General features: G+C 33.2%; 3 protein-coding genes and 1 pseudogene across 6 annotated transcripts; 1 reads left to right on the top strand and 3 right to left on the bottom strand.

Moving 5' to 3' along the window:
• Positions 1-2,034: 2,034 nt before the first annotated feature.
• LOC118183542 (uncharacterized) lies at positions 2,035-35,033 on the bottom strand. Of its 2 annotated transcripts, none has more exons than XM_085806762.1 (6): positions 34,890-35,033; positions 14,910-15,142; positions 12,879-13,107; positions 12,509-12,644; positions 12,311-12,396; positions 2,035-3,034 (listed from the first exon to the last, which is right to left on the bottom strand). In XM_085806762.1, the coding sequence occupies exons 2-6, from the start codon at positions 15,094-15,096 to the stop codon at positions 2,035-2,037; spliced, it is 1,638 nt and encodes a 545-aa protein (XP_085662888.1). In that variant the 5' UTR covers positions 15,097-15,142; positions 34,890-35,033. The 2 variants fall into 2 exon arrangements, with proteins under 2 accessions (XP_085662888.1, XP_085662887.1); XM_085806761.1 differs by lacking the exon at positions 34,890-35,033 and adding an exon at positions 33,834-34,609.
• LOC146993722 (uncharacterized) lies at positions 27,559-30,559 on the top strand (annotated as a pseudogene).
• Positions 35,034-57,096: 22,063 nt separating the features above from the next.
• On the bottom strand, positions 57,097-140,070 carry LOC118183540 (transcription factor p65-like). Its single transcript, XM_085806759.1, has 14 exons — positions 139,985-140,070; positions 114,526-114,724; positions 107,093-107,238; positions 102,219-102,310; positions 97,571-97,696; positions 93,837-93,935; positions 89,177-89,398; positions 85,500-85,562; positions 69,601-69,660; positions 69,299-69,394; positions 61,933-61,977; positions 61,725-61,769; positions 61,421-61,504; positions 57,097-60,913 (listed from the first exon to the last, which is right to left on the bottom strand). Exons 2-14 carry the CDS (start codon positions 114,694-114,696, stop codon positions 60,525-60,527), a joined length of 1,638 nt encoding a protein of 545 aa, XP_085662885.1. The 5' UTR covers positions 114,697-114,724; positions 139,985-140,070; the 3' UTR covers positions 57,097-60,524.
• An 8,768-nt stretch (positions 140,071-148,838) lies between these two features.
• LOC118189040 (embryonic polarity protein dorsal-like) lies at positions 148,839-234,082 on the bottom strand. 3 transcript variants are annotated; one of them, XM_085806756.1, is made up of 11 exons: positions 233,908-234,082; positions 212,278-212,393; positions 206,480-206,700; positions 205,648-205,802; positions 197,078-197,169; positions 196,330-196,461; positions 196,114-196,212; positions 189,237-189,467; positions 186,366-186,467; positions 182,003-182,080; positions 148,839-157,405 (listed from the first exon to the last, which is right to left on the bottom strand). In XM_085806756.1, the coding sequence occupies exons 2-11, from the start codon at positions 212,321-212,323 to the stop codon at positions 156,942-156,944; spliced, it is 1,620 nt and encodes a 539-aa protein (XP_085662882.1). In that variant the 5' UTR covers positions 212,324-212,393; positions 233,908-234,082; the 3' UTR covers positions 148,839-156,941. The 3 variants fall into 3 exon arrangements, with proteins under 3 accessions (XP_085662882.1, XP_085662883.1, XP_085662884.1); XM_085806757.1 differs by lacking the exon at positions 212,278-212,393 and having other exon boundaries at positions 233,908-234,080; XM_085806758.1 differs by lacking the exons at positions 212,278-212,393; positions 233,908-234,082 and adding an exon at positions 206,991-207,139.
• Between the last annotated feature and the right edge of the window lie 15,068 nt (positions 234,083-249,150).

The raw sequence follows: 249,150 nt of genomic DNA, 5'->3' as shown, positions 1-249,150 counted from the left end.
GCCCAAGAGTTCTTAAAACCAAAGATCATATTCAGGGGGCATACACAAAAGGAAGAACAAAATATTTGCAATGTATGTAATTAAAAATATCCATTTTTTTTTTAAAAAAAAAGGTTTCTCGTAAATTTCAAAGATAATGTTCTGCTTGGTTTTAATAATAATAATAATAATAATAATAATAAAAGACTGTCAAATTATAAATAATGTCAAGTAATCAGGAATCCAGTTTACAAGGCTTTATTATATATTAACTCTTTTATATTCTTAGATTTCCCTTCTCTAGGAATGGAATTTGATTCTGCTTGTGATTTATTATGATATTCTTACTATTTATTGCTTGAGAGTATTTGTAGACATATTTTATTTTGTGATACTTAATAATTTAGACATTGGAAATACACTAGTTTTTACTATATACTTTTTTTTTCTTTTTTCCTGTTGTCTTATTTTTGCTATTTTAGTTTTAGGTAAACAAGCCTATTCATTTTTGCAAATTAAATCCCTTATTAATCTATAGCAATTTACTCTGCATTTTTAACTTATTGTTTATCTTTAAATTTGACTGCAGCTTTAAGCATAACAAGGGTGTAATTTGTTTCATTTAATACTTTAATAGTACCATCCGATTAGTTCTAAAAACTAAAAATGAATAATATAACCCCTCCTCCAAGAAAAACGAAAAATGGGGTTGAGGTTTGTTTAATTTTGCAAAATACATTTAAGTGAATAATATTTTAAAATAATACAGAAAACAGGCTTTATTAGTAAAGAAGGAAAGAAAAAACACATTAAAACCTTACATTATACATTATGTTTAGTAATTTCAAAAACTCTCACTATTTATTAAAATTAGCCAGCTGCCTAAAATAAGAAAAGAAAAATATAGTGATCTAGCTAATGAAATTTCAAAAGTCCGCCTAATAATTAATTATAACTGAAATTAATCTGCATTTAATGCTTTTAAATCATTTAATTTGTTAATAACAGAATAAATTTGAAGGAAAAAAAATCTTATCTTTGCTGAATGACAACACACTGTTGCATATTTGGTTAATGGCAACATATTTCTTTTAAAATGTTCAATTTGTTGATTGAATTTGAAGGACAAAAATGTTGCATTTTCTGAAAGCTAGTGGAGAGCTTTTATATTACTGAGTTTTTGATGAAAAGTTCTGTTTGAAGTAAACTATCTATTTTAGTATAGTAAACTAATCAATTAACAGTAGGAGATTTTCACATTAAAAAAAAAAATTACATAATTTACCTTAACAAGTCAACTGAAAAAAGTATTAATAAATAATTAATTCGCGACGAGTTTTTTTTTTTTTTTTTTTTTTACAACAGTACAATTTTGATAACAAACTATGAGTAGGACACTCTAGAATGATAAAAATTAAGATGCTATATTTTTGTTGTTACTGGCAGATGGTCACCAACATTGAGTAAGCTTTGTGATGTTTTGGATGGGCGTCCAGTTCCTGTACGGCGTTGATACTGTGCGTTGAACTTTCCAGATGCCATCAAGGCTTCTGCAAAAGGTACAATGAAATCAAGAAGTGGGGTTTTTCGATGTTTGAGTTCGCAGTACGCAATCCATGGGTTGACAACTGCGCTCATCAATAGGCGAAAAAATACTTTTTTCCACCACTTGCAAGATTTTCGATCTAATTCATAGACATTTGCCATTTGATTTGCAAGGTCTACACCTCCCATGATTTTGTTGTAGAATTCGATTGCCACAGGGCACTCAAATTCTTCTTTGCTTCCATCTTTCATGGTGCGATTTACTTTAGTGTATTTAGCTTCGTGGCAATTACTTAGCATCATCACTTCCTTTGAAACAAGCCACCTCGCACACAATGTTCCATTTTTAGTTACGAGAAACTCAGCCTCACCCCTTTTGCTTAGTTTTGTTGCAAAATTAGGAACATCTTTGCATGTCTTGTTGCATGTACCAACAGCAGGAAATTTCAGGGTTTCCATCAGGTGCACACTTGTAAAAAATCGGTCAAATGCAGGCATCACGTCTTTACCTCAGATTGTCTCCGTTAGCTTTGATACTACCTGTTTCCCGAGTGTGCCTTGAACTTCACCCGTTTCTTTTCCGGAATAAATGCTCATGTCGTATACATATCCTGTTTTTGAATCACATCGCTGCCAAATTTTCATCCCTCTTTTCACAGGTTTCATCGGCATATATTGTTTGAGGGATGAACGTCCCTTGAATTTTGCCATTGATTCATCAATAGCTTGATATGAGCTTTCGCTTCGGCACTGTTTGAAGGTTTGTTTCAGGCACGAAACAACCTCGTCAATATAATATGTTTTACTTGCATTTTCTGGCTTTTCTGATGCAGCAAAATATAGTTTCGACAGCAACGTTTTACATCTGTCTCTTGAAATAGCATTTTTTATTGCTATGTTTTCCAAAGAAGGATTAGATGACCAATAATGAGAGAATTTCGGCACCCTATTGTAAGACATGACAAGCATGCATCCAAGGACAAGCATAATTTCAGAGGGGTCTGTAGGGTGAATTGTTTGTCCTAACTTTTCGAGTCGTTGGCTTGTGCATTGAGAGATCCAAATCATAAGACTTTTTGGAAATATCTTCAGAAACACGTCGTATTCGGTAGCTGAACGATTTAATTTGAATAACAAACTAGGCGATGACTCTACTGGAATTGTCATTCGAGGTTGGAAAGTTGAATCTGCATGAAACCATAAGATTGGTTTGCTGCCTGAAGCATTAGCTGATGGTATCTCATCAACTGATGAAAGTGATGCCGTATCAGTATCTCTCAAAGCACCGCTGTTCTTTGTATTTTGGGGAATGGTATCATGATCGATATCCATTTCACACTCGTCTGAATCGGATGAGTACTGCACATTGTGTGTTGGATCTTGAAAATCGGGATCGTCTATTTCATCATCCAAATCAATATCTTCGTCATCTGACTCTTCTAAAATGTTTTTGATTTCTTCATTAGTAAGTCCCCGGCGTCGAGTCATTTTAAATTCAATTAATATGTGCCTAAATTAAAAATAATAAGCAACTATTTCAAAAGTAACCAAAAAATATAATATATAGAGAAATGATCACATAGGATTGTTGGGACAATGTGTTCCCACTATCCAAGACGAGAGGGACACATATGTCCCGATAATAAAAACGGAAGTAAAACTTTGCCACTTGCCAGTTTATTAGAGGTAATCCGCTTCGTGAGTAACTTATCTGGCCTTAGATTTATGGATAAATCAAAATTTAATCGAAAATAGGCGGTATTTTCCAAAACTAAACTATTTATGTTCGTAGAGTATGGAATGAGCTGCTACAAGTATCTAATTTTACTAGTTCTAGAACAATAAATTTACTAAAGAATAATGGGTAGCCACACATCATCCTTTCGAACTTTAAAGTTAGCTATCATTGAACCATGATGGTAGATCCAGTCTAATTCGCACCATTCGTTACTGAAAAATTTTGAAGAAACTGAAACCTGTTTACTTAACAAACAATCTGTATTCAACCTGCTGCATTTTTTCGCTTCTTTCTACTGCTTTGTTAGGCCCTCCAATTTTACTGGAAACAGTTTAGAATGCTATAAGCACAAACTTCCAGCAGATAATAGTTTCAATCTATTACTGTTTTGTCATCCATATTCAGCTGACCATATTGTGTCCATTAATACATGCTTTTTTATAGTTAGGTCCCATAAATTTAAAGGTAATCCACTGCTTGTTATTCTGTAAAAGACAGTTTCCAAATTTAAATAATTGATTTTCAAAGTGTAAGAAAAAAATACAGCAGTAACAGTTAATTTACATGTTTGTCATAAAAACAAAGCATGGCCTTTTGAGAATCAATAGGTGTTACATCAAATGGAAGTGCAGACATTATAAATGTGATGTTACATCGTGCGTACTCATGACTGGTGTTAAATCGTGCTGCTAGACGACAGAGTCCTGGTTAACTAGATAATATGTAAGAACCAAATAATATAATGTAATTCGAAAATTTAGAATTAAATAATTCTCTGTTTATAGAATGATTTTGAATAATAACAAACATTTGTTTGTTTATAAATTTGAATTTAATCAAGTCAGAAAATTGTCATTTTGTATTTGCATAGTAACTGATAAATTATATAATGAACAATAAATTAATTAGTGGTTTCCTTTCATACTTTGAAAAAAAAACTTTTAGAAAAATTTAGATCTACATTTCATTTTAATAATTTTGGGTTTTCAAAATCGCTCTAGCTCCTACTGAATAAGCCTGGAATGCTTATATCATACTTTAACAAAGGTAGATATTTTAAACATAATAAATGCAATACATTTAATACTGTGAAAGTCTGCTATTATGATACAGTAGATAATTTTATATTAATTGATATTTAATAATCATAAAATATATAATCAAAATATAATTTCATATATCCAATCATTTAATATTAGTTTTATATGAGCTGCAGTCTTGAAGCTCTTAATAATAGCAACATAACATAAGCATAATAATACTAACATATATTAACATAATACAGTCAAATACCTGAAATCCGCATTGCCTCTTGGAACATAAACTTTTCGGAACTTATAAAGGAGTTTATAGTTTCCGGAAACCACAACATTGAGTACGAAATATCGAAGAAAAAATACTTAGCAAAAAATGATGTCAAAATTACCAAATAATAAGGAGTCAAACGAAAATACCAAATTATTGATATAACAAAGTTAAAAAAATAAAATAAATAAGTTTTTTCCCCTCTTATCTGCATCGAGGTAAAAAAGCAGATGATTCACCCAACTCTTTGTTCAAGTTCACGATTCACGTTGTATTTTCTGAGCTTTGTTATTTCATTTCACGAGATTGTTTAGTGCTGCCTTTTTTTTATCCATATATTTTGTGGATAAATTAAGAATATTTTTAATTTCAGCCCTTTTTAATAAAATGACAGATAAGAAATGCACTTGTGATTTTACTGCTTGCAACGTTGAAAAACATAAACACGTTGCATTGACGGTAACACAAAAAGTGCAAATTCTGCAAAAGATGGAAGCAGGTGCTACTCCTCGATTTATAGCAGAATGGTATGGAATTGCGACACGATTGTGTATGATATACGGAAAAATAAAGAAAACTTGTTGAAATTTTACAGCAACAGTGATTCCGAAACCGGAAATCTTTGCAATACAATCAATTTATATATGTAATAATAATTTAATGCATATAATAAATTATTGCAATAATGTATATAATAATTTAATTAAATGCATCTAATACGCCTTATTCATTTTGCACTTTTAGTCCGAATATTATGCTTTATCTTTTCTGTCCTGAAATCCGCATAATTCTAAAATCCGCACAACCTCTGATCCCAAGCTTTGCGGATTTCTAGAATTTTACTGTAATAGAAAATGCAATACATTTAATACAATGAAAGTCTGCCATTATGATACAGTAGATAAGTTTATATTAATATAATAGATGTTTAATAATCATAAAATATGCAATCAAAATATAATTTCATATATCAAACATTTAATATTGGTTTTATATGAGCTGCAGTCTTGAAGCTCTAATCATATGTATAATGTATAAAAATCAATGTATAATAGTTTTTTGAGTAAATTTTAATCAAATCTATAAAAATATACTGCTCATTTCAACAACGCACAACTTTTACATTTTATAAATTACTTTTTTTGTAATTTATAATTTCATATACAGTAAGTTCCAGTAAAAATTTCTTTTTCATAAATGAAATAGTTACTAAAAAAAGAGAACGGATGACCTATATTTTAAAATATTGCATTAAAATCATATTTTATATACAATCACATTCTGGTTTGAATATTTTGGATATTGCAGAAGAGCTTATTTAAAATAACATACTTTAAGAACTTCATTATGATTATTTTTTATCAACACCCCTGTTGCTAATATACCACTGTGGCAAAATTCTGTACCTTGGAGAAGGGTTAATTATTTTTTCACAGTAGACTGTTCCTTCACCTTTATAATGAAACTTGTAGACAACACTGGAAAACAAATGTAATGTCATAAAATTACATTCATATATTACAGTCAAAAGTCGTTAATCCGGACTCGTCGGGACTTCGACGATTCCGGATTTTCGATTTTTCCGGATTATAGATCATCAGTTTAAATCTGGTAAAATGGCATGCAGAAATTATAAAATTAAAAATATGAAACCGTAATTTACGAAACAAAGAACAATTATGATCTAAAGGGTATCAAAATTTACAAAAAAAAAAGAGCTTAATATTTATTTGCTTACTTTATTAAACATTTCTTTCAATGTAAGTTGTTTAAGTTGCTTCGTTTTTTATGTGATAATACATTCTCTTTAATTCTATAAACAGACATAATTTCTTGTTCAGTTACAAAGGTCTGCTGTTCAAGTCCTATAATTGCTGTGTCGAGAATACCGACTAATTTGTCAATCGAAATTTTTTCGTTTTCAATAACCTCTGTTACTTTCTTCGCTATCGGAAGCGAATTATAATGACGAGGCATTTGATTTAAATCATATCAAAGACGGAGTACATCGAGATGAAATACTACATTTAGTAAGCAATTATAAGCCAAATAAAATAAAATCATCTGCCCTGAAGATAAGGATAGTGCTGACAGATCAACTTCCAATTCATTGCGCGCCGCAGCGTTAAAGATAAACGAAGTTAAGATAAACAAAGGATATGCCTCTATCCATTTTTTGCAGCAATTCCACTTTTTGTTTAATGGACTCCGAAACAAACTTTCGCTTTGTAGATCTTTTACGTATTAGTAAATATATATCGGAAATTCTATTTGACATAATCGAAAGTTCAAGCTTACTTTTATAAAATTGCTCTAGCAGTCTACAAAACATAATAAGCCGGATCCAATTCGAAGATTAAGGAACAACGCAATCTGCAACATTAACTGAAATAGATAATTAGATAATTTTACCATAGCTTATACCGTCCGTTATACATTAAACGCGCATTCGTAAATGTATTTTGCGCACGCGCACACGCAAATTTGCAGCCATAAAGGTCTTACGCGCATGCGTCGCATTGATGCATGCGCACAAAGTTTGTAGCTTTGAGGTCCGAATTAACGACTTTTGACTGTACTAGTTTTGTTCAGTTGCTTTAACCCTTTGCGGTTCATTGTTCCACTACATGGAACACCAATTGAATCGCTTCTGAAACCTTTAAATTTAACCGTAAATAAAAATGCCTTTATAATATACTTTGAACTTTTCTTTTTAAACAGTAGATAGCAGCATATCACAAGGAGACACAGAATTCTCATTTATTATGTGTTATTAAAATCCACTTTTTTCAAGTAATTTTCTCTATTCTTTTAATGATATAAAAAATTTTATTTGAAAAAAAAAAATTAGGCATAATTTTGCTGGCTTAACTCCAAATTATCTGTTCTATATATATTTTTTTTAATCTTTCAGACAAAAACAATACGCAGAATCATTGAATAAACCCGGGTGTTCCATTAACAGGAACACTGCATCTAGCAATCTCATGCTGTTACGAATCAGAACATCTGTGCTTAGGAGAGAACATCCGTTGTTTACGTTGCTTTGTGGGGAGGGGGAATGAATTCAAACAAAGCACTATTGAGGGGTGAGGCGTGTTTTGTGTTATGAAAGCCCTAATATTGGCATCTCGAGTTTTTTGGGACTAGTTTTTAGGCAGGAATTTTATTAGTAGCTTGACTCATCTTTACTTAAACCTGCACAAATTTTTTGCTGTCGCTTTTTAGTCTCATTCCCGTTTATTTTCAATGATTGTGTATATATTTTTCGTGTATGTATATATCATAGGTTTATTTTTCTTTATTGTTAATATTAATCGTAGTTAATTTTTTTATTATTAATTTTCCATAAATGGTGCGGAGAGGTCTAATTCTTTCTGAAAATTTGTAAATATTTTTGTATATAGGACTTGTGTATATAGATATTTATCTCATTTATCCGTATATATTCAAGAATTTTGTGTATATCCAGGAAAACATGTATACAGCCATAATACAGAGTTTTTTCATTCTTATACAAATGCTTCTACTCGTTTTCTTGCTTCACTGCAATGTTCGCTTAGTCGCACTTTTAAAAGCTCTGCCGGCGCAGTGTTCCACCTCATGGAACACCTACAGAATTAAAACGGTAAGTGCATCTTTTACAAAATTTTACCTGTATGCTCCTTTAGGACTAAATAGACTGCATACAACTTTTTGTTGTTGAAATTCCGACGTTAACTTATAGTGCGCCGCAAAGGGTTAATAAATATCTTAATATTAGATCTGAAAATATACAAAAGATTGAAAGATAATCCCGAGGTAAATTTCATTTAAAAGACTCATAAATATCACAAATCAAAGGGATAAGACTGATAATATAGATGGGAAAAATATTACGAAGTACAGTCAAAAGTCGTTAATCCGGACTCGTCGGGACTTCGATTCCGGATTATAGATCATCAGTTTAAATCTGGTAAGATGGCATGCATAAATTATAAAATTAAAAATATGAAACCATAATTTATGAAATAAAGAACAATTATGACCTAAAGGGTATCAAAATTTACAAAAAGAAAAGGCTTAATATTTATTTGTTTACTTTATTAACCCCTTCGTGCCAACTGTCATGTATACGTGCCAGCAACGAACACACTTATCTACTGTCCGACACGCAGGCCAGAGCATTGTTGCGTTTACTACCGACTGTCACATATTTGTGCCAGTATCTTGGAACGTTTTTCAAACTATAATTTCTGCCACAAGATGGCACTGTATCTCTGTATGGTTTCAGATACATGTACATTAGACCTTCTACTCGAAATGAGAGAAGCATGACTCACATACACGTGTTTTTGATTATATAAACATACGGGGAACTAAATGTGTCCGAATGGCATGAATTATGACGTCTCTTTAAATCGCACTTTATTCGCACGTGGTAGTTGTTTATTGTAAGTAGAAGTTTTATATGCGCTAAAGCGTTGAGTATTTCGGTTTACAGTTCAGTTTTTAGAAAATAATTAGATCTTGTTAGACGTGAATTCTTTCTGTTTTTATTGTTTCAATGTCGAAGCGTCGAAAATGTTTAACAGTGCATGAAATAGCAGAAATGATGCAAAATATTTCAGATATTGATTCTGAAATTCTGATATTCTGATATTGATTCTGAAAGATTAACTGAAAGACATTTCCAAAACTTTGTTCAGAAGAGACTGATAAGAAAATGAGACGATGATGCTTCGTTTGTTCACATTCCCGGAAAAATCCTCCAAAACGGCAAATGAGTTATTACGAGTTCAAGGAATGTAACGTAGGAAAAAGTCATAAAATGGTGAGTAATTAAAATAAAATGTGTAAAATATGCATTTAAACAAGAAATAAGGTAATTAAAGTATATATATAAAAATATCTATAAAGCATAAGCCATTTAAATACTCTATAGAGCATTATTAAACAATTTGTTGATACTTCGGAAATTTCATGGATTTAGGCTTAGTAGCAAAAAAGCCCCCGGCCCTGGAGAGACGCTCGAGGAAGACACTGCCGGCCTCCGCGATGAGCGCGCGTTTTCGCTACCCGGCTCAAAGGGGTTAAACATTTCTTTCAATGTAAGTTGTTTAAAATGCTTTGTTTTATGTGATAATACTTTCTCTTTAATTCTATAAACAGACATAATTTCTTGTTCAGTTACAAAGTTCCGCTGTTCAAGTCCTATAATTGCTGTGTCGAGAATACCGACTAATTTGTCAATCGAAATTTTTTCGTTTTCAATAACCTCTGTGTCACTTTCTTCACTATCGGAAGCGAATTATAATGACAAGGAATTTGATTTAAATCATATCACAGACAGAGTACATCGAGATGAAATACTACATTTAGTAAGGAATTATAAGCGAAATAAAAACATCTGCCCTGAAGATAAGGATAGTGCTAACAGACCAACTTCCAATTCATTGTGTGCTGCGGTTTATTACAAGTTTATTAAAAGGCACATCAAAAGTTTTCATTATGGAATCTAATGCATTTTTAATATCAACACCGCGGGTTGGCTCTTGAAGTGCTACTAAATCTAATAATTCTTCTTTAACAACGAAGTCAGGTGAAACAAAAGTATGAAAACTGCCAATTGCGGAAGATCTGTGATATTTGCAATTCGTCAAGGGCTAAGCTGAATACAGTTCTTCAAATCATATTTTAAGTTATATTCAAGACATGTATTAAATGCAGTTATACGTGGTTCGGTTGTGTGTCTCAAGATGGGAATTTGCGAAACATCTTTGTGCAATGCTGCATTATTTGGATCTAAAACTTTAAGTACATCTTCCAAGTCTTTTTTTAAATAAACTCTCCATCTCTATATGGGTGTTTTGCACGAGCAGTATTCCAGGCAATAACAAAACTGGCTTCAGCCACATTATTAGCTTGATTGCTAAAGGTAATCAAAATTGACTGTTGTGTATTTAAATTTGATTTTAAAGAAGCAAGTTTATCTAATCTTGGTGGATACTGATTAGAAAACTGAGAATGATTGGTTTCATAATGTCGACGTAAAGTGCTAGCTTTATAATTTTTTACCGTAGAATTATAAATAACACATAATGCTTTTCCGTTATTGTCAATAAAAAAAATTTCTCCTCCCACTCATTATTAAAACTTCTATTTTCTTACTTGTATTTTCTTTTTTATTTTCGTTCTGTGTCGTCATATTTTTAAAAGAACTGGAAATGATAAAAGAAATTTAGAAAATGCAAGTTTTGTGCTATTAAAACAATAACATGTGTTACATACTACAAAACAAATTATAGTTAACTTACCAAAAATTCCAGATCACAAATTATATCCGTAGCAAGAGTGATACAAATTGTTTCCTCCAGAGCAAAATGTCAATGGTCTGTTGCAATGAAAGTTTACAAATTCAAAATTGGTCTGGAGTCGTTCGATTACGTAGATCGTAATTCATCGAGAAGCAATCGGCCGGACAAGGCCTTGACTCCCATATGTTTCTTATAATTCGTGAGGCAGTTGAAGGGGAAGAAAATCCGATGAACAAAACTGTTATGCCATGGTTTATGTTTGTTTGCGCAGTTTTCGATGAGTCATATCATTCTTGACTTGGATGGAAATGAAATTTTTTACAACATTGCACTTAGTCTTTCATATTTGTTGTCAGTAGTTTAAAAGACATTTTGAAAACACATACGGAACGATAATAGTTCTTGTAAATATAATAACACAAAAATGAAAAGGGGACTCTGGTACATTTATCGAGAGGCAAAAATAATCCTTCAAAGAGGCATGTGGCTCGCGAGCTGCAGGTTGGCCATCCCTGATATAAACAATAGTAATTAATCTAATAAAAACAGAAACTTTTAGGAAACATATTGATCTTTATTTAATAGAATAAGAAGTGTTCAAAACTTTTGCACAAATTTCTTTTAATGTGTTAATGCTATATTATTTATAAAGAATTTATAAGCTATTGTATTTATAAAATACATATACAAATTTTTGGTGCCTATAAAATTAAATGTCAAGTGCAACAAATTATGATTAGTTTTTGGTGTGTGTTGTAGTCAAATTTAATTGGATTAACTTTGTAAAAGAATTTAATCTTCTTCATTATATACCACTTGAAAAAATATTATTTTCAGATACTAGAAACTAAGAAAAAATGCATTTTTAAAGTGCTTAATTTTTCATTTTAATAAAACTTATCAATAATCTAGATCGGTATGAATTTTTAAATGAATATTCAGACAATTGAAACACACATTTCTGCCCCTCAGTCATGAGTAAAAAATGGCTACAAACAAATTCTTTCATGCTTTATTTGTTATTTATTATTCTGCAGATATTTACTGATGAAAGACATTGCTCTATCTTGACTTTTAACAAAAATACTTTTCCCCCTTAAATTTAGAAAAAGATTTATAATATTGATATGTTTGAAAATATAATTAAAATTGCGATAGTAACATAGTCGCAAATCCATAATCATCTTTAATAATGGCACATTTTGAAGCTTGTTTTTTTTACGGTCATTTATTCATTATTAAATAATTAATGCAACAATTTATCAATATTAAAATTATGTAGATTTTACTTTTTTCAATATAATTGGATTAGAAAGACAAAGGTATACTTTAGCTTAGGAATATATCATGTTTTAATGCAGTATGCAAAGAATGAATTTTACATAGCAGAAGAATATTTCTAACTGGTAGAACTGAGTGAAAAAAGGAAAGAAATACTGGTACATACTTAGGGTTATCTTCTGTAACAGTTCTTTTAAGAAAGGTTAGGAATTTATCACAAAAGTGTATACAAGTATCTGGTGACCAAAGACCCTAAAAAATAAAAGTTTTATCCATATAATATCACATACTTCAGCAAAGTTCAATGTTATTGTATTTGATATAGATAAATGTTATTAATAAGATTAAGTTTCAAGTAAATTACCTTAACGTCATTAGGAATGCTACTGACTCTGAATATTTTTAATGAATTCACTATTCCATTGTCATTCCTCATTCCACATATTATCTCAGGAATCCCAGCTAGTAGTGACTGTGCCCACCATGCAACCAATTTGAACCTTTTAAAAAAGGCAGGAATGTTCTTAAAAGTCAGACAATAGCTTCATTTCTCATAAAAAGATAAATGAGATAGATTTCATAAATAATTTCACTGATTAATTTTTCATAGATTAATTCAAATTAAAAAATAATGTACAGAATTTTATATTGAAATACTGAACAAAATCAGCATGCAGTATGAACTGTCTGTTACACAAGCACACAATGTGCATGTTACACAAGCAATTTTATACCTGCGAAAATTATAATCCTGTGCTATTGAAGTGAGAGACCTTGACGTCTTTAATTCAGTATAACAAGTAGTATCACCTGAACCTGGTCTGGGAAAGCGATGTGGAACCACAGCATCAATTTCAGCTTTGTATAATAAACTGTGATTATTCAAAATATTTTCTAACATTATACAGTATTCTTCTAGTTGATGAGTTGTAGACCAGATATCTGGATTTCCATCTATGGTATCTGAAGCAAGGAAAATAAAAGTCTTAACTGAATATTTGAAACAAATTGTTAGATGTTAAAAAATCACAGTTTTTAAATTGGAAAGAATTTTTCATAAGGTCAGGGAGAATCAGAATGTTTAAAAAAAAAAAAGGTCAGGGAGTTAAAAAGAGAACAGATCAGTCTTTTCAAATAATAAAAGATTCATGTATACAATAAACAAAAATTGATGCTCTTAAAAAGAAGGCAAATGGAGTATTAATTACAGTCATTTTCTTGCAGGAAGTATTTTACACATCTCACATTTAATGCAATTTTATTAATGTGTAGCTGTCTTCTTTATATCACAGCGAGCTGTTCATCCCTCTTCTATTTTAGAAATGTTACTGTTCTACTACTCTTCCTTGATGATTTACCTTCTGGCACAATCTTCCAGTATAAAAAGTGCAGCTACGAAATCATAAAACTGTCTGATAGTGTATTATGATAAATAACTACATTAATTATACATTTTTCTTTTTCAATCCAGTGTGATTCTAAGCCACTCAGTTTTATTTTAAAGTTCCAAAAGCATAATGTCTATAGAAATTTCTTTTGCAGAATGAAGAGAATTTTCCAAAATTTGATATTTCTTTTTAAAAACCTCACTTACATTTTAAAGTGATTAAAGATTGACATATTTTTTTTATATTCTTTATTTTGCTTCATGATAATATGTAAGATACATTATTTTATTCTATTGTAAAGATTTGCATTTTATTTTATGTTATTCGTTTTTTTTTTTGTTGTTGTTGTTGTTGTTGTTGTTGTTTGTTTGTTTGTTTTGTTTTGTTTTGTGTGTGTAAATGGCACAAGAAAATATTTCTACAAATTTTTTAAAATCATAGTGATTTATGATTTTAAAAAACAAAAAAGTGTTGCTTCATATTTCTGGAACATCATGCCCTCTATATTTTTGGAATTTCCCATGTTCATGTTTTGCAAGCATTTATGGTAAAAAAATGAAATCTCTTTGTTTCAAGCTAAAATATTTAACAGATTAGAAAAGAATTTCAAAATATACCCCAACAAGACAAACAGTGGCTAAAAATGATACATTTTTAAAGATTAATTGATGCAAAGAAAACTCAATACCAAAACTACAATTGCAAAAATGCTAACAGAAGTAGTTGTAGAACACACTACGACAATTGCATACTATGTATATCATTTACATCTTTTCGTGGTTCCTATCTTTTCCACTAAAAATGGATTGTTCCAGTAGGACAATGCTCATTGTTACAAGGTTGGAACCATGCTACAGAAATTTTAGGAACATGCTGATGAATTCTAGATGATATCTTGCTCTCCTGTCTCACCACATATCAATCCTATTCAGCATATCTGAGATGTCATAGAGTGCTAGCTCAAAAAACATGAACCATCTCCTCATAATGTATAGAAATGATAAGAAATTTGGAAATCTAATACAATCTTCCTCTGGACACTTACCAAGGACCTGCAGAATCCATGCCATGATGGGTTAGAACTATTTTACATGTCCATTACATAATATTTTGGCTGATCAGTGTATGAACATGCACTAAGTAACATAGATCAGATATTGTTCTATTTATGAAAATCACATTTATTATAGTATCAATGGTAATACTATAATATTTTGCCTCCATTGTCAGGTTTTCTTTTCTGATTATTTTTATTTTTTACTTAATAATGTAAAATATCAAAAGTATAAGACATAGTTTATATACATCATATATATACAGTATATGCTAGCTTGAAGAGATTCACATTTTAGGTAAACATACTTACATATAACATACCTGTTGTCATATATTGTTCAAATTTGTAACCCCATGATTGGCACAAAAGACATTTTAGACTGGCATTTGTTTGTTCTGCGTTATCTATATCTGTATCTATTGCAGAAAAGTAAATAGTTCCATTAAATTTTGTTGCACATATTTCCCACTGACTATGAAATGAACCTTTAGCATATGGAGTACACATGACCAAGACGAGAGTTCCACGTACTGTGATAAAATCCACATGTGACCTAAGTATTAAGAAAATTAGTAAAGTAAATATCTGGTATAATTTGATAAGATCTTTAAAATACCAAAATTTAACAAAATATTATAAATTTTTTGAGATAATTTTTTTTAAAAAAAACTGGAAGACGAATTACAATACATATACAGATAAACCTATATAAAAAAAATATATATAATACTTTCAACCGTTATATGAATAACGCACATGTCTGTTTTGACTCGTGCACAATGCTGATGTTGCTATAGATGATGATGTAATTCTCTGACATTTTTGAAGTAAAAACAGATCACTGTGTTCATGGGAATAACAATGGCACAAAAAATGATAGAAAGATTTCTTTAAAAAGGTGAATGTTTTATTAACAAATTTTTTGCTTTTTCTAATTTTGTTGATTGATTGCTCTTTCAAGAGATTCTTAGTATGCTACCATTTTGAGAATGGCTCTTGCCTTTGATGAAAATCTAATTGTCGGGTTCCTGAATACTCCCCAAAGTTGCTAACAAATTTGCTGTTTTTTAGTGGAGGTGTGGGTAATTAGTTAAATTGTATTAATTAGTGAATTTTTTAAATATAATTAGTTTACTTATTAAGTTGATTATCATGGTAATAATAAATGCTCTCAAAAAATCTTCATACACCAAGCTAAAAATAGTTTTAATAATGGTACAAATATCTGTGAATAATATGAACCTGTTTTCAATTATAAAAGTTGGCACTTGCATACTAACGCAGCCGCTTTAGCACAATTTGGTAAACTTTACGGTAAAAAAAATGATGACTCAAAAATATAGAAATAATTTTGCACATATATACATATTTTATATTTTAACTATGTATTTAACTCAAAAAATCATCACTAAACCTACTTATGAGTTCTTTTTTTGGAGGGGGGGTAGAAATTTTGTGATCACTTTGAGGAAAGATTTAAAGCAGTTATCTTCTTTAGTGATTTTGCAGTGAAACAACATATCCCTTCAGAAATATTACAACAGTTTCTCTTATACTGTAAGCAAATTTCACAGGCACATATTTAAAATTAAGCTTTAAGACAACAAGTGTCATGATTTACATATATAAACTCTTAGAACCTGGGATATAACACAAAGAATACATACTAAATTGTTATGAAAACTGTGTCGTGCATGGTTGCTAAAGTTTGGTACATTCTGAAACTTTGGTGATTTCTACTAAAATAGTTGCAAAAATATGTACGTACCTAAAAATCTTTATAAATATATTAGAAAATATAAATTTTTAATTCAATTTAGAAATTAAATTATAAACAAAGCTTAACTAATCTTGTAAATGATTTTCTAAAGTCAAAAAAATTATTGGAGTAATTTGCAAATTTAGTCAACAGTTTTATTTCCATTTTTTACCATACATTTTTGTGTATAAGCCAAGAATTTTTGGAACTCTCCCTAAAGTTAAATTACAGGGAATTTTCAATTATATATGGATTGGCTAATCTCACCAAAAATATACATACTTTTCTGTTGGCCAGGCGCAAGTATGTTTGCAAGCCCTCCTTTCTGCACTCTTGAATTTTATATTTACAGAGAAATGCCAATCAGCCATACTGTAACAATTTTCAGCAAATGCAATTACCTATAATTTGAATTTTGCCAGAAAAGAATTTCTCTTCTTATTTATTTTTCATATAAAAAATAAGGCTATGCAAATCACATACAAAACTACATATGAATACAAAAAATATTCTACATTCAGCAAGAGCTACCAGAGTGAAAACTGTAATCGTTGGTGCCTGGTGTTTTACTTTATAGTGATTTGATTGAAAAATATTCCACCTGTTTTACATGCTTGGCAATATTTTCGCCATAATAGTAACATGTTTGAACATTACAGGAATTTTTTTTCATTTAAGCTTGTAAAATGGGTTTTGAATTTTGGGTAAAATTTTAAAGAAAAAAACACTTGACTTATATATGGATCGCCTGATATTCAGAAATGCACGGTATTTATTTTGCACCAAATTTTCCACCTTTGGTTTTTATAATTTTCAGTCTATTAATAATTGATTCAACAAATTTTTAGCATGAATTTGGTAATTATTTTACTATGTTTCTTCAGGCTTATATTTTTCTGTACACTTCCATTAAAATTATTGCATTTGGTTAATTCTTGATGAATATAATTTCATAAATTTTTCAAGACACTGAGATCTCGAATTTGAATTAGGGTTTAAAAGATACTATGGAATTATATAGTGGTCATAACTGCTATATATAATAAATGCATATTGAATTATTGACCTAATATGCTTCAATTATGCAATATACAATACTTAGTTTTAAATGATTTGATATTCAAATCTATTTATACTGCAGTCATATTATACATTGCATATTATATATAACATACTATATTACAGTAAAAGCCCAACTACCAGACATTCAGCTAACCAGAAAGCTTAACCAGAGTATTTCAGAATTTTAAAACTCTTTCTTACCTCCCAAAAAAGTAAGCAAATGAAGGAATTCTCAAGCCATCATATAGCTTTGTTGCCAGTGCAATTTAGCATCAATAGTGGGTATATGCAATGCAATATAATACAATCATAAAATTATGTGTAATATGTATACGAGTCAGTTTTCCTTAGAAAGCCCTCCACAAAGGCATACCTCTCCTTAGGCAGATAGCCCTCGATGTTTTGCCATAATCACATAAACCAACCATTCATAAAATTTTCATCTGAGTTTTATTATAACCTTTAAGGTGGCATATGCCACCACTTAAACTAAAAATAAGCAACTCCTCCTCATCTGCATAGAAGGCTTGAACATTTCTTTTTGTGACTTCTTTATTGAATGGGCTGTCACTTAAGACACTACATAGATAGCTGATATTGAGAAAACTAAACTGTTATGTAATGTTAATTTAGAACATCATCCTAAAAAAATTAACATTTCTTTTACTAAAAATGTAGTTTGAATTTTTGCAAAAGCTAACTATTTTCGCACTCTCAAAGTGGATGGGTCATCAAACTGTAGCTACAACTACTTTTATTTCTAAACTACCTATAAACTGAAATGTACTGCATTGTGTGAAACATTTGTAACAGATAAATGTAAAACTGTGTAAAACTTTCAGCTTGATATTAAGATAATTTGAGAATTTCCCAAAATGTTAAGCAATGAAATATTTTCAAAGTTACAGGATCCTGGCATTGTGAAACACGTGTTAATGGGCAATTTATGAGATTTTATTTGAAAACGATAAACAATGGCATGAAAAAATGTGATCAACCATTTTAAACATTTTATATGTTATGTTGATTATATTATTAAATAAAATATGATTTGCTCCTTAATAATTCTGGCAGATTGGTAGCATCTTGACTAATTTTAATGGTTTAACCCTTTCCGGCACGCTACCCTTTTAAAGTCGGAGTTTTGATTAAAAAAAAAAAAGTAAGCAGTCTAATTAGGCCTAGAGAAATACACAAGTAAAATTTTGTGAAGATATAGCACTTATCGTTTTAATTCTGTGGGTGTGCCCAAAGTGGCATACTGATTGAATAGAGCTTGAAAAAGAGTGCTGAAAGGAGCACTGTTGTCAATGAACTGACCGATGAGATGCGGAGAAACAAAGAATACAGACTCTCAGTTGTCCTAGATTATCGGTGAGCCTGGTCTGGGCACACCTAGGATTTGCCGTTTGATTTTAGGCAAAATTTCAAGGTAAAAATTTAAAACTAATATAGAATAAGGAGATTAGTATACAGCCAAAAAAATAACATAGAAATTCCATTTCAAACAATTCCTTTTATAGGCTAAAAAAATCTGTAAGATTTCTTTGAAAAATGAGGGTCTTAAAAAACTATACATGGCTAAAATATATGGACTGGTTTGTGTTGAGCTGCTATCTACTATAAATAAGAAAAGAAGGTTCAGAGTAACCTATAAATCATTTTTCATTCAATTTTTCTGTGCGTACAGAAGGAAATTTTTAGGTGTGTCCAGACTGGACACACTGTGCCGCAAAGGGTTAATGAGCTTTCATAATCAGGTAAGGTGTTTTTATTTTAATGTTTTTAGGGCCTAACAAATAGGTTAGCCTTTATGCACTTTTTTCTTAGACTCTATAATTGACCGAACTATTGCAAAGAGCAATGTTGCCTGTTCCAGAATTAAAGCCCAAGAGCACTTGACATAAAGAAATCCGGACGTGGAGAAAATCTCAGATGAGAAAACAGAGAAAAGAGGAAGAAGAGAAGCGCTGAAAGGAGCAAGACAATCCAATCGGACAAGTTCGCAAAACCTGATGAGCGATCATAGCTTTTGAGGAGGACCCAAGACGATGCAAATCAATGACAACAATATGAGAAGATACACTATAGCAATAGTTCCAATGACAAATTCAAATACAACTAAACAACCTCAATCAATAGTGCTAAATACAACACAATACAATACAATTTTAATACAGCTATTCAACGCAATACACTACAGCAACTCAACAACAACCTAAGCAACCTATTTACAACACTACTATATCATCACAATGTGAAAAATCTCACAGCATTAGTTTTAGCAATCTCCAAGAATAATATTCAAGCTACAGAAGAACTTCAATCAAAATCAGATGCATTGGAAGTATAAACAGCTAACAATTGAGGAGCTAAGTGAAAAAGCTGTTGTCTCGTCCCATGAAAGTGTGAGCTGCAAGTGGTCTGATGCTTCTATCTTCGAAGAGAATTTCATAATTAAAGACTTGGGAGTAATTAACAAAGTCACATTGCACAGCTTTGTTGAAGAATTTTTCATTAGATCTTCTGATGTAATCTGGAATCATCTCAAGTTTTAAGTCTCTGTGTAAAAGTTTATTGCAGATAAGGTAGTGTGAATCAGTAATAATGCGCAGAAATTTGTTTTGCACTACTTGTAATTGATGCAGTTGAGTTTGAGTGACCATGTTCCAAGCAGGAGCAGCATAACAAAGTATTGGTCGAATGCAACTGGTATATATGTTTTTTGGTACGCAAGCTAAGATTTGAATATTTTCAGATGACCGGGAGAAATCTGCATATTATGCCTATGGCTCTGCTCTTGACACTATTAATCTCGTTAGACCATGCGAGCCTTTGGTTCAAAATAATTCCTAAGTATTTAGCCTTTGTGACCAGAGGAACAGCTTTCTGAAAAAGGTAGAGATCTTTAAAAGCAATGTTTTTCTTAGTTTTGCTAAGAATTAAAAGTTGTGACTTGCTAACATTGATTTTTAAGCACCAATTTGTGCACAAGTCTTCTACAGCATAGAGGTAATTTTGCATTTTGTCTATTGCATGATTAGCTTGGATGGATTTAATATCAATCGCCGTATCGTCGGCATAACATGCTAACAGAGAGTAATTGTCCAAACCAGGGTGAGGAAAATCTGATATGTAGAAAAGATATAGCACTGGACCAAGAATACTTCCTTGTGGGATGCTGGATCTTATAGGTCTTGAATTGGATTTTTCATTTCCTTGAGCGATGAAGAAAGTGCAGTCCTGTAAAAAGGAGAAGATCAGAAGAATGAGTTCTCTAGGAAGTCCCAAATTGGTAAGCTTGAAGACGAGCCCCTCATGCCAGACGCAGTCAAAGGCTTTTGCCACGTCCAGCATAAGGAGCGCAACACTGTGCTTGTATGGAATGCAGATCCCACAAATTCTACAATTCTTACTAGTTGTCGAGTAGTACTGAGGTTTTTTCTGAATCCGTACTGATCATTAGGTAGCAGGTGAAGAAAAGGTTCCAATCTTGTGAGAATACATCTTTCATAAATTTTACCAAGGCTGGATAACAAACTGATTGGGCGATAGCCATCAGGCTTGGCCACATCTTTACCCGGTTTGGAAAGAAGAAAAATCTTGGCCTGCTTCCAAGGATCAGGGAAATAGTTGAGAGTAACATAAGCATTGAGAATACTAGCAAATTTACTGATAAGATTTCCAGGTAAGTTATGAAGCATTTTATTAGTAATTTGATCACTTCCAGGAGCTTTTTTGATGTTGAGATATCTAATAATATTAGTAATTTCCATAGGAGAAATAAGCCTTGGGATGTTATGAGCTGAAGAAGAATGAAGCCAGGAATACACATAGTTTTCCAGAACATCTTTAAAGGTCTGATTCATGGGCTCCATATTAGCAGTAAACTGCTTTTCCAGGTATTCAGCAAAAATATTAACTTTATCTTTAAGTGAGTAGGCAAATTTTAGTATCTGTATGAATAGATCTATTGTTAATAATACTTCTTTTAAGATTTTGAAGATACTTCCACAAAGTACCATCATTAATATTTAGATATAAAATCTTCTCTTGTTTCCTTTTTAAAATCAGTGATAAGCTTCTTGATTCTTCTATTAAAAATATTGATTTCTCTTTTAAGGGCAGGGTCCCAGTTATGGTGCCAAAGGCTTCAGAAATCGGTTTCTTTATTTGATAATGTCTTTGATACTGCGAGGAAGTCGAATATTATTGTTAGTTAATTGAATGGTAACTGTAGCATCTCTGAAAGCTTTCAGTATACTGTCAGTGAAGATTTGAATGGCAAGATCGATATCCTGTTTGGTAGAAAGTGAAGTAAAAATAGGAGGATGTTTGATTAAGATATTGTGAAAAGTAATCCAGTCAGTATTATTTCTGGTAATAGGAGGGTCTTCTTTAGAAACACCAAGAGAAGCAATGACAGGTATATAATCAGATGTAAGTTCTGCCTTGACTTCCAAGGAAATAGAAGTATTTGTAAGGATAATATCCAAGATGCCCGAGAGATTTGGAGAAGCAGGACGATAAGTGGCTTCAAAAGGTACATGTAATGCGACAGGATGATTGCAGATAAAATTATGCATAATATGTACGTCCATTGACGACATCTCCATTCGAAGTGCTTAACAGTCATGTCTCCGGCAGTAATAACTTGCTGATCTTCAGGAAGTAAGTTTTTTAACATATTTTCAGAAAGTCAATTTCGTGGTGGATTATAAATAGCTGTAAAATGGATGGTACCAAATTGTGGGAGTATAACAGCAACAGTCACACTTTCGAATCCAGAAGCAGAGTTTGTCTACAAATTTTTAACTCATTCATTTGTATCATTATGCCTTAAGAACTTATGAAATTCATTGCTCAATACCAAATGAAATTTATCAACACATTACACAATAGATATACACAATACACAGACAGGATTGCAGAGTTTTTAACAAAAATTGCAGCTCCTCCTCTTCTTTGTGAGAGTCTATCACCTCTGTAGGTGCGATAATGAGCAATATACAGTCTATTGGCAGGAACAACATGTGTTTCAGAGATTATGCCAATATCTATGTTATATTCTATAAAAAAGTCCGAAAGTTCATCAATTTTGTTGACAATGCCAGCAGCATTCCAATAACAAAGTTTAAGCGAATCTGACTTATTGAATATGCTGGTCAGAATTAGTTTCATCTGATACTGAATTAGTGGCATTTTGACGGATGTTTTGCGCAAGGAGTGCACTTTTTTCTAAAAATTTTACATTATTCAGATGTAGGTTTTCTACATTCAAAGTGGTAACAAATAAAATGACATTTTATATTTTAGATCAGAAATTTCGGTACTCCGTTTTGAGGACCATAAAAAATCGCCACACTACTGTTGATGCCAGTGCTGCCAAAAATAATTGCGGCAGCCCTAACGTAAGAAAGGAAGTATAATAGTAAATAACTATCTAAAGATTATTGTTTTAATTTAGATGAAAGGTTAATTTCATATAATACTTTTTTATTATTATACACTCTTAGACAGAAAATAAAAACTGACGCACCATACCACGACACAGCAAGAAGATATAAAGCAAATTGGACACAAATTCATATGCATACAGGTTTCAATGGAAAATGCAAAATTTTACATTCTGGCTGCCAATGAATGAACGGTTGTCGCTACAGTGCATCTGATCTGTGCAACTGGCAGGGTATTTAAGAGGAATTATTACGATTCCAAGTCATACATTCTTCACGAATTTCATTCCGTCTTATCTGGTAGACAGTAACTATGCCTCGCATACAGGTGCGCGAATGATATGTGCAGATGTCAGAATTTGAGAGAGGTTGTGTAGTTGGGCTCAAAGAAGCCGGTTGGTCTTATCGGCGAATAGCATTTAAGCAGGAGCGATGCCACTATTAGACGATATTGGCAGGAATGGGTGAACCATGGCCGCACACAGCGTCAAAAAGGAAGCGGTAGGCCTAGGGAAATGACAGAACGTGAAGACCAAGCAATCGTCAGAGAGGCACACACAGCCTCAGATGCATCATTATCATCGATTGTACATGCAACTAGTGCTTCAGTGACCGCAAGGACCATTCATAGACGGCTTACAGAAACGACGGCTTACTGAGGTCACGGCGCCCCTTGCGCCGATTACCATTGACTTCTTCCTGTGTAATATCATGCCTGTTTGCAGTGGTGTCGGGCTCATTCGCACTGGAATGTCACTGGCTGGAGTAGAATAGTCTTCAGTGATGAGTCCCGCTTTAAACTGAACCCCGATGACCAGCGAAGGCGCGTCTGGAGACACCCCGGACAGCGGTGTGGTACCAACCTGACTGTCTTCCTGCAGACAGGCCGACAACCAGGAGTGAAGGTCTGGGGTGCCATTTCATTTTATAGTAGGACTCCTTTGGTTGTCATCCGTCACAACCTTACAGTTACGTCGCCGAAGTTCTAAGGCCCGTTGTGTTGCCCTTCAAGTCACACCACCCTGGGCTTACATTTTAGCAAGATAATGCTCCCTACTGCTTGCCGAATATTACATTTCTACTGCTTGCCAAATATTACCTTGGCCATTAAGGTCGCTGGATCTCTCTCCTATTGAGCACGTTTGGAGCATTATGGGCAGGGCCCTCCAACCAGCTCGGGATGTTGACGATCTAATGCGCCAATCGGACAGAATTTGGCACGATATCACCTCAGGAGAGCATCCACAACCTCTATCAATGAATGCCAAGCCATATAACTGCTTGCATAAGGGCCAGAGGTGGACAAACGTGTTACTGACTTTTTCACTTTGTGAAGCTCTATCACTTCAATAAATCATCCAATTTCTCTCAAACTGTAATCATTTGTTTTTCTGTACATGTACATCACTTCTACCGATTTTCGTCCCATTCAGATACTTCCTTCTTGGTGCATCTTTTTTTTTTTTTTTTTTTTCCCCTAAGTGTGTAATTTATAGCATAAAAAAGGCTAAACATTATTGAATGGAAGCATAAGAGAAAATAACTATTTCAGATCATTATTATAATTTATATAAAAAAAAGGCTAAACATAACTGAATGGATTCCTGCATCACTATTTCGCTACCGAGTTATCGCTAAAGCATAAGTTCATCTCGTTGGTTGTTCAAACATAATTTTCTATAATGAATGATACCTTTTCTTTGAAAAAATTCTACAGCAAACTTTTCATCATGGGCAATTCCCAAATTGTTAAATCTATAAGATTTTAAAAATTAAACTAGTATTTCAATGGCATCTGAAGAAATATAGAAATATCTAAACTTATGCAATTTGAAATCAGCACGTACACTAGATTTGGCGCATTGTTAAATGGGCACGTTTGCTAGATTTGGCGCTTTTGCACATACATTTTCGCTCCAATTTTTTACACTCCTCAAAACGGAATAGTACCGAAATTTCTTTTTCCATTCAATTGGCTTCTCAACCACAAACTGCACTTTTTATGTGTTTTGCTTATGGAATTTTCACTTGTTCGGCATTTTCTGAACTTTTACTGTACTTGCTCAAAGCATTTTGAGCAACCTCAAATCACAATCATGTTATATGAAGATTTGGTGGTTTCAGTATGAAAATTTTTTGGCACTTTTATGTTATCAGGATCAGATTCAGAAATGTATGTATGCATGCATGTACACATACTTAACTCTGCCTACAAAAAGGAAGAAAAAAAGGAGGGGGATCAATTCTTTATCTCCCATTCTACTGGACTGATTGATGAAATTTAACATATGTTTTTCATGTCTTGAAAGCATGACTTATAATATATATTAGATTTATACATAGCATTGTTCAAACATAGGTATTTTGACACAAAATCAGATTTTTCTGAAACAACATACCAATTCCATATTTTGATTCTCTGACTCAAATTATACAAAACCGACAAATTTTGTAAAAATTGCACTAATTGTACTGAGTTTTTAAAAAAATTAGGTCTCAAAATTTAAACTCCTCAGTGTTAATTCGATTTGTGTATATTTATGAATATCTCTTTTCTTTATTAAAGTTACTTGATTACTTTTCTCACAATTCAAAATTTAGGTTCAATAAAAATAAAATTTGCAGATATTATCCGATTTATTTCTAAAATTTGTATTTTTTAGTAATTTTTATAAATTTTTACCATCATCTTAAAGTAGATGTATTTCTAAGCATACCTGCAAAAAATTGTGTTTTTTATTCAAAATTTTACAAGATATATGTGAATTTATATATTGATGCATTTTGAAATTTGGCATATTTGTTATAAGTGATAATCATGTCAAATGTGGTTTAAGCACTTTGTTAAAATTATTTCAAAGATGCACCTTTTCCTGATCATGCATAATGAAAGGGAAATAGGTTACCATAAATTAAGCATTTTGCCAAGCGAATTATTCTTGGTACAAACTAAAAAATGTGTGCCAAGATAAATTTTTAAATTTCTCAGTAAGGTTCTCACCAAATTTTACAAAATTTAATATTTAGGCATAATTTGAATAGTAAAATTTAAATATGAAAAAAAAATCGCTATATCACTTCAGAAAAGTCTGATTTTGAATCAAAATTACCTAAAACAATGTTGTATATGTAAATCTAATATATAGTTTGTGTCATGCTTTTGAGACATAAAAAAGACTAATTAAATTTTATCAATTGGCCCAGTGGAACAGGAAAATACAGAGCTCCCTCCTACTGTATTTTTTTTTTTTTTTTTTTTTTTTTTTTTTTGCAAAGTGTACATATACTTCTGAATCCAGTTCTAATAATAGAAAAGTACTCCTTTTTCAGACTTCCTATAAACCATAAGAAATAAAAAATGATAAATTTGCTTTCTTCAATAAAAATTACTTAATTCCTAACCCTTAAATGCAGAGTGTAGCATATCTGCAACATGTAAAATAACTGTGCTTTGGTGGAATTTCCCTTAACTAATCTATGTTTCATCATAGCATCTTTTCTTCAACAGATGACAGTAGTGCTGTTTTTTTACTAAATGTGGCGTGAAGTATCACAGTATGTCAAATTTTCAGAATTCGCTGATGTTTTGCTTACTCTGATTCGTATTTGGAGTTATGTTACTACAAAATAAAAATTCACCTACATAACATAAAGTATGTAGATTCATGCTTATTAAAATAATTACCGTATATACCCGCATATAAGTCGAGATATTTTGGACAAAAAAAAGACTTCAAAGTGGGGGGGGGTCGACTTATACGCGGGGCCATAAAAAATTAAAAGAATCGGAAGTTCAAAAATTTCTTTATATAATGCAGTTGTTTTCTTCCCGCACTCAAATTGGACGACTTATCAAATAAGTCACTTACTTGAAGTAATTTCATGACTTAAATTATGTGACGAACTAATTACAGAGTCCCTCTGAAATTATTATAAAATCATTTAAAAAATGTTGTATTAGCAACAAACTAGATGGCACGGAAGATGATGCTGTTTTTGAAAGTGAAAATGACAATGAAGGCTCTAGTAGTGATTGTAACAATACAGAGTTCGAGACTGAAAATATGTATGATGATGAGCCAATGACAACAGAAGAGTTCTATGAAATGTTTGGCGAATCTGACCATGAATCGGACATTGAAGGATTTTGATTTTGTTTATTTACCAAGGTATTTTTTATCGTATATTTACTTTCTTTTTCTCAGATGATTTTAAATAAATGTAGTACTTAAAAAAAATTTTTCGAAGTTTCTCGATCGATTTCGGAAGTGGGGGGGGGGTCGACTTATACGCGGGTTTCTTATTTTCTACGAATTTTTTATGTCGAAGTGGGGGGTGTCGACTTATACGCGGGTATATACGGTACTCATTTTTCATTATTTTAGTAATGACAGCAGTTTTTGCTTGTGACTACTGTTATCTATTACAAAATTTTAGGATATGTTACAATATGATTTTATTGCAACATTTGAAACTATTAATTTAGAAATTTAGCTTATTTAGGCACTTAGTAATAGAATCATGCCTGAATTACTTATTTTTAAAAATGTGTTTTATAAAATTTAAAAATAAATCCATTATTCTAAGTGATTTTTTTTTTTTTATTTGGAAACTAAGCATTGTATAGTAATTTATATTGTTGTATTATATTCCAATTTGTATTATTATTTATATTTATACTATTTTAGGTAATGGATGAATTATTTGACCATTGGTGTTTTTCGAAGAAAGATGCTAACCCCCAAAAATATACAGAAGTATCTTTTACTGCCTTTTGGAAGTGAGGAAGATTCTAGCAATTTCAGTGATGAAGATCCTTCATTCAATCTGGATCAATGCGAAATGTACACCTCTCCAGATAATGAAGACTATGAATATGCGTTACCATAATGTTCAGCTTCATATAACTTACAAAAGAGAAGACAAAATCACATGCCTGCAACAACAATTCCAAAAGAAAAAGGCACTGCCACTGATGTTCAAAACAAAAAACCTAAAATGAATATCAATATAACCAGTGTTTTATCAAAACCAGAAGTTCCAAAATAATGAATACATGGAAGAAAAGAAATCTTTTCATATCTGAAGAGGATAAGAAATTCAAGGGAAACTTGGAATACCCAAACAAAATTACCATACAGAATACCATTTGACATACAGAAGTACCTTGGAATTTGTTTGCTTACATCTGTAACTTATAACGCTAATATACGTGATTTTTGGTATGATGTAACTGGTATGGAGCTTGTGAAAAACACAATGTCATTAAATTATTTTCAAAAGCTTAAATCTAACCTCCATTTTAATGATAATGAAAAAGAAATACATAGAGATGAACCAGGCCATGATAAATTGTATAAAATCCATCCAGTTATTGATTCTCTTCTTGAAGCATTTTCATCTGTTCGTTTTGAAGAGTCATTTCCATTGATGAACAAATGTGTGCCACTGAGGTTAGGCATCATTTACGACAATATATGAAGAATAAACCCCATAAATGGGGCTACTATCTCTTTATCCTCTGTTCTACATCAGGATTTACTTGCAATTTTGAAATTTATAGCGGTCAAGAAAATAGTCCTGTGTCGTGTTTGCCAACAGAATGAGATCTTGGTGCATGAATCATAAGTTATACTTCAATAATTACTACACATGAGTTCCATTACATGAGTACATGCATATACAGGGCATACTTTCATTAGGTACAGCACGCAGGAACGGAATTCCTAATTTCAAACTTCCTACAGAGAAGGAGTTTCCATGAGGTTCATCTGATGAATTTGTAGCAAATGTGGATGGTGTTGATATATCATATGTAATACGGAAAGATAAATAATGTGTAGTACTTCTTTCGACATTCACAGGCAAACTGCCAGAAAAGAAAGTAAAGAGTTTCGAGCGATCTACGAACACTCATAATGAAGTTGATTGTCCAGAAGTTATCACAATCTGTGATAAGCATATGGGTGGAGTAGACTTGTTGGACAGTCATTTAGGTCACCACAGGATCACACTAAAAATTAAAAGGTGGTATTTCAGGGTCTTTTATCATCTGATTGATCTAGCAGTAATAAATGCCTGGATCTTGTATAAAGAGGTATCATTAAATAAAGATCTCGGAGCTCAAGTTTTGAATCAAAAGCATTTCAGAATTGAAGTTGCAGATTTTCTACAAAATGGGAAAAACTGGTGCACTAGAGAGAGGAAGACCAAGCAACGAAATGCAGGGGCAACTGGAAACAATAAGGAAAAAATATTCCAGGGCTGTGGTACCACCACTAATTTGAGATTTGAGACAAGACTCAGTCGATCACTGGCCAAATTGAAATGCCAAAAGAAACAGATGCAAACTGCCTAGTTGCAACGGTTTCACCTATGTATCACGCACAAAATGCCTTGTATTTCTATACTTCAATAAAGACAAAAACTGCTATAAAAATTTCCATAAATAAGGCTGCATAGTTTGGCAACTGGTATTCATATAGAATATACATTTTTTTAAATAAACACATATTCGTTAATAAATATCACTCTAACGTAAATTTTTTTAAATTGGTAGAATGTAAGGAGGATTGTCATTTTGTGCACATTGTAGCAGGTATGCAACATAAGAAAAAATAAACACATTATACAAAATATTGATTTCTCATTTTTTTCATTATTTTTCATGTAATCAGATGATAAAAAACCCTGAAATACCACCTTTTAGTTTTTACTGTGATCCTGTGGTGATCTAAATGACTGTCCAACAAGTCTACTCCACCCATATGCTTATCACAGATTGTGATAACGTCTGGACAATCAACTTCATTATGAGTTTTTGTAGATCACTCAAAATGCTTTACTTTCTTTTCTGGCAGTTTGCCTGTGAATGTCGAAAGAAGTACTACACATTGATTGTCTTTCCGTATTACATATGATACATCAACACTATCCACATTTGCTACAAATTCATCAGATGAACTTCATGGAAACTTCTTTAGTTTCTTCTCTGTAGGAAGATTTCAGGGTCTTTTATCATCTGATTGATCTAGCAGTAATAAATGCCTGGATTTTGTATAAAGAGGTATCATTAAAAATAGATCTCAGAGCTCAAGTTTTGAATCAAAAGCATTTCAGAATTGAAGTTGCAAAGATTTTCTACAAAACGGGAAAAACTGGTGCGTTAGAGAGAGGAAGACCAAGCAACAAAATGCAGGGGAAACTGGAAACAATACGGAAAAAATATGCCAGTGTTGTGGTACCACCACTAATTTGAGATTTGAGACTAGACTCGGTCGATCACTGGCCAAATTGGAATGCCAAAAGAAACAGATGCAAACTGCCTAGTTGCAACGGTTTCACCTATGTATCACGCACAAAATGTGTTGTATATTTCTATACTTCAACAAAGACAAAAACTGCTATAAAAATTTCCATAAATAAGGCCGCATAGTTTGGCAACTGGTATTCATATAGAATATACATTTTTTTTAAATAAACACATATTCGTTAATAAATATCTCTCTAATGTAAATTTTTTTAAATTGGTAGAATGTAAGGAGAATTGTCATTTTGTGCACATTGTAGCAGGTATGCAACATTAGAAAAAATAAACACATTATACAAAATATTGATTTCTCATTTTTGTCATGTGTAATAAACTTTCCTTAGAATTAAATATATTTTTTTAGAAACAAAATAAAAAAATCATGCATGTAAGGGTTTGCTTTCTTCAATAAAAATGACTAATCCCCAAGATTCTTTTGAATTTATGTATGCAACTTAAAAAACTCTAATCATAAGATAGTTTAACTTACAAAAAATGACTGTTTTGTTAAGTATTTGACCTTAATCATTATGTCCACTAAGCTAGCCTCACGAAGTTGTTCTTGTCTATTAAAATAATATTCATATTTTCATAGTAAATATTATGAATAAAAAGTTTTCAAAGTGTATCATTCTATTTCATTGTTTCATTAATGAAATAGCTGACCTAAGGAATATAGGTAATTATGTAGTTTGAGATATTACAACTTTTAGTTAGTCATTTATTTCTTAGATGGAACCACTAAAATCCCATTTTTATATCTGAATATGCAATAAAATGGCAGGAAAAGGAAATGATTAAAATAAAAACCAATTTTAGTGCTGCCATTTAACAAATCAATGCGAGCGAGCTCGTTGCTATCAAAAGTGCTCTGGAGATTTATCTCTCTAAAGAAGACCAGAGTTCCAAGGGCATCATCATCTTCTCTGACTGCAGATTAGCATTGCAAGCGATCCAGAAGGGCAAATGACAACTCAGTCATCAGACCATTAAGTTCACAAACAAAATCATTGCTGCCCAAAGATCCTGCATCTTACAATGGATACCGGCTCTTGTAAATATTTTTGGTAATGAGAAGGCCAATGAGCTTGCAAAGGCATCCCGTGATTCTCCTCAGCCATCTAACTGCCTAACCCTCATTGATGCCAATGCAGTTGCCAGCAAAAGACTAATCGGTCAAGTTAAAGGAAACTCCATCCCGGAATTGAACTGTGACAGAGCCATATTGACTATCATAACTAGACTTAGGACAAATCACTTAAAAAGGATGAGGATTTCTGCAGACAGACAGCGTAGTTACACCAACATTTGTCCTCATTGCCCAGATGACATCCCACTGTCTCACCATCACATCTTCAGCTGCCCAGCAATCCAGGCCAGATTGTTTAACATCGGCATTGAAGACCCAGTGGACCTACTTTATACCAATAGAGCTGCCGAGGTTGCAAAAGCTGTCTTTGACAACTTTGGAGCTATATAATTGCACTTTGTCATAGACGCGACATCATCATCAACAAATCAATAACTAACTAAAAACAGTAGATCACATACTACAAGATAACCAATGTATATATATTTCTGATGTTTAGAAAAATTTTACCTCAATCAAAATCAGCTGATAATGAAAGTCTGTTTTCTCGCTGGAAGCATCAAGTTGGTGCATATCTTTGTAAAGAAAGCTGGAACATGTTGTTCTATAATGCAAAAAATCCAATTTTTATCAACAACTTTTATTCATGTAAAATGACGTCTTTTCCCTAGCTCAAGTTTTAATTCTATAATTCCATTTTATGCTTAAAAATTATGCTGGGCATAATTAATTTTTCTAACTTATAATATTTAACTCAATTCCTAATTGATGTGCCATTTTTAGGGTGATCAATAATCAGACTTTTAATATGCTTTCATGCTATAATTTGTAAATAAAAATGTTGTTACATAAGGCTTTATTGGAAATATTAATCCAAACATATAAAACAGCTTAAGTATCACACATGAACAATAAGTAATAAAAAAGAACAAACATTTATAAAGTAAGAATCAGAATAAATGAACATGAGAATAAAGGTAAAAAGTTAAAAATTTAAACAACAGGGAAAAGAACATAAGAGATGTAGTCTTTACAAGGAGGTCATGATTGTAAATAAAAATAAAAATTGTAGTTTTGTAGTTTTTAAGGTACACTGTTAGCAACATTACTTCAGAAAGATATTATACTATTTGACCAGAGTATCTAGCAATCATTGTTTAGCTTTCTTTCTTCAAAGTTGCACTTAATGACTTTTCCATTTGATTGGTATCCACATTTAGTAACATTTTATGATTTGACATCAAGCTTTTCTGATGTGGTGTTGCTAATTAGAAAGTACTTAGTTTAAATGTTTCAATAATTTAAAAATAACTTTCATATTATTTTTAGTTCTCTGCTCTTATTTCTCAAACAAGAAAATGCTTTTCTTAAACCAAGTTTTTGCTTCAATGAAAGACAAAATTATAAGCCCGTTTTAATATAAATTCATAACTTTCCATTCTAATTTCAAGTAAATGAAAATTAATGTTCACCTCTAAATCATTCATCCTATTATACACACAAAAACTTTTCACTAGTGTTTTATATATTTTGTTGCATAATGTCCAAATACAGTAGAACCTCAATTATACTCAGTAATTAGGATTGCAATCACCTCAGACAGTTGAAAACTGTTAATACAGACTAAATTTTTAATCATGCCAGTTTTTTTTCCCAAGGTTTTCTGAAACTCAATATTTGAAATTAAAAAAAGCAGTAAGTATAGCTATTACAAAAAAGTTAGTCCTTTTTGTGATGGTTCTATAATTTTATCAGCTACTACAAAAACATACCAATTTTTTTTTTTTTTTTCAACAATAAAAGATCCACAGCAGAAGCATTTAGGACATAACTTTAAAAATTTTAGAGCTTAGCTCAAGGTTTCAGTAACTCTTAATGGCCAAGTGGAAAAAACACTGAATACCGATTGTTCGATCTGGGTTCAAATCCTAGCAAATGGGCAGACTGAAGTTTCCATGGTTTCTTCATATGTAACAAAATCATGAAACAATATCTTTTCAAAAAATAAAACCATGAAGGTATCCCTTTCTTTAAGTAGAAAACACTTGGGTGCTTTGCCAAAGTAAACCATAACTACGACTCCAGCATGGCTAATATTGACAATTTTCATTATCATCCTTAACTATCACTGCAATTTTTATTATTTCTGGATGAATGAAACAAATTATTTCTCCACTCAAAACTTGATAATTTGGTTCACTATATTCTAAATTTATCCATTCCAAAATAAAATCCCATTTTTTTTTCTTAAATAATGCACAATAAGAAAATTGTTAACTGAGTCAATACAGATAAAAAATGCTGAAAAGTCAATCCCCTCTAAAATTTACAAATGTTACTAATTTTCATTGTATCATTTCTAATATTACTAAATTTTCTCAATTGTCTATTTAAAGTGATTGCTGGCTTGTGTTAACATGACCTTGACTTGGTTAATAAAAGTTGTGTGCTTTTGATTGAATATGTATGTAAAGTAGAAAGTACCTATCTATACACATGTATAATACTATCAGATAATTTAAAATAGTGACATTTAAATTATAACTAAGGTTTTTTTTAAAATCTTACCTATAATGAGAATTCAGGGACTTTTCATTCTCTAAAATCCAATGTAGTGTTTGGTGCATTTTTTCTAATGTATTGTAATTATGAATAATATCTACATCAAAATTAACATTGAGATCTATATATAAATTATCCGTCTTTAAAGAAGAAATTAAATACTTCATTTTACATCTATTTAAAAGTATATTTCGATGAGCATCTATAGAAAAAAATCCAATCTCTTTTGGTTTTCCTAAAAGCGGCTTTTTTACCAAATCAAATGGTTGAAAAGGTATTTCTTTTTCGTCAATATCATCTGAATCTATTTGGGTGAAATTTATTGTACACATTGTGAACATTTATTTAAACCTTAAAAAGTTTCTCTAAATAACTTTTCCTCCTCATCTAAATAATTCTCTAATAACTTTTCATCATCGCGATCATCCATACAATATTTATTAGATCGGCAAAAAGAACATTTCCTTTCCAGAAAATCGGATATTCTAAGAAGTCACTCTTCCAATTTCTTTGGTACAATCATATAAATCATCTAACAAATAAACAAAGAAAAGAAAAAGCTAATAAAAGATTATTTGTGTCCATGCTGAAGCTTGGTAATATTTGGGAAGTGAAATATAGAAATCAAACCAATTTTTTGGTCTGTAGTCAAAACCAAAGTCTGTAGCCAAATACTACCAGTTGCTAACATCAGACATTACATTTACACATTAAAAATAAACCGCTAAATAAATTCACGAGTGACTGTACGCCGCGTGTAACTGAAGATATTCAACCAATCAGAATGCATCGTTCTAACTCTTCTGCTTTAATTGAGAGAGATTTTAACGCTAAGCGTCAATGCTGGAATCAACGGCGAGAAATATTTAGTATGATTCAAAATAAAATTTATACTATTCATGCCTCTGATAAACCTTCACATTACGGCTATAATAGTTCTTCTATAATTGACTTTATTTCTATCTAACAACCTCGACTGTAAGTACCAAATTTCTGTTATTCCAGCTCTCTCATCTGACCCTAATCCCATTCTTATTGAAATCAGCATAAATAGTTACTTACCTTCACTGAGCAGGAGTGTTGGCGATACAGACTGGAAAAAATTCATAAAAATAATTCGTCCTTTTCACAGTACTAATCACCAGCTGCTTCGTGTCATCAAATTACTGACGGTTTCAATTGTAAGTTCCCTACCGGAGCCATTTTCCTTGATATTGCGAAAGCTTTTGATAGGGTATGGCACAGGGGATTTATATACAAACTTATCAAGTTAAACTTCCCTGATTATTGTACTAAACTTATTCCTGGAAATCCCAAAATTATCAACAAAGACGAAATTGTCTCTGAAATCAAGTAGTTTACCACCTATATTCAACATGCTATCAATTTCTCTACCAATAAATTTATCAGTTCTCATCCTTTTCTTCCTCTTTCAGCCAGCATCAGACAGAAAATCAAATGCAAAAATCCTATTAGGAAAAACTGGCAAAATACAAGAGACCCAAGGCTCAAAACGCAACTGATCGCTCTTCAACGTGACATCAAAAGTACTTCAAGTCGCAAAGCTGGCGAAACTTCCTCAACTCTCTCGCAACTGAAGATAATTCTCTTTTTGACATTGCAAAGAAATTTAATAAACCGTTCAAGCAAATTCCGCCACTTCATGCTACCATCGGAATGATTTATTCAGACGAAGATGAAGCTAATACCTTCGCAGATGTACTAGAAGAAACGTTTACTCCCAATACTACCCCTTACGACAACAATCATATCTCCAAAGTTAATGATACTGTTAATACCTTCTTAAAAATCCTAGATCATTTGAACTTTACATTCCTCGCCACGCCTAAGCTGGTTGCCGATTATATTAGCTCCTTAAAACCCAAAAAAGCTCCAAGTGTTGATGGTATTTCTACCAAGGCGCTGAAACAAATTCCTTTCAATGCCATCACTTGTCTTACTAAGATAATCAACTTTATCATCAAATTCTCTTACTTTCTTAATATATGGAAACATGCCATCATCGTCGTCTTCACAAAACCACATCAAAATTCAACGTTTCCTCAGAACTACCACCCAGTTAGCCTTCTCAGTCAACTTTATAAAATAGCTCAAAAAATTATTCCGTATCATCTATATCAAATTATTCCACAGAGCTCTTACATTCCAGAAGAACAGTTTGGCTTCCGTCCTCTTCACAGTACTAATCACCAGCTGCTTCGTGTCATCAACTATATTACTGACGGTTTCAATTGTAAGTTCCCTACCGGAGCCATTTTCCTTGATATTGCGAAAGCTTTTGATAGGGTATGGCACCGGAGATTTATATACAAACTTATCAAGTTAAACTTCCCCGATCATTGCCTACACTTATTGCTTCCTATCTCCAAGACAGAATCTTTGCAGTCAAAATTGGCAGTTCTGTTTCTACCACGAGAGAAGCTGGAATGCCCCAAGGATCTGTACTTTCACCATTATTATATAACATTTACATTTACGATATTCCTAAAGACCCACAAATTACCATCGTTCTTTTCGCTGATGATACTGCAATTATGACCCAAGCTTCTACTGTTACTGTTGTCTAGCTCCTTCTTCAGTATTACTCCAATCATCTAGAAAATTGGCTCACTCTTTGAAGGACTGCAGTTAATACTGAAAAATCAAAAGCAATAATTTTTCGCAAAGGACAAATAAATTTCATACCACCTAGACCTCTTCTGTTTAATGAAGAAATTAACTGGGTTGACGAAGTTAAATATCTGGGAGTCATTCCTCATAAAAAATTGACTTTTCAGAAACATCTCAGGGAAACTGTGAAAAAAATTAATATCACGCTTGCAACTATGCATCCACTTCTTGGCAGAAGTCATATGCCCGCTTCTAATAAACTCCTTTTGTATAAATCTATACTTCGCCCAGCACACTATGCTAGTCCTGCTGGGGCCACGCTGCCAGAACTCACCTTCAACATATTAAAGTTCTTCAAAACAAAGCACTCAGAGAGATTATCAACTCGCCATGGTTCATTCCAAATTCGTATATTCACCGTGATCTCAAAATAGAAAAAATTTAAGATTATACTCAAAAACTTGCCAGAAATTTCTTCTATTCAGTTCTCACTCATCCTAACAACTGCATCAACTCTCTTAGATGTTCTCCATTTCCCAGAGAAAGCACAAATATCCATCTGACATTCTCCATCCTTAACATATTTTACTCATACTAGATTCTTCAGTTCACTGATTTAGACCTTCGACCAGAAACTCACCTTATTCGTCGACTGATGGCGGCCACTTTTACTTTCGTTTTTTTTTTTTTTTTTTTTTTTTGTTTTGTTTTACCGATGTTCTTCACCTGATACAAAATAAAAGGAGGCGCTGCTTTCTGAAACTCAAATTCACTATACGTTCTTAGTTTTAGGGACAATCAGAAAGCATCGTTGCGCCAAAACTAGTATACCAGACTGTACTCGTTAATGTTATGATAACTTTTGTCGCACTTCTTGGGTAAAAATAGTTCATTTTTCTTTGGTTAAATTTTATGGTATATTGATACGGTTTAATATATAGTTTTTTTTTAATTTGCTGTACATGGAGTATAGGTCAAGAATATATAATATTTATTGTGAAAAATTTAAATCTGAATTTCCAAAACAAATATAACAAACAGCCTTATATCCCTCTCAATTTGCTTTCTCGATATTCATATATATTATGATTTTTTTATATCTTTAATTTACAACTGGTAAAAATTATAGTACTGTGATATTTCTTTGTTCTTTGCTTATTTGAAAATTCTTGGTGAATATCAAGGTCCCTTATTATTTCGTGTAATAAGATACGTAAAATTCAAGATATTTTTTCCACACTTCACATGAGTATTCTCTAAATTTACGTACTCACTCCTCTGCCTTTTATAAATATAAGAGATAAAAAATTATTACAGATCTAATCAAAGAAGATAATTCTAGCACAGGTACAAAAAGAGACGTTGAGAGGGAAATGAATCAAAAACAAACCCATTAACTTGTTCGTGTAAAAAATTGGTTGCCAAAAACAGCTTCCGGCTTTGGCTAATTTTGTTTGTTTGTTTTTTTTTCAGATGCCGGCGGATTTTACCTACCAATATCCTTGTTACCCACTCGCAAAGAATTTGTAGGGTTACCTAGGCAGTTTCGGTGAACCTCTGAATTAAATCTTTGGGGAATTACCGACTCAAGGTGGGTATCATCTTCTACGGACCTTGGACCACACTATCAAAGAAAGATCAACTGGTTTTGCACATACTATATAAAGGAAATGTGAATAGCAACCTTGATTCAAATGACGCCAAATTTGACTAAGTAAGCTTAGTCAAATTTGGCGTCATTTGAATCAATAGATTATCAGTTGCGTTCAGTGTTCCTGCGTGTGATTTGGGTCGTCGCACCTGTCGTATAAATGCAAATTTTTGTATTCATTTTGTGAATTTATCTGATTATATTTTTTATTTTTTACACAAACCCTCAGGGGGCTCACTTTTGTGAGTACGGGTGTGGCAATCCCGAGGTACACTAGCCCTTCAGGGGATCATCTTCTTTTTGAGACGGGTGTCACGATCCTGGAGCCCCAGTGATCTATCCTCTTTTCCGTCTCCTCTCCTATTTGCTGGAACTTTTTCCCTTCTCTTCTCCCTCGTGGTTTCTCTCTGCAGAGTTTGGGGCTCGTCACGAGAGACTGGAACAGCCCTTGTCTCTAGTCTTCGAGTAGCGAGAAAACTGCCCACGTGTTTGCCGTGCGTGGAGACCCGTGTCGCTGGAAAGGAGGGTCCTGGTAGTTGAGGGGCGAGGTACTGTCCCCAACACACTGCTTTGGCCTCTGCTTCAGCTAAACGGGAGGCACCTTAGTCGTCCTCACGGGTGTCAATCGGCTGGTCACTAGTCCTTGTGTCAGTGGCTTGGGGTCAAGCTCTCGGGAGTACCTGCTTTCGGGAAAGCCGACTGTGGGGCTTCAGTTTGCGTATAGGTCCGGCTAGCCCTAACACAGGAATCTGTGTTCCCTTGTTGGGCTCCGTGGTGGGCGGGGCCGTCGGACCCGAATCTTTATTTTTTCACTATGGCTTCTTCTCATATCTACTTAATTAAAGATTTCGAGGTAACTCCAGTCACTCAAGTCACTCCAGTCATTCAATCTAGTTCTGAAACGTCTACAGCTAAACCAGTCACTCAACCTAGTTCTGAAACGTCTACTGCTAAACCAGTCACTCAACCTAGTTCTGAAACATCTACTGCTAAACCAGTCATTCAACCTATTTCTGAAACGTCTACTGCTAAACCACTCACTCAACCTAGTTCTGAAAAGTCTACTGCAAAAAAATTACGTACAGATACAAATGAAAAAAATCATAACAATAGCCCCCGTTTCCTAGTCATCTCTAGTCCTTCTGGCGAAATGCATAAGATGTCTCCTTTCGTAATAAACAAATACATCCAGTCTTGTATTGGTGAGCCGAGAAATATAAAGCGTCTCCGCTCCGGAGACTTGCTTATTGATACAACCTCAGCCACCCAGTCTGCTTCTTTACTTCAGATAACTAAACTTGGGCAAGCGAATGTCACTGTAACACCACATAAGTCACTCAACTATTGTCGGGGTGTAATCTCAGAATTCGACCTTCTGTATGTTTCTGAAGAAGAGATCGTTTCTGAGCTATCCGACCAAAATGTCTGCGGTGCAAGGCGGATCAAGATGCGTAAAGAAGGTAAGTTGATAGACACGAAACACGTGATCCTTACCTTCAACACGCCTAATCTGCCTAAGAATCTTAAGGCTGGATATTTAAATATTCCTGTAAGACCTTATATTCCAAACCCTATGCGATGTTTCCAATGCCAGCGTTTCGGCCATTCTAAGACGTCTTGTCGTGGCAGCCTCACATGCGCCCGATGCTCACAGATTGGCCACGATTCTGATAATTGTACCGCTGCGCCTTTGTGTATAAATTTCAAGGGTGACCACCCAGCATTTTCTCGCATGTGCCCGAAGTGGAAATCGGAAAAAGAAATCCAGACTACGAAAGTTACAAGGAACATCTCTTACGCCGAAGCCAGAAGACTAGTCCAGAGCACACAGCTTCGACCAAATACATCATACGCCAGTGCTGTTAAATCATCTCGTACAGTTGCCACACAAACATCAATAGGCACACAGACCCTACCAAATAAAACCCAACCGTCTTCATCCAATAAGAAAAAAGAAAATGCAACCCATATAGTACAAAAAAAAGAAACAGTTATTCAAAGTAAGCCCAAAATTGCCACACAAAAAACATCAAATAAAAATAGAAGTCGCAGCAATAGCTCTCTTGATGAGATGATTTCTGAATCTGCGGATTCAGACTTTATGGAAGTGGAAGAGGGTCTAGAAGTTCCCAGGCATCTACTTCCACGAAAAACAAAAGAACAGCACAGGAAAAACAAAAACCATTCATAATGGCCACCCTCGTGTCATGGAACTGTCGCGGTTTCCACCGAAATTTGCTAGATATCAAATCTATAATTAATGTGTATCATCCTGTATGCTTCGCAATACAGGAAACAAATCTAAAACCAGAACAACAGGCAAAACTTCGGAGGTTTTCTTTCGTCAGGAAGGATAACCTTGCAGGTGAACGCGCCAGTGGAGGTGTAGGTCTCCTCTCCTCACTGGATTATCCCTCAAATGTTCTTTCTTTGACGACATCCCTCCAAGTTGTCGCTACTCAAATAAATTTTGATAATGTTGTTTCATTTGTTTCTTTGTATTTGCCTCCAAATGAGCACATCTATCAGCAAGATTTAAATAATCTAATAGAGCAGCTGCCTGAGCCTTTTATCATAATAGGAGATTTTAACGGCCATAGTCCGCTGTGGGGTAGTAAAGATACAAATTGCCGAGGAAGACAAATAGAGCAGATGATCGAAGATCATAGCCTTTGTCTCCTGAATAATGGGCAGGATACTTACTTCCATGAGCCTTCAAGGACATTCCACGCTCTCGATCTTGCCATCTGTTCACCATCTCTGCTGCCATTTTGCACTTTTAGTGTGGGAAATGATCTTTACAACAGCGATCACTATCCCATTTTTATATCTCTTGCACGAAGAGGAGCAAACCCCATGTCGAGATCCCTTCGATTCATACTCGATAGGGCAGACTGGGAACTCTTCTCTTCCGTTGCAGAGCTCACAGATGAAATGGTAGAAGATGCGCATATCGATGTTGCTGTTGAAGCTGTTACTAATACTATTACTCAGGCAGCTATGTTGTCCATTCCTAGAACATCAGGAAAAATGCTCAAATATACGAAACCATGGTGGAATCGGGACTGTCATAAAGCACTGAAAAAACAGAAAAAAGCATGGGGAATTTTTAGTAGATATCCTACTCTGCGAAACCTCATAGCTTTTAAAAGAGCCAAAGCAAATGCACGAAAATTAAGAAGGCAGAGTCAGAGGGATTCCTGGATTTCATATGTGTCCTCAATAACATCCTTTACGCCTAGTAAGCGGGTTTGGGAAAGAGTTCGAAAAGCATGCGGAATGTATAAAGACCATTCACTTTCCTTTCTGGAAAAAGATGGCCGAGTGATTAGCTCCATAGAAGAAATTGCAAATACTATTGGTGAGACATTTGCTGCCGTTTCTTCAAGCAGAAACTATTCACCTGCATTTCTCTCTATCAAGCAACACTCTGAAATAAATCCCATCGCATTCAACTCTTCCAAATCTGAGCTGTACAATAGAGACTTTACTATGGTTGAATTAAGGAGAGCTTTGTTGCAGACACATAGGTCTTGTCCGGGTCTGGATGGCGTGTATTATGAAATGCTAAAACATCTGTCCTATAAGTCACTGAGTGCCCTTCTCACACTTTATAATAGAGTGTGGAAGGAGCGTACATTTCCCAGTGCATGGAGGAGAGCTGTTGTCATTCCTATTGCGAAGCCAGGGAAAGACCCGAGGAATCCCTCAAACTATCGGCCAATTGCCCTTACCAGTTGTGTTTGCAAACTGTTTGAAAAGATGGTAAACAGCCGCCTAGTCTACTTCTTGGAAAGGAATAATATTATATCGCCTTATCAAAGTGGTTTTCGAAAGGGGAGAACAACCGTAGATAACATGCTTCTCTTAGAGACATCCATTCGAAAAGCTTTTGTAAGAAGAAATCACCTTGTCTCAATTTTCTTCATAGAGAAATTTCAATAGAGAAAGCTTATGATAAGGCATGGAGATACGGTAATACTTCGCGATCTTCACGAGAGTGGCTTGCGCGGCAACCTACCAATTTTCATTCGGAATTTCCTGAACGCTAGAACTTTTCAAGTAAAAATTTGCTCTGTTTTTTCGGATGTTTTTCAACAAGAAGTGGGTGTGCCTCAAGGCTGTGTGCTTAGTGTAACCCTGTTTAGTTTAAAAATAAACTCAGTACTAAAAGAACTATCTTCCACCATCTTGGGATCTCTATAAGTTGATGATCTGCAGATTAGCTGTCGAGGGGCAGACATGAGATACGTAGAGAGGCAATTGCAGATGGCTCTGAATAAGATCCAGGAATGGTCAAACAAACAGGGATTTATTTTTTCAAACAGAAAACTTTGTGTGTTCACTTTTGTAGGAAGCGAGGTCTCCGTCCTGAGCCTGAGTTATATCTGAATGGTACAATTATTCCAGTTACGCCCGAAGTAAAATTTTTAGGAGTGACGTTCGACCGAAAATTGACCTTCCTTTCTCATGTTTTAAACCTGAGAAAGAAGTGTCTAAAAACACTAAATATTTTAAAAGTGTTGGCAAACACCTCCTGCAGAACGTTCCACTATGCTTCGCATTTACGGAGCCCTTGTTCGCTCTAGACTGGACTATGGCTCAGTTGTTTATGGATCCGCTTGATCATCAGTTTTGTTAAAACTCGATCCTGTTCACCATCAAGCTCTGCGGATTTGTTCAGGAGTTTGTTCAGGAGCTTTCAGGACTTCTCCTGTCCAGAGCTTGTATGTTGACTCTAACGAACCATCACTTTATCTGAGGCGTGATCAGTTGTCCCTTTTGCAATATTTTAATATTCTGTCTCAACCTGAACATCCCAATAAGCTGTGCTTACTTGATAATGTATGTAATACTTTATTTGAAACACGTCCATCCTGTGTTCCTACCTTTCCTTTAAGACTTCGCCCTATCATTGAGGAACATTCCCTCTCTGATATGCGCCCCCAAGCAGTACAGAACTTTGAAATCCCACCTTGGGAAAATTCACGGTGTCAGCTTCTTGATGTTTTCAAACATCACGTGAAGGCAAGCACTAACGAGATCGTTTACAGACAACTCTTTGCTGAGCACAGGCAGAAATATAGCAGTTATTCTATATACACAGATGGATCAAAGTCAAATGATCATGTCGGGATGGCTTTTGTATTTGAAAATTACATAGAGGGCAGATGCCTCTATGCTTTCTCAGTCCTAACATCTGAACTAACTGCAATATATTATGGTCTTTTGTACATCTCAAAGCTCTGCCACAAAAAGTTCATAGTTTACACAGACTCGTATAGTGCTCTTAAATCCTTGGAAGCTTTTCCCAACACTCAGAATCCTGTGGTAGTGGATGTTCTCAAAATTCATATAAATTTAACGATTCGAGGTTATGAAGTCCTGTACTGCTGGGTTCCTGGACATGCTGGAATAAAGGGAAATGAGCTTGCAGATATCGCAGCCAAATCTGCTGTTGAACTGTCCAGTCGCCTTATACCTTTTAGAGATAACTGCAGTGTCATCAAGGGTAAGGTCTGAAAAAAATGGCAGCAAATTTGGGATGTTCAGCATCACAACAAGTTGAGAAACGTCAAGCCTAGAATTGAGCATTGGGATTTTGCTGGAAATCGTAAGGAGGACGTTCTTTTGACTCGCCTCAGAATTGGTCAAACTAGAGTCACACATAACTATCTTCTCAAAGCTGAAAATGAGCCTGTTTGTTTTAATTGTAATGTTTGTTTATCTGTTCGTCATATTTTAATTGAGTGTCCATGTTTTAATAGTCTTCGCCAGAAATATTTTAATAGCTGTGACTTACCTCTCGACCGTTTAATCGGAAGAGAGGTCAATTGTAATTAATTTTATTATTTAAAAGAGATTGGCTTTTATTACCTAATGTAATTTGTTTTGAAGACTGTGTCTTGAATTTTAATATGTGCTTTTAACGTGTGTTTATATGACTTCATCCTCTGGATTTGGTACATTTATCTACTTGTTTTTATTCATTGAATTTTAATGACATCAATTGTAATCATCTCATCTTGTGTTTGGCGCGTCATAATCACTCACTCACTCACTCACTCTATTTTTTACACATATATTGTTTAATATAAAACCATTAAAACTGAAAATCATCTTGACATGATTATCTGTTCCATTGTCTTTTGCTGTATGAAAGATTTTGCTTTGTATTCTTTATATTTACTCAATTTTGTACCCGCTTGATTTATATATTTATTTTTTAACATAAATAATGTGATAAATGCTGAGCATGGCAAGCAAGGTCTTCACATTGGCGATGACTAATCTATTACATAATCTATTACGCTGCTATGCACTATCATCTGCCCAATGTTCTCAAAAATAATGAATCAAACATAAGAGGAAATAAATATAAATATAAATCAAAGAGAGAAGCATAAGATAAAGAAAATGAATTTATTCACATAAATCAAAAACACAAATGATAACACAACTTTGGTTCCAAATATAAATAGTTTATTATACTATTTAATTGTTTTTTAAGACTAATGCAAAGCTGCTTGTAGAAATTTTTCTGTTTAACTCTTTCGCATCAGTAGAGGCCAAAATCTGTTCCTCTCGAACATCTGAAAAGCCCATGTGTACGAATTTTTGTTGGAGTAGATTTCCTTTTCTCATGTCAAGTAGAATGGTACAACGTTAACAACAACGTACTTACTCTTGGGGATCTTTGTGTGATTTCACCCACTGTGTGCAGTTCCCCTCCGGTCAGAACTGCGACTGCGAGCATCAATAACTAAATGTTGACTCTAAATAAGGGTGAAGGAAGTGCATTCAAATAACAGAGCTAATTTTAGTTGCTTCAGATGCACAAAAAGAGATATGTGGCCTTGCTCATGCTGGACGTGGCGAAAGCATTCGACCGCGCCTTGCATGAGGGGCTTATTTACAAGCTTATGGATTTAAATTTCAGCAAGGAGCTAATCCAGATTATCAAATTCTTTCTCACGGATTGAACTTTCTTCGTGCACATTGGTGAGGACTCTTCTGATGACAGGCAAGTGATGGCTGGCGTCCCTCAGGGGTCAATTTTAGTACGCATGTTATATATGTTCTATGTGGCGGACCTGCCTACTACTAACATGGCCCATAACTAGGCTTGCCAGATTTCTGAAATGTTCAACCGAGACACCGGACAACTGACTGACTGATCTTTATCGCAAGCGGCTAGCGCCGAGGTGGGCGAGTCCAATGTTATTACACACGAGGGGGTGTAGTGTGTAGTCTCTTTCGGCGGTAAAGCAGCTACACCTCTTAGAGCCCATAATTGGCCCCGCAGTGACAACCTCTCGCATCGCGCAGGGTCACGATATAAGACAAGACGATACGATGACAATATTATTTATTAGCATACCATCACTCTGCTATAGTTTTCACTTTTCATACAGTACAGAAATAAATGACAAAGTAATTATCCTAAATAATCCTTCACAGTTAATTATTTTTAGACTTTTTGGTAATCTATAAAACCAAATTTAATTCTTACCGGGACCTGAAGTAAACCGGCCGGAACACCGGGATTTTGTCTTAAAACTAGGACGTCTGGCAAGCGTACTCATAATTTCTTTATGTTTTGTTATGCAGACGACACAGCGCTTGCTGTCAAGTCTGCATCATCAAACTTTGCGATTACCAAACTTCAGAGTATCATGCCGCAGTTAGAGCTTTGGTGCTTTAAATGGAGGATAGCTATTAATGTTGACAAATCTAATCTAATTATTATAAAGAAAGTGAACACCCCAGTCACTAAACAACTAAAGTTATTCGGGACTGCTGTGCTTATACTAAATAAAGCTTTTTATCTGGGGATTAAATATACCTCAAACTTTCAGTGGAAAGAACACATTAACTATGTCAGAAACAAGATGTTGTGGGTGATTCAAAGCCTCACCCCTCCTCTTTCTCCGGATTCCAAATTGGACCTGAGACGGAAACGTCGTATTTATATATCGGTAATCAGGCCTCTTTTTCTTATGCGTCGCCCGCCTGGGCTTTTGTCCACAAGAGAGAAGCTTAATAAGCTACAGGTCACGCAGAATAAATTACTCAGGATGATGACTCGAGCTGACTATTATGTCTCAAATCACACGCTCCACAAAGATCTAACATTTGAAACGGTAGAGGATTACTTCCATAGGATGAATTCGAACTTCTTTAAAAAGGTTCAGGACTGTAGGCATATGGACAATTTCAATGTCTTCAATTACAGTACTCGAAGAAAACTCTTAACTTTAGACCTCTCGCGGCCCTCCTCACCCGTGACTAAAACTTCCCCACTTAATTTTCAATCGTACATGCAAGCTTAATATTTTCTTACTACTTGTCTTATATTGTATTTTGTAGCCTGTCCCGGGAGAGATCTTGTCACTAGATGTCATAGATCTAGTCCCGGACTTGTATGCTGCGCCCGGGGACAGATGTCCCCCCTTGCCCCACTCTAGCTACGCCACTGCTATACATCATATGAAGCCATCAAAATCTTATTCTTCACTATCTGAATTCTAAGTCTTCCAGATCGTCGCATTCATCCTCTTGGTTTACAGTCTCTTTATCTAAAGATATAATTTCAGCTTTTTTGAATCCTGCTATTATTGACGATGTTTCTACCGATTTCCATGCACTTCCTGCCCACTTTGCAATTTCTTCATAAGATGTTCTACGCATTTTACCGCTTTTGGTTTACGTATGCAATCCTTCACTCATCCAACACTCCCACCGCTTTCGGACTTCAGCTTTGAAGGATTTATTACCTGACAAATCTAACGGTTCTAAGATTTTGTCAAACCACCAGGAACTATTGCTTCGGTCGTAGACAATTTTTGACATCTGGTTTTCACTGACTCAAAGAAATGAGTACGCATAGAATCCATTATCAATACCCTTTGGTTGGAAAAAAGATCCCATACGACACTGCCAACTTACGTCATTAGGAAAATCTCCCTTCGGAACAGTCTTTCGTTTAAAAATGATTATCGGCGTTAGCTTGTCACCGTTTGCGGCTCAAGCTAACACACATGTAAATGACGTTCTTTCATGCCCCGTCATAAACACAGATACAGTTTTTTCACCAGTTTCATCAACAGTTCTGTTTGCAGGAGAGTCGAAAGCTAACGGCGTTTCATCCATATTTATTATCTGTGACCGAATAATTTTTTTGTCAATAATAGCTGTCACATATTTTAGAAAAGATGACTTTTTATCCTGCCAGTCCATTGGTAATTGTTAACTGACTGTTGTTCTAGTACGCACAGAAATATTTTTTCTTTTCATAAATCTGCTATACCTCCTTTGAAATCATTTATGTTCATTCGTTTTGCTGTAAATTTTGCTTGAAAGCGAATTTTTACAATCGAAATTGCCATTCCCTTTCCTCGTTGCTCCTTTATCCAGTTCGCAAGGTCGTTCTCTAGATTTGGCCACCTTACAGTACCACTTCTTTTGGCTCATTTCTGTTGTGGCATATTTTTAAGAAGTTCTTTTTCAGTTCTCCAACGTCGAATACATCTGTTGTCCACTTCAAACTCTTAAGCTGCTGCTCGATTTCCAATTTGTTTAGCACGTGAAATTACATTAAGCTTAACTACCAGTATAGCTTCTGTGCCGTTTAGGGACATTTTCAAAAAATTTCCGCTCCCTTCTTACTTAAAAACTATTCAACATGTACTTGTACCCAAACTGATGGGATCTGTATCTGGCAGAATGCCAAGAAAAATCCATTCATGCTGAAGGAATTACGTCAGAGTTCCTTATTGCGAGGCAGAAAGGCAGGGGTGGGGAGAGGATGGGTCCTGGAAGATTCATCGAATGGCAGAGGAGAGAGACTATTCAAACTGATGAGAATGTTGATTTGAAAGGGGGAAGAATGCTATTGTTCTGAGATCTCGCTTAGGGTGAATAAGGCATGTAGGTCCGTTCAAGGGAAAGAATGTAAACAAAATAACGTTCGCAAAAAGCAACTGAGTGGTCTTTTGTGTGGGAACAGCACCAGTCTGTGCACTATGACAAGGCCATCCAAACTATGTACAATGACCATCATAGGAAATATTTTATTTTTAGTGCACCTAAACGCCGCATGGCTAGAAACGCCGCACCCGCTGAAAATTTAAGTTTTAAACACGTAAACGCCGCGGCGTTTCTTCCGGAAATTACGGTACATACGTTCGTACAGATGCCACGAAAAATTCTCTTCAGAATTCATTTTAAAGCAGTTTTATAATTATTTTGGAGGAAAAGAGTGTTTTATTCTGTCCTTACGTACATATATCACGGAAATACATCGTTAAATTGCATTTGAAAGAGGTCAAAATGGATATTTTTGTTGAAATATGCTGCCTAAAACTTTCGGCGATTACAATACTTCCTGAAGTGTCTGGTGTGCAAATATAGAAAAATAACACTTCTCTGACTCCTATGGAACCAATATTTTATTCCTAACGATGTTATAGATTCTTATTCAGAAGATTTATTTACATTTTACATGCACGTAGCATCGCGTGACAAAAACTCGAAGTTTGTTTACTTCGTTCTTCGCGGAGACTAGAAGGTGTTGCCGTTCCGCTTTAACTAAATTTCATTAGAAACTTAACGGAATTGAAGCGACACTACACACCCCCTTCCTAGTGACAGCGATTATGGAAGATAGTCTTTAAAGTGACTGGGAAACCTTACATGTCTGCCGGTTCTAGTAGTCTTGGTTTCATGATGAGTTTCTGAATTTTCTTCAGTGTTCTTGAGTGCATGTGTTTCCCCAAGTTCCGCTTTCTTGGAATGGGAGTTTTGAAAAGGAATATCAGAATCTTGCACTAGGAAACATGGCTTTAGTCTGTCTATTGAAACTCTTTTAACTTTTCCTTGGATTTCAATATCGAAGTACTTATCCTTTCTTGCTCTTACAGGATACGGTCCAAGATAGACAGGCTGTAGCGACGAATTATTAACGTTGTTGTATAGGAATACTTGAGAACAGTTGGAAAGATGTTTAGAAACAAAGCCTGTTCTATTTCCATGGGTGGTGGTAGAACTTGGCTTCATAGCTCTTATTATTTTCTGAAGGTTTTGAGAAAATTCAGACTGTTTCATATGAGGTACTGTTGAAAATAATTCACCAGGTAATGCTAAAGAGGTTCCGTATACAAGTTCTGCGGATGAGCAACCTAAGTCTTCCTTGATGGCAGATCTTATGCCTAAAAGAACAAAAGGCAATGCTTCCAGCCATGATTTTGACTCGAGTAGATGACATTTGAGACTTGCTTTTAACCCTTAGCCTGTCGAGTGATTTTCTGCGAATGCCTTTAAAACTGTCGCTAGTTTTGGACCGAACTTCCCGTAAAATGTCGCGAAAATAACCCTAAACCTCTGAAAATTGTCAAGCAGTTCTTTTGTTATTTCCCATCCCTCCCAGAATTTTATTTCAATGATTCCGCTAAGTGAGATTGATTGCTATATATTGTTCAGTAGCTGTGAGCTCTCAAGAGAATTGCAAAAGGCTAGACTCTCCGTGATGATCGTCTTAATGCCGCAGGCTATAGCTGCGAAACTTGAAAGTTTCCTTCCCTTAAACAATCTTATCTCTACATATCTTCTCTACATATAATAAAAGAAAGAGTCTGTCTGTGTGTGTGCGCCTTTCGTTCGCGCTGCGCGTAAGCTAATAGACCCACGGATACGAAATTTGGTACATAGGTACATCTACACAAGAGCCAGTGCACTTCGAAGCGATTTTTTCGAAATTCGAATTCGAATTTTTTTTATTTCATGTTTTGTGACGAAATCGTGTCATTTTGAAACATAATGGGCTATAGGAAAGCAAGATTTTACTCTTCACACTCCATTTTCACATCGTCATGAAACGTAGGTAGCTATTTTACGAACTTAAAATAAATTTCGTGTTTCAATAAATCGATTAAATACGAATTTATTTAACAAAGGGAGCTTAACACTTTTTCAATGGCATTTTTTCTAAAAAAGTTTATTTTTAAAAATGTACAGTTTATTTTTCTTTGATATTTGTACAAGTTAAACTTTCATCCTTGCGAATGCTTTTACAAAAAGAATTTTGGAAAAATGATAATTTATTTTGTATTTGTAAAAGATTTTTTAAATGAAGCTTCCGAGTACATTTCTCACATCTCACATCTTTAAAAATGTGATTTTGGCAACAATTTTACTGTCTTATTGTTGTTGATAGATTTTTGATGAAATCGCATCATTTTGAATAGTTTCATTCTTTTAGAAATATGGGTTTGGCAACAATTTTTTATCGTATTTCTTATGTCACTGTTTTTAAGAGATTGGCATATTTCATTGTCATTTTTATATAAATATAGTATATTTTTATTGATTTTTTTTGATAAAGTTGTTCTGTGGAGTAAAATTCTGCGCGGAATTTTATGTTTTTTTTAGTTGCTTTCATGTTATTTTTTTTGCTTATTTCACTGTTTATAAAATATTGAAAAGTTTTGCATGATTTTTGTTCTTCTAAGGAAAGTTGGTTAATTTTTTAATTAGGATAATTAATATTTGTATTAAGAGATATAGCTTATTTCATTGTAAATTTTTCCCTTGAAGACATAAGATAAAATATCATTAATTATACTTTGCTTTTCAGAATTTTTTGTTTTTTGCATTCCTTTATTTTATTTATTGCTCATTTCACTGTTTTTAAGATATTGAAAACTTTTGACTGATTTTTTTAGGAAGCAAAGTTCTTAACCTCCTTTATACCATTTGAGTTCTTAAGATTTTGCAAAGGGAATTTGCTTAATTTATTTATTAGGATAATTAATATTTGTATTAAGGGACATTGCTTATTTCATTGTAATTTTGTTATACGTAATAACTGTTTTTATGAAAAGTTGTTCTGCAGAGTAAAATCCTACGCAGTTTTTAAATTTAACGTTTGGAGTTGTTCCCTTCAGCCATTTTTCCGGTACATATAAAAGCCAGACGAAGGCTCGCAGAGAAGCTGCTAATTTTCAAATAAATTGGTTTTAAAATTTACCCGGTTAAATTTTAAATTATTACGCATTTTTAACCTAAGTAACCTAAATCTGTATGTCACTGATTATCACCGGAATTTCAATGCAGACTGATTAAACTGCTATCACTAAAATTATATTCTGACAAATATCTGGTGCAGTTTTCATTCCTTCTGAGATATTGTTGAAACATTTCGTATTATTTCCGATTTTCTGTATTTTTGTCATTAATTAAAAATCTTTAAAACCTTCAGCATTTTCCTATATTCTTCAACTGCAGGCAACTAATAATTATTTTATATAATTTCTTTTTTACTTAATTATTACGTAGTTTTAAGAGAGTAATAAACGAAATATTTGGGTGTTTTTAAGGGTGATAATATTAACATTAAATTTGCATTTTACTTTTTCATATACATTCAAGATATTCAGAAAGGGAAATATAACATGAAACCGTTTTCAGTGTATCATAAATTTATTGATTCAAATTAAAAATTCTTGCTTTCCTGTCCAAGAAACACTAGTAAATTTTATCTGAAATAGGAAAGATGAGACATATTGATAACAAGCAAATCAATTAATTTGGAAGTCAAAGAACAAAAATCAGCGTCGTATTTTCAAATTTTCACAGGACTAGTTTCGATGGTTTTACCGAACCATCATCCTCAGCTGCAAAAGCGCAAATGAACGAGATAAGATATAATAAAAATTAGATTGTGAAAATTTGAAAATATAACGCTGATTTTTGTTGTTTGACTTCCAATTTAATGTTTGTTCGGCTTGGTATTGTATCTTAATTAAACAAAGCAATGTTGTTACTTATTAGCTTACAATATAATTTATTCAATATGGTATTTTTGTAAAGAAAGAGTGTTGCTGTACATTTGGTAAAGTATAAATAAGCATTTCATTTAATAATTACAAAAGTTATTAATTATATAATAATTAATCATAAGAATATGAATAATTAAATATTTTTTCGGAGATATATTTTGCGGCGATATTTTTTTTTCTAGGGATCCCAGCATACATTTTTGAAGCATTATGCTCTAAATAAATGTCTTGTTTAAACATAGCATTTATTGTTGACAAATCTCCAACCAAAGGAAATACCTTACTAGGGAGGATATTCAAACAAAAATTTTTATTAGAATAAATATTTTCGTTATTTTAATACTACAAACATTAGTTTAAGTTCACTATAGTTGAGTGAATAAGATTGCTGGATGTTGGTATTTTGTTGTTGGCAACCGAACAGTTTAGCTGCTTGTGGTCTTTATGATTTTCCCGATGCGTAACGTGAATTCAAGCCAATTTTATTTAGAAAATTGCCCACGAAGGTGTTCTCTTAAAGCAGATAACCCATGACTTCTTAAAAATTGTAAAATATAATCTGTGGATATTTTCCGTTATACGATAACACGAAGAAAATGATTTTCTATACGAAACGTATGATCAGCGCTGTTATTGCCCGCCGTTTAATTAAATGCATCCATCTTATTCCTTACAATTTATTTTCCTTTTTCAAAGAAAGTTTGATTTCAGTAAAATGTACTATTTACAATGTGTCATTTTATTTTGCTCGTTTTTTATGCAAATATTCAAATTCAGATAGGTATTGCGTAAGTTCAGAAAGCCAACTAGTCTCCAAGCGGTAAGATAGCTGAGCACCGGTAAATTCTAGCGGCTGCATGGGGGGTTTAGGGGTTTTTCATAAGTACAATTGATTGTGAATTAACAGTTTGTTTCCCACAAAAAAAATAATCTACCCCGAAGACTTCCTTTCCCTTAGACAAATAGGTCCTGTGTGCTTTATCATAATCCAAAATCTTAAGCGTAAAAATCTTTTATCATAGCCGATGATGGCGATAAAATATTTTCTATCTGATGTGTCAAGTTAGCATAATTGTATATTTCTAACGAAAATTGTTTGGCTCATGTTACCCTGTAATGAAAAAAAGATTCAAATCGGTTTTTAGCTTAAACAGTATTTTCATTATTAATTATATCACGAATTTTATCAATAGTATTCTTAGTATTAATTGCAGGCATGTATTCAAGAATATAATATACACAATGCTGTGTCTAATGATTACGGCTAATTTTTATATAAAATTTTATAGTATAAAAATTTAGGTTCATAGGTCAGCCATATTTGAAAGAGTACTTGTGTATTATAAGAAAAGAGAGAGAGAAATTTAAGAATCAAAAAATTTACCACGAAGTAATATAAAAATGTAATAGAATACAAAAGAGTACAATAATATTTCATGTTTTGTGGATATACTTGAAGACAGAAACATGTTTCAGCTGTATTCGTTCATCGGAGAAAAACTTTTCATATAAAGCTATTTTTTTCAAATCTTTCAATATACAAGTAATACAAAAGCAGTATAGGAATTTCTTTTCTTAATACCCAACCGAAGAGCTGAGGGGACGTACAGTGATTAACATACATTATGTGCCTTGAATTATTTTGCTTTACATGCAGTTTCCTTATATATGTAAAACAAAATAAACTTTCACCCATTCCAAGATTTCAAGAACTCACAGAGAGAGAGAAATATCTATAACAAATTTTATTGCTGTTTGACTGATTGCTTCGGAAACAGTAAGTCTTCCAACTCAAGCTTTCAAGCTTCAAGCTGTTCAAATACGAACGCTTCTCAGCAAAGCCACTTGGACCGCATCTGCTTTGTTAAAGAAAACCTTTTGGGGGTAAAATCATCCACTTCATCGGGTTTTTCAAACAAAGCAGTCAGTGGTCCTGTTACTACCTGCTGACCTAGAGAAATTTCTCAGAAACTTTTGTTCCAAGAAAACGAGTTTTATATTTTTAAGAATTTCCATTCTGACAGCAAGATTTTGTTATTTTTCATATATAGATGAAAAGAAACTAATTTGTTTTTAATAAAGAAGAAAAAAATTAATAAGCTTATTTAAATTTTTTACACAGCACCGAGTAAGGAGACGAAATTTAATTTTCTTTATAAATATTTTTCTCAGACAATACTTTAGTGTTTTTCAAATTACGAGAATAGCGCGTTAGTGCATGCATTTTCAAATCAGATTTATTTAATTAATATATACGGATATGCCGAACAAGCACACTTTCGCACACATACACTGTATATTAGTACATACATAAAAATGAAATAAAATTTGAAAACAAGCAATTTAAAAACTACTGTATTGAAAAATTATTGAAAATTTGTTTTTACCTCATTTTTTTTTTTTTTTTTCCGTTATATACATTTACTTCAGTTTTTTTATATGCATTTACTTAATTTATTTTCTTATATGCATTTACTTAATTTTATTTTGTTATATGCATCTGTTAGTGTTTTTGAAAAATTTTTAGATTTTTTGAATATGGCAAAGGAAACGAGATCTATCAGCCGAAGGCAATGAATGTCTCCATGGACGACTTTCTAAGTAAAACGTACTCATGTTCATGTTACACACAGGAGAAATCACAAAATTCAACCAGTTCGTTTGGGTTCGAATACGAGTCGAAATAGCGATAATCAGATATCTTAGCCAGGAGGCCATTGATTGGGTTTGACAGATTTAGAAACCTAATAAATAGTATTTAATAAATATAATATTATTAAACGAATCGGATTTATATAAACCAAATAAAATTCTTATATCGAACACAACTAAAACTCTATATAACTTACACTGATAAACTGATGTGTAATAACACTGATAAATTAAAATACTAAACGGAATATACATTAATTCTACATAGATAATTTTTTGTAATGTATTTCGCTGGGAATGTCTGGCCGCAAAATCCTGATTATATATACCCTTATTTTAAGGTTATCACATATCTGATGGTTTGACTTTTACCTCAAAACACAAAGAATCCACAAAATTCAGTAAAATTAATAACTTTATTTCCCTGTTGAAAATTCTCTGAATCTTTTCAAATATAAAAGCACACGCGCCAAGCAGTTTGCTTTAAATAAATATATGCAGCAACGAGAATATGCGCTTTTCACAGCAACTCGTTTCGAAAATCGAAAATTTTTCTAAATGTAAGAGATTTGTCGCTTAAATTAATTTTTCATTAAACAAAAAAACAAAATAGAATCGCATATTATTAAAAGAATTTTATTGATAATTCAGATTCTGAAAACAAGAACATTGTTGTTATAAAAAAAACAAAGAAAAAATAAAAAAAAATAAACAACATATTTCATTCAACGGGGACCAACTTTGGCGCATGAACTTTTCAACATAAAAATATTTGAAGCATGTTATGGATAAAGGTTTATTTGATTATGGCAAAGTACTCGATGGTTATTTGCCTAAGGTGAAGGATGCCTTCGTTCGAGGACTGCCTAACGGAAATTGGCTTGCATACATGTTACACATATGGAAAACTAAGAATACCATCCTGGCAACCAGCTCGTTTGCCGGGATTCGAACCCCGGACAGAACCACCAGTTGTTCCGTTAGACTCCGCTCAGTCGCTGGTGGGCTGAACGGAACGGAAAAGTTCAAAATTTCATATTAGAGGAAAAGTGGTAGCATAGTATAATTCGAAGTTATTGCCATTTCAGTAATGTGAAGAGATTTCAAGAATGTTTAATTATTTTATTTAGCTTATGACAAACTAAATAAAATAATTAAACATTCTTGGAATCGCTTCTCTTAACATACTGGTAGTTTGACCTGCATTCAAACCCCCGTGAACAAGCTGATTGCATGGGCGTTTTTATGGTTTTAACTTTTTGTAGTGCGAGATTGTTTCCCTTAGAAAATCTGTCACGAAAGCATACCTCCTCTTAGACAGATCGCCTTCACGTGCTTAATAATCTAACAAGCCAAACCAAACACAACCCGAGCGAGGACTCGTAGTCAAGGCACGTCATCATGAAAAGCTAACTAAAATTGGCTCATATTCACATTAAACATGCGCAACAAACATTCGCTAAAACTGGTATGCAGGCAATCCATTCATCAGGATTTGAACCCGCTTCAAACTATTAGTATTCAACGATTTTACCGCTACTTCGTTGGCGGCCTTTTGTAGTATCTATAAGAAAAGTAATCGCAAAGACACAATCATTGCGTACCGACGGATGAACTTCGGAATTTAAAGAATAACTTTCATTCGTGCGGAGACTAGAAGTTGTTGCCATTCCGCTTTAACTAAATTTCATTAGAAACTTAACGGAACTGAAGCGACACTACACTTCCTTTTTACTTCGTACATGGAAGTAAAAAAATCATGCAAAACTTTTCAATATTTTACAAACAGTGAAATAAGCAACAAATAACATGAAAGCAACTAAAAAAAAAACATAAAATTCCGCGCAGAATTTTACTCCACAGAACAACTTTATCAAAAAAAATCAATAAAAATATATTATATTTATATAAAAATGACAATGAAATATGCCAATCTCTTAAAAACAGTGACATAAGAAATACGATAAAAAATTGTTGCCAAACCCATATTTCTAAAAGAATGAAACTATTCAAAATGATGCGATTTCATCAAAAATCTATCAACAACAATAAGACAGTAAAATTGTTGCCAAAATCACATTTTTAAAGATGTGAGATGTGAGAAATGTACTCGGAAGCTTTATTTAAAATTGTTTTTAAAAATACAAAATATTATCATTTTTCCAAAATTCTTTTTGTAAAAGCAGTCGCAAGGATAAAAGTTTAACGTGTCCAAAAATCAAAGAAAAATAAACTGTACATTTTTAAAAATAACCTTTTTAAGAAAAAATCCCGTTGAAAAGGTGTTAAGCTCCCTTTGTTAAATAAATTCGTATTTAATCGATTTAGTGAAACACGAAATTTATTTTAAGTTCGTAAAGTAGCCGAGTGCCTACGTTTCATGACGATGTTAAAATGGAGTGTGTAGCAGTGGCGGCTCGTGGCTAAAATTTGTGGGGGTGTTGTTCCAAAAAAATTTAACCTTTGTTTTAAAATTATGTAAAAGGAAACAAACACGTATAAAAAGAAAATTTATTTTGAAACTTCATTAAATCTCACAAGGAAAAATTAAACATTTCTTAATTACTTTAACCAAAATTATTACAGTTCAATCTTTGTCTAGTCATTTAAAAATGAAATCCATTCCTCTTGTTTTAATTTGCGCGAAAAGATCAATAATTTTCTCCTTGATCTCTGGATGACAACTGAGGAAATTTTTCTTTATTGAAAGCAAGGCAAGCGGATTTAGTCTTTCCAAAATCCTAGTGCTTCTTAGAAAAGTTTTCATTCTTTTTTCAATGTTGAAAAGCAGCGTTCTGCCTCTGATGTAGTCATGGGAACTCTCAAGAGAATTTTTATCAGTTTCATAATTTCACCAAGAACATCATCTAGATTATTTTCGAAGATAAATTTCAATAGCTCAACTAATTTGCAGTATTCATGGATATCAGACCTACAATAGAATACTTTTAGTTCAGTTTCAAGCTTTTCTTTGCCAATCATTGGATATGTTTAAGTGGTCAGTACTATTTCTTCTGTAGAATGCTCATTTCTAAAACTAAGCCTTTCTTGTTAAACAATTTAGCAGCTGCTAAGTGTTTAGTGGAAGAATATCTGTGCATTATATCAATACATAGTATAAAGTCACATATTTCCTTAGCTTCTGCCATCAGTGTCTTTAAAAAATTTCTACAGTACTTTGAGTTTCTTAATTCTGAAATATCGGTTTTGAAAACTTTAAACACACTAATTTCTCTGGATTGCATTTAGTATATGATTTCAACATGAGGTATCTGATAAAAAATCTCTAACCAAAACTTGAAATTATCATCATTTAGATATTTTAAAATTCCTGTTGCTTTTGCAATAGTTTGATCTGCATTTGACGTTGACTGAATTTCAGTAAGGCAATTTTTTAAAAGTTGCAAATTTTCATGAACTCTGTTTATGGTCCGTATGATAAAGTCCCATCTGGTGAAGGAATACCACACGCGCGGAGTAAAAAGAAAATCACGTTTTCAGCAACATGCCAGAATTTCGGCACTGCAAGAGCAACAGTGCTCTTCTCTCTATGCGGCTCGCGTGTGCTTTCTCTGTGCGCATGCGCAGAACAGCCAAACACCACGTTGCTGGAACTGTGAAGCGCGCAGTTCCAAACAAAGATTTTCGTACCTTTTTACAATCTGGGAGATGGCTACTGACATTAAGCTTAAGGATTATGTATTGCAAAAGTATAAAGAAAGAATGAAAGACTAAAGGGCACACTATATTAAATATTAAAAATAATAAGTGAGTGGAAATAGGTGCTTATTACGAGCCGCAGTGCAAATAATCCACAGTGCTTATTACGAGCCGCCACTGGTGTGTAGAGTAAAATCTCGCCTTCCTATAGCCCATTATGTCTCAAAATGACGCGATTTCATCACAAAACATAAAATAAAAAAAATTGTAATTCGAATTTCGAAAAAATCGCTTCGAGGTGCACTGGCTCTTGTTTAGATGCACCTATGTACAAAATTTCGTAGCCGTGGGTCTATTAGGTTACGCGCAGCTCGAACGAAAGACACACACACACACAGACAGACTCTTTGTTTTATTATATGTAGAGATGCTGTGCCATATCTTGTATATTATTTTATATTTTGTTGTGTATCTTATGTTATTTGTAGTTTAATTGTACTGTTATGTTTATTTAATCATAACTTGTCTCTATTATTTTATGTCAAAACGCAGAGATGAACCTCATTTTTCTCCTCACTACTCCTGGATTGATTTTTTATGTTTTGGCTGCTTCTTCTGCTTTATGATGCACGGTCACTCCCTCTTACCCATCTTAATGATTTTACCGAATTGTCATGTATTTCATATCGTCATGTGCCCTATGGACTTTGTTTCATGAGCCGGACACGTCGCGCCTTGCTCGATATCCCGGCCATATTAGTACGGATAAGGTTAAGGATAAGTCACTTCAGAAGGATGATTGGAATATCATTTAACAACTCCCGAAACCTATGAAACATGCGCTAACGTGATGGGGGAAAGCACCAGGTAGAAAAAGCATAGTCTTTGGGGGCGACCTGCCGATGTATGAATGCACGGGCATTTCAGGCGACTTTGCTGTGAAAGAGTTAATACAGGTTGAGCGTAGAGCAGGATGAAGTCAAAAACTGACTCTCAAATGAAGTAGAAGGTCGTGTTATCAAAGTTTAAGAAACTGCTATTTTTCTCCTAAGTGAATCGTGAAATGGAAGCAAACATTGAATATGAAATAATTGGAACATTGTTGTGATTCAATTCCTTAAGTCAAAGGGGCAGCTGCGAAGCAATGTTATGCTGCCCGCGATTATATTTCAATTGTATATTTGCTGCAAATACAGTGTTGCAAATATTTCAATATTTTAATTATTTGAAGTCCGAGTTTACTTTATTTTCATTACCATTAAAAACAAACATGAATAAAGCACCAGAAAATATGAAAATGGAGCTAAGTGCTATAAATCGCATTCAAAGATTTGAAGATACAGACTTTATTAACTCTTATTCGTATTTGTCGAAAAATGAATATGCTCTATTATGAGCTTTTGGACTAAGAATAATCGCTTTCTTAGGGAATTTATATGTGAACAGCTCTTTTTTACAGTTGAACATAAAAAAGAAAAGAATCCAGTTGACCGATAAGCATTCACAATTCAAGATGGAGATAATTTCTAATAATTTCTCTCCAAGGCTACAAACTCTATCAGAATCGAAACAGCATCAAGTGTAAAGCTAGTAAGGAATAAAGAAGTTTATAATCGGTTACATACAAACATATCTATTTTTCTACATGCGTCGAAGATAAATTTAATAAATGAAAGACTATGCTTTTACATTAATTCTCAAGTTTTATCCCATTTGGAATGTTTTCAATATTCGTTTTAGTTAAATTAAAGTAAGTTATTTAATAATTTATTATAGTTATTTGAAGATTTAATCAATAAATAACTTAGTAATTTTTCAGATTGATATTTGAAATAATTGTCGGTATGAAAATTTAATACTTAGCTGTCAATATATTTGATTACAAAGAGTAACCAACAAAAATATCTTGCAGTTATCAAACTTTCAAACAGGAAATAAATATAAATTTAATTTTTTTCTTCAGGTATTAATTACAATTGTTTATATATGTTTCGATAAGCGAAATTTAAAATTTACCTAAAATATATTTTTATTTTATCAATCAAAATTTTTATTTTGCAAGAAAAAATAAAAGCTGTTGTTCTCAGATCATGAATTCGGCCCGTATGGATTTTGAATTTGAGAGCACTGCTTTTAGGAAAAAATACAAAGTCTGTTGATTCTCTGTCTTCTGCAAATAGCAGTGGCTGTAGAAAAGTTGTGTTCTTTGAAACAAAAGATAGTAGTTGTCTAGTCTCGAAGCAGACGCTGCTAATGAGATATACTTTAACTAGAATCAAAAATAGTCTCTGATAAGTTTATAGGCAAGTTCATGCATTCACTATAGGTACCAAATATATCTTCCGAGTCACTAATGCTCAGTTGTTCCATAGAATTATTCATGCCCCCAAACGTGTCATGTAATGTATCATCCGAAAGAACTGCTAATTGTGAAGTTTCTAATGTCACTTCACAAGGATTTTCTCGCCATCGTGATGTCAGTTCTGCATCTAAATGAGCTGAAGAAGCTGAAGAACAGGATGTGTTGAATATATTTAAAGATGTGTCAAAATCCATTTCGTGTTCTTCTTCTCCTGCTATGTGGTGTACAGCAGTTAGCGAAATAGATGAACATGGATCTAAGGTGGTCCTCAGAACATCAATGCCAGTTTGTTCTGTGTGAAAGATAAAGACAATAATTTAATAAAGTAAAATTTTAACGATAGGAAAGGTATAATTTATGCGTATAACTGTGGGATACGCAGTAATTTATACTATAAAATTGCTGTATAATTACGTAAATAATTTTACTAGACAAAGAATTCAAACAATGTTCCTAAGAATACTTGAGAAGTTTAAAATGTACAACAGAATAATTTAACAACTAAATTTCTTAGCAATAATTGTATTGTCTTTAGGTGTCACTGGATGCCTCATCGTTCTTGAAACAGCAGTCGCTGTCAAAAAGTTTAAAAAGTAAATTAAAAATTTAAGTAAAATATAAGAAGATACAGCATAATTAAATCATGAATTAGGAAAGTTATTTGGAAACATTATATGAAAATGTAAACAAAAATATATCAGATATTTAAATTACAGCACAATTAATAATCCTTCTCAAGAGAAACTTTCTAATTCTGGATACGGTGAATATATTTAGGAATTTCTTTAAAAATTCATACCATTATTTCCTATAGCTGCTGTAGTAAATGAAACTGCTGAGCATGAGCCGAAAGCTCTCCGCAAAGCTTCGACGAAATTCTGTTCTATGTAAAGACAGAAACAAAGATTCAAAGGTAGAAAATGTAATTTATTAAAATAAAGTTTCAGTGACGAAAATGTCTATTTTGCATGTAATTAAACAAAGGAGTATAACTCATGTGCATATATGTGCAAATAAATTCTAGATAAAGTAATCAGATACCTTGAAGAAGAAGAAACGATAGAACAAAAATATAAAAATGGGTGAAAGGAATTTAAACTTACCAGTGATTCTAGTTTCGTTTGACCGAATTGGATGCGATATTTTTCCTAAAGCAAAGAATTGATTTTAAAAATTTTGAAAAAAAAAAAAAAAAAAAATTAACATTTTAAATTTTTGAACAAAATATAATCTAATACAATTAATTTATACATGCATTATTTAGCATGCAAAATAATTCCGAACTCTATTAAGGAATTTAACTAAGCTTACCGGTGATTATAGTTTCATTTGGCCGCAATGGTTGCGATATTGTTCCTAAAAAAAATTGCTGTTAAAAATTTTGAAAAAAAAATCATTTTAAAATATTGAACAAAATATAAAATAATAAAATCAATTTATACACGCATTACTTAGCATGCAAAATAATTCCGAATTCTATCAAGATCCTAACATACTGCTATGAATGTGAAATATACTAGTGTATAATTAATCTAAAACTATCAAAATATCTCATAAATTAATCACAACAATCAAATTCAATCTCCATCGAACATATTTGGATCGAAGTAAAATTATAAGATCCAAAAACAAAACATAATTTTTAAAAAATCGAAATTAATAATACGAGATTAAACGGCGGAAACCTGACTTCAAAGAAATAAAAACAAATTGAATGAATGCATGATGAAAACATTAAGCCTTGTTTTAAAAGTTAATGGTTAACAAATGAAACGTTAGAAAAAAATTAAAGAATTATCTTGTAGGATTTGTCGATCTCAAAAGCAGAGATAAACAGCCATATAGCTTATGAAAGAGGACTCAGACTGATGGTCTCCGAAGCAATTTTTAATTGGCTGGCAATTGCATTTCAGTTATGCATTTGTTTCAATAGAGTGCTTATACAGATGGAGGACAAAATAATGCAAACATCTATGAAAAAGTATGACGTATTTCACACCTACAGTACAGGTGCGCCACCTGCAACAGAAATCTGCCATTTAGTGAGCGTGAAGAGGAAGGTATCAGTCTATCAACAGCAGTCACCTGCGTTGCATGCTTCGATCGAACTGTCTGTGAGAAGTTAAAATGTCAGACCTGTCAGAGGTCCAAAGAGGAATGATAGTTGGGGCGCGTTTAAGTGGAGCATCGGTTACAGAAACAGCAAACCTTGTGGGATGTACAAGGAGTACGGTATCAGCCGTCATGGCAGCGTATACGAAAGAGGGTAAGACGAAGTCTTCAAAGCACAACATTGGCCGAAAGTCAAAGCTCGCTGATAGGAATAGACGGGTCTTATAGCGCATAGTAGGCCAAAAGCACAAGCAATAATCATTATCCGAGATAACATCCGAAATGAATAGTCATCTCCAGGACCCCGTTTCAACAAAAACTGCCAAAAGGGAACTTCATGCTGCGAACATTTATGGCAGAGTGGCAATTTGTTAACCCTTGGTGACAGCAACTCATGCTTTCAAGCGACGCCAATCGTTCAGAGATCACAAAGGCTGGTCCCCACAGCAGTGGCAACAGGTAATATGGTCAGATGAATCGTCATTCACCCTATTTCAGACGACCGGACGCGTTTATGTCTGGAGAACGCCCAAAGAAGCGTTTCATCCTAACTGCCTCTTGCCGACTGCGAAGTATGGATGTGGCGCCATTATGGTATGGGGTGCGATATCTTGGCGCGGTCTTGGGCCACTTGTTATTCTGCATAGGAGGATCACATCCAATCACTATCTAAGTATTCTAGGGCATCATGTCCATCCTTTTGTCAATACTGTATTCCCTGGGAAGCAACCGCTTTTTCAAGACGACAACGCCCCTATCTACACTGCTAGGTGTATTCCAGGATTTAAATAGAAGGGGTAGCTCATAGAGCTTTTCCACCTGAAACAGGCAGTGGGGAGTGATGACGTAGCCATGATGACACTGAGCGCGGAGATGCAATTGACAACATAGAAATTAGCGTTTTAAATCTGAAGAACCAGCGTTTAAAATGAGCTATGTGTGAAAGATAGCTATAATTTAGAAGAGACAATGTTACTGCAGTATTCATTTTACACTGAACATTAAAAAATTTAATAGTACTTACTCAGTTTTAAAATAACAGATAAAATGCGCTACTCTTAGAATAAAGTTCCTTTTTTTTAATTTACAGGGATTTTTTTTCTTTAAATGCCTGTTTATTTCTAATCATTTCTTTATCTGCATGTTAACTAAGAGAACTGTACTACTGCTTCTAAGATAACTATAATAACAGCTATTTAAAATTAATCAAGAAACAACCTTAAATTGGCATAGTTTTCAAAATTTCTGCTAATCTAAGTTTAAGTTTCAGCCTAGTTGTAAATTTTACATTGGCATATTTTTCTCTCGATTCAATATAATAACATATATTTTTAAAAATAATTTTGTAACTTAACATCAATATTACATTTAAATAAATGCATGAAAGATTGTTATCCTAATTTAGACAAAACAACTTTACTCACAGTACCTAAAAAAATTATTTAATTTTTCAAAAGTGGGGGTTGATTAGGCAGGTTTTCTTATGCCAATTACTTTAATGTTATATTATTATATTTTATCTAGATTGCTAAGCTAGCACAAAATCGAATCAATAATAGCACAGGATACAATAAAAATAACTTAACAAAATTAGTTCTCATTTGAAATATGCTTTACGCTATTAACTTCTAAAATGTCATCTAGAAATATTTCAAATCAAAACATATTACATATGCTTACTTGTACAGTCACAATGCAACTACAAGTTGTTGAAATATTATTTATTGGCTACCACATTCGAAACAATCCACTTTTTTGCCTTTTGGGTTGCTTTTCTTTGGGAGAAAACATATGCATTTCTATTTAAGAAACGTATTCTACAGTGCTCTTACGACAATGCAACGTGAAATATCTTCACTAGTCCACCTGATTTTTTCCTTCTTTTCTAGCAATGCGTCATTCTGCGTCTTTGTAAAAATATGCTCTAGACGTTTTTCCAAATTCTCCGATCTGTGTTGTTTTTTCCTAAATTTCACTGTTTGGGATTTTAATTTCTGAATTTCCGTTACAAATTTGTTTCTAGATGTCGTCCACCTTCTTTGTCGCTGAGCAAACATTCTATAAAATTTTTCTTTTCGCTATTTTTCAATATTTTATTACAATTTTCTAAGGATATTATTTTGTTCTTCAAATTATCAATACATTCTTGTTTATCTTTACACTTAGGACATTCAGGGTTATTGTCACTTAGGGCATTATCACTTGTGAATTTTATTTCAAAATCATTCACATTTGATTTATTATTGTCAGCTTCAATTTCGTTCTCGACCTCAAAATAAATTTTCTTTGGGCTTAATTCGTGTAGTCTTTCAAAAGCACTCTGCATTAGTTTTCTTTTCAAATGTCTCTCCGATTTCTTGGTGTTATTTCGTTTACTGCACACGATAAATTTACTTTCGGCACAGTATTCCATTTCAACAGTTTCTTTTGCGGCAATTTCGTTTACTGCACACGATAAATTTACTTTCGGCACAGTATTCCATTTCAACAGTTTCTTTTGCGGCAATCCAAGCAAGCAATTTCTCATGTCACGTTCATATTCACAGCACAGAAAATGTTCGCCGCAAATTCTTGCGTTTTTCACATTAAGAGAATCCTGCCTTCGACATTTATGTATCCATTCTTTCGACAAAAGCAAACTGTCCTTTGGGAAAGCATGAAATACAATATCTCTTCCTTTCGTATTAAGTGTTACGGCGCATTGTTAGAGTACAAGAACCCATATTACATAAAGGATACTTTAAATATAGAATTTAAAAGGAAAACTGACTAAAACTATATATATATATACACAAATTATTAAATATTTGCATTATTAGAAAACAAATATGTATGATTACAATTAATTTGGGATATGCGACCTCCAGAAAATCGTCTCGCAACTGAGTAAAACTACATTTTTAAAAGCGCGAAATCAGAGCAGGTGCAACACAGACACGTCAGATTACTTCCAGTGCACCCCCTTCAGGAGGCTCGCTTCGGCGAGGAGTCCAACAAAGGATAGATCTAGCCCTTCTATTTATCCCTGGGTGTATTCAAGCATGGTTCAAAGAGCATGACGATGCAATTGAACATTTCGCTTGGTCCTCTCATTTTCCGGACTTGAATATTATTGAACGTTTATGGGCATATTTGGAATCCAAACTTCATTTCCGATTTCCACCTCCATCCTGACTTTTGGAATTACAGAACGCTCTGCAGGAGGGATGGCTTAATATTCCTTTAAATATTGTCCATGACCTTTATGCATCTATCCCACGTCGCATTCAAGCTGTACTTCAGTCAAAGGGTGGTCCAACCCCCTAGTAATAAAGATTTTTCCATTATTTCACAGGTGTTCGTATTATTTTGTCTTCCAGCTGTAGATTTCTGTATAGCATAAACTAATTGCGCAGTGTTTTGCAATATGGTGTTTATTAAGAAAATGGAAAAGCGGTAGCAAATATTTAGGCTTCGTTACATTCCAAGTTCGAGCCCAGTGCTGGCACACAGTCAATAATACACATGTAACGCATAAAACAGCCCTCTGATAGACCCACGTGAGAAGCTAATTTAAAAAAGGCCTTTGATTCTCATCTGAGGAAACGATAATTTAAAAGTTAAACATAACAAACACATGGATTGTATTTACACGTATATGCGCGATTGCTATGGAACTTAGGGGAAAAAGATCACGCTTGCATGCCAAGCTGCATGACTGAGCGTTCGAGAGTTCGCAAACTTTTCAATTCTGGTATGTTCGTGTTTTTTTTCCCCTTCTAATGAGTTGGTACTTTGACCAGTTGGTAAGCTGGATGTAACGCAATTTATGTCCTTGGAGACGAACTAACAGACGGCTTGTGCTTGTCGTTAGATCTAAGTTACATAAATTCCAGTCATTTGAAATTATGCAAAGTATTTGAGGGCTGCTTTTGTATGTAAATTCAGCTTGTTGAATTAAAATTGTAAATAAAGTTATAATTATGCTTTTAATTAGGATATTAAACTTCAATGACAAAGGGTAAAAGTACCGCACATCATCCCAAAAAGATCAAACCCATTTAGTGATCGTGAATTTGTTAAAGATGGTTAGATTAAATCTGCACTTGTGAACTTCATCTTAACTTCTTAGTCCCGGCGAACAACAATTATTTAAAAATATTAGTTTGTCAGCCAGCGCAGTAGCGGGACGTATTAACAAATCGCTAGTGATTTAAGATATCAGTTAAATGGAAAAATTTGCAGATTTTGCAGCATTCTCAATGGCAAGTGTTCCTCATGAATGTGAAGTAGTTGAGGAATTACTGAAAATAATTTCCATGGAATGAAAAACTTGCTCAGAGTATTTTTTCTGAAATAAAAACTGCAATAAATGAATATAAATTAATTTGGGATAAAATGGTTGGATTTAAAAGTGATTGTGCAACTGCTATAGTGAAAAAATGGAGTAGCAGTAAAATTAAGAAATATAATGAAAGAAGAAAATTTACAAAATATGTTTTGAGCTATGCATTGCATTATTCATCAAGAAGCATTCTGTACCAAAAGTTTGCAAATGGATGATATTATAAAAACGATAAATGAAACTCTAAACTTTATCCCGTGGACGAACTCTGATTCATCGAGAATTTGTTGTACTCAATAAATTTAAAGTGAGTACGAAGAAATTATTTATTACAACGAGGTGACGTAGCTACGCCGAGCAGATATGATAACAAAGCAAACATGATAAATTTATTCTTTCGAAAAATAAAATCGATGACTACATAATGATACAAGAATAGAAAATTTAATATTTCTTGCTGATTTAGCTGGCTATTAAAATATTCTTAATCAAAAGCTGCCAGGAAAGAATAAATTTATCATGTTTGCTTAATTTGCTTGATAAAACATGTTTGCTTCTGTTAAAGCTTTTAAAGTTAAACTGTAAAGATGGGAAATACAACTGAAATAAAAAAAATAAATAAATAAAAAAAAACGTTCATACATTTTCTATGTCTTTATTGTTCTATTATTTCAAATGGAAAACCTCAAAAATACGCACGAAAAGTAGCATTGTTACAGCAAGAATTTAAAGATAGATTTAAGAAATGTAACGATATGAAGTTCGATTTTAAATTGTCTTCATTACCATTAAAACCGAGCGTGAATAACGAACAGAAGATTTACAAACTGAACTAATTAATTTGCAATGTGATATAAATTTTTTTCTAATATTTGAAGATACGGCTATGATAACTTATTCATACTTGTCAAAAGATAAATATCTTCAGCTACGAGTTTTTACAACAAAGATAATTGCTTTGTTCAGGAGTACATTTACATATAAAAAGTTTTTTCGCAATTGAAAAACAAGTTTAAAAAAAGGACAGGATTGACCTAGGAGCATCTACAATCAGTGACGAAGATAGTTTCCAGTAATTTTTCTACAAGGCTACAGATGTTATCAAACTCCAAACGCCATTAACTGTCAAGCTGTAGTAGAAAATAGAGAAATGCGTAACAATTTACATACAATCATATATATGTTTTCTGCATGTGCCGATAAAAAATTTAATACATAAAAGAAAAAGAGGATAAGTTGTCGCTATTTTATTATGATGTTTTGTTTCACTGGCGAAGATTTCTCTGAAAATTTGGTAAGTTTTCCTAATTTTTTTATTTTACGTTTATGTTAAAATATGTTATTAATGGGTTAATTCAATATGTTAGAAACAAACGTCAGTCCAAAAATTCAATAGTCAACTGCTAGTATACTCAAATTACAAAATGTAACCAACAGAAATTTGTTACGGACCGAAAATAAGAACGATAAATTAAAATTTTTCTCCTTCGCGTTAGAAATGTATGTTTTAATAAATATTTATTAAGTGAAATTTTTAATCAAGTTAAAATTTAGTTAGTTATTTGAAATTAAGTTTGAATTTAAAAAAAAAAAGTTCTGACCTGACAGCTGCTTTGATATCCAGCTGCTGGTCGTGCATGCTGCTTGCCAGCTGCGTTTAGGTTGTGCATGTCGCCCAGATGCAATTTGATTTTGACAGCACTCGCTTATGGCAGGGATTTAAAAAGACGAGAACAAAGAATAGAAAAGAAAAAAATGTTTATAGTCTCTAAGAACGCGCTCTTTTTGTGTACGTGTTAGGTGTAGCTAGTGTCAAGCTGCTAAATTTGTAAAGAATGTTAGAAATGTGCTCTGGAGATGGAAAAAAATTGTAGCGGCAAGTGATGTGAAATAACGCCAATGACTGTTCCAAATTTTGGTTTTCATTAACATTAAGCATGGCAAATTTGGACAAAAGTTGCCATTTCTTGTATATAGAGGTGGTTAACAGTAATTTTAATTTTTGTTTATTGAATTTTATCGGATTATATTGAGCAGTTGAAGAGTGATTGTCGTTTTCAAGGTTATATATTTCGTATGAATTGATGACTTGTAAATTATGACTGTAGTGTAAATAAATTTCACCAAAATTGCCGAAATACTTCCACTCTCTTGACCCATTCTGAATATTAAATGTACAGGTATCATATCATCGAGGTGCTGTGTATGCTGAATACGTTCAGACTTCTTTTAAAGCCATACCATTGTTTTCTGTAGCTGCGCTTGTGTAAAGAGTAGTCGACGAAGTTGACGAGCATGGATCAAAAGAACTCCGCAAAGTATCAATGGCAGTTTGTTCTATGAGAGAAACAGAAACAATTGTAACTTATCAGAATAAAATTTCAAAAGATGAAGCAATGTAATATATGTATACAATTGTGGATTATACCATATTGGTATGTAACTAAAATTTAAGGATAAAAATCGAAAGGTTTGATGAAGAATACATAAGATGAAGTTAGAAATATAAAACAGAATAGCTGGAAACTAAAATAATTTCTTACCAGTAATAGTTTTCTCGTTTGTTTTTGATGGTTTTCTTATCATTCTTGGAACAGCGATAGCTTTTAAAAAATTTTGAAAAATTTAAGATACAAATTAAAATTTAATGAAATTAAAATACATTATAATTATTCCAAATATTATGAAAGTTATTTATTAAAATATGAATATATGAACAAAGTACACTATTACAGCATTAAAAATTGCTACACCAGAAAGGAAAGCAAATAACATAATCCTATTTGTTACTCATATATCGTATAACGCGAGGAATACATGATTAAATTTGCAGGTGGTTTGGGGTAACATAGTGTGCGGAATTCAGGGCACAGAGCTACCAGCTGGCAGCAACGGCTGTAATCCCGCTGGGCACTGAGTCGAACCGAGTTCGGGACCTCAGGGGCTCACTTTTGTGAGTACGGGTATGGCAATCCCGAGGTACCCTACCCCTTCAGGGGATCATCTTCTTGGTGAGACGGGTGTCACGACCCTGGAGCCCCAGTGATCTTTCCTCTTTTCCGTCTCCTCTCCTCTTGGCTGGTACTTTTCCCCTTCCCTTTTCCCTTGTGGTTTCTCTCTACAGAGTTTGGGGCTCGTCACAAGAAACTGGAACAGCCTTTGTCTCTAGTTCTCGAGTGGCGAGAAAACTGCCCACGTGTTTGCCGTGCGTGGAGACCCGTGTCGCTGGAAAGGAGGGTCCTGGTAGTTGAGGGGCGAGGTACTGTCCCCAACACACTGCTTTGGCCTCTGCTTCAGCTAAACGGGAGGCACCTTAGTCGTCCTCACGGGTGTCAATCGGCTGGTCACTAGTCCTTGTGTCAGTGGCTTGTGGTCAAGCTCTCGGGAGTACCTGCTTTCGGGAAAGCCGACTGTGGGGCTTCAGTTTGCGTATAGGTCCGGCTAGCCCTAACACAGGAATCTGTGTTCCCTTGTTGGGCTCCGTGGTGGGCGGGGCCGTCGGACCCGAATCTTTTCTATTTTCAATATGGCAAATTCACATATATTTTTATTAAAAGATTTTGAAGTCACTCCAGTCTCTCAACCTAATTCTGAAACGTCTACTACTAAACCAGTCACTCAACCTAGCTCTGAAACATCTACTAATAAACCAATCGTCCAACCTAGTTCTGAAACGTCTACTACTAAACCAGTCACTCAACCAGTCACTCAACCTAGTTCTGAAAATTCTGCAAAAAAATTACGGACAGATGCAAATAAAAAAAATCATAATAATAGTCCCCGTTTCCTAGTCATCTCTAGTCCTTCTGGCGAAATGCATAAGATGTCTCCTTTCGTAATAAACAAATACATCCAGTCTTGTATTGGTGAGCCGAGAAATATAAAGCGTCTCCGATCTGGAGACTTGCTTATTCATACAACCTCAGCCACCCAGTCTGCTTCTTTACTTCAGATAACTAAACTTGGGCAAGCGAATGTCAATGTAACACCACATAAGTCACTGAACTATTGTCGGGGTGTAATCTCAGAATTCGACCTTCTGTATGTTTCTGAAAAAGAGATCGCTCCTGAGTTATCCGAACAAAATGTCTGCGGTGTAAGGCGGATCAAGATGCGTAAAGAAGGTAAGTTGATAGACACGAAACACGTGATCCTTACCTTCAACACGCCTGATCTGCCTAAGAATATTAAGGCCGGATATCTAAATATTCCTGTAAGACCTTATATTCCAAACCCTATGCGATGTTTCCAATGCCAGCGTTTCGGCCATTCTAAGACGTCTTGTCGTGGCAGCCTCACATGCGCCCGATGCTCACAGATTGGCCACGATTCTGAAAATTGTACCGCTGCGCCTCTTTGTATAAATTGCAAGGGTGAGCACCCAGCATTTTCACGCCTCTGCCCAAAATGGAAATTGGAAAAAGAAGTGCAGACTGCAAAGGTTACGAGGAACATCTCATATGCTGAAGCCAGAAGATTAGTCCAGAGCACACAGCTTCGACGAAATACATCATACGCTAGTGCTTTAAAATCATCTCGTACAGTCGCCACCCAAACATCAATAGGCACACAGACCCTACCAAATAAAACCCAACCGTCTACATCCAACAAGAAAAAAGAAAATGCAACCCATATAGTACAAAAAAAAAGAAACAGTTATTCAAAGTAAGCCGAAAAATGCCACACAAAAAATATCAAATAAAAATAGAAGTCGCAGCAATAGCTCTCTTGATGAGATGATTTCTGAATCTGCGGATTCAGACTTTATGGAAGTGGAAGAGGGTCTGGAAGTTATCAGGCATCTACTTCCACGAAAAACAAAAGAACAGCTCAGGAAAAACAAAAACCTTTCATAATGGCCACCCTCATGTCATGGAACTGTCGCGGTTTCCACCGAAATTTGCTCGACATCAAAGCCATAATTAATGCTTACCATCTTGTATGCTTCGCAATACAGGTAACAAATCTAAAACCAGAACAACAGGCAAAACTTCGGAGGTTTTCTTTCGTCAGGAAAGATAACATTGCAGGTGAGCGTGCCAGTGGAGGTGTAGGTCTCCTCACCTCACTGGATTATCCCTCAAATGTGCTTTCTTTGACGACATCCCCCCAAGTTGTCGCTACTCAAACAAATTTTGATACTGTTGTTACAGTCGTTTCTCTGTATTTGCCTCCAAATGAGCATATTGATCAGCAAGATTTAAATGGTCTTTTAGAGCAGCTGCCTGAGCCTTTCATCATAATAGGAGATTTTAACGGCCATAGTCCGCTCTGGGGTAGTAAAGATACAAATTGCCGTGGAAGACAAATTGAGTAGTTGATCGAAGATCATAGCCTTTGTCTCCTGAATAATGGGCAGAATACTTACTTCCATGAGCCTTCAAGCACATTCCACGCTCTCGACCTTGCCATCTGTTCACCATCTCTGCTGCCATTTTGCACTTTTAGTGTAGGAAATGATCTTTACAACAGCTATCACTATCCCATTTTTATATCTCTTGCACGAAGAGGAGCAAACCCCATGTCGAGATTCCCTCGATTCATACTCGATAGGGCAGACTGGGAACTCTTCTCTTCCGTTGCAGAGCTCACAGATGAAACGGTAGAAGATGCACATATCGATGATGCTGTTGAAGCTGTTACAAATACTATTATTGAGGCAGCTATGCTTTCCTTTCCTAGAACATCAGGAAAAATACTGAAATATTCGAAACCGTGGTGGAATCGCGATTGTCATGAAGCACTGAAAAAACAGAAAAAACCATGGGGTATTTTTCGTAGATATCCTACTCTGCGAAACCTCATTGCATTTAAAAGAGCCAAAGCAAACGCACGAAAAGTAAGGAGGCAGAGCCAAAGCAATTCTTGGATTTCCTATCTGTCATCAATTACATCCTCTACGCCTAGTAAGCAGGTTTGGGAAAGAGTTCGAAAAGCATGCGGAATGTATAAAGACCACTCACTTTCCTTTCTGGAAAAAGATGGCCGAGTGATTAGCTCCATAGAAGAAATTGCAAATACTATTGGTGAGATATTTGCTGCCGTTTCTTCCAGCAGAAACTATTCTCCTGCATTTCTCTCTATCAAGCAACACTCTGAAATAAATCCCATCGCATTCAACTCTTCCAAATCTGAGCCGTACAATAGAGACTTTACTATGGTTGAATTAAGGAGAGCTTTGTTGCAGACACATAGGTCTTGTCCTGGTCTAGATGGCGTGTATTATGAAATGCTAAAGCATCTGTCCTATAAGTCACTGAGTGCCCTTCTCACACTTTACAATAGAGTGTGGAAGGAGCGTACATTTCCCAGTGCATGGAGGAGAGCTGTTGTCATTCCTATTGCGAAGCCAGGGAAAGACCCGAAGAATCCCTCGAACTATCGGCCAATTGCCCTTACCAGTTGTGTTTGCAAACTGTTTGAAAAGATGGTAAACAGCCGCCTAGTCTACTTCTTGGAAAGGAATAATATTATATCGCCTTATCAAAGTGGTTTTCGAAAGGGGAGAACAACTGTAGATAACATGCTCCTCTTGGTGACATCCATTCGAAAAGCTTTTGTAAGAAAAATTCACCTTGTCTCAATTTTCTTCGATATAGAGAAAGCTTATGATAAGGCATGGAGGTACGGTATACTTCGCGATCTTCACGAGAGTGGCTTGCGCGGCAACCTACCAATTTTCATTCGGAATTTCCTGAACGCTAGAACTTTTCAAGTAAGAATTGGCTCTGTTTTTTCGGATGTTTTTCAACAGGAAGAGGGTGTGCCTCAAAGGCTGTGTGCTTAGTGTAACCCTGTTTAGTTTAAAAATAAACTCTGTACTAAAAGAACTTCCTTCCACCATCTTGGGATCCCTATATGTTGATGATCTGCAGATTAGCTGTCTAAGGGCAGACATGAGATACGTGGAGAGGCAGTTGCAGATAGCTCTGAATAAGATCCAAGAATGGTCAAACAAACAGGGATTTACTTTTTTCAAACAAAAAACTGTGTGCGTGCACTTTTGTAGGAAGCGAGGTCTCCATCCTGAACCTGAGTTATATCTAAATGGTTCAATTATTCCAGTTGCGCCCGAAGTAAAATTTTTAGGAGTGACGTTCGACCAGAAATTGACTTTCCTTCCTCATGTTTTAAACCTGAAAAAGAAGTGTTTAAAAACACTAAATATTTTAAAAGTGATGGCGAACACCTCCTGGGTTGCAGAGCGTTGCTCCATGCTTCGCATTTACAGAGCCCTGGTTCGCTCTAGACTGGACTATGGCTCAGTTGTTTACGGATCCGCTCGGTCATCAGTTTTGTTAAAACTCGATTCTGTGCACCATCAAGCTCTGCGGATTTGTTCAGGAGCTTTCAGGACTTCTCCTGTCCAGAGCCTGTATGTTGACTCTAACGAACCATCACTTTATCTGAGGCGTGAGCAATTGTCCCTATTGCAATATTTTAATATTCTATCACAACCTGAACATCCCAATAAGCTGTACTTACTTGATGATGTGTGTAACACTTTATTTCAAACACGTCCGTCCTGTGTTCCTACCTTTCCTTTAAGAGTTCGCCTTATCATTGAGGAACTTTCCCTCTCTGATATGCGCCCCCAAGCAGTACAGAATTTTGAATTCCCACCTTGGGAAAATACACGGATTCAGCTTCTTGATGTTTTCAAGCATCACGTCAAGGCAAGCACCAATGACATCATTTATAGACTACTCTTCGCTGAGCACAGGCACAAATATAGCAGTTATCTTCCAGTTTATACAGACGGATCCAAGTCAAAAGATCATGTCGGGATGGCATTTGTAATTCAAGACCACATGGAGGGCAGACGCTTGCACAATGCCTTCTCTGTCTTAACATCTGAATTAACTGCAATATATTATTGTCTTTTGTACATCTCAAGGCTCTGCCACAAAAGGTTTATAGTTTATTCAGATTCCTATAGTGCACTGAAATCATTAGAAGCTTTTTCTAACACTCAAAACCCAGTCATAGTGGATGTTCTCAAGATACATATAAACCTTACGAGTCGTGGATATGAAATCCTGTACTGCTGGGTTCCCGGTCATGTGGGAATTAAAGGGAATGAGCTGGCAGATATCACAGCGAAATGTGCTGTTGAACTGTCCAGTCGCCTCATCCCTTTTGGAGACATCTGTTGTGTTGTGAAAGAGAAGATACGAAAAAAAATGGCAGCAATTTTGGGATGTTCAGCGTCAAAACAAGTTAAGACATGTAAAGCCTAAAATTGAGCATTGGGATTTTGCTGGAAATCGTAAAGAAGAAGTTCTTTTGACTCGCCTCAGAATTGGTCACACAAGAGTGACACATGGCTACCTTTTAAAAGCAGAGAATGAGCCTGTCTGTTCAAATTGTAATGTTTGTCTATCTGTCCGTCATATTTTAATTGAGTGTCCATATTTTAATAATCTTCGTCAGAAGTATTTTAATAGCTGTGACTTACCTCTCGACCGTTTAATCGGAATGGAGGTGAATTGTAATTTATTTTATTATTTAAAAGAGACTGGCTTTTATCACCTAATGTAATTTGTTTTGAAAATTGTGTCTTGAATTTTAAATGTGTGGTTTTAACTTGTTTTTATATGACTTCATCCTCTGGATTTGATACATTTGTCTACTTGTTTTTATTTATTGTATTTTAATTTCATCAATTGGACTCATCCCATCTCGCGTTTGGCGCACTATAATCAACTTTGGTTTTGCGCCATATTCTCTCACTCACTCACCCGAACCGAGTTCGGATGCTAGATACGGGAACTTCATTCCATGCAGCTTCAAATCCATGTCATATTTCAACAGTCATGAATGGTGATCTATCAGACTGTTGGCAACACATGACTAGATGTTCTCAATGGGTGAGAGATCTGGAGAACATGTTGGCCAGGGTAACAGTCAAACACCATCTGCAACGAAGAAGGTCAGGATAGCACGGCAACATGTGGTAAAGCATTATCTTGTTAAAAGATGACAACATGCAAGCCTAGAAGATAGGATTCAGCCACGAGCCTTCAGAAATGCAACGGCGGTTGTCCACATCAAAAGCTATGTGAACAAGAGATGATTGTGATGCTTACCCAATGGCATCCTATACCAGCATGCCAGATGGTAGGTTCGTATGACCATGATGGACGCAAGATGGCAAAGTTTGTTTTCGGTGCATCCACATATGGGTACGTCCATCGTGATGCACTGAATGCAGAAACAGGATTCGTTTGAAAAAAGATGAAATGATTGTTGCTACTTCTGTGTCCAGCGCCGTCATGCATCGCATCGTGATAGGCGTGCCTGTCTCTGCTGCAGCGTGGAGAGAAACCACAATAATGGTCGCCGTGCTACAGTCCGTGACACTGCAGATGTTGTCATACTATTCGTGTGGACAATTGTTATTCTGTGAAATAGTCTTCATTTTGATTCAGGCTAACATGACATGGCTGTATATCCCGCAAGGCCGAGCGACAACATGTCTGTCCTACCTGGTATTAATAATCCGGGGCTGCTGAGATCCTGCACATTGTTCACATGGTCCTCCTGGATCCATTGATCCATATTCACCTGCCAGTCATCGGACTCTAACGAGATCGAATTTGACACGTGCTGGTAGGATATTCTCCTTACACGAGTCACAACACGATCTTTACAAATCAACTTATAAGGTAGTTCTTCCGCTTTCTTAGCATGCCTTCGTGGTCAGCACACTCGACGCGTATCCGAGTCCCTGCGAGGGCATTGCTCATTTTCCCCGTCTCCAGTATCAAAATAACCTGAAGTCTCTACTGTGGCGCCCGAACTAAAAGGTGGTGAATGATGATTCTTTACCACCAGGATTTGGCAATTGGATCCCCTAAAAACCCCAGTCGCCCCTTAAAATTGGGAGTATATAAAGTATTTCTTCCGCCTTCTTAGAATACCTTCGTGGTGTAGTGGTCAGCACTCTCGACGCTTATTCGAGAGGTCCGTGGTTCGAGTCCCCGGGAGGGCTTTGCTCATTTTTCCCGTCTACAACATAAAAATAACCGAATGTCTCTACAAACTAATATTCAAATTCGATTTCCAAATGAGCAACACGCTGCGCAATCTTCTCATTTATACACAGTGTGGATGGCGTTATTCATATCTGCTTTGTGCTCATACACTAGAATGCTAATCATTTGCGTAGCCTACCATGTTGTACCTTTCATGCAATTTCGATGTTTGTTTAAATGCCGCCTTCGTGGCGTAGCAGGTTTGATGGCCAGCACTGCATATCAGATATTCTGTGGGTATTTACGTATTTAACGTGAATACGAGCCATTTTCTATTAGAAAAACTGCGGAAGCATACTTCTCATTAGGTAGTGTAGCTACAGCGAAGCACGTAAGTGCTTCTCTCTAGTTAGTTACGTAAATAAATATCCGATATACACACAAATTATGGAATAAATGAGACGAAAAAATATCAGATATGCAAATTATGGAATACCACATTGATCTGAAGGAATGGGTTGGCCGAGGTCAGCTTTTCGAAAGTATTAAATTCATTTACTTTATAAACGTTCCAGAATCTTTACTAAATATATAATGAAGGATGAAAAAACGTTTTCCTTTCCACGTTATTGAAATCCGCTAACAAGGAAGGTTTCTCAACCTTAAATCATTACTCTAAATATATATATACATTATATAATATTTACTTCTCTAGAAATATATAATGTTAAAAAAATAGCTGTTTGTACTCTACAAATAATAAAAACGAAATTATAAATTATGAAATTTTTTATCCCCGGTGGCGAACTTTCTCGCGAAATTTGGTTGAATTTTAAAAAGCAGATCTGTATCTTTTAATTTGAAGCAGTCCTTTAGCACTTCATTTGAATTTAGGTATCTCTCCCATATATCTTAAAATAGCTGTTACATGCAATAAACCTCTCTAAAATGTGTCATTTTAAAATTAATGCCATCGTATGATTCTTACACAACGCTTTTGCGCAGATGACTTACATAAGACTTCAGCCAATGATAATTTTTAGGTATTATCCAATCCAAATAAAGCAAATTCAATTAAACTGATCATGAATCATAACTGTTTTCATCTGTCTTAATCTTTCAATTCGAATACATCGCATTTTCTTTCTGTTTCTCTTGCTATCAAGACCTGCTGCTTCGGTTGTCTCAATATATATATATATATATATATTTAAAAAATCTGACGGTACCGATGTAGCTTTTCGTGAAACAGGTGCAATTAGTGCGCCACTTTATCTGTGTTAGCTTTATAAAAATGTGTGTCAACCAAAATAAAAAATAATATCAATAGTCAGGTCTGCAGGTACTTCTGCTGCATCATGACTTTTAATTTCCAGATTATTACATTGATATATATATATGTGTAAGATACAACAAAATACGATGGCTGTTTAAAAAAATAATTGGCGACCTGAAAATTAACATTCTAAATTTGGTAGTCGCCCTCCTAAATCCATCAGTTCTCCCGAATTCGAGATCATTCCAAATTACATAACACTGCCTGAAAAAGGTAATTAAAACTAATGTTGACCAATCATAGCTTAGAATACTTTCTGCACCTACGAAGTATAAATACTGAGTGTCACGAGCCATCGCGTCTGTGCTTCGAAATCATGACATATATATATATATATATATATATATATATATATACAGGGATGTTCATAAAAAAAAACTTTAACCGATATATGAATCTCTAACTACGTATCTGCTCAACCAGTTCGAAATGAAATTTGAGACATTGTTATTTGAAGGTATGCACTCGAGACTGAAGATTTCAAATAACAGAGCTCTCAATGTTACAGTGGAAAATTTTATAAATTTTTGAATCGCAACACTCTCTATTTTTCCTGCGCAAATTGATCAGAGCATACGCATTTATAGTTTTTCAATTATAAATGGGAGTGGAACGATAGACGTATGACAAAAATTGCTGGCGTAAAATATTTGCAAAGAAAAGGGCAAATGACAGGACAGAGAGGAGGTGCATTGACGCACATTGCTTAATTCACAGGGTAAACAATCACAGGTCACCTTGTGCAAAGTATTGCTTGTGGAAAACTTTAATAAGCAGTGTGGGAAGATTTCTTCAATCAGTCGTTAACAAGATGATACTTTCAGGAAAAAAAATTTCAGGAACACTTACTTACAGACATGAATGACACTTACAGGAATTGGTAAAGCTGTTTTATCTGAACGAGGAAAATGTTGCCGAAGCAGTGCGAGATTATCTGCGAAATCAAGCTAAGACCAGGCATATGTTCTTTTAAAACTGTACATAATTTGGCAAAAAGAAACTGAAATATGTGGATGCAAATGTGATAGACCGCTATTCGGACGACCATGTGTTCCTGATGAAGTTGTTGTGGAAATGCATGATGCGATTACAACAAGTTCAAGCGATTACAACACTCCAAGAAGTGTTACCCGAAGTTTGGATGTACCAAAAATCACAGTTCTCAAGCTTCTGAGTTCTGTTCTGCAGATACTTCCTTATCGATTCCGTCCACCCTCGGCCGAGAGCTAAAACCGCTGAGCACCGAGTTCCCACCTGGGTTAATCCAGACGAACGGGGTATTTCCATGAGCAATTTCGCGGCTTTCCCTATGTGTAATATGTATACGAGCTAACTTCCCTTAATCCTTCATGAGGGCATTCCTTCCCTTAGGCAGATAACTCAAGTGTGTTTTGCCATAATAAACTAAACAAAGCCTAAACCTTACTGATGCTATTGCGTCCAGATGCTGCAACCTAGGTCACATCCATCGATTCTAATTCTGCTAGCTTCGTCTGTATCAGGTTAAAAGCTTCGGATACTCTTTTTGTTGTACATTTTCAACGCCTGTAGTAGATAATTCAACCGACTTAGTATTTCCTAGTATTATAAGAGTTAAAAAATATTTCTCTCTCTCTCTCTTTTTTTTATGCGTGTGTGTGGTGTGTGCGTGTAGTTTTATTTCCAATAATATGAGTTATTTTCAAAAACGCCTTCCCATATTTTTTTTTTTTTCCAGTATGATAGCAATCTTCCTTTACTTGACCTTTAACTCATTCGAGGGGAAAATACAATTGATTCTACATCCTTAAAAATAAAGCTATCAGGGATGAATCCAGGGAAGGGACTGCTATGGGGCTGCAGCTCCTCCCAGAGCAAAATTCTTGATTTTTTTTTTAAATCGCTACACCTGTTTGTTCTTAATCTCCTTAAAAAAGTGTGGCAGCATTGCTTTCTGTCTTGATAGGCTCGAAAATGTTCCCTGTTTTGTAGTCATTTTCTCGTACATGTAGCGTTGACGTGATCAAAAATATTTTTTTGGCTAGTTCTCTTCTTGTGTTTTTATTCAATTATGTTATACTACCCTTTATAATTTTTGCTCTCAAATAAGTTAAGTCTGTGAAGTATTTTCATTTACACGAGGAATGAGATTTAATATTCGATAACTTTGGCATTAAAGATTAATGTTACGCCAAATTTCTTAATTTCCATTATATAATATTACTTTAGCTAACCCTTACTGTAACTGAGCACTGTTTTATGAGAATTTGAGGATGTTATTTTTATTCAGTTTTTATGGTTGCTTATACATTAAATTCTTCAATAATTAAGTTTTTCATTTTGCGATAATATAAACTCCTATATGTTTAAGTATATTAGCATATTATTATTATTGTTCCAGATTTAAGAAACGTAAAAAAGAAAGTAAGTTTCTCCACTGAATTGTTTTCAAGCCAAAATTAAATCAATATTGTTGCGTGTGTTCGAGTTCCTAATAGACTGAATGCAGAGGCCGCCCAACCGAGTTAGCGACTTTAACTGCCGTATCGAAGGGCACGGGCTCGAACCCCGGAGAAAGCATGGATGTTTATAAATGTAGAGTGCCATGTGCGGCATGAGGGTATAATTGGGTCAGAGAATCTCAAAAACTTTCTTCAGGACTGCGTAGTTTTTGTAATAAAATTAGTCTGACGGCAACACATTTTTTATTCCTTTCAGAGTGTTATACAGACTAATTGTTTTTTTTTTTTTTTTTTTTTTTTTGTACTAAAGCCATTTAATCAACGATTCAAGCAGTAAGGAACAAGAAAAGTCATCTGGGTCTGCCATTTTCTGGTTCGCATTAAGAGACAAACTCTAAATCTCTATAGTAAACTAATCTCTATAAATTTGTAATAATATGTAACTAAATTTGTAAAATTTAACCTTATTTAATGTAATGAATGCGCGAGACATATATGACCCAGCCCTCTGGAGAAGATTAAGCTGTCCGAAACGATTAAATGCACAGGCCATTTTTAGTCAGTCATTTGCTTCCATTGATCTATAATTTCATGGTTCTTTGCAAATGCAACAATATGCATTGAAACGCTCCTGTGTTCAATAAGTTCGCTGAAATGTTTGAAGGGCTTAAATCCTTTTATTTTGTCACTTGGGATCCACGTTTTTGCTGATTCCTTACTAGTGGAACAAAAGAGAACCAATGCCAAATTTAAAAAAGAACCAACGCCATACTAGATAAAATGTAAAGTCTCTCATACAAAAAATAATCCAAGACATTCGGTCTTCTACTCCAGTTTTATCGCGGCGGAACTGAATGAAGCCATTTGTCTGTTAAAGTGCGGCAAAAGCCCAGGACCGGATAACATCCATGCCGACTTTTTGAAGAATATGGAACCCACTTTTCGTTTGGCTCTTCTTGCGCTACTGAACAAAAGCTGGCACAGCGGCGTTTCCTCTACTTGGCTGAAAGCCGTTGTTATTCCTATTTTAAAGAAGAATAAACCTAGTCATCAAATTAATAATTACAGACCTATTTCCTTTACTTGTATCTCGGCTAAGGTCATAGAGCGCATGATTACGTCAAGATTGAGGTGGGTTTTGGAGTATAATAATTTATTATCTCTTCCACGGGCCGGTTTTAGGACTTATTTAGCAAGTTATTTATTTTAGCCAAGACGTAAAGGACTCCCTAGATAAACGTAAGTCCACCCTGGCACTTTTTGTGGGCCCATGACAGAATCTGTCGCTAAAAGCTTATTGAAAACCTTCATGCCCTTGGTGTAGAGGGCAAAATGCTGGCCTGGATAAAACATTTAATCAACCAAAGATTTATTAGGGTTCGCTATGGCCAGAGAATGTCCCTTTTTAGACAGACAGAGGCTGGTCTCCCTCAGGACGCTGTAATTAACCCCTTATCATTTAATGTTTATATAACGATTTGCCTGATATTCCGATGCCTGACCCTGCAGTTAAGACTACACTGTTCGCTGACAATCTAGTCTTCTGGAACTGTGCTCCGAAGAATCGACCGAAAACCCTGAATGTTAATCTCAGTGATGCTTTGGGGAGATTAGAACTTTGGTGCAGGAATAATAACATGATTTTAAACCTAGACAAAAGTAATTGCCAATCTTTTAAGTTGAATAGACAGCACTATTTACCCCACCTCCTTTATAGTGGTTCTAGTAATCTCTGTTAGTAATAACGTTACCTATTTAGGATGCAAACTTGATTCACATCTGAATTGGAATGAACATATTTCTTCTCTAAAGGTAAAAAAAAAGCTGAAAGGAGACTTCCAGTTCTGAAACGGCTGGCGAACTGCCGATGGGGGTGTAACAGAGAAACTTTAATAAATACATATAAAATGTACATTCAACCATTATTTCATTACTGCAACGAAGTTTTGGTGACTCCTTCCATCGATACAGTCGACATTTTGGCAAGATTACAAAACCAATCTCTCAGCCTAATAACAGGTTCAATTAAATCCCCACCAATAGCGACTATGGAAGCGTTAACCAATATGTCTGCTGTCATGCATGACATTCAAAAGCTTTGCAGGCTCCCAAATAATAAATATTGGTGGAATTACAATTTTAACAATGATCGAAATTTAAAGACACGAGTGGGTTGTAATCAAATTGGTTATCAATTAGCAAAAGACCTAGATCTTGTTCGAGAAATGAATGTAATGACTGTACTTTTGTGTCCTCTTGAATACGGTGACTTATGTGTATATCTTGAACTTGACGAGAAAACTGACAAGAATGAGATGCCCACTACCCACATCAGAGCCATTGCTTATGAAACTATTGAGAGAAGATATCCCAGTAACCTCTGGACCCATATTTACACCGATGGATCCATGATTGAGCGAGGTACTGGAGCTGGTGCAGGAATTTTTGCATCTATTTTGCATTCTATAAACCAGTGGGAAGAGTAATTTCCCTCGGGCTGTTATTGTCAATTATCTTGCAGTGGATTTCTGCTCATTGTAGCATCGAGAGCAATGAAAGAGCCGATTTCCTGGCAAAGAAAGGAAATACTATTCTACAAACCACTAATAATCATATTTTTAATTCTGCAAAACTCCTAATTAAATTAGAATTTAAGAGGAGGTTTGCCTCCTGTCTATCAAATGAAGCTAAGAGAAAGGCCTGGGAGTGTCTCACTAGTTCAAAGCCAGGTATTCCAGAATTTCCTCGTCCTGCAGCCGTGGCGTTATTTCTTCTTTTGACTGGTCACGATTGGCTGAATGCCCATCTTTTTAAAATTCGACTTAAGGACTCTTCAGTCTGTACTCTTTGTAATTATAGACAGTCCATGGATAAGGAGCATACTAACGAACGCACTGCACTATTATCTTTTAATTCTATTGTTAAGTGTTGGGAAGCAAGATCAAGATTAATGGCTTAGTGGACAAATATCTGGCATTGGTATAAATATATTCCGAACTTTAAAGCTGGATTTGTTCTCTACGTTTTAAATCTCCCATTCACATCAGCGATTCATATCATAGCGAGTTTCACGCGTTTGCTTATTCGGTTCTTAGGGATTCAGAGTTTACTAATGTTATAGAAGACAGTATAGACGAACATTTGCCTCCTATTGGATTGACCTTTCAAGACATCAGAAGATGCTGCAGAATCCTGATGACCTAAAACTCCGAATTCAACACCTTATGGTTAGTAATTGTGGGAATACATCAAGGAGAGAAATTTTATTCCTATGCTTGATACAAGTTTGAACGCTCTTAAGCAACACATACACATACAATTATGGCGATTGTTGGCATGGGATATGCTAAGATATAATTGGGAAGAACTTCATTATCCCCCTGACTTTTCTTATGTTACGAAAGAATCACAAACAGAATATTTGTAACTCAGCTATGTTATCTTCAAAACATACTCTTTTAACATTGTAAGTAGTCAATATTATTCTTAGTATTTCAGTATTCTGTTCGAATTTTAATTTGTGCGAAACTCTGAAAAGAGTTTATTTCTTCTAGTCTAAACCTTTATAAGTTGCATTAAGAATATTTACTTAGTGCCGTCCCAACGGGATAGTGGTTAATGATTCTGACTGCCGTACCCAAGGACCCGGCTTGAACCCGGAGAAGATATGGATATTTGTAAATGTGTAGTGTCTGTGCGGCATAGAGGCACTGTAAATATGCTGCGAGCCGAACGTCCTCTCGAGAGATTGAGGGTAGGGGAAGATAGGTAGGAGGCCCCTCTCCTCGTTCCACCACCGCCCGCTCCTCTTCCCCCGAGATGCTGTCCTTCAAAATTGACGGTGGAACTGAACAAAATCATACTGTCAGTTACATGGTGCCCAAGGCTGTTGCCAACGGCAGGCACAATCTTTCCCCCTTACCGCGATGAATTTCATGGGCTTGCTCTGATATCAGACAATCGAGATTATTCACAACAACAACAACAATGTTTACTAGTAAATATACTACTTAATTTAACTGGAAATAAACAAACTAATTGCAATGATGAAATAAAATATCTAGCGTCAGTGCAAACTCAAGCACATAAGCGCGTAACATAAACAAAGTGCAACTGGCTAATTCTACTACAGCATTTTTTTTACGAAATATAGCACAATTTGTTTACAGCACTCAGAATAGCTTTTCTTGTCGATGGTATTCCTCACTCAATGAGATGAAAGTGTTAATTTAATCAAGAAGTTTGTGCCACACATTATGTTTGGTAAATGAAGCAGAATTTTCCATAATATAACAACAAAAATGCTTATCATGTCTTTGTTCGCTTCATGCGTAGCTCTCTCGATTTCATAAAATGGCCTATTTTGAATCTCTATTAGAAAGGAAAACCGCATTAAATATTCACGTTCAGTGGTCTTTCCACTTGTAATGCTTATGGGTCGAAACTTGCATTTAAAGGGAAAATATTGTAAAGTATTTATATACTTGTTTGTCTTTGTTTTGTTTCTCGTTTAAAATGTTTTTTCAGTACTTGGTGCTAAATATCTGCAGTGTATAGGACGAATGAAACAGAAAATCTGTTCTTGAGCAATACAGATCATTCATTTATTTTTTAAAGCACGTATCCAAGCGGAGGCTGAATTTCGCCTATAATTATTGAGGATTTCAGAAATATTAAAATACACTTACCTTCAGTATTGCTAAAGTCAGTTGCTCCGATTCGAAATTTCTTTCGACGAACAACACTCGAATCTAGAAAGAGATTGCTTCATTAATTATTTTTGTTTAACGCGGTAACGTTTCCAGTTTTGATGGATTCACTGTAAACCTAAATTTGAAAAGGTATGTTAGCGATATGTGAAGAATTAAAAAAGTACTAGCAATCAGTGACATAGCTAGAGTTCTTGCCGCCCGGGCGATCCCTTATTTTGATGCCCGAGGCGGTCTCTATTAATATAAAAAAATAACTAAAAAACTGGAGAATGAAATATAGGGTATGAAATTTCTTTAATTTAAATAACCAGTTATTTTGTTTTGAATCTATACTACTACTTCTCTCTTTCCATTTTGCCACCAGAATGCAAATGAGTTCAGGTGTATTTAAGTGAGGGTTTGAGATTGCTAAAACAAAGCGTGTTCTGCTTCAACAAGGCCATGTTATTAGTTTTTCTATTCTAATATAAGAGTTCCCGTCTTCGGCCTGCATTATGCTTGTCGATAGTTAAATTCACGCCGTTGAAGTCCGAGCCAACTTCGCATTAATTATCTCTGCGTAACCTTTGCCTATCAGTTATTCAAATTTAGCTTTACATTTGATTTTCTATTTTGAGTTTCTCGCCATAAATGCCAGCAGACTTGTAAGCATCAGGTGTACCTTTTGTTCATCTTTTTAAGTTTCAAATAAAGGGTCTTTTACACCCTTCTCAAGTCATTGTTGGGCTTAAGACAAAACGAGTCGCCTTAACGTTTACCAAAAGATTAATCAGTTTCCAATAGGGAGAGACTTTGAAACTTCATAAGGGATCCGAAAACTTTATGTGGATTTTTTTTTTTTTTTTTTTGAAATTTTAATTTTATTGTGGAACATTTTATGTGGAATTGAATGTGAAAAAACTTTAATTCCGATATTTTTTAAACTATATTATTATTTTGCTTGTTTTTTTTTTCTGTTTTCAAAATCATCGATGACATTGTAAAAGTCTACTTGATTATTCCTAGTTGCCATAATACAAAGAGTAAACATTGATGGTTCTAAAATACTCCTTAAGTTATTTTTATGTAAAAAACTCTTCTCACAACTAGCAGCACTTACAGCAATTGTGAAGAAAGTTCGCAATACCACTATTGCAATATTTGGAATTTTATTCTGGAGACTGTATTTTAGAATAAACTGCAAAAATTCAAAAGAACCACACATAATAAGGAAAATAAATCTCCTAAAATATTTCTCTCTTAACGACGAGTTCTGCGTTATTAATGTCACCGTGATCATAATTTAGTTGATATTCATAATTTTCATTCAAAAGTTTCGACGGAATAAAAAAAAAATATATAACAACAAGAATATGTAGCTGTTAAAATCTTGTGCAGAATTCTTTGAATATTTCTATAGAATAAAAATATTTTTTCCCTCCAATTTTAATTCCGTTTAGCAATTTAAACTGTTATTATTTTTATTTGCCTTGATGATCCATATGACAAACCCCTGTAAATGTTTCACGCGAAAACCTTCACCCCCAAAATGTGCAGCCCGGGGCAGACTTCTCTCCCCCTCCTCTAGGTGTGCCACTGTTGAAAATGAATAATTTTTAAAAATGGGAATAAGATAATAGTTGAATTAACACTAGAGCTCAAAATAATACTACTAATAATAATATTGCTTTGAAAATTGTCATTGATTTTTATGAGACTTATGAATTATACATACCGTATACGCTCTTGTAATGTCCACACCCAAACTTTACAGATAAAATTTATGTAAACAAAAAGTGACCCGCACAATGTTCGCACCCCCAAAACTAAAGAATTTCTTACTTTAAAGTATATATTTTTTAACATTACTTTTCCCCTTTAGTTAATAAGAATATGCATTTTTTTTTTTTTTTTCCTTTTTTTTCTTTCTTTCTTTTTTTTTTTTTTTTTTTTTTTTTTTTTGTCTCTGGTTGGCGCCAGGAGGGAAAGCAGAGACTTTATTTACATTCTGGTGCAGCTGTTATTCAGTCAAAATATCGGCGCCAGCAATCCACTCGGCAGACGCGATAATAAAGGAAGGCAGTGCAAACAGGTTTTCACTACACTGACTTCTATGGAATACTGTTTTGTAGACTCAGGTGTTAGAAACATTTGTCAGCAGGCATCCGGGTTATAAAAACCACATCCTGTGTAGAACTCGTATGAAAAAGGCATATCTTTTTCTACCCTAACGTGAGAAAGTTCGTAATTGAGATAAAAAAATCTCGTGAAGGTGCAATTTTAGTCTTCAGATACAGCAGGCGTTGAGCTAGTTCGATAGATGTCCGGCGGTGTAAATGCAGATGCTGCGTGATACTGTTTTGTAATGAAATTAATTTCCCCTCTTTTCTCCTTGAAGCACTCGCATATTTCAAGCTTTGTCTTTTTATTCATAGTATCATTTGGAATTAGTGGCAGTTAGCACGTAACGGGCTTGGAATGGGAATATACAGTGGCTTTTAAACTGAAAGTAGTATAATTTGTGCAGGAAATTGGAAAAAGAGCAGCGGTAAGAGTATATAAGGTTTACGAAAAGTTTGTGCGCAATTGGAGCAAACAGCGTAATCAACTGGCGGCAATGAACAAAACAAGACGTGCGTTTCGTGGTTCGAAATGTTAAGTTTCCGAACTTAGAGGGAAAAAAAAAAGTAGTTGCGTATGTTCGTGATATGCGTGCGCAAGGGTACGCAGTATCACGGGAAATGTGCCAAAAGAGCGCTTGCTGCGGCACAAGAAGAAGATGTTCCTACATCGTAATTTAAGGCTAGTGAAGCTGGTTGCGGCGAATGATAAAAGAAATGGATTTTCATCCTATGCGTCAGAACAGATTTTTTTTTATTAAATAATGTGTGCAAGATAATAAAAGAACCAAAGTTTATTTAATTTGTGTAAGTGTTGGTTAATTTGTACCTGTATATTGTGCTAATTATGCGAACTAATTATGCGCCGACTGACACTGCATGGCGCTGCAATGGTACCAGAGCATGGTCCGGTCGACGTGGATGTGTTGGTAACTCAACGACGTGGATGTGTTGGTAAACGGAGTAATTTATATTATATATGTGGATGGGAAAAGTGAGTTTGTAAATTTTAGGTAGCTATTAGACAACTTTAAATTTGATACTTTTATTATTTATGCCATTTTCTTCCACTTACAACTTAAAGGGCTGTTTGAAGTGAAATTTATACACAAAATTACTCACGAGAAAAAGCGCGACATTTGAACGACCCGTGTAATTGTCCGTACCTGCATTTTAGTGATGTAATTTTAATTAAAAAAATGCGGACACTACGTGAGCGTATACGGTATTTAATTAATTTTAAAGCCTAACAATTACTGAATGAATAAATTTGAAAACAATAGTGGATTAGTTTTTCAGCAGCACAATAAAAGTGAATAAATAATATCTGATCAATCTTTGAGGCAGTTCGCGCTGTAAATCAAGAGGAAAAAGTAAAGTGTTAGAATGAAAGATTAGTTTTCATTTCAAGCTCATCTAATTCATTAAACTTAATTGAAATAAAGCAGGGAGGGATTATTTAAATTAAATAAATGAGCTGAATATGGAAAGAAATTTTTCAATAAATTTTTAAACAGTGTATATTGCGTCATATAAAAATCTTATTTTGCGTACCTTTGTTTATTGGCAGATAACGAAAACAACGAGGAGTTCCAATTCTGTTTCCATCTCTAAATTGAATGAAGATATCTCTATAACTTCGTATATTAATATCATGGTATCTTGGCACACGGCATGACAATGCCACGTTCTTGAACACATCGTTAGAAGAAAATCTTGATTCACATTCCCAAATTACTTCACCAGACTCTTCTTCATAAAACCACAGCTGCATATCTTAAATATATACTTAATATTAATTAAATAATTAATAAAATGATTCAACATGAATGGCAGAATGACTGCTTATTCAATAACATGTAATAATTGAAGAATATTATCTTATACTTAATCCAAAACAATGCTGAAATTCTTCGAAATTTATTTTATAAATTAGTTAGGAGTGATTTAACATACCGTATTTCCTCGAGTATTTTACAACTTTTAACTTCCTTGTGCGAAGTAAAGGAAGAATTGTAATCCTAAAAAATTTCGGTTATCAGATCTGAACGGAAATACTCATTTTGACCGTTCCAGGATCCAATTTGATTATTTCTTTGCGTGACATTTGTACGTATGGACAGAATAAAATATTCTTTATTCCAAAACAGAGTTAGAAACAGATTAAAAATGGATTTTTTTCGTGACGTCTGTACGTACGTACGTACGTACGTGTCTCGCATAACTGAAAAACAATTAACAATAGAACGCTGAAATATTGTATGATATGTCATAATATCTAGTTGCGCACCTCCCAGTTTTATTGCAATCGTCAGTACCAAAAGTGTATATATATAGTATATATCCTCACCCATTTATCCGGGTTAAAATTCCTTAGTCGACCTTTATTTTTGCATCATTTGTGGTAGTCATGAACTTATAATTACAGAAGTGCTTTAGATGGCGAGAATATTCGTTTTGACAATGTCAATTAAAATTTTAAAAAATTGGACAAAAAATTAAATGTAAATTTTAATACAGGTTCCCAATACCTACGCTTACATTTGGGAAAGTTTTAACACTCCTTAGGAAAAAATAAGGCTCTACTCTTATATGCGTCTTAATTTCACCAAATGTGGCGATATGTGTTCTGCGCTGAATTTTGGCGCGATTGCGTGTTACATGGCAACCCTGTTGACGTTGAAAAATCTTCTCTTGGAGTGGTTTAATTGCTCGCTGCTTCGTATCGTGCGTGTTTTGAAATGGCCTATGTTCCAATGATAGACGTGGTGGGAAGATTTCAGTCGCGTATTTTAGATTGTGTGGAAAGTAAATTTAGTATTAAAAGGTGCGATGTTGGAGTTGTTAACGAGTCTTTTGTTCACGGGTGTGTTTATGAGGATTGAAGTGTACTTTTGGAATTTCTGTGTGACTTTTAAAACGGAGTGCGAAATGCGGAGCTGCTATGAGAACTCGGACGAAGAAGGGCGTTTCTGCTAGTTCTTGAGTGGATTTGCAGTTAAATGGTTCAGCGGAGTTTTAGATTTGGATTGCGGTTTTGGTGTAAGTTAACTTATGCGATTTTTTTTTTTTAATTTTCTAAACCTAGACTTAAACCGCTAAGAGGGAATACGAGAGGAAATAAGATATTTCACACGACAGCAAAAATATCACACCACGGTTATGTGCATGCAGAGCTACGCAAATTCTAGAATGAATGAATATGTGCAAGTTACGCAAAAGCATTATTTTTCTGACCAATCACGAGAAATACGCGCATGATATAAGCAGGCAACCAGCTCTAATGATCGCAAAGAAGAAGAATTAAAAATTTACGAAGTCCCGTAGCTTAACGTTTTAGCCTTCTTGTTTAATTATAATTGCTTTCATACTACATTTTTCTTAATTTTTTTATTTTATTTATTTGATAATTTCAATTTAATTTTCCTTAAATTCCCTTCATACACTGGTGTGCAAAAATTAAGGACGAGACGGTTTTTTCAATATAACTTTGTACAAAAGCTTTCCAAATCAACACATTTAATACCGTAAGATCCCCAATACGTAAGGACATGAGTAATGTAAGCAACACTTACTAAAAGAGAAATCAGAGGGATAAAAAGAAGCTTTATTGAAAAAGTAGCATGGAGTAGCTGAAGGCCGAAACATCCCTGTGATGGGTGTCCAGCAAGAAACATCCGGTCTTTAATAGGGGATATGATCTCCCCTGACTGCTAGGCAGGTTTCACAGCGTCTGCCCATGCTGAGAATGAGGGTGTCAATGAGTTGTTGAGGCATTGCTGCCCATTCGTCTTCGAAGCTCCGGAATCGGCCCAGCGCCAATCGAAGCTCCGGAATCGTTACTGGTGGTAAGGTACGAGCTGCCAAGCGTCTGCCTAGAAAATCCCATACATGCTCGATGGGATTGAGATCCGGAGATCGTGCCGGCCAATCCATACGTTCAATATCCTCACTCTCTAAGAGCTGTTCGGCAGCTACTGTGCGATGACATGGTGCATTGTCGTCCATGAAAAGGAACTGCGGACCCATAGCGCCTATAAAAAGACGAACATATGGAAGAAGAATCTCGTTACAATAACGGGTCCCGTTGACTGAACCTGCGTCGAAGATGTGAAGGTCTGTACGACTACCAAGCATGATGCCTCCCCAAACGAGAACACCGCCACCTCCATACCTGTCCTTTTCAATGATGTTCGAGGGATGATTGCGGCTTCCCCGCTCTCTCCAGATGAGTATGTGATGAGAATCGCTACTCAGACTGAATCTGCTCTCGTCTGTAAAGAGTACTGATCCCCATTCATTGTCTCTCCAATTCCGGTGTTCCCGGCACCACAGAGAACGCCTTCTCCGATGGGCAGGCGTTAGAGGTACACACCGTACAGGGCGTCGTGCAAACAGACCACCACCGTGCAGTCTTCTGGCCACGGTAAAACGCGATATCGGTCGTCCAGTCGCCTGTGTCTAGCGATTTCTCCCGCTGTCTGTCACCTGTTTCTACTGGCCTGTAAGGCAATATATCGGTCATCTGCGGGTGTGGTTCCTCGTGGACGACCACTACTAAACCCTCGGATAGCTGTTCCTGTAGTTTGAAATTGTCTCCAAAGTCGTGAAACGATGCTGTGAGCAATTCCGAACTCTGCAGCCACACTTATCACACTGCGGCCTTCCTCCAACTTCCCAATGATTCGACCTCGGGTAAAAGCATCCAGATGTCGTCTAAAAGATTGATTATTCGCTGAGGCAGCAACTCGGTGTGATTTTAACTGCTATACGGCGTGCAATCTCTTTGCCAGAAATACTGATCTTACACCGACAACATGCTTTATACTACTCAGTTACGTCTACCTGCATATCTGCGCATGTGCTACCGGACATCACCTTACTTAATCTCCTGATTGGTCTTTCTGTCCGCTCTGCCTCTTCGTTCAGCTGATATGCTAATTTTTCGACTTCGTCCTTAATTTTTGCACACCAGTGTACTTTAAGTCAATTGCGGCAGTTTTGGAACTGTTTTACATTTTTTTTTCTTTTAATACTTTTACTGCTTTTGTTAGTACTTATGTTCCTATTTTGAATTTAATGAAATCAATAAACCCCATTGAATGACCTTTATACGTTACCTCTCTTTTTTCGCCATACGATGGCCTTTTTCTTTACACCCGCAAAGGGACTCGAGCCATTCAGCAACGGGTCAAACCACCATGGTTACATGCCTGTCCTACGTATGTCAAACGGTTGCATGTCATTTAACGGTAACGGTAATGATTTAAAACATCATTCAAAAAGTGAGAGATTTTGCTATGATTAGGCCTGAAGAACATATAAGACGTTGTCCTACGCAAGTTCTTACAACGAACATACTCACGAATAGTTTCATCGTAGGTCTTCCTTCCTGCCGGTTTGTTTTTTCGCCATATTTCGGAAAAAATGCGATGTCGAGTTCAACAATGTATTACCCCAAAAAGGAAATCTCAATTGTTACTGATCACAATAGGCCAGTAGAATCTTGCTTGCTCGTAAAAAATTAAGTAATTTGTTCTGTACCTGTTTGACTATCTATGAGAGAAGTTCGGTTTGTTTCGAGCATTCTGGCATGATGTGGTATATCCTCTATCAAGCAGTGTAGTTTAATTTTTACTTCCTCATACGAAGTAAAGGAAGTATTGTAATCAAGAAAAATTGAGGATATTATATTTCAACGAAAATTTCCATTTTGACCGCTCTCGAATCCATTTGAACGATTTTTTTGCATGACATCTCTATGTACGGACAGAATAAAGGACTATTTCTTCCAAAACGGATTGTAAAATGGCTTCAAAAGGGATTTTCTTTCATATAACGTGTATATATTTATCATAATTCAAAAACGATTAGTCGTAGAAAGTTGAAATTTTGTATATGAGACTATAACATCTATATGCTATAATATCTAGTTGTGTAATTCTCACTTTTGTTCCAATCGGTAGTACTAAACGTTTCATACACACACACATATTTATATAATTATAAAAAAACATGTGAAAAGCATAATTAATCATGTCTAGTACTTTTGCGCATTAAACTGCTGAAAAATTATCAGTAAAGACATAAAGTAAGAAATTTAGAACCAATCTGAAAACCACATTTTCCGGCATTTAGTATCATCACTTGGTAATTTGAAAATAGTTTTAGATGCATATTTAAAGGAAAGGAATTATATAAATAGCATACATACCTTCAGTGATAAGATTGCATAAGATGATGATTTCTGTTCCACCATCAACTGGAGCAGAATAATGGCTCAATCTGGCAATATTCAAATCGCTCACTTTTCCTTTGAGAAAAAATTAATTATAGAATTACAGCTCTTGAAAATCAAAATGATAAAGAAATACAGAAGTACCACGGTATATGTCATTAAAATCCGTTCCTTGGAGTCATACCAGATTAGACGTATACCAAAAAAATTTTCAGAAAGAAATAAAGCGGGGAAGGGGGGAACTGAAAGCTTTCGTGTTTTATATTATCCCCGAAGGGGCGCTTTTTCATTTACATGAGTTTGAGAGCATTTGGCTAAAAATATTTGAAAATAGCATATCTTTAGAATTTCCCATAGACAGTCGCGCGCGCTAGAGATAAAAATGTTCTATTTCATACAGTGTTGCCACTGCTCTCTTTGAAATCGTTGAGTTTTTTAATCAAAAATTCGTTAAAGTTTTCCAAAATATGAAATAGATAATAAAATGAATTCAAAATACAAAATTCGAGCTTCTAAATACCCATATTCAGGTGAAGGACTACGTTATTCAAAATTTGATGGCTCTAGATACCGTTGGTTTTTCACAATGCGAAAAACATACATACATTTAAGGAGATTCTTCATTATTTAATTTCTTTAAATGTAATACAGAGCGATAATATTTTGTGGTAACAATTTTAAAAGTGATTCAACGCTTTTAGTGATTCCACGCAAAATGCCGTTTCCAGACTGATAGCTCTTCTGGGCTAATAAGTAATTCGTGCTTATAAAAAAATCCTATAGTTACTGTTATAACAGCACTACTTAATATTAAAATACTAATCCATTGCATGAAATACTTTATATACTTTACTATATACTTTACATGAATGAAAATTTTGTGCATAAATATTTTTTCTTTTATTCAGAGTAAAAGCATTTTCTGAACATGCTGTAATGTGCATGATCTTTTTCTGGTAATCGATTTCACTATCACAGATACCGTCGTTCTTGCAATAGTGTATCCTGAAGTCCTGAAGGCGCTTATTATCTTCATATTTTTCATTAATTTCTGGTCACCATGATGATATGATCCTAACTATTTACTTCGTTGCTTGACGCTTTGAATTAATTTTCTTAAAAATCACTGCTAACGAATATATAAAACATTTAAGCGAAAAAACATAAAATGACGTGAAAATTCGGTTATAGTGTGGATTGCATACTGAATAGTAACAATGAGTGCACTGACGCACATGGCAGTTGTAACATTGTCTCAAAAGAAGTAAACAAGAGATGCAGTCGTGCAGTCCGTGCAGCCGTGATTTATCGAACCGGAGTCGCATTCCAAACAAAAACTTTTGAGTCCAAATTGAATGTGCACCAAGTTAAACGTATTTCAAAACGCACGCATATCGAGGTACCACTGTAAATCCATTTTATCAATTTAATAACATCAATTTATCGAGGTACCACTGTAAATCCATTTTATCAATTTAATAACATCAATTTATCGAGGTACCACTGTAAATCCATTTTATCAATTTAATAATCATTTTATCAATTTATCAATTTAATAACATTTTATCAATTTAATAACACAAATAATTTAATGTATTTCATCAAAAAGTTAGCAAATTGACAGCATCGTTAAATTAATAAATTAATGAAGTATTTATTGTAAAGACAGAGAAATATTACATTTTACCAATTTCTCTTTTAGTAACACTAGTATTCGAAAGTCAATATTCTCTTTGCATCACATTTTAAAGGAAACATTAAATGCTGTCATGAACTTTAATATATAATCAACAGATATCCGTTTAGGAATAAAAACATTTAATAGGTTATATTTTATGGCAGTTAAATAACATCATATTTTCTCTGAGCTTTAATGTAAAACATTCCAAGAATGATTTAATCTAGTTAGTTAAAAACAAAATGATTTAAACCTTTCTAGGTAACTTCACGTGAATTGTTATTAGTACATCAAATAGTGGGAATTAATATAAATGATACTGGTTAACAATTAATAATTGTCATTTATATTAATTAATAATGTTTAGAAACTCTCACAGTATAGAGTATAGCAACTGAGTTCAATTTCTTCGCTTTCCGTAATTTCTAGATGTAATATTTTTAAACTATTTATATTATGTGTTTATCAAACAACTGTCAATGAGTTTATATTATGCATATTTTGTATGTTAACTTTCAACAAGTTTAGAAAGCTTACTAAAACTTTTTTCAAATTATTTAAATTCCTGTAATGCCAAATGACTTAACAATTATAATATCATTATAAGGTTTTAAATCTTTTGTACATGTAATACGGGCAGGTTGAAAACTAATCCATAGCCAAAATAGTAATATGTGTACCAATAATTAATAAATGATTTCTGAACTATATTATTTACATTTTTTTACTGAAAATTACTTATTTTTGCTTTTTATTTGCCGGTTATACATTTCTATTTTTTTTTTTTTTTTTTTTTTTTTTTTTTCCATTTCAAGAAGAACGTATGACAACATCATGTTTCCGACTACTGAATGTACACTGGGGGGAGGGAGAAGAGGTCAGTTCTACATTTTCCGTTCTACTGGACCGATTGAAGAAATTCAACTTGCGCTTTTCATGTCTTGAAAGCGCGACTTAGGATGTGTATTAGATTCATATATAGCATTGTTCTAATATAGGTATTTTGACGCAAAATGTTAAAAAAACTAAAATGGACTTTTCTGTTTTTTTCCATATTTCAATTCTACGACTCAAATTACGTCAAACTACCAAGTTTTGTAAACATCGCACGAGTGTACTCGAGCTAATTTTTTAAAAGCTATAGTTTTTAAAAAATTAGCTTTCAAAATTTTAGCTCCTCAATGTTAATTGAGTTTGGTATATATTTATTAATCTCCCTTTTTTTATTAAACTTAATTGATTCTTCCTTTCACATTTCGAAATTTAAGTTCATTCGAAATACGTGAGTTTATATATTGGCCCGTTTTGAAACTGGGCATATTTGTTGAGAGCGATAAAACATCAAATGTGGTTGAGGTGCCTTTTTTTTCCCTCCGGCATAATGGATGGGAAAGAAAAATTGGTTGCCACATATTTAGAAGTTCGCCAAGTGAATTATTCTTGGTGCAAACTGAAAAAATTTTGCCAAGATAAATTTTTGAATTTCTCCGTAAATACCGCACCAAATTTTACAAAATTTAAAATCTAGGCATAGTTTGAGTCGTAGAATCGGAATATATATAAAAAAATTATATGTTATTTCAGAAAAAGTCCAATTTTCGTGTCAAAATATTTATGTTAGAACAATGCTATATATAAATCTAATATATATCCTAAGTCGCGCTTTGGAGACATGAAAAACGCAATTTGAATTTTGTCAATCGGCCCAGTAAAACGGGAGATATAGAATTGCCCCCCTCTTTCTTTTTTTTTTTTTTTTTTTTTTCGCAGTGTATATAGAATAATTTTGACAGAATATGCATAAAACAATTCTTTTCTTAGAGTAATCAATGGTTTCTACCCGTTATACTTATGAAATGAAATATAACGTTCAGAGTCTAAACTAAATTAATTAATGTAAAAATCTAGTTAAAAATTTGCTGGGGTGTAATATTTGATAATTCCTTCGTAAATATTTTTTTGGTTTCTCACATTGGTCATTATAAAAATAAAAAATTCGTTTTCAGGTAATTAGAATAAGAAATGTACATACTTTTATTGCGAATAGGTTGAGAAACAACTGGAACTAAAGGACGAACTTGGTTGTCAGATGTTATAAAAACTTGAAAGCACAACCTGACTGAGTTCAGATCGAAATCTGTAGTATTTTCAAAACCAGCTGTAAAAGGGAATATTTAAATAAATTTTACTTTTTACTATTATCTATACAGATGAAACAATTAAGAACTGTATTTAAAAAAATAATAAGGCTACTCCTAACTTCAAATCAAGAAATTATAATTCTGCTACAATGACAATTCACGAAATAAAATTGTGATTACAGAAATGTTATTTCTAATGCCCTTTGCACTCGAAGACTGTTTCTTGTGATTATTAACTCCAAGACATATTCCCTGGTGATTTTTATCGTTTAAGTAATTTTTATGCTTGCTCTAAAATTGTCAGTTTCTGTAATATATTGGGTTGGAAAGAAAGTAATTTTGGTTTTTTAGAGCGAGAAAAAACTAAATTTTTCTAAGCAAAAAAGGAATTTTAATCAATTTAAGAGAAATTAAATGTCATCTTTATGGTAACTTCGAAATTCTGTACTAATAGAACTTCTGGTCTTTATCAGAAAAAAAAAAAAAAAAAAAAAAAAAAAAAAGTGCGATTTGATTCATCGTTATTACTGAAATTTTTACCATTTAAGATGTTTTCTAAACTTCCAAATAAATAATAATTCGATGGTAGTAGTAGTAGTAGTAGTAGTAGTAGTAATGGAGGACGTGGGCACCATCCCTCTACCATTACGGTTAATCGGTTCTGCCCACGTCCGCCCTTATCTGGTATTTATTAATAAATCAAAGGTTTTTACATTGCCATTAATTCGATGGTACAAGGTCAGGGCCATATGGAAGACGCGACATCACCTTTCAACCAAGCTCCAATAATTTCGATCATGTTGCTAAAGATGTGCAAGGCCTTGAAAGGTCATGGTTGAACACGATTCCTTTGCGATTTGCCAATTCTGGCCTTTTCCCTTTGATTTTCTGGCCTTTTCCCTTTGATTGCTTCCTCCAGTTTCATACATTGTTGGCAGCAAATATTTGAGCTAATCATTTAGTTGCCTGGAATACTGACTAAAAAGCAAGAAATCTCAACAACTCAATCCCCGTCACTCTTGTACCCATTTGACTTCTCAAACGACACGACACCAACGAACCAAGTAGCTCAAAATACACAAAACTTTTCTAATTCCACCACATTGACAGCATGACCTTTTCTGATGCAGTTTAGGTTTCGATATGATTTGTGCTGATTCATCATGCTTGGACTGTGAATTTTTCGATTGACGTTATTGTAGACGATTCATTTTACATCACCAGTGATAATTCGTTTAAAAAAAAAAAAAAGGATCGATTGCATTATGTTCGAAATGCGTATGGTAAATATTGATTCGCTGCATTAAGTGAATCTCTTTCAATTCATGTGGAACCCAAATATCAAGCTTGTGATTTTCAGTTGTTGGGTATGATACATTTTAACCTTTTTGAAATCGTTCGCACAGTTATATGACGATTTGGTTCAATTATGGCTTTAATTTTGTCATCATTAATTTCAGAAGGTCGGTCAGACGCTGGTCAAGTGAAAAATCTGTTGAACGAAACTTTTTAAACCGATTCGGACACATACATTCTCTTAAGCAATTAGCGCCATAAACTTCAGATATCATTTTGTGACTCTCAGCCAAAGTGGCCTTTACGATAATAAAAAAATCAAAATATGTCAAAAATACTTATTTTTGTATCCCATGTTAAAACAGGCCGTAAACTAACAGTTATAAACAAAAATACAAGGAATTTGTTTATAAAAGCATCCTAAAAATGTCAGCTTCCAAATCTCAAAGGAAAAAAAATTACAAGATTGACAAAAGTATAACAAAACGAATATAGCACTGCCTATTTGTACAAATCGAAATTACTTTCTTGCCAATAGTTACAATTTATTGTAGTAATTAATTATGATCATGGCAATAAAATCAGTAAAGACTGGTCAGTTTTTTTTTTTTTTTTTTTTTTTTTTTTTTTTTTTTTTTTTTTTTCAGATTTTGGTTCCGAACACGAATTTTCAATGTTCTCTCGATTATCCGGATGCGGATTATTCACTTTTCGGATTGTCTGTGAATGACGACTCGTTATGCGCGGGCGTGTGTAATAAAAACAAACACAAACAAGTCCGAGCATGCTCTAAAAACCGCTGAATTGCGTTTTTTGGGTCTAGTTTCATCGATTATCGTTGAACAGATTTTTCACTTGACCAGCGTTCTGGCCGACCTTCTGAAATTAATGAAAACAAAATTAAAGAAATAATTGAATCAAATCGTCATATAACTGTGCGAAAGATTTCAAAAAGGTTAAATGTATCGTACCCAACGACTGAAAATCAGAAGCTCCATATATGGGTTCCGAATGAATTGAAAGAAATTCACTTAACACAACGAATCAATATTTACGATACGCATTTCGAACATAATGCAATCGATCCTTTTTTTTTTTAAACGAATTATCGCTGTTGATGTAAAATGAATCGCCTACGATAATGTAAATCGAAAAACTCACGGTGCAAGCATGATGAATCAGCACAAATCATATCGAAAGCTAAACTGCATCAGAAAAAGATCATGCTGTGAATTCGTTCTTCATGTGCATAGTGGAAGACATCTTCTCTGTTGATTGCTGAGATTTTTTTTGTTTGCTACTCATTTTGGTACATATTTTCTACTTATTCTTTAAAAAATTTGACTTGAAATTTTAGAACTAAAAAAAAAAAAAAAAAATGAATAAAGAATACGTTACGAGTGCTAGCGCAAGAAAGTTGTATTAACATTAAAACAAAAACTTATAGTTCTGAAAGGGCTGAACATGGCGAATCTAAAATAAAGCTAGCCGTAGAATATGGAATTGGTGCCCAAATTGTTCGTGATACTTCATTGACCAAGGGGATTCTAATTCAAATTTGTTCCCCAAAATACAGTAAAATTTCTGAATTTTTTTTAAAGAAATTAACACATACCGTATGCCCAAACCATGTAGAGTAATCTAAACTATCAATTTTCATAAAAAATGATAGTTTGGATTATCCGTCTTTTTCATTTGTTCGTGACCTGCTTTCCCGGCAACAGCCCGGATAATAGAAAGTACATTGTAGTTTTTCCAGTTAACATTATAATATTCAGCGAAATTATGATGTATAATATTCCCGTATTCGTATCAAACCTAATGGAACGCACTGGTTGAAAATGCTCAAACATAAGATTTAATGTAATAAAGATTACAGAATTCTACAACAAACATTCTGTATTGTTATCCTAATACATAATTTAAGAGTAAGATTCAAAGGTTTGGTCTAGAAATACATATTTGCACGCAAGTTCAGAAAACTGAAAAATTAAATTCTGAGTCATAATGCTTATTTAATGAGCATCAGTCATTAAGTCAGTGATTAATTAAGCTTCAGAAAAGAGCATCAGATTAAGATCATTCTACAATAAAAGTGCTCGAAATAGAGCAAAAGTATTTTCTGGAAATCTAGAAGCAACAATAGACGACAAAAGTTTCCCAAAACTGCTCAACAAATAATGAGGAGTGAATTTCAGCAAAGATCAGAATGATGAAGTGCCAACTTTTCTGATAGAGTTTATCCAAAGAGAGGGGATTTTCCAAATTTTCTTTGTCTTCCATGTTGAAGAAGCTGGACATAACATAAAAGAATCTCCATGTTAGAAGATCTTTCGCCGAATCCTCTCAGCTTGTCAAGTTCGATAAATTGTGGTATTTAATATTTTCACTACTAAAGCTGTATATAGAGATAGATATAGAGCAGTGGATATAGAGAAGATATAGAGCAGTGATTTCCTAGCGATCTAGAAGATACAGAGCACTGTCTCTCAAACATTTCTGTTCCATGCACCTCTTTCACCACTGTTAGACACCCGTTCCTTTCCAAAACTTGAAAATACTTTTATTTCAATTTCAATTATTTTTAATATATTTTATAAATTAAACAAGAAAAAGTCTAGGAAATATTGAGAAATACCAAAACTTCAATAAAAATGGATTTTTATGTTCATAAACTTAAACTAAATTGAGAGACCCTGCTATAGAGGGTGATATACGAGTATATAAAATTTGTAAAAGTAAAACAGAGATATGTGAAATGACATGCAAATATACAAATTTATAACAATGAAAAATAAATATGCAAAACGTTTCATTAGTGATAAAAATATATTAACAGTAATTATCGTTAGTACTTTAAAACTTTCTACAGATGTTATAGTAACTGTGATTTATATTAGGCAAGGGCAGAATCCGGAAACACTAATGCGAACATTGAGATAAAAAACTTGCTTTCTAGGTGTAAACATTCGTTTAGGGTGAGTATAATTCAATAATATTATTCAATTTATATAAATAAGCAAGAATATATTTTATGAATTACATTTGTAATGAAGTAAAAAAAATATCTTTTTGTAAATGAGACCTTTTTGTTATTAGGAACATAGCAGAATATGTCAGTGCACTAATCTAATACATTTATTAATATTAAAACAGAAAATTAATACAAATTATACTAACAAATACAAAATTTGAAAAACTTAATACAAAATTTGAAATTAATTTGAAAAACTTAATACATACTCTGATAAGGATCAATATTATAATTTCTACGTAATCTGAGAGATTCGTCTATCTGGTTTCTTCTCATGCACTGTATAGTTAGATCTGTGAAGCTACAAAGATAAAATAACTAATTACAGATCTCATAATATGCTGCATGTTGCCATTAAGATTAAACATATTGATACTGACAACAAAATACCTTTTAATAGTATTTTACTTTGCAGTAAAATATTTATAAGGTATTTCTCCTGCCTTCTTAGCGAGCCTTCGGGGTGTAGTGGTCTGCACGCTCAGCGCGTAACTGAGAGGTCCGCGGTTCGATTCCCGGCGAAGGCGTTGCTCATTTTTCATCTTGCCTGCTTCCAAATAATTCTAATCTCTCAACATGTTTAAAAAGTTTGTTTAAAAACACACTTATTGTATTAGTAGAACATAAAGACATAAAATAGAAATATAAAATATTTAAAATTGGAATCTATAGAGGCTGTTCGCACATTTTTTAGACGAATTTCATTGTAATTACAGAAATATTTTTCCGATCTGTAATTATTATGAGATCCGAAACTTTTTATGTTTAAGTGTTCTATTTGATAACCCTTATTTTTCACTATTTTTATAAACCGAAATTTCCAAAATAATAAAGCTTTTTCTAGTAGCGGAAGAGGTATTTTATCCCATTTCTTTTGAACAGCTTTCCAATGTCCAAAGAGGGTTATAGGTCGACGTTTGGGCAATTCGCTTCTTAAAAGTCCAAAAGCACAAAACTCCGCGGATTATACATCAAGGAGACTTAGTAAGGATACGAGTGAAGTGTATGGTCTTTCAAAACGTTTCTTGTTCCAGTTTTTGTTTTTTTTTCCAAGAAATTAACAATGGATTTTGACGTGCGTCTGCTTGCTTTGTCTTGATGCAGTTCTACTGATGGATGGCACTGTGTGTAAAGAGAAGGTATTTCATACTCGAAAATTGGGTATAAAAATACCGTATTTGACGGCGTACAAGACGCACCCTCTTTTCTATACATATTTTTGAAGGATAAAACTTTATTGCTGATCATTATAATGAATTTACAGTGTTTTAAATACAAAGTAATACAAATACGGAGGTTGGGGCAAAAGTCACGGCAACTAATTTTTTTCTTGAAGATACCAGTCCGGTTGGAAAATGCGACATATACAGACGAAAGGTCAAGGTCTTAACTACATGTGTGGACAATGAATAGCACTGAAATATCGTAACACACGAATTTATTACGGTAGTATACAGGGCAATATAGCCTTCACCGTGCAAAAGAATGATAATACAATACACATGACATGACAAACAGCCTAAAGACCTTCAATGTAGTCCCCTGTTACTGTCACCACACTCTGCCAACGATGTGGGAGGCGCTGAATACCATCAGCCTCAGCATTTGCCGCACCATGTGTGAATTGGGTCATCTGTTGGCGCACAGCATTAGCAATGTCCTCTCGTGTTGCAAACCGCCTACCACGTATTGGTTCCTTAATCTTGGGAATGAGATCAAAGTCACAGGTCGAAAGATCAGGAGAGTACGGTGGGTGCTACAATTCTTCCCATCTCTAACGTCGGAGTAGCTGCAACACTCTACTTTATGTGGTCTTGCATTGTCGTGTAGAATTATTGCACTGTCCACAAGATCCGGACGTTTATCCCAAACGCCACGTCGTACCTGTCGCACCAGGAAGTCCCAGTAGTACTGTGCGGTCACTGTTCTGCCATTAGGAACAAAGTGGCAAACAATGACACCTCTGACGTCATACGCGACGATCATCATCAATTTGACTGGGGAAGGATTCTGACTGTAGCTCATTAAGCAATATCCTGTGGACGGTGCCTTTCTCGATGCCACTTGCCCTCTCTAACTCCAGTAATGTCTATCGTCTGTCTTCATCTATGAGGTGCTCGATGACGGCACGGGCCAAGTCGGTCCGCATACTCACCGGTCGTCCCGAACGTTGCTCATCACTGGTTGACACACGTCCTTGCTGAAACTTTTCTACCTATCATGCTACTGTACAATATGTTAGGGCATTATTCCCAAGGGCTTCTACTAATTCACTGTGACATTCCATCGCATTTCTCCCTCGGAGAACGGCTATTTTGATGTAAGCGCGCTGCTCAACACGGGTTACTTCCATCTCGCACGGCACTCACCAACTGACTGATTTCAGAGCCCTCGCTACCACAGAGCCATCTATCACAGAGTCATCTGTTGTTCTGCATACACACTATGCCTGCAGAACTTCCACACGATACATATACGTTTTGTGATCCATTCACATATCTACAAGAAAAAAATAGTTGCCATGACTTTTGCCCCAACCCTCGTACAAAGTAATACTTTCTGCAAATACCCAATCTGTCTGAAGAAGAACACCTTTTAATCTTCGTCAAAACCCAGACACTAATCTCCAGAGCTAAATGAAGAGTCACTCGAAACCTCTTCTAAATCAGCATCTAAGTCATACAATAAATTGTCCTCTGTACCCTATTTCCATGTTCAGTTCCGTTTCCATTTCCTTTAGCATACGCAATCACACGAGCTTGTATGCTTTGTTATAGCAATGTCGACGTAGTTTTTTGAGCTATAACTTGCCAAAAATTTTAAGAAAATTGAATAGTAGAAATTTCACACCCACTTAAGAGTCGTTCACACAAAATAGAAAGTTTAAACGAACCCAGCTATGATCGTAGAAGGCAGCGCATGCGCATTCAGTGCACTCTACGTTATTATAATATTCCTACACTCCGCAAGGAAAGAAGAAAAGAAGAAAGAAAGAAAGAAAAAAAAAAAAACTCATATAATAAAAAACTGAGTATTGATGTATAAAACGCACCCCTTTTTGCAGACCTATTTTCAATGGAAAAAAGTGCGTCTTATTATACTCCGGCAAATACGGTAATTATATAAATCAAATGTTGCTTTGAATATTTCAAAAACAAAAATCTAATATAAAAAACAAAACAGCTTTATACAGTCCATTCTTTATTTAATAAAAAAAGGATTAAAAAAATCCTACAAACAAAAGCCACCAAAGTCTCTGCCTATAATAACAAAATCTGGCCATAATTAATTTTTCGTAGGCCAAATTCATGATCCTGTAGGTCACTGGTGTCAAACTGGTGCCCAGCGGGCCGCATTACTGCCGCCAATACGTTTCCCTGACTTAATGAGAATTAACATAATATTAATTATTATGACAAGAATTTCGGAAAAGTTTAAAATTTTAATGATTTGAAGTCTAGTTTTACGTTGTATTCAGTGCGATTAAAAACGAACGTCAGCAAACGCCCCGGAAAATCTAATGATGGAAATAATTAATTTATGCTGTAATATAAATCTTATTCAAATATTTGAAGACACAGATTTGTTATTGTTGGAACTTATATCACTTATCTGATAGTAACATCAGAACAAGTCCACGAAATTCATGGTGCCAAGGAGTGCAAGATTGTTCCTGTCGTTGGCAAAACCCCTGAGCACCATACAAGGTGACAGTACGACTTTGTTCAGTTCCGCTCCTAATTTTAATGGAGAGCACTCCGGGGAACGGGTCCGAGGGTCTCCCACTCCTCTTCTCCTACCACAACCTCTCGAGAGGACTTACGGATCGCTGCATATTTATAGTGTTCCCATGCCGCACAGAGACTATACATTTACTAACATCCATGCCTTCTCTGAGATTCAAACACAGGCCCTTCGGTACGGAAGTCAGAGTTACAAACCACTACCTGGGTTGGACATAAGATACAGAGCTGATTAACTTTATTTTGTACTTATCAAAAGATAAATATACTCAGTTGCAGTATATGGTTAGAATTCCCGATCGATGTTAAGTGCTGGTAGAAATATTTCTAATTGTTTAGTCTTTGCTCAGTCATATCAATGTTCAGTTTTCTTACTAATGACTTTACAAAGCGTTTTTTGTCCTTTTAGTATTAACATTTTTTGTGTTTACTTTATTTATTAAATATCACGTTCTTGGCGCTTATGCCATTATTATTATGCCATTACTTATGCCATTAAATTCAATTCAACAGTAAAATCACAAAATATTTTGAAACAGGATATTTAGAATTTCCGATAGATAGTCTCGTGCGCTGGAGATAAAAAGGTTTTATTCTGTACAGTGTGTTTCCACTGTTCGCTTTGAAGTCGTTTAGTTTGTTAATTAAAAATTCGTTACAATTTTACAAAATATGGAATCGATAATAAAACAAATTCGAAATTCAAAAGCCGGGCTTCCAGGTGTCCATGTTCGAGTGGAAGCTTACGTTATTAAAAATTTGATGGCTCTAAGTACCGACTTTTTTTTTTTTTTTTTTTTTTACAATGCCAGAAACATGCATACATTCATGAAGATTATTCATTATTTAATTTTATTACATATAATACAAGGCGATAATATTTGGTGACAACAATTTGAAAAGTCATACAATGCACAATGTTTCGAGACTAATATTCCATTTGGGATTAACATACCTTTTGAGCTAAAAAATTGGGGCGGGCAGAATTACGCCATCAAATACTTTCGAATGATGCATTCGACCCGCATGCAATTTAAATTTGGGACCAATGCTCTAAATCTTTGGCTACCAGTCTTTATTAATGAAACTTCAGCAACGGAAAATTTTAAAATGATGGTTCAGGAAGTTCCTGAGTGTTCATTCTGAAGCATTCAAAACACGTTCAAAATTACTTCAAAACACACTTAAAAACCATTTATTTCCGATCAGGATATTCGAAATTTCAAACACTTTTTGTCACACGAGGCGTTTTACATTCAGGTAATTTGTTCATGAACCAAACCATTCGTGATTCGAGATTCCATTGTGTTCATTACTTAATTTAAATACCTTCTTCATACCTGTAACTAGAGGCTGCAACTTTCCGACTGAAAATTCCATCACTGCAATGACTTCCGCAGAGTTTATGTGGATGTGGCCTATGAGGTGGACCATCACATGTGACACAAGATGCAATGAGGGTAAACTCACCTGTATAATTGTAAACCTTCAAAAAATGAACCAAAATAATATTCGTATTAGATTTTAATGATAATAACAAATTTATTAGACAACAAAAGTCAGACACCCATATTAATTCAACTTGAAAGTTTTTTGTTGCAAAGTTAATTGTAGGTAATTAATTATTAAAAAAAACTGGTTTACTCTTACATAAAATGTTCGCTGCTGAATATTCATGCTTTTTGAAAGTTAAAATTATACATCTTAATGAAAGAGAGAAAATATGGTTCCAAACTGGATTTTGTTTCACAATAATTCTTAATTTTATGCAGATTAATTTAGAAGTCAAACAACAAAAATCAGCGTTATATTTTCAAATTTTCACAAGACAAGATTCATTCTACATTAATATTTGTTCGGCGTTTTATAGTATCTTATTTACGTAGGTTGTTGTTTTCTAATGCACTTGCTTTGCTAAATTGAAGGAAAAGATAAGTAATCTTAAAAAAATTTAATAACAGCGGCAACATCTGTTTAAAAAAAGTACACTCTGAAAAAGGAATACTAAGAACTAAGTATTAAAATCTCCAAGTAAAGAAAGGACAGATGCGAGTGCAAGCAAACGTTATATGAATGCAGAATTTCGCAAAGGGAGATAAGTACATTTTGAAGTAATTTGTTACATGCGTTTATCGGTAGGAAAAGTTGATAGGAGCTATTTTTTTTACTTATTGGAAATTTAATTTAAATATTTCCTTTGTTGTTGTTGCTTTTTTCCCTGTTTCTGACGAAGCCAGACAAGGTCTAAAAGACCGTTGACTCTAAGAAAGTCTAACATAACATGGAGGTAGGAAGTAAGAAGGAGTCGCCCTAAACAAGTTTCTCCGTACCCTGCTCTGAAGCACCGGATATCCCTACGTGGTGACCAAAACATTGGGTCATTTACCATTGAGTTCTATGGGATTTGACGCGTTCGGGTGTAAATATTTTGTTAATTACGTCGCAAATATACATATAAATGTATATATTTTCTTTTTCTACAACACTTCAGAGTCCTAAGTATGTGAAAACAATATATTTTTAAACAACATTTAATTCTGAACGGAATTAAATGCTATACTTTTCACAGGACAGTTTTCTCAGAATGGTTTAATTTTAATGAAATATTTTCACAAGTTTTCGTTAATTACATTAGAAAAAAAATTAAGGTAATTCGGTTTTATTCGGTTAAGGTACAAAAATTAAGATCAAAGTTTATTGTATGTATTATTAATATTAAAATTATGCATTATTTCTTTTCTATTTATAGAGCTTCTTCCTAAAATACTTTCTTAAATATGACATGATTTTTTGGCTTCTTTTAAATCGAAAAATGTAAGTCAATTTATAATTAATGCTCTATTCGGTTCATTTTAAATTAGAGAATTATTAGGAATTAAATAGTATTTGACTTTCTCTGAACATTTCTGAAAGGGAATAAAATAAGTTTTTTTTTTAAGTATTATTTAAAACTTGTAACTGAGTTATTATAAAATGTAAAGGGAATAATTCTTTTAATTATACTTATCAGATTTTTTTTTTTTTTTTTTTTTTTTTTTTTACCCTTCATTTCAACAATACATATTCCAAAACTCTTTATTACATTCTTAAGTGCGCATCTCATAGCATTTGCTTTACCGTTTAACAGATTGCTTTCAAATACGAACAATTCTTGCTTAAATAGTTTTATAACGTATTTGTCAACAGGATTTCAATTTATGTTTACAATTCAATATTAAGGTTATTATATATTTAGATAACATTTATAATCATTATAAATTAGATACATTTAATCATTAGATTTCTTCACAGTACTTTCACAGTTGGTTATAAGTGAATAAATTCTTCATTTCAAATACATTTATAAATAATTTAATGAATATTTAAGTATTTTGTCAGAGGCAGATACATGCTTTTTGCAAGCACATGCATAAATACCCATACATATTTCCTATTTATCATTTCCGGCATGTGCAAATCTTTAATTTCTGTGCATTCACTATATTTTTCGTGTAAAGTAATTTACACTAATTTAGCATACACCCGAAAGTTTTACATAAAAAATATATATGAATATAATTTGAATGAAAATTATAAGTATTATTTTTAATACCCACTCAAAGGTCAATTTTTCTTCAAAATTCCTCCACGATGGCATCTCTCTCTTTAGGCAGATAGCCCTTGCATGCGTTACTCTATTTAATAAAAACTTAATCTGACCTATGTGCCTAATTACAAATATTTTAACATACATAATTTTATATTTACATTTAGCCGCCAAGTTTCAAACTTTTCAAATCTTCTAGAAAATAAATTTTGGCAGATCTCTTTTAGCAATTTTCTTAAAATCTATATTTTTGTAGTGCAACAGCTTAGAATTTTATAAAACGAATTCATAATCAAAATCGCTGTTGTTAGTTATCGAAAAATAACCAAGATGTGATTTTTGCGTAAATGTCAGTAAACTATACAAATTGCTATTATCCATTACACTATGAATGTTTCTTTCATGCGAGAGTGTCCCTTTTTCGATTTCTATGGAACTGTCGTGTGTCGAAATACTATCAGAATCTTGTCAAGCGAGCTTCTGAATGTAAACAAACAACACCCCGTCTGGTGACCCAAGCTTCAAAGCAGTGCTTCACTTCTAGCGCGGAATGGCCCCTCCTCCCTTTCTTACCTCCATGTAACATAAGGAGGGGATTGGGGTAAATATCCCCCCTTTTAGAGAGGCCCAAGCAGTCTAATATGTGTTCGCCAGACGCCTGATGTTCTTGGCCCTTGAAGCATGTGACAAAGATTTTCTTGCCCTCCTTGAAAGAAAGGCTTATAATATGACCGTTGTCAATACGTGAAAGCGCAGTTCGGGAGCTCCTGTCGCACTCAAGGGTTAAAGTCCAACCAGGCTTGCTACTCAGGTACCGGAGATGGGTGGGGGCACCAACCACTCCACCTTGATTTGTCATGTCTTCAGAGAATATAATTCTAGACAGCTAAGGACGGAAGAGAAGGGAGTTAAAAGGCCACAGCCCTCCTTTGCTAGTTTGTCCACCATTTCTTTGCCATAAAGATCCACGTGAGATGGGATTCACTGGGAATAAATATCATAATAACCGAGAAATTAGGTGTAGTTTTTGTCTTATCGCCTACGTAAATCCAATTACTAAGATGCTGGAGTGAGCTTCGGCTATCAGATATGATCCATAGATTTTCAAAATTCTTCTCCGTTAGTATAGCCTCGAGTCCTAAACTGATGCTATCAGTTCACTTCTGAAAACTGAACAGTGATATAGATAATGTTGCTGGAGTGTCATTTTTTCTAGCGAGTTAGTTCTCAATATAAATGCAGCTACCTGCATAGTCAGCAATTTTGCTGCCATCTGTGAAGATGTTGGTAGCATTTTTGGGGATTTTGTCTATTACATCCAAGGCCAATTATCTAAGGTGGTTAGTCTGTCTTATATATAGGAGTGGAAAAGCTACAGCGAAAGTGAACCTTGGAGAGTCCCTCTGATGAGTTTAAACAGCATTACAGTGAATGGGTGGATGGGGCTCAACACTGCAAAATAGTAGGCTCTTGGAATCAACTAGGCCAAAAGAGGTGTTTTTCTTCAGTCTTTGCCTGTTTTTCTATTTAGTTAGGTACTCAAAGTTTTGTTGTATTTGTTACGTAGAAAAAAATTAAATTTTACTTTTACTCTTTAAGCTGACTGCTTGGTGCCGCGACAAAAAAATAAATAAATAAATAAAATAAAAAATAAAAATAAATAAATAAAAACTAACTACTAAACTTTGTACTTACATAATCAAAACTTTTAAACTCTAAAGACATCAAGGAAAGATATCCTCCCTGGTGTTTTGGTAGAATCACGATTAATTGTCAAAAACAAAATTCGAAAATGCACTTCCACAACAAAATCTTTAACACGCTATCTCTCACTAAATTAAAACTAATTCAGATCTCCAACCTGAAAACACATAAATTTCAATACAAAATCTAGAGATAGCCTTAAACCTTTAACATTTCAAATACCACACAGAACTCTCCAAATCACCGGGGAAAGATACAATCACACAATTAAGAAGTATACTCATCAAATCAAAATAAATTAAGTAAGCCGATCGTATAGTCACCGACACTTAAAACCTATTTCTTTCTACTACCGCAATATGAGTACCCAGGTTTGAATAAAAATAGCCATGTTTCCGTAAGGATCACATGGGTGACTTACAGTAGACCACAATTAATACACAAAAGAAACATACAATATTAAAAATAATAAACATATTTATTGAAAATTCCCACACATCATAATTTAAGATAGCTGGCCAGACTACCCCTACAAAATCATTTAAAGTTACTCATAGTTTTTGTTTTCATATCAATCTCATATTTAACATTAATCCATTAATACAAAAATCATAGTGAAACACGTCACAGTTCTTAATCATTTTAAACAGGAACTCAAGAAGATTAAACTCATTTAAAAAACTAATTTAGAATAAAACATATTGAACATAGCACTTAAACATTAAAACAAAGATTCACTTCCTCCAATTAGTTCAATTAACTTCTGACTATTAAACATTAAATAAAAAAACAACCTTCTCAGCTAAAAATATAGTAATAATATTCAATTTTTATCTACTTAATATGACAGCTCTTGCTTTAGTATTAAACATTTCCAAATTTAAAAAGATTAATTATCAAAATAAAGCACCAATGAAAATATAAAGTCACTCACGAAATCCGAGGACACAGGAAGCTGCCCGGAACCAGTCACAAATCACCGAAACAATAACTGCCAAATCTTCATCCTTTCCAGGAACCAGACTTTTTCACAGTTCAAGCAGTAGCCTCCGTCCAGCAGCATTTTAACTCAATCAACTTCCCGATTTCGAAGTTCCACTGAAGATAAGAGAAGGAGGTCGAAACTGGAGACAAAAGACCAAGGCAGACCTCAGGTGATGACAACCTTCCATATTTCCATCTTTTCTAAAGCAAAATAGAAACTCCAGCACGAACGAGCAGTTCAGACGGTTCCACAAATGGCAAAGAAACATCAGCGACGAAATTGAAAATAAGAAGCCGCAAGAATTGCCGCCGTCAACATGACGAGCACCCGCACTGTCTCGGACCCTCCGTACCCAGAATTCTCGGAGATGAAAACTTAACTGTATACCGCGGTCGACCCCCGAAGAACCGCCGCGTTATCCCAGCACCTCACTGACCGCGGCCGGCCCCGTAGCGGCCGCCGTCAAAGTAGCAAACCCGCTAAGGCTCCAAAAAAAAAATCTGCTAAAAGTCTTCTCTAAAAATCTCGTTTTTTCAAGTCCAAGAGATCCTCTCCTACCTCCCGTGCAACGGCTTAAGAAACCTCGGTTTACACTCACCAAGAAACGCCTCAAAATTACTATTGGTTCAAACAACACTAAAATTAAAAATTTAGCCAATCTTAAGGAAACTTGGACTCACCTTGCCAACTAGAAGAAAGGTCATAAATCGCCACTGAAATTCTCAGAAATTCAGAACTTTCTACAAGATGACAGACCCTTTCTTTCCCACGCAACAGAAGAATGTTTCCAACCTATAACTCTGTCAAAAAAATCGCCGCCCCTTAGAACTATTCGCCTCTGAACGAGCAAAACACGTGTTTTCAACCCCCGCGAAAAAAGGAGAAAAAGGAGCTGGACAGTGACCTCTAACCTCCAAAGAAGCCTACGCATGAGAAACGGAAATACACCAGCGCCCTTTTAATTGTAACACAATTCTGCCAAACTTAAAGGAGCTTTGCCGTAAAGTTTAACAATATTAAATATTATACATTAATTTTAAATAAGCTCAATACAAATTCATTAAACACAGCAAAATAATATAATAACTAAGAATACATTATGCACAGTAAAATAACTTTCAATAATTATATACAACAAAAAATACATAAGAATTTTCCATAACATATTGGCCATAACTAGAGAGTTTGTTAAATTATTTAACAAGACCTGCTGCAGTTCTAGTCTGAAGAGGCTGTAAATCGGCCTCAAAAAGGGCTATTTCCATAGGACAGCTGTGCCTCAATCCAGTAATAATACGCGCAGCATTTTGTAGAGACATTAGGTTATTTCGAAGCAGGAGAGATGAAAAATGTGCAATGCCTTCGCCCGGGATCGAACCTCAGATCTCTCGAAAACGCACGGTGCTTATCACTCTACTACGAAGGCAGGCGAAGATGACGGGAGAAATACCTTATAATTTAATTTTTTTTATTTCTTCATGTTGAAATCAGAGGCACAATAATAAATTGGAAACCCGAACTCGAGTATGGGACGAATGAGTGCCAATAAGTAGTTCTGAATCCTAAATAAGTAGCATTTAATTTAAATATTATATATGATCTAATTTAAATACATTTCCAGTGAGCATACAGTGTGCTCTTGATTATCTGGGCTTATGTCGGAGAAGGAGTTCACGGATAATTGAAAAACACGGATAATCCAAACTATCAATTTTCATCCATATATGTATATGTTTATTTCTTAAAAAATTGAGTAATTTTACTTTGATTTTGAGAACTTTTAAAACTTTGTCGAATTTCACTGTGTAGTTTTTGAAGTGCTTTTTTATCTTCCTATTCGAAATCCCGTTTGACCAATGAAGTCAATAGAGTTTCAGCAGAAGTAATTGCTGTCTCGGGACTAATGCTGATAAGTCTTAAAGGCGGAACAATTGCTCATCTGATGGTCTCGTGCTTCGGGATTAATGCAATTGTCAGTATCTTCTTCGCTTATATTTTCAGTATCTCTCTTTGCCCCTTCTGATCTTGGGCTTAGTCAGCTTAGTCAAATCGCCTCGACTTTTATCATTCCTCGATTTTTTTCCCGATCGATATTTTCGAAAAATTTTATATTTTCAGTTTTTTAGCATTAAGACTTCAATTATTGCCTCGACTACTTCACAATTAGATAAAACTTCGACTTCTGTGTTAGGAAGGATCTTTCTGCGCGATCGAACAGGTGTTATTGGTTTTACGTTTAACTTAGTTTTTCAAAGAATAAGAAGAAAATATACTCGAAAATATATACGAAACAGAAAAGGTATATATCCCAATGATCAACTGAAACAATGCTTCCGTTCAGACGGTCAAAATGTCATAACTGGCTTAAGCCGAGAACTTTTCGGAATCTTATTCCACTTAATTTGAATTTATGATGAGTTGGTTAAAAGTACCTTGTGAACTTAGGAGTAAACAATTAATATATATTTTTAATAAATATATTTCCAAAATATACTTACCTGTATAGTAGGATACTGCTTCATCTGAGCAGTACTATTAACGCCTACGATGCGGCCTCGGCATTTGTTTTCTGTTTCACATGTGTAACGGAAATAGTTGGAAAAAGCAGGCTGTATTAGGATTTCCACATACGGTTCCGAAGCATTGCATGTACTTGTCTGAGGATCCATGTGTCTTTTATGATGCTTTGCACTAAATCTGTAAGTAATGATACTCTAAAGTAATTAAACATAAAATAAATCAAATTTGAGATGCTCTTCTTGTTTCACATTCCATTATTTTTCAAGCTAAATTAGCTTTCAAGTCATTCATTTTTATAAAAGGAAAATATATCACAGGAGTTGTATAATTTCAGTTTCTTTCAAGATTAAGTAGAAAAATAACTCCAAATGAAATTATGCTTAAAAAACTGCAGTGTTTCAATATTGTTCCCCAAAAGAAACAACAACGGAAAAAAAAAAAAAAATAGTGTTACAGAATTCAGATCATTTATAATATTAAGTAAATATATGTAAATGAATATTTTAGTGAATTTCTGATGTTACTGAAATATATGGAATTCGGTATAACCCATATCATTTTCGAATATTGCGTGAGGATGAAATAAGAGGTTACCGACAGTACGAATTTTTGTAAATTTCATAAAAGTGCTAAGAATTCTACGGGACGGGAGCCAGAACCAGTTCAGCTGGTGCGGTCGCATCGAGTGGCAGAATTAACAACGGCTAAATTTTCAGAATTTAAGGAGGCATCCAGCTGGCAGAATTTAGGATTCACAAAGATTGCATCAGGTGGCCAAAAGCCTAGTTCCAGCCCCTATTTTTCCTGCCATATTTTCCTTCCTTGTACAAAATACTAGTTCTACACGAAACTTGTAAAAAATTGTTTCCTTGTCTCTTCTTGCTGCCAACTGAATATCCATGTCTTTTGCAACATGTCTCGTAATCCATGTCTTTGTAAATTGCAACACACATTCATCGTGTCCCGCTTCATGAATGATTATGCTGAAAACTATTCTTTTTAAATATCTCATTTTCTTCATCCCTGCAGTAGTCATCAGATCTCTGGATAGTCTCATTTGTAACGTCAATGCTATATACAACAACTTTGGTTTATGATACGAAAAAGTTTCTTTCATCCCCTTTAATTTCTATACTTTTGTTCTAAATTCTTCATACAAATGACTTACGTTACACATTTAAAACAATGCAATATTTTTAATATTTAGCGGATTTTTTTATCATCATGTACGTTAAACTAACACTTGGACTTGCAGTGGAATTAATGAAATATTTTTCAAATATCTCTATTTATTTTCAGTTAGAACTAAACCTTTTTATTTACTTTCATTGCTTATAAGGTATTTCTCCCACTTTCCTAGCGTGCCTTCGTGGTGTAACGGTAGCACGCTGGGCCGATATTCCAGAGGTCCGTGGTTCGATTTCCGGCGAAGGCGGTTGCATAGTTTTCATCTTTTCTGCTTCCAATTAACCTAATGACTCTACAAGTGGCGCCCGAACTAAAAGGGTTGTGGATGATGATTCTCCGCACCCAGGATTTGACTAGGTCCCCTAAAACCCTAGTCGCCTTTAAAAAGGGGAGTATATAAGGTATTTCTCCCCCTTTCCTAGCGAGATTTCGTGTGTAGTGGTTCTGCATACTGGGCCGGTATTCCAGAGGTCCGTGGTTCGATTCCCGGCGAAGGCGGTTGTTCATTTTTCATCTTTCCTGCTTCCAATTAACCTAATGACTCTACATGCTTAGAAGTTCTTTTTGTGACGATTAAGAGATTCTAACTCTTATTTGAGGTATTAAGGCAACAAGAATCAATGTAATACTCATAAATGTGGAGCATTCAGCTGTAGAAGTTCAAATGACGAAAGCGAAGCTTGTGCTCAGGCGAAACTTAGTTTTCTGTAAAATACTCGGGATCTAGCAGCAAAGTGCATGTTTTATTTTCTATGAAGGTGTAAACAGAAAATTTAAATAGGAAAAAAATCTGATTTGTACACCACATGGCTTCCTTGTACGGAATATTAAATTATACGCATTTTTTCCTGCATTTCATTTAAACCTATTTGTTCTCATTTTGCGACAAGGCAAAAGTACATAAAATCTCAAAACAGCTATATTAAAAATCGAAAAATATAGAAAAAGATAAAACACCAAATACAGTTAAAACAATTTTTAAAAAAATTACAATTAAAATTACAGTTTCTTGGCAAAAACGAGCAATTCGGCCAGCGTGCAGGAAGGCAGATTTTTCTATGCACAGAGCTGAAAGTTTACTTTTGGTCTCACTCGGCAAAAAGACACTGAAGACGTAGAACTGACTTAATTTGTTGTGGACACTATGCGAGTCAATATATGGGATAGTTTAATAACTTAAATGATAATACCAGAATGGATTAAGCATAATTTAATTCGCAATAATAAAAGAAGACGTTACTTTGTTCTTGCGAAGCTTAATTTCTTAGGATTGGCAAAAAATCCACTATTGTGCTAAGTTTCAAATGTAAACAAATATGGCTGCCATGGCAAAAAAAAATTAGGCTTAGTCGCACTCAAACGACTTTTAAATTGTTGATAATTTTACAACTGTAACATGGAGGTTAACTAAAGGCATAAAAATCTTAACCGGAAGATAAGAACATCATAATTCAATCATTTTTAAAGCAAAAAATACACAATTTACAAAAATATAAGAATAAAGAAACTGAGCTCACTGAGGTGAGTAAGAGAGTGGATTTATATATGCATATATACTTTTGGTGCGGCCGATTGTGCAACCAAAATGGGAGATGCACATCTATATGTTATAGCAGTCCTACATACAAAATTTCAACGTTCTGAGGCTATTCGTTTTTGAGCTATGCGAGATACATATATATATACCTACGTACAGACGCCACGAAAAAATTTCTTCTGAATCCATTTTAAATCAATTTTATAATTCTTTTGGGTAAAAAGATACTTTATTCTGTCCTTACGTACAGATGTCACGCAAAAACATCGTTAAATTCCATTCGATAGCGGTCAAAATGGATATTTTCGTTGAAATATTGTACTCTGAATTTTTCGTAATCACAATACTTCCTTTAGTTCGTACAAGAAAGTAAAAATATTATAAACATTTCTTATTATCTGTTTATACTTTAAAAAATTTTGTCCTTTGTATAATAATCCATGGTTGATGCAACCTGATATCACCAGCGTTCATCAAGCTAAGGAAAATTGAAGAACTGTGCAATCCGATAATAAAAAAGTGATCTTCTGTGGGAGAAATAAATTTCTAAAATGACATGCCAATTTTTCTCCATATATCGATTCACTAAGTCAAATTATGCCAAAGTGCCAAGTTTTGTAAAAATCGCACGAGTAGTTTTTAAAAAAATTAGCTCTCAGAATTTTAGCTCCTCAGTGTTAATTGAATTTGGTATATATTTATTAATATCTCTGTTTTATTAAACTTATTTGATTCTTCCTTTCATATTTCAAAATTTAGGTTCATTCCAAATAATATTCGCCTATTTTTTATAATTTATTTTTTAATTTGTATTTTAAAAAAATTTTTATGAATTTTTCGAAAAACATTTTGAATACCTATAAATGTTTGGCCATCTTCTTAAAGTAGTCTAAAAATCAAAGTTTTTTATTCAAAATTTTCGAAGGTATACGTGAATTTACATTTTAGCGCGTTTTGAAATTTGGCGTATTTATTATAAGCGATAATAACGAAAATGTGGTTTACCCACTTTGTTAAAATTATTTGAAATAATGAACGATGACTTTTTTAAGTTCGTTTACAATGAAGAAAAAGATAATGAAAATAGGTTGCTATAAATTAAGAAGTTCGTCAAGTGAAAGGGGAATTATTCTTGGCGCAAACTGAAAAGAATTCTCCAAGATAAATTTTTAAATTTCTCCATAAATTTCTTACCAAAAATTACAAAATTTAATATTTAGGCATTAAATTATGCCTAAATTTTTTTTACGTATCTCAATTCCACCACTTAAATTAGTGGTGGAATTGAGATACATAAAAAAAATTGGTATGTTATTTCGGAAAAAGGTCCGATTTTGTATCAAAATACCTATATTAGAACAAAGCTATATTTAAATCTAATAGATATCCTAAGTCGGGCTTTCGAGGCATGGAAAACGTAGTTTGAATTTCGTCAATCGGCCCAGTAGAACTGGAGGTATAGAACTGCCTTTTTTTTTTTTTTTTTTCCACATTTTCCAAACAGAATAGTCAATCAGGATAGCACTGGTAGTTCGGTCCGAGGTTCGAATCCCGCGAACGGGCTGGCTGCATGGGCGTTATCGTGGTTTTCCCCATGTGTAACGTGTATACGAGCCAGTTACCCTTAGAAAGTCCTCCACGAAGGCATCCCTCCCCTTAGGCAGATAGCCATCGAGGCTTTGCCATAATCACACACACAATCAGGATAGAAAATTTGAGCTAGAATTTTGTTACGTATGTATGCTTATAATTGTTACGAATTTGGTATTTAAAAAGCTAATGTTAGTTCAATTATAAATTAAATGGTTTTATTTCTCGCGCAGTGCAGCGCGTGACGAATAATAAAAGAAAGCTAAGCCGGAAAATTGAAAATACAAGAGCGCGTGCATTAAATAAATAAATATGTCTTTTTGATTTCGAGAAAGTACCAGAAAATTCTAGAGCGTGATTTTTAAAATCTTATAAAAGGAGGAAAACATCTCAGTTCGTAGTAAAATCCCAGGTTATAGCATTATTAGAAGCGATAGGCTCAGGACTACCCACGGAGGTACTGCAGTTGTGATCAAGAATCACATTAAATTCAACACTATCAAGCTCCCGACGACGACGCGATTAGAATACACTGCAATTCTTACTAGCAGTACAACCAATGAGAATTACCTTATAGTAGCAGCGTACAACCCCGCCGCAGGATATCAACTTACAGGACTTAGACATCATAATGTCGACGAATTTCCCTACCATACTTGCGGGTGATCTAAATGCAAAAGATCGCTCCTGGGGAGCCAGGATGGGTAACAGAAATGGTAGTCTGCTTAAAAACTATATCTATGCAAATAACTTACAGCTAGTCACCCCAAGTGAATACACTTTCTACTGTCGAAGTGGCGGAGACATACTAGATATTGCATTACTTAAAAATATTAGTCAGACTCCCTACTTAGAAGTCAAGAAAGAACTGTCGTCAGACCACTATCTAGTAGTGTTTGATTTTCACGGCTTTTACCCTGACCCTCCAAGGAAACGCACTAAAGTGAATTGGACCAGCTTTACAGATAAACTACGGAACATGCCTTGTAATCCCCATCTGAGAGACAGCGGTGAAATTGAAAGTGAAATTTATTCGCTGACTTCCAAAATTCAAAATGCGATTAAGAGTTCTTCGTATGCTTGCAGAGATACCTTAAGGAATAAACTCCCTGAAGATATATCTCACGACATAAAGGAAAGAAATAGAATTAGGAAAAGGTTTAATGTTACGCAAGACCCTTCACTTAAAAGGACTATAAACTACTTCAACAGGAAAATTCAGGCCGGCATCATGGAATTCAGGTCAAGTAATTGGGATAATCTTTTAGAGCATTTTAGCACTGATACAAGCTCTATGTGAATGCGATGAAAAAAGATAGGACGTATCACATTGCTCCAATTAGTCACATGGGATCCAACCACTATTCTGAAGAAGACATAGCCAATGTGTTCGCAAAGAAACTTGAGGAGACGTTTAGGCCCAACCCCTCGACCAACCCTCAGCACGAAGAGGAGGTTCAAAATGTCGTTAACATGCTCAAAAACAGGGATAATACGGATTATATAAAATTCATCTCCTCGAAAGAAGTCCATACTATCATTAAACATATCAATACCAAGAAAACTCACGGGTTTGACGGGATCAGCAATCGTGCTCTGAAGGCACTCCTTCCAAGGTGTATAGTGCTACTTACAAACATCTTTAATGCTTGCATCAGGACGAGTTATTACCCTTCGCAGTGGAAACACTCGATTATTATCACTATACTGAAGCCGGGGAAAAACCCCTCACTTACAGACAGTTATCGTCCTATTAGCCTTCTTCCGGCTATCGGAAAAATATTTGAGAAAGCTTTAAACAACAGAATTACAGACCACTTAAAAAAATTGGATCTGATAGACCCGGCCCAATTTGGTTTCCGGAAACATCACAGTACAACCCATCAAATACTAAATATCGTTGAGATTATCACGAGAGCTTTTTTCCACAAGACTGGTGTGGCAGCATGCTTCATAGACCTTGAGAAGGCCTTCGACAAGGTCTGGCACGAAGGACTGATTTACAAGCTAAATAACTTTCTTTTTCCTGTCAGCCTTGTGAAGTTAATTATCTCATACCTAAAAAGAAGAACCTTTCAGGTGAGAGTTGGAGACTCCCTTTCCGGAAGGAAAATCATTGCCAGCGGCGTCCCGCAAGGGTCTGTTATTGGCCCAAAATTATTCAACACTTTCGTTAATGATTTACCCAACCCACTGAATGCTAAAACCCTGAAATATGTAGACGACACGGTGATTTTATCGGAATCTAAAAGCCCCCAACTTGCTCTTACTAACCTACAGTTTCACATCAACATAGTAGCTGCTTGGTGTCAACTTTGGAGAATTAAAATTAATACCTCGAAATGTAAAATTGTCTAATTCCGTCGCTACAGAAGAAATGTCACTACGAACACGGATATCAAGATAGAGAATGATGTGATTCCAGTTTGCTCGTCCACAAAGTACTTGGGAGTTACCCTAGATGATAGGCTCACCTTCAAAGAGCAAGTAACCAACCAAGTAAATAAAGCAAACGGAGTTTTCATGTAGCTTTATACTGTTATAGATAGGAAATCGAAATTGAGCTTAAAAGCTAAACGCATGATCTATATCACTATGATTAGGCCAGTTATGCTCCAGCGTGGGCTATTGCCAATAAGACGGATAGAAGAAAACTAGAAGTCCTTCAAAACAAAATTTTGAGAGCCATCACTAATGCGCCCTGGTTTGTACGAAATAGCATCATTCATGCAGACTTGAAAATAAAGCCCATTTCTGAACAAATCCTCATGGAGGCGCACAACTAATTCGAAAAAATGGATAATTCTCCATTGCACATGCTAAGAGAACTCGGTAATTATGACCCTACGGCGGACAGCGGGGTGAAAAGGTCAGCGTGGTCAATTCACCATAATGCGCGGTGGTGATGTAAATATGTAAATAGTGTACATATGAAGTTGTGTTTTGTGCTCTATCTAACCTTATTTAACCAAGTACTGTTTTACTGCCAAAATTAGCTATTTGCCTGGAAGCAGGCTAGAGACTCTGAATTAATTACTATGTGTTAAGGACAGTGTATTCTGTAATCTCACCACGCCCATTGCTGTGGTTCTACTCCTGATTACCTGCTGGACTGCACACCCTATCTCAGTAACCTTACGCTACTATCCTGACCGAATGCATCATGCAAGGACTTGAATGCTGGATGATTTTGTTTTCCAAGTACTAATTTCCCAATTTTCGTATATTCAGCTTGACTTCGTCATGGAATGATTGCACCTTGTTCTAAAGTCACGCCCCAGAAGGAGGTGCAGTAGCACCTTAATGTACTCTAAAAACCGTGAATGGCCTTTATAGGCTGCACAGATTGTACAGGTCAAAACTCAAAGTAGTTGTATACCTGAGGTGAATCAGAAATAAATAAATAAAAAAAGTTCGTAGTAGTTGCTTAGTTTGTTGTTGTTTAGAAAACTGCTCTTGTTGATTGTAGCGAATTCGCGGATTAGCTTTCTTTAGCTGTTTTGAATTACGTTCTATTGGACATTTGAGTAGTTAAAAGATAACTATTGTGAGATATTGTAATATTGCACGATAATTTGAGAAAATATAAGCATTTTTGTTGTGATAATAATAAATTTTTGTTCATTTTTCATCGAACTTGTGCATTCGTTTCGTAACAAATCCGTACGCACGCAACAATTTTTGGTGTCAGGAGTGGGGTATTGAATGCCAATCACAAGAGCGATGGAAGAACAGTTAAAACAATTCATGGCAGCCTTTGCTGCATTTAAAGAAGAGATGAAAGACTTTGTTAAAGAAAAAATGAAATTGGGACAGAAAAAAATGGAAGAATCTGTTAAAAACGAGATTAAAGCAGTTAACGAAGAAATGAATCTAATCAGGAAAAGATTGAAGCAGGACAGGAAAAGATTGAAGCAAGACAAGAAGAGATGAAAAGAGAAATTACCTGCATAATAGAAAATAAATTTGAGGTTATGGGAGGCAGAATAGACGCGGTTGAAATTAAAGTTGGACAAATTGAAGAAAAAGTCTTTTCTGTGAAAGAGCAAATAGAAGACAGAGTTTCGGCAGTGGAACAACAAATAGGTTACAGAGTTGATTCTGTCAAAGAAGAAATAGAAGGAAGAGTTTGTTCTGTTCAACAACAAATCGAATCCCAAATTGATGATAGGGTTTCTGTTGCCGTCGCCAAAGAAGTTGACAGCCTAAAGAAGTGCATAGCGGCGGCAGAAGCGATTCTGAAGGTTTTAAATTTCTATCTATGCCTGCTCGCTCCTCCCTGAAGCTATGTACATATGATGGGAAGACATCCTGGCAAGTGTATAAGATCCAATTTTCTATAGTTGCGGATGCGAATGGATGGGATTCCCAAACTAAGGCCTGTCATCTCGCCGCTTCTCTGAGAACAGACGCTTCCAGGAAACCAAAGACTTGACTTCGAAGCTCTATCCGGCGCATTGGAGCTGCGCTTTGGCGAGAAGTGTTTGAAAGACTACAGCAGGCTTCAATTAAAATCCCGTCAACAGAAGCCCACCGAATCACTCCAGGAACTCGCCACGGATGTTGAAAGGCTGTCCGACCTCGCCTTTACGGAGTGCCCGAGAGAAATAAGGGAAATTCTGTCCCTGAGTACTTTATCGATGGCATCCGGGATCCCGAAATACAGAAGGCTCTAAGAATGGCGGATGTTAAAGATTTAAAAAGCGCTTTAGTGTACGCCATGAAATTCGAGGCAGCCCAGCAAGCCACTCGTCGAGACCGCCACCCAGTCAGAGCTGCTCAAGTTCAGGAGCCAGGGGATCAAGTCACCGCTCGTCTAGACGATTTAACTAGACAACTGAACTCCTTGAGACGGAATATTGGTGAGAAGAAACCGACCGTTAAGTGCTGGAACTGCGGTGCTGAAGGACACATACGACGAAACTGCAGAACCCCCCAGGGTACGGATGTTAAGACCGCTCCTAACAAACAGCAGGGAAACTAATTAGTGGCAATCTCGCGGAGCGGAGGTTGCCAGATATTGAAAAGCACCAGTTTAAAGCGTTTCAGATTTCTGCAGTGAGAGGCGGCAGTAATCGACTTTTCATAATAGGACATATTAATGGAGTTCCCTGCAATATGACGATAGATACAGGAGCCAACGTTACCATCATCCGAAAAGATTTGGCTCAACAACTGGGAAACAAACTTATCTGGACGCCGCCCTGTGTTACCCTCCAGACTGTGTCCGGTGAGAAGATCGACATCGATGGAAAAGTAAACGTTAACATCACGTTTGGAAGTGCCGCTTACCATCACACGGCATACGTAGCAGAGATCACTGATTCTTGCATACTCGGATTGAACTTTCTAAGGAAATACAATTTTTCCTTGGACTTTAAAAATAACGAATTGCATTCTACATCTGAGGACATAGCCCTATTCGGAATTAATGATGGAGTGAAATCTATCCATAAAATTATAGTTCAAGATGATATCACAATACCCGCAAGAACCCAGTTTTTACTTCCTGGATCCATAGCCGAAAATAGAAATTTCCGCTACGGCATCATAGAATATCCCGATAACTGTAATAGCCCAAAAGGAGTACTAGTAGCCTCAACACTCGTCGACCTATCCAGAACGGTTATCCCGGTGTGAGAGTAGCCAAGTAACTGAGAAGTCGAGAGTTATTAAGAAAGGTGAAGTGGTTGCAACATGTACTCCAGTAACCAGCGTTGAAAGAAAGAGTAACATCCCAGAATCCGTGTCCTCAGAGAGCATTACATCGGAGTTACTGCAGAATGCACAATTAAACGATGAAGAGAAGAATGCTGCCGATCGCGTCATTAAAGATCTTCAAGTTGTTTTCTCCCGCTCTTCTTCTGACGTGGGTCGAACTAGTTTAACACAATGTAGAATCGATACCGGCGATCATCCCCCGATCAAGCAACATCCAAGGCGTCTACCGTTTGCTAAACAGGAAGAGGTGCGAACACTTTTAAGAGATATGGAAGAAGGCGATGTCATCGAGCCTTCAGCGAGTCCATGGGCATCTCCCATCGTTCTCGTCAGAAAGAAAGACGGCTCAACAAGATTTTGCGTCGACTATCGCCGGTTGAATGAGGTTACGAAGAAAGACAGTTACCCTCTTCCTAGAATCTACGACATTCTAGACACTCTTTCTGGAAGCAAGTGGTTCTCAACGCTTGATTTAAAGAGTGGGTATTGGCAGGTAGAAATACAGCCTGAAGACCGAGAAAAGAAGGCATTTACTACGGGTCAAGGGCTTTGGCAATTCAAGGTGATGCCGTTTGGACTGCGTAATGCGCCGGCAACATTCGAACGCCTTATGGAGACTGTTTTGAAAGGTCTTTCCTACGAAGCCTGTCTGATATACATGGACGATATCATCATCGTCGGAAAGAGTTTTGAAGAGCATCTAGAAAATCTTAGAAAGGTGCTTCAGAAACTGAAAGAGGCCAATCTGAAGCTGAGACCCTCTAAATGCAAATTGTTCCGAAAGGAAATGACTTACCTGGGAAATGTCATCTCTGCAAAAGGTGTGTGCACGGATCCTGAAAAGGTGTCAGCCGTTAAATCCTGGAAACGTCCCGAAAATGTCCATCAATTGAGAAGCTTCCTAGGGATTTGCACCTACTATAGGAGATTCGTGAAGGACTTTTTCTTCCATCGCAAGACCCCTTCACAAACTGACAGAGAGCAAGCAAAGATTCTTGTGGACAAAGGAATGCGAGGATGCATTTAACAACTTAAGGGAAGCTTTAACATCTGCTCCAATCCTGACGTATCCTCAGCTCGACAGACCATTTATTCTCGACACGGACGCGAGCAATGAAAGTGTCGGTGCTGTTTTGTCCCAAGAAATAGACCGCCAAGAACGTGTAGTAGCTTACTGGAGCAAGTGCCTGTCTAAACCGGAGAGGAATTACTGTGTCACTAGGAAAGAGTTGCTCGCCATAGTTAAAGCCGTAGAGCATTTCCATCATTATCTATACGGCAGAAAATTCCTCCTCCGCACGGACCATGCCTCATTTGCCTGGCTTTTAAATTTCAAGAATCCTGAGAGTCAAATAGCCAGGTGGATACAGAGACTCCAAGAATATGACATCACTATCCGTCATCGTAAGGAATCATCACACGGGAACGCCGACGACATGTCTAGAAGACTTTGCCCAGAAAGCTGCCGATATTGTTCCAGGGTGGAAGCGAAATACGAGCTGCTGACTCCCGTCGCAAGACAAATTACAACATCAACATCGGCTGATCGAGACCCGTGGAGTGATGATGAAGTCAGGAAAGACCAGCTGGAAGACCGTGACATTAAACCCATAATTGATTTAATGGAGTCATCAAACAGAAAACCTACCTGGCAAGACATTTCTATCTGTAGTCCTACAACAAAACAATACTGGGCACTCTGGGATTCACTTCACATTCGAAACGGCGTCTTATACCGGAAATTCGAATCGGATGATGGGAAGACGTTCCGATGGCAAATGATACTTCCAAGATCCCGGATTCCTGATGTCCTTAAAGAACTACATAACAGCCCTACAGGAGGTCACTTTGGAATAATGAAACCTTGCAGAGAGTTCGTGAGCGCTTTTACTGGAATAATACGAAGGATGACGTACAAAAGTGGTGCCGATCATGCGATGCCTGTGCAGGTCGGAAAGGACCGAGGAAACGCAGCCGAGGCAAGCTGCAACGTTACAACGTAGGTGCGCCGTTTGAACGTATCGCCTTTGACATCTTGGGACCTCTACCACGAGCTGCTGATGGCACCAAATACATACTCGTTGTCATTGATTACTTCACCAAGTGGCCTGAAGCGTATCCCCTTCCTGATCAAGAGTCTGTCACAATAGCTGAGGTGATGGTACAGCACTGGATTTCCAGGTTCGGAGTTCCTCTTCAGTTACATTCCAATCAGGGAAGGAATTTTACGTCGGCAGTAATCAAAGAACTCTGCAAATTACTCGGCATTGACAAAACCCAAACGACGCCATTACATCCCCAGTCGGACGGCATGGTAGAGAGGTTCAATCGAACCATCCTTAATAACCTTTCATTAGTGGTTTCCAGAAACCAACAGGATTGGGACAAGAAATTACCACTGTTTTAATGGCTTACCGCAGTGCTGTCCACGAGACTACCGGCTATTCCCCATCACAGATGCTCTTCGGTCGTGATCTTCGTCTGCCTTGTGATCTATTGTTTGGCCGCCCTCCGGATGCTCCTTCATCGTCTGAGGAATATATTCAAGATCTCCAGGCCCGGTTTGAAGTGATGCACAACTTTGCACGAGAGCGAGTCAACTTGGCGACGGAGAAGATGCAGACCCACTACGACACAAGAGCTACTGAACATCAATTCCACGAAGGAGACAAGATGTGGTTGTGGAATCCGACTCGACGGAAAGGACTTTGTCCGAAATTACAGTCACCTTGGGATGGTGTACACAGTCCTAAACCGGCTGAATGACGTCGTGGTTCGGATCCGTAAGTCTTCGAACTCTAAACTTAAAGTCGTTCATTACGACAGGTTAGCTCATTACTATGGCCATGGTACGTAATATAAATAATTGTAAATAGTATAAGACCATGGTCCTTTTTGTTTTTAAATGTGTATTTGATTTGATTTGTATTTAGTATTTGATTTGCATTTAGTATTTGATTTGTTTAAGGTTTCTATTACATTTATTGTTCATGTTGTTTGATATTGTAATGTAATGTTTATGCCTCAGTTGCATTTATGCCTCAGTTGTAAGTTTGGCTTCCTGTCCAGGGATTGTACTGCCCGGGACGTGCAGTCCTTGGGAAGGGGGCAGTGTTACGAATTTGGTATTTAAAAAGCTAATGTTAGTTCAATTATAAATTAAATTGTTTTATTTCTCGCGCAGTGCAGCGCGTGACGAATATTAAAAGAAAACTAAGCCGGAAAATTGAAAATACAAGAGCGCGTGTATTAAATAAATAAATATGTTTTTTTGATTTCGAGAAAGTGCCAGAAAATTCTAGCGCGTGATTTTTAAAATCTTATAAAAGGAGGAAAACATCTCAGTTCGTAGTAGTTGCTTAGTTTGTTGTTGTTTAGAAAACTGCTCTTGTTGATTGTAGCGAATTCGCGGATTAGCTTTCTTTAGCTGTTTTGAATTACGTTCTATTGGACATTTGAGTAGTTAAAAGATAACTACTGTGAGATATTTAATACTGCATGATAATTTGAGAAAATTTAAGCATTTTTGGTGTGATAATAATCAATTTTTGTTCATTTTTCATCGAACTTGTGCATTGATTTCGTAACGAACCCGTACGCACGCAACATTATGAAACGTTTTTGACTGATTTATGCTACTGCTGAATTTATAAGGAATGTTTTACGGACTTTATACAAAACATTGTCTTCGCATGTGCAGTTTTAAATATTAATCACTTAAGATGTTCATTATATCTTAAAATATATGTGAATTGATTATAAAAATAATTTGCATTGAGTTCCAAGATTAATAACAATTGTTTAAGTCAAATAGAAATAGTTACTTGTAGAAACTGGAAATTCTTAGAATGCAACATACCATTTTAAAACATGCTTTCATTAATTTTTCTTTCCATTCAAATTTAGGGTAAGAATCTTTAATCAATGATAATTTTATAAATTTTTAAAGTTTTAAATGAGAAAACGTTTTTAAACTGTAAATATATAAAAATAAATATATAAAAATTATGCACAGAATATCTCATTGTTAATATAAAGTGCTAATATGAAGAGCTAATATAGAGATAAGTATTTCAAGAAAAGCTGATATAAAAGGAAAACATGAAATTGAATAAAAAGGCATAAAACTCACCCAAAATAACTAATGGCATCAGATCACAAAATCGAATTAGTTTATTTAATTAGCTGAATGAGTTAAAATCTGCAGTGTGTATACACACTCTTCTTTTGCTAAAGCTAGGCATTACGTATCAGAAACTGACCATTTGCTTTAAATTTCCTTTTTTGCGTATTCATAGTTTAATCGAAATACAAGAACTCTTTGTGATCAATTTCGCAAGTAACTGAAATGCATGAGAAAGCAAAACTACCGTATTTCATAAAATGGACGTTAAATCTAGAAAGATAAGAAACATGAAAATGCAAAAGAGCTCCAGCCGTTTGCAAGAAATCTCATAAACAAGTATTTTACTTAAACAAACGTAAATGTTATCCAATCACTCTTTTTTGCACTGTAGCTACGTCAATATACAGACTCTCTTTTAACTCCCTTTTCCTTATCTTTCACAGATTTGTATTTAAAATCGCAACGGTGAATTTAGAATGATAAGGAAGGAAGGAAGTGGAGGAAGGATATGATAATATAAAGCTTTTGCTTGCATGGTAGCAATCTGCAGGTGAAAAATGTGTTTAATGTGAAAGTACTAGATATGCTTTACAATAAGCACACGGGGCAATACATAGCGATAAATATTAATTAAATGTAAAATAGGATTGTAAGAGATGCATGGATATTTTACAACTTTAGTAGACTTCACATAATTGCCCAATTTTTTAATGGTTACTGAATATATGTTTCTATATATTTAACCTTATTGCATGAGCACTGGAAAATAAAATTCTCACAAAAGTCCAAAATTTGAAACTTCTCTGGAGAGCGGGTAAATTCATGGAGTATATTTTAAAGACATTAGTGTAAGATTTAATTCATTAAAATTATTAAAATCAGTATTTATTAATTAATCAGCATAATTAATTTCATATTTTCTGATAGTTTATTGATTATACAACATTTCTTTCAATAACAGGTTAAAAAATCAAGGAAGAAATTAACATATTCCTAAGTTAAATGAAATCTAGTCTTTACATTTTATTTATTTAGGAAATAAAAATATATTTATACACTTAAAATTTAATTTGCGGACTTAAAAGAATCCTTTGCGATTTTTTACTAAATAACTTTAGTATATTTTCACTAATTTAAATTTACAAAAAGTATTAATAATGATAAAATAGCGAAATATCTGATATGATTTATATGCTTCTCAAATTATATAAACCATAAAAAAAATTTTTATTTTTAATACTGTTTCAATATTCAGACTGAATTTTGGGTTGACTGATTCGATTTCTATGACAGTAAAGAATCACATAAATCTTTTATTAGTATTATTTTTTTATGTTAATTTCCAGAGTCATTAGGATTTTCCGAAACAGGAAACATAAAAAATAGGCAATGGGCATCGACGGGTTTCGAGCTTCGAACTGACGACTGCTTGTAGGATATTTTTAAAATTACACCACGAAGGCCCACCGGAAGGAGGGAGAAAATACCTTACAAATAATTTATTATTATTATTATTATTATTATTTTATTTGTATACTATTTAATATTTGTATTTTGTTTAAATAAATTTTAAGAATTAAAATTATCAAAATATTTTTTAATATATTCCTGATATATAAATAGAGATAAACATATATAAATAGAGATAAATATATATAAATAGAGATTGATAAACAAAATATATAAATAGAAGTTTTGGTACTTTTCTGTTTCGCCGGCGCAAATCTCGCCAAGCAGACATTATTGGCGACTACATACAGTATACACATAGAAAATGTTAAAAAATGTTAGTTCTAATAATTTTTTATTTTGAAGGCATAAGCATTTTAATATCGTTTAAAATTTTGTAAGAAGATAATAAATAAAGACAATAAATTTGTAAAAGGATATTAATTTAAGACTTAACTACGCTGTCATGGTTCAACATCCTGATTCGCCGGTTCATATCACGTGACCACCAGTGATCTCTCACGTAAGTCACGCTACAAAAATCTAATTCTCTCAGTAATTACCTACATTAATTTCAAGTTAAATCTTAATTTGGAATACAAGTTTAAATGCAAGAATCATTTCAGTTCGTTTGAATAGCTTACTTAGAAATTATGTAAAACCGCAGTCCTTTACTTCGCTAGTGCATTCTCTTTAGAATTGATGCATTTAATCCTTAACTTTGCTTTTTCTATATTTTCGCCTTTGGATGAGCAGTGTGTTTGCATCCTAATTGACCTATTTACCGCGAATGGCCTTAGGGCATAAAATTGAACTATCTGGTAAAAATTCTATGTAATTGTATGCCAGTATTGAAAGAAACAATCAATCTGATAAGAAACGGCTGCTACTTGTTTTGGAAAATGAGGTGTAAAAGGTCACCAGCGAGGATATTCTATTTGGCACTAGTTGTACCATTATTGGAGACTTTAATCGCCTGCGCCGGCAAAACGGAAAAGTACCGAAGTTTTAAGAAAAAACTGAAAAAAAGAAAACACTCTTGACTTCCAAAAGATCGGACAACCATTAAGAGGTGGTAAAATAAACTGATATGAATGTTTTTATTTATTTATTTTATTATTATTATTTTTATCACAGAATAAAGATGAAGCTGTAAGATGAAACGTAAAAGGAGCTAAAGGGCCGCACTTTCTAGCAAGTAATAGTTCCCCAAGCATAAATGTTGAAATTTCTGTGGCGACTGGCTAGAAAACCGACTTTCATTTCTCGACCAGACAGGAGAAAGTACCATAATTTCCTGCAGAAAATCTTACCAGAATTTTTGGGAGATATACAAGTAGTTATCCAGCGGCGTATATATCCCAGCTTGAAGGAGCAAATAGAGCGTTTTCAAAGAGCGTTTTCAGAGACGTAAAACCGCTACTGAACTGCACATCGAGAGAAACATTTCCGTGAATCTTTAGGACCCAAAAATCTTATTGGTTGACTTACGCAAAGATATCTCAGAAGTATATTCTTTCCTATGCGAGTCACAACTGCAAGCAAACATTTTCTCCAGCCTCGTCAAATGTTCCGAATACATGCGCACAGCAGATCGTTGAAAGAAACTGTCTCGGGTTGACTGTTGATGGAAGACACGTTATCAGTTTACTATACGTTATTATAATTATTATCATGATTATAAGGGCACAGCCTCGATCCTCCTAGCCGGCACAAGCCGGTCGTATGATCAAAAAATGGAACTGGGCAGAAAAAAAACCAAATATAAGAAAAACATATAAAGTCCAAAATCTGAGTCTGAGTGCCGAATTCCAATTCTATCTTTGTTCGTATTTATAATCTTCATTATTGTTTCTCCAAAATCTTTCAAGTTTGAGTAGTTCCCTTTAAAATCTTCCTTAAAATTCTTTCTATATTTCTCTCTTGCACTCCAGGTAAGCGTACATTCATCGACGAAGTGCCTGGCGTCCCCAATCTTATCACATATTAAGCATTTATCAGTATTCTGTAGATAGAACCGATTAAAATAAGCCGGAAAACGCCTAATAGTACCTGATTTATATTAGCATTATTTATAATATTCATCTTCTTGTTTAACTTTATATTTTTCATTAACTCTTTTTTTCTTATTAGACGACTCCCAGCAAAACTTCTATTCTGTATAAATCCAGTTTCCCATTTCAGCAATGGTCGTTTTTCTTGAATCTTGGATATCAAAATTATCGGTCCCATCCCCAAGTGCCGCCATTTCAGCAAGGGTGTCGGCCCTTTCATTTCCGACAGTTCCACTGCGTGTTTTCACCCAGTGTAATTTAACAATGCTTTCTTTCGGCCTTTTTAAACAAGTCTTTTATTTCATTAAACAGTCGAATTTTTGGGCGAGTGCCTGAAGCGCAAGGTTAGTTTATTTTGCCTTAGGTCTGCCACTATCAAGTGGGCTCGTGAGGAAGGCAAATGTCCTCAGTAGGTGAGCAAAGGGCACGGTGTATCTACAATTGTGTTTCCATTTGTTCATCTGGCAGCAGGCGGCTAAAAAGCTATAAGTTACATGCTTATATTGTGAATGGTACTGAAACTATATAGATAATAATTTATACCAAAGAATGCAGAAACATACAATATGATATAGTAATGGGAATAAGCAATAAAATGCAATAGAATTCACGCAATAGAAAACAATACGTTAAGTTCATTACGTATATACAGTTAGTACATAGATGTATATCACTCTCTTACACTCTCGTCATTGTGACGTACCATCGGTGTCATCTGGTTACTTCCTGAAATTTGCATATGATCCTTGAAGATGTGTGTAGTGATTTTACAGGTGATATATTTATTTTAGAGTTCGATTTCCGCGTGACTCCGAATTATCCTTAATTTATGGACATGAGTGTAGATACATTTATACATTTTACATACAATTATTAGGTTACATGAAAATTACGCGCTCTCCTTCTAACAGTCATTCGAGTTCGGGTTCAGAGTTCTAACTACGTTCTTCAGTAGGATTATTCTCGAGTTTAGATGTAATGGTGCTGATAGCTCGGCGTTTAGATGTGGTGGCGCTGATAGTCCAGACTTTAGATGTAACAATAATATTCCATTTTATATTAATATTATTAAAGTATGTTAATAAAAATAATAATAATATAATATATAGTTTAGATAAGTTCTGGCAATAGTGAGTGTTGTCGCCATCAGGAGATCGTGCTTCGCGATACTGTCGTTCAAAAAAAATTTCTATAGTTTGTAATTCCAATAAAAGCATCTTATTTTTGCTCTGCTATTTGTTTTCTCTCTATTTTTAGAAATATCTTTTTAGGTTATGTATTTTTTAAGAAATACTTTTTTAGGTTATGGGTCAAGCAAGCTCCCATATTGCGTCATATGTTTTGAATCGATGTTTTCTCGAAGAAACGGAACTCGTTAAGCCTAATCAAGTAAGTGTTTTGTTTTCGTTATAGCAATCGAAAGTTGTTTAGAAATCAAAGTATGGAATTATTTAAGGTCCAAGTAAAGCCTTTGTCAGGTGAAAGCGATTGGCTTATATGGAAATACAGGATAAACTTTGTTTTAAATTATCATCCTGGTGCTTTAGAAATTGTAGAAGGAACTATAGCGAAACCAGAAATTCTTCCTGTAGATGGTCCGATTGCTCAACAAGAGAAATATAATGAAGCTGTTAAGAAGTTTCAAAATGCAAACACTAGTGCTATGATGGTATTAACGAATTCCATGACGGAAGAAACTCTGCAAAAAGTTATGAGATTTCACACTGCTAGAGAAGTGTGGTTGGAATTACATAAGTTATTTGAAGCATCATCAGAAAATAAATTGTATAATATATGCATGCAATTTTTTTCAATTCAAGTGGAATGAAAATGATAATATGGCAGCTCATCTTACCAAATTAAAAAACTTATGGAATGAGTTGAATTCAGGACTTGAAAAGAAAAATGAAAATAAGTTACCTGACATGCTACTCAATTGCAAGATTTTAGATGTCTTACCAGGACAATACCATTTGTTTAAGTCAAGTTGGTTACTCTTGGGTGAAGACAAAAGAACAGTTGATGAGTTAACAGCACAGCTTTGCTCTCATGAAAGAGAATTTAAAAGTCACGAGAAAGGCAATACAAATGAACACGTGGCATTAGTAATATCAAAATCTGAAAAACAAAAGCAATATAAAAAAGACAAATTCAGAAGAAAACCAAGAAAAGAAGATATTTGCAATTATTGCAAAAAAGAAAGGACACTGGGTAAAAGATTGTAAACAGTGGATTGCTGATGGAAGACCACCCAAGAATAGGTTAACGAAAACCAATGAAGGAAATACAGGCAGTGTAATACTGATGTCCATTGACGAAGAGGCTAAGACTGATCGAACATCTTTTTGGATTGATAGTGGAGCTACAAGACATATCATAAATTGTTTCACATACTTTATTGACTTTATGAAGTTTGATAGTCCCTGTAGCATCAAGGCTGCTGGAAAAGAAACTTTAGTTGCTCTTGGTAAAGGTACAGTATGTGTCAAAACAAATATTTAGTAAAATACAAAGAATTTACCTTAAAGATGTTTGGTATGTCCCTGAGATAAGCAGAAATTTATTTTCTTTACTTGCTGCTCAAGATAGAAATCCGAATAGTAAATTTATTTCAACAGTTACAGAATGCTGGTTAAAGGTTAATGGTCAAGTAGTGCTTTTTGGAACTCGCAAAGTATATGGTACTTTATATAAGGCAGCTATCGAACCTATTATGCCTGATAAAATTATAGAAGTGCATGCTGCTGAAGCAGACAATTCCTTGTTAGAGTTATATCATCAGAGATGGGGACATCAAGATAAACGTCACATTAAGAACATGCTTGAGAAAGAATTAGGAATTAAAATCCCATTTGAAAGAAAATTGTGTGAACCATGCATTTTTGGCAAAGCACACCGTTTACCATTTGGCATAAGAAAGCCAGCCAGCAAGCCTGGTGAATTAATTTCAGATGATGTCTGTGGACCTTTTGATGAATCTTTCCAGAAGAAAAGATACTTAGTTGTGTTTAAAGATAGCTACACAAAGTTTCGTTATGGGTATTTTATCAAGGAAAAATCTGCTGTTGTAAATATGTTACAACACATGCTTGCACACGCTAAAATTTTAGGACATTCAGTCAAAGAATTTCTCAGCGATAATGGAGGCGAGTTTGACAATGACAAAGTGCGTGCTATTTTGCATTCTGAAGGTATAACTCAAAGACTAACAGCACCTTATTCTCCTAAACAAAATGGCTCTAGTGAAAGAGACATACGTACAATAATCGAAATGGCAAGAACATTTAAGTACTCAAATTCTGAAGCTCATTTTCCTGCAGCAATGTGGGCTGAACTAGTCAACGCTGCCATATATGTACTAAACAGAACTGGCAAATCATCAGTAGAAGGCATGAGTCCTTATGAGCTATGGTTTAAAAAGAAACCTCGAATTAAGCATCTTCGTATAGTAGGATCTGTGTGTTATGCCCATCTTCCTAAACAAAGAAGAAGGAAAATGGATAATAAGGCTACAAAAGCTTATTTAATTGGTTATGATGGAGACGAAAGATACCGACTATGGATCAAAGAAACCAATAGTGTGATCTGTTCACGGGATGTTATATTTAACGAAAAGCTCACAAATTGCGAAGAAAGGGTGCAGTTACCTATTCAAGATCAAGATAGCCTAATTTCTGGCTCTGAACATCAACAAAATTCAGAAAAAGATAAGTAAAAAAGGTTTCTTTGTGAAGAAGATAATTCAGAAAAAGAATACAACAAAGAAATATCTGGAAATATATCAGAAGAACATTTTGAAAGACAAGAATGTGAAGATATTAATTTGCAAAATAATGCACAGTCAAGATACCTAAGAGATAGAGCTGACTTGAGAAAGCCAAAGCGTTTTGAAGATTATATAATGATAAGTGAAGCTTTTATTATTGATTCTGAAGAGCCCGAATCTTATGAAGAAGCTATCAACTGTAAGCAAAGTGTTAATTGGAAAGAAGCTATGGATTCAGAAATGAAATCATTGATAGAGAATGAAACATGAAGTTTAGAAAAATTACCAAAAGATGCTAAAGCTATACCATGCAAGTGGGTTTATAAGATCAAAAGGAATCCTGATGGATCTATTGATAAATTAAAGGCTAGACTTGTTGCCAAAGGATGTACTCAACGTTTTGGAGTTGATTATGATCAAACGTTTAGTCCATTAACAAAGTTAGGAACTATTCGTTCAGTTTTGAGCATCGCAGCCAATGAGAAAATGCATCTTTCTCAGTTTGATGTCGGTTCAGCATTCTTATATGGAAAACTTGAAGAATCTATATACATGCAGCAACCAGAAGGATATAGTGACGGTTCGAAGAACGTCTGTAAGTTGAAACGCAGTTTGCATGGACTTAAACAATCTTCACGCTGCTGGAATAAATATTTTGGAGATTTTGTGTCACAGCTGGGCTTCAAGACAAGTGAAGCTGATCCATGCTTATATATAAGAAACAATAACGGCAAGAAGCTAATAGTATGTTTATATGTAGATGATGGTTTAGTAGCATCAACATATCTACAAGAATCTGAAAAATTTCTCAGAGAATTGAAGTCGAGATTCAGAATCACAACTAAACCAGCAGTATACTTTCTTGGACTTGAAATTAAACATTTTGAAGATGGAAGTATTAAAATTAGTCAGCAAGCTTATGCAAGAAAAATTCTTCAAAAACTTGGAATGGAAGATTGCAAGCCAGTGTCAACTCCTATCCTGAAGGAAGGTCTAACTGAAAAGAAAAAGGAAGATAAATCAAACAGAGAAATTTTTCCTTATAGGGAAGCTGTAGGATCTTTAATGTATTATCTTATGTTAGGCACAAGACCGGATTTAGCTTACTGTGTTGGCATTCTATCACGTTACCTAGAAAATCCTTCGAAAGATGATTGGAAAAAAGTGAAACGTGTATCCAGATACATAGCAGGTTCTCTAACTAAAGGTGTTACATACAAGAATAAATGCAAACCAGGAATTCTAGAATGCTATAGTGATGCAGATTTTGGAGGCTGTCAAGAAACAGGAAAATCAACGAGTGGAATAGTGATATTATATAGTGGTGGAGCTATATCATGGATTAGCCAAAGGCAATTAGTTGTTGCAACTTTCGACGACTGAAGCAGAAGTAATTGCAGCTAGTGAATGTTCTAGAGAAGTAATTTGTTTAAAGCGACTATTTAGTGATGTAACCAAGTTACGTGAAACTCCAGTAATTTAAGTAGGCAACGCCGCTGCAGTGAGACTGTCACAAAACCCGGAGTTTCATCGACGCACAAAACACATTGATATCAAGCACTTTTTCATACGAGAGAAAGTTCTAGAAAAGGAAATCATTGTGCAGCAGGTACCTACAGAGGCGCAAGTTGCTGACATAATAACTAAACCTTTATTTAAACCGAGACTGTTAATTCTTTGTGATAAGATGGGACTTTTGTGTCTTTTTTCTTTTAATTTATTATTATTATTATTATTATAAGGAGAAGTATTAAAATATGTTAATAAAAATAATAATAATATAATATATAGTTTAGATAAGTTCTGGCAATAGTGAGTGTTGTCGCCATCAGGAGATCGTGCTTCGCGATACTGTCGTTCAAAAAAAATTTCTATAGTTCGTAATTCCAATAAAAGCATCTTATTTTTGCTCTGCTATTTGTTTTCTCTCTATTTTTAGAAATACCTTTTTAGGTTATGTATTTTTTAAGAAATACTTTTTTAAATATCATTGCTTCCACATATAACAAAGCTGCTGTATTATAATACTAATTTTTTTACCAAGTAAAAAATATGCATATACTGTATATACTGTACAGTAGAAAATATAAATGTATTGTTGCTTTTAATGGCTTTTATCACAGAGAGCAGTTCTTCAGAATATTCAACAAAATATTCTTTCATTTCTGTCTTCAACATTCTGCATAAGCCGCCCAGATGGTGTAGTGGTTAGGGGAGTCGACTGCGATACCAAAGGGCTCGGGTTGGATTCCCGGAGAAGGCACGGATGTCAACTGTCTGTCCTTAGCTTTACTGCTCAGCTTTAATGTAACTGAACAATACATGACAAATACGGGTCATATGCTTTAAGGAAAGGGATACCTTTCTGAAATACACTGGTGTGCAAAACTTAAGCAACAATGTAAATTTTAATCAGATAGCCATAAAATTGCAGAAAAGGGGTTTTCAGATCAGTACAATGAACACGCAATTCAGTAGAAAGGTCATGCGTATGCAAATGTCAGGAACAAAACATCACAGGGAACGTAAGCGTACGCAAAACGAGTTCAGTCGGCACGCTCAACTCAAGATTACAATAATAGAAAGGAGGGAGACGCAAAGACATTTGCTGGTTGCCTTTGTGAAGGGCATTCTAAGTGAAACTGTCTTGTATACACGTTAAACATCAGGAAAGCTATGAAAACATCCATGCAGCAGCTCATTCACCAGAATTCGAAACCCTGGACTGAACATCAGTCATATAAATAAATCACTTTTCAACAAGAGGTCCATGTAAGCAAGCATAGTTAATTAATTTTTAATATTGCATATTTCTGTTTTCCAAATCTGAATGTTTCAGCCAAAACTCCACAATATCAATTCCCCCCCCCAATTGTACAAGTCAAACAACAAAAATAACTTTTCTGCATAAAATAAAATTCCTATCTGAGCAAACTCGGAGTATTCATACAAGACATTTGATCTCTCACCAAACTTCATGCAGCATATGAACACAGTCTGTATACAGCTTAGTCTAACAATTCAAATATATATATATACATATATTGTTTCATAAGAATAAATTGAGTTTAATTAAAAAAATTAAATTTAAATACATATTTAATTAAATATTCTTTGCGCCATTGCTGCAAGGAATGAAATTTAAATTTAAACAAATTTAAATTCTTAATAAATACGTATAAAAGTAAAAAAGTAAAAAAGCAAATTTAAATTCTAAAAAAAGAAAAAAGCCAAAATCATTTAAAATAATTTAAAAATATGCAAACATGTAAAAGATTTAATTCTCGAACTAATCTACAATATCATTTAAATTCAGAAGCATAAGCAAATCAAGTGCAAAATCTATCCATGAAAATAAATCTACTAATTTAATAAATTAAAATTAATTTAAACAATTTTTTTTAAAAATGCATATGTGAATGATCGTAGAGTAGGCAGGAGACAGACTTATCAAGGGGAAGTTGCCTCCAAACCTAACTCTCCAATCATTCAATTCGTGTTTCGTCATTCATGCAGGAAAGGGTAAAAGTCAAAACCAAAAGTAATTCCAATAAAGTGGTACCCTTAGAATTTAACATTTAAGTATTAACATTTAAGAATTAAAGTTCAAAAAGGAAAATACTAATTAAGTCTTTTGAGAAACAAGCAAGTAAAGTCAAGAATTAAACTTTTTCTTAAAAAATTAAATTTTTAAAAATTAATTTTTTTATAAAATAATAAAAAAATCTAGAAACCAATGTATTTCAGAAATCCTTGTCTACAGAAACTTTCCCTACACGAATATGTATATCAATAAAAAGAAACTATAAAAGAACTATACATAATCCATATAAACCAATAAGAAATAAAAAAACAGAAAGAAACAAAAAGAACTAATTCACAATTTTTAAAATATATGTATATTTAAAAATATAATTTCATATTTAGAAAATGCTTAGATACTACATAAAAATTTTTTTAAAAAATACTTAAAGCAAGTAAATAGTAAGTTTTAATTCTAACTTACCTACTATATGAGTGTTGGGGTCTGCAAAAGTGTTGTGAAAGAGAAGTAAGTGTGTTCTTCAAATTATATAGATGGCGCTTATGTAGGTAAAGTTGAGTGTCAAGCTGCTATCTTTGTTATAGTAAAAAATTTTTTGTAAATATTAATATTAATTAAATTAAATTAAATTAAAAATCTTAAAGGTAGTAATATCAATTTTAGGGAGTTAAGTAACTGAGCTAATCAAGAGATGTTTGTTTGCTTGAAGGAAATTAAAGTGAAGTGGTATGTGAAAAAAATGTAAGCTGTTTGTAATTTGAAATGTGTGTTCTGTTGAAAAATTGTGAAAATTGTTAAAAAATTAAGTGAAAGATATTTTGTGTGAAAATTGCAAAAAATTAAAGTAATTAAGAAAAACTGAAATGTTTTAATATTAAAGTTTTAAAGTAAAATTTCCCAAAATTTTTTTGAAATGAAGTCCTTAAAAAACCTCTAAAAATTCCCAGAAATTTCTCAAAAATTCCTTTAGGAAGTTAAATAAAACTTAAATTTGATGAAAGAAAATATTAAAAGTTTAATGAACTTGATTTAATTGGTATATCAAAACTTAACTAAATACTGGCTAAAGTATGGAAAATTAGATCTTCACTCAATTCGGGCTATAATTGAGACTTTTGAAAAGAGTTGGCCCTTTATTAGTAAAAGGAAAGAATCCAGTATTGATTAAATATACATATTTACAAAATATTTACAATAAAAATTTACAATAATTTCTCTACTCTTTTATATCCTTCATTACCCTCCAGTTAAGGTTTAAAGTAATGTTATCATATCCAAAAGAGCCAAAAAATTATAAAGTTAAGGCCTGCCTTTTTAATATATAAATTAATAAATTTTGGTAGTACTTGGTTATCAACTTGTACATTAATTAGTTTTATGATTTCTTCCTTTAAATCGTCATTTTCAGTACATATATTTTTTATTCTGATAATTTGGCTATGAAACGTGTTTTCTATTACTTTTCTAGAGATATTATTCCAATTAATTAGTTTAATAGTAGGAAAATGGAAATTCCTTCTTTTATCAAATAATTTAATTTTGTTGTGTTTAATAATTTGCAGGTCTAGGAATTCAATAGTATCTTGATTCGTATTCGTTTTATTAAGTGTTAAACTATTTGGGTAAATTTCGAATTTCTCAAAAGTAGAATTATTATTGAAAGTTATAATATCATCTATGTATCTAAAAGTATGAGCAAATAGCTTTAATTCACTTTTTATTTAAACTGAGTTGGAATTTATATTCAAATGTAAAAAGAAATAGGTTACAAATTTGTGTAGAACTGTTTGCTCCCATAGGAATTCCTCTAACTTGCTGAAAGATCTTATTATTGTATTTAATGTAGTTATTAAATAATGCACAATTCAGATAAGTATTCCATCTTTCAATACAAAGGATGTCAAGTATGTCAGGAAAAAATTGTGGGAGTTGCATTAAACTAGTAAAAATTTCTTCTAATGGTAGAGAAGTATAAAGGTTTTCAAAGTCATAACAGTTAATGTTCTTGATTGTTAAACTTTTAAAACTGCTGAGAACTGGAGCATTATTATAAATAATCTAACTATAATTGTGTTGTTTGTTAACGAGATGTTGGATTAAATTACAGATTTTTTTAAGTATAATTGCAAATATGTAATCTATATTCTTTTTATAATTATTTGTACCATTAGCAATAAATCTAAATTTGAGTGGTGATTTATGAAATTTTGGGAGAGCATATAGATTTGCTAATCTATTGTAGTTAGATGGTTGTGAAATTTGAAGTTTCTTATGAAATGCTTTTAGCTTTTTTGCAATAACATTTTCTTGTAGATTGGTGAGTTTGTAAGTAATGGCATTATTGAGTTCAGTATTAATTAATGAGACATAAAAAAATTTTCATATTATGCTAAAGTTATTATTGGCTTTGTCAATTTTGGTAATTATGAACTTTTGTTTTAAATCCTGTAAAAGAGGTATGAGAATATTCCACTGTAAATGGCTATTAAATTCAATTCTTCGAATTTTTTGCTTGAATTCTTCTAATACTGCATGATTCCATGCCATAAAGGTAGAATTTGGAATATTTAATTTGAAACTAGTTTTAACTAAAAATTCGTCTATATTTTTTACGAAACTTTTAAAACTGTGATGTTTGTTAATTTTTAGTACTGGTCTAAATTTGGTACCTTTTCCATTAAAATTCTTAAATGTTGGTTTTGAACTATTGCTAAATTGCCTGTTATAATATGTTGATGAAATTTATCTATGAAATCTTTGTATTGAAGCTCTTTACAGTATCAATGGGCTGTAGTAGCTAATTCATGGTGGTTAATTAGCAATTTACTAAGAGGTTTTTGATACTTTGATTTGATTTGATTCCATTTACTTGCTTTAAGTATTTTTTTAAAGAATTTTTTATGTAGTATCTAAGTATTTTCTAAATATGAAATTATATTTTTAAATATGTATTTATTTTAAAAATTGTGAATTAGTTCTTTTTGTTTTTTATTTCTTATTGGTTTATATGGATTATGTATAGTTCTTTTATAGTTTCTTTTTATTGATATGCATATTCGTGTAGGGGAAGTTTCTGTAGACAAGGATTTCTAAAATACATTGGTTTCTAGATTTTTTTATTATTTTATAAAAAAATTAATTTTTAAAAATTTAATTTTTTAAGAAAAAGTTTAATTCTTGACTTTACTTGCTTGTTTCTCAAAAGACTTAATTAGTATTTTCCTTTTTGAACTTTAATTCTTAAATGTTAATACTTAAATGTTAAATTCTAAGGGTACCACTTTATTGGAATTACTTTTGGTTTTGACTTTTACCCTTTCCTGCATGAATGACGAAACACGAATTGAATGATTGGAGAGTTAGGTTTGGAGGCAACTTCCCCTTGATAAGTCTGTCTCCTGCCTACTCTACGATCATTCACATATGCATTTTTAAAAAAAATTGTTTAAATTAATTTTAATTTATTAAATTAGTAGATTTATTTTCATGGATAGATTTTGCACTTGATTTGCTTATGCTTCTGAATTTAAATGATATTGTAGATTAGTTCGAGAATTAAATCTTTTACATGTTTGCATATTTTTAAATTATTTTAAATGATTTTGGCTTTTTTCTTTTTTTAGAATTTAAATTTGCTTTTTTACTTTTTTACTTTTATACGTATTTATTAAGAATTTAAATTTGTTTAAATTTAAATTTCATTCCTTGCAGCAATGGCGCAAAGAATATTTAATTAAATATGTATTTAAATTTAATTTTTTTAATTAAACTCAATTTATTCTTATGAAACAATATATATATATATATTTGAATTGTTAGACTAAGCTGTATACAGACTGTGTTCATATGCTGCATGAAGTTTGGTGAGAGATCAAATGTCTTGTATGAATACTCCGAGTTTGCTCAGATAGGAATTTTATTTTATGCAGAAAAGTTATTTTTGTTGTTTGACTTGTACAGGGGGAGGGGAATTGATATTGTGGAGTTTTGGCTGAAATATTCAGATTTGGAAAACAGAAATATGCAATATTAAAAAATAATTAACTATGCTTGCTTACATGGACCTCTTGTTGAAAAGTGATTTATTTATATGACTGATGTTCAGTCCAGGGTTTCGAATTCTGGTGAAAGAGCTGCTGCATGGATGTTTTCATAGCTTTCCTGATGTTTAACGTGTATACAAGACAGTTTCACTTAGAATGCCCTTCACAAAGGCAACCAGCACTTGATTTGCTTATGCTTCTGAATTTAAATGATATTGTAGATTAGTTCGAGAATTAAATCTTTTACATGTTTGCATATTTTTAAATTATTTTGGCTTTTTCCTTTTTTTAGAATTTAAATTTGCTTTTTTACTTTTATACGTATTTGTTAAGAATTTAAATTTGTTTAAATTTATATATATATATATATATTTTATAAATAAAACAGGTCAGTGCATACATGGAGAACAAGAGAACAATTCTAAGTTGTTCTGTGATGCTGAGAACTCTGCAGTTCTATGATGATTTTTCAAGTTAAAACATGTTACGTGTACATGGCGGTCAGTGTCAAATTGCTCTGTGATGCCAAGAATTCTGAAATTCTCTGCTGTTTTTGTAAATTAAAATAGATCATGTTGCACATAGACAGAAGACTGAGAAAATAGAATATTAAGCAATTATTACGAATGTTTTTTTGCAGTTTAAATTTAATTTGTTACTGTTTATGTTATGTGTTTAAGTCTTTCTCGTTAGGGATGTTTGATTTACGTAATTTTATTGCGGATGTTTTTTATGTATTTAATTTTGTTAATTCGTTGCTATTTTATGTAATTTTTAAGACACCACCGTTTTTTTAAATGGCTACTTTTTAGTTTTATGAGCCATAACATATACAATTGCTGGAAATAGGAGTTGACTCCATAGGCTAGGCTGGTGAAAAATTAATCAACAACTGCTGACTCTTGCGGATAAGTTGAGCAGATAATTTCTTTTCACAATTTGATTTGAACATAATTTTTTGGAACATCCTTATTATAATGGCCCCCAAGATTGAACCACTAATCAAGCAAGATTGTCACCAACTAATGAAGCGTAAAGTTAAAAATCCATTTTTGTTACAAAATTTATGTACATCTATGTAAAAGAAAAAAATTTCCACTGAATTTTCTGAAAATTATTTTTTTCTTGTGATAAACTGTATTATTACACAAAATTTTCTACATATATTTGACGTCTCAAGTACACGTATTATATATGTTAATAGGATACAATAAATGTTATAATGAAGAGTCATATTTTACTTCTCGTCTTTCGTGCTCTGTATCAGGCAATCTGATATACTGAGGGCATAGCTTCGCAAGACATTGTGAAACCTGATTTATTGCCCTGCAAGCCGACGGTTGACTGACCGAACTTAGATCGCCAAGAACTAATTGAAAGGTTCCACAAGCATTAAACCTTAGGGCAATACACACTTTTTCGGCAGGAGTTAAATAGTTGTTCTTAGCACTGCAGGTCAAATCTTCACTTAGAATATCAATTATATGCGATACCGTTGTTTTATTCAAACGGTACCGCCGACGAAAATCAATATCATCTAAAAATCACAATCTCTGTTTGTTATTACCAGTCGTGATCTCCTTTTAAATGACTGCAGCTCTTCTAACATTAACAAATCTCTCACGGCATCCATCTTTACAAAGTTTCCATCTTAACATCGTTCTGCGCATGCTTAACATTAACCAGTGTAATAATCCACCGCCATCGGTGAATCAGGATCCGACGCTCAGATGCAAGTATAACGCACGGTTTTGTGATTGGAGAATACCGATTTCGCTCTGACGCACTGGTTAAGACTAAAATTCATGAGTTAAAAAGTTGGTGAATACGGGTGTAAGTGAGTTCTTTCGTGAAATCTGATTAGAGGAAGTCACCAGGATGACTTCACAGATGGAAGAATGATCGGAAAGCTGGAGGAGGAAGTAGTGTGACCAGTGTAGCTGAAGAGTTTGGAATCAAGAAAAGTGTCGCTTCGAGCGTTTGGAAAGCCTTCCAAACCATAGATACAGCTGCTAGAAAGGTTGGTGATGGCCGCCCGAGGAAAATAGTAGTAGAGGACCGATATATCGTCCCAAACGAGTCAATAAGCGCCACAGCTCAACAACTGTGTACAGTAACGGGGCGACAAGTGTCGCAGTTTACTGTGTCCAGACACCTTCACAAAGGGTGGTCTATTCGCCCGCCGTCCTAAACGCTGTATCCCTTCGAAAGTTGGTCATCGGCGCCACCGGTTAAGAGTGGTGCAAGGAGCACAAAAAACTGAACATATCATCAATGGAGTCTTGTTCTACTTACGGATGAGAGTCGTTTAAGTGCCACAAACGATTCTCAACGCCATTTGATTTGGAGAGAGATGAGGACACGATTTCATCCCAGTAATATCACGAAAAGAGACCGTTACGGTGGTCCTGGAGTTCTCGTCTGGGAAATATTATGTTGAACGGGCGGACACAGCTGCACGTTTTCGACAGAGGTTCTATAACCGGAGATCGCTATTGTCAGGAGGTGATTCTTCCCCATGTGCGTCTGTTCCGAGGTGTCATTGGAGCAGACTTCGTTTTTGCGGATACACGGCCACACCGGACTTCTGCTGTTCAGAAGCTACTGGAAAGTGAAAATATCACTCGAATGGATTGGCCAGCGTACTACCCTGATTTAAATCCCATAGAACATGTGTGGGATGCTTTGGGAACACGTCTTGCGGCACGCTTACATCCTCGGGAGAACACTCAATAACTGAAACAGATGCTGATTGAGGAATGGGCACCCTTATCTCAAGATCTGTTGGACAATCTTGTGGTGAGTATGGACAGACGGTGGGAAGCAACCATTGCAGTAAGGGGAGGGCATATCCCATACTAAGGAACATCTGCTTGTTCTTCCTCTTGTAGAGACAATCATGTGTAACGATGCTAATGAGTTCAATAAAATCTGTTTTTGTTTGATTCCATACTGTATGCATTATATTCATTTTTCCACAACTATGCTTTCATCATTTAAATACAAAAGGCTGTGGTCACATGGTTAGGTGAACACCCAATTTGCCCATTGTTTAAATCCTAGCTGGCTGCACGTTGCTATTTTCCCCATGTATAATGTGAATATGAACCAGTTTCTCCTAAAAAGGTTCCCCAGAAAAGTTTTGCCTTTGCATTTGGCAACAAAAAACACCAGCAGATGCAAACACCCACATTATTTCATAATACGATATGAAACCCATTTTCATTAAATTGACCTGTTTTGGTTTCATATCTGTTAATAATTAAAATTTATCTTTAATAATTTGAAGGAATAATTAAAAAATCCATAACTAATGGTCTTTACACAACTTATGACCTCTATATAAATTTTGAACATTGGGTATATGTTCAGTTTTAAAATATAATTCAACAAATGTTAATTTAGACACAATAACACGCCGAATAAATATTAATTCAGACGTCAAACAACAAAAATCAGCGTTATATTTACAAAATTTTCACAGGACTAGTTTCGATGGTTTTACCGAACCACCATCCTCAGCTGCAAAACCGCAAATGAACAAGATAGGAAATAATGATTAGATAAGATAAGAGAGCCTGGACAAGAATAGGCAAGTGGCGCCATCTGTTGGTGAAACGAGAACTAAAACATAGTTTCTTTAAAGCCCGAAGGCAAATTTGGATTGGAATTAGGATCGTTAACTAGAACAGAAAGATTTTTATGAATGTGAAATGCCTCTAGAAAATCCAGTTCTCCAATGGAAGCTGTTTTTTTGAATAATTTTGGCAGCGGAAAAATTGAAAGTGTGATTTTCGGACCAACAATGTTGAGCAACAGAAGACTTCTGTGTTTCCTTCTTCCTTTTTCTTCCCTCATGTTCCTTGACGCGAAATTTTAAGGTTCTCTTAGTTTGGCCAATGTAAATTAAACCACACTGGCAAGGAATCCTATAAATACCCCAGGAATTCATATCCGGAATGGGGTCCGAGTATGGAACTCGGAATTTTATTGATGGGAGAATAAACAACCCGAAAGTTAAATTTCTGCAAAATATGTGCAACTTTATAGCTAATTGATGGGAAGAAGGGAATAACAACATAATTTTTATAATCTCCTAAAACAAGAGTGTGCCTTTTAGTGTGTTGAGATGAGAATTTTTTAACTGCTTGATTAATAATGTTGGGGGAAAAGCCCCTGTCAATAGCTATTGCTTTTAAGTAATTTAGTTCTTCATCAAGGGCTAGTTTGGAGGAGCAAACCTGAAGAGCACGGAAAACATAGGAATAAAATGAAGCTAACTTTTGTTTAGTCGGATGACATGATTTAAAGTGTGGTGAAACCGATGAAGATTTATGGTAAACCGTAGTACTGAAGTTGGATGTGTTACGTGTGACCAGAATGTCGAGAAACGGAAGAGAATTGCAAGTCTCAAGTTCAAAAGTGAACTGAATAGCAGGATCAATATAATTCATTGTTGAAAGAACTTTATTTAAATCATCTTTATTACCTTCAAACAGGGTAAAAGTATCGTCTACGTAGTGGAACCATGCCGAGAATTTTAAAATTTCAAATAATTTTGATTCATAATAATGCATGTAGATATCAGCCAGGATGGGACTGAGGGGGCTTCCCATGGCTAATCCCTCAGTTTGCCTTTGGCCTTTAAAGAAACTCTGTTTTAGTTCTGGTTTCACCAACAGATGGCGCCACTTGCTTATTCTTGTCCAGGCTCTCTTATCTTATCTAATCATTATCTCCTATCTTGTTCATTTGCGGTTTTGCAGCTGAAGATGGTGGTTCAGTAAAACCATCGAAACTAGTCCTGTGAAAATTTTCTAAATATAACGCTGATTTTTGTTGTTAGACTTCTGAATTAGCAAAAATGTTAATTTATTTTAATGATAGCTAATTTTTTTATATGATGCCCAAAATGGAAGGGGAAAAAAAGGGGGGAGTCTATTAACCATATATCTAATAAAAAGGCTTTTCAGTTTACGAGAAAATCTATGATGAACTACTACTAGATTTCCTCTGATAGATTACAAAATTCTAATTACAAATTGCTCACTGGTTTTTCCTACTTGTGATGAATAAATGCAGGCCATTAATTCTGAAATAAAAAGAGTATACACAGACTTTCATTTACACTCTGTTATGACATATAAAATCACAGTTTAATAAATCTTAAAATAAATTATGAAATGATATTTTTAATAGTACAGATCAGTAAAAAAAAATTAATTTGGGTGATAAAAAAGGATAATAATTCATAAATTTGTTCTTATGCAGACTTAGAAATGAAAACATTTATTTTAATAAAAATAAAATATACACAAAATTACTATTTCACAAATACATTTATTTGTAGTATACAGAAAATGCATTAGAAATTTTCCTTTAATAAAGAAAAATGCAACTAATTATTTTAGAAAATGCAAATGGATGGAATGCCATCATTCATAAAAATGACATACAAATTTTTTAAGCAAAATAAAATATTAGTAGAAAAACTACTATCATATATGTCTATTTAGACTAAACATCCCCCACAGTGTTCTTCAATGAACAGAGCAGTTCAATATAGACAGATCATGGAGGTAAGAAAGGAAGGAGTGGCCAAACCGGCTCTAGAAGTGAAGCACTGCTTCGAAGCTTCGGTCACCAGATGGGGTGTTTTTTTGTTTACATTCAAAAGCTCGCTTGACAGTGTTCTGATAGTATTTCGACACACGACAGTTCCATACAAATCGAAAAATGGGATGCTTTTGCATGAAAGAAACATTCATAGTGTGATGGATAGTAGCAATTTGTATAGTTTAGTGACATTCACGCAAAAATCACATCTTGGTTATTTTTCCGATATCTAACAACAGCAATTTTGATCATGAATTTGTTTTATAAAATTCTAAGCTGTAGATTCCAAAAATTATACAAAATATAGATTATATAAATATATAAGTAAGATTACAAAAATATAGATTTTAGCAAAAATGTTATGCTTAAAGAATGAAAAATACCTTACACGGTACCTTTAAAATTGTATACGTCTTTCGATACCCTTGATAGGGTATTCGCTACTTTTATATTCTAAACGCCAAAATGTTTTCAATAAAATAATTTTTTTCACATATTATTGTAATGTGTACTTTTTAAAATTTTTTAGAGGAGAGGCTTTACTGTTGCTCATTTTAAACTCATCATTTTATTTTTATATATCTGAAAAATAATCACGTTGAGCTTACACATTTTACTTAATTATTATTATTTTTTATATTATCAGAGAATTAAACTGTTTAAAATTGATAAAAGAGGTATTGAGTGCTCTGCCAAAATATATTTACTAGAAGATTTGAATTTGATGATGAATGTATCCTAAAACGTTTTTTAAGTCAAAAGTTTGAAACTTGATGGGTAAATGTAAATATAATTTTATGTATGTTAAAATATTTGTAATTAGTGACATAGGTCAGGTTAAATTTTTATTAAATAGAGTAAGGCATACAAGAGCTATCTGCCTAAAGGGAGAAATGCCATCGTGGAGGAATTTTGAAGAAAAACTTAAGTGGGTATTAAAAATGATGCATATAATTTTCATTCAAATTATATTTATACATATTTCTTATGTAAAACTTTCGGGTATACGTTGAATTAATGCAAATTAATTTACTCGAAAAATGTACTGAATGCACAGAAATTAAAGATTTGCACATGCCTGAAATGAAAAATATGAAATATGTATGGGTATGCATGTACTTGCAAAAAGCATGTATCTGCCTTAACAAAATACGTAAATATTTATTAAATTATTTATAAATGTGTTTGAAATGAAGCATTTATTAATTCATAAACAAGTGAAAGTTACTGTGAAGAAATCTAATTATTAAATGTATCTAAATTTATAATGATTATAAAAATTATCTAAATATATAATAAACTTAGCACTGAATTGTAAACACAAATTGAAATCCTGTTGACAAATACGCTCTAAAACTATTTAAGGAAAAATTTTTTGTACTGGAAAGCAATCTGTTAAAAGATATCGTAAAGCAAATTCTATGAGATACGTACTTAAGTAAGTAATAAAGAAGAGTTTTGGAATACATATTGTTGAAATTACGGGTAAAAAAATCTGATAAGTATAATTAAAAGAATTATTCCCCTTACATTTTATAACTCAGTTACAAGTTTTAAATAATATTAAAAAAACGTCCTTATTTTATTCCCTTTCAGAAATATTCAGAGAAAGTTAAGTACTATTTAAGTATTTTGCTATTAAAATAAAAGGTGCTCTAATTTGAAATGGACCGAATAGAGCATTAACTATAAATTGGCTTATAGTTTTCCATTTAAAAGATGCCTCAGAAGCTAAAATATGTCATATTTGAGAAAGTATTTTAGGAAGAAGCTCCATAAATAGAAAAGAAATAATGCATAATTTTAATATTAATAACATAATAAACTTTGACCTTAATTTTTGTAATCCTTAACCGAATGAAATCAAATTACCTTAAATTTTTTTTCCTAATGTAATTAACTAGTAAAAATATTTCATTCAAATTAAACCATTCTGAGCAAACTGTTCTGTGAAAAGTATAGCATTTAATTCCGTTCAAAATGAAATGTTGTTTAAAAGCGTATTCTTTTCATACACGTAGGACTTTGAAGTACTGTAGAAAAAGAAATTGTATACATTTATATGTATATTTACAACGTAACTACAAAAATATTTACATCCGATTGTATCAAAACCCATTGAACTTAATAGTAAATTACCCAATGTTTTGGTCACTATGTAGGGATCGCCAGTGCTTCAGAGCAGGGTATGGGTGAAACCGGTTAGGGCCACTCCATCTTACTTCCTTCCTCCATGAGACAGATAGACTAAACAGGACATATAAATTTCTTAAGCAAAATAAAATATTAGTAGAAAAACTACTATTGTATATCTATCTATTTAGACTGTAAAGTTGTCTCATAGAAAATATATATATTGGTATATTATAAAATAAAAAATATTCTTATTTTATTATGCAAAGTGACAATAAATTTTCTTGGCAATATGAACAGACTTACAATTTAATGAAAAGATATAAAATTATGTAAAGACCGACAAACAAAAATGGTTCTAACAGTAAAAATATTAAGAAATTTATAGTTGGAATGAAAGCAAAGTTCACCATAAAAGCACGAGAAATATTTACCCTTTACCAATTGAAAACAAATATATCACAAAAAAAAAAAAAAAAAAGTACAAATATATATACTATTTACAAAAAATATCAATCATCTCGTAAAAAATTAGCATAACATTTTAAAAACAATTACTTAGCACAATAAAATGTACAAAAATACTGATATATGAGAGATGAAAGAGAAATGATTATACAATGCCTCAATCAATTTACATAACTGATTATACATTAAAATCTTGATCTTTCCAGCATATTAAGTATCTTGAATTCATCAAGTAATATTGCTGATAATAAACAATCTTACAGCAGAAGTAAATCACCCACATTACTGAATTTCACATCTGAAATTTTAAATCTGGCAAAATTAAACCTTAGACCACTGTTGAATTCTGCCAAATTTTAAACTATACAATCTTTTTCATGGTATATAATTTATATTACTTTAATTCAAATCATCAAGAACACGAAAATATATAACAATTTTATATTAAATGAATAACATGAATTATTGAATAAATTAATATTTGAAATAGTAAATGAATATAACTGAAATATTGAATGAGACAAATGAAAGTATGAAAATATTATATACTGCTAATATGAAAACGTATAATATTTTCATATTGGCAAATCATTCATACATAGTTTCCAGTTCATTCTTTACTTTCTAAAGTCAAAACTCAAAATTTAATTTTCATTCAAATGCTGATAATAACATGAGAAAAAATAAATGGATACAATTACAAAATATTCAGGTATCTGATGTACTTTTAATTTAGCTAAAATCCCATTTAATTACAACAAAACAACTACACAAAACTTTCACTGCATTCAAAGCATTCGCATAAATATGATTCCAATGCAAATGACAAAACATAATGTACGTATTGTAACATATCACACATAATATACTAAAAGCCAAGAACACAACATTAAAGTTAACTTATTGTTTTAAAAACTTGATTAATATGAGTAAGAAATGGAGATATATAAATAATCCAAGCTTCACTTGCAATCATACGAACAAGTTCAATGCAAGACTTTATAATGAATAATTTTTCAGCATACAGCCAGACAACTGTAGAAGCTAAGCATTTCAAATGAATTTAAGACCAAAATAACATTTAAGGGTTAAACATCCTATCAATAGGTAATAAATTTTTCAATTAATACAGCTCTCCAAAGACATTCAATGCAGCTCATTTCAACTTATCAGTGCATACACTTTTAACACCTACAAGTGCACTTCCAGTAAATGCCATATTATAAAAAATCTTCTAACTTTATATATTCTTATATAATTTCAGTACAACTTTAACATATCTATAAAATACTCTCATTACATACAACAATGCTTTGAAGAAATTTTAGTTTTTTTAAATCATGTTACGTTATAAATTACAAGGGATTCTACATCACTCAGTACAGAAAATCTCATACGTTTAAAATTATTTGTACATGAAAGAATATTCACTTGGTGATAAATAGGAAATGCTGAATTTTTTTAAAGCAACAGATTTTCTCTTTCTTTAATCAACATGTTACTGGTTACAATTCCTTTAATATTAATATTTAAGAAATTAGAAATAAATATATTAATTTAAAAATATGAAATAAATTAAGTTTCTCTAGAACAAAATAAAAGAAGTTTCATTTTATATAAATAGGTAAAAATGCATATCTACATACATAAAGGAAAATTTTGTTTAATGCACTTTATTCATCATTTAATGGATGGTTAGCAAAATGACATGACTACATTAAATAATAGGAATAATTACATTTATTAATTATCGGTTAGTATATATTTGATCCGAAAAGTATGTTATATTAGAAGATAAAATAATCAAACTTAATTAAATTCAATGACTTAAATTCTTATTAAATTTATTTAGTGCATGACTGTTTCATTTTATCATTCAAGTGGTCATGCTGATCCTTTTATTTAGACTTTGGGAGTTTTGGAAATCAGCATTAAACAAAACTTTCCAAATATAATTAATATGATTAAAAAGTAAATTATTCCATTTCTTTCCTTTTTTCCCCCCTAAGCACATTATTGTTCTAGTTTAAGTTCATACTTGCTTAATTCTTCTGTATGTGAATCCAACAAACTTCTCACATTTTCATTACCTCAAACCCAATTAAATCATTACATCAAATCATAAAATTAAAAATTCTTTTCCAGTGGTGCTCATTTCCTGTTTAGTTATCAGTTTGCTAAGCATACATATTGAATTCTTGTTACGCAAAGTTTTCCTATATATTCTACTGATGTTATTAAATTTATGATTTTTGATCCCTCCTTCTACACGGACTTGGATCATTTTATATTTTTCAAAACATCATTTTACAACAATCTTTTTTCCAACAACATCAATAGTACAAAGTTACTGTAATAAATAAAATTCTGAGAAGGTTCAGTACTTCTCATTTAATTGCAATATTATTTCATAATACTCTTCACACTTCATAAGTAAAGCGATAACATATTTTGATAAATTTTTATATTAACAGTATTACACATTTATTTTTTCATATAATAATTAATGATAAAAGTTATGATACTGAAGTCACTCATACATTTATACTTAAAATACTGGACTAACAAACTTAGAACCGAACTAACAAACAAAACAAAAGAGCCTATACAAAATACAAATAAATAACAGTCAACTATTTCATTCAAATGTAACCACTTTATTTATAACTAAATCTGAATTAATAAAGATTTTCACAAGAGCCTTTTTTTTCCTTTTCTCCACTCTTTCAAGATAAATATTTTTTTAAAGATGAAACAGATATAAAAATTCTTGATTTGATGATGCAGTTATTATACATGAAAGAATGAAAATGCACTTTATATAAATATGAATACTGATATTTAAAGATGTTAATTAGTACTATGAATATTTAATTGTTTGAAGGAGTATATGAATAATATGAGATGGAGAAATATTATTACATAAGACTAAATGAGTTCTATCTTTAAGCAGATTTTTTTCATATTAATATATTTTCATAGTCAAACTCAATTATATGCAATTCATTAACTAAATGGGTTTTCTTAAAGTTACGAGGTAGCATTTTACTGTTATCATTAGAGTCAAGCTGAATAACTTATCATTTATAAACCTAACTTAATTTCCTGAAAGGTTAAGAGGTAAATAGATTTCAAATATGATAAATATTAACCCGTTCAGTACGGGCGTGTCATATGTGCATCAGCAGCGAACATTACCCTCAAAGCCGGGTATGTCATATAGGAATCACCATTTAATTCACTCTATGGCCGGGTACACGACATTTGATTTTTTAGATAGAGCGTTTAATTAATATTTTTTGTTGCTGCTAGATGTAGCTGTATGTCTGTTATGGGGAAATATATCGAAAGTTAAGTATGTGTACCTTCATTCCTATGCAATGTTTTTTATTTTTGGTATTTTGTTTCCGAATGAGAGGGAGATTCGTGGGTAGGTGTAATGTCTCTTTAACTGCGTCATTTGATAAAAACAAATGCACCTATTCTCGATGCTTTGAGGTCCTTTTTATTTTTATTTTTGCGATATAGGTACCTGAACTTAGAAGAATATACACAAATGCTAATTCGTTAGTGTTGAGTAACATGATGGCACTTACTGAGTTCATTTGTTTATATGAAATGACATGTTCTCCATGCTCTGGAATACTTTTTAATTTAATTAATTTATTTTGTTTTTATTTTATTTTTTATCACCGTGTAGTGGAGTAGATGTTCTATCATTAGAGATTTTTTTATTGCTGTTAGATTTTTCCGGCAATGAGACGAATATTTTGTATGGCTTAGCGAAAGTTTTTTTTTTAATGGCAAAATGAAAGCACTATCTGACCGTAGAAGATACACAAACGCTAAATGAGTCAAATTTGCTGATATTCTATTCCTGTGACATTTGCAACGTTGGACTTTGCATACACCTATGTTTCAAAAAATATCATACAGTATCTCTTTTTTGAAATATTGCTTCCTTTTCGTTGTTTGCATATTGAATTTTATGAAAAACAGTTTTAATATTTTTAAATTTTAATTATGTGTTGTATTAAATAAAATCTGTGATTGTTTGGATATATTTCCATATATATTTAATTGTGGGATAAAGGAAAAATTATATTATTCTAGAATGAATATTTTATAAAATTTTTAAGGAAAATATAACAATAAAGGTTTAAGATTAATTCTGACAACTACCTGAATGTTCTTCTCATAATGTACCAAAAATTGGAACAATTGGATGACAAATTTAATTTATACGAATTTTTTCCATAGTTAGGCTTAGCAGCACGAACTGCCCGTCCCCAAAAGACTGTGTATCTCGTTAATGTGCCGTCCCAAGACAATGCTTCGGTAACAATGATGCCCGTCGTGAACGGGTTAAGATACAGCAAATAAACAGAGTTTAAGCACAAAAGAAGTACTTATTAAAGCATTAAAAAATTCACTTCTAATATGGTTTTAAAAAAGCGTCCAGTATGTTTAAGAACATAATTAAACAATGATACTAAATACTGCCAATGATCATGTTTTCTAAGAGTGACTTCTGCATAAAAGACCAACACAGTCTAGAACTGCTAATGGCTGTTTTATGCAGGTTTCACTGCACGTAAGTTTAAAAATCATCCACCAGTGCAACATATATCAATGATTAAAGGCAAATATTCATTTAAAAGATTTCATTGCAAACCACCGTAACTTTTTAAGAAAAAGGAACTTTTTATACAATCATAAATTAAAAGTCTGTACCTATAGGTTTTAATGACATTTCATAATAAAATATTCAGGCAGGACCAAAAATCCCATTCCTTTGGATACTTTTCTTTCTCTATAACTGAAATACTTTTTTAAAATAAAAAGACGGAAAATAGAATATTTTTCTAAAAAAACATGGATTAGATGACCAAAAGACTTGTAAACAGATAATTATATCATTTGCTATATCAGCATAAAACAAAAAAGATTTTAGCATTTACTTATTATTTATAATTTAGTATTCAAGGAAATAAAATTTAATATAAAGTATTAAAAACTTCAACTATATATCATTTTAAAAGTATTTAAACAAGAAGTAACAAATCTACATAATGAATCTATTCTTATATGAATTAATAATATTGCATAATATATTAAGAAGACAAGTTTCCTAACTTCCAAATATTCTCCACTGAAACTCAGTTCTGTTGATCAACTGCAACAGCAGCATCTTGGTATGAAGTGTCTGTGATATTTGGTGCACTATCAAATAAACTTGCTGACAAATTTTGTGTAAGATTCAGATTTAAGTCAGTCAAATCAACATCAAGGTCTAGACTATCAAATTTTTCAATGATGGCCTCCTCAACAGCACCAGATTTACCATTCCCACAATCTTGTTTCATTGATTCAGATTGCTGCATCATTTGTTGCATAACTGGAGAAGGTATAGCAGTCAAAGGTGGAGTAGCTGAAGGTTGACTATGAGATCCAGGAGATGCAGCCATACCTGGAGAATGAGAAGGAGTAAGATGAGGTGAAGTGGAAGTACCACCTATAGGTACAGGCACTGATCCTAGCATGGCAGATCTTGAATATTCTGTCGTGGCAAAGGAAGTTGATGGTCTTGCATAAGGGTCATCCCCACAAGCTCCTCCAAGCACTAAGTGAATGCATAAAATATCAGATATATTATAAAATACAAGTTAAGATACTTTAAACTGGAAGAAGTATACATATAGTTTACACAAAAACATTTTTATTGGGTAATAAAATAAAAGCCAAAATATTTATACCCAATGACAGTGTTTCTTCTACATAGAACACATAAAATGATACTTCCTGTTTGTAATGTAAAAATGACAGAAAATGTAATGAAGAATATTTAGTGTTATTAAGTATTATAATATAAATTGATATGCTTTAAATCAGTAAATTCTACTAAGAGGTTCTACTGGGAATAGAAGGGGAGAAAAACAGAAACAGTCCTAATGCAAGCAAGTTCAATAAAATAGATAGAATCTTAAAAAAATAACTAAATAATTGATACATATCAAAGTATCATGCCTATTCTGTGTGGTAATGTGAAATTAATGATTTGCTTATTCACAGGGTTACATATGTGGATGTTATGCAATCCCAGCCTTAGATTAGATACATAAATAATCAAACATCAAGAAATGACAACAGTAGTAACCGGGGGTAACCATGCGGTCAAAGGATGCCGCCATGACGTAATATAACAATAGATGACGTAAGAGAACAATAGATGTCACAATGGGGGGCGTTCCTTTGATGTGCCGCCTCCGTCATCTTGGATCACATGACAACCGGAAGTGACGTCACAGAAAAGCGTGGCCTCCGACATCTTGGATTTCTCCGGAAGTGACGACACCAGCGCCATCTTGTATCACGTGTTGGAATGACATCATTAAACTTTTGTTTTGATTCTGTGGCAACGATCTTTTCAAAGTTGTTTATTTTTTGTGGCAACGACACTATTTTTTATGTTTGTGGCAACGAACTCTTGAACTACGTGTTTGGAATGACATCACTTTTAATTTATTATTTTTAATTATTTGACATGTGATTAATATTATTTTGTTATTTGATTAATTTTTAATACGTCATTAATTTTAACTTTTTAATTATTAACTATTTAGTACATCATTATTTTACTTATTACCTTTAATGAATTTTTGTGGAAATTAATATTATTTTCCCTGAATTTTAAAAGTAACTCCACCGCTGGGATTCGAACTCGCTATCTCTGGGATTGGAGTCTAGCGCTTTACCGCTCGGCTACCCTGTCCTCTTATCAGACTTGTTATTTGAAACTCTCTTTGTCCCTTTGAGTTTTTGCACCATTGATGACATAAGGCTGAAAGTCTGCGCATGCGCTTTCACATGAAAACCGCGTCACACATTTGTTTTTACACGACGGCTAGGATTTCTTTTGGCTTCTTAATCATTACTTTATTCATTGCTGTTTTAAATGTAAGATTTTCCCACGGTTTAATTTTTTTTTATTATTAAGATATTTTTAATTGTTTTCAATTTTCATCTCATTCTTACTTTTTTTAAGTTATTAGTTAATTTATTAATTTTTATTTTATTTTTTTCCCTTTCCCAAACATAAATTTTATTTTTAACTTCAACAAAAGTGAATTTAAATTTTCTTTTTACTTTTTATCTTGCAAAGTTTATTTTTTTTTATATTTAATTTTCTTTTTGGTTTTACAAAAGTAATACTTATTTTTACGAATTGAATTTTTCCTTTTCACTTTTTTATTTTGCAAAAGTTTTTTTTTTTTTTTTTTTTTTTTTTTTCCAAAATTTTTTCCTTTTTGTATTTTTACTTTATTTTAATTTTTTGTTTAACTTTCTTTTTGGTTTTACAAAAGTAATATTTTTATTTACGAATTGAATTTTTCTTTTTCACTTTTTTATTTTGCAAAAGTTTTTTTTTTTCCCAAAATTTATTCCTTTTCGTATTTTTACTTTACTTTATTTTAATTTTTTTGGTTTTACAAAAGAAATATTTATTTTTCCAAATTTAAATTTCCTTTCCGCTTTTTATTTAAAAAAAAGTTGTTACTACATTTTTAACTTAATTTTTTTTACAAAAGTAATATTTAGTTTCATAATTTTAATTTTTTTGAATTTTTTGTTTACACAAATGTTTTTTTTGTTACATTTTTATTTTACCCTTAATTTTTTTGCCTTGTTTTAAATACAATACGATGTTACATTTCCATTTCTCCAAAAGTAAACTTACCTACATTTCTGTGTCTTTGAAATTTTAAGCTGGAATTTACATGCATATAACTTCACTAGATAATATTTTCTGTAACATTAAGCCAATATACACAATGCTCTTTCTATATAGTTTAACTGGAATACTACATTTCTTACTTTTTTTACTACTAAGTTGGAGATACTCAGAACTTTTCCTTCTAATGCATTGTACTAACTATTAATGCCTGTATTAACTTTTTTGGCCAACTATACAAAACTTTGTTGATTCCCTTTTACACGTCTTACTTTTATTCAAAGGATTCACCAAACTATGTCTGACAAATGTAATTTTTACACTTTCCATTTACACATTTACCCTTATATTTAACTTATAAAACATATTCATGCTGTATTTCTGATTCCTTTTTCCCACAATAAATACAGACTTGCACATGTTTCTTTATTGTAAGACTTACTAACTTTAAAACAAATCTTACAAGGAGCAATAAATTTTCATGGTATAAAGCCCACTCAAACCAATGCATGGAGCATTTCTACCCAGTTAAGTTTAGATACACTGGTGTGCAAAAATTAAGGACGAGACAGTTTTTTCAATATAACTTTGTAAAAAAAGGTTTTCAAATCAACACATTTAATACCGTAAGATCCCCAATACGTAAGGACATGAGTAATGTAAGCAACACTTACTAAAAGAGAAATCAGAGGGATAAAAAGAAGCTTTATTGAAAAAGTAGCATGGAGCGCAATGAGACTGAAGGCCGAAACATCCCTGTGATGGGTGAACAGCAAGAAACATCCAGTCTTTAATAGGGGATAGGATCTTCCCTGACTGCTAGGCAGGTTTCACAGCGTCTGCCCATGCTGAGAATGAGGGTGTCAGTGAGTTGTTGAGGCATTGCTGCCCATTCATCTTGCAGCGCCAATCGAAGCTCCGGAATCGTTACTGGTGGTAAGGTACGAGCTGCCAAGCGTCTGCCTAGAAAATCCCATACATGCTCGATGGGATTGAGATACGGAGATCGTGCCGGCCAATCCATACGTTCAATATCCTCATTCTCTAAGAGCTGTTCGGCAGCTACTGTGCGATGACATGGTGCATTGTCGTCCATGAAAAGGAACTGCGGACCCATAGCGCCTCTAAAAAGACGCACATATGGAAGAAGAATCTCGTTACAATAACGGGTCCCGTTGACTGAACCTGCGTCGAAGATGTGAAGGTCTGTACGACTACCAAGCATGATGCCTTCCCAAACGAGAACACCGCGACCTCCATAACTGTCCCTTTCAATGATGTTCGACGGATGATTGCGGCTTTCCCGCTCTCTCCAGATGAGTATGCGATGAGAATCGCTACTCAGACTGAATCTGCTCTCATCTGTAAAGAGTACTCGTTCCCATTCATTGTCTCTCCAATTCCGGTGTTCCCGGCACCACAGAGAACGCCTTCTCCGATGGGCAGGCGTTAGAGGTACACACCGTACAGGGCGTCGTGCAAACAGACCACCACCGTGCAGTCTTCTGGCCACGGTAAAACGCGATATCGGTCGTCCAGTCGCCTGTGTCGTGTGTCTAGTGATTTCTCCCGCTGTCTGCCGCCTGTTTCTTCTGGCCTGTAAGGCAATATACCGGTCATCTGCGGATGTGGTTCCTCGTGAACGACCACTACTAAACCCCCAGATAGCTGTTCCTGTAGTTTAAAATTGTCTCCAAAGTCGTGAAACGATGCTGTGAGCAATTCCGAATTCTGCAGCCACACTTGTCACACTGCGGCCTTCCTCCAACTTACCAATGATTCGACCTCGGGTAAAAGTATCCAGATGTCGTCTAACAGATTGATTATTCGCCATTTCTCGCTGAGGCAGCAACTCGGTGTGACTTTAACTGCTATACGGCGTGCAATCTCTTTGACAGAAATACTGATCTTACACTGACAACATGCTTTATACTACTCAGACACTCCCCCATTACGTCTACCTGCATATCTGCGCATGTGCTACCGTACATCACCTTACTTAATCTCCTGATTGGCCTTTCTGTCCGCTCTGCCTCTTCGTTCAGCTGATATGCTAATTTTTCGACTTCGTCCTTAATTTTTGCACACCAGTGTACATACCAATAGTACTTCATTTTTTCTTATTTTACTCTACAGATATTTATACATATATATTCAGAACACTCCCTTTCATTCAGTAAGATTCATTTATACTACTAACACAAATTTTGCTAACTCTTTGAAATATTTTACGAAAATATCTTGTATTTTCTTGCACACATCCTACTTAAATCACCAAACATACACTGAACCTTGATTTTTCCTTCATGTGAAAACGTCACTCGGATTTTTAATATGATTCCACCATTTACCGCAGAACTTTATAAACACTACTCTATTTGAACTTATCACAGCCTAACTCTCTTAACAAGGTACAGAAGATTGAATTATATTTTAACTACAGAGAAGAATATCCACATTGTAATGAATTATTTTAAATTTGAATTATAATCACATTTTGTGAAGGAGAACTTAAAGTCTATAATACACATGGAATTAATATTCAGCCATGGAAATGAAACTTTATCGCCTTTTTCCCAATTTGGAATATAAAAATTTGTTAACTTGGAATATTTTTAACGTATTCATTGTAACTTAACTGAAAAATACTCATATTTCCCATTGTCAATAATTTATTTAGCACTGAACTCTTATAGCCTTTTGAGAACGAAATTTAATTTATCATACCTGACAAATGACTCCTACATAGTTATGATACATTACACGAAATACTGAGTAGAGTTCCAAATAATGATCTAACATAGTAATTAACATAAAAGACCTAACACAAATAATTTTAAGATAGAAATTTCAAACTGACATTGCTTACTAATGAACTTTTACAGCTTTTTTTGACTGACATTTAACTTCTCATAGATAATAAATAAAATTACACACAAATAATTATACAAAATAGGTAATAATGACAGAAAGTCCATATAATGATCTACTATAGTCACCAACTTTAAAAATTTTAACGCATTTCTAATATAAGAAAGACCACACTTTTTTGAAAAGCATTATTTTAATTAAACATTGGAGCCACGCAGTCCTGCGCACATGCATAACATCTTTATTTATCATGAGCATGACACATAATAAGTAAATAAAATTTTCACAAAGTGCGAAACACATTTCTCTTTTAACTGCACTCTTAAGAAAAATGCAGTATGGAATGCTTAGAACACTCAGGGCCACAGTTCCTCATTTCCCCACGCATTGACCAAAATATACATGTACTTTAAAATCAGTTAAACAAATTCAAATGTTAGTATTCAAAGAGGAATACTTCACAAATTAGATGAAAGAAAGGTACACAATGAACTTGAGTGAAAAATACACAAAAGCATGTAAGGACCGAGAAAAAGATGTTATTCGTGGAGAACTTTTTTAAGATAAACTTGCTCTATTTTTGCACATGGGTTACATTTTGCATTTCAGATTAAGGAAACATTCAAGATAATTCCTGTATAACTAGGGATTTTATTCACACTTGTTAGTACTGTAATTTATTAGAACAGTCACAGACATATAGGACAAGTATGCCATTTCCAAGGAAAACAATTTTCCCAAGCCAGACTTTAACAGTGAAATATAAAAGGGAATAAGAATATCCCATATTTCAAACAAAATTAGTATCTGAGTATGCAAAAACATGAACAAGAAACGAATATTTTTTCTGAAAATGTTCCGAATGGTTTAAGTCAGGACTAGTTTCATGAACAGAGCATGAAAAATAATGATGAATTTTTAATTTTATTTTGTCTGTAGTACATTTACTTATGCTAAAATCTTCCATTTTGCTTGACTGTACTTTACATTCAGACCTAAGTTGATAAATCAGAGTGATTTTGTGTTTTAAAGCTTCAAATTCAGAAATACTACAACTCAAAAGCAAAAAGATTAAAATGACAAGAGAATATACTGCAAGCAAGCAAACGTGATAAATGACTTTTTGGGCTGAATTTCATGAATTCATAGATGGGGTGCAAAATTTTAATGCACTGTATTCAAATGTATTACGATCACCAACTTTACATAGACTTTAAGTAAACATTTCATGTTAATTTACCATTTTATCTATGTGTTTACTGAATTTTTGCATTTTGTTTATAAATATAATAACAAAAGGACATAAGGGAACATTTGTTTCTTGAAAATGTCCATAATTTTACCCAACTATTATTTCTTTCATAGCTTTGAAGTAACCTATTAAACACATAGTTATCTTGTATTGACCAGACAGCCGCTGGTCTTGCCAATGTCTGAGGGAAGTCACAAAGCTAGAGAATTTAAGTAATATTTTACCAGTACGGAGAACTTCTTATGGCGTTTTCGATGAAAATTGACCGAATTTAGTAGTTCATTACTAACCTAGGAGCCTTTAACTATTTTTTTTATTCAAAAAAAAAAAAAAAAAAAAAAAAAAAAAACCACACCAGAAATTATCATCAATATTTTCCATACAGATATATTGTACTACTTTTCATGCCATTACATTTCAAATGAAATTTGATTCATTGTCAGATAGTTAAATGTTTGTTATTTTTTCGCATACGAATGCATTTTCGTGTCTCACATACGCTCATTACATATGATTTAACAAAATTACAAACAAGTTAGAAGTTAAATTAATATTTCCTGAAATACTGTACATTTCATTCCGGAAAGTTTACATGAGTACCTTCATTTCGAAACCCCTAATGTTTCTTTTCCTGAATTGAAAGTAAATTTTGAGTGTAGAATTTTCAGTTTTGACAGAAGTTATTTGTAAGTGGCTGTGATGTGTTCGTGTTTTCATAAACCGTTTTTGTGAAACACCTTATTGGTAACCTTTAGAACAGTTTAAATATTACCATTTTTTTACCTTACTGCCACTGCAAATCATTGAATTTTCAAATATTTTCCTTTTTTATCGTTTACAGTGCCTCGTAAAGTCTTGAGAACAAATTTTTACTAAATACTTATATCATTCGATTTAATAATTTTGTTACACGTTTGGAAGATTTAACTTCACTATCACGCTAAACCAGAAGTTAAGAAAAGAAATGTAATCACTCTAAGTCACCACGATGACAGACTTGCATTGTCATAGACGTTTTTCTCGTGAAATATATTTCTTTCTTAAAAGTTTATATACTAATTTCTTTAGAAACATGTCTAAGAAAATACCTCATCTTCATAAGAAACATCAGATTTGATTTAAATTAATAATAAAATAAGAATCATTAATTTGTAAATATATTTCTCTTTGACTCAAAAGTTTCTTTATCATATTCGAAATGAACAATTAATTGTACATAACTAATATATTGTATTGATGAACCAGAGTTATATTTTACCTTACTGCATTATATTTCAAAGTGAATGTGTTTTATTGCATATTTTAATAAAATCTTAAAAGCTTAAATGACTGTTTCATTACAAAATTTGTACTTTCTAACTTCATTCTACTGAAACGAAAACATTCATAACTTATTACGAAGAAAAGGTTTTACAGATTATACTTTTTGATTAATTTTCATACCACAGTATTATCTTTGAAAATTTGTTTCCTAATCTACTGCTAATATATTACTAATTTTCGCTCTTTCAATACACTTCGTACGTGATAAAAAAACTCAGTTTAGAAACTTTTTTCCTTAACGCCTTGTATTGCATTGCTGAACCGGGGCCATGCTTTCATTTTTATTACATATCATGCGAATATTTTAAAAAAAGCATATTTTTTCCTTCTGTTAGCACAATTTTAACCAGCATTTTACTATTACAGAGACTTCTTTAGTAAAATTTCAAGGGTTAAATTGATCGTTTCATTATTAATTTTGAAGATTCTGGATATATCCTATTTAAAAGTTCATAATTCTCCAGATCTAAACAATTCAGTAGAATGTGCAAATATTCATCCTATTCGAAGCTTATTTTTTCAATTACAAAGAATATAAAATGTAAATTTAATAAAAGGAGATATAATGAAGATCAAGTATTCTGCAAAATCTGGATGGTAATTATACAAAATTAGTCATAGAGGAGGTTTTCGTAAAAAGTGGCTCCAACGAAGGAGACATGCCAGCAGTCTCCTGAAACGCTAAGTGGTCATTTGATCTTCGCTCTTACGTAGAATTTACAATTCTACTTAGCTTTTGTAAGAGCAAAGATCAGGTGCTCACTTAGATCTTCAGAAGACTGCCGGCGTGTTTCCTCCGCTGGAGCCACTTTTTACGAAAACCTCCTCTATGACTAATTTTGTATAATTACCATCCAGATTTTGCAGAATACTTGATCTTCATTATATCTCTTTTTATTAAATTTACATTTTATATTCTATGTAATTGAAAAAATAAGCTTCGAATAGGATGAATATTTGCACATTCTACTGAATTGTTTAGATCTGGAGAATGTCTTTTACTTCCAGATTTTTTATCTTATGTATCTTATGTAACCTGCATTTATTCCATTCGTCTTCCTATTACTGATAGAAAAATTACATTTTGCGTGAGGGATTTGGAATACCGAAGTTCATATGAATGTTGAATAAAGAGAACAAATCCGGCATTCTATCGTAATTGACTAACACTCTGAATAATAAAATTTAAAGAAAACATCAGTTTCATTCACATGAATAAAATACATTTTCCAAAAACGTCCAAAAAAAATCTATCACAAGTGTCAACATAAAAGATCTACAAATATATTTTTAAGTATTTAAATAACTCATAAGCTGAAGATAAACCAAGAGAAAAAAGTATCCAGAATTCATTGGCATATACCAACAGCAAAGATAAAATAGTTTCCAATAGCAAAGAGAAAACAGTTTCGAAATGTCTAAACGTCTACTCTCAAAACGTTTGCGAAAAGACGATGACATCACAAAGACATAAATTTTATGGAATATGACATTATTTAAAAAATTTTCGTTCGAAATTTTAGTTCTGATATAGGAAAGTACACATTAAGTAATTAAATGTGGATATTCGTGCACATGTTTTAAAAAAACAAATATATACATTTTTAGGAAAATTTTGCATATTTTTCTATTTTGGTAATAATATTTTTAAGTTAGGAAAATATTCTGTACTGAACATATGTGTCTATGAAATTCTTTGGAAAAAGTGGAAAGTAAATAATCATTTCGATACTTCGCTAGAAATCAAGTGTTATAGTTGAAAAACGCTTTAAAAATTAACCAAGAGGACAACAAAGTACATATATAAATTATTTTGCTAATCGGTTATGAACTTTTAAATAGGATATATCCAGAATCTTCAAAATTAATAATGAAACGATCAATTTAACCCTTGAAATTTTACTAAAGAAGTCTCTGTAATAGTAAAATGCTGGTTAAAATTGTGCTAACAGAAGGAAAAAATATGCTTTTTTTAAAATATTCGCATGATATGTAATAAAAATGAAAGCATGGCCCCGGTTCAGCAATGCAATACAAGGCGTTAAGGAAAAAAGTTTCTAAACTGAGTTTTTTTTATCACGTACGAAGTGTATTGAAAGAGCGAAAATTAGTAATATATTAGCAGTGGATTAGGAAACAAATTTTCAAAGATAATACTGTGGTATGAAAATTAATCAAAAAGTATAATATGTAAAACTTTTTCTTCGTAATAAGTTATGAATGTTTTCGTTTCAGTAGAATGAAGTTAGAAAGTACAAATTTTGTAATGAAACAGTCATTTAAGCTTTTAAGATTTTATTAAAATATGCAATAAAACACATTCACTTTGAAATATAATGCAGTAAGGTAAAATATAACTCTGGTTCATCAATACAATATATTAGTTATGTACAATTAATTGTTCATTTCGAATATGATAAAGAAACCTTTGAGTCAAAGAGAAATATATTTACAAATTAATGATTCTTATTTTATTATTAATTTAAATCAAATCTGATGTTTCTTATGAAGATGATGTATTTTCTTAGACATGTTTCTAAAGAAATTAGTATATAAACTTTTAAGAAAGAAATATATTTCACGAGAAAAACGTCTATGACAATGCAAGTCTGTCATCGTGGTGACTTAGAGTGATTACATTTCTTTTCTTAACTTCTGGTTTAGCGTGATAGTGAAGTTAAATCTTCCAAACGTGTAACAAAATTATTAAATCGAATGATATAAGTATTTAGTAAAAATTTGTTCTCAAGACTTTACGAGGCACTGTAAACGATAAAAAAGGAAAATATTTGAAAATTCAATGATTTGCAGTGGCAGTAAGGTAAAAAATGGTAATATTTAAACTGTTCTAAAGGTTACCAATAAGGTGTTTCACAAAAACGGTTTATGAAAACACGAACACATCACAGCCACTTTCGAATAACTTCTGTCAAAACTGAAAATTCTACACTCAAAATTTATTTTGAATTCAGGAAAAGAAACATTAGGGGTTTCGAAATGAAGGTACTCACGTAAACTTTCCGGAATGAAATATACAGTATTTCAGGAAATATTAATTTAACTTCTAACTTGTTCGTAATTTTGTTAAATCATATGTAATGAGCATATGTGAGACACGAAAATGCATTCGTATGCGAAAAAATAACAAACATTTAACTATCTGACAATGAATCAAATTTCATTTGAAATGTAATGGCATGAAAAGTAGTACAATATATCTGTATGGAAAATCTTGATGATAATTTCTGGTGTGTTTTTTTTCGAATAAAAAAATAGTTAAAGACTCCTAGGTTAGTAATGTACTACTAAATTCGGTCAATTTTCATTGAAAACGCCGTAAGAAGTTCTCCGTACTGGTAAAATATTACTTAAATTCTCTAGCTTTGTGACTTCCCTCAGACATTGGCAAGACCAACGGCTGTCTGGTCAATACAAGATAACTATGTGTTTAATAGGTTACTTCAAAGCTACGAAAGAAATAATAGTTGGGTAAAATTATGGACATTTTCAAGAAACAAATGTTCTCTTATGTCCTTTTGTTATTATATTTATAAACAAAATGCAAAAATTCAGTAAATACATAGATAAAATGGTAAATTAACATGAAATGTTTACTTAAAGTCTATGTAAAGTTGGTGATCGTAATACATTTGAAAAATAATTCATATACAGTGCATTAAAATTTTGCACCCCATCTATGAATTCATGAAATTCAGCCCAAAAAGTCATTTATCACGTTCGCTTGCTTACAGTATATTCTCTTGTCGTTTTAATCTTTTTGCTTTTGAGCTGTAGTATTTCTGAATTTGAAGCTTTAAAACACAAAAATCACTCTGATTTATCAACTTAGGTCTGAATGTAAAGTACAGTCAAGCAAAATGGAAGATTTTAGCATAAGTAAATGTACTACAGACAAAATAAAATTAAAAATTCATCATTATTTTTCATGCTCTGTTCATGAAACTAGTCCTGACTTAAACCATTCGGAACATTTTCAGAAAAAATATTCGTTTCTTGTTCATGTTTTTGCATACTCAGATACTAATTTTGTTTGAAATATGGGATATTCTTATTCCCTTTTATATTTCACTGTTAAAGTCTGGCTTGGGAAAATTGTTTTCCTTAGAAATGGCATACTTGTCCTATATGTCTGTGACTGTTCTAATAAATTACAGTACTAACAAGTGTGAATAAAATCCCTAGTTATACAGGAATTATCTTGAATGTTTCCTTAATCTGAAATGCAAAATGTAACCCATGTGCAAAAATAGAGCAAGTTTATCTTAAAAAAGTTCTCCACGAATACATCTTTTTCTCGGTCCTTACATGCTTTTGTGTATTTTTCACTCAAGTTCATTGTATACCTTTCTTTCATCTAATTTGTGAAGTATTCCTCTTTGAATACTAACATTTGAATTTGTTTAACTGATTTTTTAAAGTACATGTATATTTTGGTCAATGCGTGGGGAAATGAGGAACTGTGGCCCTGAGTGTTCTAAGCATTCCATACTGCATTTTTCTTAAGAGTACAGTTCAGTTAAAAGAGAAATGTGTTTCGTACTTTGTGAAAATTTTATTTACTTATTATGTGTCATGCTCATGATAAATAAAGATGTTATGCATGTGCGCAGGACTGCGTGGCTCCAATGTTTAATTAAAATAATGCTTTTCAAAAAAGTGTGGTCTTTCTTATATTAGAAATGCGTTAAAATTTTTAAAGTTGGTGACTATAGTAGATCATTATATGGACTTTCTGTCATTATTACCTATTTTGTATAATTATTTGTGTGTAATTTTATTTATTATCTATGAGAAGTTAAATGTCAGTCAAAAAAAGCTGTAAAAGTTCATTAGTAAGCAATGTCAGTTTGAAATTTCTATCTTAAAATTATTTGTGTTAGGTCTTTTATGTTAATTACTATGTTAGATCATTATTTGGAACTCTACTCAGTATTTCGTGTAATGTATCATAACTATGTAGGAGTCATTTGTCAGGTATGATAAATTAAATTTCGTTCTCAAAAGGCTGTAAGAGTTCAGTGCTAAATAAATTATTGACAATGGGAAATATGAGTATTTTTCAGTTAAGTTACAATGAATACGTTAAAAATATTCCAAGTTAACAAATTTTTATATTCCAAATTGGGAAAAAGGCGATAAATTTTCATTTCCATGGCTGAATATTAATTCCATGTGTATTATAGACTTAAGTTCTCCTTCACAAAATGTGATTATAATTCAAATTTAAAATAATTCATTACAATGTGGATATTCTTCTCTGTAGTTAAAATATAATTCAATCTTCTGTACCTTGTTAAGAGAGTTAGGCTGTGATAAGTTCAAATAGAGTAGTGTTTATAAAGTTCTGCGGTAAATGGTGGAATCATATTAAAAATCCGAGTGACGTTTTCACATGAAGGAAAAATCAAGGTTCAGTGTATGTTTGGTGATTTAAGTAGGATGTGTGCAAGAAAATACAAGATATTTTTGTAAAATATTTCAAAGAGTTAGCAAAATTTGTGTTAGTAGTATAAATGAATCTTACTGAATGAAAGGGAGTGTTCTGAATATATATGTATAAATATCTGTAGAGTAAAATAAGAAAAAATGAAGTACTTTTGGTATGTATCTAAACTTAACTGGGTAGAAATGCTCCATGCATTGGTTTGAGTGGGCTTCATACCATGAAAATTTATTGCTCCTTGTAAGATTTGTTTTAAAGTTAGTAAGTCTTACAATAAAGAAACATGTGTAAGTCTGTATTTATTGTGGGAAAAAGGAATCAGAAATACAGCATGAATATGTTTTATAAGTTAAATATAAGGGTAAATGTGTAAATGGAAAGTGTAAAAATTACATTTGTCAGACATAGTTTGGTGAATCCTTTGAATAAAAGTAAGACGTGTAAAAGGGAATCAAAAGTTTTGTAGAGTTGGCCAAAAAAGTTAATACAGGCATTAATAGTTAGTACAATGCATTAGAAGGAAAAGTTCTGAGTATCTCCAACTTAGTAGTAAAAAAAGTAAGAAATGTAGTATTCCAGTTAAACTATATAGAAAGAGCATTGTGTATATTGGCTTAATGTTACAGAAAATATTATCTAGTGAAGTTATATGCATGTAAATTCCAGCTTAAAATTTCAAAGACACAGAAATGTAGGTAAGTTTACTTTTGGAGAAATGGAAATGTAACATCATATTGTATTTAAAACAAGGCAAAAAAATTAAGGGTAAAATAAAAATGTAACAAAAAAACATTTGTGTAAACAAAAAACTCAAAAAAATTAAAATTATGAAACTAAATATTACTTTTGTAAAAAATTTAAGTTAAAAATGTAGTAACAACTTTTTTTAAAATAAAAAGCGGAAAGGAAATTTAAATTTGGAAAAATAAATATTTCTTTTGTAAAACCAAAAAAAAGTTTAAAAAAAAATTAAAATAAAGTAAAGTAAAAATACGAAAAAGAATAAATTTTGGGGAAAAAAAAAAAAAAAAAAACTTTTGCAAAATAAAAAAGTGAAAAAGAAAAATTCAATTCGTAAATAAAAATATTACTTTTGTAAAACCAAAAAGAAAGTTAAACAAAAAATTAAAATAAAGTAAAAATACAAAAAGGAAAAAATTTTGGAAAAAAAAAAAAAAACTTTTGCAAAATAAAAAAGTGAAAAGGAAAAATTCAATTCGTAAAAATAAATATTACTTTTGTAAAACCAAAAAGAAAATTAAATATAAAAAAAAATAAACTTTGCAAGATAAAAAGTAAAAAGAAAATTTAAATTCACTTTTGTTGAAGTTAAAAATAAAATTTATGTTTGGGAAAGGGGAAAAAATAAAATAAAAATTAATAAATTAACTAATAACTTAAAAAAAGTAAGAATGAGATGAAAATTGAAAACAATTAAAAATATCTTAATAATAAAAAAAATTAAACTGTGGTAAAATCTTACATTTAAAACAGCAATGAATAAAGTAATGATTAAGAAGCCAAAAGAAATCCTAGCCGTCGTGTAAAAACAAATGTGTGACGCGGTTTTCATGTGAAAGCGCATGCGCAGACTTTCAGCCTTATGTCATCAATGGTGCAAAAACTCAAAGGGACAAAGAGAGTTTCAAATAACAAGTCTGATAAGAGGACAGCGTAGCCGAGCGGTAAAGCGCTAGACTCCAATCCCAGAGATAGCGAGTTCGAATCCCAGCGGTGGAGTTACTTTTAAAATTCAGGGAAAATAATATTAATTTCCACAAAAATTCATTAAAGGTAATAAGTAAAATAATGATGTACTAAATAGTTAATAATTAAAAAGTTAAAATTAATGACGTATTAAAAATTAATCAAATAACAAAATAATATTAATCACATGTCAAATAATTAAAAATAATAAATTAAAAGTGATGTCATTCCAAACACGTAGTTCAAGAGTTCGTTGCCACAAACATAAAAAATAGTGTCGTTGCCACAAAAAATAAACAACTTTGAAAAGATCGTTGCCACAGAATCAAAACGAAAGTTTAATGATGTCATTCCAATACGTGATACAAGATGGCGCTGGTGTCGTCACTTCCGGAGAAATCCAAGATGTCGGAGGCCACGCTTTTCTGTGACGTCACTTCCGGTTGTCATGTGATCCAAGATGACGGAGGCGGCACATCAAAGGAACGCCCCCATTGCGACATCTATTGTTCTCTTACGTCATCTATTGTTATATTATGTCATGGCGGCATCCTTTGATCGCACGGTTACCCCCGGTTACTACTGACAACCATGTCAAAATCAATATGGAGTGTAACAGATATCATTTGGTTATGGTGAAAACAAGTTGCTTTTATTATAATAACTTACCGTACAGGCACTGATCATGTATACGTTCATGAATTGTCCACACTTTTATACTAAAATTACATCACTAAAATGCAAGTGTGGACATTACACGGGTCGTTCAAATGTCGCACTTTTTCTCGTGAATAATTCTGGGTGTAAATTTCATTTCAAACAGCCAAATTATGTTCTAAGTGGAAGAAAATGGCATAAGAATAAAAGTATAAAATTTAAAGTTATCTAATAGTTACCTAAAATTTACAAACTCACTACACTGAATAACAGCTGCACCAGAATGCAAGAAAAGTCTCTGCTTTCTAGCGTGGCGCCAACCAAAGATAAACAAACTCATATTCTTTCTTTAGAGATGTTTATTGACTAATGTTACTGACTGTAGGGAAAAAGGCGATGTTAAAAAATATATTTTAAAATAAGAAATTCTTTAGTTTTTGGGGTCCGGACACTGTGCGGGGTCACTTCGTTTTACATAAATTTTATTTTATCTGCAAAGTTGGGATGCGGACATTACATGAGTGCAGACATTACCATGAGCGTATATGGTATTAATTGGAATAATAAAATCAAACATTGCTGACTTGATGCTAAGATTCTTCACATGATCACTCTGGTTTCTATGGTGGTTAATAGAGATGGCTGCTGCATCACTAGGTCTTGGTTTGAATTCCAGAGGAATGTGTGTGTTGTCCTTCTCCCTTCCTTGCAAGCACAGTATCACTACCCTCCCACATGATGCACCCTTAGCAGTGATGATGATAAGATGGCTAAATAACTGTTGGTTATGGTCACAGCTCCCAACAAATGCTTAAAACAGCATAAGCCCAGGTACTGGATTCAAAACTTTTTTTTTAATGCAAGGTCAAAGCAGCTAAAGTTCAAGGTTAATACAATGAGATTATTTCCTGGAACTTCATTCATATTGCAGATCCATCATGGCAAACTTGTCTATGAATTTCACACGGCATATAATAATTATTACTGATCAAATATGCCAGCTTAATACTGTTTTGAATGAAATATTTCTCTGTGGAGCACCATCCTTATAATAGGTCAATTAATATTAAATTTCACAAGCATGTATTTGCATAGAATCAAAATAATGGTTGAATAAAATGGGTGCACACAATTCAAATTATTTTGCATAATGGTAATTACTGGAAAGAAATTTTTGTGTAAATTAAAGATGAAAACAGTACAAAAAAGACACTGCTTATTGTATGCAGATATGAGTTTAGAAGGAAAAAAAATGCACTAAATGATATTATGTTGATTTTATAACTAACACTTTTCAAATTTCATTTACTTATGAATTAATTATATTACAAATAAATCTTCCAGTTTGAAAAAACACAGTATTTTATTCATTAAAATTGAGCCTGTTATGCTACTTAATAATTCCATAACAATTCCTCCCTCTACAGACACTGAATTTGTTGAAATATTTTTTTCCTCTAGTCTGCTCTTTCCAAAGAAACTGAGAATTTTTTTTACAGTATGACACAAATCGACACTTTTAAGTGTCTTACTTTTTATTTTTTTTCCTTTTTAAAAAATAATTTAGTAAGAATTTTATTTATGATAAAAATTGAAGTTCCAGTTACTCATCTGCAAATTGCATAAGTTAAGCAATGAAAAAACTTCTGATTTCTATGCATTATCTATTCGTAACACTGACTTCCATCATAAACAATGTATTAGGTCATGTGGAAAGTCCCCCTCCCCTCAAATCCAAATACATTTTCTTCCATTATTTCATGACTGCTCACATGGGTAACCTTGATTGAAGTGGATGCTTAATTAGTCTTTTCTGCTCATATTCTGTAATTCTAGCATGTGTTGTGGCATAAATTTTTATTTGGTTTAGTGCTAAGAATGGAAAGTCCAGAAGTTCACTTTCATCATTCTATGTTCTTTTATTTAAAAAAAAAAAAAAAAAAAAAAAAAGAATCAAATTACTCTTAAAATTTGTGTTAATATGAACAAAGTGCTGTGTCTGGTAACACAGTTCAGAGGTGATTTGAAAAGTTTAACCTCCGAGTGGCATGAAGGCCTTTTATCGAGTCATGAGATTTTTTGTTATTTGGCATGTATTAGTTTAAAATTTAAAATGTTTTCCTTACATACTTTCTTTAGTAATGTAAATGTCATTTTAATTATATGTAAAAAGGAAGTAAAATAAGTAATTATAAAAATTTAGCTAATAAATGCTATTTAAATACAGGTCTTAAAGAGCAGATCCAAAAAGCCATGCCACTCAAAGGGTTCAGGACAGAAATTTTCCTCCAAAATAATGCCCACTCTAGGAAGCTATCCATTGTAAACAAAGAACTATTAAAAAAGGCTCTCATTTAAAATGCAAGGTCATACAGTTCAGGAACTGAGACTAAATATTTAAAAAAGTACAGAAAATGATCACTTGAAGAAGACTGAATATGTAATCTGTTATGATGTACAGGAACCCCATACTTTAACAGAGAAGAATATGCTTGCATGAGTTTTAGCATGTGATTCTTTGCTTGGGGGGGGGGAACACACACAGAAAAGCCCTTCCTTTTTGTACAGGTTATTAACTAGAGATGAGAAGTGGATACTATACAATAATGTTACATCAAGAGGGGGCTCCCGAAAGAATCCCCAAAGAGTAATGCCTTGTGTATAGAGGGATTACAAAGGAATTGTATGTTATGAATTTTGCCATGAAATCAAAATAAATTCGGGAAAATATTGTTTCCAAATGGCAGTTTTTTAAATCAGAAAAGCAAAACACCCAGAACTGACTAATTGTCAAGGTGTTGTCTTTCCTCACAACAATGCTTGGCCCCACATTTCGATAAATGTCAAATAAAAAACTTATTGAGCATCGCTGGAATGTTTTGTGTCACTTCCCATATTTGCTAGACTTCATTTCCTTCGTTTTTCATCTCTTCAAAATTCTTTGAATGCCTGGAGTTTATTTCTTTGGAGACTGTCAAATAGCATGTCAATAATTTCTTTACTAACAAAACTAATAACATTTGGGAAAAAGTGATGCTTATGTGATTCAATAAACAGTTCTTATGTTATTGCACTGCTTCATTTGCATTTACTATAAAAAATCTGAAAGACCTTTCTGGATGACCCAATATTTTAATGGCGCACTATACTATATGAGACAAGCTTTCTTGTCATACATCAATTTTGTTACATATAAAAAACATGTCTCTTTTCTTAACTTTTCTTAACTGTGAACTTTGGATATCTTAAAAGCTAACTATATGCCACATACCATGATTAAATTATATGAATGAAAAGCATCTTTGGATGGCAAATAGTGTCTCAAGATATAAACACTTAAGTCAACAACAGATAACTTTCAAAGCTGTTTTGAGGTATCCTCTGAGAAAGAACAATCAAGAACTTCTAGGCACATCATTTTACAACATAAAAGATAAGCATATCATAAATTAGTCATCGAAATTTTAAAACATAAGCACATCATAAAAAGAAGCTCAGGAAGAAAGAATTGGAAAACTTCAGAAGCAGCAAGAAAAAATAATTTTAAACAAAGTGCCTCTGGAAGAAGATAAAATAAAAGAAAATAAGCCTATTTTTTATCTGCAGAATTTGTGAAAAATATGGAACGGTGCAAAGTTTTGCATAATGATATCACCTTGATAATGCAACGACCAGATACATCATAAGCATTTTCACTGTGCCATCCATATCTCACTTTAGAAACATTTTAAAGATGTTACAGACAATAAACCACAATAATAGTAAAATAAAAATCCTAAAATCAAAGACGAGAATACGGCTGACAGACAGACATTTGGAGAAAACTTTGCAAATTGCAAGAACACGGATTTAACCAGATATTGAAGCTTTAATCAAGCAAAAACAATGTCAAATTTCGCATTAAAACTAGAGTAACTACCATCACCCACCAGTAATGTAAGTTTTTTCTTTCTTTTTCTATTGTAAATGCATTTTGTAATAATGTTCTATTCAATCGTCTTTATATATATATATATATATATATATATTTTTCATAGTTAGAAAAGTTGCAAAACTTTTTGGAACCAAATAAAATCTGTATCTTTGCTTAGAATGTAAATCTGTATCTTTGCTTAGAATACAAATCTGTATCTTCGGTTAGAATCAACTGTAGTCTTGTAAAACAAACTTCCATTCTTTATATAAATTTTCTGATTATACTACTTTTTTGACAGACATGTAGCCCATGGATCTTTGTGAATTTATTGGTGTGGCCCTCAGGCGTGAAAGGTTGAAGACCACTAATTTAGATTGAATTGTCTAATAGTTTTCTATCACTTTTATTAACAAAATGGGACTACTTCAGCTTTCAAGTTTGAAAAAAGCCCACTTGAGTTAGTTTTATATTCTGTAACATTTGACAACTTCTTTCGTTTTCTGCCTTATCTTTTAGGTTACCTATAATTTATAGCAATTTTTCTAAATTCCTGTTTTGCAGTCTCCAAGTTTGTTTTTCACAGTTTACTAGATGCAGCTCTCACAATTTTTTTTTTTTTTTAATTTACTTATTTTTATTCACAAAATAAAAAATCTTTCTGCTTTAAAAATACTTTAATTATTTTCGTATTTAATACTAACATATATCATTCATTGAACTGAAGCAAATTAATACTTCACTTGAATTTAAATTACCGTAATTTCCGGAAGAAACGCTGCGGCGTTTACGTGTTTAAGACTTATAATTTTCAGCGGGTGCAGCGTTTCTACCCATGCGGCATTTAGGTGCACTAAAAATAAAATATTTCCTATGATGGTCATTGTACATAGTTTGAATAACCTTATCATTATACATAATTTAGATGGCCTTGTCATTGTACATAGACTGGTGCTGTTCCCACACGAAAGACCGCTTGGTTGCTTTTTGTGAACATTATTTTATTTACATTCTTTCCCTTGAACGGACCTACATGCCTTATTCACCCTAAATGGGATCTCAGAACAATAACATTCTTCCCCCTTTTAAATCAGCATTCTCATCAGTTTGAATAGTCTCTCTCCTCTGCCATTCGATGAATCTTCCAGGACCCATCATCTCCCCACCTCTGCCTTTTCTGCAATTTTGTTCAAAAGCGGACACGACTCCACCTGCCTTGCAATAACGAACTCTGACATATTTTCCCTTCAGCATGAATCGATTTTGCTTGGCATTCTGCCAGATACAGATCCCATCAGTTTGGGTACAAGTACTTGTTGGATAGTTCTTAAGTAAGAAGAAGGGAGCGGAAAAATTTTTGAAAATGGCACCTAAACGGCACAGAAGCTACACTGCTGGTTTTAAGCTTAATGTAATTTCATGCGCTCAACAAATTGGAAATAGAGCAGCAGCTCGAGAGTTTGAAATGAAGGAGAGATGTATTCGACGTTGGAGAACTGAAAAAGAAGAACTTAAAAATATGCCACAACAGAAACAAGCAAAAAGAACTGGTACTGTAAGGTGGCCGAATCTAGAGGACGACCTTGCAAACTGGATAAAGGAGCAACAAGGAAAGGGAATGGCAATTTCGACTGTAAAAATTCACTTATAAGCAAAATTTATAGCAAAACAAATGAACATAAATGATTTCAAAGGAGGGCCTTGCTGGTGTAGCAGATTTATGAAAAGAAAAAAAATATTTCTGTGCGTACTAGAACAACAGTCAGCAACAATTACCAACGTACTGGCAGGATAAAAAGGCATCTTTTCTAAAATATATGACAGATATTATTGACAAAAAAAAAAAAAAAATCTTCGGTCACAGATAACAAATATGGATGAAACACCGTTAGCTTTCGACTCTCCTGCAAACAGAACTGTTGATGAAACTGGTGCAAAAACTGTATCTGTGCTTACGACAAGGCATGAAAGATTGTGATTTACATGTGTGTTAGCTTGTGCCGCAAACAGTGACAAGCTAAAGCCGATGATCATTTTTAAACAAAAAACTATTCCGAAGAGAGATTTTCCTAATGATGTAATTATTTGTGCAAACGAGAATGGCTGGATGTGCGAAACAATCCAGTTTCGATTGTTCGAGTTCAATCTAAATCATCAATCCAGTTCAATCTAAATCATGCATGAGTGGCTACAAAAAGTTTGGCAGTGTCGTAATAGATCTTTTTTCCAACCAAAAGGATTATTGATAATGGATTCCATGCATGCTCATTTACTTGAGTCAGTGAAAACCAGATGTCAAAAATTGTCTATAACCATAGCAATAATTCCTGGTGGTTAGACAAAAATCTTACAACCATTAGATTTGTCAGGTAATAAATCCTTCAAAGCTGAAGTCCGAAAGTAGTGGGAGTGTTGGATGAGTCAAAGATTGCATACGTATTTCAAACGCAATAAAACGGGTAGAGCCATCTTATGAAGAAGTTGCAAAATGGGTAGGAAGTGCATGGAAATCGGTAAAAACATCGTCAATAATAGCAGGGTTCAAAGAAACTGAAATTATATCCTTAGATAAAGAGACTGTAAACCAAGAGGATGAATGTGATGATCTGGAAGACTTTTTTTATTTATTACATGCTCCGCCCTTAGGCACTATACGGAAAGGGAGGGATGACCCGTGGAGGTCTTTTTAAAGAAAACTGGCTCGTATCCACGTTTACACATGAGGAAAACCATGAAAATGCCCATGCAGCCAGCCCGTTCGCCGGGACTCGAACCCCGGAATGAACTACCAGCGTTCGGCTTTTACCGCTCGGCCGCTGGTGAGCCGATCTGGAAGACTTGGGACTTAGATCAGGATTTACTAAATCTTTTTATTCAGATAGTGAAGAATCAGATTTTGATGGCTTCATATGATGTATAGGTTGCTATAATTCCTTTTGTAAGTAAAATTTAAAATTTCCTTTTGTCATCCAAATTTAATATTTCGTTGTTGCAACATTTTTTAGAATATGGTCTGAGTATTACAAATATGGACTTCTTTAGTGGGTAAATATAAGTATATTTGTGAACATAAATATATTTTCAACATTTCTTACCTTTAATTTATTTTTGAGTTATGTTTCATTTCATGCATTTTTCTTAACTGATATGTCATATATCAGGACACATGTTGAGATTTTGCATCTATACGGCCCACGATGATGTCACACACATTTTAATCTATTGCGGCGTTTACGCTGATGCGCCGTTTCTGTGCAATTTTAATTTTTCCCCTGCATTTTTCTCAAATGCGGCATTTACACTGATGCGACCTTCTTCCTGAAATTATGGTAGCGGGTTTTTGGGATTTCTAATCCAAATATAATTTAATGTTTTTCTTTTTCAAATTATTCATTTTTATGTTACTACATAAAAATTAATATATAATATAAAATATTTTATGTTATTGCTAACACATTTTAGGCTTTGCTACTATGATTTTCATCTGCTTAATTACTTCTGCTTCACATGTTTTTGGATTCGATCCACTTAAATTATAATTCATTATTAGATTTTTAAGCCTTATTGCTGGTTTATGATTTATGCTGTTATTTTTTAACCCAGCCTGTATGTTTTCAAAATTTTGGACGTGATCTATTCAAAATATTAAAAAAAAAAATTTTTGTATTATTTCACAATTTTTTTGTGTTTTTGATGTTATAATTTTAAGACACAAATTGAGATAATAATAAACTGATAAAGACAAAAATTACTCTTATTGTTTTTCTAAGATTATTTTAAAATTTGAAATTTTAATTTGTGTCTTTTCAGAAACAAGCTGTTTTATTTATTTATTTCATTGCACCACCCCCATGATGACGATACAGCGAAAGGTATAAAATTCACATTTCATTTTTGGTTTTGCAATATTTTGCCCTGAATTCCTGGAGTTTGCCACTGTGCTTATGATTTTTGGTTTTTCTATGTAGTTTATTCCGAATTGAATATCTTGAGTTTTAAAGATACTCTTTTGTTTTATTCTGTATACTACTACCACTTTTCGTTGCTATCAGTGCACAACTGGATTAGGTTTTGAACTGTGTTTTACTTTGTTTTATTCATTTATAGCAAAGCACTCAATGGCTATCTTCCTAAGGAGAGGGATGCCTTCATGGAGGACTTTTTACCCACTTGCCTGATTATCCCGAGTTATCTCGGGTTCATATATATTGCAGTTAATTATTATCCCGTGAAAACTTGGGCGAAGCAGAATTTGTTGGTACGATTTGTTTTATCATGGTTTTACTCGTCCTGGAGGAAATGAAAGGAAATATTCAACTTTGATTGGCAGTTTGCCAAATTTTGTAGGTTGCGCGGTTCTTTTGGAGGGAGTGGTCAGGTGTTTCCCTGTTATATAGTATACGTCAGCTTGTGGATTAGTAATGTATAAAGAAGGATACATGCATTGAAAAAAAAATAAAATAATGGTGATGATGCAAGATAGCAAAAGCGATGATTTTTCAGATAGTGATTATGAAGGGGTGGGAAAAAAAAAAAAAAAATCAAATCCAACGAGACAGTGTACTTTGTGCTACCGTGAGATTCCAGTGGTAAGCCAGTAATAAAAGAGACCAGATACCAGTTTAGAATGGCAGGTATCACTTTGTGTTGTCCCTTGTTTCAAAAACTTATCATACAAAGACTAATATTTAACTTTTTTCATTTGCCTAAGATAACTCGGGATAGTAAACTAATATTAAAACTAAATGCTTTTACACCTTCAAAAAATTAAAAATTCAACTTAAAACGTACATATTTTGATTTGTTTCGTTTTGTTGTATTTAATAATAAAATAAAGAAATCTGATGATTTTTTGCAATTTTTTTCAAAAAAATTTGTAAGGGAAGCAGTTAAGGCAAACTGACTTGTAGGAGAAAACCATCAAAACGCCCATGCAGGCAGCCCATTTGCCGAAATTTAAACCCTGGACCAAACTACCAACCACTTGTAGGTGAAGCAAAATGTTAATAGAATATAGTGCTATATTTACTTGCTGTTTCTTTGTAAGTAATGTTAATTTTAAGCTGCATTTAATGGAATAAATAGTTATTAATTTTAAATATAATCGTATTAATTCATCTGGAGAACTTGTAGTTCATTTGAATGACTTTTAAAAGGGGTTCATAACTTTTTGTTTTGCTGCTGCTGTTATTTATAGATAATTTGTACTTTCAGAGGTATATGGCAAATTGTAAAACACTATAAATGTGTTAAGTACATAAAAGATCATTGCCAAACTTATTTAAAAAAAAATTCACTGACCAACAGTTGGTTCAGCCTTTATCCTTTGCCGCACTGGTTGCCGTGATGTTCTTGGCACACCAATTGGCATCTGATGTTCTGGAAAAGAAATTTAAAAAAATTAATAGCTGGATATATATTATAAAATATGCAGAGCATTCTTCCAACATTCAAGTTTAATACACATAAAATAAGCAATTAAACCACAATCAGATCTGTTTAGACTACTTTGCAAATTGTTTAGACATATTTGAAAGTAAAATATTCAGTATTTACTTTTAGATCACTTAGTGAAGAGCAGAGTTTCTTAAACTGTGGGTCGCAAAAAATTTTAGCAGTTTTAATATTTCTTTAATTTATTATAATAATTTTAGAATGTATCTGAAAACAGATAAAGATAAGACAATACAGACAAAGAAAAACATTTCAACGCATTCTTTTTATAATATAAATGTTCATTTTATTTGCTTTGCACGTGATGCTGTCATTCCATCTGTTACTTCTTTAAAATTTTCACATTGTTCTACATCTTAAAATTAAAAATTAATGTTAATGACCTAAAACTGCAATACTATATTACAGCACTAGTGAAAAATTGACAGTTTCACTCATGCGTGTGATGTATTTGTGCAAGCAATGCTTACAGGGGTCCCACAAAATTTTCATAAATATTATAGGTTCCTGGGGTCACGAAAAAAATCTCAATGATAAAAAGGGGTCGCGACTGAAAAAAATTTAAGAAGCCCTGGTGAAGAGGAATCCTACCAGCTAAAAATTCAATATACATCAAGCCTGTTAAGAGTATTAGTTATAATTACTAACATCACTCAAGTATTATTAGGTATTAATAATAAGTGGTAATTATTAGTATTAATAATAAGTGGTTACCATTAAGTATTAATAATATCACTTAAGAAGAAAGAAGAGATGGCATTCTATTAAATCGCCATCACTTCTGACTGATTAACTAGCCATAAAAAAACACTCAAAACCATCTGTTTAGGGTGTCTTATTGAAAGATGGCAAGTTATTATAACTGGCTTATATTTTAATTACACATAAAGAACAAAACAATCAAAACCCAAGGTTAAACTATCAGCATTCTGTAGCTAATATCAGGCAGCAAATGGCCCAATTTATTTCTGAAAGTATTTTCTATTTAAAAAAGGGGGGCATGTGTAGATTTTGTGCTTTTTAGATCTTCTGCACTATTTCATAAGAAAATTCCTTAGCACTTCACGCGTTTGACTATAATATCATACTGATTCACTTTTTTTACTTCATCTAATTTTCCATTTCTATGCACAAATTGCACAGCCTATTTTGAATTACACTATATGTACTAAAATCTATGTTGAGATGAATGCTTGTAACACATTTCTGAAGATTTTAATTTCACCATAAACACAGATATCAATTCGTGCAAATAATTTTTGAGCTTGATAACAATCTGAAAAATATAGCATTCCTATTCTGATGTTCAGATAGGGGGATGATGATGATAGTGGGTATCATGGCACAAAAACCTTAAAGGTTATTAGCGCCGAAAAAATTTTTTTTAAGAAAAAAGATTAAAAACAAGTACGCCACAAGCACAAACTAAAAACAATTAGAAATATATGGTGAGAAACACAGTAATTTGCAATAAATGACAGATGAGACATCTGCACATATAAAACCACATGGTATCAGACAAGAAACAGGGCTAAAAATCAAAAGTAAAACATGTTACACAATAAAATGTATAGTATTAAAAATATTAAAACAACATATAATAAAATAAAATAAAATAGTAAAAACCTGTCTCTTTCAGGTACCGAAACTAATTATTATTTACCTCTTTCCTGATAACACGGTCAAGAGGCCCGTCACGATTATTAAAATACTTGAAACGAAGTTGGTTAAAATGCAAACATTCAATTAGAAAATAATGCACGGATAGGACACAATTACAATTTTGACAAAGAGGTTCACTCTCGGCCTTTAAAAGATAACTATGTGTGACTCGAGAGTGACCAATCCTAAGGCGTGTTAACAAGACTTCCTCCTTTCGGTTCCTATTCGTCTCCCAGTTTTCTATTTTACTTACTCCTCAATTTTTTGAACAACAGACCATTCCAAAATAATTGCCATTTGTTTAACATTGTGTGTTTGTTGACGGTTTTGATATCACTGTAAGGAACTAGCTGGTTCGACAAAACAGTAGCAGACTTTGCTGCTGCATTCTGCCAGCTCGTTCCCTTTTATGCCCACATGGCCAGGAACCCAACAGTAACGGATCTTGTATCCATAACTTTTTAATTTTTGATGTAAACTTAAACTGTCCACCAATACAGGGTTTTGGTTGTCAGTAAAACTAACTAAAGATTTTAGAGCACTTAACGAGGCAGAATAAATTATGAATTCTTTTTGGGATTGCTTTGAGATAAAAATAAGTGCAGAATACACAGCAGTCAATTCAGCACTAAATATAGAACAGGTATTATGTAATTGTTTGCCGTCAATATGGTTTTTTGCTACGAGCGATGCTCCTACATGATTAGCTGATTTTTATCCGTCTGTATATATATAGCAGCAAAAACTCTGCATTCATCCCAGTGTTCCAAAAAAAGTTGGCTGTATATTTTCTCATTAGTGTCTCTCTTTTCAAGGTATTCAAATACGTCCAGGAGCTCAATTTGTGGGTGATTCCACGGTGGGATTTCGAAATGCTTTACTGGGTGGACATTCACATCTGATAGGCAGTAATTTTCCAACAGTGATATGCACCTTTCGAAAAATGGGAGAACATTATGAGGCCATGAAGAAAATAGAAATTTATAAATGTCATGAAGCTTACAGATCTGGAGAGGATGATTAGCTTGTGAATTAATAATGAAATACTGATGAAGAGACAATTGTTCACACCTTAACTCAAGAGCTGGTTCGTAACAATCAACATACAGGCTATGGATAAGAGATGTCCTGTAAGCTCCAGAACAAATTCTCAAGAGCCTGATGATGAATAGGATTTAGTTTTAATAGAGCTGAAGGCCGTGCGGATCCATAAACATCTGAGCCATAGTCTAGTCTAGAGTGAAGGAGTGCTCTATAAATACGAAGTAAAGAGCAACGCTCTGCTCCCCAGGAGGTATTCGTCAAGACTTTTAATAGATTTAGAGATTTGAAACACTTCTTCCGCAAATATTGGATATGAGGGAGGAAGGTGAGCTTTCGGTCGAATAAGAAACTTTACTTCTGATGCAACTGGAATTTCTGATCCATAAAGATGCAACTCAGGCTCAGGATGAAGAGATCGCTTTTTACAAAAGTGCATACAAACAATCTTCTCTTTTGAAAACACAAATCCTTCTTTTTCAGACCATTTCTGGATTCTGTTAATGGCAATCTGCAACTGTCTCTCAACATATTCAGATAGGGGGAAAATGCAATACAACATCCATGAAATGGATTCCAGATGATTGAAATGAATATTTAATAAACAGGGTCTCACTCAATCCTGTGGATATACTTAAAAGTTACTGTCATCCCACAAGAAACTTATGTTGTAATTTCATTCAAATGAACACACTGAATGTAATTTAAACCAAAATGTACAAAAATAAAAGAAAGTAATTTTGCATTGTTTGCAAGTTTATTTACTTCAAGTTTTATGTTTTTAATAAACATATTCTAGAATAAACAGAAATTTCATGAGATCATTTGAAAGTTTATGATAAACGTGTGATTACATATACACACATTTAAATGCAGCTGTCTACTACTATGCAATTAACTGTAATGCAAAAGTAAGTAGTACAGTGTAAATTTTATATAGCATTGCATTAACTTTCATTCAAAAATAAAATCCTTTTAAATTTACATGACAAGATCTACTTTTTTTTTGGGGAGCACTAATATTTAAAAATTAACATAAGCATTTAGTTTTATTAATGTTCAGAATCCTGCTATGCAACATTACTGCTTGAATGTCTCTTGGAAGATAATCAATACTTATTCCTAATAAATTCTGGTACAATCTCGGAATGACTTAAAATAAATTCTGCATCCTAAAAACTTCACTGTTTATAACTGAGAGGGGATTTTAATGTTAAATAAATCAAAATAATACTCATGTTTGTATATAATTAAAATGAAAGCTTTTCCAGTAAATAAAATTAAAATGCCCACTCCTCTTAAAAAGAATATTAATTCTGAAAGTTTCAGTGTTTAGCTCCACATTTCTTTTTTGGGTGTTAAATGTTATAAAAAAGAAAATATCAAAACAGAGAAACACGACATTTTAAACTACTAAAACTACTAAATTGTAAGCAACAGTAAATTAAAAGAAAGAATAGGAGCTCTTTATATGAAATTCTTTTTAACATAAATAAAAATGAAATACCTCGAGATACTGCTCCACTAGTTAATACACTGCCTTGAAAGTACCTATCAAGATCAATTCTTTCTTCAACTTTTAACTTCTTTCGAGCAAGGCCTTCTGGATCTAATTTTAGAAAAAAAAAAAAAAAAAAAAAGGTTAATTTACTTGACAAATGCATAATTCTTATTATGCAAGAAATTTTTAACATGAAAAAATGTAATAAAAATATCTACCAGCAAGAATAAACTATGATATAAAAAATTTTGATCAACAATACTGCATAATTCTACAGTCTCCACATATATTTTCACTATTATTTACATCTATTTCTTTATGCTGCATTTTAAATGAAGATGGGTAACTCCCCATATGAAATGATTCTTTTCATACATGCACATGCCTTTTCATTATCAAATGTATAATACATAAGGCTCCTGTCAATAAAAAATATGAATACTTTTGTTTACATTATACATGTTCCCACCGGGGCAAAAAAACCACAATGAATAATTTGCTTAATGCTAGAAGTCAAATCAAAAAGCAACTAAAATTAAAAAATAAGATTACTATAACTGCTCCATTAAAGGACATACGAAATAAATTTATTACAGGCCATAGACAAAATAAAAATTAATTTTGCTCAACTACTTTTTCCAACTAGACAAATATTTGATATTGTTCCAACTACCAGTTTAGTTAGTTAATCAGTTTTATACTATATGGCAGTATCTTTTTCACACTATTTTAATTGTAAAAACAATGTTTATGCTTATCATTTCTTTCACATGCAAACTTTCCACTGAATTTGCAAAGAGTTTTTAAAATGCTGCCTTCGAATCTTTAGCAATTTACTGTGAAATATAATTTTTTTTTTCATGTTTACATTACAAAGAGTTGAAATAAGAAGCAAATGAACTAACTGTTATCTTAAGCGGAAACAGGGTTTATCTCACTTAAATTCCTTCTCTCTCTTTTTTTTAATACTCTGCTTACAACAAATTGTCTGTATGAAACAAATAAACATAGCAGTACAAAATCAGTGTATTTTGTCTTGTCTCTTATTTAATTCACTATATACACGAAATTCTTGATATAATCTATATTCATAACATTTAGGGACTCAATTTTAGTTGTATTAATATCGGGTAATTCATTGAAATATTAAAGCAGCTAATCTAATTTAAAAAAATTCACCCTTTTATTCACAAACTAAAAATTTTCTTGTACACAGCATAAAACAGCAAATTAAATAAATATTTTGTAAAACATAAAAAAATTAATATTAAATAATAATAAATCTGATCATGCAAATTCGAACAAAATGATGAAAGAAAAAAATGTGTTAAAACAATTTTAGTGGTACCACCTATTGCTCCATGAAGTAAATACACAATTAAGTTAGCTAAATCACCTACTGGAAGAATACCAAATATTCCATGCTAAATTTTAATTAAGGATTTAAAAATATATTTTGCAGCTACTTATGACGAAGAATAAAATTTAGATGTAAACTAAAAATTTTAATCTTTACAATAAGTGATTTATTTCCATATATTTATTTACTGCAGTGGAGCTTTCATGTGTTTAGTTATAAATAGATAAACAAATTGGTACTATTTTGTTTTGAGGACCGTAAACAATCGCCAAACTATTGTTGATGCCAGTGCTGCCAAAAATACTTGCGGCAACTCTAATGCATGAAAAGAAGTATAATAGTAAATAACTATCTAAAGATTATTGTTTTAATTTATGTGAAAGTTTAATTTTATATAATACTTTTTTATTATTATAATTTATATAAAAAGAGTTAAACATAACTGAATGGAGGCATAAGAGTAAATAACTATCTCAAAGCATTATTATAATTTATATAATAAAAGGCTAAACATAACTGAATAGATTCCTGCATTGCTATTTCACTAACGAGTTATCACTATAATTTCATCTCATTGGTTGTTCAAACATAATTTTCTATAATGAATGATGCCTTTTCTTTGAAAAAATTCTATTGCAGTCTTTTTGTCATGAGCAATTCTAAAATTGTTAAATCCATAGGATATCAAAAAAAGGATTTAAAAATTAAACTAGTATTTTTAGTTTAATTAAACTAGTATTCAATGGCATCTTAAATACAGAACTATCTAAACTTACGCAATTTGAAATCAGCTCGTACGCTAGATTTGGTGCGCTGTTAAATGGGTGCGTTTGCTAGATTTGGCACTTTTGCATATATATTTTCACTGCAATTTTTTATGGTCCTCAAAATGGAATAGTAACAACAAATTTCTGATTTCATTAGAGACTTTTGATCAAATGCTTTTAATCAACATTTATTTTTGTGAAGCATGAAAATGTGTAATGACATGAAAATTTAGTAATTACCAGGAATCTTAATTCTTAAGATTTTTTATTAATAACAAATTTTAACTGATCTGTTACAAACAAGGTGATTGGACTGATGAGTTGTCATTTAACTATTACAATGAAACTATTTTAATCCTTCAAAGGTTTGGCCCAGAATACCCAAACAATGACATGAAAATTATACTTTCTTGATCATAATTCCAAAATGTCCCTGCTAGGACTTTTTTATTCCTTATATAGTCCTGAACAGTTTGAACAGATATATATGGCCTGGCCAATTGGAGAGTTTATCAGAAAGGTTCAAATTAGCATAATTAAAATTTATATTTCTAAATTTTATTGGTTCTAATAAAAACAGCATTTTATTAGTGATCAGTTGAAAATTAATGCAAATTTTGAACATAACTTGTTAAAATACTTATTATATAGAAAGTGTCTTCATATTAATTAAATATGCAAAATACAATTTTATTTACCAAATTGAAACATGTGATCAAAATATCAAAGAAATGATACAATAAAACTTACCTCTTTCCATTGGTAAATACTGAAATGGTCGTGGTTCACCCCGCTTGTTTTCACTTGGCTTACGCAGTTCTACAAAAACAGGAACAGGTTGCTGCACATTTTCATTATGGTAACGAGGTGTTCTAAATGATATTGCTACCTGTTTATGTACATCACTTGGCTGAAATTCTGCTTGACTTTCCCATACAATCCTGGACCCTTGTTCTTCATAAAACCATATTTGAATATCTTCTATGAAATAGAAAAGTTATTTTAGAACCGTTGAATTTCATCTGGTGAAAGTTTGCTTAAAACTGAAAAGATTCTGTTCACACAGCTGCACATCCATGTTGAATCCTGTTTATCCTTACTGGAATGCAACATTACTACAGTAGAAGTCCATTAGTCCGGCATCCAGCAGTCCGGAATGCCCGATAGTCCGGCATCGCTCCGGAAAATTGTAAAAATTTTGGCTTTCTCCAAAAGTGTGTCTTTAAAGCAAATAAAACCGCTTGAGAGCTATTCGGAAGTTTTCGGGGTAGTTCGAGATCATCCGGAAGCGCTCGGTATTGTTGGGAAACAATTAGCGGCCGGCTAGTCTCAGCTGTCACAACAAATTCAGGTGCAGTGCAGCTCCGTTAATCAATCACGAAGCGTCTTCGCCATTTTTTTTTGTGCGTTGTTGTTTTGTGTCCTTTCACATCGCAGTAAACGTAACTTTTGAAATAAGTTCTAACTGTACAGTTAGAACTGTAAAAAGACTGTACAGTTAGAACTGTAAAAGTTCTAACTGTACTGTTTATAAAAATAGTGATTTTCGTTCTAACTGTACAGTGACCATGTTTTCAAAACCTAAGCCTTCGAGTTCAAAAGGATAGAAACAAAAGCACGTAACACTGACTCTCAATCAGAAACTATAAATCATCAAACGGCTAGAAAGAGGCGAGAATAGAAATGTTTTAATGAATGAGTTTAATATTGGCTCATCAACTATTTATGACATTAAAAAACAAAAAGATGAACTAATGAAGTTTGCTTCTCAATCGGTAACAACTGAAAAATTGGCTTCTAGACAAACATTAAAAAAACCAAAACTGGAACAGCTAGATAGTGTATTGTTCAAATGGTTTAGTGCAGTACGTTCTGAAGGAAAGCCGGTAACAGGGCCAATGATTGTTGAAAAGGCAAAGAAATTCGGCCAAGATTTAGGAGTTGCTGAAAGTGAATGTAATTATTCTGATGGTTGGCTCAGAAACTTTGAGTTTTGGCATGGAATTCGAAGACTTGATGTAACTGGAGAAACCCTTTCAGCAAACCAAAACTCTGCAGAAAAATACAAAGACAAGTTTGAGAAAATCGTGGCTGATAATGATTTAACACCTGAACAGATTTACAATGCTGATGAAACAGGGCTATTGTGGCGATGTTTACCAACATCTACACTAGCTGGGGGAGGAGAAAAAGCAGCCAAGGGTTTTAAAAAAAACAAAGACAGATTAACCGTTTTGCTATGTGCTAATGCGTCTGGAAACCACCGAGTGACCCCTTTTGTGATAGGTAAATCTGCAAAACCCAGGGCTTTCAAGAATGTTACACACTTGCCTGTCCAATACGATGCTCAATCAAATGTGTGGATAACTGCCGCCCTCTTTAAAGACTGGTTTTTTCACCACTTTGTGCCTGAGGTCAAGGAATCCTTCAAAAGCCTTGGTCTACCAGAAGATACTAAAGCCATCCTTCTTTTGGACAATTGCAAAGCCCATCCGCCAGTAGATGAGTTAGTTTCTGGAAATATTGTTGCTACTCTGCTCCCACCTAACGTAACATCTTTGATTCAACCCATGGACCAAGGGGTTATTCAAAATTTTAAATGCTTTTATAGAAGGTCTTTTATTCAAGGCCTGTTAAATGCCGACTGTGACAAAACTGATTTTCAAAAAAAGTTTACAGTAAAAGATGCCATCTATGCTATTGCACAGTCTTGGAACCAGGTAAAAAATACAACACTCCAAAAATGTTGGAGAAAACTTTGGCCAGCTGCAAACCCTGCATCTGACCTAACTCTACAGACTGATGAGGAAGAAAACCATCAAGACGCTCTGACCAAAGTTTTGGATGTCGTTAGAAGTACTGACAATCCCTTGAAAAACCTGTCTGAAGATGAGGTAGAGGAGTGGCTTTTAATCGACGAGAATGAGCCTGTTGAACAAGAACTAACCGATGAGGACATTATCAACATTGTAGTAAACCCTCAGCCTACTCAAAATCTTGAAGAAAATGACTCAGATGCCGAAACGGAAGTGAGTGAGTGAGTGATTATGGCGCAAAAACCAGAGATGATTATGACTCGCCAAACACAAGGTGGGATGATTACAATTGATGTCATTAAAATTCAATAAATAAAAACAAGTAGATAAATGTACCAAATCCAGAGGATGAAGTCATATAAACACAAGTTAAAAGCACATATTAAAATTCAAGACACAGTCTTCAAAATAAATTACATTAGGTAATAAAAGCCAATCTCTTTTAAATAATAAAATAAATTACAATTGACCTCTCTTCCGATTAAACGGTCGAGAGGTAAGTCACAGCTATTAAAATATTTCTGGCGAAGACTATTAAAACATGGACACTCAATTAAAATATGAAGAACAGATAAACAAATATTATTATTAGAACAGACAGGCTCATTTTCAGCTTTGAGAAGATAGTTATGTGTGACTCTAATGTGACCAATTCTCAGACGAGTCAAAAGAACGTCCTCCTTACGATTTCCAGCAAAATCCCAATGTTCAATTCTAGGCTTGACGTTTCTCAACTTGTTGTGATGCTGAACATCCCAAATTTGCTGCCATTTTTTCCGCATCTTCCCCTTGATTACACAGCAGATGTCTCTAAAAGGAATAAGGCGAGTGGACGGTTCAACAGCATATTTGGCTGCGATGTCTGCAAGCTCATTTCCCTTTATTCCTGCATGTCCAGGGACCCAGCAGTACAGGACTTCATATCCTTGAATTGTTAAATTTCTATGAATTTTGAGAACATCCACTACCACAGGATTCTGCGTGTTGGGGAAAGCTTCCAAGGACTTAAGAGCACTATACGAGTCTGTATAAACTATGAACTTTTTGTGGCAGAGCTTTGAGATGTACAAAAGACCGTAATATATTGCAGTTAGTTCAGATGTTAGGACTGAGAAAGCATGGTGCAGGCATCTGCCCTCTATGTAATCTTGAAATACAAAAGCCATCCCGACATACACAGATGGATCAAAGTCAAAGGGCTTTGATCCATCCCGATATACACAGATGGATCAAAGCCATTTGACTTTGATCCATCTGTGTATATCGGATAACTGCTATATTTGTGCCTGTGCTCAGCGAAGAGTTGTCTGTAAACGATCTCATTAGTGCTCGCCTTTACGTGATGTTTGAAAATATCGAGAAGCTGGATCCGTGCATTTTCCCAAGGTGGAATTTCAAAATTCTGTACTGCTTGGGGGCACATATCAGAGAGGCAAAGTTCCTCAATGACAGGGCGAACTCTTAAAGGAAAAGTAGGAACACAGGATGGACGTGTTTCATATAATGTGTTACACTCATTATCAAGTAAGCACAGCTTATTGGGATAGAATATTAAAATATTGCAAAAGGGACAATTGCTCACGCCTCAGATAAAGTGATGGTTCGTTAGAGTCAACATATAGGCTCTGTACAGGAGAAGTCCTGAAAGCTCCTGAACAAATCCGCAGACCTTAATGGTGAACAGGGTCCAGTTTTAACAAAACAGATGACCGAGCGGATCCATAAACAACTGAGCCATAGTCCAGTCTAGAGCGGATAAGCGCTCTGTAAATGCGAAGCATAGAGCAACACTCTGCACCCCAGGAGGTGTTCGCCAACACTTTTAGAATATTTAGTGTTTCTAGACACTTCTTTCTCAGGTTTAAAACATGAGAAAGGAAAGTCAATCTTCGGTCGAACGTCACTCCTAAAAATTTTACTTCCGGCGCAACTGGAATAATTGTACCATTCAGATATAACTCAGGTTCAGGATGGAGACCACGCTTCCTACAAAAGTGCACGCACACAGTTTTCTGTTCTGAAAAAGCAAATCCCTGTTTCTCTGACCATTCTTGGATCTTATTCAGAGCCATCTGCATTTGCCTCTCTACATATCTAATGTCTGCCCCTCGACAGCTAATCTTCAGATCATCAACATACAGAGATCTCGAGATGGTGGGAGGAGTGAGTGAGAGATTATGGCGCAAAACCAAAGTTGATTATAGTGCGCCAGACGCGAGATGGGGTGAGTACAATTGATGAAATTAAAATACAATAAATAAAAACAAGTAGACATATGTATCAAATCCAGAGGATGAAGTCATATAAAAACAAGTTAAAACCACACATTTAAAATTCAAGACACAATTTTCAAAACAAATTACATTAGGTGATAAAAGCCAGTCTCTTTTAAATAATAAAATTAATTACAATTTACCTCCCTTCCGATTAAACGGTCGAGAGGTAAGTCACAGCTATTAAAATACTTCTGATGAAGATAATTAAAATATGGACGCTCACTTAAAATATGACGGCCAGATAGACAAACATTACAATTTGAACAAACAGGCTCATTCTCTGCTTTTAAAAGGTAGCCATGTGTTACTCTTGTGTGACCAGTTCTGAGGCGAGTCAAAAGAACTTCTTCTTTATGATTTCCAGCAAAATCCCAATGCTCAATTTTAGGCTTTACATGTCTTAACTTGTTTTGACGCTGAACATCCCAAAATTGCTGCCATTTTTTTTCGTATCTTCTCTTTCACAACACAACAGATGTCTCCAAAAGGGATGAGGCGACTGGACAGTTCAACAGCACATTTCGCTGTGATATCTGCCAGCTCATTCCCTTTAATTCCCACATGAACGGGAACCCAGCAGTACAGGATTTCATATCCACGACTCATTAGGTTTATATGTATCTTGAGAACATCCACTATGACTGGGTTTTGAGTGTTAGAAAAAGCTTCTAAAGATTTCAGTGCACTATAGGAGTCTGTATAAACTATAAACTTTTTGTGGCAGAGCCTCGAGATGTGCAAAAGACAATAATATATTGCAGTTAATTCAGATGTTAAGACAGAGAAGGCATGGTGCAGCCGAAACGGAAGAAAAGGAAAAAATTAGCTGGGCAGAAGCTGCAGAATCACTAAATAAGTTTATCTCTTTTGCCGAGGCTAGTACTAGCTACAGTGCTTCAGAAATTATAGATTTCCATATCATTAGAAATAAATTTTATACTAAACGCCAAAAGTCAAAAAAACAAAAAGACATTCGTGACTTTTTTAAATCTAAGTGAAATATGTTTTACAGTACGTGTACATACATTATATGAAATGTAAAATAAACTTTGTTGTATGTATTTGCATACTGTATTTTTAGTTTAATTATTAACCTAATTGTTCTTATAATTACCACCCGATAGACCAGAATTTTCGGTAGTCCGGCACCGAGCCGGTCCCGAACGTGCCGGATTATCGGACTTCTACTGTATTTCAAAGTGTCTTTTACCCCAAATCTTCACAAACTATTGAAGTATTGAAGAAAAGTTGCATGCAGTACTGATGTAAGAAAAACTTTCACTTTTTTTTAAAAATTATTCAGGTACCCATATTTCGATATGCACATTGTTAAGTAAAGTAAAACATTATGGCAGAGTACAGAATACTTGGCATATCTCAAGTACAACTTTTTTTTTTTTTTTAAAGAAACAAACTTACATTTATACATACTATGTAACTAAATTAGATTAGACCAGGCGTTCTCTTGTGCACCACCGGTTGGGTGGTACACAAGAGAAATATAGGTGGTATGCAAGAAGCAAGACACTTTTAACTAATAAATTCAAAAATTAAAACCCCAACATCCTGATTTAGTTTTTTTTATTTAACACTCATAAATTTATGCGATCTGAGCTTTGTTCAAGAGTGGAGGTGGAAGTAGTACTTTGTAGTGATGACACTAAAGGTTTTCAATTTTTGTTTAGATGGTACACATTAGTGAAAAGGTTAAGAACAACTGGATTAGAATATTTAACTAGGCAAAATACATGAAATAATGTCTTTTAACACCAACATAATTTTGAGAAAAAACATCCCAAGTATCACAACTAAGACAAATTAAATAAACATTTAAGTGACTAATCTCCAGTAATAGAAAAAAAGAAAGTAATTAATAGTGATCAGTGGTTTTACCCATGTGGTTATTGGTGCACTCCATATCCTAAAAAAATTTTACTTTTAAGTGAGAAAAATATCAAAAATGCATAACAAAGACAAACCCTTTTGTCTCCTCATTTCACTGCTTCCACATAAGCAGTTGCAAAGCGTTATACACCAGTCTGTTATTAAAAAAATTAATATAAGAGATTTCAGAAAACCTTCTTTTAATGCAGAATTTATGAACTGAAACTTACAAATATTATACTAAACTTCCCAAATGGAACCTGATTATAACTAATGAAAATATGTTCATAGCAACTGGGAAGGGGGAGGACAATTTATGTTCTTTGAAGCAATATAATAATTAAAATTATAACACTATCTGTGAAATAAAGCATGATTTGCATATAATTTAAACTGATTACAATTATGAAAGCTAACAGAAATATTTAATTTAATGAAATTATATTATTACAGTATCAAGATGACAATGATTAATAAAAAAGAATACTTGAAAAAAGTAAAACTCAGTAGCAAAACAAATTAAAATGCATAATATATGATTCATTACAATAAATGCAAATGCAGAAGAAATAATATCTATAATGAAATAAACTTTGTCCCCAAACCCCCAAAAAATAATGTTAAAACATACTTTTAAGATATTAAAATTACCTTTTGCAACACGATCACACAGCAGGATAACTTCAGTGCCACCTGTAACAGGTGCTGAATAATGGCTCAGTTTCATTATTGTCAAGTCAGACATTGCCTCTGCAAATAAAAATTTGGAAGATCATAGAGTAAACTTATAAACATTTTAAAATTTATTTAATTTTAAGAGACTAAGAAAACTTAATCAAAATACCATTTCAAATTTATAATGCTCACTTTTGTCATAAATTGGCTCTGAAACAACAGGTTGTAGGGGCAAAGAGTAGGAATTATCAGGACCTCGTATGAATACTTGGAAGCACAGTCTCAAAACATTAAGATCAATACTTCCGGGATGATTAAAGCCAGCTAAAAATTTTATAATAAATTAGTACACTTTTCTTAATAATTAAATCATGTTCAAAAGAAAGCAGATATAAAAAAACAAACATATATACAAGGTAATTATAAATGTTTAATTAATAGTTATTTGGCACCTGTAAATAAAAAGAACGTGGCTTGACATAAATTTAATATGTATATGTATGATAAATGATCCTTTTTAAAGAAAGAAAAATTGTGTTTCATATTTTGTTGATATAAGTGAATTAAAATGGAAGCTATACAAATGTCGAATTTGAAGATTCCTGTAGATTTTTTATATCTGGGTATTTAGTATAACTATTTGAAAGGAAAGAAACATAAATTTTAATGTATCACTAATAAAGAAAGCTGTAAAAAATACAAGCAGTATTTTTTAAAGAATTATTATCAAAATTTGGAAGTAGATGCCCATTAAGTATTTCATTAATAATTACAAATAAATACTTGATCAAATTTCAGTTGAAATTACAGAAACTGTATTAATACTGGCAAGATTAATAGATATAAGAGCTGAGGAAAACATAAAAGATTTAAGAAACTAAGCAAATATAGGGAACTAAACTTTTTTAAAAAGTAATTAGAACATACACCAATCACTTACTTCCAAATGGATCTAACTTATGTGCTTCACGCACTTTAAGAGATTTTTCAATATCCCTTTTCTTCACACACTGTATGCCTAAACTTGTAAAACTAAAGAAAAGAAATTACATTAAATAAAATAAATAAATAAATAAATAAAAAGTATAAATCTACACAGTTGGATATTTAAAGTGCAACATCATGAAAAGCAACACATATCAAAGCCATGCATTTATTAGACAATAACATAGACTGCAAGAGTAAACTGATTAAATTTACAGTCTGAATCAACTCGTAGAAAAACAAAGAAGACAATATTTTGGGTAGCTGCTATGGTAATATTTGTTGTGATATGGCTTTGCATTTATAAGAAAAAGGCTTTGGATGCAAGCTTGGGATAGATCAGTCCATGGTGTTTCCATATACTGCCAAAATTTCTTTAGTATAGCAATAGATGGTGAATGATAGGCCACTTGTTTGCCACCCATTTACCAGATGCGTTCGATGGGTAACACAATGGGAGAATGGACAGGACAAAGTAGCACTACAATCTAGTGGGCAATGAAGAAGTTTTTACTATAGTTGTGTCCTATTGAAACTTAATTTTTAATAAGTTTTGAAGGCAAGGGAAAGGACAATAGGCTCTACACTTTCACTAATATAATAATGTTTATTGAGCAAGCCAGCAATATGCTTTAAGTGGGTATGAAAATAAAACTTTATAGTACCCCAAAACATAACTCCAAGTGATGAACTTGTATAGTGATACTTAATACAAGGGTTATGATGTCTGTCCCCAGATTTTGGTATATCACTGAGTTGTTGTCGGCAGAATCAAAATTCTCTTGAAAAAATAATGTCATGCCATTCACTTATCCATGTTCAATCTGCAACTACAGCTGCACATCTGTAATTTATGCAATGGTAATCACAGCAATAGACATCTTGCCAAGATTCCCCTCCTCAGAAGACAATGAAGAATATTACATGCTGATACAAACTGTTATATAAGATATCCTAATTCTTGCACTAGGGTTCTTATTCAATATGTCACTGACATATGCATAGCATGCCTGTCCTTTCATTCAGTAATGTGATAAAGCTGTTACACTCAATCTCATCGATCAGTTTGTTCTTTCTGCATTTATTGATTCTATATTTGTATCAATGTGATTTGATTTCATCAGCAAGAGTACCAGTTTTTCGGAAGGTAGCTTACAGCTGGTTTATATCATATTTTTCTCTTGCGAACTTAGAAACTTACTCAAATGACTGTCCCCATTTTTTAGTACACTGATTAGTTTAATACTGAAGACTTCTTCACAAAGGAACGGCTACAAACATAACAATTTCAGTATTTAAAAGAGCCTACTTTTATCCCATTTTACAATACTTCTAAGGTGGCATTATTGGCACACATGACTTGCATGTGTGCTGTAATACTAATCATTTGCATATTTTTTCAAAGTCTATGCATGATGCAAATTTAAGCTTACAGAATATTTCTTTCATGGCATTGCATTTCAGATTAGCAGCAATGTGCAAATGCTTTGAATATCATGCAAAACAAAAACATAAATTCACTGTACAGTTAATACAAAAATAAATTTGTAAGAAAAATTACTGAAGATACAAAACATAGAATGTCTATTAATTGTTAACCTAACCGATAGTCAGTTCAAAGAAATCATTGGGAAAATACATTAACATTAGAAAGAGTACATCCAGTAAGATTCTTAAATCCTCTCAGTGGATGAAATTTTTTTTTCTGGGGTTTGAGTGGCTATCAAGCACGTCAGCAGGTTGGTGGATTGCCGAACGTCCTTTATTATCTGACAAGAATAATAAAGAAGCAGCTGTGAATTCCTTCCCGTAACCCTATCATTATGTGACCTGTGCCTAGGGTGAATGATATTGCATTTAGGTTATAGTGTCTTAATGGAGCCTCTAGAATGCTTGGCAATTTCTAGAGTATTTTGCCTTACTCAGCAACAGGGAATACTGGGTAGACCTTTTTTATCCTTTACTTTTTTCTAGTTTATATATGGCTGAAAATGACAATATAACTTAAAATTCTGCTTTTACAGTCAAAACCTCTGAGAAAGACCTTTCTTCTTAAAACAAGAAAGCTCAGAGGAAATCAGTTGAAGGAGCATAAATGAATCCTTCATCGAGTGAGGTAAAAATGACTTCTACTCAAGTTAATTAACATCTGGAGAAGAGCAGGAACCTATTAAATGCATGACTGCCTCTCAAGATAAAATCAAAATAAAAAAGAGAACGTCCAGTGCACAAAAAAAGAAACATGCCCAAGAACTTAAAATTGCCAAAGGTACTTCTTGGGTTAAAAAAAAAACTCACGGGAAAGGTGAAAAAATATAATTACAAAGGACGGAGCCGAATACAGCCCTGAAGACTGCCAAAAGAGATAGACCTAAAGGTTCTTACGGTAGTCAAGTTAGCTGTATTCATTGATAAATATCCTGAAAAACATTTATCAGAGGAACAGGCTACTGACCTTGAACTTCTGATAACGTTGACTACTTTAGGTATTCTCAATACTAAGTAGTTACACTTGAGCGGTATTAAGGGGCTGTTCGACTTTATAAACAACACGAGCAACTCAAACAAATGGAGTTAGATTTGGTGTATTTGGCACAAAATGCTATTTAGCAGAGGTACCTGATATCTGACAAACTTAGTTTCAAGAAAAAGACTGAAAATTTGGTATGTCTAATCCATGATAAGTCATTTAACAGCCTCATCATTGTGAATTATGATAAAAAATGTGGTTTACATACATTGGAAATGAAAGAACATTAGTGACAATTAACGTTCCTTTCATTTTCAGTGTATGTAGAGACTCATTTCAAAGGATAAAGGGATGACTTTTTAGAATGGCTAAATCTATAAAAAAGTGAACTGAATTTTCAAGTTTTGAGTGCTGAAGATATTATTTACAGTGTAGATTTTGAGAAAAATAAAAATTGATAGAAAAATAAAAAATTGATGAAAAATAAAAATTAAATTGATGCTTAGGATGACAATTAAATGGATATAGACAATGCAAAAATTAGCCATGATGAAGTCTCGGTTTATACCTATTATGGTAAAGCACATGAAGACTATCTGCCTAAGAGCAATGTTTTTGTGGAGGACTTTTTTTTTTAATGGAAACTGACTCATATTCATGTTACATGCAAGAAAAGCCATGGAAACATCCTCATAGCCTAATCATTTCCTGGAAGTTGAAACTATGCTGAACTACAAGTGCGGTTATTCACTTGGCCACAAGCCTTAAATTAAGCTCTTCACAGAAGCACCTTGATGTATCACATATGGATCTTTCGTTGAACAAAACCTGGCATCATTGTGTGATGGCTGATAAAGGTGTAAGACTAACATAAAAAAGAATAACAGACTTCTCTCTTAAAAAATTTAAATGTTTCATAAAAATGAGTGCAAGAAGTTCAAAAATTTTACAATACGTGTAAATTTTAACTAAGTTTTCATTAGTCCAAGGTTTTTTTTTTTTGTATATTTTTGTCATGAAATAAAATCTTGTATGGATTACTTGTTACTTAATATAATCTTGTAAGGAAACAAATTTGATCGAAATGACTTTGTTAGAATGTTAATACAGTCAAAAGTCGTTAATCCGGACTCGTCGGGACTTTGTCGATTACGGATTATCGATTTTTCTGGATTATAGATCATCAGTTTAAATCTGGTAAGATGGCATGCAGAAATTATAAAATTAAAAATATGAAACCGTAATTTATGAAATAAAGAACAATTATGATCTAAAGGGTATCAAAATTTACAAAAAAAATAGCTTAATATTTATTTGTTTACTTTATTAAACATTTCTTTCAATGCAAGTTGTTTAAGTTGCTTCGTTTTTTTATGCGATAATACTTTCTCTTTAATTCTAATAACAGACATAATTTCTTCTTCAGTTGCAAAGTTCCGCTGTTCAAGTCCTACAATTGCTGTGTAGAGAATACCTACTAATTTGTCAATCGAAATTTTTTCGTTTTCAATAACCTCTGTGTCACTTTCTTCACTATCGAAAGTGAATTATAATGACGAGAAATTTGATTTAAATCATATCAAAGGAGTACATCGAGATGAAATATTACATTTAGTAAGGAATTATAAGCCAAATAAAATAAAAACATCTGCCCTGAAGATAAGGATAGTGCTGAGAGATCAACTTCCAATTCATTGCGCGCTGCGGCCCCTACCGCCGCAGAGCAGCATGAAAATGATAAACAGATTTCGGAATGGTTAGAGAAGCGACGGATATGCCGTTATCCATTTTTTGCAGCAATTCCACTTTTTGTTTAATGGACATTGAAAAATACTTTCACTTTGTAGATCCTTTACATATTAGTAAATATATATCAGAAATTCTATTTGACATAATCGAAAGTTCAAGCTTACTTTTATAAAATTGCTCTAACAGTCTGCAAAAAATAATAAGCCGGATCCAATTTGAAGATTAAGGAACAACACAATCTGCAACATTAACTGAATTATATAATTTTAGCTTAGCTTATACCATCCGTTATACATTAAACGCGCATGCGTAAACTTATTACGCGCATGCGCACATGCATATTCGCAGCCGTAGAGGTCTTACGCGCATGCGTCAACACGACGCATGCACAGAAAGTTTGTAGCTTTGAGGTTCAGATTATAGATCATTCCGGATTATGGGTGTCCAAATTAACGACTTTTGACTGTAATAGTACTTGTATACCTTCAAATAAGTAGTTTCATAAATCCGTGCACGAAGAAAAATAGGGAAATTAAAATTTAGTCTCTAATTAACCGAATTTACTATTATCCAAGGTGTTATGGTCTCAGTTATCTTGGATTACCGAGATTTTACTGTACATTACACATCTATGCTACTATACCCAACATCGTCCAGCTGATATAGTGGTTAGTGACACCGACTGCCGTACTGAAGGGCCTGGGCTTGAATCTTGGAGAAGGCATGAATGTTTGTACGTGTATGCTATCCACGCGACGAGCCAAACGTCCTCTCAAAAGATTGGTGATTGGGGAAGAGAGTTTGGAGTGCTGCCCCTTAAAACTTAGAAGGAGAAGCTTGACAATTTGCAAGGTTCAGCAATACTTCAATCCCCTGTGGCACTACAGAGATGCTGGCCAAGCATCTACCTATACTTATATACTTCATATCATAGATTAGAAGTACTGAAATTTCTTTTTCAACTCACATGAAATAAAAAAATATATAACTATGCACATATGATATACTTACAAATACACTCATGTCCATAAATTAAGGATAATGCAAAATCAGGCAAAGGAAGAGTTAGAAGCAAAACAAATTTGACTTATTTGTAAAGCTTCTTTATTAAACAAAAGGTAAAGAGCAAAAAAAGATGCTATATGTTTGATATTAAAAAAATTAGCGATTTTTTCTCCGTGGAGCAAATTACAAAAAAACCTGTTCACAAGAAACCAATATTACATGGTTGGTATGATTGTTAATACATTGTATGTCTCCCAGACGATGCAATACAGTCCGTGCAACGCCTAGGCATGCTGAGTATCAAATTATCGATCTGATCTTGGGGGATATTACTTCACTCAAAAAGCAATGCTCTCCGAAGTTCTGGTAGACATGTAGGAGGAGGTTGACGGGCTGCAACTCGTCGGCCAAGCATGTCCCACATGTGCTGTACTGGATTCAAGTCCGGTGAGAATGCTGGCCAGTCCATACGGGTGATATCCTCCGATTGGAGGCATTCGCTTATGATGTTTGCACGGTGAGGACGGGCGTTGTCATCCATAAACACAAATTGTGCGCCCATGGCACCCCAAAACAAATGTACATGTTGTTCCAGAATGACATCCCGACAGATTTGGCTTGTCATGGTTCCAATTTGAACATGCAGGTCAGTTCTGGAACCCAGAATAATTCCACCCCAAAAGAGTACTCCTGCACCACCGTAACGGTGTCGTTCACTGATATTTTCTTGGTGGTAACGGGTACCTGGAGCTCTCCATATGAAAGTCCGGCGAGAATCAGACTGCAAGCTAAACCTGGACTTGTCGGAAAACATCACACAAGCCCACTATTACGGTGTCCACAATACATGCTCTCTACTCCAGGCTAACCGCAGACGACAGTGAGTTGCAGTAAGTGGAATGCATCTGACAGGTCTATGAGCATATAGACCAATCTGCCCTAAGCATCTATACACGGTCTGCCTTGAAATTGTTGTACCAGTGGCTGAAAAGAGCTGACGAGACAGGTCTGAGGCTGTGCTCTGCCTGTTTCTTTTGGCAGTAACTGCCAAATACCGGTCCTCATTCGGTGTTGTAACTCTGGGGCAATCTGTGCTGTAACGTCTACTCACATTACCATCATCTTGAAATTGTTGCCAAAGCCTGGAGATGACACTCTGGGCAATTCCAAGTTCGTCTGATACTTCCAGTTCAGTTAGGTACGCCCACATTCCAGACGGCCGACAATTCTACCACGTAAAAAATCATCCAAATGCGTCCTTTGTGTCAGAACTATTCGGTTATTGCACTGAAATGCTTATAAAGCACCTGCGAATAATTTTACTTCTTTGCCTGTATTCTTTATATATCACTCTCTTACACTCTCGTCATTGTGACGTACCATCGGTGTCATCTGGTTACTTCCTGAAATTTGCATATGATTCTTGAAGATGTGCGTAGTGATTTTACAGGTGATATATTTATTTTAGAGTTCGATTTCCGCGTGACTCCAAATTATCCTTAATTTATGGACATGAGAGTAATTAAATTTGATTGGATCAACCCGATATTCGGAATATAACACAATGTCATTTCAAATCAGTATGGAATAAAAGGTTAACAATACTGCAATTTAAAATCAGAAGAGATTAGATTTTAATATGCCAGAGGTGATACTCATGAAACACAAACTGGAAGTTATAAATGAAAATTTAAACAGCAGAATTCCAGCTGAATAAGAAAGGTAATTTGATCACTAAAAATAATCGCCACAATTTCTTTCATCTGCAAAATTTCCAAGATTCAGTGTTTGGGGTTTCTCTTTGTTCATTTTTTCCCCTCTTCATTAACAGACTGGCTGCCAATTATGTACTGGCAAATAATGTGGTGGTATCATCTAACAGGAAATAATGTTGCCATATGTAAAGAGGTATGTGTTACCAATTTGTTTTCATATTAGTCAGTATTGTGTTATAGATGTGTGTAATTTTATAGGCGTGGTAGTAAATGCGGGAAATTCAACAGAACACATTTTAATACAACTTTTTTATTCAAAATTTTTACTTTACAACTTTTTTATTTTACAATTGTCTTGTAATTTTTTCAAAATTTTCTCAAAATATGAGCGATGACAATGACAATTAACCAGGGCCTTCTTGTCCTAAATGAGCAAGATGTGACTACAAAAGACCATTAACATATAAAGAACTTGCAAAATATTTTGAAAACAATTTATTAAATGCACATAAGTAAATTCAGTTCCTCAAGTGAAGAAGAATATGTCGTTAACATAGATGATTCAGAATATTCAGAAAATGATGTACAAGAAAATAATGCAGAAATTTCAAATCAACAAAAATCTGTTACACTAGGAAATGTAATTTGCCCAGATAAGGTGACATGAAGTTCTTTTCTTATTAAGAGTGGCTTCTGTTGAAGTTTTATATATTTATCCTGGCAGCAAGCATGTTAATCATTTCATATTTTTACATTTGATGACTTATTCCATGCCTGAGACAAATTATAGTTGACAAGTTTTATTATAACTGCAATTAAAAAAATAAATTTCATCACTAGAGTGAGATTAAAAATCTGATGGTCTTTCGGTTTATTTTACTACTTTTCTTCTGCGAATGAATATATTTTAAACAATATAATTACACCACTTTTAATCTTCAGTTAATCATCAAACGAAAGTGCAGATGTTAAGAGCATGTTGTTACCTCATGCTTATCCATAACTTTAACTGTTATTGGCTTTCTGAGGAAAATAAGTTATGTGTGCTAAATCTGTTGTTTTGCGATAGTTTTCCATTTGATAAGATAATAAGTATTATCCCCCCCACACTTTCCTTCAACAGATGGCACTAAGTATCTCTTCTGCTTATGATATTTGAAGCTTTGTATATATATATATATATATATATATATATATATGGCTCCTGATAAAAAATGAGTTGATTACATTAATAAGTGAAATAAATTAAGTCTCCTTTTTTCACCGAAACTAATACTGAAGAAAAGTTAAATTTTAATATTTGTCGTAGTGTACAATGTTTACAATGTTTGCTTAGGAAATTCCTCAATTTTTAACCTAAAAATTTCATTCCAAATTTTCAGGTAAGCACACAGCAGAGATAATTTAATTTTTTAATTCATAACTTATTTTCCTCAGAAAGCCAATAAGAGTTAAAGGACAAAATATGTATAAATAGTTATTAACAATTAAATGCTTTACACACCAAATTCAGAATTCTTACATTACACAAGACATTAGCATACTAGAATTTATTTATGTGAGTTAGGCCTCAAAACTGAAACTTACCTACATGTCATATCTGCATTATTAACTAACAATGTACAAACACCTCTTTTACAACCTTCTCTGCCAACAAGGTTATGAGGATGTGGCCTGTATGGTGGTCCATCTTTGGTTACACAAGATACAACTACAGCGTAAGGGCCTTGATAATTCATCACCTGCATAAATAGCACAATTTCTTTTAATGCAAATCATCAAATTAACTTAGAGGAAATATTTTTAAAAAGAAAAATAATCAATTTATCAGCATTATCTCATGCTATAATTTTGACTATTATGGAAATGAATAAAAAGCTCCAGTTTGGGATAACTTATACTATCAATTCCTTTTTATCTGCAAATTATTAATTAATGTATACTATTAGATTTTTAGCAATGTTTAGCAAAACAAAATATAAAATACATTTGATTATTTTTAATAATCATACCATTTCAGAGAAAATCAAATTGTTTTCTAGAATATTACATATCTTTTAATTTTGTCATGCATTCCACACATAACTGCTATCTTTCTTTTAATAAAAGTAGTTAAAAAATAATTGGACAAACTTTCAGTATATTCTATACAATATAAATTTAGAATCCTTATTTTCAGCACTTTTTTTGGAGGGGGGGAAGACACTAAAAATCAGAATTTGTTATTTAGTATACCTTCTAAAAAATCGAGCAAAAGCAACTGGCTGTAAAATATATGGAAAAAACTTGATAAAGCTCTCCTATAATATTCCAAAACTTCCTTTCCTGATTATAAACAATAATATTCCACATTAAAAAAAAACTTTATAAACCACATCTTTTTTTTTAATTTATGAATATTTAAAAATAAACTAAGTACCTGGATTGTAGGGTATGTTCTATTTTCTGCAGTATTATTGGCTCCAACTATGCTTCCAGCAGACCTGCCTTCAATTTCACATTCATAGCGAAACCTTAAGCTACGTGAAGCAGGTTGCTCAATAATTCGAACATATGGCTTATTCGTATAATGAAGTACCGGAACACTGGGCATAGTGGGCTGTGCAGATTGATCCATTAAATGAGATTGGATCACTTCATCTAAAATAAAGTTTGACAAAAATTAATTTTACAGAATAGAATATTAAAAAAATTATGTAAAGTTACTTATATTCAAGTGACAGAATTTAATTCAGGAAATTTTCTTCTGCCTGCAAAGATAACAAATATTAGATAAGATAAATTCACAGTATATCAGATAGTTTTTTTAGGAAAAACAAGGCCTTCTAATTAACAGCAAAATAAAATAAGCAAATAATGTTTAAGTAGAATTATTTTAACTAAAATCAGAAAACCATTCAATACATAAAATTATACAGTTTACAACTTACACTGGTGTGCAAAAATTAAGGACGAAGTCCAAAAATTAGCATATCAGCTGAACGAAGAGGCAGAGCGGACAGAAAGACCAATCAGGAGATTAAGTAAGGTGATGTATGGTAGCACATGCGCAGATAATGCAGGTAGACGTAATGGGGGAGTGTCTGAGTAGTATAAAGCAGTGTTCCGCAACCTTTTCTCACCTGCGACACACAAAAAATCTTTCTGGAATTTCGTGGCACACTAAAGAGTTCCGAGTTATCAAGGAAGTGCCGAAAAAATTCAAATGCTGACACACTTACAATCACACACACAACCACACAACAGTGAAATATATAAAAACACTTAAAATAGACATTATTAAGGAAAAAAAAATTGTCATTGTGTATTAAATACATGATAAAAAATTGCAAAATGTCAAATACATGTATTTGATTGCGGCACACCTATATCCTACTCATGGCACACCAGTTGCGGAGCACTGGTATAAAGCATGTTGTCGGTGTAAGATCAGTATTTCTGGCAAAGAGATTGCATGCCGTATAGAAGTTAAAATCACACCGAGTTGCTGCCTCAGCGAGAAATGGCGAATAATCAATCTGTTAGACGACATATGGATGCTTTTACCCAAGGTCGAATCATTGGGAAGTTGGAGGAAGGCCACAGTGTGACAAGTGTGGCTGCAGTGTTCGGAATTGCTCACAACATCGTTTCATGACTTTGGAGACAATTTCAAACTACAGGAACAGCTATCCGGGGGTTTAGTAGTGGTCGTCCACGAGGAACCACACCCGCAGATGACCGGTATATTGTATTACAGGCCAGAAGAAACAGGCGGCAGACAGCGGGAGAAATCGCTAGACACACGACACAGGCGACTGGACGACCGATATCGCGTTTTACCGTGGCCAGAAGACTACACGGTGGTGGTCTGCTCGCACGACACCCTGTACGGTGTGTACCTCCAACGCCTGCCCAACGGAGACGGCGTTCTCTGTGGTGCCGGGTACACCAGAATTGGAGAGACAATGAATGGGGACAAGTACTCTTTACAGATGAGAGTAGCGATTCTCATCGCATACTCATCTGGAGAGAGTGGGGAAGCCGCAATCATCCCTCGAACATCATTGAAAGGGACAGGTATGGAGGTGGCGGTGTTCTCGTTTGGGAAGGCATCATGCTTGGTAGTCGTACAGACCTTCACATCTTCGACACAGGTTCAGTTAACGGGACCCGTTATTGTAACGAGATTCTTCTTCCATATGTGCGTCTTTTTAGAGGCGCTATGGGTCCGCAGTTCCTTTTCATGGACGACAATGCACCATGTCATTGCACAGTAGCTGCCGAACAGCTCTTAGAGAGTGAGGATATTGAACGTATGGATTGGCCGGCACGATCTCCGGATCTCAATCCCATCGAGCATGTATGGGATTTTCTAGGCAGACGCTTGGCAGCTCGTACCTTACCACCAGTAACGATTCCGGAGTTTCGATTGGCGCTGCAAGACGAATGGGCAGCAATGCCTCAACAACTCATTGACACCCTACCCTCATTCTCAGCATGGGCAGATGCTGTGAAACCTGCCTAACAGTCAGGGGAGATCATATCCCCTATTAAAGACCGGATGTTTCTTGCTGGACACCCATCACAGGGATGTTTTGGCCTTCAGTCGCATTGCGCTCCATGCTACTTTTTCAATAAAGCTTCTTTTTATCCCTCTGATTTCTCTTTTAGTACGTGTTGCTTACATTACTCATGTCCTTACGTATTGGGGATCTTACGGTATTAAATGTGTTGATTTGGAAAGCTTTTGTACGAAGTTATATTGAAAAAACCATCTTGTCCTTAATTTTTGCACACCGGTGTATACTTTCTTTAAAAAGAACGGAAAACAAATATACTTTGGAATGCATTTCAAGAAGGAAATCAATACCATGCAAAAGTTATTTAAGACTATAGTTCTAGATCTTAGTAAAACCAAACACACGAAATGAAATTTTTTCTTAACATTTTTTAAATAACTGTATTCAATTCACAAGAACTATGAGATAATTTCAAGAAAATGCTTCGGGTAAAGATTTGACAACTGTCAAAAACTTGTTATTCAATAAAATATGTTCATAAATTCAGGGCATAAAATAAATAAATAAAATAAAATAAAATAAAAAACAGAAAAGCATTTTACAGCACAACAATAATAAAATACATACACAATGAAATAAAAATTCCGTATGATAAATTCTTCAATCAGCTTCCTAATGAAATAAAACAAAGGATATTAAAGACTAATATAATGGTGTAAAAGAAAAAATTAATTTAGTTCGAACTTTTTGTTTTGGTAGATATTTCTGATAATTTCACTTTGCACATTGCATTTACTTTAACCTAAATATATTTTTTTTCCCTTCATAATTCTTCTTTCATCAGATATAGGAGATATACTCATCTCTATGAAAATTCACAACTTAGCTTAAGTCTTACATTACTTAAGATTTCAACACTAAATGGTGATATAATTATCAGCAAAGCACGTTCTTTTTTCTAGTTAGCATTCATTTTATACGAGCCCCAGATAAAGGCTGAAGCGTATAACTTAGTTATGCTTGAACAGTGGTATATAAAAACTGGCTGGCTTCAGCTTCTATAATTTTACATGAATTTCTAAATTCATAATGTTTATATCCTAATAAAAGATCCTCTTCTTCAGTTCATGGTCAAATTAAGAAAGATTACATTAAAATAAATTAGATGTTTAAAACTATATTGAATTTTCTTTATTAATTTTAGAATTGATATTATGCAAAAACAAACTGAAAGTCTGACAAGTTTTTCATTTCTGAATCTGGCAATTTATTTTACTTTAATGATATGGAACATCTCGTTAAGTAATTTCTTCCATTTTTTAACTGTTTTACTTTAATCACATGGAATTTCCAAGTAAGCAGCTTTTCTTTGAAAACGTCATCAACATTGCTTCATATTTTTTAAAAACAACTTTAAAAATCTTTGTCTGCAATTTATACACATGAAATTAAACAAAACAAAACATCAGCCGTCTTAGACTCCAAACAAATTCTTTGCAGTCTTTTCTAATTCCAAGATAAATTGTCTAAATCACTTTTAATAAAGCTTTTTGGTTCTTTTTTTCTCCTTGATTGTGAATAATTCTGCCTTTTATACTGCACAACAGGCAGATTTTTTTTTTTTTTTGTTTGTTTTTAATTTCTTTCACTGTCTAAAAGTGAAGGGATGTAACTGGCATGAATTTCTTTCACTTTAGAAAAAGGATGGCTAGTACAGAATGCTATAACTATATAACTTTTTCAAACACTAAAAACTATTATGGTCATTCCAAAAGTTTATTACTTTAGAGGTAAGTTTTGAAGTAACATCAAAAGCAAGGTCATTCCAAAAATTTGTTTTATCGACGAGCTTTGAAGTAAAGTTAAGTATATTACTGTCACTATTTATAACAACTTTATAAACTTCAGTACTTTTAATCCAAATATTGCTCAATAATACATTCTATATCATCAAATATCTTCATAGAAATGTCACAATGACTCAAACAAATGTTAATCAGACAGTTATGTATGAACTATAAGGTACTCAAACACAATTTCCATGAATTTTTATTATCATCATAGAATGAGGTTATATGTTATCAAAAAATGGCAGAACTCTTTTTGTTAACTGCTATTACAATATCTGCATGCAGTTGAATGAAGTGAGCATAACAGACTTCGTCAGATACAAGGGCTTAAAGTAAATTACATATATATAATATATATATTTCTTCTGCCTTCTCTGTTTGCCTTGTCTCATCACCTTGGCTATCACCAAAGTTTGTTCAGAATTATTCAATTTACACAGCATGAAGTTAACTGGGAAAAATAACATCCGTTTGACTGCAAATAAAAGGTATGTAGATATGACCAGTTTTGTATTCACATCTGAAAAGTACAGTTGTAGTCTATTTTTTGACAGAGTCACCATATTAATTGAAGCACTTGTCATAATGTTTTACCAACTTACAAATCACTCCTGTCTAAAACTTTGGTAGTTGAGATTTTGACCAGCCAGTAACAGCATTTTGAAGATCCTTGTTGTCAGCAAAAATTGCTGGCCACCAAATCCAACCCCATGCCACTGACTGTTGTTTTGTATCAGTGTTCATGTAGGCGACTCCAATCTTATCACCAGTCATTATTCTGTTCATAAACTCATTCTCATGTATATTGTACTGGGCAAGAAAAGTCTAAGGCACAGCTCATTTGATTACTTTTGTAGATCTAAATGAGAATGTTCAGGACTTATCAAACAAAAAATTTCTGGTAGCACAATTTTCAAGTAATTATCTTGTACAAAACAGTCCAAAAAGTTTTTAGAAAATTCTGAGATAATGAATCAACAGTCCTCATGAACTTTGTAACTAATATCTTTGCCAAGATCAACATACACTACAGAACGTCTACCACTCCTAGGCTTACCATGAATATACTTTTTCCTGCTTTGAAAAATCTGATTTACTGATGCACATCATCTTTACTCATAACCATTTACGCCATCTACACGACACAATTTATAATGAATGTCTGCCGCTGACACACTTTTTGCTCTAATAAACCTAGCATTTGCCTGGGTTTTCAATGGCAGCACACAATTTGCGATGTTATAACCAGCAGATGCATGGAAGTCTGATACTCTCACTAGACAGCTAGAAGCTTATTGAATCACAGAATGTGTAATACTATAACAAAGGCGGCCCTCCTACTAATACTAGCAGAGCACCACAACAGTAGTTACTTTCTGAATTATCCTTATACAATAAAATTTTTCAATAAATATCAAGCTTAATTGCGGGTGATGCCATCAGTCAGTTTTGCCAGGATTTTTGAGAATGCAGTAATGTTCTGGTTAACAATTTTTGCTACATAATAAACTTATTACACAACTTTTTAAAGAAAATAACCTTTGCACATCTCAAATTAATGTAATTTTTAATATGTTCTTACAATACTATGATTTCATGGAATGGCTCATCAGCAGCTTTGCAGCAAATTAAAAATTCAAGGCACTTTACTCTGAGACATATGAATTTTAATTTAAAGGGGCTAAAGATTTACTACTTCTAATAATGAAAGTACAGTTAAATGCTTTTATTTAGCATTTTTTAACCCAGTTATTTTTAGTGTTGCAATTTCAATATTACAATGTTATGTTCATTACAAAGCAAAGCAAATTATTCATACAAATTGCAAGTACTCTTTAAGGAGGGAGAAAGGAATAGACACTCACCCACATCAGAAATGGTTAGTGAATCAGTAAGGATAGAATACAGCATTTCAGATGTTAGAAAATATTAGTATTAAGAGAGAAAACAATAGCAGAGGCCAAAGACACCAACAGCCCTACTGCAATTGAAAATTAGAATTAGTCACATTAGGATATGCATATCACATTGCAAAATTTTTAAGAATGATTGTAAAATATCATGCCAAATTTTTATAAAAAACAACTGCAAGACAGCACTGCTGATAATTCCCCGATCATGAAGTATACCAATAGATTAGATAGGAATATGATGAGCCATTTTAAGGCCATATGTTATAAGTTAATTTGTAATGAGAGGGCTTTATCAAAATAAAGAATGAAAAGTTACATTCACACCCTGTTATATTGTATGAGTTTTGGAAAGGAATAAGCACTTGAAGCATAACAAAAAATACCAGAAGTGTATACTTAGAATGTGCTTCTACTCATAGCACATAAAAACTAGTTTTGCCATATTTTGACTTGGTCATCTTAAATAAACTCTCTTCAGACAACCTTCTGGGGAAAATTACAATGCTGTTGGGAATGCTTTAATGGAAAATAGTCAATGATTACAACTGAGGAGATTGTTGACAGGCTTAATATTCACATTTCATATTTATAGAACTCATTCCAAGGATTTATTTTTCAAGTTTGACAGATAGAAAAGAATAAGCTACATATCCACCCATCATTTGATAGAAAAGAATAAGCTACAGTATGTCTTTGCAGTAATTTCTCTGTATGATGGCATGTAAAAGGCCTATTTTAGATCCAGTTGTAACACGCAACAAAAAATGGATCGAGAGCCAGAATAAAGAACAAAAGAGAAATTGAAAGCAAACAATAGATCCTGTGCCAGAACACAAAATGAAATGGAAACCGAAAAGAGAAATCGCAGAACCCATGAAAACAGTTGCTTTTCATATAATGAAAGTACTACTCTCTCTTTGATAAAACTGCAAAAAAGAAATCTTTTCTTTGAACTTCTTCCTATGCAGAAAAATAATCATGATGCGCAAGTACTGTACATCAAAAAATGGCTCATTCTAGCTGCCATCATTCATTAGAACAATGTTAGATCACATGTTTACCAAGTGATAAAGGATTTAAAGTGAAAAATTCTCCAAAAACTACAACAATTTCCATCTTTAAATCTGATCTATTCTGCTCTCTACAAATTAAGCTGAATAGTATGCAGTATGATTCTGCAGGAGCAGTAAAAAAATAGCCCATAAAGATAATTTAGTTCCTATGAAAAAGAAATCTGAAAATTCATAAAACATTCAACAAAAATTACAGAAAGTTATGGTGACAGCTATTTTCTTTCAGATTGACTGTTTCTATTTTATTTCCATATTTCACATGAAATTCTGCAATCATTCAACACGTATACTCAAGCTACAGAACAGCAAAACTTGTTTTGTGTAATTTAAAATCAACTTGGGGAAAAACTGTTTAAATTTATGCAGAGTTAAAAGTTCAAGTGAAAATTAACCAAAATTTTATACAAAAATGTCTTGGTTACAAATGCTTTGAGTAACAAAACCTAAATAAAATTTATTACTTAAAGCTAACAATAAACAACCTCTTTAAAACTAATAAATATATTCATACATTGTTACAGATAGGTATACAGCTTTACATTGTTACAGATAAGTATGTTAATAAATTCAGAGAAAAATTAGTAACAGAAAATCTGTAAGAACATCCTGATTTAATTTATAAAGTTTTATCAACTAATGTGTACAGTATAATCAGCAGCTATTTTTTTTTTTTTTTTTTTTTTTTTTTTTTTTTTTTTTTTTTTAAGGAAAAGAAATGACATTCAAGAAAATATGCACTCGCGCACACACACACACGCACGCACAAAAAAAAAAAAAAAAAAGCAAACTTCTATAGACAGAGAAATGAAATGCAACTAACATGAATTCATTTCCATAATAAATATTATTAAATTTAAATATGAATTAATTTCAAAAATACAAATGTACAAACTTATTCTCTAACACAGCTTTACATTTTAAACATATTTCTTTAAAAACCATTTTTTTTTTTTTTTTTTTTTTAAACTTCTGAAGAAGTGGGATCTATATCTCATCACCCTGAAAATTGGTAACATTTTGTTCAAAATCTATGCTCAACTGAGCTTGATTTTTTTTTCCTTAGTTTATATTTACATAGTTAAGAAGTAATAAAATAGTTTCTGAAGAGAAACAAATATTTCAAGTGAATTAACCAAGATTTTGCATTACTTTCTTTGTGTGGTTATTCAGAAACAAATAATTCTTATTTATGCTTGTTTTATACTTAGGAAAATACATTCCTACAATATACAGATATTAATCTTATCTAAGATGTAGTAAATATTTATTTTTTTATATAAAAAATGAAGTTTTCCATTTAACTTCCAGTCTTCTCCAAACTTGATAAAAATGTTATACTTTTAATAGGAGTGAGTAACTTGAAATCAAAGAAGCCTCAGTGGTCTTTACAATACTGGAAAAAAACTTTTTTTGATTTTTAATATTACAGGCTCTTTAAAAGAGGGGCTTATATAATGAACAGTCCTATTGCACTCTTTGCAGGATGCAGCAACTACCAATTCTTAACTTTTTGTGGTAAACAGCCAGCACATATACAATGCAAATACAGTGGTTAACATCACCTCTGCACCAAATACAGATGATAGAACAATATTGTTATCTTTCAGTTTGCATAAAAAAAATCAATTGTTACTTTAAAACACGCACTTTAAAAGCCGTTGCAAACCCCTTCCCCATTTGCTATCCTACGTGTCGTCTTCACCACATAGCACTTATTTTCTCCACCTAATCTGAAACTGTAGATCTAACATTCTCATTCGCATGAGCTATTACGACGCGAAACATGTTAAACGGAACTCAGATGTTTATTATTTTAAAGATCACATAAAGAGAGATTTTATTTATTTAATACTACTTAAATTTTGAAAAGTTTATATTTGAAAAGATGAGGCGTACAAACGGTGAAAAATTACAGAATTAAAAAATAATGAATTGTTGCTATTGCTTCGGAAGATAAAATTTAACATGAATGAATAACTTTATGAATCATTACGAAAACACAAATGAAAAATTTTGTCTAACATTAATGACGACTATTATTTAATAAATGTGACCAACTCGATATTTTTAAGGGAGTTTTCCACTGGCTTTCAATCTTTTTCATCACTACTAAGATCCATACACTTTATTATAAAACTCACTCTTCTGACTTACTTCAGCATGTTTTCTAAAATTTTATTTTACTTTCGTACATATAGTGCCCACTAAGGTTTCGCCAGCGGTACGCAGAGTATTATTTTCATTTTTTGGCGCCCAAGGTATTTCTAAGCTGCCGATTATGCGAGACTATATTAATCAAATTCGAATCTATGAAAAAGAAAACGTAAATAAATTAGACTAAAAATGAATCCGCTATCAGTCGGTAACATTCCCATGTGTCATCCGTTCGCAAATAGAACATAAAAGTATAAAGAAAAGAACATCATTGCGAGATGATTACTGAAGCATTTTGGCGCCAAACACACGACGTTACTCCGCCTAAAATCAATGAAACCGTAGCCGATGATTCAGTATGCTGCCGAGACGAATGGCACGGTTTCTACGTGTATCTTACAAAGAATACTGAAACTGCTTTGAATGATATTTTAATAAAACTGGCAGATTATGAAATGCGGCTTAAATTAAACTTTCAAGGAAAAAACATTGTTTCATCTCTTAATAATCTTTCATTACACGTTTTTACACATAGCTTACGAATATATGTTTTCATTACTACTATTAAAATTGTAAAATTTCTTTAAAACATTATATTTTATTCCCATAATTCTCTGCGAAATCGAAAATTTACAAGTGAGGTGCCGAATTTCTTTTTCAAAATATTACATATCCTCCCCATCACATCAAAGTAGTATCAGATAAGTCCCTGACAAGCACATAAATTAAAAAAATAGTAATTCTAAGAACCATTTTGGAGATTAAATTCTATTCAGCTTTAAAACTGGCTCTTCCTACCTTAAGCTTGCTACATTTAGATAATTTAAATCACATTAAAAACATAAAGAAGGAGAAAAGTAAAAATTTGTCATTAGATGCATATCCCCTAAAAAAAATTTCCCTCCCATTAATACTACTAAAAGTCTGTATATGCCATCTCTTTAAAATTATACTTTAAGTAAAATACAGCAATTTTTGTTGTAAATTACTATTACTTATTAATAACCTTATAAAACACATTTTAAAAAAAGTAGGTGAAAATCTGTCAATCAGTAATTATTAAATAAAAGAATTAAATATATTCAGAGTAATCTACAAACTGCAAAATGTTGCAATAATTTACACCAATAAAATTTTAAAAATTCCACAGTTGATATCCACTCCTCTAAACCAAATAAGATATATTAAACATTCTCCATTTCCCCCCCTTTACTTTTATCATAAATGTTTTAAAATTTCTACCAATGAAATATCAAGATATTACTACAATTTCCTCCGCATCACATCAAAGTAGTAGCAGATAAGTCCCTGACGAATATTCCTTAAAATATTAAGATTAATACTGTTTTTTATAAAACTCTTAGAAAATTAAAAATTTTGATATTGGAGGTAATTCTAAAACAATTCTAGAATTCTTTTAAATTTCCCCAATTTTTTTAATTTTTTCTTCTAAAATATTCATTTACAATTACCAAGAATATTATTTGAAAGAAAAAATGAGGAACAGCTGAAACGGGGAGGGGGGGAGGAACATCATAATTTTTTTTCAATAACCTAATACAGTCAAAAGTCGTTAATAAGGACTCGTCGGGACTTCGGCGATTCCGGATTATCGATTTTTCCGGATTATAGATCATCAGTTTAAATCTCGTAAGATGGCATGCAGAAATTCTAAAATTAAAGATATGAAACCGTAATTTATGAAATAAAGAACAATTATGATCTAAAGGGTATCAAAATTTGCAAAAAGAAAAAGCTTAATATTTATTTGTTTACTTTATTAAACATTTCTTTCAATGTAAGTTGTTTAAGTTTTGCTTCCTTTCATGTGATAATACTTTCTCTTTAATTCTATTAAACAGACATAATTTCTTGTTCAGTTACAAAGTTCCGCTGTTCAAGTCCTATAATTGCTATGTCGAGAACACCGACTAATTTGTCAATCGAAATTTTTTCGTTTTCAATAACCTCTGTCACTTTCTTCGCTATCGAAAGCGAATTATAATGACGAGGAACTTGTTTTAAATCATATCAAAGACGGAGCATATCGAGATGAAATACTACATTTGGTAAGGAATTATAAGCCAAATAAAATAAAAACATCCGCGCTGAAGATAAGGATAGTGCTGACAGATCAACTTCCAATTCATTACGCGCCCGCCGCGACGATCCCCCCGCCGAGCAGCGTGAAATTGATAAACAGATTTCGGATTTCAAAATATACTTTCGCTTTAGATCCTTTACATATTAACAAATATATATCGGAAATTCTATTTGATATAATCGAAAGTTTAAGCTTACTTTTATAAAATTGCTCTTACAGTCTGCAAAAAATAATAAGCCGGATCCAATTCGAAAATTAAGGAACAACGCAATCATCAACATTAACTGAAATAGATAATTAGATAATTTTAGCTTATACGTCCATTATACATAAAACGCGCACGCGAAAACGTATTCTGCACTTGCGCACACTCATATGCGCAGTCGTAAAAGGTCTTACGCGCACGCGTAAACGCCTATGCGCATGTGTTAACGCAGCGCATGCGCAGAAAGTTTTTAGTTTTGAGGTCCGGATTATAGATCATTCCGAATTATGGGTGTCAGAATTAACGACTTTTGACAGTAAATGTATGTCTGCATTTCATATTAAAAAAATTTTATTTTAAAGTGCATTAATTTTTGGCATTACATTTTAAATAGGACTATTATGATGGTTCATTTTCCAGTCAACTTAACTAACATGATAACTGAAAAAAAGTTGCTCTGCAGAAAAACCATTCCTTCTAGTCAAAGAAATACAGTACACATGACATCATTTTTCATTATCTTCTTATTGATGGTGCAGATTTATATTCAATTCATTTAAATTTCTTAGTTCAGAAACATGATCTTACCATTATTTAAAATCATGGTGCTACTAATAATAAAGGATTAAATCTTTTAATTTAGAAATCCATTAATGTTAACAATTAGTAATTTAAGGGAAGGAGACAAAATTCAGAAATTTTAATTCCTCATCTGAAGATTACCTCGCAGTCTACTATATGGTGTCAAGATCAGATTTCTGTGATAAATAATTCGACATTAAACAAAAATATGTGAGAAAAATTAAAGCTTTAGGAAAAAAATCTACCCTAAATTTCCTCAAATCTGAATCTAAGTTTCCAAAAAATTTTTGAATCCTTCATATAAGAATAATAAAAAAGAAGAAAATGTCTTTTTACTTCCTATAAAACTTACCGTAATTTCGCACGTATAGTCCGCGGACTATCTGTGTTTAAAATGCGAATTTTTGAAGCTGCGGACTATCCACCAGTGCGGATAATACGCTGGTTGTTCACGGTTAAAATTGTTGAAATTTAAAAAACACGCTGTCGTGAACTGCCGATGATCAAATATAAAAAAAGCGTGAGATTCCAAGTATCCTTCGCACTGCTTTAGCACAACTGCCGGGAGGGAGAAAAGTAGTCGATGCGTCAACTCGGTTTTTAGGAGCCATAGTAGCAAGTACCTGGAGTACGAAAAAAAAAAGCGTGATTCGTTTACTTATAGCGTGGTTTGGCAACACCGAGTGAGTGGGGTCGAAGGTCACATTTCATTACCACTTATCACGAGGATAGAACGTTGCACAGTATTTTGTTTTCGTATTTTGTCTTTCATCTTCGCTAACGTTGATGAAACATCGCCGGAGATTTACTGCTGAGAGGTAGTTGAGAAAACTGAAAAAGATGGAATTAGAGAAGCGGGCCGTTATTGGTTTAATCCTAGTATAAGGTGCACACGGGATTTGACTACTTTTGGCGACTTTATGATGAGCAGTAAAAACGGGACATATGAGTAGTTAACGGGTCATTCAAAGAAAATATATAGTTAAACATAGTATATACTATGTAAATAGTATATATACTATGCGTGTATAGTATATATATAGACGTTCTTTGGATCATTTTTGGTGTTGGCTATAATTTTCAAAGTCGCGCCAAGGCTGCACCGTATACTAGGATTTTACTCCGTTATTTTGAAGTGGACAAGAAAGCGGTGAGAAATTTGCGCAAACAAAAGGATGTGTTTAAAAAGCATGGGAATATTGCCGCATTAAAAAAACGTAATTTCGGACGTATAGTCCGCGGACTATCCGGTGGTGCGGACTATCTGACAATTTTTAAATTTTTTTTTTATATAAAATCGTGTGTGCGGACTATACGATGGTGCGGACTATACGTGCGAAATTACGGTAATATTATTAATTAAAAACAAAATCTGAAATTATTACTAAAAATTAAAGTTACTAAAAATATGCCTCTATTTTAAGAATACAAACGAAATTTAGTTAATGAAGTACATAACTGGATCGAAAGATGTAAAAAGGGGCTACTGTGACAAAAGTCAAATTTTATACGAACAGCAAATAACTATCCCATTCCTCATAAGAATGTCAGAAGATGTTTAAAAAGTGCTCAGTTGCATGAATCCTAGCTATATAGATCTCATAACTTTTTGCTGACTTCTGACATTCTTGTGAGGAATAGGATAATTTTTTTTTTTTTTGTTACTCCCATAAAATTCGACTTCTATCACAGTACATTTTTACATCTTTCGATTCAATTAAAAACCTTGAATCTTATAGTTCATTTTCTCAAGAAAATAAACCTTTCCTGAAAGTGGGAGTTACATCATTAACCCCTTCTTGGTCGGATTTCGAATTTCTCACTCCAAAAAAGCATTTTTTCTATTTCAGAAAATTTATATATTTTTTATCCTAAATTCGAAAATAATTTTGACAGTAAGCAATTTTTGATGGACCAATGGGTGCAGGACCGGATTTACATATAAGCTACACAAGCTATATCTTAGGGCCCCCACTTTCTTGGGGACCCCCCTCAAATTAAAATATAGTATAAATAGTATTAAAATATAATATAACAGACTTATAAAAGGCTCCATATCTCAAATACATATATTCAAAGTCTAAATCAGGCTCTGTACGAGTGGTCAAATATGTGCTATCCCATTCATTGATCACCTGTTTTCCCTGCAATGCATCCAAGTTTTAAATTAAAAAAAAAAAAAAAAAAAAAAAAAAAAAAACTATATTTATTAATTTGTTGCTTTGATGTGTTTAATATAAATATCTACATAAAAATAATTATTAAAATTACGTAGAAAATGGTTTCCCAAACTAACTGTTAAAACAGCTTTACAGCCTGCAATGGACATCAGAGCATAAAAAACCACATTTATCGCAAAACATAACTTTTTTGCTTACTTTATCAAAAAAATTGGCTATGAATAACAAAAATATCTTGGTTTTTTTAGTTGAAATTCTAACAGATTACGCGGATATTCAATAAGAGATATTCAAGGTGTGAAATCTCACTGCGAAAATTGTGAAGAAACTAGGACTAATTGCGCTATCTCTTAGCAACATTCAGAAATACAAAATTAATCACAGAATTTAAAGCGACATGAGTAACGACGAATTCAATTTCAATGATGGAATGTTTCGCTTTGTTGCATGGTATGTTATGTCAACCTTACGGGCACAAACACGCCGAATGTGCGAGATGCAATGCCAAACTAGAAAGGTACGATACTGCATGTACGATAAAACAACATTAAGCGAATGCCCTATGGAAAAAATGTGTTAGGTATAATTCAGAGTAAGAAAGTAAGTATAATTTAAACAAACCTAAATACTATTTTAATTATAAGGAAAAAATAAAACAAATATTAATTGAAAGGGTTTTTAAAACAGCTTTATTAGAAAGTGTTACAGTTATTTTTTTAAAACAATGGTGATTTTTGCTTGGGACAATGACTGATGCAACTTTAAAATGTTTCTTGGCAACGAACATAGTTTTTCATTGCCTCTCACTCTTTCTTCATCTGGGTTCAATCTCCAATGCAAAATCAGGTTGCTCATGGCCTTTTTTAACAATCTGTTTAAATTTTATAGTTACAGGTGCTTTATCTTCTTTTTTATTATTACCGCTTTCATTGTCAGTTGGTGTAAACTGAGAAATGATGAATAAAGATAATTTAATTTTTTATTCATAATTTCTTGATCATTATTGCTTCATTAATTCCTTGATTTTAATATCTGAAAAATGCTTTGTGCTGAATGCTTTTGCAATTTACATGATTTCTTGGGCTTCATTTTTAATTGATGGATATACTACAAAAACTGTTAACCTCAGGCCAGAGCTGATGCTAGCACATATTCAGTACTGATGAACAGATATTGAACCATGTATGAATGAAAATCTAAACAGAAACAATTAAGATAATGCCCATATTCAAAATAGTGCTCTGGATATTCACTCTGAGAAAGGATTTACTGCACAGTTTGATAAAATATTGAGCAACATTTTAGATTTTTTACATTTTTTTCAGAATCCAAAAAATCAAAGATTACATAAAAGGAAGAGGATTAGTTTAAGAGTTGACACATTAGCACAGACAACGAGTAAGATAGGTAAAGAGCAAGATCTTTATGTTTCAAATTTAAACAGAAAACTCGGCCATATAAAAGAAAATGTTGCCACTTAGAAAAACATTATGTATTAGTCTTTTGAATTTAATCAACAGACTCAGTGTTTAAAAAGAAATAAGTTACCACTACAGAATAAAAAAATTTTACCTTCCACATGGTTTATTCACTAAACAGTAGGATATTTTTCTTTCAAATTAATTATTGTCACTTATTAACAAACTGCCATTTTAAAAGAAACAGAGATCTTCATTTTTCTATTGTTATTAATTACTGGCAGAACCCATGAAATTACATTAGCAGGATTATTAAAACGGTTACATAGTTTTCATAATTCAGAATAACAGGTTTCATAATTTAACCCTCCAAGCAGTATATATGTTAGAAAATATTTGTCATCATATCTTTTAACTCAGAGGCATTGCTAGAAATTTTGGGCCCTTAAGCAAAATTTTAAATAAGTCTCTCTCTCTCTATATATATATATAATGGAAATTTTTTTAAAGAAAAATCTAATTAGAAATTTAAAATAAAGAAATGATAGAGGTGCTATTAAATTTTAGAACTAAATTTAAACAAACTAAATTAGTAAAAATATTTTGAATTTTTTTAAAACATTAAATTATGAAAAATACATATTAATTATTCATGTTTTATTATTTCAAATTGACTCATCAGGGGATCTTAATTTAAAGCATTAAAACCTGAACAACTAAGGAGTACTAAAAACATGTTTAGTTTCTTTTGACAATTTGAGAGTAAAAATGAAAATTATCAAAATGAGAACACAACAAATAAAACTCAAATTCCTATACAAAAACAGTTAACCCTCTGACCAGCCTAAGTTTTCACTAAGAAATCACATATCTAGTTGTAACGGAAGTTTCCACCAAAAAACGTTTTAATAAAGTTAGGGGGGAAAAACATGAAAGCAAGACCTTTGGTGCAGGTAGCAATCACCACCCAAATCTATGATTTTCTGCCAATGTTTTGGTAGTTTTTCAAAGCTCTAAGACCAGAAACTTTGTGACCATGAGTCTAAAAACAGATCAACCTCATCTTGGATGTTCTGTGCAGAATGGAAGATAGCACTAGCATGATATAGCAGCAGGTGTGAAAAATGGTAGAAGTCCAAAGAAGCGATGGCAGGCCTATATGGTGGGTGTGGTAAAAGATCCCATTCGAATCCGGACACATGTGGTCTTGCATTATCTTGATGGAATATTACCTTTCTGTGCCGGAACTCACTTCAACGTTTTTTCTTGATAGCAGCGTCACCACAGACTAACATCTCGCTGTACAGCTTATTGTCTAGGTACTCTTTGTGGATAATATCACAACAATTCTACCACATGCAAAGCATGATCTTTTTGTTAGCAAAATTTCGAAGTCCACTGGGCACAGACCAACCCCTTTCTCAGACTGTGTTGTTGAAATAAGTCCACTTTTCACCACAAATGATGATCCAGTCCAGAATTTCATCCTTGCGTTGATACTCGAGCAGATTAGTGCAAGCCTGAACACGTCTGTTCTTATTTACTTGAGTCACCTCATGCAGCCCACAGAGATTGAACTTGTACATCTAGTTTATGCGATGCATAGCACAACTAATGGACACAGAACTAACGTCCATCTCCATAGCAAGCTCTTAAGCAGTTGCATACTCATCTTCTTCCTGAAATTCTCACAGGTGGGCCTCATCAACTTCAGTAGGCTGACCAGAGGACTATGTTCTTTAAATGGCAGAGTCATTGTTTTTCAACATTTGGTACCAAACCTTCACAGTGTCATATGATGTATTAGTACCTAAAGCTATATACATGATTTGGTAAAATTCTGTAGCTGACTTTTTGAAACAGAACTGGAAGTAAATGATGGTTCTAATCTAGTAGCATGATAGTTTCATTTCAGACACCTTGTATTTAATGATAACACTATATATATATTTTAAATTTCACAAGCAAGTCTCTTTCTTTCAAATGCCAAAAACCATTTACAAAATATGATTAAACACGATAACCGAAAGTGCAGAGGATATCTGCGGTGGTGGGAAGCTTTCATTAAAACCCGATATCTTGAAAAACTACTGTGAGAAAGAATTATTTCTTGGCTTTAATGTCAAAATTCCATTGGTACTTTCTTTATACCTGGACTTATGTACTTTTAATACATTGGTTTAATTTCTTGAACATATTTTAAGGTATATATGCATTCTTATAGAAATAACAAAAAATATTCTAAGCTGCATATATATGGTAACCACCTGGTGGCGAAGTGGTTAGTGCATCGCACAGCTGCACCACAGGTCCAGGGTTCAATCCTTGGGCTGGGCAAGGCTGACTTAGTCTTTCATTCCTAGAATGTGTCAATAAAATGAGTACCAAGTTCGCTTAGGGACTCAACACCAGGGGTCCTGCAACAATCTGACCACTCACCCAGGGAATATGCTGATGCACTTGAATGCACAAGTCGACAAAAAGTTAATAAATTTATTATTCCAAGAAAAAAATCAAAATCTTGAAATTTCTTCAGAGATATTGTACAATACAATATCACAATATCCCACAGTAGTTATATTTTAAAATACTAAAACATTAAGTAGAACACAAATTCAAAATGCAAAGAAAGCTAATCCGATCTCACCATGAATTCGCTACAGTTAACCATAAGAACTAAGTAAACAACTGTGTAAGCAACTGAATCGAGATGTTTTTCTTCAACTTTTATATGCTTTAAATTTAAATTTGTTACATGCTTTAAATTTTAGAAATTAATGCCTATATATACATATATATATATATATATATATATAAATTTAAATTTGTTTAAATTTATATATATATGTATATATAGGCATTAATTTCTAAAATTAGACGTGCTGGAGCCCTGTGGAAGACCATCAGGAAAGAGAAACAAGAATAAAAAATAGAATGACTAATAAAATTATAAATAATTAAAAAAATAATTCAGATAATTAAATAACTAATGATATAAGTAACTAAATAATTAAAATTTAATCAAATGTAAAGTGATAAATCAAAAATTAATAAGAAACTTTTAATATAATTTTAATACCAAAAAATAAAATTTTTGAGATCAAATTTCTGCTGAAGTTTTCTCATTTAGGGTTCTGGTGTGCTTCGGCTAAACTTATGATTTACCCCAAAAGGTAAGAAGGAGCCTGGTTTCAGTGCAATTTAAGTTCCGCATATATATACTAAATGTCACATTAACATGGTAATTATGAACTAAAAATCCATTTTACTTGAATAGTTAAGTTTCATTTAATGTTTTTAAGAAATTTAAGATTTTTTTAACAATAAAGCAGAATTTTTTGATGAAAAAACTACACAGAAACAATTTTACTTAACAAAACTCATTAAGAAGGAAAAATACTAATTGAGTTATATTTACAATAAATGGATTTATGAAATAACAAAAAATATTCTAAGCTGTATATATATGGTAACCACCTGGTGGCAAAGTGGTTAGTGCATCGCACAGCTGCACCACAGGTCCAGGGTTCAATCCTTGGGCTGGGCAAGGCTGACTTAATCTTTCATTCCTAGAATGTGTCAATAAAATGAGTACCAAGTTCGCTTAGGGACTCAACACCAGGGGTCCTGCAACAATCTGACCACTCACCCAGGGAATATGCTGATGCACTTGAATGCACAAGTCGATAAAAAGTTAATAAATTTATTATTCCAAGAAATAAATCAAAATCTTGAAATTTCTTCAGAGATATTGTACAATACAATATCACAATATCCCACAGTAGTTATATTTTAAAATACTAAAACGTTAAGTAGAACACAAATTCAAAATGCAAAGAAAGCTAATCCGATCTCACCATGAATTCGCTACAGTTAACCATAAGAACTAAGTAAACAACTGTGTAAGCAACTGAATCGAGATGTTTTTCTTCAACTTTTATATGCTTTAAATTTAAATTTGTTACATGCTTTAAATTTTAGAAATTAATGCCTATATATACATATATATATATATATATATATATAAATTTAAATTTGTTTAAATTTATATATATATGTATATATAGGCATTAATTTCTAAAATTAGACGTGCTGGAGCCCTGTGGAAGACCATCAGGAAAGAGAAACAAGAATAAAAAATAGAATGACTAATAAAATTATAAATAATTAAAAAAATAATTCAGATAATTAAATAACTAATGATATAAGTAACTAAATAATTAAAATTTAATCAAATGTAAAGTGATAAATCAAAAATTAATAAGAAACTTTTAATATAATTTTAATACCAAAAAATAAAATTTTTGAGATCAAATTTCTGCTGAAGTTTTTTCATTTAGGGTTCTGGTGTGCTTTGGCTAAACTTATGATTTACCCCAAAAGGTAAGAAGGAGCCTGGTTTCAGTGCAATTTAAGTTCCGCATATATATACTAAATGTCACATTAACATGGTAATTATGAACTAAAAATCCATTTTACTTGAATAGTTAAGTTTCATTTAATGTTTTTAAGAAATTTAAGATTTTTTTAACAATAAAGCAGAATTTTTTGATGAAAAAACTACACAGAAACAATTTTACTTAACAAAACTCATTAAGAAGGAAAAATACTAATTAAGTTATATTTACAATAAATGGATTTATGAAATGCATAATAAGAGCTGCTGGAGGCCCATTACAGATACCACTAATAACATAAGCCCCTCATATCCCTATCTATTATGCTTTTTTAATTGAAATTTTACTTTCATTCAAGAAACTGAAAATGAGTTCTTTCAGTCCTTCATAAGAATGATCTTTTACAACATAAAATTTGAGAAATGCTTTTTCAATCATAAAATTTATGGGGATTGTTTCTCACAATATAAACATGTCTAAAATTGATACTCATTAGATCTGTCTTCGATATATCTAATAGTACAGCTAATAGTACAAAATAAAAAGGAGATGTTTTCCTGTAGCTCATCAAAATTTTTTTCTAAATTATGAACAGCACACTGAATTAATTCATTCTGCATGGTAGGTATCAAATATCACAAACTTCTTAATGGCATTTAAAAAATTTCTTTTCATAACATTGCCATATTTACATAATAATTTAACCTGTGATAAAAACTGCCATTATTATAGCTTTATTATGTCCATGAAAAGCTAACACATTTTTGACAGCATAAATGTAATGTTAAATAATGGCTCTAAAATCATTTTCCAAAAATTTGCCTAGAATCAAATTTGATCTTCAAAGTCTTTATCAGTAGTCAAATATATATATATATATATATATATATATTCTATTGGTCATATGCAGCACTTGCTTCTATACATTCCATTAAATTTTTCCAATCTCTAATACCTGAATGCCAACTATTATCAGAGTTAAAAAATAACCAACAAGGTTTACAATGAGCAACACATCAATAATTTAAAGTAACACAATCAATGTCAAGGCATGTGTCCATATTTCATCATAGATGTATTATATGCTGCATTAAAATGCCTATTCCCTTGTTTTTAGTATCTTTTAAGGAAATTGCCTGTTGGATATTTTTTCAGTTTCATCACAATTAGTTATCAGAAGTACAACTAAGTTTCCACCATTTTTTTTTTATCAGAAACTGGGCATTTATTGGGAAAGAAAGGTACCATATGTTTTCATTTAAAATACTGTAAATCACTAGCCACTACTTTTCCCCATCTTTCTGGCAGCATTCTGATATCGCATCGGAAGAATGCTTCATTTTGAGGCTATCCACAAATCAATCGAAATTTTGGTATCTTCATATGATGTGAAGCGCTGCTCAGACAGGCCATGTGTCCTCAATTGAAACAAGCAGTAATCAGAATGAGCAATGTCTGGTGAATACAGCAGGAGATGGAAAACTTTTTATTTGAATGTTTCCAAGTAGGTTTTTACTGGAGCCAAAATATATGGGAAAAGGGTAATCATGCAGGAGATTTAATTTTGTTACATCTGGAGTAGCAGTGGACACATTTTTTGAATGGTTGCCTCAGTATCATCAATTGCATTCAATTGGGTGCCTCATTAATGGTTTCTCTTAATTTGAGCAACTTATAAGACATAATACCAAATTGATCCCACTATATATACACAACACGATTTTTTTTTCCATGAATATTTGGCTTGGCTGTCAATGTTGAAGTATGGCCAGGTAGTCCTCACAATTTCTTCTTCTTTGGGTTATCGTAGTGGATCCATTTTTCCTCGCTAGTGACTATGCAATGCAAAAATCTCTTTTGTTTATGCCTGGAAAGCAGCATTTCTCGTATAAAAAATCAGTGTTCAACGTTTCTCTACTTTAGTTTATATAAAGCAACATTTCCTTGCTTTTTGAATCATTCCCAATGATTTTAAATAATTTGAAATTGCTTGCCGAGTCGCCCCTAATGTAATAGCAAGTTCTACTTGCATTTGGCACAAATCTTTATCAATTAATGCTTCCAATTCTGCATTTATAACACTCATTCTTCCACTATATTCTTTATCTTTGATGTCAAATTCAACATTCTTAAACTTTTGAAACCACTCTTATCTCCAAACAACTTATCTCACTTACGGCAGCCTTATAATATGATTCTACAAGCAATCAATACACCTCAGCTTCAGATTTCTTCAAATTAAAGAAATAAATCAAAAGTTCAAGCAAATAATGCTCACTCAGCTCAAAATTTGATATTTTCTCATGAAAAAAATATATGATGCTGATACAAAATCACTATTTCATGGTCATGATAGCAGATGTCCAACCTTGCGATATGAATCGTTACATTGTATACTTTCAACCATAACTTACTGTTGGTGGCCTTTTTGTCAAATAGCAGACTTATTTTTGTACTCCCAACAGAAATCTTCTCATATCATCAGTAAAAATGTTATCTATATAATTACGTACATCTGTTGATGTGCACGTATCTGTTTCTTCTATATATTTATTGTCAGCCTTGTAAGCAGAGGTGACTTCATATGATAATACAGTTTTTTGTTCAGGCTGTTCAACCTTACCGGCAGAGACGATATCTATTAAATCTTTGATACTGTTCTGTTATCAGGACTTGGATTCAAAAATATATGTGTACATATATGGATGTACGTGTTCATGTATGCATATATATATATATTTATGTGTTCAAATGTATGTGTGTGTACACATACATGTATGCACATACGTACACATGTCCATATATTCACACATTTCTGAATCTAGTCCCGATAACGGAACAGTACTAAATCTTTTTCTGTGTATGATATTTTAATAACAAAGTTGTTTTATTTTGGGGGGCTTTTTTTCTTTCTTCTGCCTACTCTTTTTAATTTGGGGTCTCACGCTTTTGTTTTTTCTTATACATTTCAACTAACAATGCACATAGTACTTTTTCAACTGTTATAATTATTTTAATGTTTCTTACCTTCATATTTTCCAACCACAAAACTTCATAAAGCAATTCTTAAGAATTTGGAGAACTAAATATAGCACACAGACTATTACAGAACATAGGCACCTTGCTGTTCTGGCTGTCCCTTTCATCAAATGCACATGTGGAATTAAACCAAAACTAGCCTATTTGGTTTGTGATAAAAAAAATTTTCTATGCTTGAAGACCTTCTTATAATCAAATATAAAAAACACAGCAGAAACAAATACAATATAATTATCACAAACAAAACAGGCTAGCTTTGGTCGACTGCATATGTGCATTTGATGACAAAGCTGCTACACTGTAGATGAGCCAATACATATAAACTAAAGAATTAATTATTCCAAATTTTATATTATTTAAGAATATATATAAGAGTCACAGTAAAATTGGAGTACAGTCAAAAGTCGTTAATCCGGACTCGTCGGGACTTCGGCGATTCCGGATTATCGATTTTTCCAGATTATAGATCATCAGTTTAAATCTCGTAAGATGGCATGCAGAAATTCTAAAATTAAAGATATGAAACCGTAATTTATGAAATAAAGAACAATTATGATCTAAAAGGTATCAAAATTTGCAAAAAGAAAAAGCTTAATATTTATTTGTTTACTTTATTAAGCATTTCTTTCAATGTAAGTTGTTTAAGTTTTGCTTCGTTTCATGTGATAATACTTTCTCTTTAATTCTATTAAACAGACATAATTTCTTGTTCAGTTACAAAGTTCCGCTGTTCAAGTCCTATAATTGCTATGTCGAGAACACCGACTAATTTGTCAATCGAAACTTTTTCGTTTTCAATAACCTCTGTCACTTGAGATGAAATACTACATTTGGTAAGGAATTATAAGCCAAATAAAATAAAAACATCCGCGCTGAAGATAAGGATAGTGCTGACAGATCAACTTCCAATTCATTACGCGCCCACAGCAACGATCCCCCCGCCGAGCAGCGTGAAATTGATAAACAGATTTCGGATTTCAAAATATACTTTCGCTTTAGATACTTTACATATTAACAAATATATATCGGAAATTCTATTTGATATAATTGAAAGTTTAAGCTTACTTTTATAAAATTGCTCTTACAGTCTGCAAAAAATAATAAGCCGGATCCAATTCGAAAATTAAGGAACAACGCAATCATCAACATTAACTGAAATAGATAATTAGATAATTTTAGCTTATACGTCCATTATACATAAAACGCGCACGCGAAAACGCATTCTGCACTTGCGCACACTCATATGCGCAGTCGTAAAAGGTCTTACGCGCACGCGTAAACGCCTATGCGCATGTGTCAACGCAGCGCATGTGCAGAAAGTTTTTAGTTTTAAGGTCCGGATTATAGATCATTCCGAATTATGGGTGTCCGAATTAACGACTTTTGACTGTATTATTTTGGAATTATAGTCAAGAAAGTAATATTTACTCAAGGCCTTTAGGAAGTTAAGGATTTTGGGCCATACCTTTAGCTGCTTGGAGGGTTAATACCAAGAAAAGTCCTGTACTATTTTTTATTGTTTCGACAGATGATGGAAAAAGTCCCCTCCCAATCCCAGCATTGAAAATCCCATTACTGAATTATTTAGTTAGCTATAATACAGTCAAAAGTTGTTAATTCGGACACCCATAATCTGGAATGATCTATAATACGGACCTCAAAGCTACAAACTTTCTGCGCATGCGTCGCGTTGATGGATGCGCGCAAGATCTTTATGGCTGCGCATGCGCAAAATACGTTTACGCATGCGCGTTTAATGTATAACGGACAGTATAAGCTAAGATAAAATTATCTAATTCAGTTAATGTTGCAGATTGCGTTCTTCCTTAATCTTCGAATTGGATCCGGCTTATTATTTTTTGCAGACTGTTAGAGCAATTTTATAAAAGTAAGCTTGAACTTTCGATTATGTTAAATAGAATTTCCGATATATATTTACTAATATGTAAAGGATCTACAAAGCGAAAGTATGTTTCGAAGTCCATTAAACAAAAGTGGAATTGCTTCAAAAAATGACCTAACCATTCCGAAATCTGTTTATCAATTTCACGCTGCTCTGCGGAGGTGTGTGTGGGGGGGGGGGGGGGGAACGCTGCGGTGTGCAATGAATTGGAAGTTGATCTGTCAGCACTATCCTTATTTTCAGGGCAGATGTTTTCATTTTATTTGGCTTATAATTCCTTACCAAATGTAGTACTTCATCTCGATGTATTCCGTCTTTGCTCTGATTTAAATCAAATTCCTCATCATTATAAATATTACGAATACACATCAAATAGTTTTCTGGTTGCAATTTTCTAATTTCCACTATGCGTAATGTATGCTTTACGCTTGCGCGCGTTGAAAGAAATGTTTAATAAAGTAAAGAAATAAATATTAAGCTCCCCCCTTTTTTTTGTGTGTGTAAATTTTGATACCCTTTAGATCATAATTGCTCTTTATTTCATAAATTACGGTTTCATATTTTTAATTTTATAATTTCTGCATGCCATCTTACCAGATTTAAACTGATGATCTATAATCCGGAAAAATCGATAATCCGGAATCGCCGAAGTCCTGACGAGTCCAGATTAATGACTTTTGACTGTATAAACATCTGAAATAACAGTAGCCGTACTAGTTACTAAAATTCTGCTAAAGTAAATTGTGCAATCTATGAAGACGGCCTTTCAGGGAGATAAATATGTGAAAAAAAGGTAGGGACCAAAAAAAGGAAGACACTACCAGTATTGTACTATTTAAGGCTATATTTACTGCATATGACATTTCTGGCTGAAAATATACTTTATCGCACCTAACAAAATAAGCTGAATTACTGCATCTGTACATATGTAAAATTATTATTATCATTAAACAGAAGGTTTTGTTTTTAAAGATGACATATCATCATGAATATGTTTTATTTCGTATCACCGTAATTACTCAAAAACAATGCAGAAAAGTTTAAAAAAGAAAGCTGCAGGAATAGCATATAAGTGGATTATTATGCATAATTTGATAACAACTATATAAGAGCCATTATCAAATCATGCCAACTTAAAATCAAGAAAGCACAGTGTTAGTAAGAACTAGATTACGCACTACGCAACATAAACACATGCTTAAGGTATCAAGGGAAGTGAATATCACAAAAAGATGCTTATGAACTTGTTAAAGAGATTCTACAAAAATTTCCCATTGGTAATTTTAACATAGAATGCATGAGGCAGCTAAACCCTGACCAAAAACAAAAAGAAATGATGAAAAACTTGTATAAATGTTTTAAGTGCTTACGGCATCTAAAAGATTTAATCTGGCTCTGATTACAGCATTTATTAATAACTCTGAACAATTCTAGTCTCATGACACATAATTACTCACGGAATTTAACTGCTCTACTTGGTCACATTCTGCCTGACTTTGTGTCACTTGAGTTTAACTGTTAATATTTGACAACGATTTATTCTTTTTGTGAAATAGAGATTACTGCACAATTAGCAGTCATTTTTAAAATTAATAGTGTAATATAGACAAATTATGATTAAAATGGAATTCTATATATAAATATTTTATAAGGGAGTAAAACTTTATATAATTATTATGAAGAAGGACAAATTGCAAATCATAAACCACACATAAACATGTATCTTTCAAAAGCTGCTCATATTTTACACATACATCATTTACTCAAATATAACATTTTAGAGAGTTGTCTTTTGATAAATTACATTAAATTATTTATTGAGATAATTTCAATTCATTATGCGGTGCAATATTATGCACAGCAAACTGTGTAATCTTTAAAAAATATTAAATAAACAGCTTGTAGCGAATAGTCATAAGTATATAGAACCAGTTCTTCAAATTAGTTTTTTGTTATTAGCTTTACTGTTTCAGTAATTTAATTAGAATGAATTAAAAACACTTCATAAACACACATCATACTTTTATATGATTAATGCTTAAATTCACATTTATTAAGAATTTCAAAATTAAAATTATAGCATTAATATTTCAGATGCTGTAAGAACTAAAAATCCAAATGTTAATTAAAAATGGGTGGGTAAGAGAAAAAATTATATATATATATATAATTCCTACATCTATAAAATTACACTTTGAAATTGTAATAAAGGAAGCTCTAAATTACCGACTTGAATATAATACTATATATGCTTTATTTTATTTCGTTACTTAAGTTGCTCAATTATAAGTATGGTTGAATCTCGCTGGATGGAGTTATTTCCCCAACGTATAAATATTTCATGTTTTAGAAACAACAAAATTAAGGGTACTCTGTTAAAAAATGTGCATATTTTTATTTTATGTTTGCGATAAGCAACACTTAAGAAATCAAAAAGCAGAACTGGTAAACACAGTCCTGGTTTCGATATGATATGAAGCATGTAACAAAGTAATACGTGAGCTTAGAAATGACATCTGAAACTCACCTGACAGTAAGTATTTTTAAGCTACATCACGCTCTCTCTTTAACGTAAGATCCACTACCATTCACTGAATATCGCAAAATAATACGAGAATACACTCGCGCTCACATGAGTCATTAATACAGTTTTAGAAGTTCTATTCCACGAAATTTCGTCCACCGTTTTGGTGCCAGTGTTCTTATTGGTTGAAAGTATGTACGTCACAGATTGCGTTTTTCCCAAGCAACTGTGTCGAACAGTATTAAAATTTAAAGTTTAATATTACAGTATTAATTAGCTTATTATTACTCAATATAATATTAAGAAAATAAAAACACATTTTCTTAGCTTCCCAATGTACACAGACAATTTTATATCATAATTTATTTTAGAATACCCGATGGGTAGGGAAATTCCCACAGTATGAGAGAGGGAAAAAAAAAAGTTTTTGTTATGTAATGGGTACAAACCACTGAAAATTTCCAAGTTTGCCGTTAATACCGTGACATGACTTTTTAAAACATAGTTGCGGTTTTATTTATAAAACTGATAATTTAGATATTAATGAAAACTCTCAACTAGCCTTGAGACTTTTGAATTCAATTATGATTTCTGTTCTGAACGCGAGAGATATTATATGCGGTTCTTTTTATCTTTATTGCAGAATACGTAATTTTTTTGCTTTGTTTTGTTTTTTAATTTAGGTTTTTGTGAGAGTAATGGCATGTTCTTCATAAAAGTGACTTAATACCTATTAAGCAGAGATATATCATAAATTACTCTCAACAAGAATTGCAATAGTATTTGAGAAAATTAACTTAGTGCTTTTGAAATAAACAGTAAGTAGCTTGAAGTAAATATTAGCACAGATAGAGATGAAAATGTCCACTGAACTTCAATATTAAAATACATGCACTAAAAAATAACAAAGATTTCCGCCAAACGAAGGAATTTCGTATATGGTAGAAAATTTTGCTAACAAAAAGCAGATCATGTTATGAGTAGCCTACTCTTTCCGGCCGATGCTATTCGCACCACCGGTGAGATTAGCCGCTTAAGCTACTCACACCAACATTAACCACGCATGCGCATTGAGCTGGCAAAGGCGGGTTTCTACCTTGTCGTAGTTTATCATTTTTTAAGCGTTGGCGACTTTCAAAAGCTTAGAAAGTGGGTTCCTTTTCTTATAAAAAGAAGGAACACATTTCCTTTTATTAAAGTATATATAAAAAAGGGCAGATTTTTATGTTCGCAATGTTTATCCTTTTTCTGAACGGTTTGAATAGTTTTAAATGACTGATCTGAAGGGAGAGGGGCAAAATCGTGTTGACATTTTTTGTACTTCTTAGAATACATTTAGCTTTAAAGATGTGTTTTGCTCAATCAAGTTTTTAATTCATTCCTCTTTGAAAAATTTCGTCCGATAAAAGATACTCAAAATTAGACAGTGGATTTCTGTGTAGAAAATTTAGACATGAAATAAGTTAAAAGCGATTATATGAACTATTAAATGAATTATTCTGTATGCCTGCTTATTTTTTTTTATGGAAATACTTGGCATTTTCAGGACACAAAAAGTGCTTCAAAGAACTTTGAAATATTAGTACAAACACATTAATCAATTAAATTAAAATAAATAATGGGATGTAATTTAAAAGACAGAAATAATTTAATGTAAGAGAATGACTTAGATTTAAAAATTTGCACACACAAATGATTTATCAGATTTTATAAGGTTTTAATTTCATAAATAACTTTGATATTGAATATGGGATTTTAACCTATAAACATGAGTGGATACTGAAAAAGTGATGAATATATAAGAATATTATAATTTTCACTAAGTTTTCTTATTGAATAATAAATTCTGACAGTCCAATGCTATAAGACTAGGGTCTAAGTTTGCATAAAAATTCCTCTGTTAAATAAAAGAATTTAAGTAATTTCTGTAGCCTTTTTGTCAATACACTGAAGATTTTTAACTAATTACTCGTCCTCGCTTGCAATTAGAACCATCATTAAATCCCTATTTTATCTAATCATTTCCTGAACATTATCATGTATATAGATTGACTTCGTCTTTGTAACTGATAATTATTACTTGCAAATTATTCTCTTGCTGGTGAACTATTAACAACCCTTTCTATTGCTGAGTTAGAGTTAACAACCTTCGCTCTCACTTCCGCCTGCCTTGTACCTGGGCTGCTTATGCGCATGCGCGAAAGTAGGTGCTCTTTCCCATCCCCTGTAATATTTATATTCACTATTTAGCGCGCATAATTTTACGAATTTTTAATTTGCATTTTTAGGTACTGTAGATTGGTGACACTTATTTCATGGTACAATTCTGCTGGTGATCTTTTGCAAATGAATGAATTTTTGTATGAAATTTAACTCATTATTCTTTGGAATTATTTGTTACGAAATCTGACAATAAAATACACACGAGTGTTTTTTTAAAATGCATTTCATGTGTCCTTGCCTCTTCACGTTGTCTCTGCTGATCCATAAGAAAAAAATTGCAAACGTTGCTCATTTATTTATTCATTTATGCCTCACTCCTGCCATTTTGGCAAAAGAACTAAACATTTGAAAGCTGTTGCATTTTACGTGGTTACCCTTCTATCGTCATTTAAGGAACTTGCAAGATCTCCTTCTTCTTCAAATTTAAAACGAGCTAAGAACGCTTAATTTCCACCCGCCATTCATTGGTAAACTTATTCTCGATTCTCCTTTTCAATAACTTCAAACAGTATTGTTTTATATTTTTCTTTATACCAATCAAGACAAAAAAGGTTTATTTGTGAGAGACGAAATGCCGGACCTTTATTCATGGGCATTTGTAAAATACTTTGTGAGGTGGGTGGGGTTTTGCGTGTATAGGACCTATCTGAAGATCTTTCAAATTCGAGAAGAAATGGATTTGCAACAAATGCACCTATCTGCAGCAAAAGGAAGTAAAAATGTCTTCAGCTGTTGGGCTTTCCATTGTTGGCATAAAAACTAAAACTTTCGATTTGCGGATGCCGAAATCTTTGCTCGCATTGATTTTACTTTCAATTTGGAGTCTTTAGAAACTTCAGAAATCTTTCTACATAATAATTAAATAACAACGCGGTTCTCCTCCGTTCTTACCGGAAATTGGGGGGGGGAAGAACTGTTCCGAGATCCAGCTGCTTTTTTTTCATTTAACATTCCAACTTACACTCAAAACACCATACTCTGCTTATTGTAACAACAATATTTAGACAATATCGACTATTTCGAAAGGAACTAGCCGGTGATATGTTCTTCTTTTTTTGTGATAATTTTTTGCAATGAACTATTTTTTGTTTAGGAATTACTATATTGACTTGTGTACAAGACAGTATCACATACAACACCACATTTCTTGAATATCTTTCGCAAGAAAAAGAAAAATAAAAATTTGTATACAAGACGATTAACATGTAGAAATACAGAGCGTTTAAATTGTTCTACATGAATTTCGAAGTGGTCTTTTGTAAGATATATCCCATCTGCTCACTAAACATCTGCTAGCACAGCCGCGTCTAAAAAATTTCAAAATCGGAATTTACTAAATATTTTTTGATATATGCGATTTTTATAGATATAAAATGCCTTAAAATGAAAAGACTTTGAGGTTCACCGTGATCTTCATGTTGTCTCGCGAACATTGCAGCTGGACAGCCTTTTTATTATAATAATAAATCTCAGAATCAGGCCTGGATTAACCACCAAGCAATATAAGCACGTGCTTAGGATATCAAGGAAAGGGGGTACGACAGAAAGGTCTTTAGGCACTAAAGAAAGAAGACACTAAAAAATTTCGCATTGACGGTTTTATTATGGAATGCATGCTGCAACTAAACCAAAACAGAGAGTGACAGAGGCAATGAAGAGGAAACTGCCGTAAACAAATGTGAGGTCATCAAAATCTTTTAAGTTTTTAGGGTCTCTACAGTTCTTAATTCGACTTTGCTCGAAACAAGTAAAGTTTAGATTACTGTCTCATTAAAGTTCTTTCGTTGCACGCACTTCAGTTTTTAAATACTTATTAGATTAAAATATTACATAGGTAGGTTTTGACTGAATTAGTTTGAACTGCTGTTCTTTAGAGACTGGTAAAAACCACTCCTTTAAATGATCAGACCGGAGCCGTTCGCTCACTGAAGTGAATCAGTTGATTTTAACGATTCATCGCTCACTAAAAATGAACTTGATGAATGCTTTCGGAACAGGTATGGATTAAGAGCGGTATGCAGAGATGGGGGAAAAGCAGAAAGAACTAAACAATGCATGGGATCGCTGAGATCGACTCAAACAAACCGCTCAATCCCCGGACTGATTTCTTTTAACTCCATTCCGTAAAAAAAAACTTTCCACAAAGAACAACAATAAAATGCTAGAATTTAAAAAAATGCTAAAAGTTAAAAAATATGAAAACTAAACTCGCTTTTGTTAAAGATTACATTATTTTATTATTATAATTGATACTTTGTTGGTACTACAAAAGAGAGTGTAAAAATAAGTTTTTAAATTAGAGGCAGATCCCGAAAAACAGGAAATTGTCTGCTGACAATACCAACATTTTCCTCTTTTTAATCTAATTTGACAAAATGATACCAAATATAGCTCGAGGTTTTTCTATTGGTAGGATCCACATTTCGTTCTGCGACATTGAAACAATACATTAGAAGAAAAAATTTATGTTTATAAATACACACTAATTCTAAAGAAGATTAAAGAGAAAATCACAGGTCTTGATTACAAGACGTAAGCAAATAAAAAAAAATATAGACGTAAAATAAGCAAATAAATAAAACTATGATTTATCATTTTACATAAACATTACAGTTATATTGTATAAAAAAAGGTAATACCTAATATATATAGCTATACTAGGACATAATATTCAAAGAATCGAAATGAAACTCAAAGGAACAGCTCCGAGGAAGCGAAAAGAGCAAATGATTGATCAAAACTCCTCCGGAGACAGATTTGAAACAGCAATCAGAATCATATGTGCATCTAGAGCAGGAGAGATGAAAGTACGAAAAATCACGACTCCGAAAGCCCCTGATCTGCCACTAGTGTCGGAAATCGCCGAAGCGCAAGACAGCTGGGAATCCAAAGAACTAGTTCCTATAATCTATACGTACTTTAAACAAATCTTCGCACTGCCAGACCATTCATTTGCAAACAATGGGCGTCGGTTTATTTAATGTTTTGTTTTTTAAATACTAGGTGGAGCAAAAGCAAGCCAAAAGCATATATATATATGTATGTAAGGTAAAAAATATGTAGATCAAAATTATAATTTAAACTAACAGTAAAACTTTAATTCTCTGTCTCTTCTAAAAATCGTAATAACTTCTCTGGATTGAAAAAGATTGAAAAAGTCCGATTTTGTGTCAAAATACCCATGTTAGAATATTTCTATATATAAATCTAATATATATCCTAAGTCGCACTTCCGAGACATGAAAAACGCAATTTGAATTTCGTCAATCTGCCCGGTGAAACGAGAGATATAGAACTGTCTCCCCCCCTTTTTTTTTGGCGCAGTGTACATATCTATATGTAAGTGTGTGTGTGTGTGTGGTAAAAAATAAATGTGATGAGTACTCGAATTCAATCGCGTCAGCGTCATTTTTATACATCTACTCTTAGACGTAACGACTGCCAAAAATTAAAGTACCGGGTTTCTTCTATTTAAGGTATTTCTCCCACCTTCTTAGCGTACCTTCGTGGGGTAATGGTCGGGGCGTATTCGAGAAATTCACAGTCGGCGTGTGTTCGAGAGGTCGAAAGTTCGAGTCCCGGCCAGGGAATTTCTCAATTTTCATCTCTTCTACTTAGAAATAACTTGACGTTTCTACAGTGGCGCCCGAACTAAAAATACACGTGGATAATGATTTTCCATCACCAACATTTGGCGATTAGGTCCTTAATACCCAGTCGCACTTTAAAAGGAGAAGTATGTAAGCATTTCTCCCACCTTCTTAGCATACCTTCGTGTTATAATGGTCAGCACTCTGTGGTTCGAATCCCGGCGAGGGCATTGCTCATTTTTCATCTCTTTGAAATAACCTAATGTCTCTACACTTCTACGCATTAAAATATCACATATAAATAAAGCCGGTAGGATTCACTTGCGGTGAGGCATTCCAATGGATTTTCAACGATAGGGTGACTGCAAGGACAAAAAATTGGGAGCTGATTTGCGTGCGCATGGCTATTGAAGGGTGTTTCTTCTATGTCTTCAATAAAGTGTGCCAAGTTCGTATAATGTGTGGAGTGAAAAAAAAAATTCTAGTAATGATATCTGCTGAGATGGTGTGTTTACGCGTATCATCGAATATTTAGGGTGCTTCAGTTTTTTTTCCCCAAAGTATGTTTCAGTACAAGGTTTTCTAAAAGTGTGTTTCAGTGCAAAGTTTGCTAAAAGTGTGTTTCAGTACAAGGTTTTCTAAAAGTGTGTTTAAGTGCTTTATTCTGCAAATTCTTCAGAAAAGTGTGATTATTGCAAATTCTTCACAAAGTTAAAAAGAATTCTCAGTGGTGTATTTCAGAGTTTCGTTATGGAAATTAGGTCACAAAAATAAAATTGGCTACGGAAAAAACTGAAATTGCTACAGTAAATATGGACAAACTTCAGTGTGCAGTGTTAACAGTTCAAATAGTGACTTTCCTATATATAAATATTTTTTATTGTTTGAAAAGAAATGCGTTAAAGTAAGTTAAGGAGTAAGTTAAAATATTACTGACAAAGAAAAATCCTTAGCGTTTTCAGCATGTTTAAGGAGTGAAGCTCTAGCATTTTATGTCCGTAAATGTGTTGATCTGGATTGGCAAGTTCTTAACGACAAATTTCTGACTATTTTTCAAGTGCAGAGACAGTCATCTTTAATTATTTCGTGGCTATCACTTTTTCTAAATTCAACGATATTGATAAATATCTCCGACAAAAGTTGAGATATGGATCTAGTTTAAAACTAAATGATACAACCCTAATTGAGGCTGTTAATCAAGGACTTGAATCACGGATGGTTATGTCAATCTAATCGCACATATTAGTCAATTCACTCGAAATTTATAAAAGCAGAGAATAAAATATATTTGGAAGATGCTGTTGCTTACAATTATAGCTTGAAACTAGCTAACAATTGGTTGAAAATGGGAAGATTAGATAGTTTGATATACACTACTGTGATAAAAAAAAAGATAGGGAATTATTCTAGAGGACAAGATTTCACGTTATTGGCCAATATTCATTATATCCCCTTCAAAGTAGTCTCCTCCGCGTGGAAAAGCAGTCTTCTCGGTCCCATTTCAGACTCAGTTCAGGATTTTTGGAGACAAAGGAAATTCTTTATCAAAAATCACTCCATTTCAGGTTTTCTTTTTATTCCTCCCCTTAACACTATAGTTGGTGGGAAGGCGAGGGGAAGCAAAGTTTAAAAAGAAAAACATTTTGGTTAAATGAGAGCCTGCTTTTTATTATTTATTTATTTATGTAAATTCGTGTATTAAAATATTAACGTTAAGGAACGTCAAGACAATCTTATACATTTGTTTAATCCCGATGCAAAGCACTGACTACAACACTAACAAATAATCTTGTAAACATTTTTTTTTAGGATAAAATGATGTTGAAATAAATTTACGGAAAGTTAGTGTCATTTTTAATTGCATTTTTGAAAGCTGACTGTTTCTGATATCACAAAAGAATATCTTTAAATAAACAAGCAACTACAAAATATCAAAGGACTTCATATCTTAAAACTGTATTATATGCTTACTGACTTCACTGTCAAATCGTTCTGCTTCTAGGCAATCGAAATTTTATTTGAGAATATGTTGTCACTATTTGCTTTGTAAGTAGAAATTTAAAAATAAAATTTGTATCTTTTAAATAACGCTGAAATAAATTGTGCATGAAACAAGGAAAATCGAGAAAGGGAACTTTTTGAATATGAAGAGAAATCACTTTTTAAGCCATAAAAGGAAAATATATCCTTTATTTGAATACTATACAATGACTCTAACACATGGTTTCAAAAAAATCCATTTCCTCATACAGTATGGCAGAACATTTTCCCACGCGATTAATTGTCCATTTAAAGAAAAACTGTCAATCAAACAATCAATCTAGTTTATTAATAATTGTGATAGTAGTACAACAAATAATTTCCATGAACATTCTGAGTATTACGGTTCTGAGTTAGATTCAACACTAGCTTAATCAGTAGGAAAACTCTTCTTTTTTGTTTACAATTAAGGTGAACTAGTCTGAAAATATTTTAATTGCAATTATTTTTTAGAAATCATCATTTCAACGTCACATCGTGGTACCTTAAATGAAGTCTTAGCTCAGACCAATATATTTCTGGTTCCAAAATTTTCACACCTCCTGTTCAAAGTTTCAATATTCCGTGTCAGTATAATGTATAAGGGTATGGAATTATCTTAGCTAGTCATTAACTCATATAAAAATCATATGACATGCATTAATTTGGAAATAAACGCAGTTTAGAGCGATTTACTATAAACAATTATAATTTTTATGACTTAAAAGAGAAAAGAGCCAAATTAAAATGGAGACTTAACAGACTTTTGCAAATTAAAGATACAGTTCAGGAAGTGATGCAGTTAACGCTTTGAAGACGGTGGCCGAAAAATAGATCAAAACTGCAGTGTTTCAAAAAGACAGCTCCAAACGACAGCTCCTGAGAAATTCAGCCTCCCTAGCGCTCAAGCAGTGTGTTTCGCATCCTATCTTCCTACCTCTCAAGATGTGTGACTTGTTATCTAAAATTCTTCATTAATACTGCCGTATGAAATATTCAAAGTGCAGTATATTACACTGAAAATATAATCAATTATAAGCTTTTCTTTCTTTGAAACTAAAGAAGAATATTAAATGGAATACACGCATAAAAAAGAAAGAAAGAAAGCTATAGTCGCAAGAATGTAAGACAGAAAAATGAACAGTGATATATTTTGAGTCATGAAATATTTACTATAATATAAAGTGAAAAGAATTAGTAAACTGATTTTTTTAAACTAAACGAAAATATTAAAAGAATGGTTGAAAAGGAAGGAAAGAGGATGCTAACATCACAAAAACGTTAGGGGAGTTGATTAGCATATAAAGCTAAATTCGATACTTTATAAAATCTTTATAAAAAATTAATGTGAATTTCCGATTTGTGTAAGAAAGAAGTAGTCAGACATTATTTTCGTATATATATATATATATATATAATTGTAGTAAGCTCGCCTAAAAGTTACCAAGAGCTGCTGCTCCAAAAAGTTCAACACGTTTTAAAAACATATATATAAACACGTTTTAAACACACACACACACACACATATATATATATATATATATGTGTGTGTGTGTGTGTAAGATAAAAAATATGAAAGCAAACTTCTAAATCTAATTTATTATAACTTCTTTTATTTCTGTTTCATTTGGGAACTTCATCTATCTGCCCTAAAAAATAGCACTTAAGTCTAAACTACGTCATTCAAATTAATCATGCGATCTTACGTAAGTCTTAAGGCAGATGCCTCTTGACCAATCACCAAATTGTAAATCAAAACTAAAAACTGAAACTTTTGACTCCCTCTCTTCTTTCTATGAACTGATACTTCACCTTTGCTTGTGCTTTCCTCTTCGACAGATGCTTTACTGCAATCAAGTATGACCTGCTATATTCGCTTCTATGGCAATAATATCAAAAACTGTAAATGTTCTTTAATAGGCACGAGTAGAGTGTTAAGTAAATGTGACCACAAAATGAGAATTTAAATAAAAAAGGAATTTAATCCGGCTCGACTGCTTCTTCTTCAAAATAGTAGGACGCTCTAAGCATCAAGTATCTACGCTATTAGTATTTCTACGCATCTACGTCTCAGCGTTCGTATTTCAATGCCTCCAAAATTGTTCTGCAATTACATTCTTCCGCGAGTTCTAATTATGGAAAAATCTACGCGGGTTTATTATTCTACGTTCACAGTGAATAATGGAAAAGTCCTGTTTCACCGAAAATTTTAACGCAAGTTTGTGCCGCATTCGTAATCAAATCTTTCATCTCGTGTCATCGAATCACAGTTTCATTTCAATAAAATGTTTTTCTATTAATATGTTATACTTTGTAACTTAAGTCCCCTGACAGCTAAATATTAAATTTTAGACTGACATTTATTTCAGTTAATTTCAATATTTTGAATCACCTTCTAAGTAACTTACCTTAAATTTCAGAATACTGAAGCGCCACTAGCCATCGGCCGGGAGAGTAATTTACTGACTGTACTAAAGTGGAAAATTTTCTTTCATTACTCTAATCACGGATCCTGACGTTCAGCATACACTGACAAAGACAAGACCTGTTCATTCTATCTTTTTATCTTGAATAACAATCGACTACATAAGCTAATTACATATATCTTTATGTCTCTAAAACTAGTATACGAGTACCGTATTTGCAATAAGTACACAATTAAGATATCTTCGTGAGCCACACAAAATTGCTTCGTGGCTGCGAATTTGAGATCATAGCATTACAACATTACAGTAAATCCATTGTAATAGACAGGAGGTTTTCTGTGCTTTAGAGCGGTCACTGTGAAATATCAACAGAAGTGGACATGTTGATGGTGTACAACGTTTACTAGTGATTTGGCAGAAGGTGTAGAAGTGGGATGCGATCCTAATGAAGGATTGTAAATGTTTATACTTATGGTAACAAAGCCTTTTCAGAACTATCGAACGACTTTGTATTCAACGCTTATAAATAGTAAGTGCATGTATATTTGACTGCACGATTCTGTACTCAACCCTTATAAATCGGTTGACGGCATAGAAATTGCTTATGTACTAGGTAAAAATATTAGGGCTCATCCTAAAATATACGAATTAGAAAAAATAAATAAGAACAATACCAAATATGAGAAAGAGTTCGTTAAGAATCTTTGAAGGGTATTATAGTATAACAAAGGTTACGAGAAGGAAGGTGGCAGGAAGAAGATAAACATGTTGAAAGATAAAGTAAAACAATACAAATTGAAAAAAGTGTGGATTATAAGGCAGTATAAACGTACAAATGCTGAAACTGATCAAAGAAGAACCCTAAAGTGAAGCATTTTCCCATGACATTAAAAAAAAATAATAATACGGAAGTTAGATGTTAGGGAAATGTTATGCGATCTAGTCTTCTTAGAAATCACTTAGTGCAACTAGATTTACTTAAGTGCTGATCTTTGCGACTTCTCGCAAAGACTTAATATGAACACAACAGCGAAAGGGTGTAAAAGATCATTTTATTGACGCAATATATTACAGACAGCACAGACTCAACGACCACTTGCGGTGAGAAACTTAAAAGATAACGTAGAACTAAATTTAAAGGTAAAGAGTAGTGCAAGACAACACAATTCAGTTTAATCTAATAGGATGATTCAGAACTTGCACCGGGAGGATAATAATTTGGCGGCAAGAACACGAGCCGGAGTTAACAGCTGTTAGAAATAACAACGTGAGCTCACAGTAGCGAGACCAAGCTCTATCAAAATGTTTCGTTACATCAGTTTAAATACACTCCTTCACCCTAATTAATTTGCATACTGGAGAAGAAATGCGAGGGGAATAGGAGAAGACAGAAAAGACTAAAATGCAAGGGTAATAAGAGAAGAATAAAAAAGCTAACAAATTAGCTATTAGTAAAATAGATGAAACCCTACAATGGATATTAGCTTATATTTAGTTATGTTCGAGAGACAAGCTAAAAGAGGAAAGTATGAAAAAAAAAAAAGCATTACATTTATTAGGGGTATAATGCATTTCTCTCGCCTTCTTCGCATGCCTTCGTGGTGTGGTGGTCTGCACGCTGGGCGCGTGTTTTAGAGGTCCGTGGTTCGATTCCCGGCGGAGGCGTTGCTCAGTTTTCACTTCTCCTGCTACCAAAATACTTAATGTCTCTACAGGGGTTTTGATATTCGATATTGTTCAAATTATTGCTCATAAACAACAAGAAAAATTACATACGTAAGAATATAAAGGAAATTATCTTCTACGATATTCGAAGTGAAATTGGTAGTTTAGAAAGAAAATGCGCACTATTGTAGTAATAACTAATTGGTATTTGTAAATGAATACACTGGAACTGTCAATTAAAATGTAAAAGAAAGGAATACAACAAGAGAATTATTGTTGATTCCATGGAGAGATCCCAACTTATAAAGAGGAAATGAATCCTCTCCATACTTCCAACAATAATACAAAATCTCTCTCTCTCTCTCTCTCTCTCTATATATATATATATATGAATAGCTGAAAGAATTATAATTGAAGGGTTAGAAAATTTCTATTTAATACTTATGCGATATCAAAGAATCTGAATTATACATAGTGTGATTTTGTATTTAAATTAAGGAACCATTTTGATGAATGGATAGAAGATGTAACTGTACGATATTGATTCATTAAAGGATCTTATTGTTGCAGGTCAACAGAGAGGGCGTGTTTCGGTAGAAGTTCGTAATAATTTTGTAGAAGACTGTTCGAAAGTTATTTTTGCTTCAAAAGAAGCAGAAATTCCAAATATTTATAAAAACATCAGAGGAATGAAGACCAAAGATATTATTCAAAAGAAACAGAAAAATTAGCTGGACAGGAATGCAGATAAGTAAAAAGGAAAAAAAAATAAACAAAGCTTTCATGGAAGAAATGAATGTCCAAACACAAATGAAAAAATTTGAAAGAGAAGATTGTTCCATGTTTTGAATGGCAATCTTGTAGTCATTAACAGAATGATGCCCAAACTTGGAAAAGACTAACATGCAACAAGCTAGAGTAAATAAAACTGTGGAGAAATCAAATGATGAATATTGTCCTTGATTATCCGTTTATATCTATGGCTCAAGTAACTAGGGTTTTCATGCCGATTTTTGAGGGATGGTGCTAACATTGGTTTAATTTGTAAGAAATATATTACTCTGGAAGTACTTATTGAACAAAATATCTTTACAGCAGCCCCTAAATATAGAGAAAAAGATATTTACCAGTAGTTGAAGTTTAAAAAATTAGTAAATTTATTAAAACTATAAAGAAGGTAGCAGCAGTTATTAGTGATTCCTTAAATCAAGAGCAATGTTTTCCAGAAAATTATTCTGGTTAAACGAAATTTCAAAGAAAGAAAAGAGCCATTCTAGTACGATATTGCTTAAATTTTAATCAAACTAAATCTCAGACATGAAAACTGGAAGTAGGGTACTACATAAAGACATATCGAAAGAAATTAGTTCAAAACACTACTAAAAACAGGAAAATTTTCATTTTCGAGTTCTGCGGAATTGAATAAAGGAGGTGCTAAGATTTTAGAAATTTTAAACCCGCATGAACATTTTGTTCCAACGAAATAAATTTTGAAGGTTTTGTTTCGGCCCTTAAAGAAAGTCAAGATTTAAGACCTTTATTTAAATTGGCTTCTCCCATAACTAAAATAATTCAGAAGATGGCTTTATGCCTTAGACAATAATATACGTGGAAAACAGAAAACGGATCAGTGAAACTTATTCCTGGTGAGTACAGATACTGCCTGAAATATCTGTGCCATTCAAAGATCAAATGTTGACTAGGATGGATTGAAACAAAAGATTTAGCCAAACATTTTCTTGTAGATAAATTTCTTTAAAGAAATAGAAAATACTGTGAAATATTTTGATCTGCCAGAACGTATGCGAGCCCAAACGGTACTAAGTTATACTAAAGCTTATTCCAAGTGCAAACAGCATTTTCCAGGATGTATATAGATATTTATGAACCTCTTCCTAAGTCACTTTCAGAAAATGGTATTTATTTACTGCGATCTATCTTTCCTCAAAATATCCAGATGCAGTTTTGGTAAGTGGTAGCAGGTCAAAATTGGATGTTCCTTTTTTCCGAAGCACAATGGGCTCCACCAAAGGTATATAATATGATTAAGGACATTCTTCATGAACACATAATTCAATTTCTGAAAAAATTCAGGGCAAAAATAACCAGCGTTTCTGTTCATAATTCCCGAAGTTGCCTAGCTGAAAGATTTTGTTGCCCACTGGAAAGAATACTGAATATTTTTTGAACAGAATCTTCTTTACGTTGGGAATAACATATATACTCTGCATAATCTGTAGTGTGGAAATCAAACCGACAAACGTATTACCTCTTCTCCTCCTGAATTTAGTTCACAATTAAAACTATAGAATTCTTTTAACATTATACAAAAGCTAAATGGAATTATAAAGAGGGAAAACAAATTCTTTGATGTGTTTTCAATTTAAAAAATAGACTAAAAGGCGACAGGATATGGTGATGGAAAAAATAAAAATGATCAAATGTGGAGAAAATATTGCAGAGAAAATATTATTAGAAGAGAACTTTAAGAAAGGGATTTTATATTCGTGCTAGCTACTTCAAAAACAAAGCAAATCATCCATATATTGGACCAGACGAGAATGAAAACAAAGTTTCATATATAAATTATATATTGGGTTTTACTGGCTGAAAATGTTCCAAACTTTTCATATTGATGTGTCGAAACTCTGATATTAAAGGCCGTAAATTTCCTAAATTGTCAGGAAAGTGGTCATAATAAATCATAAGATAGACATTCCGAAAATGAAATTCCGATCAGTTGAAGATATTCATTCAAAAAATGCCAATTTTTTCTCAAATAACCGGTGAGTCATATCTTGTGAAGCAAGGAATCAAAATAAATACCGATGAAGCAGTAGAAAGACTTATGCTTGATCTGGCAATGCTATTTTGGTCTAATAACCCTAACATACGTGACATGAATTATCGCTATATCTGAGAGCAATGACAAAGTCTTGGGAATGTCAAATAACCTTCATTCTAAACAGAATTGAAAACATAAGGCCCCTTTCTCGTGCTACAATTTCCACAACTCGTGGTGATGTAAAATAAAATAGAACAGCCTAAATTAAATCAAACATAGTCAAGGACTACACAATTGAATTTCACTAAAAATTGGCTCACTACTCTACCGGAGTGTCAGAATTAAAGTGTCGGTAGCGAATGAACGAAAGTCGAATAATTGAAACTATCAGAATTGATAGGAAACTAGCCACGTAGTGCGCACGCGATGCCAGAAAGATCTCTGTCTCAAACCCACAAAGCCAAGTTTAAATACTCACTACTATTGCATTCCGGTGAGAAATACCGAAAGGAGAAGCTACAGTAAAGACTTAAACTAT

This window comes from Stegodyphus dumicola, chromosome 12 (genome assembly GCF_044657685.1).
Source record: "Stegodyphus dumicola isolate Sdum_Otavi_A_Nest chromosome 12, ASM4465768v1".
NCBI classification, from domain to species: Eukaryota; Metazoa; Arthropoda; class Arachnida; order Araneae; family Eresidae; genus Stegodyphus; species Stegodyphus dumicola.
Note: the sequence above shows the minus strand (reverse complement) of the source record. Positions and strands in the feature narration are given on the sequence as shown.

Excerpts from the sequence above, each read along its gene's own strand:
- LOC118183540 (XM_085806759.1), bottom strand. The coding sequence starts at position 114,696 with ATGGATCCTCAGACAAGTACATGCAATGCTTCGGAACCGTATGTGGAA. Across the intron at positions 89,399-93,836 it reads ATGCAATCTTATCACTGAAG|ATATGCAGCTGTGGTTTTAT; the intron begins GTATGTATGCTA and ends TATATATTTAAG. Across the intron at positions 61,505-61,724 it reads AAACGAAACTAGAATCACTG|AACAGAATTTCGTCGAAGCT; the intron begins GTAAGTTTAAAT and ends GTCTTTACATAG.
- LOC118183542 (XM_085806761.1), bottom strand. The coding sequence starts at position 34,168 with ATGTTCACAATGTGTACAATAAATTTCACCCAAATAGATTCAGATGAT. Across the intron at positions 12,397-12,508 it reads GCATTCCTAATGACGTTAAG|GGTCTTTGGTCACCAGATAC; the intron begins GTAATTTACTTG and ends TTTATTTTTTAG. Across the intron at positions 3,035-12,310 it reads GTTACAGAAGATAACCCTAA|GCACATATTAATTGAATTTA; the intron begins GTATGTACCAGT and ends TTTTTAATTTAG.
- LOC118189040 (XM_085806756.1), bottom strand. The coding sequence starts at position 212,323 with ATGCTGTATTCTATCCTTACTGATTCACTAACCATTTCTGATGTGG. Across the intron at positions 196,213-196,329 it reads AGAGCCAATTTATGACAAAA|AGGCAATGTCTGACTTGACA; the intron begins GTGAGCATTATA and ends TTTTATTTGCAG. Across the intron at positions 157,406-182,002 it reads AAAGGCTGAACCAACTGTTG|TGCTTGGAGGAGCTTGTGGG; the intron begins GTCAGTGAATTT and ends GCATTCACTTAG.